This window comes from Pseudopodoces humilis, chromosome 3, assembly GCF_049639895.1.
Source record: "Pseudopodoces humilis isolate 2021_Gansu_Grassland_sample_001 chromosome 3, ASM4963989v1, whole genome shotgun sequence".
NCBI lineage: Eukaryota > Metazoa > Chordata > Aves > Passeriformes > Paridae > Pseudopodoces > Pseudopodoces humilis.
Window position 1 is genome coordinate 44,253,458 of NC_142202.1, and position 288,358 is coordinate 44,541,815.

The 288,358-nt window shown below is 41.4% G+C and overlaps 4 protein-coding genes across 6 annotated transcripts in view; 2 read left to right on the forward strand and 2 right to left on the reverse strand.

Annotated features, from left to right (window-relative positions):
• The first annotated feature begins 13,229 nt into the window (after positions 1-13,229).
• SLC35F3 (solute carrier family 35 member F3) lies at positions 13,230-175,652 on the forward strand. 2 transcript variants are annotated; one of them, XM_005518535.2, is made up of 8 exons: positions 13,230-13,495; positions 13,775-14,004; positions 130,924-131,248; positions 162,705-162,924; positions 168,614-168,739; positions 171,073-171,265; positions 172,842-172,931; positions 173,976-175,652. In XM_005518535.2, exons 1-8 carry the CDS (start codon positions 13,443-13,445, stop codon positions 174,218-174,220), a joined length of 1,482 nt encoding a protein of 493 aa, XP_005518592.1. In that variant the 5' UTR covers positions 13,230-13,442; the 3' UTR covers positions 174,221-175,652. The 2 variants fall into 2 exon arrangements, with proteins under 2 accessions (XP_005518592.1, XP_014118880.1); XM_014263405.2 differs by lacking the exons at positions 13,230-13,495; positions 13,775-14,004 and adding an exon at positions 115,203-115,363.
• Positions 175,653-184,915: 9,263 nt separating this feature from the next.
• COA6 (cytochrome c oxidase assembly factor 6) lies at positions 184,916-186,735 on the forward strand. The gene is made up of 3 exons (XM_005518534.2): positions 184,916-184,966; positions 185,094-185,239; positions 186,280-186,735. The coding sequence occupies exons 2-3, from the start codon at positions 185,096-185,098 to the stop codon at positions 186,373-186,375; spliced, it is 240 nt and encodes a 79-aa protein (XP_005518591.1). The 5' UTR covers positions 184,916-184,966; positions 185,094-185,095; the 3' UTR covers positions 186,376-186,735.
• Positions 186,736-187,326: 591 nt separating this feature from the next.
• Positions 187,327-219,634, reverse strand: TARBP1 (tRNA guanosine 2 -O-methyltransferase TARBP1). Its single transcript, XM_005518533.3, has 30 exons — positions 218,815-219,634; positions 218,632-218,729; positions 217,754-217,823; positions 216,780-216,928; positions 216,007-216,059; positions 214,978-215,075; positions 213,790-213,925; positions 212,667-212,763; positions 211,722-211,811; positions 210,887-211,025; positions 209,089-209,185; positions 208,621-208,796; positions 205,502-205,599; positions 204,689-204,850; positions 202,881-203,074; positions 201,947-202,193; positions 201,622-201,810; positions 198,226-198,425; positions 198,011-198,082; positions 196,763-196,883; positions 195,835-195,945; positions 195,128-195,277; positions 193,891-193,977; positions 193,134-193,330; positions 192,567-192,648; positions 191,028-191,199; positions 190,586-190,777; positions 189,525-189,649; positions 188,919-189,055; positions 187,327-187,705 (listed from the first exon to the last, which is right to left on the reverse strand). Exons 1-30 carry the CDS (start codon positions 219,632-219,634, stop codon positions 187,540-187,542), a joined length of 4,725 nt encoding a protein of 1,574 aa, XP_005518590.2. The 3' UTR covers positions 187,327-187,539.
• Positions 219,635-283,916: 64,282 nt separating this feature from the next.
• The window catches only part of IRF2BP2 (interferon regulatory factor 2 binding protein 2), a 5,269-nt gene continuing 827 nt past the window's right edge, over positions 283,917-288,358 (reverse strand). The window contains exons 1-3 of one of the 2 annotated variants that reach the window (XR_015772263.1): positions 287,979-288,358; positions 286,801-287,712; positions 283,917-284,669 (exon numbers count right to left, since the gene is read on the reverse strand). The exon at positions 287,979-288,358 is cut by the window's right edge and continues 827 nt beyond it. Coding sequence is in view for 1 of the 2 variants with exons in the window: in XM_088053498.1 (XP_087909624.1) it covers positions 286,991-287,712; positions 287,979-288,358 (1,102 nt within the window). In the remaining variant the exon portion in view is untranslated. Of the gene's footprint in view, positions 284,670-284,824; positions 287,713-287,978 lie in introns of those variants that run through there. The other variant, XM_088053498.1, reaches the window with a different exon arrangement.

Consider the following 288,358-nt stretch of genomic DNA (forward strand, 5'->3'; position numbering starts at 1 on the left):
CCTGGTGAAAGCTGCAGACAGAGTCATCAGAAAAGTGGCTGTGTATAACGGACTGAAATAACAAATAAATGTGAAGTGTTGATGAAAGGTGTATTCATTCATGTTTTAGAAGCGTTGTCTTCATGTCAGAATGAAGGCATGAGGTATTCTGTTGTTTTATGGAGTTTTCATTGTTCCTGGTGTGGAGTGCTAACATAAAACTTCAGCGCTTCCACAAGCACTGAAGAACTCAAGATGCCAATATAATATTTTATACCATCATGTCAATAAAAAAGCTCTGGCGGGCTTTTATCTAGCAGTGCTGGAGGTACTGGATGAACACCACCACCACCATGGCAAAAGACATGTGACATTCCCAGCCAGCCTAGGAATCCCAGGATTTTATTCATCTTCTGCAATCTTTGTCTTCCTTTCTTAGGGCTTTTATCCATAATTTTTGTTTTGGTTCTTTGGTTTTCTGTTTAAAATTTACCTTTGCCTGTCTTTTTTGAACTGTTTTGCTCTCTGCTGTTTTGCTGCCTATAATGAACTCTGCAATTAATAATCAATATGCACTGCATTCAACTTTTGTCTTCACTAAGTCAAAGGCCAGCATGCACCATTATTTCCTCTCAAAATTTCCAAAATGTGTGGTAGAATGCAATTTAAAAAACCACCTATGAAAGCAGATTATGTCCATGTGATTAAAGTTACAAACAGCTGTCATATTTAGGGGCAGTGGTGCTTATGCTACTGTACTTTGTAGGTCATTGGGCCAAAGCATTTTCTTGTTTTAGGTGATTATTCTAACCAACTGTTGGGTACTGAGATGCACAAGTCCACTGTTTTTTTGTTCTGCTCCAAAGTTCTTGTTCTTTGATTCCTGCAAGTTATCATAGTACTAGAGGTAAAAATTGCTCATTTAGTAAGCTCAGAGTTTGCTTTGGCATAAGCATGGAATGCTGGATTTTAGAATTGCTGGAGTTATTTGATCTGTATCTTTGTAGACTCTGACATGTTTCTAATTTACTCTAGAAAGAGGCTCAGTTTCTTTGAGCTTGAAGTAGAGATCAGTGCCCACAAGCAGCCCCCTTGACACAGCAGCTAAGATATTATTAGTATGCAGGGCTTTTTCACGGCAGAGCTATATTGTAGTTTTGTATGTATAGACATGAGAAAATCAATACACTCATTGTAAACTTCAAAGCAGTGGAAAACTACAAATGCATGAACAATGGAAAACAAAGCTACTATTATTCTAACAAGCATGTACCTGGTGGAATGAAGAGGTTTGTGTCAGTGTGGTACTGTTGATATTCATTCTAATGCTGAATCTTGTAGATATGTTTTATTAAGCTAAAATATCACATCTTAAACAAATGAATATATTTCATTGCATGGACAAGAAATGCTAGTGACTGAGTGTGGCAAAATGTGCCAGTAGCAGAACATTCTGCATGGAGCTTTGCACCAAATTCACTCATTCGAAGCCTTGCTTTTGCACCACCTGGAGGCTGTAGGCTTCTCTGAAATTAACCTCTCCAAACTCTTAACAAATGCCATTTTTCACTTATGTCTGTTGAGACAGCCCAGTGTTTTGATGCTATATTAGCACCAAAACTCATTCCACTGGGATTTCCTTCTGGTCCTTGTGCCCGTTGTCATCACAAATACTGCTTTACATTAAGTCAGCATAAATTTGCCAATACTATGATGGTAAGCAAGACCTAAATTAAGGTCCTCATCTATTTCCCCCCACTCCATTCTTTCTGACAGCAAACTCTTGTGCTGTTATTTGAATGTCAAACTATTCTTATTTCCAAGGTAAGCTCACCTGACTCGACTGTTACTTACGGATTTTTGGATGGGTTTTTTTTGGTTTGGACAAGTCATGCAAGGTGACCCTGTAGTGATGTGTATTACAGGATTACTGTCAGCTCCTGTAGAAAGTGCATGCTCAAAAATTCCCTGCCATTTACTGGGTGTCATGGGTTAGATGTCAGAACTAGGAACTGGGCTTTCATTTCCATATCAACCATAAGGTTTTGGTGCTACTAACTAAATCTCTATCTTAGTCTCTACTGTCATAATCTGGAAGATAAAGTTGAAGCTACCTGCAGCACTGAGAAATGCTGTTTTGATAGAAGTGATTATTGGCTAGACACTGTCATAGAAGAGGCAGTGACATGCAGGTGGAGGCCAATTCCACCACCCCCTGCCATGAAGCATCCAGTGTTGCGCCTCAGGGATCTCTTACTCTTTGTCTCCAACTGGGATAGAAATTTAGGAATCACTTTAGTTCAACTTAAAATACACATTGCTAACAATTGTTTTGCAGTTTTAACCAGGTCCTTGATTACCCATTTATATTGTCTGACAGTCTAGAACTAAGCAATCAATATGAAGAATTATTGCACTTCACAGTCATGGAGCTGCCACTGGAAAGGATTTATGATTTTGAGTGCCACAAGTTGCTATCTTGTTGCAGATAACCTGAGACTGTTAATTCATGCTGATAATGTTTATAATTGCCTAAAAATTAATTAAACACAGTTTAAACATCTAGTTTCTGGAGAAATAGGAAACTTCTTATATGACTCCTCAACCACCACCTTCCCTCAATAATATGTTTAGAAAAGGAAGATCTAACACAAGTACTTATGCACAAATGACTCTCAAATTTTGAACTGAGCTCCTTACAGTTGCGTCTAATCATGGTCCATAGAGTTGAGGTGGCAGAGGGAAGAGGAAAGACAATAATTTATAGAAGCTTGTCTAGCTTGACAGCTAGAGCAGAAGCTGCAGACTAGCCAGAATTAGAAGCTGCACAATTAATTACCAAGGTCTTCAAAACTTCATCTCTTCCCAGGAGACAAGCAGAGCGGAAAGTTTCCCATTTTGTCAAGCACAGCGTGCCCTCACCTCTTGTTTGGTCCTTTTCCATGTTCCTGGCTCACTGCTGGAGAGAACAGCCTCCAAACAAAAGCTGTGTCACCTGCCCACCACTCTGCAGCACTTGTCAGTCTCATTTTAAGTGATGGTATAGCTCAGCATCCCTACTTAATGTTGTTATGGTGACCGTGGGAACATAACACCGAGCACTGCATCTGTCTGCTTCTCTACTGTTAATGATCCTGCTGTGTACAACTTCAAAAGGAGCGGAACCAATGCGTTGTTTTTTTAAAGCCTGGATGATCAAAGAGGCCAGCAACTACAGAACTGTCCTTCTATTAAAACATTTATGCTTGAGTTGTATCCCAGGTAGAGGAAGGGAGGGTAGATAAATCTCCTGGTACACCTCTACAGCTAGATCCTTTCTTTATTTAGGGCCTGGCCGTGTTCCTTCTTTTGCAGAAGATGCTAAAAATGCCCCATGTGAGCAGCCTCCAGTGGGGCCCACAACTGGTACAGGAGCTTGGAGAACATGCATATGCTGGCACATACTTGGGCAGTTCCATGCTACAGAATTGCACAGTTCTCAGGGGATGTTTTCCTATCATCCCTTCAGCTCTTTGTGCCTTTTGCTTTACACTGGCAATTGTATCTATGTAGGTAAGTAACTTAAAACCAAATAAAATCAACAGGTGGTTAGGAAAAGTGTAGAAATGAAGTGCAGGTTTAAAAAAGAAGTTTTTTAAACTCAAGTAAAAAATATAATTGATCAGTGAACAGCATAATGGTTACCTTTTTATACTCGGCCACAGCCATATGAGAGGTCTTACTCTTTTATATCCCAGAAAGTTTCTGTAAATCAGATCCCTGACCTTTCCACTGTATATTTGCTTGTCTTCTTGGTCTGTGTCAAGCAATACCACAACACAGATGGCACAAAGGGCAAACCCCTGCAGTAAGATGCAGTAAGACCTCAGGTGATAAACGGGTGCTCTGCAGCCATCTTACCTATTCTAGAACAAGGTAAGAGAGGGAAGGCTGAACTTCAGAAGAAAATGGCATGCTGATAATTGTTATCACCGGTGGACAGCTATGGGCCCTCTTGTATGATGCTCAGCTATTTAGATTCCATATTAATGAGTTGTCAAGAATGTTCACAATTTTTTAATCACAAGATTTCCTTTTTCTGCTTCTGCGTAGTAGGAGTAGGTTCTGTTTTGTTTTTTTTTCTTGGAGCTGTTTACTTTTCCCTTGTGATTTGGCTGCTTCTGTTTTGTCATTTTGATGACTGCCTCACTCATGTGCCTGCCTGAGCTCAAGAAGCATTACTGGGACAACACAGGCACATGGTGTGATTCCTGAGGATGGTGCTGTGCAGGGCCAGGAGTGGGATTTTGATAATTCAATATATTCTATGATTCCATGTGGTGGAATTGGAGCCACGGAAGCAGGCAAGCAGTGCTCCTCCTAACACCCCCCTGCATTGCAGGCTGCATGGAAATCTCCTTTGTGCTTCATTTTTATCTTTACAAAATGTCACCAAAGAACCTTTCTGACAGTTGGTGCTACAAACTGCACTTCTAAAAGGTATGACACAGATAACACTGCACCTCTGAGCTGGCTCATAGGCCATAGAGCTGATGAGCATCCATGAGTAAAGCATGAGAATCAAGAGTAATTAAATTTTAACAGATGAAACGATAACTCTGGAGGGGGGTGAAAAAAGCCTTCCTACTTAACCAGAGAATGGGCATTTAGAAAAGGGAAAACAAGTCATTACAAGTCCCAGGATTTATTTCCTTTCAATCTTGTTTGACAACTTGAATTTAATAAAATGGAAAAAGAAAGGAGGCTGGAAATAAAGAAGTATCTGACTAATGCAGTACAAAACATGAAATGGTATAATAGCAGCAACAGCAGCAACACTTCCCTCAAAATCTAATACTGAGTCTGTGTTTTTACTGGCGTGATTTTGGCCTGGCACATGAAATAGCTGCTGCGAGTGAGCAATGGAGATTGATGTCTGCTGTGGAGAAGAGATGGACAAGACTGAATTCATGCTTTGACGTGTGTGTCCCGCTGCTTCCATAACGCTGATGGAGGCTGCAGCAAACACGTCTAAGCAAAAGCCCTTAATTGTTTTAGGATGGAAAACTGCTCTTGGTAAATTGCATGTTTGTTGTATAGCTCTTCAAAGTCATGAGCAGAATGATTATTTCTGCTGAGGTTTTTTTTGTGTTTTTTTTTTTCTTTTTAATTTGGCTGTTAAAATTAGGCTTTAAAAAATGGCTTCTGTATACTGCAGTATCTCTGCTAGTGTATAATATTGAGGGATATTGTACCAGGTAAAGCAGAGAACATCCACAGCTACTGGAGGAGGGAGGAAAAGGAGCCTGATTTGGCTCTGCAAGGACAAGGTCGTTTTTTATGGACTAATGCAGCCAAAGTGAACTTGAGGCACAGAACAACACAGCCACCTCAATAACTGCATTGTGTGGGTGGGCTTTTGTCATGAATGGTATCATAGTAACTCACAATTCAGCAGGTGGGAGGAGAAGCCACAAATAAAGGCCTTTTTATATATGACAACAAAAAGGAATAAATACAAATTTTCTCCCTAAGTGATGTCAAAAACCAGGCTAAAATATGTTGTGATGAGAATTTGTTTTGGTTTAGTTGAGAAATATATTTAACATTACAAGACAATAATTTTAGTAGTAGCTGAAAAATATACATTTTAGTTAATATTAATATTATTAATACTTGGTTAATATTAATTATTTGTTAAAAAGTGTGTATGAGTACTGGAGGATTGCAAAACACCATCTGTAGCTCAGTGTTCAGGAAGTAACAATGGCTGTGTTCTATTGGGGCTACTTTATTTCTTTTTTAATGTTTATAAAAGTGCATTCAAGGCAATATAAAAATCCCATGTGAGATACAAAATGTGCAAATTACATCTTCATTGCACTGTAAAGCATAAAAAGTTGCTGGTTTTCAACTTTTTAATATGTGAAATCTCAACTGCAGGAGAACAATGAAAGAAAAAATATTTATTCTGTTTATTTCTCTTTTTCAGCTATTTGATCCAACTAAAATTTTTATTTCTGGCAGGCATTAAAAAAATCCAGTTAGGAAGGTTTGCAATATCCTTGTTTTCTCTATTTATCACAGATTGTAAATGTCAAGGCTAACATTTTTACTTATTTCGAAGGCCAAATACTCTATTAAAAAACTCACAGTGACCTGAAGAAGACTGTGGGAGAAAAACATTCTTACAGATCCTCTGCTTCACACAGCACTGTCACTTCCTGAAGTGCCATGGCGTTCTCTGTCTTAGAAAAACTTGTAATTTTTGTCTTTGGATTATTCTTTCAAGGACAATATTTGTATTGCAAGACAGATAAGGTGAGTGCCCTTTTTCTAAGGAAGATATATAAGCATAATGTAATCTCTTCCTTACCTACATGTATGGTTTTAGTTTGTCTTCCTTATATTTATCATGTTAATAGGGCTCAATTTTTCTTTGAATTTTCTCACATTGTCCACTTTTACTTTAACAGGAATTTTGCACGGGCCAGCAAAGGAAAACCTTTATACGAGGAAAACCTTTAGCTCAAAACCAATAAAGGTAACCTAGAAAAAGGAATGTAAAAATGCACTTTAGAAGAAATATTACCAAGAGAGGAACACAAGGTTCTATGAACTTTTAAGACATTTTTATGTGCTTAGCTTAAGCAAAAATAGAAGTTAAGATATTTGCAATAAAATTTTCTTTCAGTCACATTTCTTTTGAAAATACAATAAAGGGATTGATCACAAAAATCATGTCACCCTTCACAATGACAGTCTACCTGTGAGTTCAGAGACTAGACACTGAAAGCAGCTCTATGCTGGTGAAGTTTCATCAGTATAAAGTAGGTTAATTGAGCTTAGAGGATAACTTTGCCATAAATTTTAATGACTTGAAGCTAGTGTGCTTCTGTTGAGAAATGCAGTTGCTTGTGTCTACACAGAAAAAAATCTATTTCCATCTAGGTGACCAGAGGTAAGGAACGTTTCAACATTGAATTTAACATTGAATGTCACAGGTCATTCACTTTACATATTTAAGCAAATAATCTAAGCAGTGTTTCCAAAACAGAAGGTTGAAATCTGTTTTATAGGCTGTTGTGTATTAGAATTATAAAGTAATTTACTTGACAATAAAACTTTCTATAGACATTATGCCAGAGATGAAAGATTTTAAACAACATTAATGTCATTATTCTTGATCTTTGTGATGTTTTGATAGGCACGATTATGTACACATACTTTTCATCCACTTTGTCTGTGTCTTTCTGAGCTGGATTTGCTTATACAGACTGTGAGGCAATAGTTAAAGTGGTATAGTGTGCCTGTATCAATTCTTGTAAATGAAAATTTACCTTTAGACCATCAAGTGATGCTAGCATACTTCCAGCTACCAAAAAAGAGAAAAAGAACAACTAAAACACAAAAAACCTGCTAGAGGACATTGGCATATGTGGCTTTTTCAAAACTAAGGTTTTGTATCTAGCTTTCCAATCAGCATGCACAGCAAAACAAAGCCTGATGCATTGAATTGCATATGGAGAAACCATACTATTTAACATATTGTTCTGTGCAGTAAGCACCTCTAGTATGAATGGGCAGGAGGGAAGTCTGGACAGTTCTGTTCTACATCTTCTGCAAGGTCATTTTCTCCTGACTTAACCTTTAAGAATATGATTTAAAAGCTTTCTGACTTTCTTCAGCAAATGGCCTTTGGCAGGATTAAGCTGCGCTGCTGCCAATCCAGCTCAATACCAAGCATGTTAATGAGGTGTCTTGGCCTTTTTATTAATTCTACAAGCAGGGTAGTCCATTCAGCAGTGACTGAGAAAGTTTAATCAAATAATCTCATTGTTCCAAATTTATCACCACAATAAAAGAATCTACTAAGGAAATACAAAATGAAAGAACTCATTTTTAATGCTATATCATTTTCCACTAAGAAGCAGTGCAGCCTTAAGGCTCACAGCAGTGCTAATGTCTGCCTCTCTGTGGGTATGTAGTGTACAGGGGTGTTGCAATCTGCAGGAGGGACCTGCATAGCAAATTGTCTGCCCCTGGCTCTTACTTTTGCTCTCACTAACAATTTATACTCTTAACAGATTTACTTTTTCTAATTAAGTCTTTTGATTTCAAAAAATATCTGGAAGAAAAATGTAGTGAGATACAGTCTTTATCCATTACATGATGAAATCTATCCATTGTAGGTGATAAAGGTGAAGAAAGGACACCTTTTTGCATATCATGGGGAGAAATGAGGTAACAGAATAGTTACAGTAGCTTCCAAAGTTAATTCCAGGTCTGGAAAAATAAGTATGTTTAACTTACAAATAGGACTTAAAATGCATAGATGGAAGTAAGTGGCTTTGCTCCACAGTTTGGAACCATATGGCAAGAGTGTAATGCTTTTTTGATCTTCTGTGCTTCCAGATCAAAAATTCAGCTGTGTGTTTTTTTAATGTTTCACACATATGTGCAGCATCAAACAGCTGCTATTAATTTTATACAGTAAAAATTGCCTGTCAAATCAGTTTCCAAGTGTTCCTTTCTCTTCAGAAATCTTTCCTGCTGAGAAATCTCTGCCATCCAAGGTTAGTGACACATTTTTAATAAAAAAAATTCAACTTTTAAAACACCTTCAAAACTAGAAAGTTTATCAACAACGCATAAATTTATCTGAAGGGTGAGAATTATCAGGTTTTGCTTGGGACTAGCACAACTCCCAGATAAGCAACTTTAAACATAACGTGAATATTGTGCTCTAGGTCACTAAAGCAACTTCCTTCCCTGGGCACAAATCCAATAAAAGTTTTCTTTCATGCTCCTTCTGGAGTCCTTAATTCTCTTTCCTATATCTTTCCCCCTCTTCCTTATTCCCTGGTTGTTTGGCTCTCCTCTCAGCAAACTTGTGGAACAAGGGTGAACTAGGAGTCATGCACAGCTAAATACAGAAAACTTGCAGTACCAGTATCTTTTGTATTTCCTTAACCTTGGTTTTGTAGCCCGTTATTTCTAGCACAAATAACATGAAATGGCAGGACACAAAGGGATATCAAGGCTATATAACACACCGATGGAGTTTGATATTGAAGCTTCTGGCATTTCTCAAGATATGGGGTATTGAACGGGTCTGTTCTATATTCTCCCATTAACAACTCCCACAGTCCTTTTGGGGCTCTTGCTCGAGAAAGAAAATGTTACTTTTTTTCTGCTCTTTGCATGTTTGATTTGAACTGGGAAGAGAGGCACTGGCAGGGCACGTACGCCACTAAGACCTGATGAGTTGTCCTAATTTTTTTTCTGCACTTCTCATCTAACAATGGATATCAAAACAAAAAATAGGTCTATTTTACATTCCAAATATAAAGGACTTCTATTTTCCACTGTGTCTGTCAAAGAAACAAAGTGAACACTTTATATTCAACCACTTCAAAGTAGCAGATTAAAATCAGCTGTCTAAAAAGCGACATACCTCCAAGGAACTGGGACACTAACCCTGTATGGCTCTTCCTAACTATAACAGGCAGCTAGATTGTGATTTCCAGAGCTTTCCAGTTGCTTTCAGCAAGGTGTCATGACAAAAATTCTGATGCTGATTTGGTTTTGCCATGCATTGCAGGGGGATCCAGAGTAATGTGAGAGCTCATGTGAAAAATTTGCTCCCACTTGTCTTAAATTCATCTGACTGCTCTCTCAAGCACAGTGTTGGTTTCTCTACTTGAGAGAGCAAGGGTGATTCTGTCAGAGGTGGTCAGGCTAACTTTTGCTTCTCATTCAGTCTTCATTTGGCCATTCTCTGCTGCTGTATCAGTTTTTCTTGGTTCTCTGGGTTTATTTCAACCATTTCAAGATGGTGCTAAATATTTTAAAACATGAATGCAAGCAAATATCTAGGATGGACTAGACTGTTTCTGCTTTTTTGTTGTTGCTGATTCAAAATATTTTGTATGTGAAATGAATTATGCTCAAAGTTGCATTCCTATTCAATCTGAACATGCTACAATTAGTCCCATGGATAGAGCTGGAGTAATTTGGGTTATGCAGCAGCATTATATTCATGTGGATGTCAAATTTGACCCCAGCTGGAGAAAATTAATAGCTTTGCCATATAGCATTTCCATATATTATATAGGACTTTTATAATGGATATTGTAGTTCTGTCCAACACCCAATGGCCCTTGGGGCAGGAACATCTGATTAAAGTCTTGGGCTTATACTTTCAGTGCTAAACATAAAAATACTAAGAAGCAGGACTATGCATTAAATGCAGAATATTTGGTGAGAAGGGCACTTGCTTAAATCTCTCCTTGCTTAAGGAGGGAGTTAAGTTGTCTGAAAACTCAGGTCCTAAGGCTAATTTTTATGAACTGGGAAAGAAGAAACACATCAGCCTCATGCTGTTGTTTATGCAGTAGTGATTTGTTGCCCAATGAAACAGTGTTGCTATCTTAGTCTAGTATGTCACAGAATCTTTTAAATGTAAAACTTCTATCTTGGGGTGGGGGTTGGGAGAAATAATAAAAAATGCACTTACCTTTCTCATTAAATGAGTAGTATTTTGATAAATACAAAGTTCTATCCCAGAGAATCTTCTGGCAAGCTAGTATTGATAGGAGGTGAAAATAAATACAGTTTAAATTATCTTTTCTTTTGATATGGCATCACACAGTAGACAACATAATGCTAATATATCTTAATGGCTGTGCCTTTTGAGAGCTGAATATCAGTCAAGCATATAATTTCATGTTGTCTGGAAAAACATAAAGAGGAGTATCTAAGAGGACTGAATAAGGCACCACACTCTAGAATAACTACTTACTGTTCCCCTGCTAGAGAGCTCTGCCTTTTAAAAAAATAGTTTCCTAACTCGCCTGTGTTTGAATGATTTCAGGTGTTTTACTAAAGTAATAAACTCTCACTATTAAGAGGTTCAGAAAAGCTGTTTCTAGTGACTCCAGCTTGGTGTTGCATACCATTTTGCCTGCTATTCTTAAAGTAGATACATTCTGCTTAGCAATTTTTTTTCTTATACCTTGTAGAATTGCTAGAATACTATAATATTTTCTTCTCCTTTTATTCAAAATCTTAAACAGATCCATAAACCTACAGATTCCAAGTCATGTGGAATCCCATACTTTATGCTTTAATGTCCAATGCCATATTGTAATGTTTCAGTTTTAGCTACAATGCTTGAACATAATTAAAATAATACACAAGAGAATTTTTGCTTGCATGTCTCCAAAAAACTGCTGTTTTTAAAGAAGAAACATCACTTACAGCAAGGCTTGGTAAGATCCTAAGAGGTAGCTGTTGGTAGATGTTGCTGTTGCATCTTACTGCAATTTTGAAATGTCATCTTTATTAAGTGTTTCAGTGAACTTTCAGATGTTCACTCCCAGGCATTATTTTCCTCTCTCACAAGGTGCATGCTCACTTCAAGTTTGTCAGTGCTGCCACCCAAGCTGTCCAAAGTCACTTACGTGCGTGAGAGGAGAAACACCCACTCATCATTTCATTTACACCTTGGAATGACAGCAGCTGGGGAGGAATAAAAACAGCTGAAAAAATTTATTGGATAGAAGAATAAGATGGTTGTGGCATATTATAGTGTGTAATAGGGTCTCTGACTTCCATATCTATACTTCTGTACTTTCTAGTGCTATAGAAGATGGGCAGCTAAACACAGCAGTGATGGAGGTGAAATTTCTAGCAGGGCTGAACCAGCCTCTGCTGTTTGCAGCAGCTCATGCCAAGGGGCAGGTGAGTACTCAGCAGGTGTCAGTCACTATTGGCTGGTCAACAACATTAGGATTGCTTCCTTATTGGAACCTTTGCTGGCTCTGAGATTGTTTTATTTCTGGACCTATAATTATGGAGGAATTTTACACTAGATATATGCAGTATTATGGGAAATTCTCAGAATAAATCCTATCCTTCTCCACCACTTGAAGTCAGAGAGAGCATGAATTGTGCATACTGAACAATGCTGGTCCAGTGATGGCCTTTGGAGGCCTGACTGAAATGATTAATCCCATTCACGCCTGTTATCACCATTCCTGCCCTAAAGAGACTTAAATCAAGACAGTGATCAGTATCCTTAGATTTAGTGAGCATTGCATTTTTATCCCCTCATTTTGAAGCAAATCATCCTTCTGCCTTGATTTGTGTAGCCTGCAAGGAGTTCTGTCATTGCTGGTGGGTGGCATCAAACACCTGCACAATTTACTCTCTATTTGCACTGTTAGACCACTGCTGTTCACCTGTAGTGGATTTTGGAAATGGCGTCCTCTGCAGCAAACATCTTCCCCCTTCACAGACTCAAAATAGGGGTTGGAGAGGAAATAAAATAAAGTTAGTGCTTTATTCAGTACATGTGTGTTTAAGATGATGATCAGTTCGATTTTTGTCTGCTGGATTTTTTTTTGATTTTTTTTTTTTTTTTAACCTTCCCTTTCTGATGATGGTGCAGTGATGCTGTAATGTTCCCTTCAGTGACAGTGAAAGGTTGCATTTAACTGATCCAGGTCACTTCCACATTTGATACCTCAGTGGTTTAATGTTCCAAGTAAACTGAGCCAGTGCAGTGGTGAAAGGTAACAACCTTTTCTCCTTGGACTTGACTTTTCCCCCCTCCAAATATATATGGATACATATATACAAAACACTCTTTGATTTCAACTGTCTCTACATCTAGGTGACCAAATTTTGCCCAAGAATCTACTATCAGATTTTAATCTTATTTCTTTGTGAATGAATTATTTGTATAAGGTAACATCTATGCTCACATGTTCATTTAAGCTTAACTGCACGTTTGCCACTCAAGTTAGAAAAAAACTGTGTTAAAAAAAATGATAAAAGGTGAGTTGACAGAAGGCTGTGTGGCTCCGGTTCCGGTTCGGTGGCCTTACGGGGGTAACCCGGTGGGTGCCCTCGTCAGAGGGGGTCCACGGTCACTTCAGAGCTGGCCCTGCTCGGGTTGCCCGAGCCGTTCCGAGCTTGTCGCTAGCGAACAGAGGTGGGAAAGGCTTGGCTGCTCGGCCCGGAGGGCGCACCCGGCGTCTGAAGCCGCCCGGGGAAGGTGAGGCCGCCCCGTGAGGGTGAGGCCGCCCCGCCCCGCCCCGCCCGAGGGCCGCTTGTGGCGGCGGCGGACCCGGGGGCGCCCCCTGCCGGCGGCCGGCGGGAGCGCGCGGGGTGGGGGGCGCGGAGCGCGCCCTGCCCTGCCCGGCCCCCGCCGCCGGCGCTCCGCGCTCCGCAGGCGGCAGCGGCTCGCAGGCGGCAGCGCTGGCCCGCCCGTCTCCGTCTCTCCATCCCTGCCCGCCTCTCTCCCTGCCTGCCTTTCCCGCCGGGGCTAGCGCCAGCCCAGGGACCCTCTGCCACGGGGGCGCCGCCTCCCCCGCTCGCTCCTTTCCTTCCTTTCCGCCTCTTACCCGGCCGGTGAGAGCCGCCGGCTGGCCCCGCCGGGAAGCCTGGGCGCCCCCCAGCCATCGCTGCTGCTCCCCATGGGGATCCGGGAGTTCCCCAACGGCTCCGCGCGGGGCAAAGCCGGCACGCTGTGAGTACCTGCGGGGCCGGGCGGGCGGGCCGGGGGGACGGGGACGCCCCACACCGCCCCACCTCGCCTCACCTCACCTCACGCTGGCCGGCGGCGCCACCCGCTCCCGGGGGTCGCTCCGGTGGAGGGCGGTGAGGAAAGTTGTGGGCGCCGCGGGCCCGGACCGGCTCCCCTGCCGGTGGGCGTCCCGCCGCCCGCAGCCAACTTCGCCCGGGGCCGGCGGAGGGCGGCGGCGCTGGCAGCGCGGCCCCGGGCTGACGCCCCTCTCCCGACCCGCAGCGGCATGCGGCGCTCCCCCGATGTCAGCCCCCGGCGGCTGTCCGACATCAGTCCTCAGCTGCGGCAGCTCAAGTACCTGGTGGTGGATGAGGCCATTAAAGAGGACTTGAAGTGGTCCCGCTCCGTGGAGGACCTCACCAGCGCGTCCGTGGGGCTCACCTCCATCGAAGAGCGCATCCTTCGCATCACCGGCTACTACGGCTACCAACCCTGGGCCGCCAGCTACAAACGTGAGTCCGCGGCACGGACGGGCGCGGGGGGGGTTGCCAGGACGGGGGCGAGCGGGCGCAGCCCGGAACCGGCTGAGGGATGTGGGCTTGAGGGTGCCGATCGCTTTACCGCTGGAACAAACCTCGCTCCGTGCAAGGAAGCTCTTCACTCCCGGCGAGGAATTCTGCGCCCGTGTTGGCTTAGTGCTTTGGCAGTGGCTGATTCCCGAGAGCGTGGTGCTAAGAATGATGACAGCTAAATTCTGCTAAGAAAATAGGTCAAATATTTGTCTTGGTGTTGCAGGCACACTTAGCAACGCTGATTACCGTGGCTTGACAGCTGTGTAAATGCCTCCGCACGCTCATGCACATACCATTTCCACAAGTAACGCGTTATCAGTGTGTGTTTCCGTTGTTTTAGGAGTCTGTCAGATTTTCACAGCACTTGAGCTGAATGATCTGTCTATTCCTATGTCGAGTGGAACTGCTTCTTCCGTATGCATACACTTGAGAAAGAAACTTCAAATGATAACAATATGAAGAGAGGTGTAGCTGTGTTCCTTCACATACATGATTTACAAAGGAAGCATTACCTTGAGTCTTTGTAACATATCAGCTAGTATTTTTTTGTGCGTAATGCCCTATTTCTAGTCCATCTTTCATCATGTTTATGTCAATTGTATGCATTAAAAAGTTTTAGAATTAATTGAAGTCATAATAATAATTTGGTTGTCTTAAGGTCGTTTGTAACATCGCAGGAATTTTTGTTGATAAAAGGATTCTGCTGTAACAGAAATCATTGCTTTGCTGTAAACACTGACTCTGATAAAGTGGTTGTTTTTATATTGTACTTCCCTAAGTATTAAGTGCAAATTTTATGAAATATTTACTACTGGATTATCTATTTGGCTGCGTGCTTAATAATGGAATAGAATGATACAAGAATGCATAGCACACAGTACTAGTTCAGTTTTTCTCTGAGAGCGAGCTGCTCCTGATTGCCTGTAAATAGGACTTTACTAATAAATATTCTAATAATCTTCTGTGAGAGCCTTTTTTTTCCTTTTTTCTTTGATTGTAATTACGACAGAAATATCAGTTATTTGCTACTTTACTCACTAGGAATATGGTATTTCTATAAGAGCAATTCCAGTGTCTGGATTGGAGCTGTTGAGAGTAAAGCTTATTCAGGCCAGTTTTAAGGATCAGATCATATGTGGATGCCAGACTGAGTTGGATGTTAATGGTTCTATCTGACAGAGTGACTAATAGTCTAGCTGAAGTCACACTGAGCTGCTATGGCTGAACCTTCTGAAATAATAAAGGTCATGCTGGCTCCTCAATTATAACCTATTTGCTGAAATTTATAACTCTGTCTGAAAAAGTTAATAGCAAGCCTAAGCCTGCTATTCTAGTTGCATTTTCTCTCCTAATTCGATCTGAATAACAAAATTACATACTTGAGTTAAAATGGTGGGGAATAAATATACAAAGTGTCTGAGTTCCATAAATGTATGTCTAAAAATAATAGGTTATGTGAATTTGTTGCCAATTTAAAATCTGAGTTACTAGGAACATGGACACATAGAAGAAAAGATACATCTCTACAGCATGGTTTAAGGAGAGCCATGTTGATGTGCATCAGCAAAAGAGCTGACTGAATACAGTATATAATCTGAAGTGGGAAGATAACTTTATCACAGCCACTTTGAAACATCTTTGAATACTCCTTCAAGTTGGGCTGAAGTCTAATTTTGGGATATGGACTTTCCTTGTGACTTTGCAGTTAGAAAATTTACTTGGCTCAAGTACTGTGAGCAAATGATTTTTGTTAAGCTCAAATTGCAACCTGGCTACTTTTTGTCATCTTCTTTTGCATCTTTGTAGACATTTGGATGCAGTGTGATTGTAATTATGGACTGCATTAATAATGGACCTGCTTTGCAGAAAATAAGTCCATAATATGGTCTGATCTAGATTTATTTGGTCTATCTCTCTTGGTGACATTCTTTTTATTGTAACTAAATTGCCCATAGGGCCAGATCTATCTCTTTTGCTCTCTTCCATGAAGGTTATGTGAATTCCTTTTGTACTTTATTTAGACTCTTTATATATATATAGTTGTATATATGTATATATAAAATCATTTGAGAGATTGAGAAAACTTTTGCTTATTTGGTTGTTTTTTGTTTTAGCAAAATTCCATTAGGGAAACTACCACTGATAACCTGAGCTAGTTTACCATGACCCCAAAATTAGCTTGGAGAAAGATTTGAAACATACTGGGATGCCTCAAGGTTATGTAGCAATTCCAGTATGTAATATCCTTATAAATTAGTTGGAAAGAGAGAGGAAAGAAGTGAAAATGTGCTAAAGACACAAACTGGTGTGGACTAGACAGAATGAGAAAGGACTCATAACATTACCCTAGGGAGACCTGTCCCAGCCAGGTGACTCGCTGAAATGTCAATAAATGTCATTCACTTATCACAAACAGAAGCCTCACATTTCCTGAAAATGCTAAAATTAGCTGCCAACTTTCACATTAAATTGGCTGGTGATTTTGGGACTGTACACAGCTCAGGGAAGACCTCTGCTGTTTGACTGCACTTGCAAACCAGATTTTAGGAACTGGAATAATGTAATGTAGTTCCTGCATGTTAGGATGCCTTCAGCAATTTAGTGAAATACTTTAATTATGGTTATCTGCTCTCAAAAAATATTACAGGAGGCTCTGAGATGAGCAAGGAGAAAGAGTACAGGCAAACTGCAAAGAACCTTAAGAGTTTCTGCTGTCTACCTTAAAGAGGTGGAAACAAAAGTATTGTAAAGTTCTGGCACATGCTGCTTAGGGAGCTAGAGAGTTTTTCTTCTTCCTATGTCATAAGAGAAAAAAGGTAGACAGGTAAAGAAGCTGAAAAACCATCAATGAAAAACTGATAGAAAAAGAAATAATGTTGAAGAAAACATGTAATCTTTTTCTTAAGATGAAGATTTCAAGGGATTGTAATAGCAGTGACAAGGTCTAGGAATTCTGATAAAATGGGAAACATATTGAAGAGAATATTAAACTTCATTATCCAGAATTTGAATTAGTCCCTCCTTAGGCTGTGAGGAGACTTTTCCTGAGGGTTTCTTGTGTTTCCCTCCATAACATCTGCCAACCTTTAGAAAGAGGAGTGTTCCCTGATCTAATCTGGTAGTTCTTATTTTTTTTAATTCTTTGATTTCCAGGGTAACTAATTGTGTGGTTAACTGCTCTCCATTCTTAATCAAATATTCATATGTGTCCCGTGGGAAATATTTTGCAGAATGTGATTTGATTTTTCAAATATAAAGGCAGAGGGGAAGAAACAGATAAGATGCAGTCAGATTGTAGAATTATACCCTTATGCAGCTACAAATGTGACAGAGCTCAATTATTTGTGAAATTCTCATTGTCAGTAAGAGGTATGTTGACTTTTATTTTTTTTTTCTTTTAGTTAGAACACAGGGATTGAAGACTTTAATAAAAAAAGCTCCCAAAACAATGCCATGAGATTTGCAGATCCCATTGACAGTTTTCTTGTTGTATGGAGATGAAGCTGTTGTTAGAGTTGTATTAGCTCTGCTGCTCTCTTCCATGAAGGTTATGTGAATTCTCGTGATTTCTGCTTCTGGAAGCCTGGGAGCTTCAGTTGAAGAGCAGAGGCAAGTTTGGAGGTGAACAGCCATATTCAAAGTTTCCATTTCACAGCATTGTCAGTTAGAATTAGTTTTCTAAATATTTTTTGAAGAACAGCTCCCTAGGAGCTTTCCTGGACCTGAAATACGGTTGTCACAAAACTCTTGGACTGTCCTCCTGGTCAGTACGGAAGACTTGTCTATTTTAATGATTGGAACAATTGGCAGGGTGCTTGTTTCCACAGGAAACAAGCTATCACCTTTGCCAAACATTCATTTTTCTCTTAACTAGGCCTGTTTCCTGGTGATTCAATATCACAGTGTGTCATTATGTGATTAGTATTTTAAATACATTCACGTGGGCTTGAGCCAGCTATCCCTATTTTACAGTCTTCTTCCTACAGATCACCTGCTTCTAGTCCTTGTTCAAGATTAGGGTCTTTCTTTTAAAGCAGGAACTTTTGTATATCCTTAGCCTGTCTTCATAAATCAGCATTATATATGGGCCTTGGTCTTCCTCTTTTATTCATTTACATTCTTTGTGTGCTGATAGAGATTTCCCTACCTGCAGAAAGAAAATGAAGAGAATGGTATGTAGTTTTAACTCCTCTTAGTTCTTTTTATTAGGAATTGACTGCTGTCTGTGGATCATGGCTTGTGAACATATATTTCTTTGAGACTTTGACCTTGTAAATAATTCCAATTGTCCCAATGATAACTTTTAAGAGACAGGATGTTCAGGTGAAAGGGAACGATCGTGTCCACTAAATGAAGTTCTCTGGCTTTGCTTCTCCCTGCTACTTTAAATATAAATTTTCATATTTTTAATGTTTCTTCATAGTTATTTCAGCAATAACAAAGTAAACCATATCATTTTAATGCACAAAATTTCAATATAGTACTCATCTGGTGTGTTCTTGTGTGTGGTCTTGTTCTGAATGTGGAATTTAAGTCACCAATATCAGTAACGTACTGGAACATATTGGCTGAATAGCCTGAAGATTGTTCAGAAAGCACAATGGTCTGACTATGCCAGTCATAGAATTATACCACAGAGTAATTTGGGTAAGAAGGGACCTTAAAAGTCATTTAGTTTCAACCCCCTGCTGCCATAGGCAGGGACACATTCACTGGACCAGCTGGCTCAAATCCTCATCCAGGCTGGCCTTGAACACTTCCAGAGATGGAGTACTCCTAACTCCTCTGGGCAGACTGTTCCCAGTTATAGACTTTGATTGCCCTTCAAGGTAAAAAGTGTTGGTTTTAGGTAATTAAATGTATGAACACTGTACCCTTATAAATATTAGAGTATCAGTTACACAGCTAAAGACCAGTGTTTCCAACTGATCCCCAGTGTTCTTCCTTGTGATCTTCTTTTCATGTGCCACTGAATGCTGAAATTTCACAGTTGCTAAAAGCAAATCCAGCAGGGATATGAATCAAGAGAAATTTGTGCAAATACCGTTTTAATGTATTTGCATCTGAGGGAGAATTTAACTTACTTTTTGAGGTGATGTACTCCAGAAGTTCAAAGACATAAGTTGAAGACTATAATTTTCTCTGGGGAAAGCTATTTTCAGGCCAACTGTAAGCAATTAATTTAAACTGATTTCTTGCTTTCCAATGCATAAATACTGAATGTCCTAAGTTTATAACTAATGTAAGACTTGGTGGTATCTTTTATGTTGCTGTTTCTGAGCTCAAACTGTTATGTGAGAATCTTGCTTTACAGGTGAAAACATGGAGTAAACTCTAGGTCTCTTGGTGCAGCTATCCAAATCTCTCTTCCCAGGGTCGCTCTATATGTCAACAGCCCTTCTACAACACACAATCTGTAGGTCAGCACTGAAACTTAGAAGATAAATAAAACTATATGCTTTACTATATTTATTTATATATAAATATATTTATTTATATATATATTATACAAATATTTTTATATTTTTTATATGGTGTCTGAGGCCTTTTTTAATCAGTGCTCTTCAACTCTTCATTGTCAGTACTAACATCAGGAATTTTTATGTTGCAAAGAAAACCTAAGAAAGCACGAGAACACCTGCAGGCAAAGGAAAGCAATGGTGCTGAACTGCACTGCAGATTTAAAAGTACTGTAGAGTTGTTTCAAATGTCAGTTGCAGTTTTCTGCTGCAAGCTAAACCTACATGAACCAAGGATATTCCTAACTTATGTCCAAATGACAGCTCATTCAAAACCTTCTTAGGTAATTTCCTCATTATGTAGTAGTCACTGTGACTGAGAAGATCTGTCCCCAGAAATAGTCTCTGTAAGAATTTCAGAGACCTAATCACAAGTCTGTTTGTATCCCAAATACTAAAGGATATGTTCCTCTTTTGAAAGGGAGCCCATTGGCTCTCCTGGGTTTTAGCTCTTTGGGTGGTCTTGGAACTGTGAATTTGCACAATCTGGCCACCTGAGGCAGGCCAGAGCAGTACAGGTGCTAATACTGAGCAGCTGCAAAGATACCAGGTGAATATTTAAAGAAAAAGCCTTTCAGAATCTTCTTTTTTGAGACAATTCCAATAGAGAAGAAACATGGAGGTTCTTAGGCTTTTGAAAATTGGTAAGACATTTTTGCCCTGTGCTAAGTGGAAAACTGGTTCCTGTTACAAAATAGAGCTTAATTAATCACAAATTTTAAGTTTTAAATTTCTTGCTGGCAAGCCAAGCAAATTCTCATTTAAACTGGTTTGCTGAATTTTTTTACTGTTTAATAAATATTTAGTAAATGATAAATGTTTAGTGAATATTTAGTAACTTGTTTACTTAACAGTTATAATTGTGTAGTGTTAAGTAACCACCACTTTTAACTAGACAGGAGAATAAATATTTTGTGCTTTGTATCTAGTTTTCATAGTGAAGAATCTAAAAATTACTGCCTGCAAAATGGGCCATCTTTTTTTGTTTGTTTGCTGTTTAAACAAATTACTTCATTGCTTTCAGTTTTTTTTCAGTGCAGATTTAATTACATGTCATCTTTAGCCACTTATGCAAAACAGTTCATGGGACAGCAATTAAGAGTCTGTTGATTTCCAGCATTCATTTTATACCCTTAATGAATGTTATCTTTGAATGCTGCTGTGTTAGAATGTACTAGTGTAGTCTCTACCATAAAAACCAACTGCTAAACCTAGCTGTACATCTTTGCAGTGTCAGGAGTCATGTTAGCAGTTTTGAGGAGTGTTACCTGGCATTTGAGAATCCTTCCACAGGAAAACTGCATTTCTTCTTTTTTTTTTTTTTTTTTTTAATAGAAATGTGAACACATAACACTTTTGTTAATGTGTAATAATGTATTGTTGCTAAAAAACACATACTACTCTGAATTGATGTGGAATAATGAGGGAGCAAGTTAATTTTGAAAACTTAATTTGTAAACTATCAAGAATTATAAATGAATACTTATTTTTGGAAGTATTTTTATTGCAGACCCTTCCTCAGGGTAAATTTCTGTAATAGTTCTGGAATGTGCTGTGTGATGGATATTTGCAGCTTTAAATAATGATTTCTTTAGTAAAACAAATTAATTGCACAAGATAATAGTATTGAAATCAGACTACAAAGCCTGTGTTGTCCTTGCCAGGATATCAAGTACTGTTGTGTTAATGGAGTGTTACTGAAACACAAAGCAACAGAAGGACGATGAGAAGCAATGCTCATTAGCTTCATACCTAATTTTGCTAGATTCTAGCTCATGTCAGGGATCTCTTCAAGGTAAGTTTTGGTGCCGTAATCTCTCTTCCGTATAATGAGATGTGGGTGTTTCATACTCCTCCTGTAAATTGCTGACAGTTTCTGCCATTTGAGATAAAATAAGCCAAAAGAGAGGGGTGGCAACCAGATATAGTGGCAGCTATCCCCTGCCAATGGCAGGGAGTTGGAATTAGGTGATCCTTAAGGTCTTTTCCAACCCACATTGTCCTGTGATTCTGTAGAAAAGTTATGTAAAGGCTGCTTTGGCCCTTTGGCAAGTGCCATCCTTTGGAATGCGAGGGTGGAGTTCTGCCAGCTGTTTTGGAAGCTGAAGCCATAGATTTTCTGCTGTTGCTTGTGAATGATGACTACTCTGAGAACAGTAATAAAATGAGTGCTTATGTTCATAGAAATTTATCTGCAGATCATGTTCCTACCTAGGCAATAGCTTGTCTTCTCGTGGTACATCTTATTGTAGAAGCTGCTTCCCTGAGTATTTATGATTCCCTGTTTGTCTTCACTAGGCACATGTTCTTTCATCCCTCAGCATATTCTTGGAAGAAAAAAAGATGCTATGATTGTATGGAAGACCATAGAGAAATATTTTCTTTATGAACCACTACATGAAGTATTCCTTAGACAGAAGGGATGCAGTGAAGATATCCCCGATTTAATTTTCTTCAGAAGTTGAGAAGCTTGTTCTCCACTCAGTCATCTCCCTTATAAAAAAGTGCATCTGAATGGTTTCAGGCACCTCTATTTTTCTGTGGAACTTGAGGGCCTAATAACGTTCATTTTTTTACCAAATGGGCCTTATTTTGTTTGATGTAATTTTGCTTCCATGAGTGTATCTGGCCAATACAGGAGTTGGGTTGTTTTCTGAGAAAAGCTCTTCCAGCAGTGTTGGAATTTAGTTGACCTCACATTCAGAAAACTAAGTGATATCATATAGCCAATAGGATATATTGACTCATCAAGCCAATCATCTGAGGCAAGGAAATTTGAATATTTGAGCCTCTCCAGGATAAGGGAATGTAACTGGCTTCTAGTGAAATAATAAGACCTTAATCTTGCAATTAATTAATTTTTTTTTACTGTATCTGGCCTCTGTCAAATAATTCATGAAAAGTGCCTTATATGTCTAAAGCAAGCAACCAGATTTTAATTTTTGAATACTGGTGCAGAGTCCTATCAATCCCATTGCAATATGAATATTGTGGCAGAACTGATCCAATAGCGACAACCCAAAGGGATTTTTTCCCTTGACTGTTACATCAGAAATACCAAAAATTTGGTGCTTTTCCTTGCTATCTCTTCACACCAGCTAAGATACCAAAGTAGTGTGGAAATTGACCCACTTTTCCACTGTCCAAGCTGAGCAAGCCAAGCCATTCCACCCTTAAAATCACTGTTGTGCTGTGTGTAGCCCTGTGGCAGCCTGGGGACTCTGCCTCATGCAGAATATCTTGGTTTGGCTTTGCCAGATCCATGCAGTTGTGTGAACAGAGCACAAGTTTGTGCTCAGGTGGGAAGTGAAGCAAGGACCTGCTCCTTCAGAGTTGATGAGATTGTGTGAAGATGATCACGGTGCATTCATGGCCCTGTCCTGAAAACCTGGAGTTGTCTTTCCTTTTTCAATCAGTAGCTGCTTTCCAAACAATCTGGTTCATTGGGTGTTCAGTAGGGATTATCTGCTTGCAAATTTTTGCCCATTTGAAATATGCAGCTCCAGGATTAATATCAACAGTGCAATATTTGCACCGTGAAACAGGAAATACAACTTCATGGCTTTATGATTCTGTTGTCTCTTCTGCTCATTTCATGCAATGTTTTTTGGAAACTTTACGACTGATTTAATTAACATGAAGCCATTTATTTTGGACAAGAGAAGCTTTTTCAGCTTAGACGCTAGCTACTGCTTATGGTTTTAGTTAGCACTTTCAATGGAATGGAAATTAATGACAGAAACCATTGTTCCTTGTAGTTTTGCTGGAATGATTTTTTGCTACATGGCATTTAGTGTTCTATTGGCCTGGTAATTTCTCATTTGCGGGTCTTTCTTCACTTCAGAAGCAGGACATTTATAAGGTAAAGAAATATGTTTAGGTTTGATTACCAGAGGCTAGTTAAAGGGAAAAAATTACAAAATAATGTAAAGATAGAAAAAGGCAGTCAAGAAAGAAAAACCTTAAAGTCAGTGGAGCCATGGAAAATGTCTTTAATTAAGTTAGGAGATTTGATTACTTTCAAGTTGAGCAAGAGGAATGAGAAAAGAGAAAAAAGGCTAATTTTTTTTACAGATTTGGCTTCCTGACACTTCTACATTGTGTGTTGTGGCTAGAAGCCTCTGTTTTTCAGAACTTATATTTCAGCTATTTCTTATATACCTTACAAGTGTATTCCATGGGACTGAATTTGGGAGCTCAGGTTTCATGCAAACCAGAGATTATGCCCAGACAAGGTGAATCCTGGTGTATTCAGGAGCTCAAAAATTATTTAAGTTTTTTCAATAAACCTGAGAAAGACAGGTGGGTCTTGACTTGGAAATGAACATAAGCCCACATTCAGTTGTTGTTGTAGGTATAGCACGAGACTCCTACATTCAGCTACATGAACTTTCTTCCAATATATGGGAAGTAAAGTCCTCTTTATCAGTCTGGGAAATTACATTAATTGGAATGAAAACTAGGTTAACATGAAGGAATAGAGCTACTGTGTGCATGGCTTCAGGGATTTCAGGGGGATATTTGACTCCTGCCTGGTTTCTCCAGTTTCCCAGGTTATCTTGGGAGAATATATGAAGAATGCACAGAGACCTCTTAAATGACTGCCTACCCATGGTTGTTGGTTTGTAAGACCTATGAAGATCCTCTTAGAGGGTGCAGTGTGGAATTGGATCTCTGGTTCCAGTTAATGAAATTACTTCAGAGTCTTTGGGAAGTATTATTTGATAAGCAACTTATTTAATAAAAAACTTCTGTATTTGCTTTTCTTGTTTCAAAGACAACTTGCTTTCAAACTTTACACCTTAGTAATGTGTGGTTTAATATCTGTAGAAAATGCTTTGTCTTTTGCAAATAGTGATTTCAAGAGGTAGAGGGCTGTATATGTGTTTTGCTTCACCCAGAATGAGAAGTGGTTTTGTTTTTTATAATATTTCTCCAGATGGAAACAAAAATGGGAGTAAATCATAGAAGCACAAATGAGTGATTTCTTTGTAGAGAAATGCATGGAGAGGAAAGTCTTGTACTGGGAACAATACCTCGTGCCTTCTGTGGCTGCTATGTGCATAGCAAAAACTGCATCTCACTGTAAATCATTCTGACAAAGAGTATTAGGCATTCTGTATTTATTTCTACAAAATGAAAAGATTTTTGCATAGCATCTTTATAGGAATCTTTGCTATTAATATTACTTTAAAATGATACTCGTATACCAGAGTGGTTTATCTCTGCATGTCAAATTTTTTTGCAGCCTACAGTAACATTTCTCTAAAGACATGATATCTCATGCCTACATAATGAAAATACAGTGGAAGTGGTACTGAAACTAGAATCTTTAAAGTATAAGCCTAAACTCTCTTATGACTCTCTAGATAGTTCTTGCTTCATGATGAGCTTCCTGTACAAGGGAAACTGGGAAAAGCATGTGCAATACAGCACTTTTTAATGCGTTATTTAGTTCTGCGTTGATAATAATGAGAGAATTAGAAAAGCTTTTGGAATGAATCTTGGACTCCAACCAAGCCCATGGTATTTTTCTCAGTAACTTCAGTCAAGACAGGTTTCATCTACCAGGCTTAAGTCTTTGAGTTTGCCTTTTAAGCAGGCTTCCTGCTTTGTATGCTGAACATTTGTTCCTAAGGCAACTGCATCCAATTACACCTACCCATACATGGTCTTTATTATATGTTCCTGAGCACTACTGAGGAGCTCAATTTAAATTATAGAATAATTATTTCTTTTAATAGATGTGCAATTTTAAATTTCTTTAAACTTGGTATTTAGGTAGTACTTAATAGCTTGTCCCAACATGAGTAGAAAGCATCTACAGGAATTGAGAAGAGGCTGCTCTTTCTTCCCATTGCCTAGAAAACTGACTACCAGAGCCCAGGTGCTGAAAGGAGGATGAACATATATGCAATTGTTTACAGGTTTAGTTTAGGAGTAAAGGATTGAGACTTCTAACAGGGCATGTTATAGAAGCATCAGTATAGGAAAAAAAGTCTTCAAACAGGTCTGTTACAAAAAGAACATTTTGCATTGCCCTAATCTCAAACATTTTTACTAAATAATAAAGCATTGTTCATGTCTTTCTGCTTCAGATGTAGACAAACAATCTGCCTGTACTAGAGTGGCTGTCACTGAATGGGTCTGAGGCAGAAGCCTTTTAAAATAGTAAAAGAAAGGCATTCTAGCTCATCTTTATACAAGCAGCAGTTTGGAAGCCAGTTTTTGACAGCCCTGACTCAGGTAAGGAATAAGAATATATAAACCCAGAACTCCTTGCAAATGTAAACAAAGGATGGTGTGCATTGGGATGGATTAAAGTGTTCTTGGAGAAATTTGAAATGCTAGGGATAACAGAATGTTGTACATCCAGCTTAGGTTTTTGGTTTTGCTGCTGTTTTTGTTACATTATCCCACCACAAGGCCATATGTGTGATGGGTAGTATGTGGCTTGGAGAGACTCCCTGATAAAGTTTCAAATCTATCTAATGAAGCATTTGAGATAGTGCATAAACCTCTTATCTCTTTATTTTCAAAGGCCAGAATTGTTCCATCTTGATGTTGGTAAAACTGATAGAAATGAAGAGGAATTTTGTCTAACTAATATTAATAACTAATATTAATAACTAATGGCACAAAGGAATACTGCAGTCCTGAAGGGAATCGAGAGCTCTGGTCTGACTCTGTAATGGATTTGTGAAAACTGTGCAGTTTGGCAAGTTTGGACACTCCTAAACCTCCAGAGAGTCCCAGAGCATGATCACCAAAGTATTTTTATAAACAAAACATACTGTATCACAAGGCTAGAGTTTCTTTTGCTATTGGAACTTGTTCTACAGTTTTCAAATGGAAGTGCAGAGGAACTGGATCTGGTCCCAACTTCAACTGACAGCATTTGTGTTGCAGCTGTCTATGGATGTAAACATGTTTAGAAAATTCCCTTCCAGCCAAGAGCATTACCCTAGTGAATGTCTAGTGAATTCTTGTTTCCTTCACTTTTTTTTTTTTCCCATGCAGAAGGCAATTAGATAGTTGTTACTTTTGATCTCCCAATTATCTATAAGAAAATGATCCTTCATATTTTATGCTAGGTGAGAACAGCATGGGAGCAATGAAACTGCCTTTCTCTCTGAAGCAGTTCAAAGCAGGAAGAGGTAAAGCAATCTCAAATGTTGAGGCAATTAGGATCTTGAAACAGTTTTTTTGGAGGGAGGTTTGTAGAACCAATGCAAAGTTGCGTGCCCATTTTTAGGAATTGTACCAGAGAAATAAGAGCTCAAGAGACATAAAATACCCTAGATATCAACTGCTCTGGCTGAATTACTAGCATTGTAGAATAATTGGAAGGTACAACAAAATCAGCACCTTGCAGAAAGGCTTCTTCCACTTGAGATGTATAGCTCTCAGTTAGTTCAAGGTTAAAATAGTTGCACTGTAACCTGCTTTGTGTAATGGCAGCTGATTTTACTAAAAGATAAGTGGTTATATAAATCTCAGCTCAGTGTTGAAGCTGATGGATTTCAATAACCAACCTTGAAAATCTGAGCTTTCTTGGGTTTTTTGTTGCTGTTGATTTATTTCCCAATAGGCTGAATTATTGTCATCTTATAAAAATTATTTCATAAGATTTTATTTTTTTTTAGTGTTAAAATTAGACCAATTCTCAACCATTACATAATACAAATATTAGAGTTCAAATAATTTTCCATTTATAAGCTTTTGGGACTAACTAATGAATGAAATTTAAACATTTTAGTAGCTATGATAAGGTGACATTTCAGGCATGTCAGCATTGAAGAAGCATTTGGACAACGCCCATAATAATATGCATTATTTTTTGGTCACCTCTGAAGCTGTCAGTTGGATGAGGTTATCATGGTAGGTCCTGTCCAGCTGAATTTGTTCCATTTTTTCCTACTCTTCATCTCTCATAATTTTTTTATGCTAATGTTACACCATTAAAATATTAAGGACCTTATCCAGTAACCAAAAGAATAGTGGGAAACACCCATGGGTGTAATTACAGCATCATGCCTCTGCTTTGCAGTTGAAAAATAGCTCTTTAGTGGTTTTAGTCAGTTAAATAATGAGGAATCAGTATTTTCTTGGAGTTACTGAGTTGCAAGGAAATGTCACTGCAACTATTTGATATATAAGTTTCAAACCTGCAAAATAACATCTGACTGACTTGAGCTGCGCAGAGGCTGTGTGGCTAAAATTATTTGTTTGTGTATATTAGCTTTGAAAATGTTAATTATTTGTATTGCCCCAGGCAGTTGGTTATAGCCAACAGTGAATGTAATTTTTTTTAAGAATTCTGATTTAATATTCTTCACATCATAAAATATCATTTTTGTCTATGCTAAGTATAGCTATCTAGAAGATTGTATCTTTGCTCTCATATATAAATTCTAAGTCAGTTTGTGTGTGAGTAGACCAAATTTTTTTTTGGTGCAAACATAAATAATTCCATGCACTGTTAAAATACTGGAATTCTCGTAGTCATTTTGTCCTCTTCAACATAATCACTGATCTATGCTTGAATTTTTTCCAACAGTCTGAACTTGTCATTTTTTTCAGAATGTAATAAAATCCAAAGTAATTTGCATGTGCTGAGCAATTTAGCTTGACACAAAGGTCTGTCTATATGGAAAAATTCTTGTGACAGGGTTTCTTTGTGGTTATTTAATACAAATTAAAGCCTGTATAAATTAGTGTTTTGATGGATGTTTGACTTATTTCAGAAAAACGTATTTCCTCAGGTAATAAATCTGAGCGAGCAATTAGACAATGTTGCAACATGTTGAGAACTTAAGGCTTTGATACCTTGTTTGCAAGAAGCACCATTTCCTTAAGCATAAAATCCTCTTCAAGCCAAATAGATAATTCATTTTATTTAAATTGGTTCTCTGTTGATTTTAATGAAGTAAAGTATTAATTAAACAGTACAAGCTTGTAGAATACAGCTTAAAATAAGTAGCTTGGAAAATACAAGTAAAGGCAATTATCAGTTGTAGGGTTTGGGGCAGACAGCATTTAATTTTCAGATTTCTCTCTGAAATGAACCTACAGTTCAAATGCCCTGGATCCTGAATGCAGCATGTGAAAAGAAACTGTAGCTATCTTTTCCTGGTGTTTTTGTCTTGTTTGGTTGCTTGCTTTTTTGTTTTGTTTTGTTTTGAGGTTTTTTATTTGTTTGAGGTTTTCTTATGCCTTCAGATTTAACTCTGGGTCAGGTTTTTGGAAAGAAGTTTTGTTACACACAGGTCTTATAGACTTGTAGACTGTACAAGATTTATAGTTTCTTATGCAGAACACAATTCTTTGTGCTCTAGAAAAATATCACTGAAGGGTTAGCCATCTTTAAGTAGCCACTATTAACCACACTTTATTTGCAAGTGATTAGCTGCAATTTGAACAAAGAGAGTGTGAGGAGAGGGAGAGAAATTAATCTTGCCTGCTGGGAGGTGTCCTGTGGGAAGCTGTACTGTTGCTTTCTGCTCTCCAGCCAGGTCACTCTCTTACTCAGAGCCCACAACCTCTTCCTTTCTTTTCTTACTTCATTTATCACTTCAATTGTCTTTTCTCTGAACTACTGATGATTTTTTTTCCTCTCCTGTTTAGGTTTCCTATCTGTCGCAGTTAGATCTCTTTCATTTTCTATCAGCTGGCTGCACTTGCAGTTGCAGTACTGGTCATGTATAGATAAAGACCAGACCTAAAAGAAAAGGAAATTCAGAAACTCTAACAACATTCTCGTCACTTAGGTACTAAAAAAAATACCTGCTAATATGTTTTAAATTTCCTATGGAAAACCCAAAGAGGTAAGATTGCCAGTGCTAGAAAGGCAGCTCTCAAAGCAGTTGGGGAAAAATGGCAAAGGAGGAGACTGGTAAATAATGAGTTATACCAGTTGATTTCAACTTTTAAAATGAGTCAACATAGGTTTCTAAGTAGAAATGGTGTTTCAAGTTGCTTTATGATAGGATCTGTACAACTCCTGGGCACCAGTACAAATATTATGAATGTGAAGTAGTATCTGTCCTGCAGAGGGATATATTTCCCAAGCTGTTTGTGTATAGCCAGTAGTCTCTAAGAGTGAAATGTTAAAAAATTGGGTTGAAGCTCTCTGCCTCCTTTAAACCAGTGTTTTCTGAAGAGCTGGACAAACTGTCTGACCTTCCCTCACAGCTCCTGCAGGTGAAATTAGAAATGTCAGTTCACACAGGAAATGTCTCATAATTCACCTGAGTTCTGGTTTTGATAGTCATGATGTGCTGGACTATCCATATGCATATATATGGCAGTTAACAAAAATGATTTTGGCAGTAACAGAGCAACAGGGATAAAATATGGAAATCTAGGGAAAACACACTGAATCAATTCACCAAGTAAAAGAGGAAAAGCAAAATAAAACACAAAGTGAAAGAGATTTTTATGGAAGTGTAAGGGTACGTGGGTGAGATGCCATATGGAACATCAGGTTGCGGGCAGCCAAATTTGCATCTGATGTGAGCTCTGTGAAAACTTGTAAGGAAATAAATAGGATAAGAAAACACTGAAGGATAGAAAAGGCATAGGAGAGGTCATGGAAGTTTCAAACAGGTCTGAAGAGCTAGAACTGGGAAGAAAAGTAGGCTTCTCTTCTGTTTAAAATCTCAGAAGTGTCAAGGTTTCTGGTATATTTATACATTTTTTATACTCTTATTTAAATACATGTTGAGCTCAAACATTAGTACATGAACTGATTGCACCCCAAAGAAGCTTTGTTAAAAGGTGAGCACTAGAAGGGCTATGTTGCAATTGAACTAATTTTGTATGTAGGCAGAAAGAAAAAAGCAGCTTTATCTGAAATAACCAAATGAAAAAACCTACGCAGTCTAGTATCAGTCAAAAATTACCTTTGTATATAGCCGTATAAATACTTAGAGAATATTAAGAAGATTCCTTCAGTTTAAATCTTTCCTTCTCTCTGTACTGTATCCTAAGCATCCATAATAAACAAGAATAGTGGTCAGATCTTGGTTATGCTTTTTCTTACCTAGTATTGTTTCCTGACTTAGAAATTTGTTGGCCAGCAAATTGACCTTTTTCTGATAAGGAACAGAGAAGAGAGATATCATCCATGGAAAGTAGATTTTTGGGGGCAATGAGGTACAATTGGGTGATCTTAGAACAAGCAGCAAGGTCTACCTGTTATTTTTTACAGGCATTGTTTAGACTTGTATCAGTCCCGAATAACAAGAATACAGGGAATGGAATAACATATTGATGCGGTCTGTGCTCTAGAAGTTTGTACTGAGAAATTTGACTGAGAAAGGTACCCTTCCTTCCCAGATAAATTGTTCTTGGCAAAGTAACACTGGGATCCACAGTTCTCTCTCCCTCCTTTGTCTGGTGGCTGAGCCTTTGCATATGCAATATTCCAGATATTCCAAATCAAGATTTTAATGCTGATGTTACAGTGCTCTGTGCTTTCTATTGATTTAAATATAAATATGATTCACACCCGTGCAAACCAAATGGATGTGTGTGCAGTGTTAGCAGCCAGTGCTCTTGGGCTTTTAGTGTTACCTTGGTGAAATATGTGTCCCTGAACAGAAACAGCTAAGTTTGACCAGATCAAGTGCCACAAGAGAACATTATGTAGTGATCCCCACTGACATGTTTGGATGGTTTCTTTATGTTGACTGATTGTTCTTGCAATTCATTTCCTCCCCTGCCTTTCTAATAATTTAATTTGTTCACTTGTATAAAGCCCATTAGTTTTGCACTGAATTTATTGTCTCTATCCCAGCTATGGATTTGTTCATCTGAAGTATTTTGCAAAAGTCTTAATTTAGCCTTTTTTACAGTTGCAGCAATGAATATTATAGTTTGACAACCAGTTATTTCAACCTGCATAGAGCACTCCTTGAGTGGTGTTCATAGAGAAATAGAAAAATTAGTAAGGGAGTTGGAAACAAAGTCTATGTACTGTGCCTTTTTTCTTGGCCAGAAGTAACAAGGCAAACCTCTTTAGGGAAAAACAGAGGGAAGGCATTAAGAAAGAAATTTGTGCAATTTTCCTATGACTAAGCTGTTCTGCTAAGAAGTCTTTAAGCACCCACAGGCCACTAAGATCCCTGTTTTGAATGCTCAATGGAATTCAGAAGTAGATTTTTTATTTTTTAATTTAGAAATTGGAATCTGCACTGAAAATTTATTTCAAAATACTGGAAATTTTTGTGTCGTCCATGATGAATAATGTTGAGCAGATAAAAGTATAATTTGAAATAATATGACAGTACAGTTATAATGAGAATGTTTGAATTTTTTAATGGCTTCTTATTCAGTAAAGTTTAGGATCCACAGACAGGGTACTCTAACCTGAAAACAGTACACTTAGCAATTGCAAATTGCCAAGCCCCAAATCAGATATGTTTATTCTGGGCTGGTACAGTCCTTTTACTTTAGACTTTCTAACACCTGGATATAGCCCTTTAGCTCTTAGAGCATTTCTTTCCAGTAACTCCTGTTACTTGAGGATAGAAATACAGGAATTGCCATGGTGTCATGGTTGGTCTAAGTTCCCTCTAATTGTTATTTGGCTTTCAAGAGAAAGCAAGGTTAGGCAGGTCTGAGAAGGTATTATGAGAGAACCTGTCCAGAAAGTTGCTGTTAGTTTTTTGTGTTGGATTTTTTTTTTCCTTCCCTGAGCCCTTAGAGTTAGCTGGTAAAAATAGGAGTTCACATATTTAAATTCAGGTTTTGAGTATTTTGGCAGGTGGTGTCTTACAGGTTCAGATAGCATCTTAAAATAATCCAACAGCTTGCCTATGTATATTTTAACTGAAAAATAGAATTTTTGTGCCAGTTATGATAAATTATATGGAATAATTATCTTTGGCCATGCAAATAGCAGTGGACTTTATTGATTTGATTGTCACTGATTTACTTCAGAATTCTCAAATACCTGGCAAGGCAGAACAGGTTTGAAAGACAACAGCAAGCTGATCATGAAATCATGTTTTGCTAAGCAGCAAAAAAAGCCTAGCTACCAAAGTAACAGTGAAAAAATATCAGAACATTATGTCATCCCCCCCTTATGCTATGTGTCTTAGGAAACAAACTTTTCTGAAATGGGAACACAAGCAGGTGAACCAGATAAAGGAGTATAACCTAAAATATTTCTGTGTCTTACAAGTATAAAAAGGAGCTGCACTGATGCCTAGGCATTCCACAGTTTTGGTGAAGGACAGGAAGATGAAAAAAAGTAATTTTTAATTTTCAAAAGTATCATCAGAAGATAGGCTTATTTTCTTCTTGGTCTGTTTCTAAAATTAAATTATGTGTATTTTTTTTTTTTTAAACCAGGAGACCTTTACAAAAGTGTAAGAACAGTTCAGTTACAGGGGAATTCATCCCCATTAAGTAAAAAGCAAGCTGGTTGCATACCTAAACTATTGAAAAATGCAAAATATCTTTGAATGTAAAGTGTAAGTAAAAATTCATTTATTCTTTTTCACAATATCACTCTTGTGAAAGTTTGACTTTGTCTTTAATGGAGTTCAGATTTTCAGTTATTATTATGTTTTCCAACATATTTAGCATGTTGTACCTAAACCCTGTCTCTAATGCTAGTTTTTTTCACATACTGGAACCACAACTTGAAAATTTCTCCTATGTAGTATCCAAAAAAGACTGTAACCTGATAACAGGTATTGAACAGGTTTTGAATATTGCTCCCAGCTTGTCCAGGCATTAGGTGTATTTTATGATATTTTCCACTGTTTCCTCCTCAAACCAGTTCTGTTTGTCCCCTTGTTATACCTTCTTTTGATCCTGTTTATTTTGTATTTTGATTTTGTACTATTGGGAGGAAAGTTCTCTAAATAATAATTCTGTTACTGAAACTGATGGTTCCAGTTTAGCTGGATTCTGAATGTTACCATAATGTAAATATTAATAGGTTATGCCCACTGATAGTAATGCCAAGGATTGGTGTGTTTCTTGTCTGGGAAGGAGGGATTGTGTGTGGTTTATTATTTAATGGGAGCTAGCTCATGGAGTCAGACAAAGCATTTGGGTTCTCCCGGTTTTGCTGGAAAAAAGACATCCGTATTAGTTGCATAAATGTTTTTCTTTTCTTTAACAGAAAAAGGTAATTGAGAGAACTTTCCTGTTTATAACATCTATAAATATGAGATGGGGTGTTTGGATTTGCTGTAGAAGTTTGTTAGAAAATGACTCAAAGAGGAATGCTATTCTCTTTTTCACATGTGTCCTGTAGGATAGTTTTGGACCTTTACATGTCTTCTGGAGTGACCAGTAATAGTCACACTGGGAGGTGAGTGACCTCAGGCTGGGGGCAGCCTGGATCTTTCAGGCGCACACTGCCCCACAACTTAGAACTTTTACAGATTTTTAAAAATTTCTTTTTCACTGATTGCAAGGTGACTAATGCATTCAGAGAGATTACATCATGTTAATTACCAAGAAGTATTTGACAAGTTGTGTTCTTTCCCAGGGTGGAAGTATGAAGTACAGGAACATAAATCAAGCCTTGTGCAGAACAGGCTGAGATAGGAAGTGTCTAGAGATGGGACAGACAATAGTGTTATTTTGTTATAAGCAAACTGAAGTTGTCTCTGAATGTAAGTTCAGGACGAATGGAGTGACATTCAGCACTATTCTTGGCTGTGATTTTCTTAACACCTGGTGAGTTGACCTGTCAGCAGATATGTGCAGGAAATGGTGACAACTCAGCAAGGGAAGTGAACAGCTTGAGTGATGGCCTCTTCCCTCTCTGGTTTCTGTGGCTAATAGCTCCCTCCTGTATGTTTTTTCCCATGATTTAATTCTTTTGTGCATTGCACAGGAAAGGGAGCATACTGCACCAAAGAATGAACCTCTGAGAAAAATTCTGGTTTTGATGCTTCTGCAATATGGTGGCATCTGCAAGAAAGGTGTTCTCTTGTTCTGTCGGGCTTAACTATCCTCTGTATAATACAGTTGAAACAGATATTTTTCACTGCATAGTGGTCTTTTTCAGGAGGGATATGTCTAGTGAAGCAATTTTTAAAGTGGTGAAATTATAATTGTTAATAATAATAAATTATTAATATTAATTTAAAAGTATTCTGATGTAGCAACAGAGGGTAGGAGATTCCAGTGATCAGGACAAAGTGAGCAGACTTGTTTGATTAGTAGGTAGCATTGCATGGCATTTTTCTCCTTTTATAACAAGAACGAGATTTGCAAAAGCCTGAATGCTGAAAGCTAGCATTTCCCATTGGTTTTTTTGGTGGCTGCATATTATGCATCTCACTTACACCTTTGGAAGTTTACTAAAGTGCCTTACATTCTTAAGTGAAATTAAACCATTTCTCAACTCCAGCAGAGTGGGCTTTTATTTCAATCTCAGATTTTTTAGTGATGGACATGCAGTACATTTTCTTTCCTTTATATAGATAATTAAATATATAATGTTATTTTAAGGGCTACGAAAAAGTCTCATAAGTAAAGCCTATTTTTGAAAATTTAGGGGACTTTATGTCTAAGTAAATACATTATAATCTATTCAGGTGATTCCAAATGAGTTTCTAGAAGTGATCAGTGTAACAGCTCTGTTTGCTGCCGAGTGTTAACAATTGTCAAAAGTGAAAGAGTCCCTGGTTGTTTAACCAGCACTGCATTTTTTGAATGGCTGAGCCCACTTTTGGTATTTGTAATCTCTTCTGGAGGAGTGGAAAGAATTTTCTCTTGATTGAATCAAGCAAATGAGTAAGCTTGGAAGCTGAAGAACATATTACAATAAGAAGCCTCTTTTCTGCTCTGTGAGTGAACATGCAGTATGTGATTTTGATTTTGCTGGAGATTTTTTTTAAAGGATGTACTAGCTCTCTAGATTCCCCTTGAGCCTCCTTTTCTTCAGTCTAAAGAATCCCAGTTCCCTCATCCTCTTCTCATAAGGCTTCTTCTCTAGATCCTCCACCAACTCGGGATCCTCTGAAGATTTTTTTCACAGTATGAGTTATTCCATCCATTCTTGTGAGTTTATATTAAATAGGTTTAAGCAGGAATGAAAAAATAAACAAAGAATTTTAAATAACCTGACTTAACATCCTTTCTCTTTAATGAGAACACCCCAAGTCAGAAAGCCACTATGCATTATTCTGTCAAGATTCCACATGTTCATTATTTTTCGGTTATACATCAAAACCTGGGGAATCTACAGTTATTAAACATGAGGAGAAACACTCTTCATATCTTTTATTTAACACCTCCTTCTAAGCATCCTTCATTCTTTGTACAGAGAAAATAAAACATACCAGGTTTTTTTGTTTGCTTTTTGTCTTTTTAGTAATCTTTTTAGGTTCTTGTCAGTATCTGAAATGTTTTCTTTTAATTCCAACCTGTGCAGGTGATTTCTTTTTTAATGGTATTATTGTTTTTCCTTCCTTTGGTAAGAGTAGTTCTGTAGGTAAGTGTGGATAGAATTCAATGCTGTTTTTCAGGTCAGATACCATATTTCATTCTGGCTTTTTCTGGAATTTTGAAACCCTACTAATTTTGTTTGTTGGCTAAACCAGCAAACTCAGAGATCGCCCTTATTTGGACATGTCATTGCAATGCTTTCTGAACAGTGAGAAAAGTTTGGTTTCTGTTGAAAGAAATGTTACAGTTTGGATGAAGTTACCAATATTTCTGGTGACTGCTTAAGTATATTTAATCGTGTGGCTTGTCTTCAGTTTTTCTATACTGCTTAGGTATAAATTATTACATTATTGTATTTATTGGAAAACAAAAAACACCACAGAACAGTTGTATCTAGTTAACTTCTACAGTTTCTCATTAAATTATTTGTCATTTGTTGCCTTGGTTGGTATGATAAATTAACTGTAAGTAAGTTTATCTGGAATCACTTTTCTTCCTTTTTCCTTTTTTAATATTTCTGCTCTGTTGATGTATTTGGTATTTTTCGTATCACCTCCTGTTTGACTGCCTCTGCATGTTTCCATCTTACGTAAAGTATCTGTAATTTCATTTTCATTAGACCTAGGATACAAGGTCTCTTTTTAATTAACAAGGGAAGGCATAATCATCTCTAATTCTGACAGAATTTTTAGGTGACCTTTTTAATCACTGAAACAGAAAATAAACTTTAATTTAGACTTTCACCTGGAAGTTCCTATATATTGATTTTTCTTACTTTTCTCTTAGTTCTTCCTTATGTTTTTCCTTTAATGCCTTAAAACTTGCAACTTACCTGATAGTTGTGGTGGTGTTGTTTTGGGGGGGTTTTATTCTGCAGTCAACGTTATATGCATAATGCAATTTTCTTGTGGAAACTTAGGTATTTGTAAGTTAGTGCTCTTGATCCCAGTGGATCTTATGCATTATGTCCGCTCTTCTTTTGCAGTCTTCTCGCTTGTCTTTCCTTCAGAACCTGCATCTGGCTTGGGGGTGTTGCAACCTGTAGTGTCAATACATCTCTGCTGCTAATACAACCAGAAAATCTGACTGGCATGTCAAGTGCTGGATTGTAAATGACATATTTGCTGCATAGGAGTGCTGGTACCACCATGCTTTCCCTGCACTGCTATTCTTCACAAGTAATTCTGGGTTTTAATAACATTGCTTAATTATCAGATGCACATGCAAACTATTGTGTAGAACTTCTCTAATTAAGTTTTACAACTGATGAAATCATCTGCTGCAAATAGCATAAAGGAATTGTTTATTTTTCATAACTTAACATGCTTTTAAGATGAATAGGCCAAGGGAAAGTGGAGGATATAGTTCTGTGTCACAGCCAGGTTATATTATTGACAAATTGTGTTTTGCTGGAATTTTATAGTGTTTTGTTTATTCAGCATTTTGTTGTTTGTTTGTGATTTCTTTTCCTTTTTAATCTTATCACACAGTCATTGGTACCTATGAAGGTGATATCCTAATTAGCTAACTGAATACAATAAATGCTGTAACAGCCATGATTTTAAAAAAGCAAAAGTGTTAGTTGTTCCGTGGTTGACATGTTACCAAAAGATAGGAAATTCTGTCTTGAGATGAATGGTATCTTTTCATGAACCTGAAATTTATCTCAGAATCTCTGCTTAAATGGGGAGAAGAATTATTGGAGAAAGTAATATACTGCTAAAACAGCTATACTTTTAACACTAAGTCTACAGAATATATGTAGAGACAATAAGTAATATAAAAATACCAGAACAGGTATTTCATATTTACATATACTTAGAAATATGGATAGATGCAAAAGCTGAATTTGAAAAATTGCTAAGTCACATCCACACTTGTGAGAGTTTTACTTTAAACAGTTTAAAGAAAAAAGAATTCAATATAAATATTTGTTAGAAAGAGAAAATGCCTGAGACATAGCAGTCCTAAGGGCTATCTGACAGTAGGAAAAATACCATAGACATGAATTTATAATGGGATATATATGGAGGAAAAGTGTGGCTTTTCATGCATCATCATCCCATCCTGGCAAAAGGTAATTGAAGCAATGAGGGAATTGAACTGCTTATATAATTAGTTTGGTTCTGAGCACAATCTCCTTGGCATATTGTCAAACTTGGGTGAACCCAAAGGAAATAATGTATTTTGCATTAGGTGGCTGGAGGGGGCCATGTTGCAAGAGAAAAATTGTAGAAATTAATACAGTATTTAGCTTGCTTAAGAAATAAGAGGGACAGAGACACAACACATGCTTAATTTAGCATTCATGTCTCTGGAAGTAGTAGAGGGACAATAATTCTGCTGTTTTCTACATAGATTATCATAATCAGCATTGCCTAAGACAAACACACTTGGGAGTGGATTTGATGTGCTTTTCTGGCTGTGAAGCATCAGACCTTGTAGAAGAAAATGCTTGGGGAGGTCTTACTGGAATTGTACATCTTTGGTTTGTTAGCCGTGACCACATTACTTGTAATGCATCTACTGAACCTTCATTGTGCAGGAACCTAACTTAAGGAGTTCATGTGTGCTACCAATGGCATGTTTAAAAACTAGGTCCTGTTCTGTTTGCAGGCACATAAATAAGCTGTACCTTTCTGCAGGATCTTGTAAGTTATTAAAAGGCAGTGTAAGGAGTAGAAGCTAGAAGACATTTATATCCAGGTGTCATGGGCAGAGACAAAGCAAATGGATCAAGGACAATGAAAGCCTGAGCAACTCAAGGAGTGAGTCTCCCTACACACTTGCTGCAAATAGCTAAGCTTACTTTGTTTTCCAGGTCATTTAGGTTAATTAATAATGAATTTTTACCCATAATCGTGAATGACAGCATACATCTTTGTCCTGAGGCTGACACCAGCTATTATTCTCACTGCAACATTGCAGAGACTCCAAATCACTTTAGCTCACTTCTTAATAGTAGAATATTGCTGTTTTTACTAGGCAGTCCAGTTACCCTTAAGATAGATATTCAAGTATTCTATCAAAGATGTCATAATCTCCAATCATGTGAGTTGCATCGGAAATCATTGCTTAGAAAAATTAAGGATACAGTCAAAAATATTCATGGGGTTTTTTTTGAGAGTATCTCTGGGTCTGGTAGATTTTCACCTTTCTGATGAAGAGTTTTTAAAATAAAATCCTTCTTTTTTAGCTAAAATACATTTCATATCAATTGATTAGAAATAATATTGTAGTTTATAATGCAATATCAAAGCTGAACTTGTAGTTATGTTTTATAATGTCAACTTTTCTTTACAAGAGAATTTGTTGTGCATGATTGTAACTACAATGAAATACAATAGTGGAGGATTCTAAGGTCAAACAAATGAGATCACGTAAAACTCACTTTTTCCTGCAGTCATTTCATATTTCTATTTTTTATCTTGCTATTCTTTGGGGAAATTAGATTTTCTATTTTTAAAATTATTTGGAAATAATTTTAAATATTTTGCTTGAATCTTACTCCATTTGTTGCCATTTCTTCCAAGGTCAACATATCTTCCTTTGGTTAGGTTTTGGTGTACTGATGTTTCATGTTGGTCAATGAGGTCGCATCCTGGAATCTTTTTCTCTTATTCTCCATATGAGAGGTTTTGAAACATTTGCTTTGTCATTATCTATTGCGGATTGTCTGATTATGACTTATTGTGCACTACAGTGGGCATGTAGGTAGAAGACCTTTTATATACTACACAACATGGCAGGGAAAATGTCAAGAAGCTTTGGTGTCTTGTATCATCTTGGAAGTCAGGGAAGATGATGGTTCTTAGAGTTTCTTACTTTGATCTACTTTTGTTCCCATAAATATCAGAAGTAGAATTCTCTTGGTTTGAGAGCAGCCAACACCAAGAACTATGAATGTGCAGAAAGGGGCTTTCAAAAGCACCAAATAAACACAATTTGATTTGCTAAGTACCCAGTAGCCCTGAGGGAAGCAACCAAACAAAACCTGTACCTCTCTACCCTCCCCTCCTTCAAACCAGTGACTGTTGTAGCTTTGCTGAGCACTTTTGAGAGGTATTTCTCAGGCATATTATGCACACAAGTTTTAAGTGCTGTCACCCATGGCTTCATACCCTGTGACAGACTTGGCAAGAGTTGCTAATATGTATGTCCCCACATATTCACAATCCCATTTGTAGTGCACTTTCTTTGCTCAAACCCAGTGTCACCTCAGCCTTCAGCTCAGATACTTAAAACCAAAGCTTTGCATGGGAGTGAGTGAGCCATGGGTGCCTATTCTCTTCTGCTGCTGTGTGGTAGGGCAGGCAGCACAGTGGAAAAAAGCTTGAAAAAGTGAAATTGTGCACTCACACAGCAAGGTTGGCACAAAACATCTGTTAGTACTTTGGTGAGTTTTGGAGGAGCTGGATCATGTATTGTTGGTGAAGTTAGTGATAGTGTGTAACACTGCAAGTGATAATTGGTGCCATGTAGTGGTAGAAGTATCCATCCACATGTTTATTAATTGGACTTGTCGTTTTTTTCAAGAGAGGCTGGAAGATATTAAACACGATGGAAATTATGCTTGCCCTACAGTGACAACAATTTTAATAATAACTGTTACATCAGGAAGATACCCTTTATGTTTATTAATCTCTTGTACATGTTTTCCCAGTAGAAACAGAATCATTTAAAAATGCAGAAAGATTCCATGTATTTATCTAAGAATTCCCATTCTGTGAAGTGCCATTGCTTGGTCCACATGAGGATGAAGAATGAACATCATGTCAGCTCCATTTCAGATGATGCCCAACCTGTGGGTTTTTTCCTACTGTTTTATCTACTGTAATTTCAACCTACTACCATCTCCAGAGACATACACTACAGTGCAAAGCTTAATTATAGCCATCTGAAGAAAAGTGACAATGAATCAGCTCTTCACCAGGCTGAATATTAAAATGATTCAAAATAAGATATTTGCAGCATTTACAGATGCAAAAGATTCTGTGGTTGCTGAGCAACCAGGGAAGAAAAAGCAAACAGAGAACACTTTTCTTCAGTAGTGATGGGGAGGACTGATGCTTCCTTGTCGCTGGCAGTAGTCTGAAATGGAAGACCACCTCCTCCTAATGTAGGTTTCTGCTCAGATGAACACATCCACCTCCTCTGGACTTCTTGACCTTCGCAGAAGGTCATTAGCTAGAAGATCAGTTGGCCGTGGAAGCACTTGCACAAATTGCTGGTTGTGTAGCCAGCCTTGTTAAGGAGAATGTGTGGAAGGGAGTCATCTCTGTAGCGACTTCATTGGCCTTTGAGTCAATGCCTCTTAAGCATTTAATTCAGCTATGCCTGTGCTTGCTATTGTGTCATTAGACACCTGTCAGTGTGATGAATAGTTCATCACAAACATCAAGCTTGGATTCATCTGGCTGTGACTGAAGCTCACTTTTTATTCTTCCCTGCATGGACCATTATTCCCTTCCCCCTTGCAGCACTTTTTCATGTTTTGTTAGGGTGTTAATATCCTTGTCTTCTCTGTGTATTTTGCATCCCTTTGACTTCTGTTTGTAGGTCACTCTTGCCTGACTTCTGATAGTCTGATTCTGTCCAGGTGTCTGATTTGTGGCTGGCAGCTCCTCCAGTGCTGTGGCCTTACCTGAGCTGAATGTTTGGAGCTCCTTTCCCAGGCGCTGCTCAGGCTGCAGGACTGCATGCCTGTGTGGCACTTTAGGCAGCAGTGAAGTGTGTGTTCTGGTTGCTGTGCTCAGGTCACACCTTGTGTGGGGGTCCAGTTGCTGGAGGAGGCTGCAGGTGGGTCCCTCCCTGTGCCTGGGGCACCCTCCTGGCCAAAGCCTCACCATAAGGGAAAACACTTGGAGCATATCTGTATTAGATGTACCCAGTGTGTCTCCAGGCTTCTCCTCTTCAGACATCCCAGACAACAATATGGTCTTAGTTACTTCTGTTCAACTTATCATCAACAACAGCCCACATTCCTACAGAAATGCTACTTATTCCATATTAGTGTTACTGGGTTTTCCCACCTGCACTCAGGTCCTTGCAATTATGCTTGTTGAACAGCATCCAGCCTTCCCATCAAGGGGTTGGTGAGACAGCACAAACTCAGGTGGTGTTTGGACAGCTCTTTCTGCTTTCCCTAGTGTAGCAAATCATGTATTGGATGCCAAGTGAACCAAGAAAGAGAAGTACATAATCACACAGGGAAATTATGGCAATGCATAGGGATGAATTAAGAGTGAACTTCCGCAGATGCCTAGTGATTCACAGGAGTAGTGCCAGATTCCTTTGCTCTGGATTTAATCCCAAGGAGAAGTTTGAGTGATGAGATGGTGAAAAAGTAATGGAAATTCATGAAATTATTCTCTTACAAAGGAAATGGAAATGATAGTTTTATAATGCAGGAAAGTTCAATATTGAGAATATGTTTTGCTGTAGGTCTGTAGTGTGTGCAGAAAAGATTTGATGTTCTTACTATTTGATGCTACCATCAGCCCCCCCACTTCTTCCCTTCTGAAAATGTATTAAGATTGGTTTTACTTTTCTTCATGGCAGAGTAGGACAAAAATCATACCACTGGTTTTTTTTACCTTGTGAGAGTTCTGCTGGTAAGACCTGTACAGGGTGGTGTAACTTGCCTAATATTCTAGCTGGTGTTTAACAACCATCTTCTCAAATAGGTACTCACCCCTGGCCCTGCAATACAGTCATTTCTATAAGTCTATGCTTCATAACTGGCCTTTGTATTTTCCCAGTGAATTCCTTCCACACGCTTTTACAGCCTGGATAAAAATGTGATTAAAAAGTGAGAATCTTGCAGGTTCATTATTTTCTGTGTTTTATAAACTGAAATGTGTAATGTGTATAGGTTAACTTTTCTAATTGTGAAAGCCTCAAATTGTATAGGTTTCTTTAAAGTTTCAGATTGTCAGAGTATTTTTTTCCTGCTAATATTTGATTTTAAATTATTATCTAAGCCAAAAAATGCAGTTCCAGGGCTTTACAAGTATCAGAATCCAGACACATTATAGGCAAAGCTGGGAAGTAGATGCTGTAGGTGATATTTTTAACCACTATTGCTATCTAGTACCCTGCACTTCTGTGTGTCTGGGTGAGAGTTCTGGGGCTTGTGCTTCCATGTCACTTGTGCTTCCATGTCACTTTCATGCTTTTGAAAATTTTCCTCAATGTATTTGAGCATGAATTCAGAAGTCACTCAAAGGTTCGTAAATGTGTCTGTATTTCAGAAGTTCACCATAACTGTGCTGAAAGTCTGAAAATCAAAATCACTTTCCTTTCTTAAGACTGTGCTGTTTTGTTGTAAAGGAACTAAATCTTGTGAACTTAAAAAATAAAAAGCTTAGCTTCTGATTCTGCAATAATTATAAACATGCTTAATTTCAAGTACAAAAACAGTTTGTGAAAGATTTTAGGAATAATAATGCAAGTTATATTTCAGCAGTGTGTATTTTGCCCACAGAGATTGGGTTGGTTTTTTTTTGCAAATTTTCAATTTCCTTTTTTTCGATCGGAGAAGCCTTTTCAATCTCCTTTATTTTAGAAGTTTATCTAGAATTGGGGCAGTACAGTTGTTCATATAATTTAAGGCTATGAAAAAAAATTGATAAATTATTTTTTAAAACCAAAGTTATTTAAAAAGGCAGGTGCAATCACTGCTCTTTGGGGGTTTTTTTCAATAATTTCCCTCCTCTCCTGTCTTTGCTTTCTTTGCTGTTCAGCTACTTCTGGGCCATCTTTTTCCTCCTCCACCCATTCCTCTGTTGCTGTATGCTTTCTTATCTTTGTTTTACTGTTCTGTTGCTGCCTGATGCAGCATTTCCAGCTCTTTTGATTTGCTTAAACAAACTACACTGCAAAAACAGTACCTTTGCGCTGCAGGTTTGATTTGAAGTCTGAGACCCCTCTGAGACCCCATTGTCCTTCAGCATTGAGAACAGCAAATATTTTAAGGACACGCTGTTCAGCAGCTGTAGCGTTTTCTCTCTTATGACTGGTCAGCAGGATTTTCCCTCTAGACTTGAATCTGTAGGCTCATAAACTCTTTTATAAAGTGTCTGGCTTCTGCTTGCAGGAAGGTGATTCAGGGATAAGCAAAACTGGTGTTGGCAAATGAGATTGTTCATAGATGGGTTTAATAAATGATCTTGTGTGTTGAATAGCAGATGTAATTTGTTGCCCTGAAAACTCAGCTTCTGAGCTTGCTGACATAGTTTTCTAAAGACTTTCCCAGGACAGTAACTGTAAACATAGATATGTGTACGTTCTTTCTGTTACACGTCTTGTGATAGGCATCTCTCATGGCCAGTGCAATGGGAAAGTGTTATCCTGACCATCCAATCCCTGGCCGTGGTCAGGAGCCTATAAATCCTGGGAGGAAAAATAAACTCTCTCTTCTTTTCACCACACCTCGACCTGTGTCCGTGTGATCTATTCATCACCAGCAGCAACATAATTAACTGTGCTTTTCCTAACAGTGGAAGTATTTCAGCAGCAGAAATAATCTGTTCACATCCACACAAGTGCAGACATACTTGGGGTGTGGCTGCTAATTTTCAATCAGAGCAATTTCTCTGGTAATTTTAATAACATTTGCAGAAAACTCATGGGGGATTCAAGGTGAAGCAGAGCCGCACATGGCAGAAGCTGCAGCATGTCTCAGCAGAGCCCCTTTGCCTTAGCTCTGAAAGCAAGCAGGTGACATAGGCCAGAGTAATCCATTACCTGTCAGAGACCAGGTGTTGCCCAGGACCTGCTTCTGCCAGCTGGGCCAGAGTGGGTTTGTGCATGTGTGAGGAAGGGGAAGGCTGAGCAAAGCAGTGGAACTGGGGACCTCAGGTCCAAGAGCCCCAGGATCTGTGTGAGGTGCTCTTCTGTGGTGTGAGACAAAGTGTGGCATCTACTGTTTCTGCCAAAAGGTTGAAGGGCCTTTCCCCAGGACATAAGCCACCAGGAGGGTCTGTGAGATGAAGTGAAAACATTTTTCTAGCATCCTGTATCTACTTATTCAGGTTACCTCCCTCTTGCCCTGCCTTTGCTTTCAGATTTAGTATTAACAATGGCAGTAATATTGAAGTTGTCTGGAAATGGGGGGTGCACGCAGTCCCAGTGTCTTAAAATATTTTGATTCAACAAAATTGGTCAGGCAGTGCCATTGGCAATCTGACACAAGTGGGACTGACATCCAGTTTGTCTTCAGCTGGTGTGGCTTGATGGTTACTGCAGACCTGACATTTGCTGTAGGAAATACTGAACAATAGCTGTTTGACCAGAGAGGATCAGGATGCTTTGCAGAGGTAGCCACCTTGCAAAACTTTGTACAAGGAAGTTTTGGAGTTCTTTGGATGACACAGAGAAGCAGTACCGGTTTATATATTTGCATATGAAGATGATTTTGGACTAATCTGTGTATAAAAGAAGCAGTCATATAAAATGCAGAATGCAGCTTGAATTAGAATAAAAAGCCACCAAATCCATCAAGCAAGAAGAAAAAAAATGGTGGCAATTTTATGGTCAAAAAGCTAATTAAAGCTTTACAGAGCATATAGAAGAGATTTAAGCTTAAAACCTCCATGAAAGCTTGCAGAACCTATGCCAAAGCAGAAAATTAGCAACACTTTGCAATAGCTAATTCTTTTATCCAGAGTGAACTCTATTATCTTAAATTATTAGTGTTTATAGTCTGAATTGACTATACTTGTTTGAAAGGAAAAGATGAGGTGGGGTAGATAATGGGGAAATACAAAAATAACTGCATGCGACCAAACAGCAAAAACAAGTAATCCAGACCTTCAGTTAGTGGTGTAATGCCAAGTTCAAGGATGATAATGAATAATTTTTTTTAAAACAACAAATTATTGTACTGTAATTCACCTGCTGTGCTTACAAAGGTCTATAAATCTGTCTTGTTAAAGAATTTGTTTAGAAACACTTTCCAATACCATTGTGTGTGGAGGGGGATTTATGGGCTGAAGATTCATAATCCCACAACTTTGAAGGATCCTTCTTTTTTGTTTCTCCTCTTCAAAGAGAAAACATTGGGAACCACAAAATATTTTGTAGCTTTTGAAAGGACAGAGAAAGAGCTTTTTGTTTGTAGACTGTACTTCTGGAGGATTCATTGTGCTGCTTCTTAATATATAGAAGTGGAAAAGGGATGCAACCAAAATCTTCAGTAGGATTAGTTCTCAATAGGTGATACTAATCATGTTCTGTAGGTAATGGGAACTGTTGCTAATGCAAGCAACCAAAGGTGTTTTCATCAGGAATGGGTATTGGAGGCATCACCTGTGGGCAAAGACATTATTCACTGGGTACAAAGACAGAAAGTGTCTCAGGAACCTTGCACTATATCTGTGATACAGATAGAGTGTAAATTCTTCTAAGGTTTAGATTATAAATATTCTTAGTTATGAAGCTGGAATGACGCAAGGACAATTCTGACGAATACCAGGTTTATATGTATCTGGGACAAATTAATCTCCTGCTGGATTTGATGGGATGGGTCAGTAATACAGACTCTGTATTGAAACTGGCATTGATCTACACGAGTTTGGGGACAGGTTTTCTGAAATGCTTTCCATATGCTCTTAATACTTTTTCTTATCAGCAATCATTACAAAACCTCAGATGATAAGGCCAGAATTACTATCTCATTTCTGTCTTATTCCATTTTATCTGATTCTGCCATTCAGCTTTATCTTTTTACTACTAAAATTCTTAGGACTATTCTCAGGAGCTAAATGTTTAAAATTGAGTGTACTTTTAAATATTTGTTTCTATTTGCCAGCTGAATTTATCTTTTCAATAATCCATCAAGAAAAAAGAAATCCCTTGATTCATACTAATTCTATTGATTTTGGTGGGAGATAGACCTACAAACTTACTTTCTAATTATTTCAGTTATTGCTTTTAGAAGGAAAAGGAAAGACTAGGATTCAGAAAATGAGTTAACAGAACTGTGACTGAGATAGCACAGCCAAGAATGAATCTGGGATCTAGAGACAGTTATGGACAGCTCAGACTATGCAAGATCAGACACCACAGCTCTTCTTGGGGAAAAAAAAGCAAAACAAGAAAATAGTAGAAAAGTCTGGTTCTGCTAAAATAGTCTCCTTTTTAGAGCTGGAAATCTGGTCCAGGACTTATGAATCTCAATATTCCTTAAAATTAACAAATAACTATGAAAACCTGTGGTTTATGCTTGTTAGCCTATGCTAATCACATGTCTGGTATCAATTCTTCCCCTGGTTCAAGTACCAGAAATATAGTGCATCCAGAAATATTTTACCTGGCTTGAGTAAAGTTTCAGTAGGATGCTGCAAGATTATTTTTTTCTCTTTGGTTTCACTTTAGAAGTGGCAAAATACAGAGAAATTCTCGTTTAAAATAAAATTACAAAGACAGAAAAATGGAGTAATTTGGAACCACTAGAATTTAAGTTGCCTATAGAACCTGGATGTTACCCAGTTTGTGTAGGTGGAGGCATCAGAGTTTCTGAACCCAGGCCACTGCAGCCTGTGTAGCCAGCCAGTAGCTGGTTAGGCCAATCTTCTCCATGTGCTTTTACTCACCACTGGCCATAAAAATCCTTTGATCCTGTATTGACCCTCTGAAAAAATTAGACTGATTGAAAAGAATGCTGCTCATGTTTTAGTTTCTACAGTTGCTAAAAAATTGTTAGCTACATTTTCCCTAAACCATACCACAAAGGAGGCACAAAACTGTGTTGTTATTCTGGACACAGAGTGGAGCATGTCAGAAGACACATCACTCAGCCAGCTGAGAGATTCAAGGGTTGCTAGGAATACCTGTGCTCCACCCAGCTATGCAGAAGGTTTGGTCTATAACCATTGTCAGAGAACTCTGTTAGACTTGCCAGGATGGAAGCAATCAGCTAAACTCAGAGCAGGGCTCTGCCAGCACTCTCCACAGCTCTTTATTACATCTTCCTGTTGCTCCAGAGCAGGAATAAACTGCAGCCACCATTGCAAATGCTCCAGTCAGGCAGTTTAACAGTGCCACTATACCTTTCCTTATACCTGACTTTATATCTGACTTTATTTTTATATCTGACTTTAATTATAACTGACTTTATACCTTTCATTATACCTGACTTTCTCACCACCCACTTGGCCACCTGCAGGAAGGAAAGCTGAGCAGCTCTGTGGGGCCTGCAGGCCTGCATTCAGAAGAAGGTGAATGCAGGCATTTATACAGCAATGGATATAAATTCTTATCTCTATCCCAAGGTGCCGCTACAGCTGTGAGTTCTGGGAGGAGCTGACACTGCAGCAGGTTTCCAGCAGCATCCTCACACCTTCTGGTTTATATCCTCTGTTGTTTTTCTGGTACAGGTAGAGCTGTTGCTGCAAGGTCACTGCAACAAAATGGAGTTTCTCTTATGTGGCGCTGCTTGAAGCTTGCTTACATCTCTGTGCTGACTGCTACATTGTTCTATTCTTCTTACCCACAATTACATGTTTTTTTTACAAATAGAAGAGCATGCTTTCTTATTTACTTATATTTGTGTGTAAAGCCACTTTGTAGCCTTACAATTATTCTTCAGCCTAATTTGTTCACAGTAATAATGTTACCTTGCATATGAACCAAATGTTGATCATTCAGATTTTTAATTCCCTTTTCACTGGCAAATTTAGAACTTTCCATGTCACTTTGTTGTCTTTTCTAAAGTCAAGCTAGAGGTTTTCTAAGTCTAACTAGGTTTGATACAAGTTGTAGAAAGTGATTTTGTGGTTAGAGATGATTTTAAATGCAACCTCTTTGTTTAAGACCAACTGGAATTCAAAACTCCTTGTGGTACTCCGTATGACCCTGTTAGGAAATGGAATGTATTGTGTAGAAGTCAAGCAATGTATGAGAAGAGTCATAAACGCAGACTTGAAGGTGCAATTCCTCAGAAGATTTTTTTTAACTGAGGTTTCTTCCTGCTTTATGATTGTCAAAGTGTATATAAGTGTAAGAGTTGAGTAATATTTGGAACAATTTTCCATTTCTGAAGTCTGAGGTTGTAACTGAAGAAGTAACTGAATACACAATGGTGTTTTTGTACTTAAAGAAAAGAATCTATGAACTTCTTACCATATGCTGAATAATTACTTTTTCATGTGTATATATGGATATAAAGGAGAACAAAAAAACCTCTGAAAAACATATCCCTCTCTTGCAACTTATTAATTTCACTTTGCAGAAAAATTTCTTGGGTTTTCTTGTCACAGAAGAAATGTCTAACAAAGATAATACAGAAATGGAAGGCTTTTTAAAGAGGTAAAACTTTATTATCTTGCTGAATAAGAGGAGGGTGAGTACTGTGTCTGTGAAACTTATAGATGATGTAGAGTTATGAGTTATTATGAGGAGAGAGAAGTGGATAGGAGTGAAAAAACAAAATCCTCTTTGAAAAATGCAGGGTAATACAATGAGGAATTTCAAGATGAATGAGGTAAAATCTGCAATTTATCAGATGAGATTAAGGTGTTTACTCATAAGCACATCTGTGAATATGTTGCATTAGTCAGAACATGCCTGAAGCTTTTATGACTCTGAAGACAAGGAAAATATTAAGAATATTTTTCTAGATTACAGGTATTTTGATGTTTTATGAGGAAATTATTACCACCATGTTTTCTTAAGTGTGTGCGAATGATATTATGAGTGCAGACACACTGGTAAATAGCAGAGTTTATGCTCCAGATTCTCTCTGTTTTTCTTGCCTAGGATTCAGTCTGGAATAAATCACAACTGGAGAGAGTTTAGGGCTCTTGTATTAGCATTCAATAAACCACTGCATGTGTTGCAAAAGTGATATAGACTGCAATATATTTATGCTGTGTTTGCAGCCATCATCTGGAAAGCTCCAAGAGCAAAACCAGGCTTTAGATTGACTGTTTGGCCATTCCAGACAGTGTTGTGAAGAAGCTGGGGGTAATGGTTCCTGAATGAAACCTCTGTTTATGCAGCACCCCACCCGCACTGGGTCTGACTCTTCTCTTGTACTAGTGTTCATAAACATCCCTGCTTACAAGATTCTCCAACAAAATATTTTAAAGGGTAGCAGACGTATATTGTGCATCTCATCTCAACCTCCAGTAAAACTTCCATTTAGTGTAAACATCAGGCAAGCATGACAGCCTTCTTCCTGTGAAGGCAATGATGAATCCTGACTTCAGGGGCAAATACAGCTCAGTTATAGTCAATGGCAAAACTCCAGCTGACTTGAGCGGAACTACTATTTGGCCCTTGGTGTTCATCACATCTCTAGCTAGCTAAGGACAGAGTAAAGCCTGGAAATCCATGTGTTTATACTTTGCAGTTGTTCCTCAGATAACTTTCTGTCAGCTCCTTAAAGCTCTCTGTGATTTTTTTCAGCTCAGGAACTTGAATTGCTGCCACATTCATGCTTGGAAAATCTCAAGACTTTTGGTATAGTCTTACCTACATTGAAAAATGAGTACGTAGCTCAGTTTGGTACAGCCATGGCTGTTTATTTTAGGAGTTAAAGCATGTTCTCAATTTTTCTTGCTCCTACTTGCCTTGCAGAGTGTATTTACAATAGAGCAGGTATGCATCCTTCCCACTCTTGCTGTCATCAACACCTTTCCTTTTCCTCTTCATGTAAAACCTCCTGCACAACTTCAGTTGATGGATCACAAATACCTTTAAACTGCATGAGGTAATGACAAGGACATTGTGCTATGTCAGTGTGGCTCAGACTTTGGAAGGGAGACAGAGACACGGGATGCTCCTGGCCACCACTCTCTTCACTTCAGGACTGCAAAAGTAAGTCTGTCTGAGCTAGGACTTGAAGAGGTCATATACGTACTTTGGAGCTCTTGTTTCTCACACTCAGTGTCTGCACGTGGCTCAGAGCAAACCACGCCATGCATGTAATGAGGTGGGCTAGAAACAGACTTTTAAAGGAGAATTGGAGACTTCAGTTTTACCACAGTAGTTCAGAAACTAGGGCACTAAACATACCATATGAAATTAGAGACACAATTCCTTTGGTCCAGGTTGAGTTTTGGATGCTAGCAGCTGGAAATTGTTTTTCATTAGCAAGCCAGGTAGCCTTCATTCCACCTGTGCAGAACACAGCTTATTACCTTTCACTGTTAAAAATTACCTTAAACATTTTTGCTAAAGGATTTTCATAAAAAGATTTGAATAGCAACCTACACAGGAATGTGACTGATGAGATTGTCATCTTTAAATGCCATTAGAGATGCTTACAAAGAACCCATTTTATTCTGACTGCTTGGATATAGGTGGGAAGAAATTAAGAGTTTTTCCTTCAGCGAATGTGAAGACCATAAATAAATTAAGAAATTCCCATTTAATCCTGGTTGGCCTCAGCGATGTAGGTCTTTTGACTTGCAACCTGAGAAAACCATAGACTGTGTTTTGTTTATCAATGTTTTTCTCAAATTACCATCCCAAATTTGGAAGAATGACTTGATATAAAAACAGGCTAACAAAACCCCTCCATGCAACAAGCAAACTCCAAACATAAATGAAACTCACAGAAAACAAGCAAAGAAAATCCCAAATATTTGTCCCATCTTGGTGTGGTCCATTTGCCTCTGACTTACATTTATTATTTGATTTTTCCAACAATTGGAGCATATAAGGAAGGACCATTTAAATACTGGATATCATTGTGACCTCTGCTAGAAAGTCTGAAGAGGCCAAATATCAATTATGGGAGGAAGAATATGGCAGCAAATGATTGCTTAGGATGTTAAAATATTACAAATAAAAGAAAGAATCCTATTTTTCTAAACTGACTCTGGGGAAAATCTTTTAGAGAAGCTTGAGTGAAAGAGGCCTAAAGATACTTTTTACCATAACTTTGCCCTTACTTGAAACACTTTTTTGCCTTGGGTACATTTCCAAATCTCCACATCTTCTCCTCTTTCAAATCAGTCCACTAAACTATCAACCATGCTGAGTCTCACTTGTCAAATTTCTGAAAAGTGTACACAGTGGATTTCCATGTATGTTTGCTGTGTTTTTTACAGGATGAACTTGTGGGATAGTAAAAAGAATTGAATGAAAACATAAGCAGAGCATTTTAGTGAGCATTTCAATGGGTGAAAGTATGTATGAATGGAAATTCGTGGTTGAAAGTGAGCACTAAAGGGAAGTGAGAGGATAAGAACTAGATAGATGCATAGCACTACAACAGGAAAACTGTTGAGGTAAAAATTCAATAAAGGGGTCCTGATTACTTAAATTCTTGTTGGATAGTAATGAGGCTGAGAATGTAAAAAAATTTTCTTCCAACTCATGGAAGAAAATATTCTGGTTTCTACCCCCATAATGTCTCCTCTTGCTCTCAGTCTCTGTGATACCATCAGTGTCTGTATGACATTGTGAAAATGTAGTGGCAGCTGAGCCCAGAAAATATATTGGAAATGCAGCTCCCACCCTGACCATCTAGGTATAATTTCTAGAGAGCTTTGAGATTAAGAAAAGTAAAAGTGTTCAGTTCAGTGGAAGCTGTAGAATCAGTGGAGGAATTAATTGGAAATTAAGAGAGGAAGATCTAGAAGGAAAAGTTATTTATATGCTAGTCATGCATTAGTCTAGCCATGCTTCAGGTTTGGATGATAGTTTGAAATCTATGAGGAAACAGCAGGATCTTCAAACTAAGAGTTTGACTCAGCACCAGAAATGAAGAAGCTTTGTAATTTGTTAGCCCAAAGATGGGGCACTTAGAGCTTAAGGGCTGAATTACAAACCTTGGGGAAGTTCAGAGGGAAGGTAGACACATCAAAGTTTATTCATTATTAGGTCAGTGATTCTAAGCATTATACTTCAATTGTCTGTCATTGGCAGACATTAAGTTCATTTATTACTCTTCCTTTTGGTGGGCACTCCAGTGGTGAGCACCACAGGACATCTCTCTTCATCCATGTGTTCCCATACAGAGGAGCTATCCAGACTGCATAAACATCATTTTTGGTATGATAGTTCATTTTAAAGTTTTGCTAAAATCTGAAGGTGCTGGAATGAAAAATACTCTTTGTTTGAATAACTGAAAATTTCTAACATAGCATTATGGATTACCTCCGTCTTTCTGCACAGTACTGTTTATATTTGTTCAGTTTCTGGATAAGTTTTACTAGATGAGTTTCTTTCAAGACCTGACAGTGATAGATATATTGTAAATGTAAACATAGACAAATGATAAATTTATTAAGAACAAACTATTTTTTAATAGAGATCTGTCTTCTTCCTGAGAGTATTTCTCATGTACCTATTTATCCAAGAATGTCAGTCCTCCTTAATCTTTTAAAAATCATCTTGTGTATATTATGTCCTTTGAGTGCTGTTATTCTTTTTTTCCTTTTCTTTTTTTTTCTTTTTTGAAAACTGATGTCTTTGAATGCTTTGGCAATCTTTGTTCATCTGTTTGCCTGTTTCCCATAACTCTAAAATGATGCTGCTGTAGCAATACAGAGGGAGTTGTAGTTTGCACAAACCTGGAAACTTTTTTCTGTCTCAATGTAAGACCATTATAGAAAATCATAGGTTGGTCTAACTTTAACCTGTGTTATTTCTTGGAGTGGCTGTTATCAGGTATTTTGAGAACAAGAACAGGACACATAAAATAGGGGTTTCCTAGTAGGGAATTACTTCCCTGTTCTTGGAATTAATTTGCTTAGGGTCTTAGGATTTCACAGTGAAAAAGAGAACACAGGTACCTCATTTCACCTGAACAGGGTGAGAGGAAGCAGCCTCTGACGGTCTGAAAAGGGAGAAATAGCTGTGGACAGCAGCTGCTGGATAAAACATCATAAGAACAGAACCCCTTTGTGTGAGTTGGCCCCAAAGACTGTAGAGTGCTTTTCCCTGCTCAGAGACCTCCTGTGCCTGAGGTGGTTCACAGATGAGGCTCAGCAGCTGTGCTAGCACAGGGCAAAGACAACTTGAGCACAAGCTGACATTGCTGCCTATGCAAGACACTTCAAGGGCCCTAATGTATTTTAGCCAGTTTTCATTTTCTCTGTGGACCTATCCACACATAAAACACATACTTCTCTGTAACCCATGTAGGCGCCCCACCTACATGATATAGACTGTATTTTTTTTCTCAACTAACTCATTGTGGGATTTTTGTTCATTTTTTCAGGCTTTTTTTCCTCTCTACTTGAAATGACTCCTCAGAGACTTCCAAGTGGCATTCTTCTCCCTGTCACATTTCTCTTGCCATTGATTTTATTCTCTTGCTTCCAGTAGAAGCAAAATTTCAACCAATTTTGTAGTTCTTTCCTTCCATGATAATAGCTGATGTGGCAAACAATGTCCACACAGCTCTGACAGTATGGTTTAAATTGCATGACTGCAAAGATTTTCAGAAATGGAAGTTCGCATATTGTAGCTGTAACATAAAGGCTTTTTTTTCAGATTTTATTTTACTGTTTCCTGGCAACAGACTCTTTTTTTTGCCCTCATCTCTCTTTAGCAGGTACTAAGTTTTGGGAATACATTTCCAATCATTAAATAAGTGAAAGTTAGTACAAAAAAATGCCTATGCATTCTTTTTAGAACATTATATTATTAAATTAATTTGTTCTCTTTCTTGTGTATCTTCTCATCTAGAGTACTTCTTATGTGCTGTAGCTTCCATATCTTTAGCCAAAGGCAAAAGCCTAACTGATGTCTTGAAAATAAATAATTGCTGCTCTCTGGATTAACTACATTTCATCAGGAAATAGTCTTACAAATACTGATAGGTATTAAATCTAAATGCTCCTGGATAGTAAATTTATATAAAGGAATAAACCAAAGTATGTCAAAATTTAGCTTCAGGGAAAAGCGTAAAAACATTCACTATTTTATTGTATAGGATATGTCTGCATGCACAGTGTTTGATATCTTGCTTCTTTAAATGTTGACTTGTGCTTTCTCTCTCTTTTTTTTTTTTTTTTTAATGTTCTGTAGTTCTGTGTTAGCCCAGATCTGAGGGAGTGAAACATGTGCATGCAATGTTATATATATATATATATATATATGTAAAATGATCCTTGAGGAAGGAAGTGTATTGTGTGCAAGGCCTATACTAGGTCATATCAAAGGCCCAGGAACATCAGTATATTAACTCTGTCAATGACTGTGAACCATTTTCTAAGGAGGAATAAAATCAGGACAAACCCATACTAGCACCTGTTCCTACTACTGCATCCAATATCTGCATCTCACTGACTTCCTGGGCAAGATGTTGTTGTTCCACTCAGTGTAATGAGGGTTTAAAATAAACACAGATGTAATTTGAAGCCCATTTTTTTTACCATTATTGTTTAAAATGCTTTTGATATAAGGGATAATCAGCATCTTTATTTTGAGCATAAATATTTTTACTTTATCTGTGGCTGAAAAGCAAAAAGCATAAACTGTAATTGTGTTATTAAGCACAATCTGAGGCCATTTCAAAATGAGGTTTTCATTACCATAACAGAGGTACTGCTACTCCTTTGTCTAGAGTACACTCTTTTGTTGGATGTGTCATTAGAAGATGGGCAAACCGATCATAAAAATCTTCTTCCCCTTAGAATGTATTTCAGCACAGACTATTTCATATTCCCACTCTGTGCTTTGCTGTATCTACAAGTGTCCATAACTGTGAAGTACCTGATCACATCTACAAGTAGTTTTCAAGCTTTTGAACTCTCCCAGGTCTTTTAATGTATTTGTTGCATTCAGATTTTCTGTACTGATTTTATTTTTGTATTCTGGTGCATGGGTTTTGTTTTTTTTTTAAAATTATGTTCTTGATGTTCTTTGATGAACTGCTGGGTTGTCTTTTATAATAAAAGTTTGCCTTAAAAAGAAAGGATGAAAGACATGTATTAACCTTTCCTGATGAAAAGCAGCAGAGACCATAGAGTATTTCCCCTCTTATGCCCCAGTATCTAGGCACATAAATATGCCCTTGTATTCTCCTTGCTTTCATAGGACTAGACATCAGAGTAAAGTTACTCACCTCTGCTTCCAAGACTGCTTTTTCGTATCCATCACTCCAGGGTTGGTTGGAAAATTTTATATATTTGGGAAGAAGAAGAAAGGAATTAATTTCAATAATCTCTGGAATCCTAGCATCTGCCCTCCTGTATGAGTGCACTGGCTTCTCTAGCCATCTTTTTTCTGTGTTTCAAGGATACACAGCTCTGTTTCTCACGACATGTTACCTTTTTACAAGTAGGAATGGCAAATCCACACCTTGATTCCAGTTCTGTCTGTAAGTCAAGGTCAGGGCACTCCACTGGGCTATGTCCTGGGAAACCATCTCAGCCTGGCAGTGCTAAGTGCAGTAACAGGAGCCACAGGGAGCCAATGCCAGCTCCTGATGTGTCCTCTGCTCCCTTGCAGTTGCTGAACTGCCTAATTTCAGGGCCTGTGCTAACCTGTGCACCCCACTCTGTCACTCCTCTCCCTCTCTAAGGCTGGGGGTTGGGTTCAGCTCTGAAAGCCCCCCTATCTGAAAAGCATCACTCTATCTAGCATCTTTTTGTGAAGCAAACCCTAACTATGTTTTCAACTCTTAAAGCAGAGAAATGCAAGTTAAAGACATTTTAAAGGCTCTTTGCAATGTCAAGCGTGTTGCTGTGATTAAGCAAAGTATTTGTGCCAATGTATGGTATCTCATGAATCATTCAAATAGCTAATAATTGACAATCTGTATTCTGTAGTTTGATCAGAGATTTATTTTTTTGCAATTCTTAGGGATGAAATGTGAACTCTGCTGGTACAGACTGTGTCTCATGCTTGTCGATAATAAAGGAGCTAAAAAAACTTCAGACATCTCATTAATTTAAATTTCCTGGAATCAAAAATAAGGTGAAGGCTTTTCATTATGCATGAAAAAAACTTAGCATCCATTTCTTATTCAGTTGACTTGTCTTTTCTGCTGAACTGATTTTGTGATGGGTTGACCAAAATTCCTGTACACCAGAAATCCACCAAAGCTGCCCTATTACTACCCATCCTGAGCTGGAGATTGTTACTAACAACATTGTTACTAACAAGGGAGATTGTTACTAAGTTGTACACATCCTAGGCAGCAAAATTTAAAAATAAAAGCAAACAGCATCTGGACAGTATTTTTTATTTTTGGTCAGAGAGTTTAGTCAAAACAGGAGGAACTGTGCTGTGTGCAGTTACAGACCCTTTTCTAGTGCCCACCCTAGCCACAGAATTCCCTCCCAAGAAGTGAAGGCCCTGGGAGATGTTGCTTCTGTTTCTATACAAAATCATTTTACTGTCATTTCCACACAAAATGCACCATTACATCAGAATAAAAGAGCAAGAAGCTGTTCCACGTACAACTTTATATATCAGGTAACTGTGCTCCTTCCCAGCTGGTACAGTCAAGTTCTTGTTGGGCCCAGGTTTGTTGTTTCCTCCATTTATGTCCACAGAGTAGTCTGGCTTGCACCTCTCTGGGCAGTCATGCTCTGGGAAAGAGGGCAGAGAATTGTGATTCACTTTGACAATGCCATAAAACTGAAACAACAGTTCTGTACACACAGAGGATACCTAATTTACATCATGCCTTTAGGTTCATAACTCAGGAATCTCTAAAATTTGCTTCAGAATGTTATACATAGATCAATTTATTTTGTTGATCAATTTGTATTTTTTGAAAGTGCAGCCAAGACTGTATTCTCTGCAAATACCTGCACAATCCTCTTAATTCTCAATGCCACTATGAATTCAGAGGTTTCATATCCAATAACATCATTTTAACTACACTCAAAGCTATGTAATCATATATTACTGGAAGTTTCAATGTCATTTTACTATGGAAAGCTATTTCTACAGACAGATGAATTTAAATCACTAAAAAGATATCTTTTGTTAGATTTATTTGAATAATTATGATTTATACCAAAGAGGTATAAATCACAATTAGGAGGTATCTAATTAAGCACAGAAGTTAAATCACGGTGTAGGTTTTATTCCAGTGGGCTCATTCCCATTTTTAAAGCAAGTCATGGCAGTATAATTCAGAAGATCCTATGGTGCTGTTTATAAAATTATTCCTAAGCATGTCCCTAATAGTCAGTTCCTAATTGTTCAGATCATTTTCACAGAGAAACTTCTGCACTGGATTATCATCTGTGTTTTCCCTGCAATGCTGTAGAGAAGCACAAAAATCATCTCATGGGCTGCCTCTTGAGTATGATCTTTCAAATTGCAGTAGTTGCAACAACTATGTAAGCTGGTGTAAACTCTGTATACTCCCTCAGTATTGACCTTCATACAGCTGGAATTCTTAGTAAATTTTAAAAATAATATGGGGATAAAAAATATGACAAACCACAAGCTAAAACTTGCTGGAGTCTACCTCTCTATGAATCTATCTTGAGTTATCATACTTCCTTACTAGAAGTAGGAATGTGTCTTCATGTTTCTGCTGTTGTTCAAGTTGCCAGTGATAGCATAATCCATTGACCTTCCTCTTTTCTCAGCCCTCTGAATCAGAGTAAAACATGACTGGAAATTGTAAAGCTAAAAAAAAAAAAAAGCTTTAATCTTCCTTTTCTCTCCATGTTTCTGTTGTATAAGATATTGTCTAAGAAAATTTCCTTTCCTACTCTGTGAACTTTCTTTGTGTCAATAGTGTCTCTGAGGATACACTAATATTAATATTCACCTGTTTCTTAGCAGAACAAGAAGGCCCAAGTTTGTAATTCTTTGTTGATCCAAGTGCCAGTTCTTAGTTTTATTTTATATCCTTTTATTATTGTAAATGCATTAGGGTAAATTTCTTGGTCTTTGCCCTGTATTGGCATTTCAAATGTTGACGTAAATGTATTGAGAGAGGAAACATCTGGCACTTGGTGATCTGACTCCTTGCAGCAAGATTTTTTAAAAAATCTGCACACTCCTTTCTTATCCTTGGAAGAAATCAGTAGGTTTTATTTGTGCAGAAGTGGCTAAGTGTCCTCAGCACAAGATTTAAGCACCCTTTAATTTTCTACTCAGGAGTGCATTCTTGAGGTCAAGAGAAGTTTGCTTCAGCTATTGCTGACTAAATTTCATCTTTGAGGACACAGTGTGGAATGGTTGGGATCATGAGATTTATCCTGTATCCATTGTGTACCTGAAAAATAACGAGGGAAGTCTCTTACCAAAGTTAATTTGGTCCATGAATTTCATTTGCAGCCAGATGGCCGAAGTTATTCCACCCATTAGTGAAATGATAACCATGAAGTGACACTTTTCTACCCATTCTGAAAGATAGCTCTTTTATCACCAATCTCCTGAAACTTGTATTACTTATTCTTTACATTTGTGATTGTATGTATAAACTTACTTAATATATTGATGAATGGTTTATCTGTAAGTGCCACCCATGTTAGGAGAACCCTTATAAGCTGCACTGGGATAACCCAACAACATTAACAGCTGAAGATCATAGTGCAGAAATGAATCTCAAAGTGGAAGTGTGGAGAAATAATGACCCTGTCCCCCCTTCACTCTTTTCCTCAATTCAGCTGTGACAGTTAAGGGTCTATTTAATTAACTTCTGTGTCAAACAGCCTCCAAAACACTTATTTCATAACACACTGAATTAGCAAAGAACTGTCTCTTGATTTATATTATTATGCAATACATATTCACACACAGATTACATTAAAATTAATTTATTAGTGAAATTAGTGTTCTGAAATGTGAGTCCAGGAGATACAACCTCCAGGTGAGTTGGTTTAATATTAAGCAGAGTGATTTCTTTAAGCTGTATAAATAGTTAAGCTGTCAGTGTCCAAACCAATGTAAGCAGTTATCCACTTTGAGCCCCTGGGAATGGTGTGGGAGCATAAATCATCTCTCTTAGGAAAAGCAGTTGTGTAACTGGATTTTTAATTTTTAATTTTTTCTGGAAAATGAAAACACCAGTACTTGTAGGAAATGCCCTTCATTTTTATCATTTGGATTTTTCTTGGGCCAGCAGACAAGTTGTTCTGTGTCACAGTGTAGTATCAGAGCCTTCAGCTACTCAAAGCTATAAGAAAATGCTCAATACTTCACAGTATTTTAAACCTTTTCTTAAAATATTTTCTTTTCACATACACACTTGATTGCCTCAATACAAAATATTTGAAAAGTAGCTTAAAAATAATGAATTGTTTTGCTGGAGACGACTGAATTGTTGATAATAGTTGCTATTATGCTATTACGTTGATTGATAATTTTACTTGGAGGGTAATGTCATTATCCCAATCTGCTTTACAAGACAACTTTGTAATGGTGAAAGTTAACTTTTGATCGTGGTTTATCGTAGACTCTACTGCCTGATATTTAGAAAATAACCTGTTGAAATGTCTGAAGGTTTTCTACTTAGCTATATAATCTAAGTTTATTTCTTTCAAGTGACTGAATTAAAGAAAAAAGTAATTCAATTTAATTTTTTAGAATATCTTTTACTTTTTAACTTTTTAACTCTTCTATAAATTTGACTTGTTCTAGATGAAATTTAAAAACCTGAAGTAGAAAAAAACTTCTCTTGATAATTTTACTTTCATCTGGCTCTGCTTTGGAGAAATTATATAAGCTTAAAAATTATTTCTTTGCAAAATATTTTCTTACAAGTAGTGATTTTTAATCTTATAAGTAGATGATATGCAACTTTGCAGTCTGTCATGTTTTTCTCAATTTTCTAATGTTACAAGTTCAACTAACAATGAAGGTCACTTGTAATCAAAGGTAATGAAGGAGAAAATTAACTTCTCTTTTATTCAGGATATGCCTCCTTTGTATATATGGTTTATAAGAAGATTACTGTGTGCATTCAATCATTTTACATTCTGATTTATGGTATATTTTTACAAAAGAAATGGGGAAGAGGGAGAAAATGAGAAAATAAATGGTACAACTGCAGATACTACCTGGAGGAATTAGACTAATATTGTAGCTAGAGGGAATTTTTTTGTGTTTCTTTTCCTTTCTAGAAATACCACTAAGATTTCAAATTCCCATTTCCTTTTAAACTATTCTATATTTCAACGTTTTATCTGTTCTTCCAAAAGAGTTTTCTTCTTGTATATTTTTTAATTCAAAAGATTGCCAGGATGTGTTAATGTATTTTGTAGTGGTTGTACATTCTGCAATCTGAGGAAGCTGGGAATCTGATGAACCTAGATACATGTTTCTATGGATGTCCTAGCCTTTATCCAGTTGTTAATAACGAATCTGAGGAAGATTCCTGCATAGCACAACTGCATGCTGCTTAACTATGCAGGTTGGGCTAGTTTTTCAACCTGAGTTTTGTTGAGGAAGAGCTGGCTACATCCTAACCTGAAAGGTACTGAGGGGTTACTTCTAGGCCATACAAAAAGCAGTAGAAATTGTGCTGTACCTTTTGAATGGAAACCTGAAGTCATGTTTTTTTCTCAGGCTGATGATTTAGCAGGCTTCTAATCTCTGTGAGCTCACAAACATGGTTTCTCTAGGTGCCATGTGGCACAGGAGCATCTGGCCTTTGCCAGTGTTCGTGGTGTACAGGTCCATGGCTGCTGTTTAAACTTTGGCTCTATACTTTGCCTTGGAGGTGGGGTTGTGTGTATGTGTGCAGGTGCTGTTTGAAGTTAGGACAGGGACAGGGAGAGCTCAGTTAATCTTTTTGAACTCTCCTGCTATGGATGGCATGTTACTGACACATTGGTGGTTCAGCTTACCTAGTCAGCAGCTCTATAAACTCCCAGGGAACTTTCTGAAAATTTGTGAGTTTATTACTAAACTTCTAAAACCCCGTTTCTGCTTTTTTCTACCTGTTTTTGGTTTTTAACTGGCCATCCACAGATTCAAACTGGTTCATTGGTGAGCAGATGGAAATAAAATTTTAAAATGTGCTAGCTTTTCCAACATTTTCAGTGATAAACCCAAACAGAGATGAAGAGGAATATTTCCCTGACTTAAAATGTATTTTAAAAACTGACTGCTTTGAAGTGTGAAGTGTTAGAACAAGTCCTTGTCACAATGGATTAGTGAACATGGAATATATCAAGCTGTCACCAGGGAGTGTAGGACTTGAGAATGGCTGTGACAGTCCAGACCAGAGATGTGTCCAGCACGGTATCTTATCTCAAACAGTGCCAGCAGCAGGCTTTGAGGGCAGAGTCGCAGACAGGGCAGGAATGCAGCTCTAGCTCCCCAGAATATTCTCCCCAGCTCCCATGTTTGTGGCTCAGGGACTTTTTGAGTATCACTGTCATTAGTCGCCTTTGGTAGGCACTGTAAATATGTCACAAAGTGCTGCCTGGGCATCTGCCCTACGAGGAAGCTTGCATGTACATCAGGACAGAGCTGGTTACTCAGCCTGGTGTGCCCTGCAAGGAAACATGCAAATGTACATGGGTTAGGAGGCAGCAGGTAATTGAGCCTAGTCCGTCACTGTGGAGTCTGCATCCCCTGGCACTGCTGTGTTTGTTGACACTGATGTGAAGATTTGTGCTTATTGTCAAACTTTGAAGATTTTTAAAGAAAAACAGGAAGTTAAAAAAAAAAGAAAATAGTATGCATAGATGCCACAGCTTTGTTTCCAGGATTTAAATCCAGGACCTTACATACTTTATTAGATTCTTAGTGTATTGGTGAATTCACATTAGCTACTGCTTGTGCACTGCTTGCAAAGACAGCCCACGTGGGTAGACAAGTTCACAGCTGGCTTTCTCCTTCCCTAGCAGGGGCACTGTGCCAGGGGGAGGATTTGCTTCAGGCTTTTCAATGTAAACAACAACAACAACAACAACAACAACAATATTTCATTGGTATTTATTACTTTTATCTCTGAAATACTCCTCTGAAATACAAACTATGGGTCTTGCTTTCCTTTTTGGCAACTACATGTCTGAAATCCATTTTGTGCTCCCTGAATTGGTGTGAAATATATTTTGAGTCTAGTAGGCAATGTGGATAGGAAGATTCTGCCCTGGTTTTCTTCTCGTTGTACCTTCTCTCTTAAACATAAAGGATTTTACCATCTTTATATGCTGTGTGCACACAGAAAGAAACTTGACCTTAGATACTTTACAAATCTGTGCAAAAAGAGTGCTCAAAATATGACATAAAGGTTGCATTCACTTTTCAGGATGAGTATAAACTGCTTTCAGTGGTATAAGCACAAAGATATCAAAAATCAGAACTTAAAAATATGAAAACTAAAGCAGAAACAATTAGCCAAGTCTGAATGTAGGTACAGGTGATTCCATGTTGAAAGTCTTCCTCTCAGAAGTAACGATGGCGCCAGAAATATCTTTAAAATCCAGAAAGTCTTCTCTAAATGTAGCCATGCTGCATTCATTTAACTGTATGTGACATTTCTTTCTTTTCAGGGCTTACTTGCATCCTAACCCTTATATTGTGCGTTCATTTCTTGTTAATCAGGGTCTGGCAAGTCACTGTTTTTTACCATTTCACATTCTTTTGATCAAAAGGTCTTGCATACTGTGGCTTATTGCTCAACCAAATCATGCTCACAATGTCTCACCTATACAGCACTACACTATTTTATTGATTTCTACCCCCCTCCCCAGCATTTTTTGGTGCTTATCTCTGCAGTATCTGAAGCATAACAGCTTAATAGATTGACAGGAAACCTTCAAGGCAGTGTTTCATACAGGGTCATTCCAGCAGTAATTTTGAAAGAAAATAAAGCAGCTTTTCTGTCATGATAAAGAGCATTCAGGAGGAGGAACAGAAAAAAGAGAGAAAGAAACAAGAAAGCCGCTGTTGCTTACATGAGGAAACAAAGAGATCAGTTGATAGGAGAACTAGCACAGGTAGTAATTATTCACAGAGCCATGGGATTTTTCATACAGGCTTGAATGATTAAAGTCTAAGATGTGAAATGGGAGTGGTGAGTGAATTTTAAAGAACAGTGTCCAAAGTCATATGTTTGAAAATACTAGGTTTGGGTGGTTGTTTGGTTTGTTTTGGTTTTTAAAGAAAGGGCATAATGATAGCTTCTTTTCTTACTGACATTACCTTGATTTGTGGGTTTATTTTCTCTCTTTTTATAACTATATGTCATTTATTTATTTCTTTTCAACTGTCTGTAGATGACTGTCTAAAATAATGAGGATAAATGTTGCATAATGTGCAAACACACACAGATATATATATAAAATTCTGGATATGAGTAAGGAGTAAACTCTTTGGCATTACAAAGCCCTGGACTTTGAGCAGTTGAAGATCGCATATGAACAGGAGATCAGACAACAGAGATGTGACCCCAAACCTGAGGACACCGTCAGTGACACCTCCACGAAAGTGTTTTGTATGAGCTCAGCTGGGTTATTAAGACATGTAACTTATTAAAACTGTTTGAAAGATAAAAGGATCCTGGCCATTTCTGTCACATAATGCCAAAACCATTTTTCAGCTAACCATACATATTTTCAACTGTATATTGTATATTTTCAACCTTTTGTGAAAGTTTGGCTGCATTTGAAAAGGTGCTGAAACACATTCAAGGCCACAGAGCACCATTGGGATTTGAAAACAGTTAAGGAAAGACAGCAAGAAAGCATCACCTCTGTTTGAAGCCAAGTCCTTTTGTAAATTACCCTGCATTTATCTTTGCTTTTTTCATGTATGAGTTCCTTCTGCAGGTCTCATCTTACGCTTCCCTCAAACGACCATGAATCAGTAAATCACAACCTTTACAAGGTCTCCTGTGCTCTCTGAGAGTTTGAGTCTACTGTGGGAGTAATAAAAACAGCAGGTTGCCTCACTTGTAGGCCCCTATTTGAAACATGACATTGTTATACAGTGGGCAGAACTATCAATCTTCATCTGGAGCTTTCAATGTGAGTAACTTAGAAAAATGGGTTCTGTTATTTGAGATATACCTTTTGCATATTCCATCACAATGTACCAAATTCACCAGAATAAAGAGACTAAAAAGTACAGAATGTGGTCAATTAAAGCTAAAACATTTCACACACTTCTGATTCATGGAACCACTGTAAATGAGACAGAATCATGGGACAGCCCAGACTGGAAAGGACCTCAAAAGATGACCTGGGATTACCTAGAACCCTGTTCCATTGCATCTTTAACACCTCCAGTGATGGGGAGTCCTTTTACCATGTCCCTGGGGCGGTTTTTTGGATACCTGAATGACATCTTAGTACCAGGATATGAATAGCCTGGAGAGGAAGCATTCAAGAAGAAATGCTAAAAATTGCCTTAAGGGGGAAGTAAGAGTGATTTTTCCTTGTTCATTTTATGTGCTAGAAGCACCTCAGCAGAGCAGATATGAGTTGTCTCGTTACCTTTTGAGTACAGAAAGAATATTTATAAATCATATGCTAGACTTCACATCAGGCAGTCAGTTAGGTAACAAAAGCTAATAGAGTGCCATCACAGCAGACCAACAGAACAGGAGTCAAATGGGTGCAGGTAACTTCAAGGAGGTTATGAACTTCAAGGCTGCACTATACACGTTTATTTTTTAATGCAATAACTTAAAGTGAAAAGAGGAAATGTATTGTACATGGTCTTGATTTTAGCAGGATTCCACTGAGAAAACATCCTGCTGTAAACATAAAATTAGTCTGGTTTGACTTGCTAGAATCTGTCTTTTCAGATTACATGGAGATGCTTCTGAGACACAAGAAGTGTTGCTAAGGCAAAATGCATTAAGAATTACATTCGGTGCTTCAGGGCACTGAATAGGCATTTTTTTACCCTTAGAATTTACTTGCTTGTCTGCACTTTTCACATATTGCACTCAACTCCCAGTTGGAGCTGGTAGTGGAGAAAATAGACAGGTTTATGTAAATTCTTGATCTCCAGGTAAAGAGTTGATCTTTCTGAAACATGGGGATTAGTTTTTCATCATTAGAAATGAAAATCCATGCTGAATCTGATATGAAGTGTATTGTGAAAAGAAATTTGTATCTTCTATTCATAGTCTTAGTTCGGTCATAATAGCTACAAGTTCATCAGCCAGATTTCGGAACAGCTCCTCTGGAGATGAAGTCATGGACAATTTTTTCTAGAAACCACATTTCAGATTATGTCAGTGAAGAAAAACCTGCAGCAGGGCTTAGGAACCTCTTTGATGACTCTGTGATGTTGAAGCTCACCCAAGAGGAGAAGGCTTAAAAAGATTTATTATCTCTCAAGCTTAGCATATTTCAAGGATCTCAAGGAGGTGAAGGGCCTCTCTAGATAGAGAACTTCTGTCTGGAATATATCTCTTCTTATGCCTGAAGGGCTCAATTGTAACATTTGAGATCTAATTTTGCACTGAAACTCAGCTGCTTCTAGTGTTGGATTGGGCTTCTTTTAAGAAAATGAATTGCCTTAGGCTGTCTTCCTTAAAATATGACTCTTCCAGATGCCAGTTTTTCTTAAAGGAAAAAAAGCCTGGTACTGGCTATGTTTAACAAATGTCTCTCCCAAGAATTTCTGCAAAACCATTTACTGCAGATCTGACCAGTTTTAGCCCCAGGCTTGTGGGAGATTTGCTTAGCACTTGTCTGGAGATCTGAGCTATTTATTAGCTCAGCATTGCTTTTTATTGTGAAAATATAAACCATACAGTGTTAATGAATGCAAGTAAAAATACAGATATATCTAGTGTAATATCCAGAGTCAAAACATGGGTAGCATGGCTCTCTTGACAATGGGACATCTCTATAAGGTTTTGTATTAGGTAAGAACAGTAATAGTGGTAAAACAGAATCGCAAGTGCTTCTTGGTGTTGAGTTGCTATTTCTACCCCAAGTTAGCTGCAGGTGTCAGCCGTCTACCCACTGCTCACATTGTTCAGACAAGCACACTTTTCTTCCCATGCTCTAGAGATGCAGATTGTGCCAAACAAGTGGAGATTCTGGTCAACTTTTGGATTCTGTGAACTCTTTTTGGGCTGACTTCAGGAGAGATTCCCAGTAATGTTTTTTGTGGTTGTTCTCGTGAGGAGCAGTGGGTACATTCACTTTCCTTGTATGATTCATCAATTTTCTGTATTTCTTTAAACAGTTCTAACAAAAATTGTCTCTCTGCTTATGTTGCAGAGGGATTATGTATGAATAAGCCTTGCAGCCACTATCAGGCTTGATACAAATAGGTTGTGTCCAATACATGGATCATCAAGCTTTGAAGAAAATAAATGCTTAACATGAAACAGAGTCCTGCAATTCTTCTTCCCTTGAGCATTTCAGCTACTTTGGCTTCTCTTAAGATTACCTTGAGTCTCCATCCTTTGAGAAAAGCTACAAATTCCATTGAGAACAGTATTTAGGTGGTTTGAATGTTTCCTGGTCTTCAAGCCCTGTCTGTAGACTAAGCGGTGTAGAACTGTGTTCTGTAGCAGTGACAGCTCACAAGCAGAACCATCAGCTTCTACAAGAAAAGCAGTAACAGCGTTAGAAAGTATGTAAATTTTTGCAAGTGACATCTTCTTCCTGTGATGGTGATACATACTGTGAGTACACTGTAATCGAAAAGATATTCTTCACTGTTTAGAAATCAGACAAGATTTTTCTTATCTGTGCTTTACTGAAAAAACAGTGGGAGTTGTCCAAGCTCCTTTAGGTTATTTTCTATGGATTTTTACATCCATAACATGAACACGTAAAAATACATTTTAGAAATTTCACATTCAGTGGAAAAAAATTCCTCTGCTGGGACCTTTTAACATCTGATCAGAAAGAACTTTGCTTCCTAACAGAGCAAAGCCTTAGGGATTTTCTTTGCTGCCTTGCTTTGGGTGGCAAGCAGCTTTTTGTAGTTGTGTATACCCTGAGTTCTCTGGTTTGGCACAAGCCATTGGGAGCTCTCTCAAATACTTTCTTAAGAATCATCCCGTAACACGCTGAAAAAAATCTATTTTAACTTGTGACTTCAAACAAACATGTGAGCGTTGCCCATCAAGGTCTTCCAAATCCGACTTCTTTGCATTTCTAAAGAATGCCTCCCATGGAGGAAATTCAGTGTTCTCTGCCACATAAACATTTAACCATGGAAAAATTTTTATACAAGGCTCTGCTTATTTCAGAGGATCCCTTGGGAGCCCAACTCGGAGAAGCCCATCAAGGAGGTTCTGGATGGTTTCAAATTGCCTCAGATGTCATCATTGTTAGAGGCTTCTTCTGGCAAGTCTGAGTTATTGCCTCTATCAATTGCAAGTAAAAGGGGATTTTTCATCTTTTCAACCAATTTTGCTAACAAGTGTGGCTTGACAGCTCCATTCAGGATGCTGATAGCTTTTATTCCAGGCTTCAGAATACAGTGCCCAAGGGAACACTCAGTGAGCTACAGCAATTACAACTTTTAGCTGTGCTTTCTTCACTGCTTATTTTCAAGCAGAGAGATTATCTGACATAAGCTTAACCCTTTCATCAACTGACATATTTGTTTCCCAGGGTCTCAGGTCACTGCTGTTGGCACACTGGTGCACACACTAGGTTTCCTGGTATATGTGAGCCAGATTATCATTGTGGCTTAAACCAAATTGTGCATAAGCACCACAGTTTAGCACAGGCTCTTGCAGACCTACAGTGATGTTCACAGAGTGCTCTATCTAGGCTAGTTTACCCTGCCTCTCAGACAAGCTGTTAGGCTTAGGTGCCACAAGAAATACCATTAAATGCCAATGCCATGCCCAGTTTAGCTAATTAAGAATGTTTGTATGTCTCCACTGAACTCCATCATGCAGGGTAGAAATTAAGTTGACACCTATATAGGTTTTGTGAGACAGAATTGCTTATTTGGTATTTCTTATTAAAATTATTCTAGGAATGTTTTTTTCTTGAATGCTCGATGTGGACATGCACCTGCAAGCCAATGGGTACTTGTTAACTGAAAGTTTTCTCTCATCATGAATTGTCACATGTCTCATCATGAGCTGCTAAGTATTATGTTTTGTTCATGTTTTTCCTTTCACTCAAGAGTATTGGATAGGTTTGACTTTTCTGTTCCTTCTTGGCAGTGAATGGATTTAAAAATGGCACTTGAATGAGAAGGAAGTTGTTCAGATTTGTTAGAAACTGCTGCTTTCTGAAGCCAGTGGGTTATGTACTAAGTTTAACTACCACTGTCCCTGTCTGGCTGGAGGTTTGAATTAGATATATAGCAGGGTCAGTGATTATGAAGTATTTGCCCACTCTGGAGTCCTGCATTCACGTTCTAAGCACAAATTCTTGGCCATAACTCATGGGAGGTAATACACACAGGTTGGATCTGAAAGGAAATAATATTCTCTCACAAGGAGGCACTTCTGTCTGGAGATGAATATTCTGTACTTCCAGATTACTGCTGAGAAACCTTGTCACTATCCAAATTAATAGGAGAGACTTTCCTACTAAATGCGAGTGTTTTGCAGGTGAAAAGCATTACTTTCTCTCTTAGCAGTTCTATTAATGACATTGCTCTGGGGTTTTCACACTGTGTTAAATTTCTCAAACCTGCCTTTTGATGTCAGCTAAATAGTAACCATTTTTCAACTATAACCCAATTCTGAATTTCTTTCCCTGCTGTCTTCACAGAAATCTCTGACACTGGGAGTTTTCCTAGAAGTCTGGTTTTAATTTTCTTCCCTTTTTCTTTTGCCACTTGACTCTTACCAAGGTGACTTGGCCAGGTCGTAAATTTTGGAATACTACATTCAATCTGCAAATAAACCAACTTTAATATATCTTGATCTTGATAACATACACTTGATCAATATTAGAAGTTTGTAAAGGTGTGCTCCATACCTTGGAGCACACAGGGAATGTCATACAGGGCCATCCAGTTCTATATGGAAGGAAGCACTGTTGTACTGAATGATCCTGCTCTAGAGTCAGGAGCTCTGAAACCATTTCAGCAGTGCTAGGCTCAGCCTGTGTGACACCATCAGGGAATGGATCTGATAATCAGCCTAATGACACGGCACTCTTTGGTCTCACCAGACACCAATCTGTGCAGAAGTTCCTGTCAGTTGTGTAGTTAGCAGCCCACATGGACATTCCCAAAGCAGTCTTCACCAAGCTGTAAAAATATACCCACAGAGAGCTTTCAAGTTAGTCCTTTGCTACCTACACAGCAAAGCAGTGCACAGCTCTGTGGTCTCTTGCATATGTGATGTCCCACATTAAGTTTACCAAAGTCCCTCCTTTGACTTTCCATGCAGTGTTCACAGGGAAGTAGCACACACAGTCTATTTGCAGATAACTCGTAAAGTGAGTAGGGAACAGGTGTGAAAGGTACAGGGTTGCAATACTTTAAAGACTATGCTGAAATTCGTTGGATTGTCTCATATCTCTTTGATCTTTAATTTCCTTTTTACTGTGTAATTTCACAGTAGTGTGCTCAATATGAGTGGTGATAGGGGCATGAAAAATCAGACCGAAAAACTAAGTATATTGTGTCCTAGAAAAAAGCACATATAACTTATTTTAGGCAGCCTGAGTGTTCTTATTTCCATTGAAACCTCTTTCTGCAATTCTAGTGATGTTAAGAAACATTAGAAGATATATTTACATGTAGTTTATACCCAGAGAAGTATAAACGGGTGAAGGCAGCTGTCATGAATATAATTAAGACTTCCAGTGGAGGAATGTTTTAAGCTCTAATGAGCAGAAGGCTTCATAGACCAATGTAGAGCACTGATATCAACTTACTAAATTCTCCCACCATAAAGATGAGTTGGGAGCTCATGCTGTCTGCTCCAGAGGGGTGATAGCAGCGGTGTTAAGAAAAATCTTTCTTCTGCTTTCAAGCCTTCTACTTGCATATTTCCTGTCAAGATTTTGGAAGCAGATAAGGCAGCTGCCAGGGCTGGAAGAAGGCCACCACTGCAGGCCAGTGTATCAGACTGCTTGGGCAAAGCTGTGACAGGTGGTGGCAGGAAGGATGGAGGGGGTAAGAAGAAGTCAACAAGAGGCTTGAAGACTGTGGTTAAGAGGAATTAACAATAAACTTTTAGCATATTGATGTTGCTCAATATTGAGTTTGTTGCTTTAATATTAAAAGGTGGATAAATAGAAGATTCAGCAGTCCCAGGAAAAGTAGCTTGATATAGCCCATTGAGATTTATACTAAGATGATTTTATAGCATCCTTAGGGTTAAATCCTTAAAATTGATGGAAACCTCTCTCTTGTTAATTATTATACTTCTTCACACTGCCAGAGCACTGGGAAATGAACTCAGTGTGACTCAGGAGCAAGTATGTTTCTCCCTACCAAGAGCTGGCAGCCAAATGGGTCATGTGTAAGCTGGCACTGACTGTGCAGGTTCCTGTTTCTATTCCAGCACCAGCTGGAGAAGAAGCTGACTTTTCTGTCTTCTGAGGACAGCAGCACTGAATATTGGCAAACATTACTGTGCAATTCAGGAGCAAAATATTATGCCCTTTCAAAACTCAAATCCTTTCTTTCATTCTGAAAAAAACTGGCTTTGAGTGCTGTTTCATGACAAGATGCTCACTATGTCCCCAACAATCCTTGCAATGGGATTCTTGCATGGTTTCTGTTAATAATCAGCTTCCCAGTCAAAGAAAGTGAAGAAAGGGGTTACACACCTGCTGATGCATAATGTGCAATTTTTTTCCAACCAGCTCATAGCTGTACAACTGAGTGAGCCAAGAGATGAAAAATTAATGGTGGACTGAGAAGTGGGATTTGCTAGTGTTGCCAAGAAGCCTGACACCCAGTGAGATCCTTGCTATTATCCTGCTGTTGGCATTTCTTGGGACTTACTAGTTTGCATGCTGGCAATGCCACTAATGAGGGAGTCTGTGCACTGCCTGGAGCATCCATGTTTCATTTCATTTTCTGACTAACTGGTTCTCTGAGGAACTTGAAACTCTCACATCATTTGATTTGTGATGAAGCAGGAGATGTAAATTTTTGTTTTCTTTACTCATTTTCTCTGTTGGAAGGCAGAAGCCTTTCTAGTCACCTGTTAGCTCAGGCCCAGATTTTTGTGATCATATACCCAGGCCTCCTTTTCACTTTATACTGCCCTAGTAAATTCAGTAGCTGCATCTGCTGGTTTTTTGGATATGCAGTATTTTAATCACTAAGCTTTCCAGAACTGCCAGTCAGAAATCCACAAGGGAAGGCTTGAAAAACATCAGCTGTAGTAGTAGTAATAATAATAATAATAATAATAATGATGATGATGATGGTGATGTAACATTTATTGCTCTTACCTATTCATTTTGTCATCTTGTGACTGAATCCCAGAGTGCATGTGCATCACATTTTTGACCATATTTTCCTAGCCAACAGCACTAGGAGTGTTTTTAAAGGTATTTCAGATTCTCACAGGGACACATCCACAATTGTGGTAGAAGCAAAATAGTAAGTGTCTTGAGAATCTGCATGAAATTGAGAGAATTGACAATGCTATAGATTTCCCTCAAAGTCTGACCTTAATGAAACTGATACGATTCTTTGCACAAAAATTTCATTGTGTCTATTGTTGCACTGGGACTTTTTGCAGCCAAAAGCATGTGCTTCTTTTTGATTGTGCCACAATACCCGTAGATACATCGATACTTCCCTCTCTTGTGTAAACTAGCTAGTGGGTAATTGTTTCATTTTTGTTTTAAAAATCTGCAATTTCCAAAGGTACACCTCACAGACCCCCACAGACTGTAAGCAAGAGCATTCCCAAAGGATGCTCTTCTTTCTGTGCTACACCCCGCATGTCTCCCTTCTTACCAGACATGACAATTTAAGGCCTTCTCATCGCTGACACAACGTGGTTTTGAGCCTAGGACAACGGAGTGGGAGTCAAGCCTCCCAGATTATAGCAACCCAGAGAAATTCAAAGAGCCATGTAGCTGCTCTGCCTGGGGCCAGGGCACAGTAAATGGGAGATGGCTCAGTCTGTAACCACATTCAGCTGAGCTGAACCCTTCAGCAGAGGCACAGGGGTCTGCACCCAGCTGTGAGCTTAAAGCCCCATGTTTGTCCTGCCAGCCCTGTCACTGGTGCAGTCTGGCCAAGTTCCCTGCTGTGTCTTTGGTGTTTGATTGTCCCCACCTTCCTTCTTTGTAAAGGGATAGAAATGCTCACTCTCATTTCAGATGTTGTAAAGCACACATATGCATGCATGCATACATATAGATGTACATAAAAATACATGCACATAAACTATTTAGTGTCCCAGGATTTGTTTTGATCAAGGATTGAAAGTTATAACTTCAGGTCTGGGGATTTTTATTTTTTTTTTATTTCTGAAGTAACCATAAATCCTGCCTGGTTTTTGAACTCTTATTTCTCAGGCCCTAAATCACCATCCATTTATCTTCAGATTTCATGCATTGTGTGATGAGGAGTGTTCTGAATTTCCAAACAGCTTCCATAAATTATTTAGACCTGAAAATGTCATGTTTAAAAAAAAGTGAAGGTAAATATACTGAGCATCTTTGCTGGTGATGGAGCCCTGAGAATAAAAGCGGAGAGGATTGTGCTCCCTCTTTCGACCATGGCCTGGTCAGAACATCCTGAAGCTCAGGACAGCAAGATCTTTGGCATGACAGAATGTGGAGAGGATACATATGTCAAGAGACTTTTCACACTTCAGCAATGAAGCTGATTTTGCAGCCACAGTCTGAAGTCAGGGAGAGAAAAGAAGGCAGCTATGTTGCAAAGACATTGTGAGCCTTTGGATTGCTTTAAATGCCTAAGTCACTTTATACGAATGTTTAGTTCAACAAATCCAGATAGGTACGTATTAATGGAATTTACCAGTTACAATGGGAGTCTGTAAAACATAAGCTCAAATTAGCAGAAACATTGGAATCTTTTGTCTTACATCTGCTCTCTGTCCCATGTTGCTTTTCAAACTGTTTTTTTGAATCTCACAGTTCTTTAAAACTGTGGCATTTGGTGAAAAGGCTCACACATTCACACCTCAAATATTTAAAGTCCTCTTAAAAAAGTAAGTTGCACTTTAGAGAGGAGGGGAGCTGGGACTGCCAAGTGCTGTATTACCTCATCTGCTTGATCTGGGAATGCTCCCTCCAGTCTGGCGGAGGTGAAGGTCCTGGAACCACACTGGGACTTTATGGTGAACACTGACACAAGTTGCCCAGAGAGCTTGTGGAGCCTCCATCTCTGGAGATATTCAAGATATATGGATATGGTCCTAGGAAACTGGCTATGGCTGACCCTGCTTGGGCATGGGTTGGACTAGATGATTTCTAGAGCTCCCATCCTATCTCAGTCCTTCTGTCAGTCTTTGATGAAAGTGGCTTTTCATGTTTTGGAATTAGTGATTTAATTCAAGTCTTCCTGTCTTGGCATTCGGCAGACTTGTCACTGAAGTGAGGACAGTGTGTGGGCCCAGCAGCAGGTCAGCACTTTGCAGTGTCCACCAACATTGTTCATGCACCTGGTTACAGCCGAGGTGTGTCTGATGGTGGTACTGATCACCATCCTGCATTACGTTGCCATCTCCTGGGATAGCCACTCCCTAACTCCTCCTGCCTCAAGCTACCTGGAACCTTCTGGTCGCTCTCCTGTCCTTCCTCATCCTCACAAAACCACCACATGCCTCAGTGAGGTCAGCAGTGTCACAGAGGGTGCTTCCAGGCCATGGGAGGTGTTTCAGGGTTTGCCGTTTCGGAAGGTCAGGGGCAGGGAAGGTGCTTGTGAGTTGGGTAAAATGCAAGGTTTAGAAATCTCTGCATCATGTTCCATGACTCGTTCCCCAGGACAATGTCTGTATGGCTTTGGCACCCTGGAAGGGATTGCTCTTTTCTCTGGAGCAGCCTCATAAAGCTGTTCAGGAGTGAGCTCTGCCTCCTGGCTCTCTGTAGGAAGAGTGCAGCAGTGCAGTTGACTGAACCAGTAAAGCTTTTCTGATCCTAGGCTAGCATCAAGTGGTACTGCATGCTTGATATTCACACCACAAGGGATGAAACAGAGCCCCATACCCAGCTAAACTCCTGTGTGCACCCTAAATTCCACAAGGCTGCACAGCAGATGTAGAGGTATTTGTTATCCATAAATTCTGGTTTATATGCAACATTGGTGTCTCTGCTGGATCTGGAAATCTTATATAAGGAAATCCTTGAACTGTGGCCATTAAGCTTCTTTAAAAATATGTGTAGATGTAAATAACATACATTTATAAACAAATCTGCTGCTTTGGAGGTTTGAGAATGGCATCTAGTTTCTTGTGATGTTGTTAAAATGACCATAATATGCTGAACTTCAGTGGAATTCCTTCACCTATGCTGCTAGTTTGAGAGAAATTTCAGGGGGTTTTGATAATTATTACCTACACTTTCCTCACTGCGCTAACCTGTAATTCTGCAAGTTTTCTCTCACAGAATAGAGGTGACCTATTTTAGTGTTATACTGCATATAGAATGACTGCTTTTGTTTTCTCACCAGAGTTTATTGTAGTTAGAAGTGAGTTGCTGGTAAATTTAAAAAAAAAAAACAACTCCTCCGTATGGAGAGTGATTAAACCCGGACCTATACTTGTATATAGATCTTTGTGGCCTGTTGTGGTCAGGTTAATGTAATTTGCTTGAATGTTTTTTGCAATAACTTTTCCTTGAAAGTTCCAAAATTCAGCAGGTTCATTCATTCTCCAGGGAATTTTCCTGTTTCCCAGTTTATCAGGGAAAGTCTTAACTGCCAGGTACTGCTGCAGCTTAAGGAACATCCCAGATCTAGAAGAATCTGAGTTCTGAACTGGAACTTCTGGAAGGAGTTTAATGATAAAACGTTTTCTTCTCCAATGTCCAAAAAGATGTTAAACTAGTCTTGGGGTGAATCAGTTTCCAGGGCTGGAAGGCTTAATTGGCACAACTAAATGGTTGAGGAGTTGAAAGGATTAGAAAATGTATCTGAACACAAGGTGGCACTGTAGGAATTAACTTTACAGGGTTTAATTCATTTTCTGAGTTAATGGATTTTTTTGTGGTGCTCTTAACAGGCCCACAGAGAGTATTCTTGCTTCCACATCTGTGTTTTCAGGAATTTGTAAGGGTGTATTTACTGTAAAATTAATAGGAATCAACCACAGCAATGTGGCTTAGCTGATCACAGTCTCTGCAATTTTTGCTCTGACAAAACTGAACAAACACAATACAAATACTAAACCCTTCCTCACCCTGTCTACAAAAATGTGAAAATATAGAGACTGAGGAGCATCTGTGCTATTGATTAACTTACTGACTTGACAAGATGGGCTTGATCTGTATCATCCATCTCCTGTTCCTCTCTTGGTTGCTCTGCCCTAGGTGTAAAATGTATGATCATCGGGCCGGGGGCATTACCTTTATTCTACTTGGTGTGCTGCCTCACAGGACTATCCAGTATGTGATCAGATTTCTAGCACCTATTAAAATATACGTCAGTTTCAAGTTAAAAGCCATGCCTTTAGCTGCTGCCAGTCTCAAGAAGTTTATCTCAAGGACACTTTATTTCAATATCTTCAAGTTGTGATAGCAACTTAAAAATCTGCAAATTGAAGTCAAATTTACTTTACTGCTGACTTGTGACTGGTGATTTCACATCTCATTGGTTAGAAATGTAGTGGAACAAGATGTTCTGTTGAATGTACAGAAGATTTTCTGAAATGTTTCTCATTCTTTCATTGTTCTTTCATTTTCATAAACATGAAAATGTTTATAAAAACACATCTGGTCACTGTTTGCCTTGTTGGATGTCATAAAATATACCGTGCACACAGAGCATTTGGGCTGAGGAGGTATCCAGTATTTTTTTTTCTTCAGTGTGTTCACAAATGCTGCTCCAGTTATTAGAATTTGGAATCCCGTCATCAGCCACAAGTGCTCAAAAGCTGTGAACTGCTCTTCACAGTCAAGGCTTTATCTTACAGAACACTATATGCTTTTTTCTTCTTATGGTCCCAAACATAAATGTTGTCCCTGTGTTTTTCCAGCCTGGTTTCTTAGGACACAAAATTATACTTAGATGGTTGGTCTTTTCACAGTGTTATCATCTACAAGTATTGTTATTGAAAAACCTTAAAATGCTCATATGATCAATCATCCAAGATCTGGAACTTTAGCAGAAGAAAATATGTGATAAAACAATAACTGCTGGAAACACGTTCAAAACTTTTTCACACAACTGCCATGGCACTAAAGTGAGGATCTAGCTGTGAGTTTCTCTGTATCTTTTTAACAAGATTATTTTGCTATGAATGACTGCCTTCATACAATTAGTGGGTACTTTATTTGTCTGTAGTTTTTTAGCCCCAGAACTTCCTGCACTGCCTGCCAATCATGGTATCACACAATGCTCATATCACAAGGGCTAAAAGCAATTCCCCTCGCCATGTGGTACCAATGGCACCTGCCAGGGTATAACACTTTCATGTTACTAGTTGGAAAGATCAGGGGTCAGCTACTAAACTAAAATGAAAATTTTGGTCTTACTTTTAGTTTGTGGTTCCATCCTATGTCAATTAATCCATGTCAAATAATTGTATCAGTCAAATTTTATATGATTTTCAAATAAAAGTTTGCATATAGATGATGTTTGGTATCTCCCAAGAAAGTTTGAAGGCTGACCACTGATCCAGAAGGCCTGGAGTCTTCTGGTTTTCACTGTTCTTCCTTTAAAACATCTCTAGTTTGCACAATACTTCATAATTTGGAAAGAGAGAAATTATATAAGGAGCTGCTGAAACCTCCCGTGCTGGTGCATTGCTTAACCAATTCCCTGTCCGAGCCACTGCATAGGCAACCTCCAGGACACTCAAAACCATTTCTCAGCTATGGTATTCCCAAAGTCAAAACTTGCAGGTGTCTCCATGTCTTTCCATCTCCATCTATAAATCCACCAGCATGCTGAGAACATCTCAAGCTGGAAAGAAGTGGAAAGACTTGTGTCAAGAAATAATCTTGGGTCCTGGGAATCTGCAAAGTTTAGCCCGTGTTGGATCTCTGAGCAGCTAATTTGTTCTCAGGTGGCACTGGTCCTGAGGATGCCTTGTGCTTGACTCAAGGTCCTGTAAGCAGGAAGCAGCAGTTTTGAAGGTGGTAGTGGTACCAAACTGGTATATAAGCACCTTCTGTGTTCCTTTTAGTTTTATGATCTGGGCCTTGGTTCCTAGGAACTCATTTGTCCTGCAGATGTCAGCTCAGTGACACATGCTGGGAAGGTTTGGCTTAGCTCTACTTCATAAGGAGGATATGGGTTTGGCAGTGATTCAGGACTCAATAGCTGCAAGCCTTTATTCTCAAACTGCTTTGAAATGTGACAGCAGCAGAACTAAAATAAATAGAAAATATCTATTTCTGTTTTTCAATTTTTTTAAAAAAAATTATTTTACTCTTTCTAAATGTGTAAAAATGAAGCCTGGGTGAACATATGTGTATTTATTAAAACACTTAACTAGGAAATTCTAATGAAACGAATCATCTTGTCTCTGGGCAGGGGGTATTGTATAACTAGGTAATCTTGAAAGTCCTTTTTAACTGAAACTGTTCTATGATTCTATATTAATAGTTGAAAGTGTCTTTGACAGTACCATGTTGAGTGTAGAACAAAAGTACACATTCACAAGTTGTTTTTCTTATTTACCTAACAAATTAGGGAAGTATCCCAATTATTTACACTTTATGCTGTTAATAACTGTCTAATTTTACTGTTGGTTGTAATAGCCATCCATTTAAATTAATATGTTGTATATGCTAATCACAGCAATGATCAGTGTAGGACAGTTTTGATGATGTTTACTCTTTGATGCTACCTAAAGCAGGTACAAATTTCATGTGGTATTCATTTCAATATGCTGCCTCTGCTCTAGAAGAAGACATCTGGTTATTAAATAGTAATAATTACTCAAAAAGTAATAATGGTAGGCTTAATTTTCAGATTTTTTTTTTTTTATCCTAAATAAAATATTGGCAATCAGAAATTCTCAAAATATGAGAGTGCCAGAGTGGAAAACAACAGAAAATATTGTCAGTACAAAGGGCTGAATTCCCATTTTTCCCTGGTTTGGGCAAACAGGTATGGTAAGGGGTGAGTAACGAGAGAAGCATATTATTGTGGCTTAATGAATCAGTGCCAATCAGCCGAGCTGCACTAAGTACCAAGTGCACAACTGCTTAATAAATCAGCTGGACAGAGCAGTGGGAGCCAATATCCCTCACGCTTAGGCAGTACCCAGGCCTTGTACCTGTGACTCCACTGGAGGGACTCTGGCCTGGAGCATTCCTAGTTATCAGAAAAAAAGGTAATGAAAATTAGAAGTTTGCTGATGATTATTCAGTGGATCTCAGCTTTTTCTAAATACAAGACCAGTACTGTAAATGGCAGGGATTAATTTCACAGGAACAAAGGCTTTTAAAAATAAATATTTACAGTTACTTCTTGAAAGCATGTATTACGTAGCTGAGGGAGAAGGATCAGCCTGATTTTTTTTTTTTTGTAGACAGAATAAAGTCTACTGATGCCTCTGTTGACATACACAAGTAGATACTGTCAGCTCTCATCTGAAATGCTCAGTGATACAAAGATTTCTTTGTGTTAGCCCACAATGTGAAAGGAAAATGATCAAATATAAGCCCAAGCCTCATTCCTCAATTATAGATTTCTTCTGCTTTGTTCATAGCAAATTAAAAAGACATTTGAAAGCAGGAAGGTTTGAGATTTGATTTGGAAGAAGTAGAACTCTAGCCTATAAATAATAATTTCAATTGATCTATAGTAGTTATCTGCTCATGGTACATTGCTTCAAAAGATGAAAACTGAAGTGTAGGTTAGAAAAAGCTCCATGCTGCAATAAATAAGCCAGTCACTTTTTAATGAGACAAAATTTCTCTTTTAGTCAGGAACTTCTGCAGATGTCCTAAATGACCTTGGTGAGACATCCCTCTGGAACCTGTTGCAGGTTACCTCCTTTTTGGAGGACAGGTGCTGGCTCAAATGTCAACCACTGTGGAGTGCTCCTGGCCAAAAGACTTGGAGTTGGACCAATGGGGGTGCTAACTTCCCACAAGTCCTCCTTTAGGCCTGAACCTATGTTTCTGTACTGTGTTTAAGTAAAGCCAGGTGATGCTTTTCAGGATCTTGACATCAATATTTAAATTGAAGTATAGCACACAGTTGAAACCAGCACACAGTTCCATCCCTGTGCTTCAAGGAGATTCTTTCCTGCTCTCTCTCTTTCTTTTAGGCATTTCTGTCCTGGCCTCTCTGCCAGAGGTTTCTCTATCCTAGAAGGATGAAGCAAGGTTTGCTTCTCATTTGGGCACACTGCAGCTTAACAAAAATACCAACCAAAGAAGCCAAAAAAAAAAAAAACAAAAAGAAACCCCAAAAGGGATATCAGGGAAAAAACTGTGAAATTTATAGATTGCTTAAAACAATAAGAAGATTTATCCAGAGAGACCGAGAAGTTCACATTCAAGGTAACATGGTCATGGTTGACTCCAAACTTTTCCTTTAGAAAGTACTTACAGTAGCAAGTATAGAAGTCAAATCACCTATCTTGTATTGCATATTTACATAATTTCAAAAAAGGCTCTATCATCTGACAATGCTGTTATTCATAGCTTTTTAGCTTTAAGTCCTGCAAGGAGCAGGGAGTTGGAATGATCCTTAGGGGTCACTTCCAACTTGAGATACTCTATGATTCTATATGTAACAGGAAACCTAATGAATTTACAGCTGGAAAAGAGCAGCTAAACAAAGAGAGGAAGACAGTTTCTCTTTCACAAAGCTCTCTGGCTGCAAACTTCTGGAAGGCAGAAGGATACAACCAGAGATACCACTGTATATTCCCTCTCTCCTTTACTCCTCCAAGCTCCTGTGTACAATGTGCCCAAACACGCCCACAGGTGGGGACGCTCCTAGATACTATACATCATGAACTGTTTCATTAGGGTTCTTGTTTCTGTTTTCCACATGTGGAACACAGACACCCATTTCACTACAAGCTCCTCTGCCTGACAGCAATGTCAATGTTTTAATTGTACAAACAGTTATAGTATGTGTAAGATTTTGCAAAGCAGCTTCCTAAACTCATGGCACATTCACATTCTAAGTTTGAAGCGGAAAGCCTTGAAATGGTATCTAAAATTAAAATTAATGAGATTCCTACTTTAAATAGTTAAATGACTGCAAAATTTCCTGAAGAGGTTTTATTTTAGTTATGACCAAAAAAACCCCAATTGTTTCTCCGTAATAGTGCAGCATTTGTGATTTCTCATTAGCACTGTGCCTGTGGTGAGTGGTACAGAGTGATGCTGTTTCTCTCTTCTAACGTGAGACAGAAGGTCTTAATACTTCATATTTCCCAATAAAGAAAACATTATGGGTTGGTTTTCCTATTGAAAGAATTTGTATTCACTGGAATAGCACAAAGGATCACAACCTGTTAATGTATTCCCACCATTTATTGAACATCTTATTAGTGAAAGTCTCTGGGCATTTGAAGTCTTACTTTACCGTAAGAAAAGAGATGGAGCAATCAAGATATTTCTAAAAAGTCTCTTAGGAGATCATCTTCCAGGAAGCTAATACAGGGCCATTTTGTGAGCAATTTGCCATTGGCAGAATTTGCAGTCCTGAAACACTGATTCACAGTAGTAGAAACTCTTTTTTATTATCTTCACTGGCACTGTTGGCTTCCATCACCACTTGCAAATCAAAGAGAAAGCAAATAGGAATTTACAAAGGTGTGAGTCTAGACACTCCAAACCTTTTGCCATGTCAGCATCATCTGGGCATCATGTTGCATGCATTGAGAGATAGAGGAGAAAGTCATTCTAAGGACCTGAACTTACCATTTTCAGGTAAATTGCTTCCAGATACTTTGAAAGTTTTGGATTAATAAGGTCTACAAGTATTTTTTAACAGCACCAGTTTCAAACAATGAGGCCAGCTCTGCAGCAATACCATTTGCAGCCACTATACCACCCTTTCCCTGTATTGAAAAAAAAATGTTTCAAACTTTGTTGGCTGTAGCTGGTGTCTTAGAGCTATATTATAGAATCACAGAACAACTAGGACACAGGATACAAATGATAATAGAGGTATAAAGCATGCTTCAGTAGCAACTCATGTTATTCATATCTGATCATCAAAACCAAACCTGTGATTTTAAATGAGTTCTATTTGCAAAGAGAAAATGCTTGCCTTATTAATAAAGTGGCAGCTAAAATATGTGTGCCCTACATGTATCTAGTGTGTCTATCTAGCAGAACCTACGAACAGCAACATCTTATCATTGGACCACAAACAGGTATGGTGAATGAGCAAGGGTGAACCAGAGCAAGGCAAAATTCTATTATAAACATCTATTTTTGTTTAATAACTATGGTAAAGGTCCCTTTTTAAAGGTCTGACAGCTATTTGCTGATGCTGGCAATGTCGTCTTTTTTCTAGTTGAAAGAAAGCCCTGTTGACACAGTGAAAACCTTTACATTTTCTTGATATTGGTGGTCCTAATGTAGAAGTTTAAGTTGCAAAATCTTTCATTCTTAAGGAGTTAGATTTTGCAAATTTAGAACATTCTAATGCATGCCTGTGTAGTAAAATTATGTTGTAATCATCAAATTGTCTTTTGTTCCCAACACATTGACATCCTACTTTATTTTCAATTTAAAGTGTAAATGTTTTTCCACCACTCACACAAGAATAAGCACACAGATTGATGTATTTGTATCCTAGTTGTCTAGGCCCAATGGAATTGTAACAAAAGAAGAGTTTCTACATGGATCTGAATATTCCATCTCAGTTGTCAGGGAAGAGGAATAGTTCTTAAAATCTGATTGTCATGTGAGTCTATTCAGGTTTTACAAAGTACATAGAGAGCAGTATCTTTTATGTTATTGACATGGAGATTAAGATTTTATTTGAGAACTTGGCCCATAACAGGCAACTGAGAAGGAAAAATAGCAAAGAAAAGTGAGAAAGTAAAAAATTATAGAGTGGCCCAAAACTCTACAGCTTCAGGAGCTAGTGTGCAATATTTACTTTTGGTTGATCATTTTAAAGAGCAGGATCCTGTTGGCACTTGTGCCAGTATATTTGCTTTAATCTTCAAAGTACTGAGTGGAGAAGGAGGTGTGGCAGGATAAAAGAATTTGAATTAGAAACTCTTAAGAAGCCTGTTAAAGAGGTTTACAAGATATGTTTGAATTTCCCTACCCTAGAACTCTCTCTTTGAGTGTTTTTCTTTCTTTTCTTTCACAGTCTGCCTTAGAAGCTATTTTGTTAATTAGGTAAAATGTTAACCTTTTTAATGCTGTACTTCTCTTGTTCTTATAGGTCATTACTCTTTCCATATCATTTAATTTATGCTATGCAATTTATTTTTTTTTAATACTGATTCTTGCAAATATGTAATAGTCTTTTCCTCACATAGCAGTAAAATTAGAAGGCTTTTCTTAGGTTGAACTGTTCTCATTGTTCTTTTACATCTGACTCCAGTGCAGCCGTCTCTCACTTTTAAGGAGCTCATTCTCCAGGGATCATGGTCTCTGAGGGACAAGCCACCTGGATGTATTGACAAAAAAAACTCAGTAGGTAAAGAGTATAGTACCTAAACATTTCCCCTGGAGAGCTGGCATCTTGTGCACCTGTGCTGTTCCGCCCACAGCCGGGTGTGTTTGTGTGTGTGCAGGTTTTATGTCCCGTTGCAACTTTTGTGATGAGTTTGTGGTATTGGCAGCCAAAAAGTCAAAAGGAGATTCAGAAGTGGAGGGCCTCTGAAGCATCTCAAAAAACAAAACAACATCTGTGCTCTTTTCTGCACTCTCCAGGCACGTGAAGAGCTAGCAGATGTGCATGAATTGTTAGGCAGCTGTGGAAGCTTCCAGATCAAGTGCTGTCCTTGAAAAGCACAGTAGGGCTGGAGGTTTCACTCAAACTACAGGATGGCTGATTTAAAAATAAGATTACATACAAATGTAGAGTAACTCTTTGAAATATAGATTGTGATTTCTTACTTCCACAAAACTAATTGCTTATAGAAAGCCTTTCCCTTGTAGTTTAAACTTTAAAAGTTTACCAGCAATAGGAGATTCTTTCAGTGACACAATTTATGCCATATTTAAGTGTTTCATCTGTTTTTAGGAGAGATAATAAGCAAATACTTTGTGTTTGAATACTGCACCTTGGAAAAGTCACTGTCAAAATTAAGTCTAATAATAAAAAATAAGTAAGTCTAATAAAATAATAAAAATTAAGTAAGTCTAATAATATGTATTTCACAAAGGACAGCAGGAATTAATTTATTTTCCAGAATGCACATTAATTTCTGGTGAGTAATGCTTCATATGGAGTTATTAGTCCTATTTTTATATCCCTGACAATTTATCGTAATTAAAATCACTGCCACGTGCCAGATGTAGTCGTAACACGGCAGCATTTTTTGACAAAGCTGTCCACAAAGCACTGTACACCTTTGATTGACTCTAATCTATTAATGAGATTTCCAGATAATTCTTTCCATTGCTTTGGAAGAAGTTTCAGCATTGCATTGCTTCACTTTATTCAAAATCTTAAGGACTCTTTAACAATATAAGACACAGATAACAATGCTACCATTTAGTAGTTCTTCTAAAGTTGTATAGACCACCTTTGTGTGACCCCATAAGAATGAATTCAGAGCAAGTGTTTAGCATAACACCTACAAGAAATGGGAATGTGTGGGAAGTGCAGCCTCCTGTGATTTGTGGGGTGTGTTAGAACAAAGCTGTGAGGAGCCTTTGCAGAACAACAGTAGCTGGGGTGTAGAAGGGCTCTGGACAGAGGTCTGGACATCTGTTACCATCTAAATAGCAGCTGGTCAGTAGAGAACATCTGATAAAATCATTTCTTGTCACAAAACCAAAACATTTTATGGAATATATATAGAACTGAATGTATGTACTTCCAGAATATATGTACTTCTATCTTGAATAAAAACATTGTTTTATTAATAGAGAAGTGTTTCTTTCAATTTTGATTTTGCTCTTAAATTTAGTGTCTCTTTTACTACAGTTATTGTCTTGGGTGATGAGACTATTTCAACCAAATTTGTGTCATTTAATTACTTTTCAACTTGAGTTCAAAATTCTTGGTTTGAAATTGTTTCATTCTCTTTCTCTGAGCTTCAGAGTGTATGATCCTTTATTTATTTGGGCATTCATACTTCTTGACCTCCTTTCACTCTCTGTAGTTGCAGGATGAAGTTGCCTCATTACTTGGCTTGTGCTGACCCAAATACAGTCTGAGTTACAGACTCCAAAATTTTCCATATCAGGCTGTTTTTCAGGTTGACAGCAGTACATGGTAATTTTCCTTACCTACTTAAATTTTTAATATTTAATAAATCATATTGAAATGCTAAAAATAGTTCAGAAATGTAATGGCCATTTGAAGGCAGAAAGACCACTGGGAGAGACATTTCGCTTAAGGCCATCTGACTTTCATAAAATGTTAATGATATGGGGTAAGACCCAGCTTGCATCTATGTATTTCAACTCTGCATCTGACTGTCTAGATCTGAATTTTAGATGTCTAGTGGAGAAAGCCTCCTAAAATAAGCACCTGCCTTCCATGTCAAATGAATGGAAATCTCTAAAGTGCTCCAGAGGGAGAACCTGTCTGCTTGAATTCAAGCATCTAAATAGGTATTTATCTCTCAGCTCAGTGGTGAAATTGAAAAGGTAAATTTTGCTTTAGTATCTCAATAGGTAATCTCTCACCAGGTGTAAGAATGATATGAGCAAGTAAAGATCTGCTTATGCAACAGTGGCACTGCCATGTGTAGAAGAGAAGGTATGATTTAATCTGCTCATAATTCCACCCAAAAACACTACCAAGGACATTTTATCAGATGCCTTTTTCGGCATAGTTCAAAAATGGTTATTTGTGAAAACTTGCTTTAGCTGGAAACTAGATAAACCAGAAAACATATTTGCCTCACCTTAAAGGTACCTTTAAAGGTTATATTTTTTCAAGTAGTATTTATAACAGTTGAACTATGGGCTAGTTCAGCAGCAGTACCTATGAAAATGTCCTTCACCTTAAAGATGAGGGAGGTTTTTGTAGTGGTCCAAATGCAACACTGTCAGCAATGAGAGTTTCTGATTGACGGAAAAGATTATTGTTTGTGTTATTAGCTTGTAATTTAAAAGTAAGCTTTCAGCAATATTTTCCAATAAGAGATATGAGAGTCAGTCCTCAACAAGTAAAAGGAAAAAGGTAGATAAACCTTTAAAATAAAAACATGAATCTAAGTAGAATTTCACATTGTGGTGGTATGAGGCAAATCTATTTTTCCAAAGGGAGTGGACTACATGGCTTCCTAAGACAATTATTTTGAATAGGTTTCAGTTTGACATGGGTTAGCATTATTGACTTCAATCTGAAGTGATCTGGAAAAGGTTGATTCCAAAGAACAAACTTGAGTTTTGAAATAAATAATAAAAGAACACACACAATCAGAATTTGACAGATATGCTCTTGTTACTTTGAACAGATTTTGATATACAAGTTTGCTACAGCAGTTCTTAATTTTAAAAAAGGCTGTCTCTATGTAGAAGTTCAAGAGAACAGAACAGAACAGAAGTCTGAACAAAACAGAAGATGAAAGGCAGTGTTGTGACTGGTGCTACACCAGCAAAGCCCCGTGTGAAGGACAGACACCTCCTGGGCCATGGCCAGCTGGCTGCTCAGCACTGTAGTCTGTCTGAACTACTTTGGTAGTTTTCTGGGGAGAGGCAAGGGTTCATTGGCTCAGGAGCTTGTTTCTGTCTCTTCCTTAGTGCCTTCAGTTTAAAAGGAGAAAGTACTTGACTGAGTTGCATATATCAGCAGGGGCTTGATACGGGCCAGAAATGTGCTGCTGTTGAGTGTCTGTCCAGAAGCCTCGCAGTTCAGAGAGGAGGGGGCAGAAACATCCCCTTCAAGCCCAGTGCATCCTTTTCCCCACTTGCCTCTTCCCCACACTGGCAGGCATATCTGTTGGTCAGCTTGTCGAGGCTGGAAATTGCATGGACATATGGACCACAGTATTATAAAAAAATACTCTAAAGAATTTATGTTGTTTTTACAATTCCTGCTTTGCTCAAGAATGTTGTCCATACTGTAATTTCATGTTGTTTTCATGTAAAAAGTAACAAACTTTTATCTATTTACAAGTTGAAATCAGTATTTCTTTTACTTCAGTAATTCTATTCTTTTATTTTTTTTTTTAATTTCTGTGTTTGGAACCTTTTTCATGAGTAAAGTATGATTTTGCAATAAGCATATTAGGACTATGGAAATGTGCATCTGATCTATAGTCAGTTAAGATGACACATGTGAAGCTTAAAAGTAAAACTATTGATTTAAAATGTTTATTGGGAAAGAAGTTATGTGTATGTTTATGAATTATGGATGTTTCCCATAGCTAAATATTGCCAGTAAGCTTAATGTTTCCTCTTTTACATTTATTTCAGTTGCAACACATCCTAGGATTTAAATAACTGGAGTAATTTCCAAACAGGGTGTCATTGGTATATTCAATTCTGAGCTAAATGTCAATTCAAGTGCAGAAAGCAGCAGCTGCTAAAAGGGATTAAAAAAGTCAATATTTAGACTATTACCAGTGTCTAATAAAGCTGATTCTTGAACACTTTTAGAGTTTATCAAGTGCCCATTTGTCTACAAAACACTTGAAAGAATAATATTGCTGGCAAACATTGTTAGAATAAATAGCCCTATAGCAGTACCTTCTGCTTGAGGAGTGTGTGTGTTTATATGAAATTAATCAAATCATGTTGATCTTTCCCATTTTAATACTTTTAAAACCAATTCTAATAATTCTTCAATAAGCACTTGTGTATTCCTTATTGTACCCTTGAAAACCTTGCCCTTCATTTATTCTAACTTTAAAAGAATCTTTGGCTCCTGAATTAGTCAAGGAACATTTCACAATATGTTTCTTTGTAAGTTTTGACTGATTTTTTGTAAGAATATTTTTAAAAGCTTTTGTATGCCTGATCCCTCTTACTCATGGTACTGACAGCTGAAAGATGGATTTTTGGCCTGGCATTTAAAGTTAGTGAAGCACCTGAAGCTGCAGAGAGACACTTACTGTTATAGATGGTGTTTGGGAGACCTAAGCCTCTTTGATTTCCATTTATTTCCGTGGAAATTTGGCATATTATCAGCTTCTGAAGTTCCTCATCTATACCTACCCATACCTTCAGGCTTCTGACTTTCAAATATGTGACCCTCAAGGTACATTGTCTTTAGCAAACTCAGCCTTGTAATTTGCTCCTTGAACTTAGGCACTGGAAATTCTTTTTGGGAAGATCAGCATTACGGCTGCAATCACTTGATCTTACAACATTTCCCAACGGGAAGATAAAACATCGACTAAGACAACAGCACTGAGATTTTCTTCTGCATGTCCTTCTTGGTCCCGTGTGGTACAGTGCTGACTTTTGTCCCACAAGGATGCTGTGCCCTGAACAAAGCGCTCTGGGGTGTGAAAGGTTCGAAGAGCAAAGGTTCACCAAGTGCTGTGAGGAGCTCCTGCCCTGGGGAAGCAGCCTGCACCTCTCGGGGCAGGGTGGGTGATTTGGGATCACAGGTTAATGCCCCGGAAGTCAGAGGAAAAGCAGACAGCCTAAGTGGTGTAGAAATTAATAGAAAAGGGTGAAATACACTTTCTGTCTAAAGGACATTTGCATTCTACACAGAGCACGTAATGGCATGACTCAGCCCAGTGCCTACCACACAGTGACAGTTTCAGTAGCCTTCCGTCTCTCCTTAACTGCAGCTGCAGAGCACCCCTGCTTGTACTGTGGCACACTCATATGCTGAGAAGTAAAATGTATTTTTTATGCTTTCTACTGTAAAACAGATTTTCATTCAGTGACTTGTTTCTGTTGAATTATCCCCAGAATTGTCCCTGCTGTCACATTGGAAGCCAAATCTAGTGATACCTTGGTTTGACCTTCAGTCTGTAGGCTGGGGATTTGGCATTTTCCTGTTTCTGACTTAACAGCAAGCCACTTTCAGCAGTTCACGGAGCAGAACCCAAGTCATATGTGGTCTCCCCCAGCTCAAAAAAAAAAATTAAAAGAGAAGAAAAGAAAAAAGTTCTTTGATTTATTAATTTCACAGAAGTCTGTGGAATCAGAAAAAGTAACTTGGCACAAGAAACAATTTTAAATAATAGATTTCAAGGCTCAAAATAGTCTTCTCATAGCATTTAGGAAGTGCTGCTGCAGCTCAGTTCTTGAGTGTCTGTAAAATTCCAGTGAATTTAAAATCAGTAAGGGGAGGGAGAATTGTTCCTTCAACAAACTGGGTTAAAGGAAGGACCCCATAAAAAAGTCTTCAGCAGTTGCCTTTTAAGATTAAAACCAAAGTTAGTTAAGTGAATAGGATTCTGTCAACTCGGAAATTACAATAAATAGTAATAGCTAAGCTATTTGTGGTAATAAAATGATCCTAGACCAACATATTTTAAGTCTCATTGAGAGCACTGGAATTTACTATATATACTTTAAGATCTCTGCAGATACATTGCTCCTCAGCTGTTAAAAATGGACCAGGTTTTGGTCTAGAAGTGACCTGACGCGACATCAGACACAAAGAACGTGTGTGTCACCACCAGTAGATCGCAGTCGTAATGCTGAGTTTGAAGTATCTGGCTATGGATTGATGTCAGGAACTTCAGAAAGAAATGTAACCAGTAGGTTCAGGTTGTGCAACTTCTCAGCACATTTGCTGAGAGGAAGGAGCACACTGTTGTGGTTTAAGCACAGGTCTGGGAGCCAGGAGGTCTGGATCTATTCGTGGCCATGTGCTGTGACCTTGGATAAGTCAAGTTATCCTTTCTGGGCTCCTGCACATCCGGTATGATATCTATGCTTAGACAAACGCATTGCAAAGTGTTTCTATTGTGGTCACTACACTTCTCTTCTGAGGGCATCTTTGCCTTCAAGGCAATGGCAATGGTAGGGGAGGAGCAGGAGAAAGTTTGGGTTTTTTTCCAGGTGGACTCATAACTTCTCCAAGTCCACATGTGATTAACTTCAGTGTTACGTGTGTCTTTCCTCCAAGAACTAAGTGTCACCCTGCATGCCCCAGTCAGCTTTGGTGGGACTTGGCTGCTCTCCCCATGCAGTGAAACAGATGGGAATAAGCAGTACATGTCTAATACTTGATAATCTGTAAGCGTGTAAGGCTGTAAACTTTCCTGCCGAAAGGAATGCTGAGGTGAAGCCGTGGCAAGACTCTCTTATTTGTGGACACTAGAGGGCATTAGAGGAATAATTTGTTCATATATGTACATTTAAAAAAAAAAAAAAAAAAAAAAAAAGGGCAAAATAGTTCCCTAAATCTCAGTAGTATCACTAGTAACGCTTGCAGCTGGAGGGTTGTACCAGGGATTGACATTTTTAAGAGCTTATCTGAATTGTTAGCTGTCCATCCATTACTATTCATACAACGTTGCTAATCAAACATAAGATATCTCAGGTGTTAGCTACAAAGGACACTCTAGCTTCTAAGATACATGACTAAGTAACATAATTGTGGCTGAACAAGGCAAAAAAAGGGTATTACGGATTTGTTTGTTTATATTGTGGCTGATCACAATTCCAATTGCTTCTCCACTGTGCTTCCAGACCAGGTGGTGGAGGAGAATTTGCACAGAGGTTACTGCATCTTTCCCTTCTGGACACAGAGCAGGTAGAAGTTGATATTTTGCTTTGTCTCTAGCCATAGACTGGATACTAATAGTGATGTAGAAAACAAACAAATAACCAAAAACCCAAAACAAAACAAAATCAAACAAAAAAAATAAGTCATGAAAGCTGGATCACTAAAGCCACTGGAAGATGACAGTGTTCTGTGTGCAGCTCTGGGGGGTGGCTTTTGTGCAGAAGGTAGTGGGTGGTTCTGATTTTCTGCTACCCTGTGACAATGGGAAAATAATAGTTGGAATATGAAAAATACGAGCTGTTTTCTCTACCGTCTGAGACCGGGAGCTATGAAATTCTGTCAGTATTAATATCACAAAAGGGAGAGCAATGTTCATTAGTCTGTTCTGCTACAGTTTTTCTTTCCTGCAGCAGCTCTGACAGATAGAACAGCAGCAGGAGAGAGTAAAATAAAAGGAATTAGTCTGAATTTTTACTGCAGGCTTTTCATCACAGAACACGAGTGGGAGGCAAAAATAATAGGAGCATACTGCCATCAGGTAGAAAATTAATAATGTAGAAAACTGCATAAGAGCACACACGTTTGATGTCAGATGCTGTGTAATGGGGTTTGGCTCTCACTGGTGCTCATGATTTTCAAAGAACAGCTGAGAAGAGGCCCTAATGCCTGAGCTCATTGCAAGCACTGAAGCAAGTTCTGGAATTGCTATATGAGTCACAAATTTTGAGTACATTTTGTCTGTGATTGCATGAAACACCTGTACTAAGACACAGAAAACACTTCACCTCAGAAAGGTTTTGTCTGGTTGTCTTGGCATCACCATCAATATATTTGTCCCCACGTCACTGTAATGACAGACTGATCTTAGCTGGAGTTCTCAGCTGTTGCTATAATCCAAAGACTAAATCCTGCCTCCCAGCAACCATGCCTATTACCGTCTCTGTTCTAGGAGATTTAAAATTTTGGCAGTTCACAAGTCTGTGACCAGTGGGCTGAATAGGCTTATTTTACTTGGAATTTAAAAGCAGGTCTCGATCATGCCTTGGTGTGCGAGTGTTAACAAACTCCTCTTTGCCTCTGCGAAAGAAGATTTGACAGATGTGGCTGCACTAGCAGAGTACAACTCTGCTAAATTTACTTCTTACCAGCAGTGATTTTTTTCTTGTACAGCTTAATCCAGAAATGAAATCAGGTAGGTCAGCAGAACTGTTTCCTGCCAGTATGACAACCATACTGGGCCATTTTCTGGGAAAGTTCCATACTTTATGGATTTAGATATTGTTTCTCAGTCCGGACTGGTACAATCATTCTGGTGAAGTTTCTGATGTGTAGGTGAGGGCTCTCTGATGCCAGAGGCTGTACTGAGTAGTAGCAGATTTCCTCACTTGACTATGGTCTGAAAAGGAGAGGCAGGTGGTTCCTGACATTCCTTTTGGAAGTCAGGGGAAGGAACATGTTCCGAATTTTTCTGATACTAGAGCCCATGCTGAATAAACAAACAGGGGACATGTCCATGCATAAAACAAAAGTCTGATATTAGCTCCTTTTTGCCATCTTGCTCCAACTAGCTCTGAGGACACGGATAGCAAACAACCTACCTACCAGGATCGCCAGAGGCTCCTGCTCCCATCTTCAGCTCGTGCAGAAGCACTCACTGCTGCCATCCCTCCCCTGTCATGGTTCCCCCAGTTAGCATGGCTGACCTGGCCCTGGCACTGACCAAGCCTGCTCTTGCTCCAAGGTGCCAGCAAGCCCTCAGTATCCTGCACAGAGGGAAAACAGCCTTTTGCTCCACCTGTGCAGTGCTGTGATTTTTAACTTCTGGGTCTGTGTGTTTCAGAGATTTGAGAACTCACGCTGTGCCCCTGGATAGCTGATCTTTTCCTTACGTTAGCTTGCATTTCACTGCAGCCAGGCAGTGTTGTTTAAGTTCTCTTTCTTTCTCATACAGAAGGCCAAATGGTGATAAGCTCCTTCTCCCCTGCCTTGCCATCAAAGTCCGCTAGATATTTACCTACCCCTCAAATTGTAGTTTAAGTGGGTTTTTTTCATCCTTAGGTTGTTAATAAGTTCTAAGCTGAAGCCTTTTCTCAGATGGCATTGCAAATGTTATTTCAATTACACTCTATTGCATTCCTGGCACTTCCAGTGGGATGAGCTTGCCTGCCACAGAAATAAAGTGTTATTTACAGTAAAGACACTTAATAGATGCTGGCATATGTGTCTTTGTAATGTCATATCTGCATGACTGACAGGGAATGCCAAAGAGAGCAGCAAAGGTTTCTTTCTTACCTTTGACTCTCCCACTATTTGGCAGAGGAGAGCAGACAGCCTAGCTCTCAGAAATACTATTTTTGTATTGCACAGAAGCAAGGGAATGAGACTTTCAGCTGGCATGTGCACTTGATGCCCATTTTTTAACTACTTGAACATGTGCAGGAAGAAAAACCATGGTAACGGAAACTAGTTATGGATGAAACGTCCTGGTGAGTATTTTTTGAAAACAGTATTCTGAACTGTCTGAATAATTTCAGTTCCTCCTCTCTGTGGTGCTTTCATCAGATCATGTTCTGCAGTGTGGTTTTGCTCCTGTGCATTATGCATTACTGATTTAATTCTTACCACAAAAGAGGTGCCAAGTAATTTCCAAAGATGCACAGATACTGGCATGAATTTAGACAGGAAAACAGGTGACAAACCCAAACTAAGCAGTACAGTCACCAATAGATTTAAAAATCAACAGTGATATGGCAAATATTGTCCAGACATGAATGGTATTTTGAGAGCTTCAATTGCATGAAGTTTATTCTGGTCACTATTTCAAATTAATTTTCCTCTAAACAATTAGGCTGGAAATAGGATGTACCTACAGTAATACTGAGAGAGTTGCACTCAATGGATGGTTGTTAAAGACCAACAGTTGGAATTCATATTGAAAGCAATTGGAATTGAAAGTAATTGGAAGTAAAACAGTAGAGTAGTGGGCCATATGGAAGCAGTTGTGAGTGTTATGAACAACTGATAGGATACAAATGTCTATTTTTGTCTCTTCCTCCAGTAAACACTTACAGAAGGAATCCAGCTTCAAATTGTACACTTGCTTTGTGTTAGCAATAAACAGCCATTTGTTAACAATGATCTGTTTTGATAACTCTGTTCTTTGACATTTCAGGGTTTCTATCTTTGAAAATGTTCATCTGCGCTACCCAAACTGTAGTTAACTCTTCTCGAGTCACTTACAGAAGAGCTAGAAGCTCATCTCCTCATATTCTCTCATGCTGTTTCATAACCAGAATATTTAATATTCTCTGTTTTAACATCTGCTACCCCAGGGTGCTTCCCAGCACAGTCAGCAGTGCATCTATATGGCTCAGGTGTAAGGAAATGGGGCTTTTCAGCCCTTTACAACCTCAGAAGAATTGGGAGAGGGTCAAGCTGCAAAGCATTGACTTGGAATTAAGGGACAGAAATATGGTAGAAGAATGGGGCAGGAATGAAAGGGAATAATGTTTGTTTATTTGGCTGAGGCTGAAAGGGGTCACCCAGCAAATACATGACACAGACCATGACTTTCCAGGGGACAAAAGAAACTTTTCGAGGAAAGGGAGGAAGGAGCCTGTTTGACTTGTTAACTGGGTCAAAAATCAGGGATGAAGGCCAGAAAGGGCAGGCAAAAGACAGGACACAGGGAACTGTAATGCATAAATCCACCAGTGTGACACAGTTACATGCTATGGGCAGTCAGGCTTCCTTGTCTCTCTCATGGCTTATTCTGATTACTGGAAGGTAAAGCCTGCTAGGCTGACTGTAGCTGAAGGCAGCAGCTAATGCTAGAAGATTTTTCAGGATTTATGGCCTCCAGTGTTAAGTACTTGTGTAGCAATATTACAGAGAAAATACAGAGATGCATTAGAGAACTTTTTGGCACCTTCTTCATACTTGCAAGGTGACCAGAGATGGCAGGGCCACCCCAAGCACTCTGTGTTTTCGTACTAAAAGTTACTCCACTGTTGTAACTTTTAACAATGCTTTGCACATTCATGAACACTCACCTGATTCAAAGTTCCACTAAATAGTTAAGGAATAAGGGATTTATATTTATTTTGTGGTTGAAGGGTGAAATCATGAACAGAACAACAGTTACTTCCTCTGTTTAAATTTCAGTTGCTTTGTTTGAAACTGAAGCTCAAGGCAGAAGGCTTTGAAGCTTACCTTTGGTTAGTTATTTTAAGCATCTTGTGGGCTGCAGCTGAGTAGGAGGGTATCACTGGCAAATAAGCTTTGTATTTTTGACAGGGAGACTTGTGGCATTTCGGTAGGTTGGATCCTTTTGCAGCAGAAAGACTGATATGTGTGGCAGCATTTCTGATGTGTGAGGTTTTTCATCTGGAAAAGAAACCCCTTCCTTTTGTAGTAAAGGCATCTTTTGCATCATTCTTGCAGGATGAGAGAGGGAGACTTACTGGTTCAGCTCCTGTTCAGGCTAACGTCAGATATCAAGAGACATACCATAGGTTCTGCCTGATGATTTCTTGACAATGTTTAAAAATCTAGGTTGGTGTAAGTTAGTTGTTCAAGAAAACTTTAAAATAAAAACAGGCTTGACACTGCTGGGCAAAGCTTTAATGCAATATAACTGGGTTATAGGATTCCCATGAACTTTAATGTGTCAGGACAAATTATTCGCAATGGAAGTTTCCTCTTCCCCCTCCTCTCCAAAATACAGAAAGCCTAAAAGGGAGCCAGTTTCCATTAGTCTGTCCATGTGTCCTCCCCACAAAGTCTGCAGAGGTTTCAGCTCAAAACACGTATGGAATGTGTATGAATACTCAGTAAATTTACAGGAAAAACATGTCATTGTTTTCTTCCTGAAATATAAAGTCACTTGGGATCTTAGGCAGGAAAGATTTTAACACAATTACATGTAATACAATTATTCATACTAAAGACTGTAAAGTGAAAATTACCTGGAAAAGATTGTTGGTGATGTACAAGGCAGAAGACAGTCTCAAATGTCTGCCCTTAAAACTGTGCAAGCTCTGTGGGGCTAAGACAAATAAAATTTTAGATTGTGCTTTTCACCTGAAATAGATGAATAAGAGAGCACAAATATGTATTTCAATAATCACCTTGCAATGGCTCAGTAGCACTGGATAAGAGAAGTTAGAGATGCACTTGAATTCTGGACTTGGCAGTGTACCATGGCCTGGAGATGTGGAACAAGATGAAGGGCACTTATTAAACATTGAGGGTTTGACATAGTTGCGCTCAAGTGCCACAGAAACTGAGAGTCAAGGGCACTCATTCCTAAAAGCAGAACTTGGTTTAGGAACACAGGCATTTTGGGGGTGAAGAATTAAGAAAATTATGACAGAAAAGGATACCATAGTGTATTTAAAATATTACAAATGTAACCCATGGCAGTGTGTGATAGCTTTTATCCTACAGACTTCCTAGCCCACTTAAAACACGTTCTTCTGGAAATCTTTCTTATTTGCTTAGGCACTGAATAATATGAAGCCAAATACAATATTAGCTGGTCTATTAGGCAGTTTGGGGATTTACTCCTATCCCACATATTTTTTTCATGTTACATATTCTTCCTACCATATCAAATCTGAAAAACTCATTAATGGGGTTACTAAAATTACTTTTACTTCATACTGCTTCTAAAAATGCCTTATTTTTAAATATACTAAGATGGGTGAGTAGTCCTTATTTTAAGGAACGGAAGGAGAAGCTGCACATTTCAGACTGTTTTTTCACTTATTTAGCATAACCATACTGCAGGTGTGCACGTCCTGTCATTCCTAAGATAACTCCTTATTTACAAGATGTTCAGGGGAAGCTCCTGGTGATGTCTGAGAGAAAACAAAGAGGAATGCATGGGGAACAGAAAGGAGATGTGTCATTCTTGTCTGAAGTGCTCGCTGGGTGTAACCATTTCACAGAATGTGCATTGGATGAAATCCTTTCCCCCACAACTAAAGCATTTCATCTTCACTTCAGTGCAGACACAGATTTTACCCAGGAGTTTTTCCACTGATGCTAATTACCTCTGGATCATTCTCTCTGCATGAAAAGATTGTCTGGGGAGTCGGTAGCAAGGTAATTTCCACTGCTAACAGCTCTTCAGAACAACTAAAACTCAAATCCCAATTTACAGTGTTTGTCTTTTGATCTGTTTTTAATACCGTCAGCAATGGAAGAGCTTCTACACTTTGCTGCCACGTACCCTACTTTCAAACTAATTGATGTGCCCTGTACAGCTCAGAATAATTAAACTCTGCTTCTCTTTCCTCTTGTAAGGAGATTACTCATTTATCTTCCAGCCTTACAAGTTTCTCTCCTTTTCCAGGTTTCTGTAATACACATATCTTTCCATGCAAAGATATTTTTGTTAACCTGAGGGTCACCCAAGTTGATAAAAGAACAATTCCTAACATAACTTTGCCTTTGAGGCAGGGCTGATCTCTCCCTAACACTTGGTCATAATCACCTTCAGAGCCTTTGGGTCTCTTCAGGGACCAAGCTGCAGACATAGTGGGTTTCTGCACACCCCTTTTGGTCTAGATTCTTGCCTACCCAGAAAGAGAGAAAACCTAGGGGTATTAGGTTGTCTCAAATCTGTTTCAAATATTAACCTAAAATACAAGCCCCCCAAGTTTATTCTAATGAAGGGTGGCGCTCTAATAATGTAAAACAAAATCAAAATGAGAAGTGGAAAACAGCAGCCTGCTCTGTCAGAGTACCGCATCTGCATGGCACCTAGGGCTCTGGACTTGGCAGTGGTAGCCAAGTGTCCTTTTGGCAGCAATCCCCTGCCCATAGAGTGAGCCTCCAAAACCACCTAGCACAACAGGCAACTTAGTTTGCCATTTTGATTTGCTTTGGGAGCTCTCCTACTTTTTTGAATCTACCCTGTTCCTCTTTTTAGGATGGATCCCCATCTTCTGTCATTTCAGTCTTGCCACCCACCATCAGGTAAATTTTGTTCTTATAAACAAACGACTGTGATGAAGCAGCCTTTTACCTTCCTATCTGGCACCAAGCTCTGAAATAAAATGATGCTAATATAGCAAGTGCTGTCTGTCTTTCTCCCCACTGTGTTGCTTAATTAGCACATTCTTTCAAGTTTGAATGGTCGCTGCATTTTGTGGAATAATAACTGTGCTAGTTACTCATGGTAACTACATTTCCAGAACTGTATCATATTTATAAACCATGTATCTGAAATATTCACTATGCTTGTACTAACAGACTCTCAGTTTTCTGTTTGCTTTGAGTTATGCAAAGACAGCACACACAACATACAGCAATACAGATGATGCTCTTACCAGTTCTCTCTCCCCACACCCTCCTTCCCCCACCTTCCATCAGGGGTTTGTTCCCATCACAGCTTTGTGGCTCCACACTAACATCAGCCACACACAACTGCAGCAGATGCCAAAAACACCTAGTAATACTGCAAGCAGAATGTCTTGTCTCGGCTCTAAAACGCATAACAGAGCCAAATCAGAACAATCTCAAGGTGATTGTAACAACCAGCCAAAATGGCTGAGTGAGGAGGAAAAGCCCTATCACACTTTGTGTGAAAGCCTAAAGCATTTTGGTGACTTAGAGCCCAATTGTAGTGCTTTGACAAAGATGTTTTATAAAAAGCAGAGCAGCAGTTTTTGCTGCCTTTATAGGAAGGCTCAAACTGAAGAGAAGTATTTGAGATGGGCCATATAAAATATCTTAACTGCAAAATAAGTCACTATATATCATATCATGGGTTCTAATAATAATCTTCTCTTACTTGTTTATTATCATGCACCAGTTATGTATGAATGCAAGAACATTTTGATGAAGCAAATAAAATTAGGTGTTCTATCACTAGAATTACTTAAATAAAATTTTCAGTATTTTTTTCTCTCTTGCCTTCTAGTCCAAAATGAGAGTGAGTTTTCTATAGTGTGTCTACGTGAAGATTATTTTACAATGTGTTTTAAGATGTTGTATGTACAGGTTATAAATATGATGTTCTGAATACCTACACAAATTTTCTATACTTCTCATGATGTCCTTTTATCTGGAAACCCGATGTCTGGTAGCTGTTCACAGATGAGGCATAGCTGGGATAAATGCTTTGCTCTGGTTCCTTTACTCTCCACTGAAAACCTTCTACACTTCCCAGCACTCCCGATGGTCCAGTTCACTGCTGAAAATGTAGTGATTCACTGAATGCTTCCTTCTGTGGAACTTCTTTTCTTCTACAGTTCCATGGACTTCAGCAGAATAGATCAACTGTGCACTAGGTGAGCTACCCAGAGTTGCCCAAGCCAGGAGTAAGTTTTCCAAAGATAGCAGCAGTAGCTTCTCCATTGACTCCTGTGGAATCTGGATCCAGACCAGGATGCAGATACCTTCCTTCTGGAGGGTCAATAGACACAGTTCACACAGTCAGCTTGTAGGCTTGTACAGATAGGTTCAGGAAAGTTAGGACATCTCCTCATTCAAGTAGCAAACTGAGCTTCCAAAAGGAAAAAAAGAGCCTTTCTGCTTGACTGAAATTCTTTGGATAAATCTTTATCCTTATATGATCTGAAAAGAAACCAGAGTATACATCCACAGAAGTAGCAGAGAGGGAAGTTCTCAGTCACAAGTTTTGCCTAAAAGCTCTGTCAAATGCTGCAGGATTCTTGAAGTCTCCACCCAGGATGGCTGAGCAAGACCTTTTACTTGCAGAGCTCCTGGGTGTCTGGGTGCACACATCTCTCTCCAAATGCCTTGCAAGAGGCTTGTACCTTTGCAGAACACTCGTGCTTGGCCAGTGGAGCTGGGGGCACCTGTGCTCTGTCACAAATGGGTTTCCACGTTCAGCACTTCACCCACAGCAGTGCACACTTCCCTCAGCTGCTGCTGCTTGGAAGTCCAAGCTGTGACTTAGTCTGCTGGCATCCACAGCCTGACTGTAGTACTGCTTTACCTCATCCTTTTGCTTCTGAGGAAGTAATTTATCTGTCTCAGGAGACTGAAATAATGGGCAGGCACAAAGTGAACAGAAACAAGTGTTGTCTAGCAAAGCAATAGGCTACTATTCTTGATCATAAATATGAAAAAATAGTTAAAAATAAGAATGTTAAAAAAGGAAGATAAAATCATATATATATAAAAATTATATATATATGAAATATTCAGTCTTCTAAACTTTTTCTGACACAGCTCTTAGCTGTTACAGCTGAGGGCTAATCAAGATCAGCATGCTGCACTGTAGAGTGTAATAAATTGTGGGCTCTCCTCGCATAGTCTCCATCTTGGATTTTCTCTAATACTTAACAGCTGTCAGGATTACAATGTGTATAAATGATATGTCAGAACAATTGTAGGAACTCTGCTTTCCTATTAATCCATTTAGGGAAATGTATTGTATTTGCAGTCTGGGTTGGCTGTAAATGTGCTTGAGACATTATAATGGATATAATGAATGTTCTCATAAGATTGTTCAAGCCTATCTAGGTTGGACTGTGCAAAGCTTCTCTTCATAGGAGAGGTGACCTTTTACAACAGACGTATCCTTCTGCTAATTACATTGCAGTCTCTTCCTGTCCCAGACAGAATGGCTGTAATGTGAACATTCCTCCTTTCTGCAGGTAAATGTGATTTACGTATTATGAAAGGCAATACCTGTACAGCATTTTGGTCTCACGAATTCACTTACAAGAAAGACAGACATGTAGCCAGTTCTCTGTCTTCCTTAACATTTAAAACATGAAAATGTGACTTTGTATTTTCGGTTCCTTCTTTTGTCCCTCTGACTTCTGTCAAAGTTGTTGGCAGGATTAATCACATTAGATCAGACCACTAAATTTAAAGAAGCACTACCCTCCTGGTCCTTCTGGGTTCCACACTGAAGTAGAATAATTCCACATAAGTATAAATTCCTAATTCATTACATTAAATTTATCTTTTTTCCTCAGTTTTGACCAACTGTTTGTGGACCAGCTTCAGTAGGAGCAGGAGAAAACATGACGAGGGAAAAAGACCAGAATCACAGAGAAGGTCCAGAATGAAGAGAGGATGGAAACAGAGCTATTTCATTTAGAGAAGAGTTAAATAGGAGAGAGCAAAGTGAGTGCAGGGAAAATAAAAATGGTTGAGGGATCATGTTTCAGTCTTCTCCTGTATGAATTTTCTCATAAAAGAAGACAAAAAGCGAATTGTTTTGGATCACTTAGCCAGTAAAACAGATAGGCAGCAGCTGTGAAACTGAGAGTAGTGTTTTTCACAAGGGGCAAAAGTAACCTGTAGGACTCCTGCAATGAAAACTATACTGTAAGTTCAGCAGGACTCAGGAGAGGATGGGACTTTTTGGGTGGAGTTCAGTGTAGTCCCAGCAGCATCAAATGAAAGGGAAATGTGTGTGTCGAGGGTTAAATATATGACATGGAGGGAAGGAGGCGAATCAGCATCAGTAAAGCACTGATGAGTATTTTTAGCTTTAAATATCTACTTAAAGCCACTCAGCAAATCACTTTGTAAGCAGCTACAGAGCTCTGAGAATGTGCTCAAGTTGGTTAAGTTGAAGCTTCATTATTTAGTGTTTTGATTATATGCCTGGGCACTTTTCCGTAGTATGGAGCCTGAAATTGAAACTTGCTGAGGGGTAATGTCAGCAGCATGCATACTAAGCATGAAATTATGAACTATGCAATACAGCAGAAAAACACAGAATGCATATGTATCCAAAGGTGTAATATTTGAAAGCAATCCTCCTGTTGCCTTTGCTCTGGCTTCAGCTGATGAGACATAGAGCCTGCTTAATATACATGACTTTTGTCAAGAATCATGGCATGTTACTGACGTGACAGATAAAAGTGTATGACTTATAATATGCTATTTCATATGACTATAATAGAAATTATTTTGTTCTGTGCTCACTTTCCTTTGTTCTTGTAAATCTGAGACCTAGTTCAAGTCATTCTTGGGGTTCTATGGCAAATTCCTAAGGCTCCTTCATATTAAAAGAGGTAGTGAGGAAGGAACATCTGAAAAGAAAAATGAGAACAAATTAAAATAGGCCTTTGGTTGAGATTTATATTAAACCATTCTGTCACACTCTTATGTATTATGCACAGTTGTTTTGCCTTTCTCATCCAGACATATTTGCCTCCTCCTTCTTATTCGCTTCTCCCTTACTTTGGCTTTGGATTCTCATAATCTTCCTCAGTGCTGAACAGCAAAAAAATTTCCTGCAAGCCTGGAGGACCTTCTCTGTTCCCTTTCATCCATCTGTATTATCTGCAACAGAAGTAGCAGTGACTCTAATTATGGAATTTCTGTAATCATTAACATTTTATAAATGATCTGTTTCTTCTTTGCAATGGTCCTATTCCAGCAGCAGATATTCTGCTCATATTTGCCTCTGTTACTGGCAAGTTGTTGAGGATTTGGCATTCTTGAACCTGTAAATAAGCTCCCTTCCCCCACTTGCTACATTCATGGGTACCATTTTCTGTTAATCTCTTTTTAAAATGAGGTTTGTTAGTGCTCATGTGCATCAGATAAGCAGGCAGAATATCAGAATGTTAGTAGATAAGTGAAAAGGGAAGCATTAATGATTTCTGTTTGCTCTTCAATACCTTTCACCTCAAAGTTATGCAACTATTAAAAAAAACAGACAAAAACAAAACAAAAACTAACACTCCCCCATCCTCCAAAAAAACCCCAACCCAACAAACAAACAAAATCCTCCCCCAAAACAATACCAGAATACCAGAAGCCCAACACTCTCAGAACCAATCATGCAATCATTGGTAGTCCCTTTGGGTAACAATTTTGTCACACCGAATATATTGTACTTGTTTTGAGTTGTAAATAAAAAACATAATTTATGCAGGTGAAACACAGAAAAAAACCAGCATATTAAAGAACTTTCACAAAGCTGCCACTGATGGGGTTAAAGGAATGAAAGGTAGGTATGAAAGATATAACATAATGGCTCTGGTATTGCCAGTATATAGTGACATCACACTTCCATTTATAGCAAAGTCTTCAGCGAGTTTTGGTGACTTCCCTTGAAGCAAAGAAAGCAATTTTGAAGCTACAGACTATCTGGAAGTGAAACCAATATCGCTGAACTTTTTATACATCTCTGCAAACTGAAGTTTAGTCATTTTACTGGTAATGCAATAGGATCTGGTGTCTCTTCAGTTGAAAACTTTTTCGGTTAAAAAAAAAAAATCAGCAACACCCCAAAAAAACAATTAATAGCAGGATGAGAAAAAATCACTGTGAAATAAAATGTACAAGGGTTTATTGGTTTTTTTCCCACTACAGTGACCCAGAAAGGGAATGAAAGGAAGAAACAGGATACCCACACCAGAGATAAAAGGCTTTTCCAATGAATGAAAGATGCTCATCACTACTTCTGGTGGTATTCAATGATTACAGCACATGATAAAGAGATGATTCTACCATTAAGGGTGAATTGTTTAGGATTAGCAATTACATACAACAAAGTTGTGTTTGATAAGATAGAGGGGAAATAGGGATGTAGCAAGATTAAAAACAAATAGCTTGGCTCAATGCTAAAGTACTTAAAATGATCAAATAGAGTGCCAATATCTAGGCGTTGGCTTCATTGAAAAATAACATCTGTTGGAGCAGCTGTATGGTTATATGTAAGATAAAGAAGACTTCTTTTTAAGTAAAAGGCCTTAAAGCAGTCCTGCTCATTAGGGATTTAGTCAATTTGGAGTCAGACATCAACTGGCAGTTAAATTGGGTGAAGCTTGATGTCAATGGTATAAATTGACTGAAATGTAAACAGCTTATTTTCTTATCTTCATGTACATTATACACTGACAGAGGAGGAAGAGCAGGGTCAAAATTCATCTAAGTATATAGCATTAACTTAGATGAAGCATTACTATTAGTAGTAGTAGTAATAGTAATAATAATAATAATAATAATAATAATAATAATAAATTGCATGGACTGAAGCATAGAAAATAAGGGCTAGTTTTCATCTAAATGCATTCCCATAAAAGCTAGAGTTGTAGTTTTGAGGATTTCTCTGAAGTGGCTCTGCAGTTAATTGAAGAAGATTGGCCTAAGGGATCTGCATCTGGATCCTGTCCAGATAACTAAAACATTCATATTTTTTAAAGTAATTTTCAAGTAAATCTTTCCATTCCTAAAATAACGAAATGGATCCAAGCTATCTGTGAATATCTGTTTGGATGCTGTTTTGGACTGATCTCTAATGCTTTTTTCTCAGCAAAGTGAACTTGCACTTCCAATATTTGCCTTGTTAGTATTTCATGTCCTTCCTTGCTGTTGTCTTGCCTGTTTTCTGCCTTTAGACTGTCTTCTTCAGCTGATGCTGTTTGCTTTGTCAGACACAAAAGTATAATTAAAAAAAATGTCTCCCACAAATAAGTCTTCTATGACCTTATTTTACGTGATTAAAAGAGTAGCTCTTAAATATAAGAATGAAAAATCTGTTCTGAGATCCTGGTTAACAAGAGTCTTTTCTCCTGATTGATGGGCAAGATCTTATCTCAAGTTCAGTCATGCAGTGGTCTTAACTCCTTGTAGATTTAAAGCTGTGTTTTTATTCTTTCATCTATCTCACACAAGCCTTCCAGGCACAGTTCTTCAACCTCCCTTGTTCATCCAAACAATCAGGAAAAGAGCACAAGATAAGCTTTTCTGATGAGCAGAAAGAAACCAAGAACAAGCTTGTCAATCCCCATATAATAATCTTGTGTCAGGGGAGTACATATGCTTTTTCGATTAAGGTTTCTGAAGTTCCTTTAAATGCACTAGCTATGCCATATTCAGTGATTAGGGGCTTCAGAAAATAGGGCCTGAGAGGCCTTATAACCTTCCAGTCTCCTATAAATGCATTTGCTTACTGATTTTCCCTTCTTTATGTGTCTGTTGTTGCTGTCATTTTAATCCGCTCTAGAAAGTGAGTCCTAGAGAAATGCCATTAGTGGGGGAAAGACTGAGCTAACAGCAAATCTTATGCTTACTTCTGATGAAGTGCTGACTTATTCCTAGTGGTGTCTAAAAGAGCCAGAGAGCCTGGACTGAGTCTAAAGCTTTATTTTTTTAGATCTCAATGAGCAATACTCAGTTTGTAATTACATTTTGCATTAGAAATGCCAATATCCAAGCCAGGTGTCCAACCCTTCATTGACACTGAAGGGCTATTTCTTTTCAGTGATATACTACATGAAATAACTGTAAGTTATTTGCAAGGTGGTTTACACTTAGTTAATCAGGAATAAATTGCTTGGCTTTTGTGCTATTTATTTCCATCAGGTGGAATGGGATCTAGATTTCTGTTTTGAAGCATTGTGGGACTGGACTGTGTATTGCATTGGTGAAGACTGTTATGTGAAAGAAAAGCAGTTGAAGAAATACTGCCTGAATTATTACACATATCTAAATAATTAAGCCCCAGCTGCTTTCACCTCCTGCCTGTAACTGCAACAAAAAGTATTTGTGATTTTAATTACTTAGAGAAAAATTCAAGTGGCTTATTAATACCAACATAACCCTAGGACAGAATTATAGTAATGTTTTATATATACTTGGGGGGATGCTGTTTGAAATAACATGCAAGGTATAAATCTGCTCTCCTGCAGCTTTTCAGTGGAAATCCAGACCTTCATCTGCTGGGAGTGGGAGAGGGAAGAAGAGCATGAACAGTCAGCTCAGGGGGGGTTTCCTTGTTGCAGAACTCAGGAGAAAGTTTCTGCCATGAGTGCAGAGGCTGGAGCCTGTCAGATGGAGGTTCAGAGCAACTGAGAGGGAGATATCCATCTCTGGATATCCAGGCTGTCTCTGGCCCTCAGGCCTCTTGCCCTACAGTCATCCAGGCATCTGTCCAGTTCCTAGCAAAGATCAGAGCATGCCTCATCCTACTGTAAGTGACACCAGAAGCTGATGCTGCCCCAGGGTTATGCTAAGACCATTGGGTACCAGCCAAGGTAGCCTCTGATGGAGGGCAGTTGTCTCCCCATTACTCCCTCTTCATATCTATGTGCCATACAGTGACTGTTCCTGTGGAAATATCTGACAAGACTGCTTTGCAGTCTTTGACAGGAAGGATACAAATCAGCTGGATTATACAAAGGATTTGTGCTGGTGACCATAGTGGATGGATCAAACTGCAGCTGAAGAACAAGTCTGGAGCCTCTTTGCACAAGGAGACTAACCCCTAACAACGCATTATAGGACAAGGAGTGTCCTTTTAATTGAAAACTGTTTTTAGTAGTGTGGTTTTTACTCTACTTGAAAGGAATGGGATCTGATTAATTCCCCTGCTCTTTTAAAAGCACACATGGACTTTCCTCACAATAGGCAGTTGCTTAGGTTTTTCTGAATTAACCTAACATTCTTGTTATTTCTTATTCCAATTATGTTTTGTATTTGTGTTCTGATGCTTGCCTGAACTATCATCCAGCTGCTTTTGACTTATCCCACCTGGAAGTCCTTACTTTCCTTCTTTATCTTTTCTACCTAATGCTTTGCCCCCTTTTAGTTTTCCTGCAGATTCCTATCTTACCGTGATCCTCCCTCCAACTACTCTATAAGCTAGTATTTTTTGTTTGTCTACATTTTATATTTGGTTTCCTTTTAGCTGTTTTATTAATCACAATTTTATCAGCAATGATAATTCCAACGCAGAGTGCATTGAATGCAATAACAAAGTTCCCTTTAGTTCAAAAGGAAATCAACTGAGTCATGGGAATGTAAAACTATGTGTATAATCTTATTACAGATATCCCTGGTACTGTTAATTAATCATCCAGATTAATCCCCCAGAAGCATTAACCAAATCCAGTCTAGAAGTTGGGGGATTAGTGATAAGCAGCAAGAAGGCTTTACAAAGAAGTGTCTGGTTATTGTGTGAAAGTCAAGGCTTATAGCATAGAATGACACATCTTTGGTGCTTACAGCCATTGTCACATAAGCATGGAACTTGGAGTTTCTACTCCAGCATTTTTAGAAATTGCCATGACTATTTTAACAAGATCTATAAAGATTTAGCAGTTCCTACTAGCAAGAGACAGCTTGAATCCGCTATAACTTCTTTCGTCTCTTACTGCAAGAAAAAAAGACAAGATCCACTGATGGATATTCACATCTCAAGGAAGGCTGTAGAAACCATTGTTTTTTGAAACACTATGTAAATTGAAAGCTCCTTAACGTTGGCAGAGATCAAGCTGACAAAGGATAAAAGCTGTGTATCATACAGAACCTCCACAAACAGCACATATATCTTGTGCCAAGGTGGGTGGGGAAAAAATAAGGTTGTAAATTTAGTTAATTACTGTAGTAAATTTATGTGCCATAGTACAGTCCCAGCTTAAAATAGGTAGAAACATGTGAGTAACTAAGAGGAACCATAATTTTCTTCCTGTTTCTTTCCTGACCTCCTTCACAGATCCTAAGGCTGTGGTTTCTCTGCATCTGCTGAAACCTAAGGCAATGTGTAAAACCTTCTCACCAATATCTGACCAGTATGTAAGAAATATTTTAGCGCTAAGCTGAATTTCCTATCTGAATAATTGAACATGCAAAGTTTTTGCTTATTTTAGATTAAATTCATCAAATAGAAAATATAATGTTATGGCCCTTCCTTGTTTATCCAAAGTAAATTGTTGGGAAAAAGCTTCCCATTTTCCTCAGTCTCAGTCCTCTCTTGAATGCTTCTACAAACACAACATTACAGTCTAAATAAAAGACTGAATTTAATGCAAGTTATTTGGGGTAGGTGATACTTTTTACTGCCCATGCATTTGTCTGATATGGCTATACTTAAATCCGTGGAATTATTCTAGTTTTGCATTGTTATGAATCTCCTGACTGTATCTGTGGTCTTTCATATAAAATACCTTCTTTCTCAAGGCACAAAGCAGCCCTCCTAATTTTCCAGCCACAACCTCAAGCTAGTTTCCTGTCTTCAAGCCTGCCCTCGTAATCAAAACTCCCGTGGCCTTGAACCAGCACAAAGGACTTATTCTTTCTCTGTGGTCTTGCCCATGAATAACAGTCACTTTATCTTTGCTGTAGGCATTCATCTGACATTACATTGTTCAGCAATGCACTTGTGAGGTTAAAATAATTCACTTTTTAAAGATGCATAAGATTATGAATCAATTTATGAACATCTAGAGTATTAAGAGAGGTATTTGGTCTACAAAGCACTGTTTCACTGTCATTTCAAAAATTAGTATTTAATATGTGACCCAAAGATTTTAATTATTCTTACACTACTGATAAGCAGTAATAATAATATATTCACCCTCTGCACTAATAATAAAAGGCATCTTCTTCATGAAGAAAGGGTAATAGATTACAAATATTAACCTGTTAGATATATTCTGAGCATTTTATAACAATAATGCTTGATTTCTCAGGGCTTTTCAGCATAGGATCTCAAAAGCACATGAAGAAAGTAGCCAAGTTTTGTCCCAAGGTACTTGTGAGTAACTGGTGGCAGCAGTTTAACTCGAGTCTGGTGCCACACTAATGGCAGAGCCTGAAATGGAGTGGGAGGATTGCAGTGCCACTGCTCATTGCACACACTAGTAGTACTTTTAGATTTTACAATAGGCATTTCCACCCCAGCACTTTTCTCCCTTTTCCTTTTCCCAGTGTCTGAAGGCAGATACTCATCTGGTAAACAGGTTTATGTTGCTGTCTCATAATAAGATAGCTGGGACCCAGCTATATTAATATGTGACCTAATGGCAGCTGAAAGAAGTACAAGCTCCCCCCAAAAAGAAGAAATACCCAGTGGGCTCAAGAAAAGCAATTGACCTCAGTGAGAGTGGGAGATTGGAGTGATTGGGATAGCAGGATAGGGAGGACATAATTACAAAGCACGTGGTGCTAAAAGGCTCATCCTATGTAATTTCTTTTAAATAATATCTATGCTTGAAGGGGGAACTCAGTGTGCCAAACTGATTGGTCTCTCTGAGGGCAATCAGCACAGCTACTTGCTTTATGCATTTCAGTGAGAGTTCCCAGGAAAATTAACCTATTTGCTTCCAGAGATCTGACTTGCTGCTTCCTGAGAATTAACCTAGAAGCCCACTCTGCTGAACCTCACTTGGAGTTCCTGTGAGGAAGCAGGGCAGATTTAGAAAATCTGGGGAGAAGCTGTGTCTAGGACATTATTTTTGATCCTCATATTGAATTCTTCTGGACATAGCACTGTTATTGTGCAGAGTCAGAAACTTAAATCACAGAGAAAGGGTCTGAGAGCTTGAGAGGTGCGCAGCTTCTGGACAGCTACAGCAAATTTACTCTGAAGCTGTAAATCATGAGGTCTAAGACACTTCCAAAAATCCCAGTACTAACTGCTAAAGACATGTGATGGACATGAACAGTTAAAAAAGAAGGCATAATTGAATTTTTTTATATTTATTATTTGTCTGTGTAACTTTTTAAGTGGATGTGGCATTCAGTTTATATTGCAAGTTCTTTAGTATCAGGACTGGGAGGAATTTGACAAAGGAAAGACAAGAAAGAAAAAAGACAATGCAAAGGAAAAAAGAACTAAAGAAATGCTGACAATAAAAAATAAGAAGAAAGACAAAGTGCAGAGTATACACAGGAGAACAGGAAAGAATGTAGTTATTTAAAGTGTTTAAAATCAGTCTTCCTGGTAAAAGGGCAGCACAGGAATCAGTCTGGATCTGCTGCTCTTACACATCCTTGTATTTTAGACAGGCAGCAATTTTCTTCCTGATAAATATCTGGCAAATTACTTATGTAGGTTGAAACCCTCTCCATTTCACAGGCCATTGGGAGTGCTTAAATCCTACCTAATCTTTGGTTCAAACAGCTGGCAGCAAAACTTAAATTGGACAGATTCTGTGATTTTCATCCTAGAGCACTGTCTGTAAAAACAGTGACTTGAAATACAGAATATATCTCTTCAGAAGTATCTTTATTGTTATTTTCTGACAGATCTTTGGATGCCCCTTTTTCATCTCATCTCTTGTTCCTGTCCTGCCTGATACAAACTGGGAGGGCAGTACAGAGTTCTGTAAATATTCAGGTGAGAACATGAAAAAAAATGTGATTCTGTCTTCAGTTCTTATGGTCTGTTTTTGGTTGTTTGAGGCCAGGAGTATGTGCATATTTGCTCAGACAGTTCTGAAAGAACCTTTTTTTTGAGGACAAAAGGTTGCCTCACAGACTGAATTTATGTCTTTTCTTTCTGAGTCAGAGGCTGAATGATAGATTTTATTTTTTTAATTGTGTTTTTAGGTTTTAAATATTTTAATTCTGTTTTCATATATTCCAACTTCAGATGTTTTTCACCTAGTTTTACTTCAACACTCAAAGTGTGAGCTATTGTCAAACATGACAATGGCCTTTGTATCTTTGTTAGAAATCAAGTCCTCCTAAACTGAGGTGCTTCAGGAGTAGAGGTTTAACTCAGCTTACACACTATTTGTGATTGCAGAGAATGTGCACAACTACATTGAAATGCATTTCACATTCAGTGCTTTACAAAAACAACTGGCCAGGAGTGGGCTGGTGTGAAGAATACAGAGGTGACGCCCAGTTATTTTTAATACTGTGCATATCTTAGGTAATTAAAGGGTTAAGAAGTAATTGTTGCTGCATTGTTGATGGTGTAACAAAGTATTTTTTTATGATTTGAGGTGATTTAGGTCTTGTAGTCAGACAGTGTCCCATATACAAATACACAAGGAAAAGCAATTGCCAGATAAACCCAGGAGGGTGTTAAAACTCTGAGATTAAATCTAGCTTTTTTCTTACATTTTGTGAAATTCACCAGTATTATTTGAAATGCAGCTGTTCTTTATGCACAAACCAGGGGAGCTTCTCATAAAATATTGGAAATAGTTAATATTTTATGAAACTTGGAAATAAAATCCAGCAGTGCCGTCTCCTCCAGTAATGCTTACAGCAGTTATAAACAGAAGGTTAAAAAGAAAAATGAAAGGAAGACATTCTCACCAGGACTTTGCATCTATGTCTAGGAACAGTTGGATACATTGTCGTGTATATGTCATGTAGACAATCTGCAGCCCTCATGGACACCTTACATTTCCCTGTTATCTGTAGCACTCTCTTCTGATCAGATTTGAAGAGAAGGGATTCAGGTATAGCAGTGTCTGTGTGGTGCACTCTGCTGAACACCTTTGCCCAGCGAGGTCTGTGTTCCTCCTCTTCCTTTCTCCTTCCTTTCACAGCCTTGTTCTGTGAATTCAAGATATGATACTAAAAGTAACTGAACTGTTTTGGAAGAGGGAAAATTGGAAAGACATTGTCCTTACAGCTAGGTTAATATTGCAGAGAAAAACTGTATGTAAATTTGACAAAAATGTGAATTTGTTCTGACTGGAGGTTGTGAATGTAGGAGGCTGCAAACAGAATAGAGGTGGATGGTCACCAGATAGAACATCTCAATGCAGATTTCAGAATGACTGGAGGACAGCAATCATTACTTCCAAAATAGCTAACGTTTGTGTTAAAAATGTGCTTTTGATATCTGTTTTTTGAGCTGGGAAATAGATTATGAAGTTATTAGTTATTGTAGCAAACCAAAAGTAACACAGCAGGGAGACTGATAATTATTTGTGGAGAATATTCACCAAATTACTTGAAATACTAGAGGAAAGGATACTTTTTTTCCTGGCAGGTTGTGGCCATTGTTGGTATTGTGTATGTGTTTGACTCCTAGCACATGAATTCTTTCTGGTATGAGATGGAGCCTATTAGGAAATTGGCTACAAGAGTAAAAGTCCACACTCCAGTTCCTTTCATGTTGCTAAGCACAACAATTATTGCCCTCAGTGGTAAGGTAAGCACGTAAATTAATAAATGTCCTATTAATGAGTACACTAAATATGAAAATGTCTGAACTGGGGAAATACCAACTGTGCCTGTTAGCAACAGGGCATTGTGTTTCATGTTGGTTAAACAAACTAGCTAACAGGATAAAAAGCAAAGGCTGTAGCACACATAACTGAGAATTTAGTTTTGTCTTGAAACTACCTTTCTGTGTGAATAAAGAATCTTTCAGGAAAGTGGTTATGATCCATAGGTTAAAAGCAGTGTGATGCTGAGAGTTAGCACACTCGTATAAAGGTTTATATGTATAAAACCAACCTAATTACTATTACTTTTTAATCTAAAATGAAGAAGGGTAACAACTTGGAAAAAAACTAGTTCCATCAAACTACAAAGTCTACAAATTCTTCAAATTGGCCAAATTCTGACTGCCTTATTCAAAATTTTTAATCTGACCTTTCTTTTTCACATCCTTGCTCTTGATTGGTAACAAAAATCTGCCTTCTTCAGTTTCCAAGGTCTGAGAGCTTCTCTCCACATTTGTAAGCTGTCCACAGCCCAGACATCCACCAGTTTCTCCTCCATTTCCTCCTGAATACAGGAGGGGTGTTTTAAAGGTAAAAAGATATAAATTTGACTTGAAATTTTACCCCATGTGAATCAATTTGGCATTGCTCATACTGTAGGATGCTAGTGGTAAATGAAATGAAATGTAATCCAGCAGTAAATGTGTTAAAGGCTGGGAAGGTGGGGATGCTGCAGCTACAGAAAGTAACAAGCCTACTGCCAAATGCAGCTTTCACAGAAGAGTCCCTGGAACACAGTCCTCAGGCACCCCAGTCTTCATTAAATAAAAACAACTTTTTTGTTATTGTGATATGTGGCTGGTATTTTTATGCACAGTGTAAGACAGGGGCCTAGTGTGGATATCTGGTGTAAGTGTGTGCCTGTAAGGGCGGCGAGAGAAACCAGAGACTGTTAAAATGCTCTGGAGCTGGAATTGAGCAGAGCTGTATGTGAGTCAACTGTACTTCACGCACACATCGGGCAAAAGGTTTCCAAGAGCCCACAAGCAGTTGGATGTCTCTTCCCAGTTTGAAACCAGTCTTAGTTGGGTACTGAATGTCCTCAATGGCTCTGAAAGCTTCTTTGGGTGGCTGAACTGAACACTGAGGAGCTTGAGTGCTGTGGCCATGCAAGGCATCATCATCACAGGAAGGAGGACAAGATGCCTCTCAGCTCTCCCCCAGCACCAGCTGCAGAGGGGGCCAGCCAGCCACAGGAGACACTTACTGCCTTACACGTCTTCAGCGTTAAATAAAACACTGTGAGCCTGAAATGTGTTAACAACTCTGCAAACCCCAAAATATTACACGTGTGCAGGGTTAAAGTAACATGTCATACAAAATCCCATCTTTTCAATGTGATTTTCTACATCAGCAGCAGCACTTTCCCAGTAAAATAATGTACTTACCTTGTCTTTCCTTTAACTACTAAGAGAGCCTAAGTCTTTTAGAAGGAAAGAATATAAGTGTTCAGCAACAAAATATCCTTCTAATTCTTATGACCATCCTACTGATTACAAGTGTAACCAGAAGGGAAGTCTCATTATCCTTGCACAGCCATTTACCTCTGGGAAAAATTGATGATATTTGGATGTTAAATGCTGATTTTCTATTTTCCTCTTTATATAGCAGAGGCTGAGATGATCCTGGAAGATCTGCTCAGAGCAGAAGCCAGACAGTGCTCTCCATATTCTGGTGTTACTTGTCATCTGAATCTAAGGGAGTCTCTTAAATTCAGTGGCTGTATTTTAACTACCAGTGAGCCTGAAGTTCCTTCCCAAAGACAGTGTAAAATGAGTTAATATTTTATAATGTGCTTTGAAATCCTCAGAAAACAGGCACTTGCAACATCACAAAATTTTTAATGGACAGGACCATCTGAGGTAAAAATCGCCTCTCTTTATGTAACTTCTTTAATTAACCAGAAACCAATTGAACTCTGAGACTAAAGAGTGCAATGAAACAAGATGGACCCATGGTTCTCAAAGGCCTATTATCTGTAACATCCCAGGAAGCTGAATTTGTTAGACAGTTCTACTAAAAAGAATTGGAAATAACCATAAAAACCAGGATTGTCTTTATTTCATTTGACCTGAAATTTAAGCTGACATTTTATGGTCTTAGCACCAAGTACATGATTATTTTTTTCAGAAGAATCACTTTGAAAGTAGCCTAATGATTTTTGTATAAGGTTCATCCCAAAAGTTGCACAGAAGAGGCATAGGAAGTGCAAAACACCCTGGAGCTTCATCAGGCTGGAGATCAACCAACAAGAGCCATGCAAATAGTGTGGGTCTGACCCCCTGAGAAAGCTTGCCTCTTAAATATAAAGAACTTTCTAGCCAGCAGAAGTAGGGTGGTGTTTTCCCACTGTTTCCTGAAAAGTCTGTCAGAACTGATTTTCAATAGCTACTATTTATATAATTAAAGAATACTTTGGAATGTTTGTGGAGCATTGATGGCCGCTCAGTCTTGTTTGCAAAGTACACTCATTTTAATGTGACCAGACCTTAAGAAATATTGAGTATTTGCGCTTTGTCTGCTGATGCCTCTCAGTTTGGAACCTGGTAAATCTGCAGAGTATTTTCATAGCCACAGAAATAATCACAAGGAGTAAAGGGTGCTGAGGTCACTGTGCTCAGCATCTTGTGAATTCTGGTGATATAAATATTTTTTACATCTTTCATACTCGTTCATTATGATGTGTACTCTCCTGAATCTCCTTGCATTAAGTCCTGTTAATTAATGCCAGTTAGACTTTTGTGCTCTGACAGAGGGGTAGCTCTATCACACGTTGTTGGTATGTCATGATTGGGGAATCTTAAAATTATTGCAGAAAATACCAAAAACACTCTAAAAGGTTGCTACATACAAGCAGCATCCAGTTGTGACATAGGACATTTTATTTAACGTGTTGGTATGGACACACTTCGTTTCGTGCTTCACAAAGGAGTTGTTAAACTGTGTTAAGGAAGCTGTAGAGTATGTGACTGCAGGTATTGGAGTATCATTGGTAAATCCATGGAGTATCTCATCTTGGCTGCTGGGTTGAGTTTCGGTCTCCCTCAAAAGGATACAGCAGGAACAGAAAAGCTGTGGGGAGGAAATTACTAAAAGCACGCATGAAAATTGATCCAGAACAGTGGCTGGACTTGAAGGAAAACAAAGGAGGGATAATAGCGAGTAAATCATGAATTGGTTAGGGGAGTGTAAATTCTCCCTTCCCCTCAGAGAGCGCGAAGAGAACTAGGCAGAGCGCGATGAGCCGGGAGCCCTTTCCGTGCGGTGCAGCAGCCCAGCGGCAGCAGTAGCCCAGGGCTCGCTCCGGGGAACCCTGGCGCACCGGCGGCAGCGGGAGCGGTGTCCGCAGCCGCATTACGGTCCCGGCTCCCTGCGACCTCCGCCGGAGCCGGAGCGCGGGGCCGGCGCCGTCCGGGGGCCCCGCAGCGCCTCTCGCCGCGGCGTCCGGGCGCCTCCCCCGCCTCGACCCGGGGGGCGGCCCCGGGAGCCCTGGGGGCGGGCGGGGGGGGCCGTGCCGGTGACGTCGGGTTTGGAGCAGCCCCGGGCGGCAGCGGGCGGGCGGGCGAGCCCCAGCCCCCGCCGCCGGGTGCGGGGGCAGAGGGCGGGGGGCCGGGAGCCGAAGCGGGGAGCGCCGCCGAGGAGGGCTCCGGCGGCGCCAGGATGTAGGCGCGGGGCGGCGGGGAGCTGCCGCCGGCGACGGGCTCGCCATGAAGAAGCATTCGGCCAGGGTGGCCCCGCTCAGCGCCTGCAACAGCCCCGTCCTCACCCTCACCAAAGTGGAAGGTAAACGACGTCGCTGGGAGCGGGACGAGGGTATCCCGGGAAGACCGGGTTCCGCGACAGGGGATGCTCCGGGGCGAGCGAGTGCGGTGCTGGGGCGATGCCCGGCGGCGGGGGACTGCGTGACTCGTGGGAGGGCGGTGAGAACCCACGGGGCGCGCAGCTCCCCCGCCGCCGGGCATCTCCGGTGCTTACCCCTGTCCGCCGCCTTTCCCAACCCAGGGTCTTTCCTCGCCCGTGCTCCAGAGGCAGAGCACCTCTTCGGACCTCCCCTCGGGGCTCGGGAGCAGCCCCCAAACCCGTGGGCAAGTACCTGGCGTGTAGGACCCTTGGCAGGAGGGAAGGAAGATCCTCGGCAGATTTGTTCTCCCGATGTGAGGAACGCAGCCCCGCGTTCCAACCATCTGTCCTCACTTCTATTTACCAATCCAGCTGCATGGTAGCCCTGGAGTTGAGAGTCTTATGGCCAGGAGGGACTTAAGAGCCAAAGAGCAATGGGGGCTGGCAGACCTTTAGGGAGCACAGGAACCTTTGAAGACTTTCAGGGATCATGGATGGGGACCTTGAAAAGGACAGTGATGTGCTCAGGAGGGTTCCCTGGAGAGATCTGAGCGTGAGGAGCTGTTATCTTGAGTAGAAACCTGTGAGCCATGTCCTAGGGATGGAGGGGTGATGCAAAGGCAGGGTGCAGGTCAGGAAGAGGAGCCTGTCTGAAGGATGGACACAGAGCTCAGGTCCTGAAGAAAGAGCAAAGGGAAAGCTGCTGGTTTGGGGGATACTGCTGGGGTATGTCGATGGTTGAGAGAATGGAGTTGGTGAAAGAAAAAGGTTGGCCAGGGGGAATGGAAGGAGGAGAGACAGAAAAGGGATGAGCAGAGTGAGGCAAAGAGAAAGAACAGCTTAAAAAAGGGAAGGATTGAATGGTAAGACATAAAATGTGAATGTGAGACTCCAAAGAGAGCTCATGAAAAAGAAAAAACTAATACTGAAAAACTGAGAAATTAATAAAGGAAAAGAAAAAATGGTAGCAAAAGATCTGTGGAGCAGAAAGTGAGAAAATGTAGAAATGTGCAAGAGGAGAAAAGGAACTTAAAGCATCAAGTAAGAGTGGAAAGTAAGGGGTACCTGAAGGTTCTTATTTCAGTTCACAGAATATTCAGCTGTTGCATTCCCGTAACATTAAAACCACCTACTGCAGAGACAGGAAAAGGAATCCCAGTTTTCTGATGGAAAGAGCAGGCCTGATCTTCATTACACTATAATTAGAATTTTAAAAAGCCCTTGGAGCTGACCCCATGCACAGTAGAGTGTTTCTCTCAAGGTCTGCATTGGAGGCTCCTCTGGGCAAGGAACTCGCCTTCCTTTCTTTTGGTGCACTGCACAAGCTTTATGAATCATAAATAATAATAACCTACCAGGTTCCAGCTTTGAAATGTGGGTCATCTCATTCCTCTTTTACCAGTTCAAATACAGTTTATTACCTACCTTATATAGAAACAGAAGCAGAGCAATCTTTCACTGTGCCATAAAATTGAATCCTTTCAAGCATTTCCATGTCTGTTCTGCATACTAGCTCTCAGATACCCTGTTGCTGCCCACCAGGGACTTTGTTGACCTAGTTGGACTTTTCCTTCTTTACTTCAGATTCATTTTTCCTTTATCATCAGTGGCAAAAATCTAAATTGCCTTGATGGTGTATGATAGAGCCTGGAGTTTCTTTCCTTCTCTTTAATGAAACAGACTGGCTCTGTTTGAGAGCTTCCTTTTCCAAACCAATTGACAACATTTCCTTTCAGATTAACATTGACTAATTTTGCCAGCTGGTATTAAAGCCATATTAAAAAAAATAATAATTTAGTTATGGGCAAAAAATAAAGTGAGACAGCTAGCACACTGTGGACTGCTGACTTCCCTTGGCCTGGCTGCCGTATCTCTGGCAAAGATTTGTCTTCCTCTGGTAGTCCAAGTCCATTGCAAAGGCGTAGATAATGCTACAAGAGCAAGACAGCAAAAACTTTCATCTGCTTCATAGTTATGATTATTTTCTCCCCTGTCAACCGTCATCACCATCAAAGCGTTTCAAGGATCTTTGGCAGAACCACTAGGAATATGTTTCATTCTAGTATGGTTAGCCAAGAGGAGCCTTTCATTGATATGCATTGCTCTAAAGCCCTCCAGCATTCCTTCTATTTTCCTGCCGGTGCAGTGACTTCTTTGCTTTAAAAGGAAGATAAGGACTTTGTGCGTTCAGAAGCATGACTGCCATTTCGAATTCTTTCGGAGATTGAATCATCAGTATGCTCAGAGCCTGCTGTACCAGCACTTTTCAAGACAACTGTGTCTACATGCATTTCTCAGGCAGGCAGTAACCATACCATGTGTTTTCTGTGCCTGGTACTATTGTACACCCTTCATATTTTGAGAAATGTACGCTTGGTGCCGGCTTTGTGCTTGTTCTTCCTACTGTTGTTTTTCTCACCAATTTCAGTCCACACTGCAGTGGCCATTCCTCTCAGACCAGCCAATTGACTGGTTTCACCCTATTTGTACATGAAAGCACAGTGTGCTTGGAGGGCTGACTTCTCTTCCTCAGGAAGGTAAATATTTCCATTCTTGCTCTGCATCTTGGGATCTTCCAGGGACAGGTAACATCAGCTTTGACAAAGAACTGCAGAACAATCATCACACCAGAGAAAACACATCCTCCACTTAATTAGCCCCTACTAGGAGCTGCTTATTCCCAGGCTTTCATCACCAAGGAAATGCTATTGCAGGCTCCCCTATAGCATATTTCCTCTGCACTGTTCTGTCAGGAATCAGTGCCTGATGATATTCCAAGTTTCTTATAAGGCAAATGACACCTCTCTGCTATCAATTATTGCACATAAACATCTAAACTGAGTTGCCGTGGAACCAGATGCTGACACATGTTCAGTTGTGGCAATGCAAACCTTGCCTGCATTGCTGGAGTTGCAGGGAATTTGTATAAGTATAAATGAGAAATAAATTTGGCCTTTAGTATATTTGCATGCCTGCAGGGAGTTCATCACAAGCATATCAACACTGTAATCCCTTTAATAATAAACCTTTTTCACTTCTTTAGCAAGCACAAACTAAAGATCCCAAGCACAGCAAAACCTTCCATGAGTAGCAGTCGGCTCCTTTAGAGAGGAGATTCTTATTATCCTCATTTTGCAGATGGAGCAGCTGAGAAGCCACAGAATGAAGCAAGTTGCCTAAAAACAAGCAGCACATCTTTCCACAGAGCAGGCAAGAAAAGACCTACAGCAGACAGGAATGGACCCCTAAACTTCACGCACATTGTGACCATGGGAGGGGCCATGAATGGATGCAACAAGGGTCAGAAAAGCCTTAATTTATTGAAATCAGTGACTAAAGCTTCCTTTTCAGAAAATATGCTCAAATGCTTCATAAATATATTTCTGAATAAATACTGTGTAACTGTTAGCAGTGTTCTGCTGATGACATCCAAAGGTTTTGGTAGTCAGGCAATGCTTGTACGACTGAGCAGCAGGGCAGACCTTGTGAACATCCCACCCAGAACATCACAAGTGTAGAAGCAAGATTTGGTGTCCACTGGTCTTTTTCCCATGAAAGCTACACATGACAGACCTGTGCAGTGCTCATGCATCCTAGAAAACAGAAGCAGCTGGTGAGCAGGAGAGGCCAGTATTTGGTGGTTCATCCAGGGCTGTGGGTTTGCGTGTGCTTCCCCACTGAAGTGACCTTGGCAAGGAATTTGTGTCGGCTTCTGCATGGAGAATGTAACTTTCAAAGTGTTCACTTTTCTTCAGGCTGCCTCTCTGCACAGGGGACAGTGTTCAGTGTGAGCAGTCAGGGCATTTTAACCCACCTGGTCCTCACTCCTTAGCTATGGTAGCAGTTTTCTCCCTCTCCTGTCCAGAACTGGTGAAGGTGATGGTGACAAGTTCACGTGAATGGGGTTTAAGTTTGTTGTGTGTCTGCTTCTCCTTTGGACCTACCAGTATGCACTCCATTACCGCAGGATAAAGATAATGTCACTTACTCAGCTGACAGAAAAGCAGTACCCTCTTCTGTGGGTACTGAGTGTTAAGTACACATGGACAGTAATTACACTCTGGCTTTCGCCCAAGGCAGCTTTTGCCCAATTTTTGTATTCCTTGCAGTATTTTCAGTTAGCACAACAGCATATTTGAGCAGATAGCCAAGATCTTGTTCCAAAGGCGTGAGGAGTTTCTTGTTGCATAACACCTGGCTCACTTCCCAAATGGCACCATGCTTTCTTAGGCTTTAAACAGCCTCAAAATGAGCTGCTCTTAGCTGTGCTAGCTTACTCACTGGGGAGTCCCTCTAGCTTATCTTTGATCACGTCCCCGGTTGTTTTGTTTTGTCTACCATCTCACCGGTGCAAACTCATGATTTATAGGTTTGGAGGTGACTCATTACTTCTGCACTGTGTCCACTCCTCAAATGATACAAAAATAAAATAATGCCATTTTGATGTTACTAAACTAATGCCAGAGCAGGAGTTTCAATGCATCACAAAGCAGGAAAAGAAGTTATTAAAGATTTATCTAAGCTTCCTTACTTTAGTGGCTGAAATGAGACAGTATGTACACACAATGGGTGAACAGTAGTTTCATTTGCAATGATGGAATTTAAGAATGGCAGCATCCATTGGATCGTCTTCTCAGTCCTTCTGTAGATCACAGACCATTACGTTTCACCCACTTATCCCTAAATGAAGTAAGGTGCATTTTGTAGTCATCTTGAATCAATTTAGGCATTTGCTTTCAAAAAATAAGCAGATTACTAATCCACCTATTTAATTATAGGCTTCTCCCATGAGAAGTTGGAACAAGAACCAGTAAAAAATAAATATGAAGTCACCAGAATGCATTATTCACTGTCTCCTGTATTTTAATTTTATGAATCTTGTGAAAGAAATTTTATCCTTCTTTTCTGATGGCTGACAATCGTAAACAGTAGAATTTGTAGCTCAGTATAAGAGCCAGAGTTCTGAAAAGACTCCTAGTTCAACATAAAAGTCTAAGTTAGCTCAACGTATTCCCCAGCAATTTCGCAGCAACAAGACACATATATAGGATTATTTATGTTGTTGCTTTCCTAGCACATTATACTCAGTACAGCACATTCACTTACGTAGTAAGCAGCTCTCTCCGCTTGGCTGGAGCACCACTGCCAACCTTTAGTCCACAGCCCAGTTAATCTTTGTTAATTATAAACCGTGAGATGCCACTGCAGACCTGGATAGCATCCTGCGGAAGCAGGAGTTTGGCCAATGAAAGAGTAGGTTTACTTTGTAGTCTTCACTGAGCTTTGCTGACAGCCACTGCAGCATAAGATCAAAGGCAACAGGAAACAAGGTGTTTTTAGCAGTGCAGAGCTGGCTTGCTTCTAGGCAGAGCTGCCCACCATCTATTGGAGAAATTGGGTACCCAATTTCCCACGTTAGCTGCCTGGTTCCAAACACATGGATACTCTCTATCTGGACATAATGTGGGGGTATCCAGCCTGGAAATTTTGTGAGACCTTTTCAAGGCATAAATTTTGACACGAGATCAAGCACCCTTTGGTTGTATATACAAAAGTTGTATGTTGACTCTTCTGGAAGTATTAGGTATACATTTTGTTCGGTATCACTACTTCTGACCCCAAGCCTCCTCAACTGAAAAAACCCAAACAAGTGTGAACCCCATAAGCCTTGTCATTTAGTCATGGAGAGTACAGAAGTAAAAGCTCGAAATGCCTTTTCCACAATCACCTCAAATTCCCTAGCACAACTCTCTGTAAGGGTAATATTTTATTTGTGACTGAAAAAGGCATGAGTCTGTCTTCTGTAGCTGACTGAAACAAGTGAGGAATAGTGGGTTGCAAAACCCTTTCTCGCTGCAAAGAGCATGAGGCAAGTATCAGAGAGAAAATAGAAACTAGAATTTTTGCATGTAATGTATTTTTGCTTGGAGTTATACTTGGTACTGAGTACCTCAGTGCCCACATGGGCCTAGCCAAACCTGTATTTTTTTAAAGGAGACTCATCTTTTGATGAGTTTGCTGCTGAGAGGTGAGGAGGCATCTCTTCTTCCTTCCAGGAGATCATTGAGTAAACAATGTGGGGACTTCTGTGGATATATGTGCCTTACTCTAACTATCGTGAGCACACTCAAGTCCATGTCAAGTCCACACTAGTACCTAGTTATTGGTTGACAGAGAACAGATACTCCAGCTATCTTGGTCTGAACTTAAGACCTAAGAAAAGCACTGTGTTTGAGGTTCAATATCAGGTTAAGCCTTTAGCTTCTAGGAGAAATTCAGGTGGAGTTGGAATTCACTATGGAAGAAATCAATGGGCTACAGCAGAGTCTTCTGTCTAAAAGTGTGCTTACTTGAAAGTCAGGCAGCTGAGTTTTTGGAAGCTCCTTAAGAATGAAAGAACATTAGCTTTTTTTTTTATAAAGTGCAGTCAGCAGAGCCTCCACAGTTAGCATGAATTCACTTATCTCCCTGTATGTATGCACTGATATAAATGTGCTCTTTATATTAGTATATAAGTAATTGAATTCCCTTGGAGATAAAACTATTACTCAAGAAAGACATGTAGCACTCAAATGCCTGGATAATTATTACAGTAGTTTCCTGCAGAGAATCCAGCCTGTGTTTTTACCATCTCTCAACCCTTAGTTCAGTCTGAAATTCGAACAGTCTGATCAAAATTTACCCAGAATACAATTTTGCTCGTATCTGATTTTTGTTCTAATAGGAATTCTGCTTTCATAAGTCCTCAAAGTAAGTGGTAAAACTCCCAGAGTCCTCACCAGGTAACTCACTATAAGATTCAGTCCAATTTTTATTTAAGAATGGAATGCAGAATAATATCAAGAATATGTAACTTATAATCAGGGTTACTCCTTGCATGTGGTTACTTTCCAGTTCCACTGGAATGCTTCTGCTGTAAAAAGTACCCAGTATCTTCCATTTTCACAGTGGACTCTGGTCATGAATTCCGATTAATAATAAGAAGGACAGCATTTAGGGGAATTCCTCACCTCATAAAATTCAAAGTGGAATATCATAATAAAGCCTATTCGAATGCAGCACTTTTAATGGAATTTCAAGGCAGTTGCCTCTGAAGATGAATTAAATGGATTAAAGTCCAAATTGCTGCAGTATGAAGTTGATTACTTTTCAGTTCTCTTTATATATCACTAACAGGAATTAGAATATGTATTTTGCAGAAAGCCTTGCTGGCACACTTGACAGAGACAGAAAGGCATATGTATGCTAGGGAGGAGAATTTGGCATATCTTCAAAAATATGTGGAGATTATTTAATTCCAGCTCTTAGTAAGTGTAGATATAATATTTAGCACAGGATAAAACAGGAATTAATATATATTAGCCATCAGTGATAAAACCCACTATATCTGTGAATAATACTTTAGGATATGAGAGTGCCTGCTACAAGAAACTTGGGCCTATTTGATACAAATCAAGCTGTATAGATGATCTGGTGATATAAGGCAGATTTTCACAGATGAGAATCACCTTGATTCTCAATGAACCAAAAGTCCTATTTTCTATCCTGCTGAAATTAAGGTGAGAGGATCAGACAAGTTCAAATAGCCTGCATAGATCATCATAACACTTTAATAATTACCTAATTTATACTATGAATTTCAATAGCAGAAGAGGGTCTGAACTCAGAATGCTTTTTTCTTGGTTTTTGTTCATGCAATTTTCCCTATTTTCATATACCTACATCTCTTATTCTGCAGCCTCAAGCAAATTCAGACCTTCTGACCTAATAGGTTAATGCCCTAGGTTTGTTCTTTAAAATAATTCTATTGTGGACTTTAAAACTGTTTTCCATATTAATTTATTCTTAATTTAGTAATGCTGTTTCATGATCAAATTAAGTAAAATTATTATCTCATACTGTAAGAGCAAAGTATTTAAAGAAAGCACTTTAAACTTTTCTCAAATAGCATCTAAAAATCCATTCATGCAATGCTGTTGTTGACCAAATATTCTAATTTAAAAACTGATTTAATGAGGTTTTATGGGGTTTTGTCATTTTTCCATTGTGATACATTAATTGAGATTCAATAAAAAATAGAGAACTGATCTTTTAGACCTTCAGCCCTGACCATGGTTGGAAAACTGGGGAGCTGTAAGCAAACCCAGAATCATTCCAATGCTGTGTTACAGTCCCACCCACCAGCCACCCACAGGGACTCACAGCTTTCCTGTAGGAACCTGGGAGCATCTTCCTCAAAAATCACACACAGCTGCCGTATGGACCTGACCAAAAGTCCATCAGGTCCTGCCTCCAGCTTGGTGGAATTGAACAGGAACATGTATTTTCTAGCCATTCATCTCTCACAGTGTGGGTGTGCTGACAGCTGCAGCTTTGCCAGATGTAGGAAAATATATTTTTTCTGCTTTGTTCCTAGTAATTTTTTGGCAGTTATTTTGCTTTTTTTCACTGCTCTTGAACACTGGGTTAGTTGCCCTTTTCTGTGTAGCATCCTTTGAAGAGTTCATGATCTCTGATGGCCAGAGCCCATCACTGAGTGTGCAGTATGGGGGTTTGTTTACTCCCACCTGCACCTCTTTATCAGCACTCTTCTCCATCTGCCGATGTATGACCCAGTCACACAGTCTGTCATCCCCTGCAGCTGGCCACTGCCCTTGCAGACCTGCCTAACTTCACATCATTAGGAAACTTTGTCACCTTGTGGCTCACTCCCTTGGTGAGGTGACCCTGGTTAATGGTGAAGAGTACAGTTCCTACAGCAAACCTCTGCAGAGCTTTGGCTGCTTCCCCCATTGCTGTGTATACTCCTCATTGGTTTCCTATCCTGTACTGAGCCTTTTGTCCATTCCAGCACTTTCCCTGTCTGCCTGTTTTCTGTAAGGCTCTTTGGAGTGGGATTTTATTGGGAGCCTCTTCAAAACCTGGAAAGGGTAGCTGCATCTTCTTTATCAATGTGCCTGTTGACCGCTGTCAGAGAGCACTGGTGAGGCTGCAGGATGAATCATCCAGTTTGCCCAGAACATAATGCTGTCCTTTATGCCATCTAAGATGTCCATCCTAACTATTGCTCACTCTCTTTAGCACTTACCACTCTGTTTCAAAGCTAAGTTGGCAGGTAAGTTGTTGCCCTGAAAACTCAGCTTCTGAGCTTGCTAACATAGTTTTCTATAGACTTTCCCAGGACAGTAACTGTAAACATAGATATGTGTACATTCTTTCTGTTACACGTCCTGTGATAGGCATCTCTCATGGCCAGTGCAATGGGAAAGTGTTATCCTGACCATCCAATCCCTGGCCGTGGTCAGAAGCCTATAAATCCTGGGAGGAAAAATAAACTCTTCTTTTCACCACACCTCGACCTGTGTCCGTGTGATCTATTCATCACCAGCAGCAACAGTAAGTGGCTGAAACCTTTCCTTCAAAAACTGGAGGTGGAGTGTGTGCCTCTCTTCAGTAGCTCAGTGCATAGAGCAGCCTTCCACCCCTCTGCTAGGAGCAGGAAATCCATCTGCTAAAGAGAGTGGCCCTCCAAGGCCAGGGGAACCCAGATAGCAGCAAAACCGGTTGGCTCAGGATAAAAACATCCTTACTTACTAGGAGAGCATAAATTCAGGAAGTCATTTGCCCAGAGGAGAAAAAGTGAGGCCCTAGCTTTGTTCCAGTGACTACTTCAAATACAGAATGGAAATATTTCTTGGAGATGACTCCTAAAATGAGAGATGGGAACTCTCAAATATGTCTTTGAATCCTGACAGAGTCTGGGTGTAAGAGAGGCACTTGGGTGTTAGGAGTCAGGGTCCTTTGGCATGCCCAGGAACAAATTCTTTGGCATCTGATGAGCTCTGGTGGGATTGTGCTACAAGCAGCTTTGCAAAACTAGAGCTAATTTGGAAAATGAGGGAATGTCCCTTCATGCAGGAGTTGGTCTGTGCGTGCTCTGACTACAACTGTGCAGGAAGTTTGATACATGGAGATTACTGGCTTCCAAAATGAAATATTAACAGTTTCTCAAAACCAGACATCAGGATGACCTGTGAGAGGAGAGGCCATCACTGACAATGGCACAAGAAAGCTGCACTAGGTACTGGGTGGTCCGCCAGGCAACGAGTGAGTCCCTGAGATCTCACTCTTTAACGTGACTGACTGCGAAGAAAATGCCTGGGCAACAGATCTGAATAAATATCAACATTTTTCAGGTTTAGACAGCTACAGTGGTAATTAGAGATGTAAATCACTTCATGAATCTGGTATTTCATCTTCTCTTCACAGGATGATGTCTCAGCTGGTTTTTAACAGCTTAGTTCAAAAGTCTTGAACACCTAAATAATGCATGGTTAGTGTGGTAGGAACGGGGTAAAAATCGTGGTAGGCAGGAACAGGATACAAACAAAATAGGAGGAGTTTGTGAGTCTGCTACTGAGACAAATGATATTGGGTATCCAGAAGTCCACCATCAGAAGCCATCGTGTGTGTCCTCAGGTATGTTGGAACGAACTGTCTCCTACTGATGCCCCCATGTAGTAGATACTGGGTGAAGAAGTCACACAGCATCCGAGGCTGTGAGAATATGCCTTGGGTAGCATCTGGCCCTGATCTTCCTGCATGTCACAGGTTTCTAGAGCTCTAACCATGCTGAGGATCAGGCACTATCTTACAGGACTCCCCTCAGCTCCTTCTCCCCTCTTCATTATAAGCATATATTTTTGCAAGCTTTACAAACTCGTTCTGCGCAATGCTCAAGCAGTTACAAAACATTTGACAGGCTGGCAAAATGGAAATATCTTCAGGATGTCTCATTTATAATTGTCAGAGACCTGTGAGGGTTTTTCTTTTTATCAGAACTTTTTTCCAGAAGCCTGATGTAAAGAACTGTTTAAGAATATGCTTATTTTGAAGCACATTCCTAGCCTGGGGAACCTGTAAGAGTTGTGCATTATCATTAGGTACATGTTTTGGCCCCTAATAGGCAGGACCTTAGTCTGTAAGGGTCACTTTCTCACTCTGAAGGGTTGGAAAGGGCACCCAGCACTTGTGTAATGCTTTCTTGCCTGAGTTGCTGACTAGCTGACAGCAGCTAAAGCAGGTCATTGATGACAGCTAAATATGTTCATGTGGCACTGCACAGCTCTGAGTCCACCAGCGCTGTCTGTGGTGGCTTTACCCTCTGTTCCTGACAGCAGTGGTGGAGAGGTGGGACTCATCTCACCCAGCTTCAGACACCCACACCAGAGACACCTACTTCCAGCTTGTCGCCCCAGACTGTTTAGTGCTGGTGGAGAGAAACAAGCACTCAGAGGGAGTGATTCATCTGGCTCCTTTTAATCATCTACTTTAGGAGGAGATAAATCGTGCTATGGAAATGTCTTTTTTCTGTCTACTAACTATGCAGAAAGTGTAAATCACTGTCTCAGATACACAAGTCGTCACGGCAGATGTCTCAAACTAAGATGATGAATGCCACCCTTGGTTTTTATCAGTATCATATTTTTAATACACACATTTAGGTACAGTGTGGGGCTACAGTAACCCTATAGCTGTCTAGCTGTGCACAGGAGTCTTAAGACTCTTGCAGAGACTTTAGAAGAGGCCAGGACAGCCTATTTAGTGTTACTTTAATGGTTTAAAGGTGTAGTTCTTTCCCATGGGTCTTGCTTCATGGCCTTGAGCTGGGTCTGGGGAGTAAATAGCATGGGTATAGATGGGCCTTGCTACAGGTATCCACAGTCACCTGAGGGGGGTCTTAGCCATAACAGAAAAAACAGAAGGACAGCTGTTTTCTGAGGTTAATGGCATTGGCAGTAGCTTTGGAGATTATTTCCTTGCTTTGTTTCTGAATGCCATGGGAAAGAGGTTGAACCGAAAAGGAGGGAGGAGGAATGGTTCCATTTGGGATTTATGAAAAAGGAAAATGCATGAACAAAAGGGACAACAAAAAACCAAAACTAGTAAATAGGCATTTTTCCTCTACCTCAGTATCTTAATTTGTTCTTTTGGGGGATACAGTAGCATATAGATCATCATGCTGCAGGAAGCAATGGAAGAAACACATTAAGAGTCTGCAGAAATAAATTCTTCAATGTCCTGTCTCTTAGATTCTAAAAAGACATTTTTCCATCTTTAAATTCATGTGAATTCTGTTGCCAGCTGACTCTTGTGCAGTGTTAGAGAGAAAGAAGCTTTTCAACCACGTGTGTGTTTAGTGTCACCCCATCTGTGCGCATGTGGTTTGGGTGAGGAAAATGTTTCCAGCAGAGACACTGGGACTGGCAGGGACTAGACAAGGTAAACTACAGATCTGGATTTTGTGTTTGCCAGCTGGCAGGCCAGTGCCCTCCACAGTACATGAGGGTATGGGACCACATGAGTGTATATCATATGTAGGGTCCACCCTCTTCAAAGAAAATCTGGTTTTTGGGGGCAGATTACGTCACAGGTATCCTCCAGGTCAGTGGTGCATCTGCTGGAAAAAGCTGTGTCCATTTGGCATCTAACTCTCCAGCAGCACAAGCAATCATGAGGTCACAATAAAGTTTCGCTGAAAGATACTACAAATACTGACAGATGTTACAAGTCTCAGCTTGAAACTGTTAATCATCAGATAGTGATTTTTACCCCTACCATAATGAAATCCGTTGTGCCTGGGATAAGTTTTTAGTCCCTCCAGTCTGTAAATACATCAAAAGCATGAACATCCCTAGAAAGTTAACCTTTCAGGTGCAAGTTCATTTTAGAAGTCACAGATGCAGTATTGTCTATTGCTGAAAGCAAATGTTTCTGTGAGTGTGTTTAACACAAAATTCAATATACCCAGACAAGTAATTTTGCCTATGTAGCAAAAGAAAACATCAGAAAATTCAGCTTTAGGGAGCAACTGCCATGGAACAGAGTAGAGGGCAGTGACATTCAAGCTGTCTAGATGAACTGCTGACTCTTGTGTACGTGCACAGTACAATGGTGACCTGTGCAGGTGGCTTCAGTCCTTCACAGGGGGGAAGATCTTCACCACAGTGTCTGTAGTGGGCTGTCTATCAACACTGTATTACCAGATGTTGTCTGGTTCATCAGACAGTTGTGAGTGACTCTCATTTCAGAAAAAATAACACAGCTTCTGTGTTGTGACGCACCACAGCAGCGACACATCTTAAATTCTCATATACCCTACTGGATTTAGGCACATTCCCTAATGTTAAATATCTTCAGCAGGAGTGGTTTAAATCCTGGTTTCCTGTTTCCCCAGGGAGCAACTGCAGAAAGATGCGAATGGCAGATGCCCCACTGTCTCAAGGAGGAGGATCATTTTTGCCCTCCAAGCAGTTTCAAAAAGATAAACTCTGTGTGAAATTGCATTGACACAGAGGCACAAACTCCTCTTCAGTTCTCATTTGGCACACCGGCTTCCTGAATTTGTTTTTTTCTGTGCCCAGAAACACAGTGGTCCAAGGGAAGAAGGATGCTGTACCTTTTTCGGGTGTGTGAAGTGTTCGGTGTTGCAGGGACAATGCCCAGAAGAAAATCTTGAGTGGAAAGGAAATATTTGGTAATCATTCTGGGACTTGTGTGGTGGATAGCAAAGAGGGCACTGGCAACTGCCCATTACATGGTGAAGTTAAAAGAAATGAGTGTACCCTTGTTTGGTACAAACTGAACCCTGACACTAGTTTGTGCAGCAAGTGAGGCAAAGAAGCATTAGTTACAAGCAATGTATTTCTAAGAAAATGCTTCAGAATTATTTTGAATGAGCTGAGCATTCACAGGCAGTCTGTTTTTCAATTCAAACATTTGACAGGTAACCAAAGGTAGTAACCTTTCCATTATGTGTTTAATACAAGGTCATATTAACTTTGGACAATCCATTGGCTTGCTGGTGCATCTCTTGTTATGTGGGAGGCTGTCCACACAATCTTCTATTGAAAACTGAAATAAGTGGAGAGATCAGAAACATTCTTATCTCTCTGAAAGCCACACAAAGAAGCTAGATGTTTATATCTTTGCTGCTGTACATTCTTTTTAGATATCAGGCCATCAAACAGAGGCCACAATCCTTTTTGCTATAAAATACAGCTTTACCAGGCAAATTAATGGTACTTTTAGCTCAGATCATGCATTTCTTACCTGTAGGGAAATAACAAAATTGAAAGAAACATTTTTCCATAGAAAGAAACATTTTCTTTCATAATGTATTAGGTCATATAAATACAAATTTAGGTTAGCTTGAAATAAGAGATTTTGCATTCCACATACTAATTCACACCAGGATAAGGAAGGATTTATTTATTTATTAATTTTTAAATTTTTTATTTTTTAATGTGGACCTCTCTTAGTCTGCCTTGAATATATATAAATCTTTGGCAATATTACAGTCTCTCATTGTCCCAGTTCAACTTACATGTTTTCACCTTTCAATGCATGCAGTAAATTCTGGACAGTTTTGACGTTGTAGATTCCTGGATTTCAGCATGAACTACTGTTACTTCCTGCTTTAGGTAATAGACCAACTAAACTGCAGTCAGCCTCTTAGAGAAATCACTGCTGAGTGCTGTGTTTGGGTGACTGACAACTTCAGCAGATGTTGAATGGGGTGAATTCAAGAAAGGCAGGTAGAAAGCCCTAAAGGCAGTGGCCTGCTGCTGAGGTCTCCCAGCATGTTTTGATCTCTGTGAGAACTCAACCAGCTAACCTCCTTTGCTCATTCATTCAGAAGCTGGAAACACTTTTGACTGACAGCTGTAGGATATCAGGACTGTAAGAATTCATGTTTGAGGGTTGGAGGGGCAAGGTTTTTAGGTGAAAAATTTCCAGCAGCATGCTAGGCTTAGTTATAACGGGACAAAGCTCCAGTCCAGCCTCAGTTGTGCAGGACTTGAATTAAAAAACCTTAGGATTGCCTGGTCAGAGATGGACTTTGTGGTTGGTCTAGTTTTTGCCATCTGGCTACAGCCACAGGAGACCTGTTTTTCCAGGGATCACTGAAATGCCTGGTGATCCAATTCATTATTAATCACACACACTGTTCTCGTTGCATTGATTTGGCTTAACTTCAAGATTAAATATGTTGCCTTCCCTCTCTTTTAAGAAACACCGTATTCCATAAACTGGCCATTTCTGCATTTTCCAAGACAATAACAATTTCAAGTGCTGTTATAATCCCCCTTGCTGCTTTATCAAACTCAATACCACATTTTTCGTTCATTTACACATCCCAACAGCACGAGTTTAAGTGGTGTGTTAAGCCTTTCTATGTACATCAAAGCAACATGTAATTTTCACTTTCATTTTACCCAACGGCTTCTAAATCTAGAGGTGATAATTGTTATTTGCATTCTTATTATGCTTCAGTTCAACCAGAGGCTTTGCAATGATCTAAAAACAAAGGACATTTTGTGGCAAGATCTGGTGGGCTCCTTTGCTCGTAAAGCTCCACGTGACTTCAGAAGGGCCTAAGATTTGAAAACTAAAATGCAGGATGGATTTCCTTAGTAAGCCATGTGTTTTCTCCTCCGCAGGGGATGAGCGCTCCCGGGAGTCTCCAGCCCCAGCCGAAGCACAGATGCAAGCTGGGGCGGAAGGCAGTGGAAGGGTGAACCGCTGCTGCTGGAAATGTTCCGTGACGCAACTCAAGAAGATTTTCTGGGGTGTGGCCGTGGTCCTGGGTGTCTGCTCCTCTTGGTCAGGTTCAACCCAGCTAGCAAAACTGACCTTTAAGAAATTCGATGCACCCTTCACTCTAACGTGGTTTGCAACAAACTGGAACTTTTTATTCTTTCCTTTGTATTACCTTGGACATGTTTTTAAGTCAGCTGAAAAGCAGTCTCCAAAGCAAAGATACAGGTATGGGAGCTTCTGTTTTTAATCCTGTGGCTCTTGCATGCTGCTCTGCATTTCACAGACATTTTGTTCAAATCAGTCAGTTCCATCAAACTTGTGTTTGTATCCTCTCCAGGTTTGTTAAAGGATGGTCTGAGTTCATTGTGTGTCCTATGTTAGACGCTTTTATTATTCCTAATATAATTTCACTCCAGAAGTAAGAAATCCAGATTTATATCCAACACATACAAGTCATGTAATGAAAATCTGCATTTTCTGCAGTTATTTATCCAGAGTTTTCTGCAAACATAATTTTTTTTTTATAAATATCTCTTTCCCCTACCCAGCCCAGAGGCTGACTTCTGTGTCAGTCTCTGAGTAAGCTAAGTTTTTCTTTTCCAAGCTCAGGTCTAGAGCAGAGCCTTGAATAGCTGAACAAAAAGAACTGCAGTATTTTCCTGGCACTACGCCCTTGACATCAAAGGCCAAGCTCTGATCCCAGTTAAACTTGAGCTGTTATGTTTATTTCCGGGAGGAAGCGCAGTCATAACCAAAGGCAGCACTTTGTCTTCAGCACACCTTGTCGTTAGAGCAAGCCAAACCCGCAAAGCCTGAGTCGCTCATGGAAAGCCCTGAGTGCCTGTCCTCTGTGAGAGGCTGAGGATGCTCTGTCTGCTTGAAGGACTGCCTCTCACTGAGCACTCCCTCAGCTCTGCTCTGCTCATTTTGGCCTGAGAGGTGTCTGGGACAGATGGGATGACTCAGCCATCAAGATGTCCCATGTCAGAGAGCTTCCCTGATACGTGGAAGGATGTGAACAACCTTTTCCCCTTCTGTTACACAGTGGGGCTCATAGACTTTTAATGAAGTAGGTCAGAAAAGTAAACAGTAAGAAGTACACATTTCTCAGCTGCCAGCTGCGCAGCAGCAAGGTGGAAACTTACTACAAGAAAAATCTAAGAAACCACATTACTCAGGAAACGCTCTGCCTCAGATGTCTAGGGTTAAGAAATTTCACTGCTTAGCCATCATTATGGTTTCTTCAACTTTTACATAATGTGGGGGCTGCAGATAGTGGATATGACCATTCACTGCAGGTTTTAGAGCAGGATCTAGAAGTTCTAAAGGCATTTTGTTGAGTGCCATGTTTCCTGGATTTCAGTTTTGAGGTTGTATTTGTTCGCAGCAAATGTGGTTGCTTCAGAGATAAGAGGAATATGGAGGTTACAGAAAACTACAGCTTAATCTAAAAACAGCAACAAATGCTAGCCTAAAAGCAAATACCTTTTTATTTCTTTGGTTTTAAGTGTTTTTCTTCCCAGCTGCTCTCAGATAATGTTTTAAATACTGCTGAATTCTGGGGTGAGCGGTTGTGGTTTGCCAGATCCCTGGGGTTAAAAACCCAGAGCACTGTACTCATTGCTGCAGTAAATTGATACAGTTGGTAGTTTTATGTCTTTCATTAATTAAATGAAGGCTGAATTGAAGAGCAGGTGCAAGCCCTGCAGCCTGTTTGGGATGCAGGGGGGCATCATTAGCAGTAGGTTTGCCCAGGCTTCATAAAGAGTGTGTGTTTGTGTGTCTGACAAGCAGACTGAATAGGGTTAACTTAGAGAGGTTTTTCTGGGTGTCAGGGAAGATGTGTGCATTTGGAGATGCAGCTGCACCTCCCAGCTTTGCTGCAGGTTTGGTCTGTGGTTTGGAGCAAGTCACTGCAGACCTCTGATTTCCTTGTACTCTCTGTTCTTTTGGAGGAGCCAGTCCTTCAGTGAGGAGGAAGGACTCCCCCTTACCATGTGTTTACCTAGTGTCTGCCTCAGCATGTCCCCTGTCTACACGGAGGCCTTTTGGTGGTGCTGCACCAAGAGTTACTGTGAAATTATTTACTGTTTGTCTGCTTGCTCCATTACAGCTGTCACGTGTATATGCCAGTAAACCCAAGCACTGCAGTCCAGCCTCACCTCCTAATTATTCCTCCTTTTTCCATGTTATGTATGTGTGCAGATATATAAAGAAAGAGTTGCACAGGGACTCTGCTCCATATGAAGCATCACCATCTTCAGGAAAGCTTGCAGACCAGGCATGGCTGGACACAGTAGGGAGATATTTCACAGACTTCTGGGTAGTTAAAAGAAGACAATTGTGACCTAGAACTGTAAAGAAAATGGCATAACCACTTTCTATTTCTTTTATCCTTCACTTTTATCTATATTTTACATCTTACCTGAGATCTCTGGAAGGAATTTGGAACAAGATAAATTAAAAGGTGATAATGGGAGAAGGCGGAAATACGATGTTTAAGTCACCTTAGCAGTGAAGTAGAAAAGGAAGGGATTCTCAGATTTTGCCTACACAGGCTGCTAAAATCCACCTAATGTTTTTTGGCAGCAAAGCTCCCCCAGGACACCTACCCACCTACCCCAGCAGGACTGGGCTGCTCAGCCTCCCCTCCATGTGGCACAGGCAGTGCTTTCACACCGCCCCTTCCTGAAGGTGCTGGAGCCAGCAGGTGTGCTTTGGCTACCTCCCTATACAGTTATAAGGCATATAAAAATCAGCAACCACCAGGAAAAATACACAAAAAGGGATCATAAAATGTAGCAACAGTGAATAGATGTGTAGTCCCTCCTGCACAGATTATATGGTTTATTACAGTTTTTAAATTCCTATTGTATTGTACCAGTATGTTTACTATGCAGTAAATACATTAATTTTTACGTTTTGTAGTCTCACAAAAGAACATACCTGTCATGGACATAAACCAGTTTTCAGCTGGTTTATGACAGAAAACCTGATGGGTTTGGTTTTTTTAATAGGATGTATAACAGTAGTAAATTTGCCACCAAATTTTTTTAGAGACACATTGGATGTAAGAGCAGGTTTATTAAGTTTCTTTATCAGATTTTGGGCACTAGGCCACAATGTGAAGTATTAAGGACTTATGACTGAACCGTATTGCATGGTAAGGAACTTGCTGTTTTAGCTGAAGTAGACTCTCAGCATGTCCATACCGTGGGGAGAGAGCCACTCTTCATAGCAAACCAGAACTCATGCATTCACTTCTAACTGCTCTGTACTCCCTGTGCAGCTCCATCAAATGCTGCCAGGGTTGTGCCCAAGTGTAGACTGCTCAGCGAGAACCTCTCCCATGGTTGCTACCAAAGGTGTCGTGGCGCAGGACTGCGTGCATGGAAGTGATACAGAGAACTCTGGAAGGTCACAGAAGAGCATGCCAGGGTCAGCATCACTGCTACTTCTTGTGCAAGTGCTCACTACCTTAAAATAAAATTACTGTAACTAAATTCTTATTCATTTCAACCATTGTCCAGTCCAGAAATAACGCATGTAATGATTTGTGCACCTAATGCATCATTTAGGAGTACTTCATACTTTTTGCTTCCAAACTGCTTTATAAAATGACACATTTAATCTGATGAGCTATCCTCCATCATACCTACATTATTAATTTATGAGGTAACATAAATTAAAAGCACTAGGGCTTAAAACTCCCTGGCTACATGAAAGATTAAATTAAAATCTCTGCAAGATATTGCTTAGCTTTGTGTATCTCTGGGCAGAAAACATGCCTTTTATAAAGATTCACCCTCTGTGTTCCAGCTGGGAGGAATAATGGAGGGGATTGTTTACATTTTAGAAAACTACCTCAGAAAGGTTGTTTATTTTGATGGTATAGTCTTATCTAATGACTTTTTTGAGAAGGAATGGAATGGGCTTTCAAGAATAGTTTGCAGGATTATTTACTTATAGTTTAGGTCTTGATTTTTATTTCGTAAAGCTTTAGAAAACACCAGAAGCTAGAACTAAATCTCTTCTGAAACCTTGAATGCACCTGATATGTTGGGTGTTTGAATGAAAGAATCATCACAGTGCAGTCTCTGCACTGATCTGCAACCACATTTGAACATGTTTTAGAATATTCTTTTTCATTGATTCAGTTTTGTCTCTGTATTGCCCCCAAATTATCTGCCATTCATCTTCCAGAATTTGAAGATTTTTCTTTGAAAATAAAGAAAAGGTTACAGGTAGCACTGAAGTATTGTTATGTCTTTGAAACTGAATCAAAATACTGGTGCAACAATGGCAGAGGACTTACTCTGATGTACCAACATATTGACTTCACAAAAGTCGCTTTTGATATATATGCCCATGGGCTCAGAATTGAGATTTGGTTATTCAGGGACCATGAAGTTTCAGTGCCATAGCTTCACTTGCGATTCAGGAGAATGTGGGCCAGTTTCTAAATGTGTTTCACAGGTGTGAAACAGGTATTCACAGGCATTCACAGGTATTCTGCTATGATGGAAAAGACGAGACACTAGCCATCGCCCCCAGTGATAGAAGGAGTTGAGTCCATTAGTTTGATCCTGTCTCATATGAAGTGCAATTCACTGCACCATGGATACTGCCCTGCTTTTCTGCACCAGGCAGAAAACCCCACTGGTAACCAAACCCCTGGCCATGATGAAGCTCTAAGGGGAAAGAAGGTCAGAGCCATTTGGCATGACTGGATGCTGTTTTACTATCGATTTTTCGGTGGTTTGTGTTTGTGAGTCTCTCTTACCCAGCAGCATTAAAATGTTGCAGTGTGGTTAACTTTTGGCATCCTGCTGATTTATATTACTACTTAGATGGGAGCTTCGCCACCAGAGCAGACAGCATTAAGAGAGTCATAAATAAGCTGCAGAGGCATCAAGACATGACAAATGCAAGTGTTTTTAGCAAATGTCACCCAATGAAGCATGTTTTCTTTCAAAAAACTTCAGTTTATAAACTCTATTTGTCTAATTCAGAACATTATCCTTAAAATACTACCTATTTACTTTGTGTTCCTCAAAATAAAATCACTTACATTTCAAGTTCACATTAGCTTCTTAGGGAAAACAATAATAATAATAATAATAATAATAATAATAATAATAAATAAACAACCAACCAAGAAACGAAATAAACCATTGAAATTAAAAGAGAAAGCATCTGATTCATACTGGAGTTCAACCAGTTAGGAGTAAGTCCAGATTAAATCAGTTTGCTGTCTAAAGCAAGAAATCAGTTTGATCTCTATAGTCATCTGTCAGGACTCACCTTTGTGCTTGATATCAAAACAATTAATTAAAAGAAGATGTGGATATTGGACAAGAGGTTTATGATACTTGTAGTCATCTTTATCTGAGCTGCTGGCAGTGTTGTGTTACTGATGGACCACTGTATCACTTCTCTGACTGTTTTCAGTGAATATGCACTTTTCAGTGCTAGTGGGCATGTGTCCAGCCTGCTGTCCCTATGGCATCATGCTTGGTCATGGAGCATCCATTTGGGCTTAGCTCAGCTGAAGCCCAAGCCACCAAGCTCAGGGTGATGCTGTTGTTAACTTCGGTTTCTCAAGTCAAGAAATTACCACTTTTTGATGAAACATGCAGTAGCTGCTGTTTCTTGCCTTTTGAAGAGGAAAGTGTGTCCCCATGCAAGGTGGGATGGGCGTGCCATCACCCCACAGGGGCTGTGGAGGTGGCTTCTCGCTGCTGCCTTGACAGAATACAGTTATGCTGTACTATGGCCAGATGATTCCATGAGTCGTAGTTCCAGCTGATCTTTGGGGACACTTGTTTTCTTAGGTGATTAATGTCATGGTCGCTTGGTCTTTATACCTCCTGAAACAAAATTTTCTCAGCCAGCTCTCAAAAATATGCTCTACAGACTGCCTGTTCCTGAGAAAGTAACAGCTCTAGAGTTTTTCTACAGTAGCCTCCTGTTCACATTGGTCTCCTCTGAAGACAGTACTAGGGGTTGGATTAGGGAGGAAATGTGCCACAGCTGGCTTCTCAATGTCACACTACATATTCCAGCACTGCCAGCTTGGAGCTGAACATATGGTTTCCCCACAGAATTCACAGGGAGAGCAAAACGTATAGCAGAAACACAAATGTGAGGCATGTAAGGTAAACAGGAGGAAAGGGTGAGGAGAAAGAGAAAAGGCCATGGTCAAACTGGCTGCTAGTGGAAGCCCTCCACCATCCCAGATTTAGGCACCTAACTAGAATTGAGATACTGCTCGTCTCAATGTCTTCCATTGAAAAGCTTAAAAAACTGCTTCTGGACCATGGTGAAGGTGATAATTTCTCCCTCCCTCAAATGCATGGTATGGAGTTTGGTACCTGCATCAGACTCTTGATGTGAGTGGCTGGCAGAAAGCCACAAAATTAATGGCCCAGTCTTAGCTTCTCTGGAGGTAGCTCTCACAATGGTAAACCTGCATGGTGGCCTCAGGAACATAAGGTGGCATTCATAATCTTATCTCCTTTTCTAAACCTCCTGGAAATACCTTTGAGAGATTTATTTTAAAATTCTGTTTGACTGATTTGCTAATTCCTTCTATTCAGGTAGCTAACACTGTCTCGGAGAACTCATGTCTTAGCTTTTGTGAGAAAATGGTCATGGGTCCTTCTTTAGGACACCAGTCTTTTCTAATTTAATCTCACAGATTATACTTGGAGTTTGCATTTGTTTTTCAGACCATGATGTTCTGAAAAGAGCCTAACATTCATGTCCTGTGAAAAGCTTTCCCTTAATCTGAAGAGCCTTCATCTGTTGAGAATCACCTCTTCTGGGCTTTTGGACTATTGGGAAGTGCTAATTTGAATAAAAATTGGCTACTGCCTGATCTGGAGAAGCCCACATTCTTTAATCTTGAGCCTGGTTTGCAAAATCATTCCAAGGATGATTGAATTAAGTATGTCCTGTAATTTTGTCTTGTTGTTCCATTACTTTTGTCTCCTCTGCTGTGGCTTGAACAGATGCTTCAAAATAATTACATTATCTGCCTCCTATGAGGTAACAGCGCTTGAGGCAAGGACTAGAAAGAAAGGTAATTGTTCTTGTTACCTGCAGACAGGGCATGTGCTATGAAAACAATATATTTATGTAATGGCTTTTGCTTGGAAAAAAATGTTGTGTCTTGCAGCACTGAATGATCTCTCTCTGGTGAGTAGTTGAACTGCATTTCATTAACACTGCCTCTGGTTACTTAAGCAAGCTGCCAAGCCCCCACACTGCTAAGGCTTTTCTCAGGAGACCTCAAGAGCAAATCTGCCTCTGCTGGTCCCACCCAAGATGATCTGACCTCTCTGCACTCACTGAGACCATGGGACAAAAGCAAGCCAGGCTGAAGAGACCTCGGGTCACCTCCTCCCTTTCCTGCCTCCAGGCATGACCTGCACACACAAACAGAAAAGTAGCTGTATTTTATGGCTGGCAAAGGGAAAAAAAGGATTGGGAAAAGCATGTGTGATTGTGTTTACTGCATAGAGGAAGAAGCAGAAAGCTGAGGTGAGCATGGGTTTGCTGTTTTTCCAATCATCACAACATGGAAGAAGGTTTCACAGGTGGCCTTTTTGAAGAATGTTGTTTACCTTGGTCACCACACCAAGTGCCGTGACCCCCAGTGCACAAACTCATTAAATGGGAACTGTCCTAGATAGATTCTCCGTGATGTTTACAGCAGCAACAAAAATAACAACAAAACCTAGGAAGGAATGATAAGAAATTCTGCTTTTGTTTTTTTCAGCTCAGATCTGTGTCAAAATACCTTGAAGGCATCTACCTTTAAAGCTGCTTTAAAAAAGGAAAGTGCATGTATGGCAACAGACTTTGTAGCTATAATTAACAGCTCTCAATAAAGACGGATGATACAGTGAGAAGTGTTGGAGGCTGGCAGTACTACAGAAGTGGAAAAAACCTATTTGTCCAGCTGCCTAGTGGTTATGGACTGTGTCCAGATTTCCCAGGATTGTTTGTGTTTGTATGAAAAGACAGCCTCATATAAATGCACATGTACCTGACTGACAATCCTGCTCAGCCTAGGTCTCCTGGAGCTGGCCACCCTTGCTTGCCAGACAAAGCTATAAGTGGTAAAAAAGGACAAATAGCCAAAGGTGAAGGTTGGCAGCAACAGAGGTATATGAACAGGGCATCATAAACTGAAAAACCCTGTCAAGCAGCTACATAATGTTGTCTGTATGTCTGTATTACATCCATAATGGCTTTTGGTGGGAAATACTGTTAAGGTATGAGCTGATGGGCAGACAGGTTCATATATGTGTTCACACACTCATGTACAACCATTTTGTTTTCCAGTGCTAAAATACCTTTCCAAATAGTAGTTTTTTGCCAGAGAATCCGATCCAAAAATTGGGAAGGCAAACAACATATAGTTTTGTTACCTTGTTCACCTGCTTTGGGTGACAGTGGTTAATTAATGGCTTAATGGTCATTGCCATATCGCTTGGGTCTCTTGGCTAAGCAAGCCTATGCTAAGTCTCCTGTGGCACCTCATCTGTTCCCTGTTCCTCATATCTCTGGCTGAGCTCTTCCCCACCCAGGGCTGGTGTTGGTTGCTTGTGGTTTGTTAATTTATAAATTGTGTCCCTTCTCTTTGGAGCTGGGAGCTTTTTTACTCATTTACAGAAGCTGTTTATTTCACAAGCAGTTAGAGCTTGCTGCAATGTTCCCTTCAAATATCTTCAAAAACCTTCCACTGCCTGAGTGAAACATTCAGATTTCCACTGGGGGACTGGACCTCTGGAAGCCTTATGTGAAGGATTGCATCCCCCATCTCTTTCAGCATCCTCAGTTGTTAAGCCTCAGGGATCTCAAGTCTCTTCAAGCACCCATGAGTCCCCCTTCAGCAGCAGAGTATTATTAACCTTCATGTAGTACATTACTAAGGTGAGACAGCTTGGATGGTATGAATCCAGGTCCATTTGCTAGAGAAGGAGTCTTATGTCTTTTTCTTCTACATCATGTGGCATTTGCCCTTGCACTGTGTCTGAAAAAATGTTTTGTTTCACCAAAATACTGCACTTTTTAAACTTAACTCTCCTCACTGTATCTATTATAGAGGCCAGCCAGGACAAAAGAAAATTGTATCTTGCGCTGGAGCTGCAACTTTCTTCACTAGTCTGGTTTATTATTCCTTCAGCTGGAGTACATATAGATTTCCAAGTACAGAAAGATAATTCTTCCAATATGAAATACTCCTATTCAATAGGACACTAGAAAATAGCAAAAAATTTCACCTCTACTTTCAGTACCTCTTCAGACTGACTGGAAGAAAAATGAAACTACAGCTCTGTAATGTTGTCTGATATTTTTTCCATCTAACAAGTGGTAGTCTTGTTAGACCATCTCACCGCAATACCCTGAACATCAGGTCACAGAATCATGGCATAATTCTAGCTGCTGAGGCCTGGGGAGGCAGCTCTAGTCCAGCCTGCTCAATGCAGAGCCACATCATATCTATCTTTTAATTTTGTTAATCATTAGTGGTCTGCAGACACTGGAGGAGGCGTAACTGTTATTACATGTAGGTGTGCTTTTATTCGGATATCTTTTATTGTGCTGTCTCTAGGATATCCCAAAATTACACATACCAGAACATATTGCTGTGAATGTACCCTTTCTGATTCTGTTTGCCCCTTTTTGCCACAGCCATCTTAAATGTTTTTCTGTCCTCAGGCAAAGATATGTTGACTCAAACAGGAAACATTTGATTTTTTTATTAACCTTGAAATTTAAAAAGAAATTGTATTAAGCCACAAAAAGGAGAGCTTAACTTATTTTTAATAATCAAATAATTTTTCACCTAGCATTTTCAGTATTCCATGAAATTCTCTATATTAAATGCAATGTGTACAGGCAGCACTTGACCCTATCTAGAATAATTCCACTGAGCCCCATGACAGAATGCTGATTTCATCACAGAATGGCAGGGATCTTAAGGATCATCTAGTTCCAACTCCCCCGCCATGGGCAGGGACACGTCCCACTAGACCAGGTTGCTCAAAGCTCCATCCAACCTGACCTTAAACACTTCCAGGGATGCAGCATCACAGCTTCTCCGGGCAACCTGTTCTAGTGCCTCACCACCCTCACAGCAACTAATTTCTTCCTGATTTCTATCAGAAATTGTCTGTCTGACTGAATATTAGAAATATCAAGTTAATAACTATTTAGATGTATTTTGTCTTGCAGAGGGGAGCTCAGGTTTTTACCAGACTGAAATTCACCTTGATCCTCCCCACTACTTTTTTTGAAGTTCTTTTTGATTCTGGAGAAGTGAAATAGAAAAGCTTAGTGTTGAAAAATTGTGTGCCAGAAGAGGATATAGTGACATACAGACACATGATAGCCGCTTTCTGTTAAAATGCATGCAGACCTGCCCTTGCTCATGAAATTATTAACAATTAAGGCCAACAGTCTGAAAGTCTTACAGCATTTAACAAAGAGCTCTATTGATTTCATAGGCTTTTCAGACAATTTTACAAAACCATGCTTTTCTGTAGTTCCAGATAGATCCTATGCTATACTTTTCCTATGCCTTACCAAGTTCCACATGGATTTTGTAGCAGAGTTGTACTCATGATCATGTAAGACTGATAACCGTACAGGAGTATGATAAAGATCAGCTAAACCATGGATTGAGGAAGGTGAGGAAAAAGCTAAGTGGCATCAAGCAGAGTAAGGGAGGTATTTGAAACAAGGAAAGTGATTTATCTCAGTGTGCTAGTGAGCTGTCAGGAGTTTGAAAACCAAGAAGAACCTCAAAGAGTGGTTAGTGAATGCTTAGGATCCAGAGATGGTGGGCCAAATACTGTGTGTTGTGGAAGCAGAGTGTATGAGCTCTGCTGAAATGTAACATTTGCATGAGTAATAGTACTTAGAGCTGCTCTATGAGCTAAGCTGGCTCAATAAATCCTGTGTGATTTCAGTGGACAGTGTGCTTCTTGTAGCAGTGCTCATGTATAGAGTCCTGAGGCTGGCTGCTGGCTTTTAGCCTGGGATACACCAGGGCTTGGTTTGGCTCAGCAGTCATCCAAGTTATAGAGGTGCAGATAAGTCACTCAGAACCACCTAGGGAAGATATAATCGTACCACCAAGAGTTATTTCATGTGTTAACGGATTTGTTCTGTAACAATAATGAATGTGCGACTAAATTTTGCCAAACTACTAAACGTATCTTCTTGCAGTCTTTTCAAAAGTAAGCAGTGAATTTGCTTTATTATCAAGTGAACAGGAGTCATAATGAGGAAGTTGCTCTTGAAAATTGTGCCAGTTATATGTAGAGTTAATTGTGGACTTTACTTTTGGCTGCCAAGTTGCAAACTAACTTGTCTGCTGCTTTATATTTCTTGAGCTTTGCTTTGTTTTAAGGATTAAAACAAAACAAAACAAAAAACAGCTGGCTTCCTGGATGTGTTTGCTGCAAGAAACCAGACGCAAGTGGTTTCAAGAAAATGGAGACAAGTGTATTTCTTCCATAGCAATTGTGCTAAAAACAAACTGTTCTCTTTGTCAATGTGGCTTCAGACACTTTCCGCTATTATGTGGCTGGTATCTGGAGTCTCAAAAAGCTTTTGTCTAGCACAGAACAGTAAATAACCTCAGGTTCTGGGGACATGCAGTAACATCTCATTAGGGATATCTGAGAAAGAGATGACAAATAAAGTCTCATGTCATGATCTGAGTGTGCAACAACAAATTATCCTTCCTCAAGTAATTCAGCTACCGAAGCCTACAGATGGGTTGGGTTTGTCTTCAGCAAAAAACTCAGCTTTTGCAAGCCTTTGGGCTAACAGCCATGACCATGCAGTTCTTCCACATGAAGCATGCTGATGGCATCTACAAGATGTTGTGCAGCTGACAGGAAAAAGATGCAATAGTTCATTAGTTTTTTCATTCTGTTTAATTCAGACATTTTCAAAAGGAATGGCACTGAAAGCTTTGTAGTACTGAAGGTGCATAATAATTGCATCAAAATTGCCCATCTGCGGCTAAAGCAAGATAATTGCCTAGGCGTGTTCACATTTGCAGAAGAGATTTTGAATAATAAATGTTTATAAAGCCCTTCTGTCATCATGTTATCCAATCCTCACCCGTGAGCCAAACTCTCAGTTCATTTACACTCTTTTCAAACCAAAAATATCTCAAGTTGGCACAGCTCTGGGGTGGGTGAAGATGAGAATCTGGACTAGTGTAAGTTACCTGAGACTGGCTTCCAGCTCCCCAGCAGCATTTAGGAACCAAATGGAAAGAGTAATCAGCAAACCCTGCTGATTCCTTGCTAGTGTTATTTTCTGTATCTTTAATAATTAATTTCACTAATTACTAAGATTCAGGAGTGCCAGTGATGATTTTTGGTGATGCTGAATGGCACTCCTTCCTGAGGAGCAAAGCTTGTCAAAGAGTCAGAGTCACAAAAAGGCTAAGACACCCTCCCCATCCTGCAAACAGCCCTAAACATCTATGTGTGGCTTTCAGCAGACATTTCCTCCTCCTCTTCTCTGCCAGAGGTAAGGCGTAAGCAGATCCATCCCCACAAGCACAGACAGGCTGAAGATACGGTGGTAGCAGCAGGTGAGATGCAAGCCATCTTAATTTGGCTTCTCATAGCTGATCTGACCCACCCCAGCAGATAAGCTCCTTAGCACACACTCAGCTCACCCAAGCCTTTGAACACAGTCCCTCCAAGCTCAACAAAATGAAGAGAGCTGAAACACATGTCCTGGTTTAAGTGCTTGCTTAGTTGGTCAAACCCTCCTCCACAGGGACTCAGTTTATAGCTGCCTCCGTGTTTTGATGTTCTCCCCTTTTCTGGCAATTAAAGATGTAAATAGCACTGACCAGACAAGATTTTTTAATGCAGCTTTGTTTCTTCTTTGAGAATGACTTAATTGATTTTTCCATTAGACTTGGTACAAATCATGCTGATGTCCCCGTAGTCCTCAGTGTGCCTGAGTGTTCCCAATAGCTGTGTTACAGTCTTCACATCTCATGCCTCTCCCCTGTTCACACAGAGCTGCTCATTCCAGCCCACCACTACACGATGAACCAGAGCAGGTGATTTGCAGTGAGATGGAAAATGTCTCCAGCTGAATGCCAGGTTCACCTGCTTTCTGCCACTGCTTGAACAGAAACTGTCATGCCTGCTGTGGGATCCCTTCAACAAAATAGCCACCTGCCTCCCCCATGACCAGGTAGCTGTGCAGCTCTTCAGCTCATCCTTGGTGTTGTAGAGAGATTTCAGCTGGCTGTACCTCCTAGGTTACCCCAACATGACCATGGCAAAGCCATCCAGTTCTCCAGCATTAGGAAGGTAGCCACCAACCTTAGGAGATTACTAAGCTGGTGTTCCCAGCTATTTGGAGCCCTGTGCATCTCAGAGTGCTTTGCCCACCTGCCTTAGTGAGGTGCTTTAAATCCCTCCTCTGCAGTAGCAGGGGCCTGCCAGAGGAGCAGCACCCTTTCTGCTAGGGATCCAGCAGAGAGTAGGGTAGCAAAACAGGCATTGCCTCTGCCAGCTTTCTGAACAGATAGCTGAAACCACATTGCTGCTTTTGTCACTCTTCCTGGGAAACAATCTGTAAAGATTGTCATACTAAAATTAGTAACAATATGAACTACTGTTCAGTACATTTTTCTGTCTCTCAAGGGCTTAAGCTTATTGAGTAACCTCCCTTTCTCTCAGTTTCATCACAGTGCATTAAGTTTTGAGAAAGGGCTGAGTTCAAACACTGAAGCTCTTTATTCTGGTTGTGTAGGTGCAGTATTGATAGAGCCAAATTTAGCAGATTCCCTAGTGCACATTTACAGTAAAATGAGCCAGATTTTGTGTTAGGTACCTTGGGGGGAATGGGGGAAGGGAATGACAGATAAGGATATCACAGGGCACTGTGACTCTGAATTACTCTGTTGCTGAGATTTAGTGAGGCATTGGGATATTTTGGGTAGCATTTTTGAGGTTCTGCTGCTGGATTTTCCATTCTTGCTGAAGGCTGTGGTGGAAGGCTGCAAAGATTCAGTTGGAAGGAGTGGTGAACCAGTAGTAAAAGCAGTTGGAAATACCTCCTTGTGGTGTTGTACATATGTGTGTGTGTCTATATATGTGTGTATATAGGCACCATTTGATGTCAGCTACATGCTGTGCCCCTTTATCCTGCAGGAACAGGGATTTCCCAGGGAGGTAACAGGCTTTTTAATTTTTGACAGTCTTTGTAGAACATCCTGCAGATCAGAAGCTCTCCTGTAAACTGCAAACTTTAGAAAGGAAAGTGAAGCTGTAGATTTTGTGCTTTCTAGCTCTAGGATCAATGTGGGGTCATCCTCTTGAATGGGGTGGGAAAATTCTCTTGTGCAACAAGTATCTTACCCTGGGGGTCTGGATAGAAAAGCACAGTCTCTAGGATCAGGCCTGAGACTGTTTGCTGTGGCAGCTGACATCTGCCTTCTCACAGCAGGAAGAAGGATGCTCATTCTCAAGCATCCTGCAAGGCACTGCCTGGTGCTGCTCCCAAAGTCCCTTCCTCCCTGCCTGCAGACAGAGCTGAAACCCCAGGAAGAGAATGAGGCACCTCCAGTACTCATCTGTCTGCAAACCTTCCAAAAGGGAAAACTCTCCTTCAGGAAAGTTTTCTGACTCTCTCCTGGACTGAAATCCCACCATGGCTGATGCCCTGTGTGAGAGACACCGTACTTAACCTTCCTACATCTATTTTAAGATCCAAATTGATCACCCATAATTCCTTTTGAAGTCTATGGGTAGTGACAATCTCCACCCCACTGGAAAAGTCAGTGCATTAGTACCTGAATATGAATTGATGTTTTTAATTTGGTGTGATCTTCCCACGGTTTCAGTGTGAAGGTGGAGTAATCCAGTAATTTTTTGCAGTTTGCTCATTTGTGCTGTCTGTGGATTATTTGTCAAATTCTTTTTGTATTATCTTGATGAGAAATTTAATCAATCTCACCAACACCAAATCAATTGTGTCTGTTGGTTTACGTTTTAGGATGATTTATGCATACCTTAAATGTGATTGTGAACCATTTCCTAACACATGTAAACCTCATTTGTCAAATATCTCCAGGGATGCTCCTACGTTTCAATATCAGTCTCACATAAAAGGCAATTACCCCATTCTGACAGTGAACACGAGTAAAAATGGACATGAGGAGTTACTAAAATAATAGTTTGTTATTTCACAAATTATAATTAGTGAAAACTCCCTTCTAAGAATGCATTGACCACATATCCTTAACTTGGTATATTCATCCTTGTTACATATGCTATCAATAATGAAAAGGCTAAATATATTTTTACTGAACAAGCATAGCAATAAGCTAAAATTCATAGCAAAGAGCAAGTACTATTAGATATTATAGTCTTTTACTATGTATTTTGAATATATTATTCCATGTTTTCTTTTTGGACAGTTGACATTGTTTGCTTCCATCTCCTATGTGATCTTAAAGCTGCCTGCTCATCCTCTCTCACATGCTGGGATTATTTTAGTTTATGGCTCAGCCACCCTACCAACTATTTCTGCTCCTGAGATGCAGTGAGCTAATTAACACATCCATCATCTTACATGTTCTTCAGACGCCGTGAGCAATAAGGAGACTTAGCCTTAATCTTTGATATCTTATTTTTTCTCCCAGGCTCAGGGTTCTATGGCTTAACTCAAGCCATACACATTTTTGTTGCTGAACGGTTCATTCATGTATTTTTGTTCTCTATTTATTGACTTCTAATTCCCTTCCTCTCCTAGAGATATGCTATATTAAATCTCCATTATCTAAGCCCATGTCTGCTTTTCCTAGCTCACACAGTCATGCGAGTATCACTATTGCTTAATACTTGTATGAAATCAGCATCAATACTTGCATGAAATTAGCATCCAAGAAATCTTGATCTGGACCAGCTTGTGCTTTTTCAGCAGGGAAGCAAACACAGCACTTGTGCCACAGAGTTTGCCATCAAGGTTGAGGCACAGATCAGCTAATACCTGCCATTTTTCATTTAACTGGTGAGGGCTGACTTCTTCAGCTGCTGCTCAGCAACCTGTGGAGGGGCTTTGGTCCCACAGTACTTGCCAAGGGAAGGCCATGTCCAGAGAAGGGCAACAGAGCCAGGGACAAGTCAGGAGCACAAGTCTCATAAGGAGCAGCTGAGGGAGCTGGGGTCATTTAGCCTGGAGAAAAGGAGGTTTGGGGGGGACCTTATCACTCTCTGCAAGTACCTGAAAGGCTGTAGTGAGGTGATGTCAGTCTCTTCTCCCAGGTAACAAGTTACACAAGGAAATTAAATGCCTCAAATTGTGCCAGAGGAGGTTTAGCTCAAGTATTAGGAAAAATTCCTCCATGGAAAGAGTTGTCAGACATTGAAACAGGCTGCCCAGAGAAGTGGTAGAATCACCATTCCTGAAAATATTCCAAAAATATGTGGCTGTGGCACTTGAGGACATGGTTCAGTTGTGAACATGGCAGTGGTGCCAAGTTGATGGTTGAATTGGTAATCTTAGAGGCCTTTTTTGACCTTAGTGGTTCTAGGATTCTTTGACTCTGGACAGAAAGATGGGGACATCAGGGAGATGCTTTTCTCATCTCTTCATGGACCTCACCATGAACCTAAATAACACAACTTGTGATGCAGTAGCAGAACCTGGCAGGTGAACAGGAAGGGAAATAATTACAAACATCCTTGTAGATGCAAATAACCCCAGGATTTTCAAAAGGCCCAGTTCCTCTTCTGCCTGAGATCTGCTTTCTGCCAACATAATGCCTCAATCTCCCCCAGTTCATGTCAGAATATGACATAAGGTGTCCAGATCTTACTAGTGCCAGAGGAAGCCCAATGTGAGAAGCAGGCAAACGACGAATCTCACTGCAAAGCTCCCCTAGAAAGCTTGCAGCACTGAGCTCAGCCTGGCTGGGCTGGCTTAACCAAAAGCAGTTTATTTCATAAAAGGTTGAAAGAAATCTGAGAGTCTTATAAAGATGTAAACATGCTTTTCCAGATAAAGTCAACAAGTTATTTGGTTAAATTAATCTATGTCTGAACTTAAACTGAGGTAAGTGCTTACAGAGTATGTAGGCTGTGATAAATCCCCAGCAGTAATTCTGTTAAATTTTTCAACACCCCCTGCTATGCATGTGTAAGGATTCACAGGCACACTGAAACAGGCCAGCTAACTATGCTTGTCTCCTCTGCTTTTAACCACTCTCAGAACAGCACCATGCCTCCTCCTCCTCTCATGTTTTCTGCTATAAACCCAACCGTTTTCATTTCCCAGGCAATCCACTGTTCATGGCTGCAATTGCACTAACCATAACTGCAACCAAAGGGTATCTGATCCAAATTATGTAGCACGTTCTGACGTTGGCCTCTGGAGCCACAGATCTGGGAGAGGGCCAGAAAAGCCATTTTGCAATTATAGTCTGTCACAGGCCTTAAAAATTTGTTATTAAAATGAAGACAGAGCAGGCACACCCACAGGGCAGGCATTAATCATGGCTAGATAAGGTGCACTTCTCTCCTAGGTGGCAAGCTGCAAGGTTTCAGCAGGAGCTGGCTCCTGCTGCAAGGACACCCTGTGCTTCCTTCCCTCGTAGTGCTTTTACCCTGTAATAGCAGGGAGCAGATTTTTCACTGCTCTCTGTACAGCTGCTCTGGAAATAGTGTGATGCTGGAAGCAAGGATCACAAGGTCATTTTCCAAAATGAAGGAAGGAATAAGCATGTCACAGGAGTAGAAGGTGGAAGACAAATGAGCCCGGTAATTTCGTATCTGGCAAATACTTGGCTCTCCTCACTGCTGCTCGGCTTTCAGAACCAACAAGCAGGAGGGAGGCTCCTTGCACAGCCCTTCCTGTCTCGCTCAGAAAATCACAATCCTTGTTCTCCCTCTACCCATAAAATCCAAAAAGATGCCATAAACTGCAGCTGTGTGTCACAAAGCTATTTAATTTTAGCCGAAAGTCAGTGCTGTAAGAATGGATATGCTGCATGCTTCACTGATGTAGATTAGAAGGAGCTTTACTCCTCTAGTCATAAATAGTCAAAGAGCAGAAATTACTTTTGTGACTTTAAATCTGGCTGTAGTACATGAGGGTCTTCCCTAATCTTACATTTTATTTTAGAAATCTACTATCCTAAAAGGATGTTCATCATCAGTCAATCCCATGGTATCTGAGCATCTAAATCTAAGAAAACTCTTTAACAGGCTTTTTTCCAGACATTTTATTAAATGCAATTGTGCCATTACCAGAGGCACATCAAAATGTAATAACACAGAAGCAGATAACAGCCAGAACACTTCCAGCATGAAATGCACGATCTATTCCGATTAAGGGAAATCCATGTTAAAAGTTGTCATTTCCATTTGACACTTTCAAATGTCACAGTCATATTTCTGAGACAAATCCAGATACCGTGTTTCTGAGTCACCTCAAGTTTATTGTCAGCAGTCAGTCTCTGCCACTTGAAAGCAAGGGATCTCTTTGCAAGTCTTCCAAGAGCTCTCACTAGACAGTGTACCTTCACCCTGAATAATCTGTATTCTTCCTCTGTCTGCTCTGCTAATTCCCAACAGGTAATGATACTGTTTTCTCTCTAGAGATGTAGTCTTAGTGAATCCAAATCACCCTGCACCATCACAACATGCAGTATGGATGATTTCTTGTCACAGGGAGAAGCCCCAGATTTGTCAGACCATGCACATGCAGTGCATTCCTAGAGGGTGGCAAAGTCTCAGCTGAGCTGTGCAGATAATCAGGAGCTTACGACAGGGATTCATAAAGAAAATAGAGCAGTACTTTGGCTCTGTACTTATACCTGAGTGGTTCAGAGTGCTTTAACTAATGAAATTTTAATTAATTTTCATTGCTCCTGAACTTCTGGGAGATACACTTGTGTTACAGGCTGAGTAAAGGTACATGGCTAATTCATCCAAGGTGGGTTAAGCATGAGAGCAGGAAGAGAAAGATAAGAAAGTGGCAGCTTGTGTCAGGGGACAGGCCAGAGATAGGACAGGGCTTGGCTGGACCAGGGTGGTAATTCCTGTGGGGTCCAGGTCCATCTCTTGTGAGGCACCTCTGAGTGAGCGCCTCACTGACACAGATTGGGCAGAGAAGGAAAGGACAGTTTATGCTTTATTAGGCTTTCAGTAATTTTGTTCCCAAAAAGACAAGTATGGCATTTGGACCAGCAGATGGGTTTTCCAGTTCATTACCTCAGGAGTTCTGCATCTTGTGCCAAAAAGTTCCTATGTTATTACCATTACAAATAAGGGCTCCTTTCTGTTTTTCAGCCTTTCACAAAGTAAATGGGCATGTTCAGCAATGACTGGGTTGAAATCCTCATGTATGGATTCACAGCCAAGATCAGGATGCTGCTAGCAATTATATGCTTGCAAGGTACCAGCTCACTCCTCCTCAGGGCAGTTTGCAAAGTGCTTCTCTGAACAGAACTGTTTTCTTTGCACTGAGGTTCTCACAAAGCAGAGCCAAAAGAAACCATTTAGTAGGCAATAAAAATATAAAATAAAAAGAACAAGCACATAAAAAATGTCACTAGGAAGGAGAGCAGTGTGTGCTTAACAGCCTCATCCAAACCACACTGACATTCCCCCCCACACATGCACAGCAATGCTCTGTATTTTCCTACTTCTGTGGCACTAGACTCTGCCAAAGACTTCGGGTGTTTCACCACTTCTTATCATGTCAGAGGAAATCCTTAAAAATATAAAATATTTCTTATAAATAATATAACATTTCAAAACACACAGATGAGCACTCCGAAGCATCGTATCTGTGGAAGGCTTCAGATTCAAAACAAATTTCCGCCTGGCCTCTGAAGAACAGCTGTGTATTCCATCCAAACACATAAATAATAATGGTTAGCATCCTGTTCAGAGTGACTCTCGTAGCTTCCAGCAATTTTTAGTCACAAGCACCATTTAACTCTACCATCTCAAATTCAAGTATATTTTTTAAATATGGCAAACCTGAAACTACCTTAAGTATCCCCCACCATGATTCTCATTTCTGGTATTTCCAGAGATTTCAGATAGATCTTATAATGTCTAAAGAACTATGAAGATGTCAACCTCTCAGAGTGCAAGAAGACTGAAAGACAACCGTGTCTTGTATTTATCCTATAGACCTGCCTCATGCTGAGAAAGAAAATTAAGTTGATGCTCTGTACACTTGTGTCTTGAGAAGAATCTTTGGGGAAGATTTTGGTTTTTTATAGGATCCTCATATAATACTGCATGTAATTTTAAAGATTCCTTTATAATTCTGAAAAGTAGGGAGGACAAAATTCCTTGGAGACAAGGCTTATAAACTGGCATGTGCACAATCAGGTTTATTATTTCTTTTTAATATTTCCTCTGCAGGTCTTATTTATGAAAATAACTATAAATTATATTGTAAGGCTATGGAGGGTAAAATTCCTCTCCCTCTCTCTAAGGAAGTACTTTCTTGACAGTTAAGCTTGGGTCAGCATTGCCTTTTATGCAGACACATAGAAGAGTTGTTAAGGCATCATATAAAGGGTCATGATTATACTTTGCTTTCTAGGATGCATTCTGAAATTTTAAAAGAAATCTTGTTCTAAGTGGATGATAGGCAAAATCCAAGAACATACAGAGGTGAGAAATGAAAATAAAACCACTTTTTAAGTAAAATATAATCTGGCCATTTTTTTGTTATTATTTTCTGCTGATTTTGTTCATTTCCATTATTTTCCACTATGGACTTAGTTGATATTCATTCGGAATTCAAAAGACAAATTTCACTTAAATAGTTCAAATAAAAAAATTTCAAAACTTATTTCAGAATTTTTGTAAGTTTTTTTGTTAACCTGTACCCTTCTTCAGAAGCTTCTGATTCGGTGAATGGGCATTTTGTTTCACTGGAAATTAAATGAAAATAAACATGTGCAACTTTTTAACCAACATTTGTAGAACAATATTGTGGAGGAGATGTTACCCTCAAAACTCCAAGCCACACAAGTTCCTGCAGTTCTTCACTGGAGTTACAGCTGCCTAATCCTTCATGAGTACATTCTCTTGGCATTTCAACTACTATGGCTCCATTTCTGTACTATCCAGTCCCTTAAAAATACAGTAGGTGTCAGTATTTTTTAATCTGCATGTTTACTGTTCAAACAACAGAGTGCTTACATGAGAAATTTCATATTCCCCTTGGACAGCAGGAAATTGATTTCAAGCCATTCTCAGTTATTGTATGCCACTTGAGAGACCTTAATGTTCTAGTAGCAGAGATGAAAGCCATTCAGTTTCTGTTACATATTGCTCTGGTTTTGGCACTTATACTAAGGTGTTACACAAATTTAATGCAACTAGCAACATCAAAGTTTTTTTAAGGATTAGTCTATTCTATTCTGTTGGGAGAAAGGTCAAAACAAGCAAAGCTGCTTAGAAATCTCAGTCTCAGAAGCAATGGACATCATATTTTCTAACATCCCTCCCTTCTGGCACCAAACTCATCAGCTGTACTCGTTCAGCTCATGTGACTGCTGAATTTCTCAATCTTTCAGAGGCTACTTTTCAAAGATTGCTGTGCTCTGAAAGGTGCTGTTCAATCAGACTCTGGGATGAGGGTAGATGCCGTCACAGTGTCTTGAGACCTCTTCACTCCACTTTCATGGTCCCCTCCTTGCTCTGCTGCTGTATGCAGGATTTGGATGACTTGGCTGTAGAACAAAAAGTAAGAGAGTACAGGGCAGAGAGTGCTCTGGTTTTGTGTTAAATGGACATCAGCAACGCAACTAAAAAGGCAAACAGATTTCAAACAGAAAAGATTCACCTGTTCTTGAGAGGAGGTACTCTAAAAATGACCACAAATACAAGAATTTAGAAAATATTATTTCCTTTCTATATCCCATTTACTTAATGCATCTAGGGGCAATTTGTGCATTGTAAATGTCAGCTTCTCTGTTATGTCAGCAAACTCTCAGCTTTGTTTTTTGTATAGCTTTCTTTCTTTTCATAGACTAGCTGCCAAGTTAATGGTGTGTGTTTTGGTATCTCCTGACTCACCAAGTGACACCAAAAGGCACTGAGTGTGCTTTCCTGTTCCCAACTATCTCCAGTATCCCATCATGGCACTGAACAATTAGTACTTAGGCTATGAAGTCGATTATTTTATGCCCTTGGCCCAAGGCTGGCAGTGCCAGGTGTAAGCGCTAACAGGGCTCTTTGCCCAGCTGGAGCCATATCTCCACACAAAGTCTCCCTGACAATCCACAAGCATAAAGGTGCAAATGAAATATGTGTGTGAGGGTATATATATGTGTTTCAGTAACAGCTGTCTCAGGGTGTTCACATAGCCAATTTTATCACTGAGATACTTCTCTCCTCTTTGTTTTGCCTCTTGTCTTGTTCTGTCTCCCAAGACACAGCAGCACTGCTCCCCCTCCTATCAGCACTGTACTACTATATCAGCAGAGCACAGAAGCCAAAACAACAACTACTAGAAAAGCACTTTATTCTTGCATACTTTTTCTGTTCTGCCTATGCCAACCACTACAAAAATCCAATTTACAGGAGGCCAGCTGGCCAATTTCTTCTAAAAGTTTCATTCTGACTGTTCCAAAAAGTACTAAGTGGTTCAGGTCACAGCTGAAGAGGACAAGCTGGATATAAATCACATCAGGCCATGCTTAAGATATCCACAAGCAATTGCTGCAGAGTTTCAGAGTCTGCAGGCCTTTCACACCCAGAACATCCACTGACGTCAGTGGAAATTTTGGATGATGATGGAGAGCAGTGATGATGTTGACTCCGGCAGTCAAAGCCTTGAGAGTCTAATGTTTAGGTTTTCTCTGCCTCAGTTTGTATATGCTGTCCCTCACCACACGCCAAATGCCGCACAAATGCTTGACTGCATTTACCTCAACACAGCCCTGGGAAATAACAGCGAGCCTGTACCCTCATACCCCACTGCCAAGGGGGGACAGGCTGGCTGGGGGACTTGTCCAAGCTCACACTGAAAATTTGTGATAAACTGTCACTATGGACCTCAAATTCTGCCTCCTAGTGCCCTTTCCAAGTGCTTTCCCTGGAAGGCTTTCCACGCTTTTCATCTTCTCAGTAAATGAAGTACTGAAGCATTGCATAAAGAGCCTCTCCAGACTGCTGGGACCTGCAGGGAATTGCCTAATCCACTTGGGTTACATTAAAAGTAATGTGGGTTTGTGGTTCAGTGGTTCTTCCAAAAAACAGTTTGATTAACTAACATTTGAAAGGCCAACAGTAGCAAATCCATTCACACTGGGCCATGCAGGACACAGGTGGCTTTGGTGCCAGTGTATCTCCCAAGCGACCCAAAACACAGCCCCTGCTCCTTAGTGCAACACCCACCTACAGTGGGCAAGGAAAAAGGCCCTGAAGCAGATGTTCTGACAGCTGGGATGCCCTTCCCCAGAGCTGGGCTGTGTCCCCCCAGCTGGGCCCAGGTGGCTGAGGAGGCTGGCGATGCTGAGGAGCTGTGCTGCTGTGTTGCTCTCTGTCTGGGAGAAGCTGCACCTGCAGAGGTGAGAGGCCTTCCCTTCAGGCAGGCAGAGCCCCAAGGGGTTTTCTAATTGCAGCTGCAGAGGATAAAAGTGAGGAACAAGAGCCTTTAGGGGAAAGGTCCCTCTGGAGACCCAGCAGCCCCAGGCCACTTCCACGTGACTGGTGCAGTGGGAGATCCTCAGGAAGGTCTGAATTCATCAGCACTAAGTTGCTACAAGCAGTCAGCATCCTGTTTTTGAGGGTGGCAGCAGTCATTAGGTGCATGGTACAAGCAGGAGCATTCCTGCTGGGCTTAGGCCTTAAGGACACCAGCCAGTCTCCTGGGATGAAAATACTTGCAAGCACCTGCAACACCTGGCTATGTCAGCATGCTCCTTGAACTGAGCATTCCTTGTCCTTGTTGCTCCTTGATGAACCCAGGATGAGGAAGAGGTGCAGTCTTTAACTAGCAGTGCAGTCTTTAACTAGCAATGGTCATCTTCAAATTTTATGGCCAGCCATAGTCACTGCACAAATCAGATTTAAAGAATCAATGTGACATTTGCTTTGGGCAAGAAGGCTGTTTTAAGGGAATTACAGAGCCCTGTAATGGATTCCCTATTTCATTCTTGGGCTTCTGTGAACTCTTGAGTAAATGCTGTCTGATGATGTGGCGCTGCTCATTTTCTCAGCTTGCTCCACAGCTCCCTAAGGACTGTCATTAGCTTCCATACAGATCATGAACTGCTTCTCACAGCCTGCCGTGGCTGCCTGTGCCTGGCTGCACAGGGTGCTGTTGGAGCTGGCAGTACTTTGCCTGTACTCCATTCAGGCATGCTCTTCATCCCACCCCACTGTGCAAATGGGTCTGTTCCCTCCAGCTCATCTTCCAACCCCATCTCAGACACGAGCAGGAACTGTCCCTCTGCTTGCATAGTAACCCCCAGGAGCCTTTGGAGCTTTCATTCCCTTCCTTCCCCTTTCAGCTTCAGGCACTGTGGCTGTGGAGGGGAATGTCCAGTGTGAGCACCTCGGGGCCACTGCTCTGCTGGGCTCTAACAAAGATTTGAGGCCAATCCTGAGTGCTACACCAGATCAAGTCAAGGGTTGCATTTCTCCTGGGCTAAGAAAAAAAGGTGCTCCTCAAAGCAGTCTTTGAGTGTAACTAAAAAGCTCATTTTTGTGTTCAAGTGTGATGCCTGCCTGGTCTGTGGGTGTTTGGAGCTCACACATAGCAACAGTCTTACATTTTATTTGTATAATGCCAGTTGTCTAGAAGAGCATAAAGTACTTCAGGCTCTGGGTACCTCTGGGGTGTAAAGGCAAAAAACGTTGGATAATTCATGATAATTTCAGATGCATGACTGCTGAAGGTATCTTGTCACGTTAAAAGCTTCTTGCCAGGAATACTTGCTGGATTTTCTGAAATGTGGTTCGGTCTTGTTCTTTTAAACTTTTTTTTTATTTATATGTTAGTTTAAACAGTCTCTCATTAAGGTTTCTGAGTCTGTTCTAAGACTTGTCTTGAAAATATGTATTCAGGTGGTTTGTAAGATTTGTATTATTTGCTTCTTTTGGAGCCATTCTGGTGTATTATGTAAATCCATAGCTAAGCATTTCCTGGGACCATTTATTGTGCAAACGTCTAGGATGGCACGTGCACAGAGCTGAGCAAAACCAATTGCTTCTGTCTCTCTAGTTCAGAGAAGGTCAGTCTGTGGATTTCTTATTTCATCTATTTTTGGTTTAATTTAAGAGAAAACAATTTTCTCATTCCATTACCTATTAGAATATATTTTCTGCAAATGAGCTGGAAACTCCCAGAACAGATAAAAGTTTAAAGGCAGAACACCAGCCCCAAACTAAGTGCAGAAACAAGTAATCAAGTCAGTCACAGGCACAGACATTTAAAAGTGGCAGCTGTATGCTTGATTGGCTTCTGTGGTAATTTCTTGCATTTAATAATTGCTTGCAGAAAAATATGCATGTGACAATGGGCATTAAAAAGCCAGTAGAATATTTTAGATAAGCCACCCTTTGCATCTGTCTCTGGAAACCAGTGCTGTCACTCTAGGGCTGCAGTGCCACGATTCCCATTAGGAAGGGTACAACGAGAGACTGAAGGGCTAGGGTTTGCCCTAGTTCACTCCCCAGCATGGACAGACTGGACTGGATAAGTACAGACATCTCTGAGGAGCAACAGGTCTGTGGCCACGGGCTGCAGCGTTCCTCAAAGGCACTGCAGACAGCAGGGCAAGGCACACCAGCACACCCAGGACAAGTCTCAGACCTCTGACCCATGGAAACTGAGGAGAAGCTTGTGCCCTCCCAGCACCTGGAAGCAGTTTTCCTGAGGAAAGCTTCAGGCAGGGGTATACAGGTTTTGTTGTAGGAGCCTCAGAGCAGCGGGGCAATAAAAGCCATGGCAGGAGTCCTGGGCATCTCTCTGCAAAGTGCTGAGGCTAGCGGGTTTATTCACAGCATTTTATGATCTGGGACACACCACAGGAGCCTCTGTGCAACTGTTCTGCTGGCATGTGAACCTGTGGTGACTCAGGAAAAAGGCACTCAGGGACTGTCTTGATAAGTAACAGGAGCTGGCTATAAAATAAACATGCAGGAAAAGCAAATCCCCATATCTCTGAAGGTGCAATCAACAGGCAGCCCTCATCCTGCCACTTTAAAGCACCCAGAGACTTTGCTTCTCTGTGCCCCAGCTGGCACATCTGTAAAATGGGTTTCATTACCTCACCCTTTTCTTGCACTGCTTTGAAATCCACCCACCTGAGCAGCCAATTTTGTCATGGCTACCTTTTGGGTCAGTGCTGGCTCAAAGAGGAAGGAAGCAACGCTGGAGGCATGATCCTTCTTTCTGCAAAACACATCTTTACTTTCCTGGACACCATTCTTGAAGAACATATCGAGTTAACTTGCATTTTTTTATCTGTACAGCAGTCATACTTACCTCCACTTGTGAGCTTAATGCATGAGAGATGCTGTGGTCCTAACAGGATGAATTACAAAAAACTTCCTTGTGGGTTTTTTTCACTGGGAAAAATTAGGCTTGAGTCTAGTTTCCTTCTCTCCTATTACTGTCAACGCATCTTGTCTGTCTGCTTTGCTTTTGCTTAGTACAGCTGGCTTGTGAGTCCTCACAGAAGACATGGCATGACATTTTAGTCCATGTCTTTTTTTTGTACATTGAGCAAAAAATGTAAGACTGTTGCACATCTGCAGATTATTTATCCATGCAGGCCTAATTGGTGCAGGGATTAGCAAAACATGTTTTGCCTGCCAATTTCCAATCAAGAATACAGATTCACTGGCACAGTGGTGGCTTTGCTGTGCTCCAGGGAGGTGATGCTCACTCTGCTGAAAATCAGAAGCAATTTAGCCAAATTCAATTTGCAGGTACAGACCTTGCAAGGTCAAAGTAAGAAGCACAGTCTACAAAGAAATAGTATTACCCTCTAAGAGCAACAGCAGATCCAAATCTGGTTTGGAGGAAGAGGAAGAAGCTCCAGTATGAGCACTGAGAAAATGAAAAAATTCTAGCAAAAATTAACAGTCTGGAAAGGAGAAATAACTGGCTTGTCCAAAGTATTCCCATAGGATGTGTATTACTCCCAGAAATTTTCTACTTTACTGCAAATTTCCCAAAGATGTAATGGCAGTTTCAATGGCTTACAAATCTTTTTGGCATAGGTTTGTTCTGCAGGGAGTATCAAGAGACCAACCCCCTGCCCTGGGACAACACAATGTGTGTACTTTTTCTGGTTCTTGTCTACCTTTCCTCTTCATAGGTGGGATTTTGGTTTTGCAAATAGGGAAAAAAAACCCATTCATTCCAGTGTTGGCAAGCTTTTATAAATTCATTTGCACAAGGTTCAGAGAAGTAGGGAAACATTGTGACAGCGTAGCAATGGTTAAAGACAAAACAGGCAGTGGATGGTGAATAGTGTTAAATATATAATTGTGAAATCAGTGAGGAAAAAGTGGAGCTTTAGTGTCATATTTCATTTGCAAGTTTTATTTAACTGCAACACCTGCTTTCAATATAATTAACTCTTACTTAGCATAGCATTTTGGCACTGATGACTTCTGGTTTCCTTCACTGGGGATGCTTGATTCCAGTGATGGAGTTATTTTGCTAGTATTGTGCTGGAGACTTGCCTAATGGAATAGAGCTAATTTGCCATTTGCTGGGTTAATGAAGACACACACTAAAAAAGTTATGAGGAAGAACAAGATGTAATAGATGAAAGCTAAAGAAACCAGCAAACAATTTAGAGTTAAGACACCAAGAGAAGATTGTTGTGCCTTAGGCTTTTCTGTAGTATCTTTTACCCCAGTTCCTGTAGTACCGTAGCAGCCTTCAGGGTGTCTGAACATGCACATGGCACTTCTAGGTGGAAGCAAACTTCTCTATATTGCTGCTGCAGCAATTAAGCCAGAACGTTTCCCTTCCAGTCTCCTTCCTCTGACATTTCCATTCCAGTCTTACACAGACCTTGGCTGTTGCCTTTGTTAATGCCTTGCATTTATATTTTAAACCAATCGCTGTGATTACAATGGAGCGCCAGCTCATGATGGCAGAATCAAGGAAAATAATGCAGGAAGATTATCTAAAAAAATACAGCATTACACCCTGCAATGCCACAGCTCCTTGCTGTGTGCTGCCATGCTATCTGCACACAGCCTGGCACTTGCAGGAATTTACTCCTCACATAGAGGATTACAGAGATTAAGGGGGAGATCATCTCAGCAGAGGAGCTCTGCAGAGCAGCTTCTCTGCCAAAGAGGAGCTGTGCTCAGCACGACCTGGGGATTCACAGGGCCAGGGTGCACATGAACTTTGCACCAACTTTCCCCTATAGCCTTTCTGGCTGTTGTCCTCACCAAAGTCCCACTGTTCCATGGGCAAAGCATGGTGTTCCCAGCAAGGTAAAAAATGTATAATCAAGAGAGCACCAAAGCAGCTTTCAGGCTGAGGAGGCAGGTGGGAGCAGCAGGTGCAAGGATTTCTGGTAATGTGAGCAGGAATAGGTTTGGTCAGTCTAAGATGACAATTTCTTTTTTAACACAGTGTGGGGGTTAACATAGTGGATGTCCCCATGTCTGTGCTGGGCCCAGAAATAAGTGGACAGCAGGAACATCTGTGTTCAAAAGTTCTGACAAAATATTTTAGATTAAGGTCGTTTTTTCTGGAGCCATCCCTGACTGTTTTGAGTTTACAGCATAGGTTATACCACAGTCCTGTCTTGCTTCCCATAACTTTTTATCCACAGTTACTCACTGAAAACTCTTCATCAAATGCTTCCTGGTATAGCTTCACAAGCTGTGCTATGGCACCAAGGGAAAACCAGTTTTCCCAGTAAGCAGTGGCAAACCGGGGAGGCAGTTAATTGTGAGAGTATTATTTATAATACTCTCTATATACTCTCTATAATACATATTTATTGTATGGCACATAGACGAAATACGCTACATTCTCCCAGATGCTCCTCATACTTCAGTGAGGATACCAGGTCCAAGGCAGCCATCTAACCCATCTACAGGAGTGCCCCTGTTCGGAACAACAGGGCTCACTGTGGATGTGGGTGCATGGCTGGCAGCACCCCCCACAGCCCTAGGAGTCCCCGGGGAGAAGCTTCCTTACAGCTCTGTGCTGGAGAAGGAAATCCCTGCCATAAGGAGGTCTCCTTTGACAGCTGGAGCCAGCCTACGAAGAGTAATTCACTCTTGGTGAAGCCAGACAAAATAGCTAAAAGGAAACATTGTATAGGGCAGAGAGACACTCCCAAAGTGAGCATTGAAGCTCAGGGTCATGATCCATGTCAGGGCAAGGCTGTCCTTTGGGGCAGCATGGCACTACACTGGATGCTTCAGGGATCCAGGCTGTGGTATCATAGGAATCCAGTGGTATTTACTAAAGAAGAATCAGGCCCACAAGACAGTAGAAGCACACATTTTTACTGTATACGAAATAGTGATAGCCAGTTCTATATGTGGGGAACAGATTTTTGGCAGGAGGAATTTTTTTTCCCCAGGATGAATCCCAACATAAATTCCATTTTTGTCCTTTCATTTGAGTACAGCCTTCCTGTTCCTCTCATACTAATCTTGCTTCACATCATTTAATTTAAACTGTGCCTGTGTTTTTTGTTTTCAGAGCATGAGGCTGACTGTCTATGACACTCTGGCCATGGAACCCTCCATGGTGTTTTAGGAAGAAGGTTTAAGCCTCTAATGAAGTTTTGGACTGGCTTTTTCAGTGTGTCTCTGCTTCCTTTTGCACTCCCTGTGTCCCCTGTGGCAAGTGGCTGGTACAGTCACTGCCCTGACATCTGCTGTACATCATAGGATGTGCAGGACTGAAGGGCAGACCTGAAGTGGGTAGAGCGTTTGTGGAAGGGGAGAATGGATCAGAGCCACATGCTGAGCACAGGCAGCATCTGTCAGGGTCGTGAGCATCCCTGAACAGCCCAGCACGGCCCCAGCACGGGGGAAGTTGGGCTGTGGTTTGTAGTGCAGATGGGCAGCTCTTCTACTGATTCAGAGAGGCAGGGAACAGGTTTGGCAGGGAACAGGCTGCTGCCAGCAGGCAATTTTGCAGAGGACAAGGGACACTGAGCAACACAATGCAGAACCTGCAGCTCAAATTGAAGTGTCCATGTACAGCAGCCAAAGTACAGGGTCATCACATCCAGAGATGGGCAAGTTCTGCATATGATTTGATACAAGGGACTGGCAAGCAACAAAATCCAGTAAACACAAAAAATGTGTTTCCTCTACCTTGCAGTCTTGCACCTGCTGTAGCAGAGGGGCTGCAGGTTGATGTAGACTTGTGGATACGGAGATCTGATGAGGCTCAAAGAATGGATGGGGTTTTTTTGGGTATTCATTTGGTACAGCCCTGTCTTCTGGGAAAGTGGATCAAAAAAATGCTTTCATCAGTGTCCAAATAATGATCTTTACATGCCCAGTCTCAGGAAACAAACAGCTTGAAATTCATGACAGCAGTGAAAACCTGTTCCTCCATCATTGTCAGCAGGAAATTTAATTCTGTTCAGGTTTTGTCAAAACACCCCAATAAAGTGCTTCAGGGCTCCGGGGAGTTTGCAGGTTTGAAAGTGAGCAATGGCACTGCAGGCCAGGGCACTGTGCTGGCTGCCCCACACACACCTTGCAGGCTGCTGGCCACAGCCCCAGCCCCGCAGGCTGATTCATTCCTTCTTTGTGTTCCTGATTTTCCACGCAGCTGGCAGCTTCCAGCTCTGCTGCCTGGCAGGCACAGGCTGCAGGCAGGTTTCCCCCCATGCCAGTCCTGCCAGCAGGGCCAGGCTGTACACCATCAGCTCCTGTGTCCTGTTGTCCACTGCTGCCTTCGGGACACAAACAAACTGCTGATGCTTCTGCTCTTTGCACCAGGGCTGAACCTGCTCAGGGATTCACAGCATCCCCAGCCTGGACTGCACACATGAGCTCCTGACTCCCCACTGCTGCTCCAGCCTGTTCCCAGGTGCTACCATGTTCTCACCTCAAGGGGAGAAGGCAGCTGCCTGCTGCCCCCTCCTGCTCCTGCCCTGATGTTGTTGGAGATCTGAGCCAGATCCCACCCCTTGTGTGGAAAAGCCCCAGACCGGGCTCCTGCAAGGCTTCTCCCAAGCCCCACATAGCAGATCAGATGGGCACCAGCTTCCCATGGCTTCAGCAGGAGCGGGGAGCTAGGGGCTTTGCTGCCAACCCTGGGCCCTCAGCATCCTGGTGCCCACAGGGGTGAAGGGAGGAGGATGGCCCCACCCTGCTTTGCCCCACAAAATGTTCACTGTGAAGGGACTGGCGGAAAGAGTGAGATTTCACCTCCTGTCATCACCTCTCCCTTTGCTCTTTCTTTGCAGCCCCCTCCCATGTTTGCAGCCCCTGCCTGTTTGTACCCTGTGCAGGTGCTGGCTGTTGCAGCAGAAGCTGAAACTTGTTTTTTTTCTCCTCTTTAAGGTGTGTGCCTCTCTTTCCCCAAAGGAAAAGAAGAGGAGCAAAAAAAAGCCATATATTTGCTGCAGACTGTGACTGGCTTATGTAATAACACTGCCTTTCTCTCCTTGTTTTAGGGAGTGCTGCCGATTTTTTGGAGACAATGGCTTGACTTTGAAGGTGTTTTTTACCAAGGCAGCACCCTTTGGTGTTCTTTGGACACTCACAAACTACCTTTACTTACATGCAATAAAGAAAATAAACACTACGGATGTCTCCGTGTTGTTCTGCTGCAACAAAGCTTTTGTGTTCTTGCTTTCATGGATCGTTCTGAGGGACAGGTTCATGGGAGTGAGGGTAAGTGACTCCTTATCTCTGTCTCCCCTCTTCCCCCTCACCCTTGTGTCTTTCCTTTACCCCTTGCCTCCTGCCAGCTGGGTCAAGCAGCAGCCATGCAGACGGCTGCAGGGGCACAGAAGTCCTTGTGGAGCAGGGATGCATCTTTCCCTGCAGCCTTCCCAGGTGCCTGTGAGCTCCTGGAGCCCCTGGCTCCAATGCTTCTGTGCATATTCCATCAGGAAAGAGGTAACTTGCTCCAGAGTGTGGCACAAGGATATATGTGCTGTCCCCGTGCTGCTGTGGAGGTGTGTCAGCCCTTGCCAGTGCCTTCCAAGTGATGATTCCTAGGCTAACACCAGGCCTGGTTGTTTTTAACTGCACTTTCTCACAAGGCCTGGCTACACACTTCTGGTCCCATCCTGGGAATTTAACAGTGATTTAATAATCACTTTTCTACGTGTGACAGCAGGCTTGCAGGGTGGGACAGTTATCTTTTGCAGGTGTCAGGTAGCAGCAGCTGTGGACAGGAGAGGAGAGCTGGGCTGCCCTCGCCCACCTGTGGCCGAAACGTGTGTCTGCCTGTGTCACTGATGGAAGATCGTGAAAGATGTGGAAGATGTCCACAGGGACTTGAATTTGGCCAGCAGCTGTAGGCTGCTCTTCTGGTGGCACCCCAAATGTTTGCTTACACCTTTAGTTCTGCATCCCACGCAAATGCCGCTGCAGCAGCAGCAACAGAGCCACGTGCAGGGGGTTCATCACCCCTCAGCTCCCTGCTGACCCTGCTGCCATTCTAGCAGCCCTCAGCATATTTTTGGCAGCAGTGTGTGGGTGGGTAACCCACCAGCCTGGGGCCAAGGAGCTCCTGCCAGGGCCAGGATCAACCACAAGGAAAAGGCACCAGTGGGTCCCTCCTTCCTTGCTTCACCAATTAATATTAATTAATAATCAAGATCAACAGCAATAACTGTAATTATTCCTGTTTCCTGCCCACTAGAGGAGCTCCCCGCTCGGGCTGGTAGTGCTAAGAGGTTGTTGCTTGGAGCAGCTGAGAGTTAACTTTTCAGGAAGTATTTCTCTCTGGCAGGAGAATTTGGCAGGAGAGTTTGGCCAGCCTTTCCGTGGTGGCAGCCAAGAGGCTGCTCAGGGGATGGTTGCAAAATGTACCTGCCAAAAGCTCGGTGTGGCCAGCTGGTGTCTGCCCACCCCTCTGCCCAAGTAGCCCTACCCTAAAAACAAACTAACAGTGGTTTTTGAGAGCAAAAGCAAGGATATCCTGAAATGATCCTGGAAGTCTCATTGTTATCAAAGCTGGATGTGCTGGCCATTTAGATAAATGAAAATAAAAAAAGGTCTTTTTGTGTCTTCATCTCTCTTGTGGCACTGTCAGCTGTAGCACTGGTGGGACACCAGGAGAGATGGTGTATGGAGGGGTGACCACTGCAGTCTGCACCTACAGCTTGCTGCTCAGTCTGAATGTGCCATCTCTCACCCTGGAATATGGCTGTGGCATGGAGGGATAGAATCCAACCTGTGTGTGTAGGGATACCCACATGGGCGCATGCATGCTGGAGTAGAGGTGCTCCTTGGGCTCTCCTGAGTGCATGGCCATGATGGAAGAGCACATCCATGCTGGTCAGGGACTTTCCAGCAGCTTCTTGGGCAGGTTGCCTTATGCCATGGCAGGGGACATGCACTGGGGGATGAATCCTGTTCTGTACGCCTCCCTTCTCCAAGGGGCAGAAGGAGTGGAAGGAGCAGAGAAGCAGACCCAAGTGGTGGTCCCAGCCATGTCCAGCTGTCTTCTATTTCCTATCTGCACTACTTTGGGAAAGCAGCAATGAAGGAGAGAAGCAGAACAGGGACCAGGGCAGTGTTGGCTGTGTGATACTCCTGCCATGTGTTCCAGCCTCTCCTTGTGGAACCTGGCATTGTGATATTTTGGCAGGGGGGCTTCCCGAGAAGGATCAAGCTGTCTCCTGAATCCAAGAAGGAACACAGCTGTCTCCTTCCCAGGCCAGCAACAAACCTGGGTGCAGGGAGAAGGGGTTTGCAGACAGACTGGGCTATTTGCTCTTAAACAGTTGTGGCATCCTGACCTGTGGCAATATGAGAATGAGGAGGCACTTGTCCTTAGGGATTGGAAGGGCACATGGCTGCACAGCAGTTCTACCACCCAGCTTTGTGTTGCATAGTGGGAGTGCCAGGGCACTCCTGTCCACAAAGGACATGGAGTCTTAGGAGAGAATCCTTTTCTTCCCTCTCTCCTCTCCTTTCTGAACAGCCCATGTGAAAAGCAGTAGGCAGAAAGAGTTTTGCTTCTGGGGATAGCCTCAGGATGACACCTATACACTGCCTTCTTCCTGGGACTGGCAACCAGGAGGAAAGACAGCTGCTGGGGCTTTGCTGGGAGTGACAGCATTTTCACCACACAGCCTGGCCCCAAAGCATGTGATCCCTCAGGGCCACCCTCTGTCAGAGCTGCTGACCCTCTTGAAAGCACCCTTTGAGAGGGTACTGGCAGATAAGGCTGCAAGGGAGTGCCTTCCCATGCTCCTGCTCCACTCCCACACCAGTGTAGCAGGATGGATAGTGCCACAGCAAAGCTCTGACTGCACAGTTGGGTGTCCCTGTTCATGCCCACTGACAGAGGCAAGGTGAGAAAGGCTCAGTGGGGTTGAAGCAAGTACAAGTACCCTATTTGACCTTCAGAAGTGCAACTACTAGCTCGATAAGCACATCAATCACAATTTGGTTGGAGTTTAAATGTAAGGGCAAGCTACAAGTTCCCATCTTTGTAATTCAGGTACTTTTAAGTGTTGTCATCTCCCCTAATGAAGTTGAGCTTTTCCCCCTTGCCCTTCATTGTGCCCAGAGAACGACTGACTGGGCTGTGAACTGTCAAAGACACATAATGAAGCTGTGAGTGTCTGTACCAGTGCCTCTGCAAACCCTGCAGTGCTGTGACATCTGTGGGCACTGTGGTGTGTGAGCAGCCTGTCACCACCACTAACAATGTGCTTGATAGAAAGGCTGAAAGGCTTTCAGAGTAGGTGTATGTGACACCCCTGGCAGGTCAACAGGAGACTGCAAAGTGACGCCAAGACTCGTCTGACACTGGTGACGTGCTTGATGGAATAGGCAAGGACCTCTGCCCCAGCAGAACTGTTTGCAGACTGCATTTATTTGCTTCAATCTTTGACTTTGGTGTTTCCCTCCACGGTATGGTGAATAAAACAGCTCAGGATCAAAATGAGCCATCACCTGCAAGTGCTTCCTATGTACACAACATATAGACAAGCACATCTGCCTGTGGGACTTGGAAATACATAACCTATCAGATCTCAAACTGTAGAGGCATGGAAGGTGCTCTGAAGCTGATCAGCTCCTGATGTTAAAAGCAAAGCTGGAGACTTTTCATTCTGCAGTTCATGCATGCACCCCTCAAGTTTCCAGTGCAGAGGCATTACAGCTGCCTGTGGGGGTTGAGGCAGGCTCCCTCCACTGATGCACCTGTAGGTGCCAGCTGGATGGTACAGCCTGAAATGTGTTTGAGGTCCTCAACCCTCCAGTGAAGGCTGGACAAGCCCCTCCATGGTGAAGGAGGACAGCCACAACTGGAGCAGCTGCTAGAGGAAATGCTGCATCTTCCACTCTTTGTCAACTCATCTGTAGCACAGGTGATGTTGAAGGAAGGTATGGAGTTGCCATCTTTCAGCTAAGCCTGAGCCATGGACCTTGCAGCTCTCTAAGAGCCATAGTGAGTCAGAGCAGAGGTGCCTCTGCCCCAGAAGCCTCCCTGCAGCAGCTGCCTGTAGTGGACACCTAGAAAAATCTAAATAGGAAAAGCCTGTAATGATATTTCCTCATGAGACTTTCCAGCCTCCAACAATTTGAGGCTCAAGGACTTCCTGAGATGGAAGCAGTGTTTCTATAGCTAATAGTCATTGACTGAATTTTTTTCTTCCATGAATTTATCTTTGTAAGCTTTTCACATCCACAGGGTGCAACTGCAAAGCTTTCCTTCACTTAATTATGTGTTGGGTGAAAGCAAATTTCTTCTTCCTTTTTCTGCACCTGCCTTATGCTTGTCTCATTCAATGACCTTTTTTCTTGTGCCTCTGAAGCCACACAGAGTGTCAGGATTTTTATTTGACAAGCATCAGCACACTGGTGAGAGAACTGCTCCACACTGCTGTAGAGCCTTGCAGGGAGGGGTTCTCTCCTTGCCTTTAAAAGAAGTCTGTCCTGGACCAATGGGCCCAGTTACACCACCAGAAAACTTCACTTTAGACGTGATGTCCCACAGCTGTGCATGTAGAGACCAAATGCCAACAGGGCTGAAAGCCAAGATGCTGTATCTGAACCTCTCCAAATCTAAAGTGTGTATACCCAGCCTTTGCGGGCTGTACTGGGCTCCACCCTGTTCAAGTCAGAAATCAGCATTCTGCCTTTATGCCACCCTGCTATTATACAGCAACCCCTGTGGAGAAATTGATAAGGTTTTGTTTGCAAAACGAGGCCATTTTTGTGTTATGTGAGATTGAAGGCGTTGATGTCAGCGTGCGGGAAAGATGTGCTGGATGATTGTCTGGTTTCTGGGTGTCCCCTGGCACCAGCCCCGCTCAGCCCAGGGAAGAGGCTACTGGTGCTGCTGGGGTTGGGACCTGCAGAGGTAAAGAGGCTAGCCCACCACATCTTGCTGATCAGGCAGCAGCAGAGCTTGACACACAGACTTTCCCCCCTGCATCTTCACAGCAGCTCCGGTATCTCTGGTGGGAAGCAGGTAAGGTGAGAGGAAGCCCATGGATGTGTAGGCAGCTGCAGCCTGTGGATGGGGCTTAAAACCCCAGTGTGGTCCTGGGAGAGGGGGCAGTTGGCTGACACTTACCCATCTGTGGATCAAAATAAACTAATATCACAGTCATCTGGGAGGTATCACCGTGACTGCGCAGCCAAAAGGCATGTGGTGTAAGCAAGGCATCCCTCACAGCCGTGCAGAACAAGGAAGCATGAGGATACAAAAAAGCCCTATTCACCCCAGAATGAACACCCTGAGAGGCTGAAGGTACCTGGCAGGACAATCCCAGAGAAGCCAGGGGTTTCTTGCTGACCCCGGCAAATCTGGGCAGCACATCCCCTACCTTTGTGAATGCTCCCTGTTTGGGAGACACCCCTCAGGCATTGCAGCGTGTGTAGCTGGCTGAACAAACCCTCCTCCTACTCTTTGCAATGACTCGTCTAGACTGGAAAGTAGTTTCATGAATTTTATTCCCCTGTTTATTTCTATAACCTTTTTCCTCCGAAACTTCAACGGGACTCGAAGCCTTTTCTGCAAGCTCCAGGGAATTATTACTTGTGTATTATTGTCACACACAGGCTGCAGGGACCCAGTGATGGGGAAGCTCGGTGACAGAGATTAAATCCCCACTTCAGCTCAGTCAGAGGCCCTGAGCCCTGCAGTCTGGCCTGTTGCACACACCCAAAGCAGCCACTCCTTTGCAGCTCTGCCTGCAGCTTCCCTGCAGCCAGGGAAACCACGAGGGCAGGCAGCATCTGCTCCCTGGGTATTGGCTCAGGCTTGCTACTATTTTCTACATAAGCAGACGATGCAGAAGTACTGTGCTTGCATGTAAATCTGCCTGCCTCCCTCTCCACCGTGGGGGTTGTCTAGTAACACTTCCTTGCTTTCTTTGTCTCCAACCAGATCGTGGCTGCTATATTTGCTATTGCAGGGATAGTTATGATGACGTACGCCGATGGGTTTCACAGCCACTCCGTTATTGGGATAGCCCTGGTGGTGGGCTCTGCCTCAATGTCTGCTCTCTACAAGGTAAGAACACCCGGCTCTTTTCCCCCCAGAAGGATGCCTGTCACCCTCATCACTCACTTTGGCTGTTCTTGTCTTACTTGCAAACCTCTGTGCAGTTCAGTGCCATGTGCCCTTGTTTGAGAGCTGTGCCACAAACACACTGGTTCTGCAGCACTGCATTCAGGTGTTCACTTGCTTTGATGTCTGCTCTCAGGATAAAAACTCCTGTTTCCTTGGAATAGTCTCCTCCAGTGCTCCTCAGCCAGGGGGATGATTTAGAGATATTCCACCTTCCTGAAAAATGAGGTGGATTTTCCACATATTCTGGATTTAAGCACTCATTCTGGAAGTACCCTGCAGAGATTTAGCTTATTCAAGTCACTTTGTTACCTCACTTTGCCAGTCCTCCTTCAGTGGCATATGTAGCCTGTGTTGGGCTTAAAGCATTGCTCATCATGAATGCAATCACATCCTTAAAATGCAAAGCACATGCCTATGAATCAAGAGCTCATCCTGAGCAGCTGGGTAAGCTGCACTACGTGTAAGATGCAGCCTTCTCTGCTGAGCAGAGCCATTTCACTCAGCCTGAGACACTTCTGGGCACTTGCTGCCCACAGTGCTCAGAGTCACAGTCCACAGTGAGGAATAAGCATTTGTAGAGAGTGGTTTGCCCACCTTGGCTCAGATGTGTAGATTAGGAGATGTAGACAGCTTCATCTGGTCTAATGAATTGCACTGTAGCAGTCATACAAGAGGAATTGGCCAGGAGAGCCCTGCAGCCCTAACACCAGCAGTCCAGGGAAACTTGCCAAACTGAGAAGCATCCGCCTGTGCCCTTCAGCACAACGCTGCGATGCTTTCTGCTCACTTTTTCAGCTGATATCTTACATTAGGAAGGTCATGAAATTCCATGCAGCTCATTCCTCTAACAGCATTTTCTTGCAGGACCAGAGACATGGCCCACCAAACCAGAGAAAAGGAAAGAGCCAGAGCCTAGCTGTGTTCCCTTCCTGTGACACTGCTGCTCTTTCTGGGAACGGGAGTGTCAGGGCTGCTCCAGCAGAGCCCGTGCACAGGAGGGTGGTGGTGGCAGTGCCAGCAGGGTGTTACTCTGCAGTGTGCTCTGCATGCTAGCACAGATGAAGCTCTGCAGCATGTTGTGCAACACATTCCACTGCTGCTGCCACCCTGCTCTTGCTCTCCACGGTCTGGCTCAGTGTCCGTGAGCTGCCAAAGGGGCAGGCAGATCTGCAGGCAGACAGATCTCACCATGTGCAGCAGAGCCACTGCCTATCTGGGGTAGGAGGACAGGTCGAGGTGGCCCTGCTGGGGGCAGCGCAACACGCTGGCCTCAGGTGGCAAATGAGGAGTAAGTGGCTTTTGGGACATTTTGCTCCACATTGCAGAGCAGCAACACTGCTGCACTGGGCACGGCTGTGGGATGGTGGGAGTGGGCAGAGCCCTGCCAGCACGGCAGCCCTGCAGACTTGCCCGCTCTGTGTAGGCAAAGGAGAGAACTGACACTGGTGATGGGGACTGCCAGTGCAGCACAAACCACTAAGTCACACTGGCTGGTCTATTCTGCAGAGGAAAACTGTTCCCAGACTGTGGTATCCAACAGAATCTCCGCAGCTGTGGTGAAAACCGATGCAGACTCCAGATGAGACCTGTCCACAGGCAGACCCCAGCCACAGATGGGCTGCTCACATCTTTCATTTCTACTGTCCTTTTTTCCTTCTCCCACTAACAAAACGAAGATTTTAAATCCCTCCCCGCAGTCTCATTGCCCGTGCTGTATCTGTGCTCTGGGCTGTGGGGCTGCTGCTCTGCTATCTGCCTCCTGGAGATGGGTTCCCAGGGAGAAGGTGGAAAGAGAGCTAGTCAGCATGGACTGTGCTTGCCTGTCACCACAGCACTGCTCAGGTGGCAGCCATAGGCCTGGACCAGTGATGTCTCATGCAGGGAGACTCTTCATCTAGATTGCTTCATCTCCTCTCCTCCCCTCCCCCTGTCCTGCTCCACAGTCTTCTTAAAGTCAAGTTTTCTGGAGGTGCAGAAAAAAGACTGAAGGGTCTCAGCTAGGGTTGAAGGGTTAGTGACCTTTCCTTTCAGGACACGCACAGACAAAGGTGCTGAATCCCCTTTCTGCCTGGACTCAGTTGGCAGCTGTCCCTACCTGTGCTCCAGGGGGTGCCAGGAGGGTGAAGGCTGGGCCACACAAGCTGCTCACCACAGTTTCATGAGCAGCCATCCCCAGTGTCCAGCAAGCATCACCGCACAGGGGCCAGAACAGAACACCAGCCTTCCAGGGATGTGGTGAAAGAGAGTTAAACCCATGTATTTTCCTCTCTTAGGTTTTATTCAAACTTCTTTTGGGCAGTGCTAAATTTGGAGAAGCTGCCTTATTCCTGTCTGTGTTAGCTGTCTTCAACGTCCTCTTCGTTACCTGTATTCCTGTCATCCTTTATTTTACCAAAGTGGAGTACTGGAGCTCTTTTGACATCATTCCTTGGGGGAACCTCTGCGGATTTTCAATTCTCTTATTGAGTGAGTAGATGGGGGGTGCTCTCACACTGCTTGGGGTGGAGGAGGGTGCCAGAAACTGGCCACTGGTGGAAACTGCAAGCATCTCCCATACTGGAGCTGTTTTCTCTTCTTCTCATTTTAATTATTAGCTTGAGGTATTATGAGAGGGCCCATTCCTAGGAGCAATGTAGACCTCACTTCTGCTGTTATTACCACACCAAAATACTGTGGCTCTCTTTAGAAGGTGCTGTGGGACTAAACTGTAAAGCTTGTCCTAACTCCTACTCATGAACTCTGTGGGACAGAGACAGGTAACACTTGCCCAGGCTGTGATGGAAGCAGCCCTGCTGGGAGGGCAGTGTCTGGGGCTCATCAGCATCCCCACAGCAAGGAGGTTAGGCCAGGCCAGTCAAGGCCAGACTCCAAAGCCTCTGCTGCCTGCAGTAATAGCTCATTCCTACTCCTAAGGAGGAGTAATTGCTACTCCTAAGGAGGAGGAAACTTTTGAAAATGTAGTGTTGCACAGTGATGGAAATTTTGATAGGTGGCAATTCTCTCTTCTGCTGCCACTGCTGTGCCACCAAAGGAGCCCAGTGGGGAGGGGTGCCAACCTAAGTTTTAAAGGTTATCAGAAACATGATACTGTTCATTTGTTCATTGTTAGACTAGATGTGTTGACTTGCTGCTGCAGTTGGTCCCTAAACTGGATGATGGAATCCCCTCTCCTAAAACATTAATTTCTACTGGAAATAGCTCTTCTCTACCCCTGTCTTGAGTCCCAGCTTCTTTTACCCAGAACAATCACAACTCCAGAAGTACCTTAAGTTACTTATCAGTGGACTCAGTGGAAGGAGTCTGTAAGAAAGTGGTGCAGAACTTGGCAAGCAATCCCTGGCATGTGCAATAAATGGGTACTACTGGAAGACAGTCGAAGCCCCAGCTCCCAACAAGCTCAGTATTGGCAAGGCTCTCCCAAGTCTGCTAAAGCTGATCACCTTAAAACAAGGGTGAATTTGATCCAAAGAAATTATTAATTTGTCATGAAAAACCCCACAAACTGCGTATGGTATTACAATGGAGTGATATTATAATCATTCCGTAGTAATGATATTATAATTTCATTGTACTAAATTATATGTAGCAAATTCCTGTCTGGAAGAGGGTTAGATTTACACCATCTTCCACCTGCAACTGGAGGCAGTTTTTCTACAAAAAAGCACCCAGACAGAACCTCCTGTTCAGCTGAAATCTCCCAGATGAAGAGTGTTAAGTCTTTCAACAGGGCCAAGGGGATCACTGGATCAGTGTAAAGAGTGGGAATTACTGCACGTGACACTGAGAGACAGGCTGTACCCAAAACCCACCCTGATCCTGCCACTGGGCTCCAGAGGAATACAGAGTTCCCCAGAAACAGCAATGTCTCAGACAGGTGGACATGCAGCAGGCAGAGCTTTGTCCTCTGATGTCTTCAGGAAAAACAACAGAAGCTGATGTACCCTTTATTTGAACAACAGAGTAATAAAATATACGTATTTCATTTTACATTCTTTCTGCCTAATTTCACTGTAGTAAAAGACATTTTTCTTTCCTTCATCAGCATTCAATATTCTACTAAATTTTGGGATTGCTATTACCTACCCCACCTTGATTTCTCTTGGAATTGTACTGAGTGTCCCAGTGAATGCAGGTAAGATTTTTCTGTCTATTGCATCTTAATGAATATATTAAATCCGTGGCCTTTCAAATACACAGCAGGGATAAAAGAAAATAGATTTATTAAACATGTTTTGCACCTTCTCTCAAAGACTTACATAGATGACACTCATTAAAAATTTATTATTTATGTGTTATATATGTATTGTATAATATTACATGAATATTCATAGTCCCTAAAATTGGTTTTTAAATTACTGTCTGAAGAAGCCTGAATACTGAAAAACAAAGTTGATTTGAAGACATTCATCTCTGGGCTGGAATAAAGCCCCATGGATAAAGCAGAAATCAGTTTTTAATGATTTCTTCAAGGCAGACTTAACACTAAATTCAAACAAATAAAATTGCTTACATTTTAGAGCAGATATGTACTAGTAACTCTGCTTGCTGTGGTAAATAACACTGTGGGTGTTTATCAAGAACACTGGACAATTCAATTTTGGACATGGCCTGGTACATTTCTCTGACAGTTTTTCTGAAGTGTAGTGAAAGCCAAGAGACTGCAGAGTCTGAGAGGGCTGGGCAGGGGAGTGCAGACACAGCCCCAACCTAAAGCAGCTCCTAAAACCCAGCAGGCTCAGCTGGTGCCACGGTGCAGGTGGCAGCTCCCAGCTTTATGCTGACCAAGTGCACACAGAGCTGGGCACTGCTCCCACAGATTTGGCTACCAAAAAGGTGTGATCCTTCCAGAGTGTGTGGATGGCTCAGCCTGGGCAGGGTTTCTTACTTCACAGGGCACTCAGGGTGACAAGAAAAGTTTTCAAGCACGAGCTGCTGTGCAGGGAGGGGAAATGCCCCTTTCTCTGTGTCCCTGCACCTCAGCAGGAGCTCCTGTGCTGTGGACATACCCTGCTGTGTGGTCACCCAGCAGGAAATAGTGTCCTTGCCATCATTGCCTCCATGGCCATGTTCTCCTGCCACAGCCAGCCCTTAGAGCTGGGGAGGTGAGGGGGAGGACAAGGGATACCGTTCTAACGCCATTTCCCATGTAATAACACCTGTTCAATGTCCCACACAGTTGTTGACCACTACACGAGTGAAATTGTCTTCAATAGTGTCCGAGTAATCGCCATCATCATTATTGGCCTGGGCTTCCTCCTGTTGCTCTTGCCAGAGGAATGGGATGTCTGGGTAATAAAGCTCCTCACACGTCTCAAAGTCCGGAAGAAGGAAGAAGTTCCCGAAGGGAATGGAGACATTGCTTCAGGACTGCCTAATAAAAGCCGGAGAACTCGCCCTTCCATGTCATCCTTTGCTCATTAAATACTCTTTTACCAAAACTTTGTGGTTAACGTTACATATGATGACGCAAAGGTCTTTTCTTGGGAAGAAGCACACCTGTCCAACACGGTGTACATACCTGTACAGTTTTGATATGATCACCATCTAAAGCATCGAGTCTTGGCATGTCCAGTTTGCTTGTACTTTTTCCACATCTGATCTTTCACTTAAGTAGTACACTGAAAAAAACTGCAAACCAAGAACCTCTTTTCTCTTTTTAAATGAATGTAATATATAGTCAAAATATATTTGCATAGGTTATTTTAAAGAATGACTTTCATGAAAAGCAGGGCAGACATTTTGTACATTAGGTACTGAATGATGCATTGCACACTGTGATTTAAAAGAAACAAATGCTATGCTACATCACATGTTTATTTTTTGACCAGAGCTGTACTTTGAAAGTTTTCAAGGAGCAAAAAAAAAAAAAAGGGAATCTTTTTGGGGACGGGAAGATGGGGGGAAGAGTGGAAGGAAGATTTAGAAATCACTCTATGTAGGTGGGCGCATGTTGCGCTGCAAACAGGGCAAATTCAAGCGCAAAAAATGCTTGCACTAAAGCATAGAGAGAAAGCAGTCTAGAGCCCAAATCTCCTTATTCTGCATATGACTGTAGTCCACATTTAAAACCATGCAAGAGAAATCCAGTGCCTTCTACAGAACTCGTCTTTATCCACACAGAACCAGGTCCTGCTGCGAGGCACTTGCAAAAGCAGGGCCCAGGTCCGTGGCCCCGAAGGACCCCAAATTCCCACCGACATCAGGACGTGCCTCCCATACACGCCGTGGCTTCTGTGGGAGCGTGGGGCCCAGGGGACTGCAAGTTCGAGCGCAGGAGACCTGGTTCTCTTCTCACTTCACAGGTTTTACCCCTGTGTGGAGCTGCGCTTGATTAATGCCAATGTGAGGAAGGGGAAATCTTGGTCACGTGTGGGACAATCTGACCGAAAATGAGCAAAGGGGCTGGCAAGAGCGTGGTTGCTGATGTACAGTCTGAGAGCATGGACTAAGGGGGTGAATCGCCAGTTGCTTTTACTCCATAATTGTGAGTGTTAAGAGTTAAAAATGTAAGATATTTACATCAAATGTAACACTTTTTATGAAACTTGTAAGCACCAGGATGTTTACTTATGCGATTTTGGTTCGCCATTAAATTTCTATCTGTGATAGATCACATGCTATGTAAAAAGGGGGGGGAAAAAGGTTATAGTTTACTATTTTTGAAGTTTACATTGTTGCATACAAAATTAAAAGTGTTCTTTTGAACTGCTGCCATAGCCTAAGGTTCCTGCTGCCACTGAGGTCCTCTTTGTCTCAGGCAGGGGTGGCATCCACTTCAAAACATTTTAGGCAAATCAACTTCAGATTCCATTATCTGTTTGGCAAAGCTAAATAATAAAAGATTTTAAACTCAGCCTCAGTCAATGCTATCCTTTTCCTTCTCTTGATTGAACTTCTATTGCAGTTCTGCTGTGGGTAGTATTTGGCTGAAGTGATCAGAAGGGAGAGACACGACCACCAAAGCAACCAAGGTTGCATCTCAAGGCACTGCTGGTGCATCTGTGCAAGACAGCAAAGTCTGCTTTACACTGCCTGGACAAATCCATCTAGAGCAATGCTGTTGGGCACCAGTCAGGAAACAGACATCCAGCAGAAGTAGACCAAAGGAAAAACTGATTTGAATGCATCAGTGAGCAGCCATACATGCATATGCTAACAAGTGTTTAGGGCCATGTGTGGGGCATGAATTTGTACATTAATAACCTAGTCCAGTCTGTGTGCTTGTCCCCACCCATACTGCTTGATGACCAGACACTAAAGACTTGTTAACAGAGATTACACCCCTGAATTTTCATATCTGTTTCTTTGGAAAGAGGAGGGTAAAGGCACAGGTACACAGGGTAAAGACAGGAGCACAGGTACAACTCCAATAACTGCATTGAGGGGCACACATAGAGACCTGACCTTCAAAACTCCCAGATTCAAGTTTATTTCATCTTCGGACAAATCATTTTGTCATCCTCGAGGATGTCATCCTCCCCAAGCCTCCTCTCTGAGCAAGGCCAGACAAGAATATATAAGCAGTCCATCCATTTTCAATAGCCCCAGAAAGTGGCACCTTCTGTGATCTCCACATTTCATTCTGTTGTGCGTTTGATGCAGTCTGTACGTATTCAAAAGGCTCCAAATGCCATTTTCAAAACTGCAACTAATGTGTGCTTTTAAACAAAAGGGAAGCAGGTTTTTAAGCATTCAGTATGGATTGGGGGGGAATTTATGCACCAGAATGGATAGCAGCATTAGTAAAACTGTGATCTACCAAATGCAATTAAGTCATTGCTTCTGTTGGCTCATCCTTCCTGAGAACAGGCTAAACACATGCAAGGACTGGATTTCAAACACCACTTCATGAACCATCTCTCTTCTGAGTGGGAACTGTGCAAATTAGATTTACCTGTGTGAAGCAATTCTGAGCTAGCCATATTAACCAGATGAAATGAACTACATTTCTTCAGGCAACACCTTGCCCTAAGCATAAGCACCTGACTTGACAGTAAGCCATTGGGTGGAAAAATCTTCCAGACAGTGAAGTCCAGTGAAGTCCATTAGGACAACAAGAATGTAGCATGTCCATGTGGTACATGTGCACATCTCTAAGTGCCAAAGCATCACAGGTCTGAAGCTGAGGAATGAAAAAAAAACCTGGGTTTTTTGTCAAAAACTTGTTGGAAAGCAAACAAGTTGTTTGCTTTCTGCAGAAGGACAAGCCAGAGCAAACCCCTCTGAGAAGGCATTAGATGTAACCAGGCCACCCTTCAGCTGAAAGCAAGATTGAACTCCTGATCTCAGACTGTGAAAGGATGCCCAGGACAAATTCAGTGCCTTGGAGAGGAGGGCTGAGCTGTGGCAGATTGTGCTGCTTGCTCTCAGAGGCACTGTGTGCAATCCCTGCAGCAGCCTGAGTCAGACCCGCTGCTGCCCTGTATGGACCCCACACTGCCCTGCAGGGCCCTACCTGCTCTGCAGCACAGAGCCACACGAGCCTGGAATTAGCACTTTTAGCCCACCACTGGCCACCTTGCACCTCCTCCTTAGGCAGAACTGCAGGTCCCTCCAGTGTGAGGCTTCTTCAGGTGTCTCCTGCATCATCAGTGTGTCTCCTGCCCTCACAGAGCACTGCCAACCACAAGTGTGCATCCTTGGTCAAGGGCTGACCTCGACTGGAAACTTTCTGCCCCAGCTTAGCCCTCAAAGTGTCCAGTAACAACCCAGTGGGGTTGTTATAACAGCAAGTTGAGGGGAAAAAATTCTCAGAAAAGCAAATAGCATTACCAGACCTCACTGCAGCTGCTGGCTTTCACTGCTGCACAATACAGCAGAGAGAAGGCACAGCAGTCCTCCTCCTGCCTTGTGTGCCTTTGTTCCTGTCCTGTTGTCTCCTGCTGCTACCTTTATAATAATTTTTTATTGCAACTCTTCGCAGTGACTGCATGAGCCTTTTATCAGCACATGGGTCAGAGATGGGCTTATTTTAAAAAGCTTTTCCTGATCTTCTGTCTAGAATGGCTGCATTCATATGAGTAGTCTCCAGAAAACAGCCATGAAGGGCAGAAATCCAACCACAATAATCAACAGATGAACAAAAGACACTGAAACCAGTATGTAGCTTAACTGTTTTGGGAGCTGAGGGTAGACTAGCAGGACCTGTAGATCACCAAGTTCTGGGGCTGAATTGATATTTCCTGTGAGCTTGGGAACAAATCTCCCACCCTCAACTCTCCAGAGCATCTAAAACAAAACCAGAGCAACACTGAGCTGGTCAGAATTACTAAAGATACTGTATCTTCAACTTACAGAGAAGGCAATATGACCAGGCTGACACCATTTCTGGTGAAAAACGTGTCTCTATGATAGTGTCTGCAGGCCCAAAAACAAAGAGAGAACTGAAGGTTTCCCTGTGCAGTGAGTCAACATGAAAGCCTAGACGGATTTGCATAGCTCTGGATCATATTCCAAATAAACTCAACTGAAAAGTTGAGTTGTGCTGAAATAAGCACAACTGAAGCACACAGAAACACCCTGCTCTTCACTGAAAGGATGTAGATTCTCCAGCCCTTCAGAAGCCCTAGGAATAGCACCAGCCACCTTGTCTTGGCTGTGTGGGCTCAGACAGCAGCCTGGGACTGGGCATTTCGTCCAGGAAGGGGGAAAGAAAAGCAGCCAGAAGCAATGCAGTTCATGTGAAGCAGAAGCAGGGGAGAGCTGATGATAGAATCAGAAATAAATGTTTTTGTGAAACACCTTCCAGGGCAAGATGCTCACCTGTCCATTACAATTACTCCAGTTTGAAGAAGTGGAGTTCGTGCACGTGCTGTAAAGCCATAAACTACAGCAAGTTCAGCTCCATGTCCCCTGCTTGTGCTGCAGAAAGATTGGAGTCTTCAAGGCCTCCAAACCTAAACTATTCCTTGGTAAAGGCCAAGGCTGAGAAACTTTCAGAGTCCAGTCCTCATGCAAGCTCACTCTGCAGAAACTGCCTGCAGAAATAGATTTTGATGGGTGAGTTTAATTACCTCATAATTTTTAAAGTAGAAGCAACCAGATTCTCTTCTTTACCTGGCATGTTCTAGGGCATTTCCACAATAATCTGCACCTTACGCAAAAGTCCTGAACATTAAAAAGGAAGTAAGGGAAAAAAAGAGCATAAAGATCTTATGAACTGTAGCCTAAACATCTTTAAAGGGAAAATCATGAGGACAGGACCAGTAGCTCAAACTAATGCTTCTGAAAATAATAAACCATATACTTTTCTACCTGAAGTTCTGTTAGAGGGATCTTCATACACACAAGTTAATTTTAAAGAAAGTGGCAATTAGTATTTATCTGAATACTTTACAGATATACTAGCATGCAAACAACCTCTCAGAAGTGAAGAGTGAAACTTCTAAGCAGAGTTACAATTCTGGAAAAGGCTTAAACAAGGGAGGTTGTGGAGCTCACATAAGCATTGTACTTAGGAGCCTGTTATATGCAATTTTTCTACAATGACCTAGAGGCAGTTCTTTAATCCTACTGCTGAAGCAGATGATCCCTTCAGAAGAGAAATAAATTTTTCCAGCTCTTTATCCACAGATTTCCCTTCTCTTCTAGATTCAGTCCCCCTAACATCTCAAGAGAGCCATCAGTGCATTGACTGGGAACAAGAGCAATCAAAGAGCTATTTTGCTGTTTGGCTATGTGACAGTGGCAGATCCCCCTCTCAGTGTTAGTCTCTTGAATCAGTAAAAAACGTATTATCAGTAAAAGGGTTTTTTTGACCATTTGACTATCATTGACCAAGAAGATTGGTCTCAGCACAGCTCCTTTGGTAATCTCTCTCCTTTTGAATAGCAATATTTTTTTCCTGCTATTTCCTGCCTCATTACTCAGTTACTAAGCCACAAGAAAATGTCCTTTTATCCACAGTAGCTTCATTTCTTTGGTAAGAAGCATCATTAAAAATACTTTAAAAATCTAAGAGCAGTGTTTCTGATTATCTAAACAAAAAAAGAGCCAAGGCAAGTCTGCAGAAAGTCATCCATCCTTCAGACTCCTTTTAACATGAAAGGACACGACAACCAAGAGCCTGAGACTTCAGCAACATTTTGCCTTTCCTTAAGGGAGGGTTTTCTTGCCTACAGAGTATTTACACCAAAACTCCAGCTCAGAAGAAGATGACCAGACACTCAGAAGATTCTTGAATTAAGATCTGGATTCCTGTGAGTTCCAAGCAGCAGGATTTGTAAATACTTCAAAAATGTGAACTTGTCTTTCCTGGCTATGAGCATATATTATGGGCCAGTGAATGTAGCTTTCCAGTCTCCCTGCAATAGGTCCCACTGCCCCTTTGGCTTCTGAAGCTGCCAAATTTTTAATGACTGCAGCCTAGAGAGCAGAGTAAACTGCAGAATGGTCTCCTGGTGATTTTTGGCGAATTATGCATTTAAAATGCCTTCCTGACTTGTACACAAAGCATTGCTCTTTCATTGTGTGATTCTGGATTTGGTCAAAGGCATGTCACTTGCTAACTTGGCTACTAAGAAAATTAATATTGTTCTTGGCAACAAATACCATGTTTGAGAACGATGCTGCCTTTGTGCATGTGTAAGCAATCCCATCTGGTACAGTACACCTACATTTCAGACAACATTTATAGTGCACATAAGGTAACCGGTGCATCTGCAGGGTTATTAAATACAATACCTGAATGCAGGAATGCAAATGGGTATTTTATAAAAAATGGAAGGATATGCTTCAGTCTCAGAGAGAGCTAGGAACCACTTCCTTTCTTTAGTACATAACATGTCACAGAAACTTGAAGACATCCAGTTAAACCCAAAAGATGAGTTTTCCTCTTCTAACACACCTTTGAAAACTGAAGTCTGTTTGTGGAACAGGTGGGTTTCCAGTTTGACATCTAGTTTTCTTGCAAAAAGCTGAGCATCAACATTGCAGCAAAGCGAAGCTGTCTCATCCTTGGTTGGCTTGGAAAATTGCTCTGCAGGAGCCAATAGAAGAAGAATTAGTCAGTCTTCCCACCATCGCCTGCTTTTCCCAAAATACTCCTTTTTCTGCTTTCTTCCTTTCTAACAACTGAACAAAAATGGAAGTCTGGCATTAAAAACAAGTGCCTACAAATAATGTAGATTACTTCATCACCCTAAAAGAATCCAAAACCTTCAGTTTTTGAACTTTTTCTTCACCATAATCACCACTCTTTAAGGTACCTAGTGATTTTCAGAGCACACTCCACAAAGTATTCCACTGATGTCCATGACAGGTGACAAAGATAAGACAAGCCTTTGCTCGGCAGGCTCCAAATCACCGAACACAGGCCTGGAGAAGGTGAAGAATCACCATTCTGTCTATTCTTTCCCCTCTGTCTCCATATCAGCCTGCACAGATGGCTCATCTTTCCCAGCCAAATCCCCTCCAGCGCTGCCTGATGAATGCACGCAGCCAGCCCTCCGGTACACACGGAGCTGCACACAAAGCTGGGGCAGTGTCTCTGCCTCTGTCCCTGCCCCAGTGTCCCAAGCCCTGCTGTGCTGTATCCTCTCTCTTCACATCACACTGGCACTCCCTAGTGCAGGGATACAACACCCAGCAAAGAGAGTCTCCTGAAGAAATTAAGAATCCAAACACACAGTTACAAAACAAACAAGCAAACAAACAAACAAACCCATGTGATAATTCACATCTTCTTAGGGATCTGGAGAACTGATCTGCTAAGACCACCCAACAAAAGCTATAGTTTTCTCCTCCTTCTTTATTCATACATAAACCTAAATTTTTGATAACTCATCTGAAGTTTAGGCATGCTATTGTTAGAGAGAAATTCACAAAAGTAAAACACAGACTGAAGTCTTTATGAAATAATGGAGTGCTTTGCATAAGGCCATAGCAAATACAGTATACACTTCTTAAATGTTTCCAATCTATGATTACTGAACGCAGTTTATGAGGCTTCTTTGCTTAATTTACTCCTTTTTAATAATAAAACCAGCTGCAATTAATCATTGTAATGACTTTGCTTTTTTATAATTATTTTCTTTCACCGAGCATAACAAGGAACACTGTATGGCCAAAGGAGTCAGAGTTACATCCTTAATGGATATGTAAGAATAAGGTGGGGAGGAAGGAAAGAATCTCAATATATAGTTCTCTTGAACTACGTATATTTTAATTTTATAAAAAAAAATTTCTTGTTATTCCACAACAGAAGAAAACACCCCAGGCTACTGTAATTGTTATTATTTCCAGCAAAATAAATAGTTAGACGAAAGGCTATACAGCTTGAAAAACTCATTTTTAAATTCAGTTCCCTAAACATCTGTCATGGATAAGGATCATACATCAGAATACTTCAATGAAAGAAAAACAGATTAACTGAACTGATGTATTGTAGCACACAGCTACATCAGGGATTGCTTCTATTATTGGTCATGGGGACACCTATAACATACTAATTGCTTCCAAGGTAAAGGGAGAAATCATTATAGTTACAAATGAAGAATCTGCTGAGAAAATTTCAATGAAATAAGGTTGTAGGTGAGGAGTGAGCTGTTAGGCATTAACTAGATGGCAAAGCACACACAATGCCCTATCCCAATTAGCAAGAACAGGCACAAAAGAGCTTGAGAGCTGAACCACAGTGTAAACACCACATGATTCACTTTAACACAATGCTGGCAAGAGTTTCAGTGGGAAACTGGCATCTATTTCTTTACCATCTATCTCGCTAAATGCTAAATAGAAATGTAATTCAAAGGCTTCAACTGCGGCAACCAGCACACCTAAAAAGTCTGGAATTTTTTCTCCCCCTTTCTAGAGCATTAGCCTCTGCCTATTACTATAAATATCCCATTCATTACTCCCTGGGCACATTTCCCAAAATAAAAAAGATAAATATTTAGAATTGGCTAACTAACAACAAGAAACCTCCACCCCCTTATAGACAGCAGTTTAACCAAATGGAAATATTGCCATTAAAAATTTATTATCTGAATCTGTGTATTTTTTTATTCATGCACTTTCTAAAACCATATCACTAAATTTCCTTAATATCCATTACACAGAGTTATTTACAATTGTCTCCAGCGAGTACTTGTCGGGCTACAGGTCATTAAAGAATAAACTATTTATCACAAATATCCCAGTTGTGCTACTTGGGCTTTGTGATTAATTATATATAATCACATTATCCTCTCTGTTTCATCAATGCAGTAACTAAACAACTTTACACACATCATAAATTTTGAATTCTAAAACACAACTGGCATTTCCTATTACACTCCATTATCACATGGTTCCGGTCTCGAGACTTAACATTAATTTTCTTTCCAATATTCATGCTTGTAAAGCCCTGCTTCAAAAAGCCTGAATGCAAAAGGGTCCTAAGTAAGCTACAGCACAAATTTACCTCTACATTAATTCTTTGCAACATAAAAACAACTGAGATTCTATTTTTGCAGTAACTTAAACTCACACTAAACCCCTTGTTCTATTATTAGAAACTATATTATTGCATTTCTATCTCTTACCTATCAAAGTGTAGCAAAGAGAAAATAGTTAAACAAATAGGCAAGGAGCATGGGCACGTGTTACTCAGCACACAGTGTAGAGCATCAGTCACATTCACATTGCTCCCCAAGAGTGTCCCTTCCAAAGGGATGGCTGGGCCTTCCAACAAACAAAATCCCCTTCACATCGGGCTGGTTTACCAGGGGGCTCTGCTGAAGATGTGCAAATCTCTGGCCCTCTCCTAAAACAGCTTTTATGTACCAAGATGAGTGAGCCACCTGCAAGGAGAGCCAGGAGAGGATGCCCAGCACCGCCAGCCAGAATCATTAGCACGTGCTAAGGAAAAAAGCCAGCTCAAGGTAGGGTGACAGCTACAGCCACCCCCCGAAGCTGAGCGCCTCACACACCAGACAGAGCATCGGCTACCAGCAAATTCCCGTGAGAGCTGCCGGACATTCCGGGAACTGCCAGGAAGAACAGCCTATAAAGGTGTCCGGGCATCTGGGAGCTGCCAAAGGCTCAGCAGCTGGCAGAGTTAGGCTCTTCCCAGCTGCCAAAATGTCACCTTCCCCAAAACCGCAGCATGTTACTATGGGAACGTGTGCCATAGCTTTCAAAACTGCAAAACTGGTCCCCATTTCCAGGTGGAATTGACGCATGAAAGGAGACCGACAATTCTTTGGCGTACAGGAAATGCCACCAAGTCCCAAATGAAATAATGAAGCAGCTTCTGGATGCTCCCTACCAGTACTGCAGACTTCGGTCACCACCTGACTGCCCCCAGGCTTCTTTTGCTCTCTTACCATCTCCACTATGGGTACATTTTTCTTTCACTGGGGTAATCAGCTTGACTCAGTGACAGAGTCCGTTCCAAGAAACCTTTCTAGAGTGGTTTGAGCATGCTGAATTAATTCAATGGATCAGCTCTCAGGGGAAACCTGCTGCAAGGAAAACTGTCAAAAATGCATTAGATGTATATGCTATCTTTATCAGCCTACCACCCAGTCACTACGTTACTGTTACGCTATTTAAAGTGCTGTAAATGCTCTCAGACTTTTTTCCCCCCTAATTCATAGAATTAACAAAGCCTGAAGCAGCTCAGACCTCGTGCCCTTGCCCAGCATTACTGGAACTTGCGTTCCAACTCCTAGGGCTTTATAAATACCACGTGGAAACTGCTCCTGGCCCCAAAGATTTTACACAGTGATTTCATCCAGCTGTCTTTCTTAGGCGTCAAAAAGGAAAGCAGAGACACCTCGTTTCTATGAACAGACAATCCGCTATGGCACTGCACGGAGCTCACGACAGGAATGTTTATAGCGTGCTAGACACCAGAGGGCGATACCGGAAAGAAATTAAGCACAGAAAAAAACACATCAGGCAACTGGTACTTCCAAATATCTTTTTTGCGACCTGGCGGGGACGTGACGGGAGGAAGCCTGAGGAGATGCGGCAGCCGCGGCAGGTCCGGGCCGGCATCGCGGGGTGGGACAAACGCAGGGGAGGGACAACAGGCAGGGAGGGACAGGAGAAGGGGAGAGACAGGAGGAGGGGAGGGACAACAGGCAGGGCGGGACAGGAGAAGGGGAGGGACACGGCGGGCCCCGGCCGCGCCCCGGGAAAGCGCCGCGATCGCTTCCGGAGCGCGACCTTCGCAGTCGGGCGGTGAGTGAGGGGTGCGGGGCCGAGCGGGGCCCTCCCTGCGGCGGCGGCGGCACCGCCTTCCCCGGAGCCTCGGCCCCGCTTCCATGGCAGCGGTTAGCGCTCGGACAGCGCCGTGTGTTGTGTTCAGGGATGGCGGCGCCGACGATGGAGGAGAGGAAGGCGTGCTGGGGGGCCCGGGACGAGTTCTGGCAGTGCCTGGACAGCCACGGGGATGACGCCGCCAAGTGCGAGAAGCTGCGCCGGGCCTTTGAGGCGCGCTGCCCTCAGCAGTGGGTGAGCTCCGAGCGCGCGTCCCCGGCAGCTCCAGCTGCCTGCAGGGCACAGCCTGGGCAGCCTGCAGAGAACCCTGCAGCTTCCCGCAGAGAAACCTGCACCCGTGTCAGGCCTAGCTTGGTTTGCACGCTTGTGGCTGGCTGGGAAAGGACAGCTCCTGTGCGCAGTCCTGACTGGCCCGTGAACCAAGATAACCAGCGTTAAGAGTGTAGTACAATAAGAAAGGAAAATACGGTCTCAAACTTCCAGATAAACACACTGGATTATTGCTTTAATTAAAAAAAAACAAAACAAAAGTATTAGAAGATACTTGAAAGCTTGTAGAAGTACCCAGAAATTCTTGTTCAAAGGCCAGTACGGAAAGGAGCTGCCACAGGTGCAGTGCATTTTAAGACTGGCATCTGATACCTTGTGCATAAAAACCCTTTTTTTCATGCAGTGTAATTTCACAGTAAGGCACCTGCATGTAACCCGTTCATGTTGTGTTTTTTAGTTTCCTGAGCTCAAGCTGTAAGAATTCCTTTCTCATAGGCACTGCCCTTTAGTAACAGTGGTGTTTGAGGGTCTGAACAGATCCTGTTGCAGGTAGCAGACTGAAGCAATTTGAAAAGCTGTGTACCTTCACAGCTGCTGTACTGACTCACACTTTGAACAGTGCAGTCCTACTATTCATTGTCTCTAGAGCTGATGGTTTTATCTAGACACTGGACTTGGAGGTTACGTAGGCTGTGATACCATAGAAAAGCTTCACAAATGCCTTTGCTTCACAAATGATTTTGTTCAGAGCAGTGAAAAGAGAAAAAGCATGTAAGACCTTAATGAAATAACAGGGTGGTGAACTTAAGAAAAAACTTAAGTTCACTTTCAAAATGGTAAAGAACCCCCAAAAACTAAACATGCTGCTCTTTAGTCTTCACCAGGAGAAACTCCTAACTAGTGCATTAAAATCCTCCTTAAGTTCAGTGACCAAAGACTGTTTACACAAAGCCCCTTTCTCTTGCTAGTTTCTTCTGATGAACATAATTTCTCTTTATAAACAGGTTAAACACTTCGACAAAAGAAGAGACTTCTTAAAATACAAAAAGAAGCTTGAAACAGAAGGGTTTCATCCTCCAGAAGCTGCTGGAAAGTCTTAGGAACTCTGCTCTCAAATCAAGTGTGAGTGACTATAGAAGATGCCAGAGAAAGCAACAAAAGCTGCTTGAGTGCAAGAACTGGTAATGTAGCAGTCTCCCTGAAGTGCAGACTTCAGTGCTCTTCTTGTTGCCAGGGCTCATGTGTCTGCTAAAAAAAAAAGATCATGGACAGCTTTTTAAGTCAAAGAAATATAGTGCAGGGCTGTTCACAAATTTAAGGGTTTGAATGTATAATTAGTAAAATTGTTTCACAGGAATAAATGATTATTTAATACTGCAGTGTACATATTCTAAAATGAAATTGTTTTTCAGTAAGTGAACCAGCTTTTTCCTAAAATAAAAAAGTCCATTCCAACTTGCCTTTCTTGTCAAAAGCAGTGGGTTGTATAATAAAATTTGTATTTGTCATTTACCACATATTTCAAAGAATTTTAAAATACAGTTTAAGTCACATATTAATTTATACAACAGTGGTCATTAGAAGACCTAAAGCATCCTGTGCATATGATATGTAATTTTTCTGTTTTGAGTATGCTCATTTTTATTAGCAATAGGAATATTTACACTGGTGATAGGTTTTCAGTCAGTATCTCTGCTAGCAGTTATTTATCACATTCTTACATTATGGTCTTTTGGAGAATTGGATTGCCTTAGTCATGCAGCTTTATTTACAGGTACAGACTGTTTACAGCAGGATTAATAAGTGTGACTATAGAAGGCATTTAAACAAGGAGCAGCATTGAATGTAATTATGTAAGTGAAGTTGCCTTCCAAAAACCATATAATCTAGTATATATCTATGTGCTGGAATGATTTAATACAATGGCTAAAGGCACGACTTCAAGCACAGTCACCACAACCAAAGTAACTGCAGTAAAAATGCTGTGTTTTGAGTTTGGGTTTGTTCACAGTGCTGTGCTGACATTCAGCAGAATAAACACACTTGCCACGTGCAATATAAATAGTATTTATTTCCAATGCAACAATTTTAGGAGGTAAAGTATTAAGGCATTTAAAAGTCACTCTGACCACTACGGAGACTAGAACATGCAAAGTTAAGAATTCTCGTTCACCCTGAGTTTTTCTCTCATCTATTCAGAATTTCATGTCATAGCACCGTAGGAAGCAATCCAGCTGTACAGTAAGGCACAAGACTCTGGGCAGTTACTGTTGTTGTTTTTGCTTGATCACTTGTTGCCTTGTGTACTCCCAGATCAGCAGAGCTCCGCTCACATGGACATTGAGTGACCGAATAATTCCCTGCTGAGGAATTTCCACACAGACATCCAGATGGTGAATCAGGTTGGCTGGGATTCCTTCATGTTCATTTCTAGTAAAGAAGAAACAGTAACTTGTATCTGAGACAGGGCATGTATGTTCCGGAAAGCAAAAAGTACAAATGTCAGAACAGCATCCAAACACCTTTTGACAAATGGTGCATCTGCCTACAGGATAACTGATGACAAGTAATGAATTTTTTAAAACAGTAATACATTCCAAAGAAAAAACAGAGAGATCTGACTTAAATTTTGATGTAAAAAACCTGGTGCAAGTTTCAATTTTCAGTTCAATGGTCCAACAATAGCTGAGCACCCAGCAAAAAGATTCTCTGCTTTTTTTTTTTGTACTCCATATACAACGAAATGACCAGTGTATGAAGCTGCTGGAAAGCTCAAGTGCCCACTTTACATTCAGGTCTCAGCACGAAGGAATGTCAAAACTGAGCACAGAGGATATTGAAGTTTACTGGTAATTAAAACTATTGTTTTTAATTAAAAGAGAACGAAGTTGTCACAAGTGCTCTATTCTGAGGACAACCTATATACAAAAAAGTTGGAAAAAAGCTTTGTCCTAAGAGGATAGCCAGACCCTTCTTCCTGGTCTCACTCAGTAGCCTTGCAGTGAGGGAGGTGCCAGGATTTTTCTCACTTGTATTGCTTTGCTGCAGATTTCTTTAAGTAGCCTCCCCCTCTTTGTATCACACATCTGAGGCTTCTCCACTTATAGAAACTGGAAACTGCTTTTCTCTGAAGTTGTCTCATGGTTTGCTTGAACTGCAAAAACTCCCTACTTCATCTTGTGCCTCATCCTTAACTTTTAAATCATCTCCCGGCCATGCATTCAGTGTGCTCCAGCCCTCCTCTCCAAGTTCAGCAGGGCAAACACAGCCTCCTCCTGGCTGAGTTCAGCACAGCCCAAACAGACAGGGCCCATATAACTACACTGAACAGATGGTATCTTTAGCACTCCCAGAAAACATAACCCATGCTGTTGCCACCTTCATCCATTATTAAAAGGTATTACAGTGTATGGATAGGTTATTAAATAGGGGAAGGGTCTTTCAGTAGGTGCCAGTACCTTGAGGTCCTTAGCACACACAAAGCCAAGGACTGCACTTTCAATAATCATTTCCACTCCAGAATCACCTGTAGCAGTGTCACCTGGTTTTCAGATGACCGAACTCTGACTAGAGAAAGGGATGGACTGGAGATCTACAAAATCCTCCCCAAAAGAGGGAGATTTACAAAACTGTGAGCTCTTACCCCAGCAGTAATAGTGATTTCTCTGGGAAGCAATATTCTGTAAGATCAAAACTTTTAGCTGTCTGCTCCACACCAATAATAGTGTAGCCTTCTGTTTTTTTCTGCTGTAAATAATCAACAAGCTGAGATGGTTTCACCTGTGCATTAAAAGCAGAAATATAAAAATACTTAAATATCACCTTTTGTAAACTTCTGAAGTTATTGTAAAAAAAAATAAACCATTTACTTGGACAATTTTTAAAATAACTTTTATCCCCAAAGACTGTCCATATACATAGCTTAACATTTTAAAAGCTCTTCAGCAGTAGCACAGAAAGTTAGGCAATGCCACAAAATATCCCCACCAATACAGTGAAGAAAGATGTAACAATGACATTCACACAATCAGTTTATCACAGCAATAAGAAGTTGGAAGTATTTTCTAAATGCTTTTTTATAAGGTTGACCCAAAACATGTAAGATAAAGCATCAGAGATAACAGCAGGAGCTTCCATTAAAGAAAAAGATAATTTTTTCAACATAAAAAAATGTAAGACTCTGAACTATGCATTTGACAGACTGAGGATGCTGAGTACACTTTTTAGCTATTAAAATGTTTCCATTCACCTCAACAAGGGGGAGCCACTGCTCTGCAGAAACACTCAGATGTTGAAACTGCTTATCCTGTATATAATGAAGACTGCCAACAACTAGTGCAGATGCCCCAAATATTTCACTTGTACGACATAAACCTACAAAAACAAGAAATAACGTGATTTTTGTGTAGAAAATAAACACTAAGCGAGAACACCAAGGGAAAATGACAAAGAATGCAAGAGAAATGTCTGCTTTAGTTACCTATTTTTAGTTAGTTTCAGCTCTTCCAAGCCACACCTTGTTCCATATAAATTACAGGGAAAAAATGTTTTGTAACTTAGCAGAAAGATAAAAATTAGAAAAGCACTGTGTCTGACAACTTGCTTTTACAATACTAATTACACAAAGGGGCTAAGTGCCCAAGCCTTAGCAAGGATGGATGGTTTGACACATCCACACACAAGCTTAAGCTTTGAACCCAGCACCTGTTAAATGAAAGAGGATGACATGTAATAGCATTACAATGCAGACCACACCAGCTTGTGGGCTTTTCATTACTCACTGCAATTATTGAAACTGCTAACATCAAACACAATGGCAATAAAGTGTTTGCAGGATTTATTATGTCACAGCTGACACATCATGAAGGAAGTCTTATCAGGAAACGGGACTCCGCTATCCAATGGACATGAGAATCTTGTAGGTTTACAAGATTTGGTTTAATTGTTACAGGGAAAAAACAAAAAAGCAAGTGATTTCCTTTCACTGCACACACAGTGTAAAAACTCAGCTGTAGCAAATATAGAATCAGCAAGAAACTGAGCATGATTTACATCAAAATTCCAATTAATTAATGCATGCTATGTGTAAGTACTTCTATTTTTTCCTTAAAACGTATCTGTAGAAGACCCCTTTCTCTGAAGTGGGTAGGATTTTCTGTGGCTACCAGTTTCTTTCAGCATAATGATCTACTCTTCTGAGCAGTACTTAAATAATTTTCTAATTATCGACATAAAATGAAATTAACTTCCATTATCTAAGTGTGCTCCAAGGTCTAAAATGAAAGTTTGAAAATGTGCAATCAACCTTACCTCCTAAATTGGTAGGTTTGTCAATAAGTGAGGCCACCACAATCAATCTGCTGTTTGATTTGCCAAGTTTAGCAGCACGATCCTGAAATGCCATTTCCAAGTCTAAACTAGGAGTACTGTTCTTCCAGGGTATAATCTTTTTCTGAACATCAGTCCACTCTGGCTGGCTGTCTGCTTCAGCTGAATGTGAACCTGTAACAACAAACTGGATGTTCATATGGACATGCAATTGGGAGTGACACTAGTGCTTCAATAGAGAAGATAATCCATATGGTAATACTGGAGATACCATGCATCATCTATACTGTTATTTTATGGGACATGTCCTGCTCACATAGATACAAGTTTACTTCAGCTGAAAACCAGAGCTGGGATTGACTACAGATGTACACAGCTACTCCATCCAAATAACTAAAATCAAGAGAGATTGGCTATATTTTACCCATGTCTTGCTGAGACCAGTCGCTTGGTTTCAGATCACGAAGTTCCGCTCGGGACTGGCACCACTGAAATGCTGCTGGCAAAGGAATGTCAGTGAACCTGTCAAATTTAGAGAGGGAGATCCATTCATCTTCAGCGAGTTCCGAAAGGCGGGGGAGAGTGTAAAATATCGTCTGCAATGCAACACAGTGTTATCAGCAGAGAGTCACCAAAGCAAGCAGAAACAGATCATTAATCCCTGGTAGTTTAATGGAACATGTCTATTATCAAGCCTCCTATGCTTCTAACACTTGTTTTTTCTTGGTGCTTAATACAGCTTACCTATGTGTCTCTAAATATTCATAACTTTACTTAATACTGCTATCCAAAACATCCATAAATCTAGACTTGTTCTCTCTCCAATTACACTTTTCCTGAGGACCTGCACTGATTACCATTGTGAAATTCTAGAATACCAAAGAATTAACACTATGCTACTCAGCACAAGGCTCTAGAGAAAAATCTTGTATGTGTAACACTGAAGAGTTTCCAAATACTCTTACAACTTTCTAGTAGAGGATGCAGATTGATTTAATGTCAAAAGAAAAATAGTTGAAAGCATTAAAATCTAGTGGGGTAAAATCCAGCTCAGCACAACCAATACATCTAGCTAACCATGATTTATCAAGAAGGAAAAAACAGACATCCCAAGGGAAAGACTGAGTAAGTCAAAGAGTTCTAAACCCAGACTTTTTGTTTATCCCAATGCACCCTTCAAGACAAAGGTGAAGATGCACCCTGAATACATTTAAATGCTTCACAAATATTAGTCTTGCTTTGTTGGGTTTTTTCTCTCCTGTTCAGAACTTTTACTTTCCACTATTCAGCATTTTTGTGTTCACAAAAATATTTCACAGAGCATCAGTTACAAGAAAAAAACATTTCTTCTGTCAAAGATGGCACTGTTTCTGCAAAAACATATACCCCATTCATATCCACGCTTATCTTGTATTTTGAGCTTAGTTCTTCTGTCCCTTCTATTCATCTGCACCCTTATTTTTGCCTTCCTTCCATTTTCAATCATGAAAATGTTTATTCAGCTGTCAGTTATTTGAGCTGCATCTAAAAAGGTGGCTGAAAAAGATGTTCTGGAAGTGATATATCTCTATCCCATTCACATCAAACAATCCAGTTAAGCTACTTCAAGTTACTTCTGGGAACAGATGCCTTAAAAATCCAAATAAACTACCTCAACTAAGTAGATGCTCTTCAGTTACTAGAGCAAACCTTTCTAGTCACAAATATAAAACATGATTAATTCCCACAGATAGGCACATTGATCACACATTCCTCCTCCTAACTGACCTGGGTTTTTAACACAGTATCAAATACAAAAACTAAGATGCAATCTTAAGACTAAAGCTCATCACAATCTGGGTGAAGTAATTCTTTTGGGTTTTAAATGAATAATAGTTGGAAATTTCATCCCACATTAGAAGATATCAAAAAAGATAAAAAATACAATTGTAGAACTAGACAAATAGTGTGGTCCTGGACTTGCCTCTAGACTATAATCCTCAACTGGATGAAATATTGCAAAGAAGAAGTGATCTTGGATTCGCTGCCAGTTCCTCTTGGCATTCCTGCAAGTGCAGAAAGTAATGGAAGATACATTAAAAAAGCAATGTGCTGGATATTTTTAAAAATTCAGTCATCAGATTGGCATAAAGCAACTTAATTTATTTACTATATATCGCACAGGAAAGAAAATACTTCAACAATTAAGGGCCCATTTTTTAAAAAACAAACAGCATTCAGAAAATAAGCTTCATTTCTGTTTCAAGGAAGGACATAATACATCTCCAAATTCTATTATCAAAAGGAGTGAGTTTGGCAAGAAGTATCCCATGGAAACTGGATACTAGCCTATGGTTCAGAAAAAAAAGAAAAAAGGAAGTAAAGACTCTTCCCTTTGCTGTTTTTTTTCTGTATCATGTCTCCCCATATCAACTTCTTTTTAAACAGAGATAAAAACCCCCAAAAAACCCCATAAAAATTATCATGAAAATTTAACTTGCTGCAAAATGGCTCAGAAGAACAATGTTAAGCTGTAGAGAATGTTACTAACCCTGTGCCGTGCATGTTTTCCACTTGTTGAAGGCTAGATTCAATAACTGGTGTCAGAGCATCAAATTCTTCCACATGCAGCATTCTGCACATTCCCCAGATTTTTTTAAGGGCAACTAATGCATAAAGTCGAACGCTGAAATTATGGCTGAAACACCACTGCAGAACAACTACGAGGGCTTTCTTCAAAGCTGGCTTCTAAAGAAACAAAGAAGCTTCTTTTCTGTCAAGTTTTAATGAACCATTCAGAGGTTATGAGTGGCCCAAGAAAAAGTTCCACAAAAGACACCCTTTTGGAAATCACAAAGCTTTAAAATTATATTCATTTTCTTCTTTCTATCTCATCAGGACAAAACCTACAGCCCTGCCTGTTCTTTGAAAATGTATTCATTTGCTTTAAAAATCATTATTCTGCCTACAAGGAAACCTCTATTTACTTCTGATTAAAAGAGCAGCAAGAAAAACAAACCCAGGTGCATCCACATGTTTACTTAAAACCAGAGTAGCTATTCTAGAAAATGTCACAGGTAATCAGGCTCTATGTATCCACAACGCCTGCTAAGTTAGCTAATTTTCCTAAGTCAAATTATTTCACAGAGATGACAGGAGGAGTTAGTGTTTTGCATAACAAAGGATACCTTAGTAGGAAGTAGGTATTAAAGAGACATTTAAACTATTTTAGCAGTCCTATTTTCAATTCAGAACTCTGTACATGCACTGGAAGTGAATAAAGAATGAACACTCTTAGAGAAATGTACCTTCTCTGAGGTATTTTGAAGAATGATGTCAAAATGGGCCAATACTGATAAAAATGTGCAGATACTTTTTTTAAGATTTTCTTCATCCTGAAGTAAAAGAGAATGTTAACAAGAGATATACATATATAAAATGTTTTTTACACTTTATGCGTTTTCATGCCATGTTCTGCACATGCAATAATATGAACACTATTAAAAATCTATGTGTCTCCACAGCCAAATTTATGAAAATACAAGGTAGATATTAATTAGGATTTCATTTTTCCTAACATGTTATTTGCTTTTTACTAGCACATCAATCAGAATAAAGCATAAAGTGGTGTAAGTGAGCTAAAATTCAACTCAAGTTCACTGTATTCCCCCAGGAATGCAGAAGGTCAGCTCCATTCCACAACCCCTTGGCCTGGGGCTCCCACTACCAGAGCTCAATCTGCAGCTCACACTGCTGTTGCACATCGAGCCACCTGCACTAAACGTATTCCTCAGCACCAGGAGAGCCTCTGAAAATACAATCTCTATTCCTTTTTCATACACGTACATGTTTTCTGCTTGCTCTGATGGTTTGAATGGGACCACTGTGATTTAGTACACTTGTTATCAGCATGAAATCACTTTGATCCAACAGATTATCATCTACTAAAATGACAGCAATTCCAACAGCCTGAGCTTTTCAAAGGAGCTCTGAAATAGTCAGCTCTCCTCAGTCAACCTCTTCACGACTTTTGGGTATCATCATTCAAACCCTGCTTCAGTTTTAAAATTTCATGACAGAACTCCACCATGAAGGAAGGCCATATTAAAAGCTGCAAACTGAATATGTATTAGCAAGTGTCATCTTCTCACTGACAAAGAGGCTGTGACAAAAAAGAGGAAGGTGGGCTGTGGAAACCACGAGTAACTCAGACCTTGAGAGTCAGGATCTAGGGCATCTATGTGATCCTGATGGCTCCTAAATTGGATTGCTCTGACTTGCTGCGCCACCTCTACTCTGGCCAGAATAAAACATCATAAAAGGAGATCTCTCAACAGGAAGAATTTACTTTTCTTTGGCCATTTTTAGGTGGCAAATTTCTAAGTATCTCAGACTATTGCTCAGACTCGCTTCCAAGCTGAACTACTCAACAGTCCACTGCTTCTAAAGGAAGACTGGAATACACAGAAAATAAGGTACGGGACAACAAACTGTACCCTCTTTGTTCAAATTACCCTTCAAGTGAATGCCAAAGATCTTACTTACATAGCAAAAGCAATCCCAGAATTTATCAAGGAATTGGGGATATTTATGTAGACTCAAGATAACAATCCATTCTATGAAGTATTTCACAGATGCCTGATTATTACTGAATCCAGCCAGAAAAACTCTGTCAAGAGTTCCACACAAAAAATTCTGAGGAAACAAAATCAGGCAATCCTTTAGTATTTTTAGAGTTACTTCCATGAAGAAAAAAATAAACAAATAAAAGAACATTCTCATCTTTATCATAATATTAGATATATATTTTAATATGCAAATTAAAACATTTTAAAACTAATTTATTTATTATACTTTTCAAATATTTTCCTATGAAGCAGCAATTTGATGAAAGTAACACGTGTCAATTTCTTGACTGTTCATAAAGTAGCAGTAGTTTTACTAAATGAAAAGCTTACAATCAGACAGTCAGTACAAACTTTAGCTTTAACAGGACCAATCTGGCCTCCTAAAATTCACCATTCTAAGAATCAGTTTCCAGTGTTCTCTAGAAATGCATGATGAATCCGTGACTTCAGACTGAAAGCTACACGAAACTTCTACAACACAGAACTTCCTCATCAGCTACAGGTTGTATGCCTTTTATATCCTGCTGTAATTTAACATATGCAGCTTGCATGACACCAAATTAGGTCTTGAAAGTAGGTAATTATTTATTTATTTAAAAATTAATAGCAAAGAGCAATCAATACCTGGTTAAGCTTTGGGAGAAGAACTAAGAGTGTCTGCCATACCCGATTTTTAATTCTATGCTGCAAAGAGTTTGCATAATAGCGTGTTCTAGATCTGGACACCTGTTCATCCTAAAAGAAAATTAAAAGGTTTATTGCCTATTCTTCCTTTAAATTTGAATACATGTAAACACTCTTTTCTGTAGTAAGAAAGCATCATCTACTACACAGCTAGGATCAGAATTGCAGATAAACTTAGGAAAATACATTTACTTAATTAAGAATCAAATTCTGTAGTTAATAATTAAATAACAAAGTAAGCAAATATCTTGTAAAACTCACTTTTTCCCTCTTGGGCAATCTCACAACACAAATAATCATTTTTCTGCAGTACTTAACTGAGAGGAACGAAGGACCCACCCCGTCCTAGCTCTTCAGACAAAAGCAGGATTTACAGTACCAGAATGTAAGGGTGATGTTCTAATAACAGCTGTAGTAATTTACCACTGACTTTAGACTCCTGCCAATGCATAAGCAGCTATGATATAACAGAAAATTGGACCCCAACATTATTTCTATCCATAAAGGTATTCTAAGGAGACAGCAGCTCTCCCAGTTTAAGAGGTAGTCTGCAATTGTTGAAGTGAAATGCAGTGCTTCAGAACACAGCCTAAAGGAAGATTCTTAATGGAACAATGGCTACAATTTGGATAATGTTCCAGGAAGCCAAAATATCCTCTAAAAAGAGAGAAAAACCCCAAAGGCAATTTTTACTATTTTGACTGAATTATTCAACTTCTGTCTCATGGCAAAGAAAAGCCGAATTACTTGGCAAATCGAGAGATGCTACACAACCAACCATAAATGCATCCTGTACCAACTGTAAATATTTTGCATTATACTAACTGTATTAAAACTACATTTATCTACCAAGAGAAATTAATTTTACCTTATCGAGTAGTTTGATGAAAATGTCTTCCATGAACATCTTATGCAAGATATTTGATCCATCCAACAAGCACAGAAATTTAACAGCACAAATGCGAACATAGTGATCATCTCGATTTGGACTGTAAAATATTAATAAAAACAAAAATCAAACTCCACCTGTTTAGACATAAAAGTAATTCCTAAATTACAAAAAAGTACCAAACATCATCTTTAACGTACAGCCATCAAGTTGTCTACAGTGAGACAAGATGCAAATACCCAGAACTGGAATTTTAAAATCTGTTCGTCATTGGTGATGAAAAAAATTAATGACTTCACAACCTGATCCTGAGTCTATGCAGAATTCTGCAGTAACATCTAGATGTTTAATTTTTTTTTCTATAGAAAAAGCTGTATCAGAAAGCTTCTGAAATTTTGTGCCTGTAAACTGTAACCTTTTAACAACTAATTTATGCTTAGCTTGGTCAAATACCTAGTCCCAAACAACACTTTATTCCTATTAGTCAACTACAGACATCTAGAATAATTAATGGCAAGAGTAAAATTAATGACATTATAGGTTGTGACAGCTGCAGACCATCACAAGATATGATTACCAAAAAGCTCTTGGGAGAACGTACAGGAGTAGTGAACTTTTGCAGCAGAACTTTTTAAAAGCTCAGGTTTTATAAATTACTAACATTTCTGTAAAAAGGGTGACGGAACTTTTTTCTCTGACTTTCTTCCACTGTGTAAAAATTAGGAGGAGTGAAGCTATAGAAAAATACAACAATCCAGTAGCTAACATCCCCATTTCAAAGGCTGGAGGCAAAGGGCTTGCAACCAATGTTAAAAAGCCAAGCTCAAAATCTGACTGCATTAAAACCTGACTTTCTTACCTGTCTTACTTACAATAACAAGGTAAATACTAGCTCAGCATCCTAAAAAGTCCTACTTTATTGAGGTGAGACAATGAGCAAGTAGTTATTTCAGCCACAGTCAGATTTAATAAGTGGGATATATTTTCCTGAAAATTCATTTTTCTAAAGTTTGTATTTGAATTATGAATATAATGTGATGTACAACCCTCCTACCAGCATTTTAAAAGGTTATGAATGTATTCCTTGTGCGTCCCTTCCAACTCATGATACTCTATGATTGTATGGTAAGCAGCTGACTTCAAAATCAGCATCTTTCCTATCAGAGCATCAACCAAGACAAAGACACAATTCATAAATACTGTAGGATGCATCATCAAAAGCATTACCTTTCTGTAACAACATTTGCTGCACATTTTTCTCCAATATCTTCTATGAAGGCATGCACATCCTGAATGTGTCTTCAGAGATGAAAGAAGACAAAGCAACAAAATTAGCAGAATAACATACAAAACCTGTTTTCAGTTTTTCAGTAGTTATCTCAAGGTTTAAAAGAAAACCACACAAAATTGTAAAATATAAATCAAAGATTTTTCTTTTATACCTTTGATCTCTCCTAAATACAGTTCCAAAGACACAAGCCTCAGTGATAAGTTCACTATAATTTCCAGCATTTAAGAAAGCATTTGTCAAGGCACTTCTCTCATCAACAGTGGGAAATATCCAAGACTGACAACAATGACTAAGGACTACATTGAAGACTCCAGTCTTTGTAGTGGACAGATCTATGAGCTTGAAAATTATCTGAAAATAAGAAATAAAAGATTCAAAATCTAGTTTTCAGAAGTGCCAGAACTATTAGAATAAAACTGCAGCGGTATCTACTTTAATAGGTATCATGGTCTTTTGCATCCTATCTCTGCTCAGGTTAATGCTGTCTTCAATCTATTTATAATTCCCTGATTATAAGAGCAGGTGAACAACTGGCCCAGTATCTGCTTCTCATAACAAAAACCAGAACTAATCTTTGCTTAAACAGATATAATGCCAGATGTTTTAAACAAATCTCCTGGTAAGTGGAACAAATGAGCCAGGGCTTACTTCATGAGCACAAACCTAGTGTTTTTATCAATCCTTACCAATTAAGAAAAAAAAAATTAAACATTAAGCAAAATTTTTTACATAAGCAGCCATGTCACTAGTTCCGTTCTACATTTACATCAAACTTCGTATTTTAAAAAGTGTCTTTGTACCATTTATTTTTTGTTTTTAAGGAGGGCATATTTACAATATTTCAAGCTGCTATCTAAAGCTTCTCCAAAAAGCAGAAAAATGAAACAGAACAAGAAAAATGGCCCCAAAATATTTATTTCCCCTCCTTAGGGTAAGTGCAAGAGTAAATTTCACTTACCAAGTATATTTTTTTTCCTAAGAAATTGCAAGCATTTGGGAGAGGGCAGGGAGATGCAGAATGAACAGGTAAAGCTTTCTAAGAATTCCTTTCTAGACAGCAGTTAGAGCTGTCCATGAAAATGTTTTTTTTCAGAAGGTGTTAACAGCTCCTAATAGACAAAGCTGCTTTGCTTCCCTGCACTGAAATGATAGTTTTGATAATGTGACAATTCTTTGACAATAATGCTGGTTTTATAGAGGAAGTTGTTCTGAACTGCTAAGCATTAAAGCACCGAGAAGTTCACGAAGAATTTAAGACTGAAATACTGCAATGCAGTCTGAAGAAACACTTGCTGGAAAGAAAGCTCTATGCTAGAAGCATGTGGGGTTTTTACCAAGAATTCAAACCTATTTTCTAGTGCAAAGACAGGCTTTCTAACTTTCCTAGTAATTCCAAAATTGAGCCATTGTTTCACCTGTAGGGAAGCAGCAGAGCATTTACAACACATTTCTGAATCCTGAATTTTTCAACTGTTTCACTAAGAGTTCAGCACACACAAAAGAAATTTTAGATATTTAAGTTCTAGCATAATTAACATATGAATAATCACAAAGAAAAGAGTGTAGCAGAAGAAATTAAGCTAAAGAACACAGTGCTCTGGGTACCTTCTGTGGAAGCCCTTCTCAACATTACCATAGCTATTACCATAAGCATTCCCTTTTTTGACTCAAAAATACCCCTTTGCTCCACCCCTTCCAACTATTAAAAAGACAGAGTGCACACTGTGGTAGACAAAATTAAAACTCTGCTTCTGTGACAAATCAACATCAGGCAGTTCCATTTTTTCTTCTCTTTAGCTACAACCGCAAAGCATCTGCACAGCGGGTCAATGGCAACGGGGACTGCCGAGGACTAGAATAAGAATATACATAAGTAGGCACTTGCTTGGGAACTTTATCTTCATTTTCTTATGAAGGGGCAGAAGGTGGCTCGACCAGATGCCCTTTGTTGAGTATAGGAGACCTTCATTAGCTCCTTGATGCCTGCTGTCATGGAATGTCCCACTGCAGACAATGGGATAGCTGTCACACGGACTCAACACTCAACAAGGCAAAATACACCTTATATAATGCTTGAAATACTAATGCTGAAGTTAAGGCAGTAACTCTAAGAATTTAAACAAGTTTTAAGATCAAGAAAAATAAAATACGAACTTTAGCTCATTAGTTATTACGACACTGAGCATACAATTAGCTGTTATAGATATTCCTTAAAAGTAAAAGCCAACCAATTTCCACAACAGAAGAGATAATTTACCATCTTTACATACATATCTTGACTTGGGTCCACAGGGAGACTACAAATTCTAAGTGCTTAAAACAGAGACCAGTAACATTCATTTGAAGCAAGTTTTTTAAAAGAAAATAAATGGGACTACATTTCAAGGTAATTAAGGCTAATAAGGATATATCACAGCACTTTTAAACAGCTAGGAAGTGTCCATTTCTCTGTATTTTATTTAAAATAATTTTGGTGTGTCTGGGCTGAAAATAAATTTGAAACTTTTGCTATTACTTACAGCTGTGAGTGTGACACCAGGATGGGGCTACTTATGGTGACTTCAAAGCGAAACTGCAACCCCTCCTGGTGTGATTTTTGTGCTAAGCACTAAGTAGCACACATGGCAGTGAACCTAAGCAAATACACTGGCAGATAGTTCACAGTGCATTACTGCCCTAGCTAAAGTCTTGCACTCACTGTGGACTGCTCTGCACAAATATGTAATTAATGCTTAAAGGGGAAAAAAAGAAATAGAAAGAATCCCCAAGAAAGATTATGTAGAAAGAAGTAGCTAACAACTTTGCAGTGAATAAAGCCAAAAGGAACCAACATCCCAGTACTAAATACGGTTTTCTGGACCTAATAAAAAAAAGAGCACTACAATATACGTGAGAACTCTTGGAGTTCTGGCAGCTGCATAAATCTTACAAGAAGAATAAAGGTTGCATTTTTCTTTTTAACTCTGGAAGCAGGTCAATCATGCAGGATTAAACTGAACTCTATAAGGTGACTGTGTGTTTTTATTTTCTACACCTGAAGCAGAGGAAAAGAAGCCTTTAAAGAAGCAGTAAAAATGCTTTATCCAATAGCACCTACAAAATTTTGAACTGTTACAACTTTTCATCTAAGACAGCATTTTCATAAAGAGTAAACTATTAGAAGAAGGCATAATTTTCCCAGAATATTAATAGTTTGTGACAGCTCAGGTGTCAAATCCTAAACAAAACAGTCATGAGGAAAAATTTCATTTTTATGTAAAAATAAAATAAATGAAAAAAACTAATCTTACTGCATGCAGAAGATATTGAACAGTTAAAAATCAAAGACACAGTACTTGTCATTTTCTGTGCCACAAGAACAAACAACATATTTGTTTATCTTCAATCTTATTCTCAGGTCTTTTATCTTGACACTCACAAACCTGAGCTTTTTCAGAAATTAAAAGTTCACAACAGTAGCTGAAGGGAAAATAAAGTGTAAAATACAATCTTACATTCAGACAAAATTTATGTTCCCATCTCAAAAAAAAGAATTCTTGAAACTGACCTCTTTTATTTTGGTATATGCTTGACCTTTTGCACTTGCAGCAACAGCTAGAACCTCAGTATCAAAGATGAACTGAACAAAAGCTTTTAGATTGGCCCAAAATATTAGCTGTGTGTTGCTCAAAGAGGATATAATTTTCCAAGCCAAATCAAATGCTTCTATGCAGAGACCCTCTGATGAGTCCAGAAGCTGTAAATAAAGAGATGAAAAAAGTGTTACATTTAACAAAAAAAAACCCAAAAAAACAACCAAACAAAAAAAACCAAAACAAAACAAAAAAAAACAACCCAAAAAATTATTCATACTGTGCAGGTTTATCTTTTACCTTGGGAACAAGGACTTTCATGCAGTCAAACACAGGTAAAACTTGGTCTGAAGGAAGAATAGATAGGGCTTCTAATGCAGACTGTAGAATTTCTTTTGACCTCTCAACGGTAGACAGTGACATTACTTCATACCCTTGAGCCGATGTTGCAAATGAATTTAAAACAAAGCGGAGGCAAATCCACTGGTCACGAACATAGCGTGCAACAATTTTCCCCCATCCTTGAGAGGTCGTTTCTTCACCTAAGCTGTGAAAAAAATACTTTCCTTAAATAAATATTGTGTTAGGTTTATCCTGCACATTCCTACTCCATCAGGACGTGCTTATTTGTACAAACCCTGTCCTACTTCAAGGTGCTAAGATTTATACAGTTCAAGGCAAGAGTGGACAAACATATGGAAAAGAAATCTAAAAATTAAGTGTTTTTTTTAAAAAAAATTCAAATCAATTATGGGCCTAGTCAGTCTCATTAGTCAAACACCTGTGACATTATTCAGTAGAAACATCACTATGTGCTGGCTGTGTTTTTTTGTTACCCAAGTATTTGGGTTTTGGCACTCTGGCTTCCTCTGGGTATCCCTTCCCAACAGTAAATAATTTACATTTAAACTTGCTTCTGCACATGCCATGGCTTTCTGCAGTGTATATATATTTAATCTGGCCTAAGGGTAAGCACTGTTCATAGCTAGCTCTGGCTTCACAGAACTAGAGGACTTAACAAAAGAACCTTTGCTCTGATCAATTACGGCTGCTTTAATGTTCTAAAACCTGGATGTTAAGATGAAAGAGAAACAGAGTGCACAGTTTGTTTACAGAATTCTTCCTTTTTATCTTGGCAAGAAGTTGTTAAAGAACAGGAAAAACCAACATCTTAACCACTGCTTCACATTAATCAACTTTATTCTAAGAATTACCGAAGCTTTAGCAGACATACCTATTTTTTTCTTCAGTGTAAGACGGCTTCTTTAATACTTCATTGAATTGAGAAAAGGAAATGAATTTCTTCAGAGCATCCACAGAAGGCAGAGGCTCCAGGTGCACTTCCAGTTTCCCAGCCATTATCCCACATACAGCTGCAAGTGAAGCCATGCTAGCTACTTTTCTAATTTGCTCCTTAACCTTCGGCTCCTAAGTAAAACCAAATCATACATGAACAAACACACACCAACGTCTTCTCTTATGATACAAATGACATACTAACACTTTTAATAATCCTCCTCTTTGCATCACCACAGACACCATAAGGTAGAAACTCTGCATCCTTCTATTCCTGTATTTTCCTCCCCTGTGCCTAACGCAGCTTGGCTTGGGCTGGGTCAGCGCAATCACTCGCAAGTTACAAGCACTGACAGAAGCATACATCTTCCCAATTACAGTCACTTAGGCATTAAGTGCAGGCAGCTTGGTGTGATGGAACACTCCTATCTTGCCAGGCAATAGTTCATACAAATTGCTGGGGAGAAATTAGAACAAAAGATGTGATCCAGTTAATCAGAAATTCAGAATATGACACAGTAGCTCCTCCAAGCACCCAAAAGATCATAACCATGCCATGGTTATTTTGTGTGATAGACATACACATTCGGAGAGGCATGGAATTAAAAGTCTCATGAAAAAAAAAAAGCCAGTAAGCATATGATGCCTATACAGTAAGAAAATCTTGATGTTATTTAAATATCTCCAAATTACATTTGGCTGTCTAGAGCACAGAAAAGACTTTTCTCATCTGTAATTACTCAGCATTTTCTCCTTTCTTCTGAAATTGAAGAGGTACTATATGTGTAGCTGAAGAAACCATCATGAAAATATTATTCCCCTGAACTCAAAATAAGTTGGTAAAGGCCCCAGTGAGCACTAAGTCTGAACCAGAAAATGTTTACTTTGAAACTACTGGAAAAAGTATATAATTCACATAAATGAAGGGAAAAAATAAAATGAAGTATTTTAATTTTATTAAAATAAATTAAGATAAATTAAGTTCTTTGTTCTGATAAAATGCAAACCTAGCTAATCAAATACTTAAAATCTTTTAAGGTGTTATTAACTATTCTTGAACAAAACAATAGTACCAAATAATAAGACCAAAGTTCGTACTGCCCAACAAATCTTAATTTAAATCTCCTTTTTTTCATGGAAGTTATTAATGTTTCTTTACCTTTTGAAAATTTATCTCTTTCAGATATAGTGCCCTAACATACAACTGTGGGACAATCAACATAGCTATGTGAAAAAGCCATAGTAATGCTGGGTTCTGGAGTTTCTTTTTCTCTGTATGTTCCAGGTTTGAAGTCAACAAACACCAAAGACATTTTCATTTATTAATCTTGATCAGTAAGATTAGTTCATATTTGAGAAAAATGTCTTTGAGTACATAGTTCATGATTACAGTAAGAATTTTACTTTAGCTATACAGACTTCTAAATAATGCAATATAAAAAAAACAAAGTACTAAAAATCTTAGCTATAAATATTATGCATTCATACTGCCAAATAAAGACATTTGTGTTAGGGAATATATATGCATATGCACATTCACACAAACTATTATTTAATTTCATGTTATATATAATCATATTATGCATTATAAATATCATAATACAAATAAATGATTGTATATTAACTTATAGTATGTCTATATAATTATTATTGCAGAATCTAAATACTATATTAGCATATATTTTAATTACTACTTATTGGCTTGTTTTATTTTAATATTTATTGTTGTAAATAACGTTAAATTACCTTTTCAGAATTTCTCTCCTGAAGATTACGAATAGATGCATTTACTAAGGATGAAAGGAAATTCTTGATAGGTGGCATTTTCTTCCAGTTGACTTTCAAGCACAAATTGACCATCTCTGGAATTAAAGCCAAGTACAGATCACAACGGTCCAGGTCGCCAACCTGAAAGTGAGGAAACAACAGCAGTCCGAATCAGTAAGAGGAGGAAAATTAAACTGAAAATCAGAAAGAAAACCACTTGCAACAATGATAGCAGAAGGAAAAATACAACTGTCATTGCAATTGAACAACTTTTAATTTTGGGGTTTGTTTGGTAGAGGTTATTAATGTCTACATCTTAAAAACTGACTTTCAGATGCCATTCTCCTGATTCCACTCTAACTTTTGCTTTACTTAAAAAGTCTCAGGTTTCTTTGGGATAGAAACTGAACCACCAGCCACAGCAATTAGGAAACAGGATAAAAGGCAAAAAGATGATAGCCAGGCTGAGTACTAAAAGTCTCCAAACACCTAACAACTTATGTCCACAGCTATACTAGAAGATATCATGCAGTATATGATACTCAGGATTTCTTACTATATGATTTATTTAGATTTAAGAAGAAAGAAGAAATGCAGACTACAGACAAACACTTCCTGTGAAGACACTTTTTTTTCCTTCTTACTGTGCTCATTGAAAAAAAGTTAACAGAAATGTTTCTATGCAAATTGACTTTCTAGGTGTTTGAAGATTTTAAACGAACTTTAGGAACACTGGTAAATCAAATTAACGCGCAAAACCACACCAAAGTATGCCTCATAATCATTACTTACAGTGCTCAATTCATTGGCAGTCAGCCGTCGGAGAACAAATTCAAGAATACTCTCCACAGGTGTCACAAGAGATTTCCAGATAAAGAACAGTACCTCATCTGTGTGGAGGGGAAAACCAAAGTATATATACAGAAATACAATTCCCTTAAGAATTTTATTAAATCATGCAGATTTGCTTATGTCACAAAGTTATACAGTAATAGTACTCAAATAAATGAAAGTTACTTAAAACATCTCTGTACTCCTTTGTAGTGTAAGCCATAAGGCTGAAAGAATCAAACCAGATTATATTATTTCCTGAGATTCACAATGTGTATTAGTGAACCAAAACTCACACAAGAACAGAAGACCTCCTACTCTTAACCCTCTGCACAAACAACCTATTAATGAACTTAGTCTTTAATAAAAACTAAAAGCTCCCATATCCAGCAATTCACTTTTATGTGGGAAAAATATACTTTTCCACTGCTACTATTTATAGACTTGAAAACTGGTTTGGGGGGCTTTCTGGTTCTTGGTTGTGTTTTTTTTTTTTTTTATGTTTAGGAATAATTTATCTTTGGAAATAGTAATCTTAAAAGATTTTAGCCCAGTAGCTTCCAGGCTGTAAATGAGAATACAAGATTATGACACAAAATGTGGTATTGTCTAGAAGATAAGGCTGGGCTACCATGTATACCTCACATATATAGTGTTTCACAAAGACACAAGTTTATACACAAGGGAGAGTAGGCCACTCGGGTAAAACATACTTAACCACAAAGACACTTCAGTCTGTGTTTCAAGGGTAAGGGCTAGCTGAAAGCCAAGGAAATAACATCTCAGTATGAAAATGGAGTAAAACACTCTGCATTGCCATCAGGTTTTAAAAATACCACTCACTGGTTTCAGTATTTAGGGGACTATTACACAGAGGCTACAGTTGCTGTTTTTTCCCAGATGTGACCCTTCATGAGTAACACTTCATGTAGAAAAACTATTATGAAATGGAAGATCTTCAAAAAGTAAAAATATAAAGGGAAATCTTTCCTGAAGTTCCAAGTCCATATTGTACTTACTTTTAATATTCCCTACTAAAATGGCCCATTGGACTACATTTTTAATGATTAAATTGTTTAGAGCCAACAGTTTAATTATGTCAGATTCATCATGTGACATCATAGGTCTCAAATCACTAAAACATCTTCTGCAATTTATATACATAAAAACTTCAGATAAGCACGTTGGACATAAAACCCAATTCATTACCAGTGGCTCTGTAACACTAGCAAAAGATAATAATTACCAAAATCTTACTCTTTAAAATAATGAAATCGAACAACAGTTATAGACAGCAAGAACTGTACAAGAATGCTGATGATTTCAGCATGCATTTCAGTCATGTCTATCCCCACACTTCCCACTTATTATTTTTGTTTTACAAGGTTAAATTCCTTTATTACTCCCTACCACTTTATTGTTTTCCATTTGACAAACAGGACTTTTCACCTCCCATTGAATCAACACAGAAACATAACTTTGGTATTACACAGCCTTAATCTTCCCACCCCTCACCTCAGTCAGTTCACAGCTACAGAAAAAAAAAAAAAATGCATTATGTGGTTCTCCTGTGCAGAAGGAAGAAGCACAAAAACACTGCAGAAAATAATTTTAATCCAAGTAATCCTTGTTTAACATAAAACTACAATGCAATTCAGAAAGCCTCTCAAAAGACTGATGATGGGCTCTACTGGAGCATCTCTAGGGACCTTCAAAAGGATGGGGACACTGCAGTGCTCAGCCTTGCTATACCTTTGGAACTCTCTTAGCAGAGCTTAACATGCAATGTCAGGTGTCAAAATTCCCAAAGCAGGAGCAATCCATTGCAGGTACATTAGCAAACTCATAAAGAAGTAAGGCACACAAGGAAATTATTCATTACTGATACTAAAAAACTAGTACGAGCCTGCATGTATTTCATAGGGTTCTGTTTCAGGCCTGTTCTATCCTTGTGCTGTAGGCTGAATGCACAGTGGCAGCTCAGTGGACACTTCTTCCAGTTCAGTTCACTTCAAGAAACTCACTTCAACAGTCAGAGACCATGCCCCAGTGCGAACTTCAACAGCCTGCATAAATAGTGCTCAGTATTTCACACAAACAGCAAAAATTTAAGGGGGAAGTGGGGGTTGAATGCATACAGCACTTGCTAAAATGAGGGTAGGCATTTATTTTGGGGCTGCACTTAGACATGTATATGGAACCTGGATATATAAACTATATGAACTATATGAAACTATTTTTGTTACAAATAAGAACCTAGATATGGAGCCTCCCCACTCCAAAACTACTCTTCTATTCCATGTTATTAACACCCTGAAAAAAATCCTAAAATAATCACAGGGAGCAGAAACCAAACACCAAGATCCCTCCTATACCCATTCAGCATCCCAAATTCCATGAAAATAATACTGCAATTTTTAATTTGCTCTCAGGAAAAGCATTTAGGTCTATTCTGGTTACAAACTGACCAAGTTCTCTCAAAAGGAGCAGTAAGGACTCCATAGCTCTTGTTCAAACTCTCCTGAAAGGTCTACAAGTTAAATCTGTGAGGGGGTCAACACTCCCAGACAGACAGATCACCAGGTCTGTATTCCAGTGAGCACCTCCTAGCCTACCAGTCAACTGAGAAAAGAGGACACCCAGCAGGATCACTTTGTGCACTCAGGGAAGACTCTGGCTGAACTTGGGGCAACTAAGCAGGTTAGTCTGGGTTTGTGTAGTAACTTCTTTCTCTGAAGCATCTAAATGATTTATGGAATCCATTCATTTGCAAAGAATAGGCCTATAAATACCTGCAACACAGTCACACTCTTGAAATTTTAACTGATAATCTAACCCTAGTGGGTAACAATTACTTTCTCAGAAGGCTTCCACATTCTCAATTCCCAGTCCTTAGGACACCTGTAAGATTGGACCCACAGCTCGAGATCTATAATAGACACGCCAGATTGCCAACTTTAACATTTACCACTTCTAGGCTAGCATTAGTTTGACACTATACCCATAAAACAGTTAAGTAGCTTAGGTGTAGTTAAGACTATAAGGAACAGAAGACACAGTAGACTGAAGATGTCACTAACCATCTTGCGTATTGGAACATTTTAACGAACGGGTCTGCAATAACTTCAAGAGAAGCTGAAGGCTTTTATCTGTTTTCAGTGTTGGTATGTAAGCATTACTGCCAAGTTTCATCAAGACATCCAGAAGAGGGTTCAAGAAAGCCTCTAGTTCAATCCACTCTATGTTGCTTTTTCCACTACACAAAAACAAAAATTAAAAAGAAAGTCTTCTTCTGAGTATCTGCCTTAAGTGCTGAAGTTACTTAGGGAAATAAACAGGACACGTTTCCAAGACACTTAAGCATCTTTAGAATGTTACCCAGTATGACTGCAGCAACAGCGGGACAAGGCCTAAGGAATGATCAGGCTGATCGAAAATCTACAGAGAAAAGAGGACAGCTTCCCAACTTCATCAGGCTTCTACTGGATCCTTCAGGAGTGAGGAGATTGAAAAAGACAGAAATGTAAAATAAGGTATTTCATACTTACCTGTATTTACTCTTCATCTGCTCCACGTCAGCAGCCAACAGAATCATTGTTGAGACAAGCTTAGCTTCAAACCAGTCAGGCATAAAGCAATTTTCTCCTGATTAAAGATATTTTAAGGTTTCCACAGTAACTAAAAAAATACCTTTGCATTATTTTCTAAAACCTCTGGCTTTGTAACTTGTTTTACTAAATTAATAGGACAAAAACAATTAATGCTAACAAGTATTATTACTAATTTTCAGCATTCTTTATCTATACATAAATTAAACTCTAACACTAGTGACCCTTATGCTCAAATAAATTTTACTCAATATACTATGTAGAATCATATATTATGTAGCAGTTCACAACAGACTTTTCCATTGCTTTAAAAAATGCATTAGCACATTCAAATTAATTTAATGAAGAACATAATTCCACTATGCTTCATCTGAAACACCAGCTGTGATTTTGACCAAAGAACTAACCACATAAAGAGCTAAAACTATTCTGTAAAGAGGAAATTATAAAAAAGACTAAGTTAAGTTTCTCTTTTTATTGATCTTTTATATAAATTACATCATCATACTTATAAAATGTTTATTGAATAGCAGTACATAAGTTGGGGTATTTTAGGGGTATTTTTAACTGATGTTTCTGGCTTTGGGAATTTAGAAACTAAAACACACTTTGGAAGTCCAATTCAAGCAGCTGAACATGTTTCTTTTTTTTTATTTTTCTTGGAAGAGCTGCTTAGTAGTAAAGTTTCATATAAAACCAGAAATACAAACGTCACTTTTTACAAGTGAAATGCAGATGATTGCCATGGAATTGCAGATAATATAGACCAAGGACTGAACAAACAGGTCAGGAAGGAGAGAAGATCTGCCAAAATTTTTAGCAAATTTACCCTGGATCATAAACAGGGAGAATTTGCTTACTGTATCTCTAACAATAAGACAATCAAGTGAAGTTTCCCGGTCTGCAGGAAGTTTCTGAAGCTATTTATGATCAGCAAATTCTGACCTAGCTTTTTGATCTCATATATATACAATACTTAAAAAGTGTTCCGTTTTGACTTTTGACAATATAAAACTATACAATATTCACGACAACTGCAAATGCCACACAAAATTTGAAGTATTTAAAAAAATCCAACTGCCACTCCTTTCAAAACATCTAAATGAAGACACTAACCTGACATTGTAGATAATTCAAAATGTGGCAGTGAACAAGGAAGGCCCTTTGTAATTTATCTGCAGGTTTATACAGCCTACAAAGTACCCTCCTTGGTTAGAAGATGTGGCAGCTCACCTCCTGCAAGCTGTCCAAGATCAGAAGCATGTAACAACTCAGGAAGGCGTGCAATGAGCTGACAAGCTGCCTCACTCTATGGCCTCTCCCTCTATAAAAATACTTGGTCATTTTACAAAGCTGAGCAAGGTGACAGAACGTGTGTGGGTTCATATTCCCTTGCTCTTTCCTCTGCCCCCTGCATTCCAGCATTTTCAGACACCATCAAAAGAGTGACAAAATAAATCTAATGGACAAGCATCAGGACAGCATAAAACCTGATTATTAGGACTTAATGTTCAATTAACACTGCAGGACTTGAATTTATGGAGGAAAGCTAGAACTACAGAATAAGGTTCAAACTTAAGTACTGTGAATACACAGCACTTGAACAGGTGCAATATGAAAAAAAACAAACAAAAACATTCTTCTAAAATCCAAGGGATTGCTGTAATTTTTTTTTTTTTTTTAATTCTCTTTAATTCTCTTTAAAATAGTGGTTTTTATTAATACACATTTAACTTACTTTCAGCTGCAGGTGTCTTAAGGTACTCCCCAACAAGACTGCGCACATATTGACATAACGATGATGCCTCCTGACGTTCCAAATCAGAGGTTACAGACTTCCTGAAGCACCTGTCATTCACTTGCAACCAACTGCAAAGCTGAATTAAGAACAGCACGTCACTCCCTGACCACAGCTGGCAGCTGTGCACTGACATCACTCATTCAACAGCAGCACACCAGAGCACTGTCAAACACAAAATCTCACATCAGCAAACCCACATGATTTGTGGTCATCAGAACTACCTCGAGCCTTAGCAGACTATTCCCTTCTGACCACACAAAGGAAAACGTTCTTCCAAAGGGCAGCTCACAACACTCCCAAAAAATCAGTGGTACCAATGTAAGAAAAAGAACAACTCTTAAAATTAAGCAAGACTGGCAAAAATTCCCTTATCTCAAAAGTGTTTCTTCCATTCCAGTGTAATCTAGCAAGACCAGATTTTTTTTAATTTGTATGCCAAAACTGAATGGAGCAAGATGAAACGTACAGAGCACATGATAAGAAGACACTATGCAAAAAATCACTTTATCATTATATGGCTGTACAAGTAACCAAAAGTTATGGCTACATGATCAGCTGGCTCTCATATATACTATACAAAAACTTATTTAATCTTTGAATTTTTATTCACAGCATTTTACATCTTGCGAAGTCATAAAATGTGAAAATTTACAATTTACAATCTCACTCTATGTGGTATGCACATTTTTCCCTTTGAGATTATCCTGCCAGTGAGATTATTATTTCTGCCAGTGATGGGTTGGATGAACATAAAACCAGCTTCAGCTCTCACCTCTGTCCATAATAAAGTATCTCTTCTTAGGGACTCCTCTGGTCTGAGGGACAGAAGAAAGCTTGAAACTTCTGGGAAGGACACTTTCTCCTGAAGAAATTAATCAAGATACAGTAGCTGCCAACATAATATACAACATATAATAACCTGTATGACAACTCAAGAAGTTTGACTTTATCTGGCAAGTTTTAGTAAAAGAAATTTACTTTTTCTTTTTTGAGATTCAGACTAATTTCTGCCTCTTTAGGACCAACTTATCTGTACCAAGGAACAAAACTTAATTTTTCCAAGTATTAAGGTCTATCTGAAAATAAATTAATGACTGCAAGAACAGTGCTATTCAATGATGACACCTTTTAAATTAATGTAGGTAAATGATTAGGAGTCATTCCTAAGTACTATTTCTGCATTTCTAAAGAGAAATTCAGACAGATTTATAGCCATAACACACAACATGAAAGCCTACTTATTTAGAAAGCCAGCTATAAAACAAAACAGGAATACTTCGATTGCTGAATAACGACAGTCCTGCTATTTCAACACTAATGGTACTTTTTTCATTCTGGTATCACGAATACTCTTATTATTAGGAACTCCAGGAAAGTCTATTTAGTTTCTATCTGCTAAAGCCTGAGTTTATACAGTAGATATATAGTAGATATAGAATAATATCCTTTTACAGTAACTACCACATGAAAACCCCACAATAAAACATCAAGTAATAAAAGCCAATGAAAAAAAAATATTTCTTATGGAAAACCAAAGGTAACATAGCACAATTTAAACAGTCACTAAAAAATCGCAAATCCAGCAAAATCAGTATAAATACTGCATTTAGCCATTTTTTTGAATACTGTTGACCCTGTATAAGTGTCAATGTATTTCTATTACATCAGGGAAAAAGAAAAATTTAAAATAAAACAATACACAAAACCCCAAACTGACCACATCTGTCAAATGCATAGTTGTTTGAAGAAGATAGCACTGAGCAGCTCCACGCAACAAAATCTGATGTGTAATCATAGTACACTGGAGGACATCTCTGCAAAGAGGAAAAATACACTCTGTATAAATCACACACTTAAAAATACAAGCATTTTCATATATTTTATAATGATTAGCCATCTTAAATACATTAGATTGCATGTAACAGACATAACCTGTTAAGTATGGCACAAAAGCTGCCTGACCAGACCACAAACAATCCAGAACCAAGACTACTTTCAAAAACTGGTAATAAAATTCAGATGAGCATAAACCTGACAAAAGAAAAAAGGGGGAGAAGAACAACAGAAACATTAAAGGAACAATCCCCTTGATCACATCAGTTCAGACTGGTAATTTATTATAAGCATTTCTATCTGTAACAAGTATACAAATGTTTGTCATCAAAATCTCACTTAAGCACAGAACTGAAAGAAACATTCAGTGAACATTCAGCAAATACATGCCCAACATTTTTTTTTTCTTTTTGTAAACTGCTTCTATCCAATATTCCTTCAACCACCAGTAAGATTTTATTTAAACGCTCAAATTTGATTAAACTGGAATGACAATTGATTTTTAGTGGCTCTAGGAAGTGGAAGCACTTAGGAAATACCAGTGAGATTAAGGTCCATAGTGAGGCCAAGAACTTCTACCTAGGCTTTTATTTAGAAATCTTTCCGTTTCCAGCACTGGGGGCTGTCTCCTGATATAGCCTCAACTGCTATTAAAGCAGGTTGTAATGCAAGTAGAAGAAAAGGAAGAAGTGTGAGATGCATCAGCCTGAAAATGTGCAAGACCAGGGGAAAATTATTCTAGAAAAGTAGAAACTAAAAAACTAAAATGCAAAAATTCTTTTTTTTAAAAAAAAACTTCATAAAGAGATATAATTGCATTGGTTCTTGAACTGCTTTCCTCTACAAATTAGACCTAAAGGAGACAGAATCTGATATTCCCATGCACGACCATCCCTTCAGAAGTAACAAACATGAATCAAATTCTGGCTCTCCAGACTGTCAGCACATTTCTTTGGAGGAAGGCTGTAAGAATGCAAGGCAGTATATATTGGCAGTATATATTTTACCTTAAAGCATGAAGTCCTTCAGCACCAAGTACTTTACATGAAGGGATAGATGCCAAAGCCATAGAAAGGAACAAAATAGGAACAGCACACCAATGCCTACTTGTCATCTTCTGAATAAATTTTAACAGGAAGCTACCTTAAAATAAAAGTAAACAAAACAACCCTGAGTGATTTTGTGTTCTCCAATGCTTTTAAATAACAAGAGCTGCAGCAGAAGAGTGCTATTTTAATTTCTGACAATTAAATGAAAGATAACAGAATAATTTCCTAATCATTTCAATGAAAAACATTACATTCCAAAGAAGTCTGTCAGTAAGGTGATATGATTCAGGGACAAACAGAAGTAAACCTAATTTTGACTTTGGTCATCTGCACTAATCACCACATTCAGGAATGGATTTTTAACTCGATTGTTTTTTAAAATTGCTATTGAGTTTGTGATATGGCTGACCACAGTGATTCAACCAGTTAAATGGATGCTGGAATGGGCAGAGCAGTTCTCAACAAGCCACCACATCTACAGTTTGAGGAAGCAGCGTACCCATCTCAGGCTAATCACAGAGCCTGTTTAGTGATAAAATATATGCCTGGGGACAAGGCAGAGAAATAGGGCATCTGTGGCATTACAAATATGTGAGGTGTCTCCTACCAGAATATACCTGTACATACAGGGTGTTGAAGAGAGCTGATTCTACCCTTACTTGATCCAATTAGACCAGGTATTAACTTCTGGTTGTCTTCATTTCAGCCTACACTAGCAATGAAATTAGGAAGAGTCTCAGAAATCTTCCTCCACCAAACCTCACAATAAAAGAATCCTTATTCTGTTTCAGCCCTTGGACTGGGCTCTTCTGGATGCATCACTACATAAGTCATGACTGAAAAAGTCTGGCAGAGAAAGAAAAAAATCTCCAAGTACTGTTCAATTCAGATCTCAGGAGCTTGTTTGGGCTTTTAACTTTTCCATTAATAAAAAGAAAATCTGCTTCATTTTGCCCCTAGAGCAATTCTGTAGCTTAGTACTGCAGGATACCTTCAAGTCCCTGAAGACCTTTTCTCTGGAAACCCCAGACAGGACAACTATTTTTTTCTCTCAAGTAAACACTTAAATGACGTACCAAAAACAGCTCCGTGGTTTTTACTGGGTTTCCTTATTTAAAAAAAGATCAAGGTGAAACTGAAACATACCTTTTTCTTCCTCTGGAAGAAGAGCGAGATAAGTAGCCAAAAACTTCTGTAACCTCATTCCCAAAGGAGGACAGTCTCCTATTGATTGACCTGGTATCCTGTTGGGTTTTAAAACATTAGGTACACAACTGGCATGTTAACAGCTTTAGGATTAGACGTAACCGATTTAATCTAAAATTTAACAGATTCAGAATGTTCAGAATTGCCCCAAAACAAAAACAAAGTGTCATTCCGTGACACTCCATCAGACCAACGGAGACAGTCTACGTCTCACCAGAAGTCTCAGGATCCTGGCTATTAAGGATTAGCATCAGTCAAGAGATTCTGTAACTTTCTCTCAGCATGTTATTAACTGTAACAACTTCGTATATTCTTGGTATACTCAAACATGCACCCTCTTCTACACCGGCCAACATGTTCCACCAGAAATACAGACACTAAGAGAGAAGATCAGAATTATTAAGTGTTGATTTGACACAGCTCTAACACATTGAAACACATGGCATTTGCTTCACCTGCTGAATTCCCACCCATGTATGTCCATGGAAAGATACTGCAGACTGAGATGAGAAATGCGTAACTGCTGCAAGCGCCTGCAGAGGTCACATCTGTCCTGCCACATTTAGATAAAACAACCTATTGTGACTAACCTTCATCCATAATCACCTAACCCAAACTATCACCAGTGACAGTCAGTTTTAGCTCCCCAAAAACAAACACATCAATCCAGTGAACTCTTAGTTTCATGACTTTCCCCAGCAGCTCAAGACTGTGACCATCAATTCAACCAAGGGGCTTTGAAAATTGCAACAATCAAGTCTTGTCTCTGGATCCATACATCATTGTTCATACCCACCCATCTCTCCTAAAAAACTCTCTCCCTGTCAGTAAGTTCAGAAGCATGATTTTTTATTAACGTGTTTTCCTTTAGTTAAGATTTTACCCACATACTTAAACCAGTGTGATTAGAACACTTTTGCACAATCCAGAAATTAAATAAATAAATGATTAATTAAACCACTGGTTTACCTGCTGTAGAGGGAACTTTCTGAGAGGGCATCCATTAGTGGTCCAATAACAAACTGCAAAAGAAAACAAGAACAATGGTGAAACGTACATTTCCAAGGCACTGTTACATAGAAGCTAACTAGATTAATTTCACCAGACTTTATAGGACAGAGCCAGAAATTAGAGAATAGTCCTGTTAGTGGTAAATAGTAGAAGCACAAAGAGGAAGAAACTAAAGAGAAGGGGGACCGGGAGAGCAAAGAAAAGAGATTTTTCCACTAGATACACTTCACAGAGTATTGCAAAAGATGCAGGCAAATAAGAAATCCTGCTGGGAAACAGATAGAGAAACTAGATTTAAACATCAAATAGAAGAATGACAAAGAGTCAAAACAATTAAAAAGATTTGGGGTGCATATTCAGGCTGACTTTATTTCAAGTTACTCTCAAGACGCTGACTTTATTTGTGTAAATCAGGGATGTTAACCTCTGAGGAGAATGCTCCTATGAAGTTTAGATAGTATAATGTACATCATTCCTCACTAAAGTGTAGGCTGCTTGGAGAGTCAATACACACGTGACAGTAATAAACAAAACTTTTAAGCTTTAGTATTTCTTCCCACATAGAGAATAATTTAAAGTGTGGGGATTTTATGTTTTATGGATACAATAATACAATGATTATACTACAGAGACAGAATTTATCCAATTCCAACTACTGAAGCAATTAGTGTTAAGATCTGTTATGAATTAGAACATTTGTTTGTTGCGGCAAGTAGCAGTAACAGCCTTACCTCTGAGAAACCAAGCGAATTTGGAAGATGCTTTGTTTCATAAAGCTCCAGAAAATGAAGAATTCCTTCCTTTGTTAATGTTTTATTCTCACTCTCAAACATCCGTCTGTAAATGCACACATGCCACGATGGATGAAATAGCCAACAGCCTGTTTAACAAAAAAGAAATCTTCTAAACTGACACAGAAATGACAGTGACACACTAATACATAACATGCTGACATTCTAGACAATGTTGTAGTCTATTCACAGGACATTTCAAAAATGTGACTATATTATTATTTTCATAAAAACATCCTGCTAAATCTAATTTAAAAATTATCACAGCTTTCCAAAGTTACTCTCTACTTTATTAATTACAAATCAGAATTACTAAAAAGTGCCACATCCTTCTTCCTGCAACTCTATTTATACCAATGTATTTACTTGCAAAAGTTTCACATTAATAGTCTTACCACTTCACAAATCTTTAACAACTTGCACTACCTAATTACATGTGTTCACGTGCCCTAGACCCACTGTCTCAGTACTCACTTTATTTATCCTTTCTCTAATTCTAACAAATTGTGTTGGGGGTTTTTCCCTTTTTACAAAGTTGTGCTGGTGAATTGTCCTCTACAACCCGAAAAATCTCTGGCTTTATTTTCACATTATCTTAAGTCAAGCAAAATACAGTGGGAAATGACAATTTTTTTGGATTTGCTGACAGAAAAATAGTATTACAAGACAACATAGTGAGCAGTAAGTATATATGCTAGGATTTCTTCTCAAAGCAGAGTGGCCACTGCCTATGCATGTTTGCCGAATAACCTATGCATAGAGCAAACTCACAAAAACTGGAACAGCCATCCAGAAAACACCTAACTTGAGAAACAAAACATTTAAAAAAGCTGCTACTAAAACAGAAGAAAACAGAGAAGTGTAACTTAACTGACTAATATTTAAGAGATTATGTAGAAAGAATTCCATCTTACCTTTATCCCCTGATATGGCAAGCTCGTATAAACTGTTTAGTTTTGGTAATACTGGCTTTATGACGTGGATCTGAAATGCAAATCAGGTATAAATAGTTTATATCTCAAACCCAGAAGCTATCAGTTACTCAGACGAGAATTCACTATCAACAGCATTAATACAGCAAATGACAATAGAAGTACATTTAAATAAACCTGCAAAGCCTGTCGTACGCAACACTCAGTTGAAAAAAACCTGATACTTCAATCAGGTACCGTATTTTAAGAACAGTACTTACTGATAAGCATTCTATTCCCCAAAAATTAAAACAGCACAAATATCTAAAATCAGGCACTTAAATTAATAGTATCTCAGTTACAGAACAATCATGTGCAAATAACATAAAATAACTACAGGGAGGTGGGCACACTACACCACAATACCACACAATTATGGAAGCCTCAAGTCAACAGGAATCTTTCTGCCGAGTATGCTGGACCCACAAAACTGTTTTAATCCAAGGCCTCAGGTACTTTACCATATAGACATAGTACCCTATGCCCGAGAGAGGCTATTATGTGCAATAACTGCATTTTTCACTAAGCTCATTACCCTAGCCTTGCAATTACCTGCAAGTAAAAAAAATCCAGGTTTCTGTCACTGCATTAACCAGATGTATCCCCATCATGGAGAAGAGTTCTGAATTTTTTCCCAATGAATGACCCATACCGTGTTTAAAATATTTAAGAGTTGAAACAAAAATACTCCAGTTACTGCCGACTTAAATACCCTCAATCACCAAAACTGGACATACTCTGCCCTACAAAAACGTTCACATAAGCCACAAGCGAAGCAGGACGTCTCTCTAGGATGGGCACGGATTTTACGGCGCTCCTACCTGGTTTCCTTCCAAGGTTTCCATTATCAAAATGTAAGTCTCCCAAAACTGTAGGAGTTGCTCGGTCTTCTCAGCAGACCACCAAAACAGACTCGGTTCTAAGGAAAACAGACAAGGACACGCGTTTCTCGGGGCCCCTCAGGCCGGGCCGCGCCGCCCGTCCCGCCGCCCGCCCGGCCGTACCGTGTCCGCCGTCCTGAGGGCAGCGCAGCTCGGCCCGCTGGCCGACGCTCAGGTCCAGCGCTCGCTTCAGCAGGTAGCGGGCCCGCTTGCGGCACAGCCCGTCCCGATCCGTCAGCCCCTCCTGCACCAGCCGCCAGAACCGCGGGCACAGCCGAGCGTCCAGCCCCGGCCCCGCCGGGCCCCGCGGCAGCAGCGCGTCCGCCAAGGCGCGCAGCGCCAGCAGCGCCCGCCCGGCCCGCGGCGCCCCCCCCGCGCCCAGCCGCCCCTCCCAGACGCGGAGCAGCGCCGCGCCGTTCGCGCCCAGCGCCGGCAGCAGCCGCCCGGCCACCAGCGCCGCCGCCGCCTCGCCCTCGCCCTCCTCCCGCACCAGCGCCAGCGCCGCCGCCGCGCACCGCGACAGCAGCTCCGGCTCCTCCCGCCGCGGCACCGCCGCCGCCCGCGCCCCCCCCGCCGCCCCCTCCGCGCCCCCCCCCCCGCCCGCCGCCAGCTGGGCCAGCGCGTCGGGGGCGAGGCGCGCAGCCAGCGGCGGCCCGCAGAGCTGCACGCAGTGCCGCAGCGCGCCCCGCACCGCCCGCGCCCGCTCCGCGCTCCCCCCGCCCCGCAGCAGCGGCCGGCACCGCTCCAGCGCCACCTCCCAGGCCGCCCGCCGCAGCGCCTCCGCCTCGCCCGCCGCCGCCGCCGGCACGGCCGCCGCCAGGCGCTGCAGCAGCAGGCGCAGCGCCTCCGCCCGCTCGGCGGAGAGCGGCGCGCTGAGCGCCCGCAGCAGCGCGGCGCGGTCCCCGCAGCGGGACAGCAGCGTGTCCGCCAGCACCACCTCCATGGCGCGGGGGGAGGCGGAGGAGGAGGAGCGGCGGCTGCGCAGGCGGGGGCGGGCGGGGCCCACGAGGGGCGGCGGGAGGCGAAAACACGGCGTGATTGACCGGTTTGGCAGCGTGTGTGAGCGTTTAACATGTTCTTTCTTCATCTCTAGGTCATAGCCCGCCTGCCTGCCTGAGTGTTGCCGGCCGTGGTGGCTGCTAAGCGCAACCTGGCCCAGCACGGGTGGCCTAAGGGAGATACCTCAGGTGCGAGCCTCTCGCTTGAGGGAGCGCAGTTCCATCCTTGTGGGCCGTAAAAACTCTCTCTACTCTTCATGCGTACTGCAACGCAAGATCCGGCAACAGTAATGCACGAAATGCCCGGTTTTCTCGTCTGTCCTATTTGTTCTAACCATTTATGCCAAAAGAAGTTGCTGAAACCGGTCACTGTTTTCATCGCAGCGTAGCAGAGATTTGCCTGAATGCCTTGTGTCTGCCTCAGGTCAGAGGCATTCCTGGATGCTGGCTCCGTGCTGTTGGCTTGTTGGGAGGGTCCAGACCACCAGCACTGAAGCCAGAGAACAACTGCTGTGCAGCCAAAGCCTAACACAGAAAATCAAGCTGACTTCCACTCAGTATGAATTCACCATGCGAGATTACAATTCCCATGAAAAAACCCCAGAAATTTAGAGATCTGCTCGTCAAAAGTGGTGGCGAATTACTCTCCTAGAAGATGTGGTCATAGAAAAAGGCAAACCTGGAGCCTTCTGTTCCTGTGAAAGCAATGGATAGCAAATTCCTGGCACAGCTCAGCGTGGTTTCTAATGGGTGTGGGCATTGCTTTGGCCAAGTTGTAGTTGCTTAGAGTCTAATGAACAAGAAAGGCTTACTGCAGGTTTTCCAAGTGAGGTTCCGCTTAATCACTCCTCTCCAAATCACATGAGTTTCTCCTTTTCCTGGCTATCCATTTTCTCCAAACGTTTTCGATTTTTTTTTTAATCTTTGAGAGCTTACTGATTGCAAAGTCACCGAATTTTCTTACTAGAATTGAGCCTGTACTCTGACTATATCTGCAATATATTCTGGAAAAAGAAGATGGAAATTAATTATTAGCATCTAGCTAACATGGTTTCCATGTGCCTTACCACTCTACCTGTGTTCTGTTACACATAAATTACAGAATCTAGTAAAAGCTTTTACTAGTAAAAGCTCAAGAAAACAGTTCAAATTATACATTTTACTCAAATGTAAAGTAAAATTTAGTACTTTGTTTCACACACACAGAAACATGTTTCATAGGAGGAATTATTACAATGTACTTCGGGAAATAGTATACTTACAGTTTAAATCTCTTACATGCCATAATATATTTTGGTTTTCTATTTGCTTTTTAGTAATTTTTTCATTTCCACTCATAGCATGCAGTCTGATGAATTGTGGAAGTTTCTTTTATCAGGCTTGAAACAGTGTCAAGCCCTTCTTATTAAAGGATCCTTCCTATAATAATATGAATAGGATCTTCCTATACAAGATCCCTTCTTCTTATAGTTTTACTCTTCCCTTCCTGGCATCTGTAACTAAATGAAGAGTTAATAATCTGCACAACAACTAGTAATCAAAACAGAATCAAATATACTACGTGTTGTGCTGTTTCTTCATTATTGTCTGAATTCTGCTCTGCCTTGAGTTTTTTCAAAGGGGAGTGCCAAACCTCTAATCTTATTACACCAATTTAAACAACAGCATTTAAATTTGAACTGTTCCACTGTAGATTGCCCTATCAGACAAAAAGGGAGGTCCGGCTTGGGGACCTTCTGAATGGGACACTATGACAACGAAACAAAACAACCCAACAAAAACAAGCCAGAAAGGTGGATATGGTGTTAAGAGAGAGAAAATGAACAAACATTTTGTAATTTTCAGGTGTCAAGAACCACACCATTCACATCCTCTTAACCACTTAACCATAGTTGTTAAGTGTTTCCATGCTAGCACCCTAAATTTGTGCTTTCCATCTCTACAGTCCCAAAACATATCCCTTCTTCACCCAAGACCATGTCCTGTTCTGTTTTCTCTACTTTCCAAGCTTATCCCAACCACTTCCTGCCTTCTTCCTAAGCCAGCCCTGCTCTCAGGCCCCCAGCTTGCCAGCTGCAGTCACCTCGAGGGTCCCAAAGCCTTTTCAGCCTAAGTTTGTTGCACCAGCCTCAGCACTCAGAACATCCCACTGCTGCCAAGCTTTCATGTACTTTACACTCCTATTTATAAGGTATCCTGTATTTCCTTACCTCTCCAGGTCCCCTCCAAACTCAGGATATGGCCTAGATCAAAGGCTGAAATACCCTGATTTTTTTTTTTATTTTTTTTTTTGAGCAAAGCAGTCCACCATAATTGCAGACAGCCCGGAAATAAATGGCCAGTCTGAACATGTCCCCTTCATGGGCCACTTCTATCTAAAAGGGCCACAAAATACTTCTCAGCTCCTTGTAACTCCAGGTGTAGAGCTTACTTCACACTCTGCTCCCTTAACCAGGCTCTCTCTATGTCATTTAATACTATTACTGAGCCAATGAGAGGACAAAGATGAGAAACATACTGTTGTTGATTTTTATCTGAACTTTGTAACAGCATCTTTACTGATGATGTGGGTTTCCTGTGCATGACAACAAGTTGACCAAATTTGGGCTGATTTTACAATTTAAATGCTTTACAGTAGTAGTTTATTTGTTTTCATCAGAACCCATAATTCTACACCAATTTAGTAACACAGGAGGACTGAAGTTCCTTCCTTGGACTCATAGTTTAAAAATCAGTGCCTTTAGTTACCTGCATATTCTTTTGGACAAATGTATATGTGTTCTTATGTAACTGCTTTCCCCTGTGATCACACAAACAAGCAGTTCTGTACTAGGAAAAAATTCTGAATGCTCATTCCAGTGGTTGGTTAGATTAGAAAAGGATTATGGACAAAACTACAGTATAAACTACAGAAAATTATAAGTCTTGGAAATCCCTACTTACAGTTTTGGAAGGATGTGTTATGCTGTTGCCACAAAGCCACTACTAAGGTGCTGAGGCACCACAGATTATTAGAACCCAGGTCAGGTTTATATCTTTAAAAACTTTAGTTTCAATGGTAGTTTTAGATCACACAACATACATTTGTTCTCGTGAAAGTCCCATACTACCACCTGCACATTTACAGGTAATTCTGCACAGTTCATAAAGAAGAAGGCTCAGCAAGCCCTGCTCGATGACTTTTTTTTTCCTTACAGGAGTCTGTAGGAGTGTGCTTGCACAGTGTAAGGTCTCTAGGGGGACCAGGTACATAATACAGCCTTTTCTTCCCTCTCCCACTGCACACAGGAGAAGGAAATGGGAAATTTCTGAAAGTTATGGAGAAAATTTCCCACCAGATCTCTCCCACACATAATGAAATTAAAAGCCCAGATGTGCTCCATGCAGTAAACCTCACCAGTTATTATGGTTACATATATTCATGTTCTCTTCTAGATTTCTTCAGTGCTGTTGTGCAAAAATCCAGCAGCACACATAGTTTTTATATGACTCTCTAGGACAGCACATCCCCTCTCTGCCAGAGGAAAAGGAAAAATAAATTTACAGGATGTAAGACAGGGAAAGAAGAAAATTGCCTAATTTTTGTCTGTTTGCCCTAAAGTCCTTGAACCCTCTTGCTAAGAGAGATAGAGGCAGAAGTTTTCTAACTGAAAGAGGAAATGGTTGATATGCAGCCAGGAAAGCTGGTCACAGCAATTTCCACAAGGTGGTTGTGCTGTTATCTCCTGATCCTCCAGTGCTTGTTTCATTTGCCTCCCCACCCCCACAAATGATCCTTCCAGCTCTTTCACGTCACAATGCCAACATGTATTAATCTTCATAATTTTAAAATGAGATTCAGCTTATCTTTCCAGCTAGTGCCTTCAGCCCTCTCCTTCACCTTCTCTCCCTCCTCCTTTTAATTTCTGAACTTACTACCCACATACAGTGAGCTTGGAGTTTGTCCTCTGTGCCATGATTCATATATCCCAATTTGTCTATCCTATCTACTGATAATTACAGTATATCAGCTATGGCTGCTCACAAGCTACCTGTTGAGTTACTAGCTCCACATTTCTATCCCCAAACTTCTTTATGAAAGATGAATAAACCTTTTATATTGCAAAGTCTATCTGCAGAATTTCCTCAAAACAGGCACATTCCTATCTATTCCTATACTTAAAAATTACTGTTTGGTATCACCCTGAAACTAGAGCCTTCTGATTGTTTGGAACATTGTTTATTTTCCTTTTTGATTGTTTAGAATATTGTTCATTTTCTTTGTTTGTTTTACTTTTTTCTTTTTCTTTTTTAAAGGAGAAAGGGTGAGATGTCGCCCTGAAAACTAAAGCCTTCTGATAATGTTTCCATAGTTTTAGTTACTTTCCCATGAAAGTCCTGCAAACATAAGTTGTTTATCACATTCCTTCTACGAAATGTCTTTTGATGGACATTTTGCATGACCAGTGTGCTTGGGAAGGTGGTAACTTAATTATCCAATCCCTGGTCATTGTTGAGAATTTATAAATACTGGACTCAGAGAATAAAGTTGCTGTTTTCCTGTTCTAACACTGAGAAGAATTCGTGTGAATCATTTTGTGTCCTTTAACGACAGTCTGGTCTGTTAGTGTATCACATCCATATCCCCTTGCCTGGCTTAACAAAAGCAATCTTACCCTAATTAGATCTTGCAGTTGTGAAGATGTGTTTCTTAACCTGCCATTTTGACCTTGCCACCTCTCCCTTTATGTCCCTCTGCTGCTTCCCTCTTCTGTGCTACATCAAACACATGCTATTTCTCTTCCCTTTCCGTTTCCAGACCCATTAGTCTGTCCTTCCTCGTCCTCTTATCTACTACCAAGACACTGACTTCCCGCTGACCTACCCATGCTGCCAGTCTGAGTTGTCCATATATTAGTTTTTCAGGACTTAATGTTTATCTTGTGCTAACTCCCACCTCATTTTCCTGTTATACCCCAAACAACCCTTTGATGTCACAGTGACACAAATTTTAGGCAGCACGTGTTCTGTGACCTTCTGTGATCTATGGCCTTCTATGTGGACTGATAAGCTGATCCCCTCTCTGTGTGCATCTTGTCATCTATTGGCGCTGGATATTTTCCCTGGTGACAATTAGTACAGTACTGTTGGTAGAGAGTAAGGGTAACACTAATTGTGATAAATAAATAAATGAACAAACCCAGAAACCGTCAATGTTCCAAGCTGCAGGGAAGGAGCCTAACGTTTGCAACTGAACTTTTATGAGGAGAGGAATAAAAGACAATGTAAATGTGTCTCACAGAGAGAAGTGCTATGAGAACTCCTTGTTGCCTTTCATACACACATACTACTCCACCTACATTCAGAGTTTTCAGACATTGAAACTCATGAAGAGTTAGTTCAGATCCAGCCATAGCTCCAGATATTTTTCAATGAGACTTACGTCAGAAGTGCTCATAGACACAAGAGTGAAGCCTTCATGATCTCTGCAGAACAGAAGATGGTGCTGTTGTCACTGACATGTGCCTCTCAGGTTTTTTTCTGGTGAAAGAAGAGCAAGGGATAGCAAAGAAAAGGAGAGGAGAGAAACTAAAATGAAAGGTACGGGAAGAAAAGTAACTGCCATTTCTTGGGTTTTTTTTCACCGGAGAAATTTAGAAACTCAAAGGGAAGAACGATAAACCCACAGCAAACCAAAAGGACTATGTAAAAGAGCAATTAGGAGGAGCAGAGAGGGCAGCACAGATTGATCCTATACTGGATACAGTCTTCCTCATTTCTCTGAAGATACTGTAACCACACTTAGGAAGGTGCTGAATACCATCAGTTCCACAGTGACTCCATAAGGAGCTATTATTGACTGTCAGCACCTGGGATCATCAGGGTCAGCGTATCTCAAGCCAGGTGTTTGAAACCAAGACATCAAAAAACAGTGGGAATTTTAAAAATAGCATTAAGTAATGGAGTGGAGAAGAAGAAAGAGCAGGATCAGGCAGGCAGTGAGGAGCTGTGGCTGCAGCACAGACCCTTTTGCACTGAATCACGGACTGCAGGCTTGCAGCATTATCAGGGCTGTGCTACATGGCTTCCTTTCTTTATCTGCATGGGAAAAAAACAGCACAGGAAAGAAACAGCAAGGTATCTTAAGGACACTGCTGTTAGTGTTGTGCTGTGAAATTGTGCACATCTGTGTAAGAGATTCCAGTGTGAAATTCTTCTTTGACTAAGCAGGACAGCTACCAGATTCACCAGAAACACTGCAAATATTCCTGGGCTTTTTAGGATGTTTACTTTAAAAATAAAGCTAGAGTTCTACTGTTGTAATGCTGTAAACATCCTGTGTTCAGAAGCAGCATTTAAAGGCAGCTGATGAAAAGCAGTTGTGTCAAATTAAACATTCCTAATGATGGGAAGTTACAAATCTGCTATGTGGTTTGTCACTGTAAGCTACAGAGAGAAAGTTAAGCTGGTAAATCTCTCCAGTTAGACTGAGTGCAGTGTAATGGTCAGGAAAAGATGAATTAGGAAAAAGAATTAAATATAATCCTTTGCCATCTGTCTTTATTTTGCAAACCTACTTGACAGGATACTACTGAAATCTGCAGACATTTTTTTATCTGCTTCATGTAGCTGAAGAGCATTTGCCATACAGACTGGAATTAAAATGCTTCCCAATAACAGTCAGCCATCCCACTTATTGTCCTTGTTTGCTTTCCTTTTTTAAAAAAACAAACACTTAGTATTTTCACTTCAGCTGAGGCTGCACCATTAATTTTTGACCTCTCCCCTTCTGTAGGACTCAGAGCTGGGTGTTGAAGGCTAAATAGAGTTCACTATTGGTTTTACGGGGAAGCAAAAGGGCTGTTGAAATGTATGTACTACATTCTTCTCCAGCTTTCAGCCTGAAAAGCATATGTAGATCTGGAAGAAATGTGACAATCGGGAGAATGTCCATATGGTATCACAGTTTCTCCATAACAGTTTTTGTCTTTAGGTCTTCATCTAGCAAACCATGTAAACATGAGCTTATCTCCAAGCACACGCCTGAGTATTTTGCTGCCTCTGGATTTTATTGTACAGGGGATTCTACTGATAATGAACCAGATAAGAGGATCTACTACAGTGGGGAAAATACGCTGTAGCTTCTGCATGAAAATTTACCAGTGGCAACCCTGGGAGCCTTTAGTCTTTTTAAAGCCCCAGTGTTATTACTGGGAATAATACTACAGGAAGGGGGATAAAAAAACCAAGCAAATATAACCAAAGCATCCCACAAGGACCAAGCTAGTTCTTACTTACTTCCTTGGGAATACAGCAAAATGCTTTTTTTTTTTTTCTTTTTTTCTTTTTTTTCTTATTTTTGAGGGAAGAAAGGAGGAAGGAAGAAAGGACAGAGGCAAGAAGAAATTTCCCTTTATTTCCAACTCCTACATATTTTTCTTTGCAAATGTGAAGGTTTGCATGTCAGCATCCTTTCAGAATGCACGCTATGAAAAGCTTTGTAGCTCCTTGGCTTCAGAAAATAGAGCAGTGATGATTAGCTTTTCACAGATGAGCTAAAGTTAATTTGTCCCTTCTGGAAGTGTAGAGATAGCCTGCTAGGTACAAAATAGTTATCTTGGGTTTTCACATCACTGGAGGAATTTGTCAGGCACTGGTTGAAACCAAGGTTATTTCCTCAGTGGGAATTTAGATTATGAAAGGCCCATACCACTGCTGCCTTCCACCTCTCACAGTCTTTCACATCAACAGGGAGCAAGGGAAAACAGCTTTAAAATACTCTCCTTCATCTTCCATAGTACTTTAGATTACACTAGTTTAACAAACCTCACAAGGAATAAAGCGCGAATCTGTTGTGCTAAGATGTAATTTTCACATTTTGACTTGTGCATCTCACTTCAAAGGACTTCTTCCAAGTTTATTTTGAGTTTCCCATGCTAAAAATAAAGACACAGAACAAATCAGTTCAGTTTAGCTGAGAACAGCAGTTTTGGAATCATTAGGCAAGAAGAAGCTCTAGTGTTTTCAAAACAGCTCCTAATGCTGTTGTCTTTAATGGGGATGGCTAATCCTCCCTGCTTTCTCATATTCCCAATGATTCTCTCCAGGTGGAAGTCTGCCAGTTATTCTGCAAAACTCCTGACTCATTCCAACATCATTTAGGGCCGTCCTAATTGGTTGCAGGATATCTTCAAAGTCAGAAGAGGGCTCTTGTTTGATGCTATAAAAGGTTTGCCAAAAAGTTACAATCTCTTCTGTTTCTATAATGTACTTTAAAGATACTGGAATCAAAGGAAAAACCTCCAGATCAGCTAATTTTTAGAAATACCTCACTTCTACAATTTCATTATTAAGACGGTGGGTGTTACTTAAAATATTTTTCAATTATTAATTAATTCATATACCTGGGTCTTGCAGGTTTGCTTTGGGTTCTTTTCCTTCTGCCCATACATGAACAGTAAAAAGAAGTACATGTCATATTGCTACAACATTTCTTTTTTCCTTCACCCCTTAAATCTGAATCTTGTAAAAAATGATAATAGTAGTCTTTTACACATTTATGAGGTCTTCCATTAAAGTCTCTTTGAAGCATTTTATAGACAATAATGTATGAAGCCTCAAAGCACACTGCTGAGGTATTTATTACCATGTTTTTACACTCAGGAAAATGTACAATAATCACACAACTTCAAGACCACAGTAACTAGTTGTCGAGTTTTGGGTGAAAATAAATACTTCAATGGAACCCAGTATTCAGAAGCTGAAACATTTTTTAAAAGTGTGGCTCTCCTCTAGTAGCTGCCCAAAAATGAAGGCATCCAAAATAACTCTCCATCTTCAAGAATCTTGACATTAAGATGTTTTCTTCGACCTCCGCCTCCTGTCACTGCATCTAATTAGTTCTTTTTTTAATCGTGTTGCATAATTCTGAAACTTTCCACTGTAGAGGCATAACACTATATTGTAAAAACTTTGCTTTCTTAAAAAAATTTAAAAAAAAAAGGTCTTTTTCCAGAAGCCATTTTCTAGAAGCATTTGGCCTTAGCCTAGACCCCCTTCTAGTTTTCATTGTAATGACTGAATATATATCAATGCTGAGGAAAACCATTTCTTGGGAGGTTTTGCAATCTTTTTCACGGGAAACTGGTTTAATAACACTTGTTCATATTGGAGTTGCATTTGTAAGCCCACTCTAGGGATCTTTGACCATCTGTGCTTTTAAATAAATGGTGTTTTCAGATCATGGTGCAAAATCTTCCTCACACAGGCTCACAGCTTTTGGTTAGCTCTGCAAGGAAGCTCTCAGACAAACTATCGTAATACCTGTTCTAGATTTAGCCAAAATGCTAATCTTTCACATGAGATCCTCTCGCATACCCAAAAAGGCATATAGCTTTTGACAGTAAATGTATAAATGCTGGCTAGTTCCATGTTCTATACTGTAAGGCATTCTAAAATGTGCTGCAACAAGGAAAAACAAGTCTAAAAATAACACAGAGCTGTGTGTACGTTTGACTTTGTGTGTGGAAGAAGAATTTGGCATTTCTCATCTCTTGATAATTCTACGTAAATATGCCCAGTTTATATTATAGAAATACTTTCTCCACCTAGATGTTACTGAGGCAGATTCATCCTGGACTCTTAAAAAGAAACATTTGTGTAGATTCTAATTCGTGAATCACTGTTAATAAATAACTTGTTGCAGGAGATACTTGGTTAGTCATTGCTTGTGGTATGAAGTCCAAGCCAAATTCCTGTTCATCCTGTTAAGATCTGTAATACATAATTAAAACAGAGTCTGTTAGGTACAGGAAACAACCTACTTTTGTCAGCAAAATGTTCTTTCACTTTAGAAATGAAATTAACCCAAAATGTTGGGGTTAATGTTTTTTTAATCTTTAGAAAATCAGAGCAAACCTTTCCTTTATCCTAAAAAGAAAAACCCTCATCTGCCCATAAATCTGGTAGATACGTTTCAGTAAGGATTAGCAATACTGCTTTGTTCGGGGCCTCATAAGTGACAAAATAAACACAAGAGATGAAGGACGGGGGGAAGATAAAAATAAGTAATCTTGTCCTTAGAAAATAACCTGACTTTTTTCTCCTGCAATAGCAAAGGAAGCCCGGCAGATGGTAGAAGGAGACCACAGTGCTAAAGGAGAGCTCTTTGCATTGTGCTCGTTATAGACATTAGTCCTTAAAGGAAGTTACTGACTTATTTTTCATAATGCAATCTAAGTGTTTAAAACAAAAATAGGACCACGATTGTTTTGGCTATGCATTTTGAGTCCAAAAACCTCATGATTTTGACCAACATGGCAAATGTATTCTTTTTCATTGTGGAGCTGAGGCTTTGTTTTAAAGGCAATTGACATCAATGACAGTAAAAAAATCACTTAACCAATAAAAATGCTGCTGGCTGCCTTTATTTGCGAAGGTATTGTATTGTATTGTATTTCTTTTCTTCTAGTTTGTTTTTATTTTGGGGGGGGTGGTGGTTTTTTGAGGTTTTTTGTTGTTGTTACTGGGGGGGGAGTTTTTATTTGGCCAGCATTTTGATTTATTATTCAGGTGCTGCTGAAGATCATATCTGCATTACCCAAAGCCATAAAAAGAAGAAAAAGACATTACACTTTTCAGACCATATTTGCACTCTGAGTGACAAGACCCTGCAGAGCTCCCTATCTGCAGCAGCTTTCTGTCATGAGTGCCAGTGAAGACCTGGAATCCAGCAATATGTCTGCTCTAATCCTAAGAAATGTACAATTGGAGGCTGACATCTTGTTTTATCTGGTTCATTCTTTAAATATTCTCTCTCTCTCTCTAACTCCTATGTCTGGCTTATGTCATATCAAGATAGACATTAAACACCTGAGAGATGATCCAGATCAAAGGCACCCCGAATTTTCTCTGTAAAGGATCAACTGTTATATAAAAACTACCAGTGTTACTGCAATTTTGGTGACACTTTCAGTAATTAGAATGGGCTTCAGAAATGTGAGGACAGAAATGCTAGCAATAGGGAACCCCTTTTTAGGAGTGCTAGTGCAGAAGCACTGGATGACAGGCGGTAGCTCTGTCATCAGTGACAGCATGACACACCTCTTCCTACTCATCGTTTTGGCACCTAAATCCCACAACCACCCCAAGCATTTCTTGGCCGCAGCAGAAGACCCATAAAAACACATTCCCCAAATAGTTTTCAAACAACCAGGTTCATTTTATTACATCAGGTAGAAAATAAAAATGTTTGGATCTTTTTTTAATTAGTGGGCATCCTACTGTTTTTTGGGGGGCATGCGGGAGAGGGCATGTATCTCTTGCTGAGTGACGCCAAGTGGGCTTATTTTTTTGGTTATCTTTTGCAGGCTTGGTGGCCAGGTGCTCGAGTGCTCAAGCTTGAAAAGGTTGCTGTATGTACACTGTCTTCTACGGTCTTCAGGATGAACAGCAGTTGCTTATTCCTGCCCTCAGTACAGTTCCCTAAAATGATGTGTTTATAGGGTGCACTGCCAAGGGCCACCAGAAGTGTCACTCCTCCTGCTCTCTGCAGCAGGCAGGGAAGCCTGACTGCCCAGGGTTGTGCTCCCCTAGGGACTGGGACTCTGCTGCTCCCTGCCTCTGCTCTGCCTCCCACCCAGACTGCAGCTGCCTGCTACCTGCAGCTCAGCCTTTCCACGCTGCAGGTTTCTCCCTCCCTCTGTGCCTCCTGCGCTCCTCATTCACCGCTGGCTAAGGTGACATTATCCTCTGCCGGAATATCCAAGTCCCAAGTGGGAGCTTCAGTTTTGCAGCTTTAGTCACATTTGAGACCACAGCAACAGCATAACCTGTGAGAACCTTTACATATACATTCTTGATATGTCTCATTTTATAGCTGAAGGACTGGGCTGGAGGTTTTTGTTTGTTTAGTTTTTTTTTTCTCTTCACTTCTTGTGGGAGCAAGGCTATTTTCCTCTGTGGCTGAAGAGGCCGTTATTTCATGTCAGGGTACTGTAGTGCCTTGGGTGTACACCTGGAAGCAGCCTTCATTGTTGGAGTTGGTGTATTGTTCGCTTGTGAGCATAGATGACTGCGTTCTGCTTGAGCTCTTCAGCAGTGTATTTCTGGGGTATCACATCTATCCCTACAGTCACTGCTCTTTTGCTTTGATATGTGCCCTCTCAATTAGGTCTGCAGACTGCATATTCCACTGTTATCTCTGCGTCTCCTGCGCACAGCAACTTAATGTATTTGAGATTTCAGGGAAATACATATTTACAAATGTTGTATTACATGAGCAAGAACTTAAGTATTCAATAAAATAGTTTGCATCCCAGAACATGGTATTGTCCAGCAGAAATAATCTGATAAAAATACCTTGTCCTGCTGGTAGTTCTGTGAGGTCTTTATTACATCAGTCACGGGAGGCTTTGGCTTTCATGTGTTTCTTCTGTACATGCTTGCTTTCATTGCTGTTAGTCACATCAGTGATGCCACTGCTCACGGTATCAGGCGATGGAAGCAGATTGAGCTGGGTTTTCTGAGATTGTTTCTCCACTCAAGAACAGAGATGCCATGTACTTTCTTCATGTTCTTTGGCATTAGTAAAATTTAAGCATTTTAAGTGCTAATTTGCCATTTGGTGTCAATGCTGTGGTGGTAACTGAAGGGAGTCAATTTGAGGATGGATTGCAAGAAAGCAGATGTGTTCCACTGCATAGGATATTCTGCCTATTAAAGTACTTCATTGCTTTAAACTCACCCACTTGACTAGATGTCTGAGTAGCAGCCCAAATAGCCAAATTTGGGGCTGGGAGGCAAATCTGTGTTCTCCCTATGGGTGGTGGAAAGAGCAGTGTGCTTCCACTTTTCATTGCTGGTTGCCCTAAACACGGCACAACAGACCACCAGATGTTGGCTAGCCTCTGTCATATTTGGCCAGGACAGAGTATCTCTGGCATCCTCTGCATACACTGCAGATCCAGAGGAGAGCTGGACAATTCCCAAAGAAATTGTCCATTCCCTGCAATCTGGATATTGTGATTACCTTCAATCTGTTTTAGTAGATCTAGTAGTCTTGAAAATTGGGACATTTCCCTCTGCTTTCTGGCTTTTCTAATAGGAAAAAAAAAAATAAACCAACAAACCAAAGTTTCTGTTTGGAGGTATCTCCTGTTCTGCTGGAGATACTAAAATTAATCTGTAGCTTAGCAAGAGGAACATGTCTTTTTCTAAGGTATAGAACTGCTCACTACGAATATGTTATGTATCTGACTCTTTATTAGAAGTGGGATAGTTAGGTGTCTTTTTTTTCTCGTGGGTGATTGGTGTATTCTCTGATGATACCAGTTGTCCATATTGCATCTCTGTTGAGGAGCTGTATCAATGACTTGCACGTATGTGAAAGCTGTGGGAGAATAGCTGTCAGATAGGTTGCAAATCCCAACAGACTGTGGATGGAGTGTGTGCATCTGAGAGCAGGAGCCTTCTGTATGCTCTAAATTGCTGAGGCTGGTCCCGACTCTTGGGAGATCAACAGATGTCTCATACAGGATACTGTGTAAACAGTCCCCACACCAGGATGGTTTTATTCAGCTCTAGGTCTGTTCCCTGCCTCCTTCTAGCTGACAGATGAAGGTGGGATCATGGTGTGTCACAGCTTCTGCCACACGATCTCTGCGTCCATCCCCAGAACACAGCAGCCATTGCACTGATCCCTGAGAGTCCTTTGAACACATCTTACTGTCAGCACTGATACTCTACCACTTCACATCTGATCCCACTAGGGCTCACAACCATTTGTAGATGCTCTTCTCCTGGATGTGGTGAGGTAGTATCTTTCTTCCTTTCTTTCCCCAAAAGTTTTTGTCAATACCCTATGTACCATTAATGTCTTTGTTCTCAGCAAGCTGGATATTCCCCCATTTGTAGGAATTCAGTTGCACAGCTTTTTCCTGCTTGTGGAAGGTACTTCAGGTTTCAGAAAGGGGTAGGTTGTCTGGCATCTCAGCATCCATACTGCATGTGTGACTTGTTACTTAACACTACTTAAACATGTCTTCCTTTTCCATTCCCTCTACTCCTCCGATTATTTTTTCTTTTTATTCTGTACTCACTCCTGAAGGCACAAATTGAAAAGCTAGAAATAGATGAAGGCAATTGTATGCCTGGAAGACATCCTCCCCTTCAAACACTTCTTGATATTCCTCCCAACAGCTTTGTTGCAAGGATGCTAGTGAATATTGCCAGCGAGGCCCATATAATTTTTTTTTTTTTTTTTTAATTTATTCTGCCTCCATTGCCTGAATGAATTGTTTGCTTCAAACTTAAAGTGCCTGTGTGATGACATTTTACTGGATGCAGCCGGAAGTAGAGGATCTGTTGTTGCCAGCATCACTGATTCAACCTGCAATTTACTTTGCCTAATGGCATGGGGTCATTGCATTGCTTTAATTCAGCTTTGCATGGTTACAATTCCTTTCCCTCCTTGGCATAGCTGCAAGGAAGCCTTTGCATCCTAACACGTTCAGTAATGTCCTACTGTCTCCGTAGCATTCATTTTTCTAACTAAGTGCTGCTGCTGTCTCTTGGAACAGCTCAGAGTTTTGTTTTTGCCCTTTTGCACTATATTAATGCCATTGCTGTGCATTCTATCACATGCACATTTTTCTCACAGCACTAAAGGTCTTCCCTGATATCTTCTGCTTCATATTTATGCATTTGCTTTTGGTATTATTTTATGCTTGTCAGTTCTACCTTTTGCCCCACCTACACTCTGCTTTGCAGCAGCTTTAGACACTCCTATAGTATACTATCAGTGAGGACAGCTTTTCTTTCAGCAGTCTCATTGCACTTTTTTCCCACTTACGAATCTAACACTAATTATTTCAGGTTTAAGACTGCATACTCGCATGAGTCAGCCATTTTCTGCACAGTTTGGCAGCATACCAATTTATTGTTTCTCCAGCTTCTTGATTACACAACTGTGGGGAAGATACTTTCCCTATGTGTCATTTTTCTGAGGACTGGAAATGCTTCTGAGACATTTCTAGGATTTTGCATGGAGTTCTTCCAGTCTGCAGCTGGTGTACATCCAGACACTGCAGAAACACATGGGAGTTACAGCCCAGTACAGCTAACAGGAGGAATGGGCTTCTTTTGGCTTCCTGCTTACCCAGCCCCGCAGCAATGGGTTACATACCCCATGTCACTCTAAGGAACACCTACCAGAGCTACTGCCAATACTTCCTCTTTTCTTTTCTGCAGCTTTGGGGCAAGAACCTGCTATGAATCCATGATGTTGTTTTCTCTGTACTTCTGGGTTTTGGGGAAGTGCAGTGCTGTCTCCTTTTTTCCAGTCTTCACAGCTGCCTATGACACATGGGTGCTTAATCTCTTTTGCCACAATATCCAGTGTCCACTCTGGCACTGAATATGAACCTGAGGGAGAGCCAGGGAGCCAGTGCTGGTTGATGATTCTTATCTTCACCCCCTTTACCTCCTGCTCTGGGAGTGCTTCAATAGCAAGGAACTCTTCCCTGCTTTCCAGCAGAGCTACCTTCTCTTCTGGAGCTAACACAGCCTCTCCCAAAAGGAAATTGCCAGGTCTTACTTTGTTGTGCCAGGACAGACACTAAGTAGTCAACTAGGGAAGGACTGCTGTAATGGAGACTGTGGATTTTGTACAGGAGTCCAAGCAAGAGACAGCTGTGCAGTCTGAAAGATGATCAGAAGATAAAATGACAAAGGCTGAATTTCTAAAGACATTATACTGCCAATTAAAAGTCTGAAATCTTCCTGGCTTGCCCTGCCCCAGAAATTCAGATCAAATCATTCACTGAGCTGTTCCCACAAAAGGAGCTGGAAATTCAATAGGTCACATTGTCAGCTAGAATAAGTCCACTGACTCCAGGGGAACTACTCCACTTTCTGTCATCAGAGAACCTGGCCCCATGACCACAAGCTTCAGATTTTCCACATGGCTGTTTCTTTGGGATTTACATCATCACCCTGCACAACAAGAGTTCAAGGTCACAGTGAAGAAGGATTTTTAAAGAAGCAAAACAAGAGATCCAAAAAACCCTCAAGTTCATGCTGTGCTTCCACAATACCACCTGGTTTAGTAGACCTGTGCATCAGTATCTTCCTCAGGTTCCATGTGATTGCTGCCATATCTCAGTGCTGAGTCCTTCAACTCAGGACCAGAAATGGTGGAGGTCAAGGACCCACAGAGCAGCTGTGCTATGACTTTGCTTCTTGCCAGCCCTATCCCATCTATGATACAACACTTGTGGCATCAAGGTACAGATAAGGAATGCCTTAAAAGTGTTAGTTTCCCTTATTGTTGTCTCCTAACCTGCTCTTCATTAATACAGAAAGGAATACCTTATATCTCAGTCTTACAGTAAGAACTCAAATAATAAAATAACACATAGGATTTCTAGGATGAGCAATGCCAATGAGAACAAGCTTTAAAAATTCTGCCTGAAATTTCCAAAGCACGACATTCACCCCCAGGCAGAAAGCCTGCAAACAGTTCTGTGTATCAATTAAGAGGTGCTAAGTCACTTCTTCAGCCTCATGTGGGCTGCTCCATCAGTGAGATTCAGCTAAAAATCAGTTAGGAAGAAGAATGTCAGTGCTGCTATGAAGAAGAATGATCATTACCTAACACACCTATTCTTGCAAAGGCATGAGTTCAGTAATTTACTGTGTCTTTCCTAATACTGACTACTGTGATATTATAAGCTATATATCATATTAACAAAATAAGAGCTTTGGTGTTATCCCTTCCTGTCCTCTGCTGTCATCCCAAACCTTTTATGTCAGGACTGAAAATCTAAACTGTTTCAAAACTGTCAGAACAGCAGGGGTAAAAACTCTTTAAAATGAGGTACTAATTATTAATGTGAATGCTTTTCACATCCATCTCCTACTAACTATCTCAGTGGAATGATTCAGTTGAACATTGCTCAGTGAGAAGATCCATTTCTCATACTTCTTTAATTTTTTATCCATTTGTAATGTTTCCCAAGACCTAGCCAGCAATAAGACAGCAAAGAAATTGCCCAAGGCATCCTCTTAAAGAAGCAGTATGGGCTGGGTTTTGTTCTGCCACAGATTAGTCTAAATTGGTAGTTATTCCATGATGTCAGTGAAACTGAACTGCCGAAATGCAGAGGCGAATCTGGCCCCATGATCTAATTCCATGATGAAATTGCTAGTGTAAATAAATGACTGCTGCTGTTCAGTGCTTTCCCCCCCACTCCCCAAAGTGCTCTAATGAATAATGAGTTTTATGAATAAGCTTTAATGAATGACTGAATACATTTTAACGGCCCAACTAATAAGACTGTAAGTTAGAACACTTTCCTTCACACTTTCCTCCACTGCCTTCCTTTGCTTCCTTGAACCAGAGAATTGCCCTTTTAAACTACCTGTCAATCCCACATACAATTACCACATCCCAAAAGGTGTTATCAAACGGCAAAAGTGGCCACTTTTTAATTCCGGGAAAGACATTACATATTTGTTTTAAACGTCTAACTCAGGTTTCAAAATGCAAGTTGCTGAAACAGAACAAACCTCTAAGCATTTATTCCTTCCTTCCCTCCGCCCCCCAAGATTAAAATCCATTCATTTCAATCAAGTCATTCAGAGGAAGGCTGTAAAATGAATTACATAATTAGACACTTAATACACTGCATATGGAATTTTAATTTCAGATGAAAATCAGAGAGGCTTTTCTAAAGCTCTTCAGTGAGAAAAAAAAATAGTGGTATTTGAAGACAGCTAATGCTTTTCAGTTTAGCGCTCCTTTTTTGTCTGAGTTCCCTATTACTCTCAGCATTACTGAATAAACCTTCTTGACTTCCATCAGAAGAGGCAAATATAGCCTTACAGAGGGAAGAAGCCAGGAAGACAGTCAGACTAAGGACGTAGTTTTGCCAGGTTACAATTCAATCACAAAGAACGAAGTGACTGCTTCCTCTGACTGAATCCTATGGGAACCAGTTTGGGGACAATTTTCTGAAATGTCTTCCAAGAGGCTGAAGCACAAAAGTCAGAAATGAAGGCACCTTCAGTTGGATCTGTACTTCTGAAAACACTCACTCAGATACCTGAAGTCATATGAATAATATGTATCTGATCCAGAAACAGTTTTAACCAAACACCTGATGACCAACAGTGGGATTTTATGGCTGCAGCCTAAATAGTAATTGAAATTAAAAAAAAAAACCAAAACAACAACCCAACCACCCCACAGGAGATCTAGAAGGCAATTGGACAGTTTGCTATCTGATGAACTTCACTGTCTCTGTAACCAGTTCATCCTGTTCAATCCTGTTGGCCACTCATTTCTGTCCTGCTTGTGTTGACATATTCTGCAGGCTTTTAACCACGTTACTGAGTCAGGCAACACCAGAAGATGACCCATTAGCCTATGAGATTAAACAAGAAACGCTAAACAGGAGATAATAGTCAAAGGGGAGGGAATGGGAACAAGTCAACATTACTCAAGGGTTAGAAAGATGTTCCAAAATGTAATCTGTGTTCATTACCTTGAGTAAATATACAGTCAACCTCCATTTGCACAAGCCCTGATCACATGAAGTAATAATTTCAGGGGGAAAAAACCACATTCCACCCGTGTGGAATTTGTGCAATGAAATACTCTTCCCCACATGTGCTTCTCCCAGACTTTGGGAGCAATTTTATTTACCTGCATTACTTTCACTGCTCGCCGATGACTTTCAGATCCATCTGCCATACCACAGGGAATGCAGCAAGAAGTACAATGATTCTGCTGTGGAAAAAAAGTCCCAAGAAAACTTTGGAGACAGAAGGAATGATTAAAGTATTGAAATCCTCTGGCATTGATCTGCATTCCAAATTACCTCAATCGTACTACCCTCTTTCCTGTTTTGCTTTGTTTTGTTCTTTTTCTGAAGGCCAAAACAACTGTATTAAAAATATGCTTATCAGTATAAGTTCATAATATTTCTGTTCTTTTTTTGTTTGGATTTTTTTTTTTTCAAGGGTTGAACTAAACTTTGTAAACCTGATTTGCTCTGTGAGTTGCATGTGAGAGGTTTTTTTCTTATTTTGGTCTAGAGGGGGGCTGAGGAGGAACTTCCTGATTTTAATGGAAACCTTTGAGGGTTCCCTCATCCTACATCATGCCAATCCCATGCACTTTACTAGATGCATAATTCAAGTCACTGCAACATTATTCTCAGCCTAGGCTGGCATACATCACTGATGGTGGAAAAATCAAAAGCAAACCTGCCCAAGAAAGCAGAAGAAAACCTTTATGGAGATTTGCAGCATCTAAACTCTAAAAGGTTGTGGGGCTGTTTTCCTGAAGAGTTGCTCTTGTTGAACAGGAGGAGCGCAAAGTCTTGTACCACAACTGGCACACACGAGATAAAGATGTGCTCCAAAATCTTGGCTCTTTCTTCCATGTCCCATAGGCAGTTAGAAACAACAGGGTTGTTATTTTTTTGGGGAAGAGGTATGGGCCTTGCAAGACTACTGGAAGCCCCTTCCCAGAACACTTGTCAAGGAGCTTAGGCCAGCAGCTTAGAGTCACATGCCATTCTTTCACTTTGATTGCTACAGAGGATTGATTGGGAAAGAGAAGGGATCTGTCTGGTTTTTCCAGTACTCCAGCTCAGCCTCCTGGGGACCTGATGCTGAGGCAAGAGCCATTGCTCTGATCCTTTGTGTAACCAGGCTGCTGGCCTTGGACCCTGGCACCCTGTTATCCTCTGGAGCCCCACCACCTCTCACCTGGCAGCTCTGCAGTACAGTCCCCAGATGTTAAGCATCAGACCTCACACTGAAATGCAAATGTTTCATTTTTAGATGTTTATGAAGGTTCCCTCACAGCAGCTCTGGCTTCATATAATGCTCAACAAAACACAACAGCAAAGGCCTGCAGATAGCTGAGTCATCTCACTGCAGGGTTGAGTTGTACAAGACCTCCAAAATCATCTTTTCCAGCCTGAGCAAACACAGAGCCTAGAAATTTTGGACATGTAGTATTATAAAAACTTATTGAAATCCATCTCAGAGTGTCTTGTTTCCATGCACCACTTTTTTTCTCCCTTAATTATTTGATGTTTTCAGCCGCAGGAAACACCCCCCTGCCCTTGGAACTAGAGCAACTGTGTCACAGGGATCACAGTCCCTTTAAAGTTCATGTGGTTACAACATTGCTGTCCCACTTCTATCACAAACAGTGTCACTGCACATCTGGTCTGGCTGTGCCTGTTTTCCGCATACCCTTTCCTGCCCAGGGATCACCTTGAGCAGATGTCGCCCTCCATCCAGCGGCTGGTGAGCAGCCACGGTGGCACCGATCCAGCGAGGGAAACTGATGAGCCATCATGTTTCCCCATCCAGTGCCAGCAGGGCCCTGGCTTGATTGCCTTCTTTAAAATGTTGCTTCCAGATGGAAATTCCCACTTGGAGAAAACTCTCTAAAAGGCACGTACCCATAGGAAATTACTGGGCAAACACAAGAAGAGGAGTCTGTTTATGTCTCTAAAGCCTGTGTCGGCACTAATCTGACTCCAGGCCTCATTATTCCTGTTGTGCTCACTGCAATAGCTTACCCTGTCAACAGGAGGATGTATCAGGGCAGCCAAGCACTGACTGACTCAGCACAGTCACAGCTTAAGAATTCCCTGAGGATGGGTGGACAGAAGTCAGCATGGAGGACAGAGTCACCAGTGTTCAGCTTAAAATGGCTGCAGGGGGAAGCTCTCCTACAAAATACAATACAGCAGCTGGCCAATTTAAACTCTTTCTCACAGCCACAACCTTTCTCTCCTTCTAGACAAAGATGAGAGGCTGTTTCTGTCTGACTGGTGTTTAACACTCCCTGACTGTGTGAGATGCAAGAGTCATGCACCATGGCAACATGAAGGTACAACATGCTGCTTTCCCACAGCACTGAGTCTTGAGCTACAGACCACGCTTTCCACATTTGCAACACACTTTCTGAGTGGGTCAGACCCACAGACCTTCTCTGCTCCCCTCCACACTACAGACCTGCAACAACGTCCTAATACTCCTGCTTATGAAGGCAACAAATAAAAAACCTTGTGGTATATCTTCTACAATAAACACACTTCTCATAATGGCAGGTGCAGACAAAAGAGGGAGAGAAGGTGGATGAGGTTCTTTGAACACTGCTTAGCTGGGAGGACATTATTTCTGCATGTTTTCCTGAGCCATCAATTCAAAAATGATGCTTTGAGTGGGATTTGTCTCACTCTGCTCTAGATATCTACATCTGAGCAAGTCACCTTGCATATTCAATGCAGAGAAACAGGCATGTCTGGGGTGTGAATCATCTGATTTACTTTATGCATCTCCTTTAGACTAAGATGAATCACACCCCAGAAGTGCTTATTTTTCTCTATTGACTATAAAGGGAATCAAGATGAGTACTCAGATAGAGACACCTACATTTGGTCAGATGACTCTTGCCCTGCACCTGCTGAGACACAACATCAGGTAACATCCTTCACACAGGCAATCATTTCTCTCACTCCATCACTCACCCATGCCAAAGCCTACAACCAAGACAGCAGTTCACTCAAGATCCCACTCCAAAATCTGCTACATATCCAAAGCCAGGGATGCGAACATCAGTCTTTACTACAGAAATTAATAGAGGAAATAGGTGGGAAATGTATTACTGTATTGAAGGAGGCCCCAGAATGGAAGGGTAGAATTGAAGTAACGTGCCTGGAAGGAATTACCATTATTGGCATAGAGGATGGGATCCTATTAAAGACACTTAGTCCAGGGTGGGGTCTGGGGAACATAAAAATTTCCATTGGCAACTGCAACAGCAGGAATCACAAATTTTTAAAAGATAGAAGTTATCAACTATTAGTATTTTGAATTTTTCACAAAACCCAAGAAACAAGGAGAAGGAAGTATCCATTTGGAGAACACCTGCATTCATCCCTACAGGGCTCTGCGAAGGCAGATGTAGTTAAGGCTGATTCCTACTGCATTTACAACACTGAAGACCTGATGTGCACAGAGCTCAGAGTACTGGCAGGTTCTCCTGTTGGCATAGCCTTCCACTTACATGAGAGTGGCCATGCCAACCAGTGATCAGTGGCCTGCATCCTTACAGCAGATATCCATTTCAGTCCATAGCCAACCTCAGCCTGTGAATTTCCCTGAAGTTTAGCCCTGGTTCACTTATACCCATTCCACATTTGTATGATATTCTTATTTACCTTCTTTTATTTCTTACCTTCTTTTATCATCAGCCATGTGCTGCTTGTATTTATTGCAGGCAAGCTGGTTGGAGGATTTCATTGAGAACCAGCTCGTCCCATGAGCACAATACCCGGCACATACTGTGCTTTTTCAGTGAAATCAGTTAGAAACAGTACCTTGCTTGACAGAGCACTCATTACCCACAGAACTGTTTCCTTGACCCATCAGGGCAAGTTCATAGACATCCTATCTGGATGTCCTCAAGGTTCAGAAATTTCCCCGTCTCTTGTCCTGTGCTGTCAGAGGTGTCCAAAAATACAGCATACACTCCTCACGTGAGGCACGTACTGGCCAGAAATAGCCAGTGTTTCCATTCAGCATGCCTATCTGCCCTTTGGTCTCCCAAGCATTCACTATACCCACATTCTGCAGCTACGCAAGGAAACATTCATTTGCTCTTTGTCCTGGCCCAAGTCTCCAGCAAGAGATTTCCTAAGCTGGGGCATGGGAGGACAAGCTGGGTTTCTTCAACTGACATATGGGAGTCATAGCACTGTTGATATCCATTAGCACAGACCTATGAAAAGTTCAGGACAAACGTGAATTTTGGATAAACACAAACAAGGCAGATTTTTATAACATGTATGAAGTATTAAAAGATTCTTTTATTTTTATAAAGACAATTCAAAACATCTGGAATCTCAAATAAATCTCTGTACCCACTGTTTTAACCCAAACTCCCTGATATTTATGGAATTTTCCCTGCACTGCATTCTGAGCAGAGCTGACAGGCTGAGGTGGACCAGGCTTCTCTCCTGTGTTAGAAGAAACAGCTGAATACAGAGCACCTGCTTTGGGCAGACAAACACAGTTAGCTGACAAGCCAATTTTTAATGGGAATATTTGGCCGAGTATCCATCCCAAAACCAGGCGTGAATTTCTAAATACTCTGGCATCACAAAAGGGACATGTGATACCTTTGTTTATGGGCCCAGCACAGCTCCTCCTCTGCTACCATAACATCTGTCACCCTCCCTGTGCAGCTTATGAGTTGGCTCACCTGTAGGTGACTCATTTCAAACTCTACTCTGAAAACAAAAGCCTCAGTGCCGGGTCTTCAGATACACTAGCTGTTGCCAGAGCTATCTTTCCACAACAATTGAAGCCAAAGCAACAATGTCCTTCAGATTGCAACCTGAGGACCTGTGCGTACCATCAGAAAGCCACACTTCCCTAACTCAGTATTTCCTCGGGCTGCCACTGACTTTCTCTGCTTACCACAGCAGGAAGTTGCACCATATGACACCTGCCCAGAATACTGAGCATTTGGCTTAAAAAGCACAAAGTCATGGGGAAACAATGATGAACTGTAAATCACTGTGGAATCCAGTCCCCAGGGGAATACCTGCAGACAGCCTAGCAAATTGGTATGGATGTACATTAGCTTGCCAGACTGCATCCAGGGCTAATTTAATGGAGTATTGCTGCAGCACAAACAGAGGAAAGATACTGCCTAGTCCTCCAGCATACAGTTTCAGTGATCTGTTTCAGAATATCGCAGAGCAAAACTAGTCCTATTAAGTTGGCATGCTTAAATGAGGCAAAAGAACACGATGTGTCAAATCTGTGCCAGCCTCTGAGGATCGCTTGCTTCAGACAGATTTAAAAGCTGGTCAGCACAGCCTCTGAAGCTTTTCATCCTGGCATCATGCATGGGAAAAGGACATAAAATATTGAATTTATTTGGGGCTTTGTAGATCATTTATCAGTGCCGTGAGGGTATTTCTGCATTAACTGAGGTCAATGGCAAGGCTCCTACTGCCTTCTTTGGGTGCATAGGAGCTCAGGGAGTGTTGAACTGCACTCAGAAACAGGGAGGAAGCGCTATTGGAAAGCTGATAGGAAGTGCAGAGCTCAAGGGCAAGCTGGCACCCACCTCCTTCAGCTGCAGCTACTTGGTGACCGTAAGCAGTACTCTTGAACAGCAGATGTCCTAGGGATTCAGGTATCACTGGGATTATCAAAGCCTAGCTCTTGGTGGTACAAAAGACCTCAACTTGCAGCTTTCTGGGACAAGGAGAAAGTTAATTCACAGAACCATAAAAATTCAAACCTGTTCAAGAGCTGACCTTCATTCAACAATCTTTTTGAATAATGACACAAGCAGTCAGGATAGACAATTGTGTTTTCAAGGCTCTGTTTCTAAAGGTTTTGCTATGCATTTAACTTTACCTCAGAAAACACTCTTTGCAGCAGACAGGAGCCTTGTGTTATATATAGAAATACGTGATAGTAATAGACAGAGAGGAGCCACAGGGCTGCCTGTAGGAGGGGTCAGGGCTTTGAAGTCAGATGCAGGACTCATCGCACTTGGTAAGAAATCTGGGGTCCATAGCAGGTGAATGGAGGCAAGGAGGCGATCCTTGGAGGGGTGAATTACAAGTGCTGTCTCAGAGAAGGAAATTTTTCACTTCCCTTTGCCTTCCCCACAGTACTGATCCTGCTGTGGGGGCTTCTTCTACCTCAGCCCCTTGTCCCTGCAGCACAAAGGCAACCTCCCTCAAGAAGGGAACCGCAGTTCTGTGCTGGTCTCTGCAGCAGCCAAGAGGCAAAAGCAGCTACAGCTGGGATCAGTTCTGCTTCTGGCATCTGTGTTCAAGCCCAGCTGCTCAGCTGGGGCCTTGCTCCTGCCTCTTGCCAGGCTGGTAACCTATAGCCAAGCGCCCCTGGGTTTGCACATCAGTAGTCTCCAACATATGACCCTGTCCCAGTTTTGGGTCACCCTCATGAGTCACTTTTCCTATCTCCCTCTTCCAGCTCTCCCAGCAGAGTGGCAGCACGGGGCCAAGAGTAGAACCCATCATTATCTGGCTCCAACCCAATGAGCAGCAGGCTCTGCGAGGGAAGCTGGGGTGCAGACCAAGCAGCTGAGCTTGGTTATCTCCATGTGGGATTCAGGTGCCGTGAGGTTAAGGGGAAAGCCAGTTCTGCCGGCACTCTGAGACAGCGGAAGGTATGGCTGCTCCTCCCTAGGGATGCTGCTGGAGTGGGTACTCCACGTTCTCCCGCTGGTCTGAGTCACTCGTCACCTGTCTGTCACGGGTAAAGCTGGTCATGAGAACTGGAGCCCGGGGAGGCGGCAAAGTGTAAGGACAAAGTGTAAGGACAAAGCAAAGTGTAAGGACAAGCAGGCACGGGGATCGGGCAGGAGCGCCAGTTCCCTCACGAGTGGCTGCGTGCATCAGGCAAACAGTGCCTCACCTGAAGGGCTCAGCAGCTTCCTGGCTGCTAACACGGGCTGTCAGCTCGGGAATTGCCCGGGAATCTCCCTGGTGCCCTGCAGCGCTGGCCCGGCCGCGGGCAGGGAGGGCCGGCACTGCCCGGCCCCAGCGAGCGCCTCTGCCCCGGCTGCTGCAGGAAAGCGCTCGCCCCGGGGGCTGCGCGGGAGACGGATTCCAGCGCCGGGGTCAAATTCCTCGAGCGAGGGATCTGGAAGTCCTTCAGTGCTGGCTAAAGGCTGCAGACTAACAGAGCTCTCTGTCCCCTCGGCAGAAGCGAGATCCAACCAGCAGAGTGGTTTTCTGCTCGGTCAGTAGGTTGCGTGATAGGCATACAACAGCGATAAATTATCATGAGCACTTTGTAGTGCTCCTTGACCAAAATTATGTTACTCGCGAAGTGATTTCTTACAATTACTTATTTGCTCTCTCTTCCCGAGCTATTAAATTGCAAGTCTGTGATTAATTACTACAGCAAACTTTAAATTGTCACCTAAGAACAAAAGGTCTTTTTGATAGCAGATGTTTACTTTCAGCTGAAAGGGCACACGCTCAAATTTTGTTCAGCGTATCTTACTTGCATTTTAATTCTTCGAGTTGAAAATATCATTTGGCTGCACGGAGAAGCAGAAAGGTGAAAATGTCATTGGATAGAACCTCAGACTTTTTCTCACAACTGGCACTTACAAATGTCTTCCGAAAGCTAGAGGTCACTGCGCACACAGTCCCACAGCTTTCGGGCATTAACATGAAGTTATTGTGTGGAACTGGAATTCCTACAGCAAGGTCAGATAGTTTATCCCAAATGTTAGCAAATTCCAACAACTGATCTAACACAGATGCCTTCACTCCCTCCAGTGGGATGCTCCGGAGGCAGAGGAGTGGTTTTGAACAGGGCTGCTGCTTCCTCTGTGCATCCAAACGGCAATCCCGCTGCGGATGGGCTTTGTGCTTCACCCAGATCTGACTGTAACTGCTGTGACCCTCCCCACAAAGGTATTAAGCCTCATCTACATAGGTATATAATTTTTTAATACATAGGGCAGCAGGAGACACTAGCTGCGCTGTCACCTAAGTGTTTCTGGAAGAGGAAAAAGAGCTATTCAGCATTAAAGATTCAGGAATGTCTGTTGACATATTAAGGAAACAACCTCGGGGGACAGCTGACACGGCTCCAAGAAGCATTACCAAGGGAACAGTGACGCAAATGTCTTCCATTTTTACAGGCTGGCAGCTCGCCAGGTTCCCTCGCCTGATGGCTGATGTAATGCTAATCCCTATCTGGGTTAGCGCTCGGATATCAACCACAGCAGCTCACTGTGCTGCAATCAATATAGCACACTTTTTATAGAAGAGCGTATAAAAAAAAATCTGCTCTAATCTACTAGGAATATGTACAGTAGAGTAACAGCAGGGGAAATTTAATGGCTAGCCTGGAGCTCACCCAGCGTGTGCTTTTGCAAGCGTGCACGTGTGCGCGCAGGCTTGTACACAAACCCATCTACACCTCAAATAATGGCAAGTCCAGGCGAGGGCCACACATTGAGAAAGGGCTGGCTGTTCATCACGTACAAGAAGAGCCTTCCAATTCCTTTACTAAGTGATGTAATGGCAGAGAAAAACAAGCAAAATGGGACTGGAAAATAAAATGGGTTATCAGTCATAGCATGGAATAAAATGGATGTTTCTGTTTTAATGACAACATTGCTCTCTCTGTGAGTACCAGAGGGCTCTGTGGGGATTAAGGAAGCCTTACAGCACACCTCTGCAGGGTAGAGAGCACTGAGTCAGCGTGAAGGACGCGCAGTGGGTCAGTAGCTGTCAAAACCCACCAGCTCCGCAGTCAGTGTGCAAATTCCTTCACAGTGCCACCAACACCAGCACCTTAAGACAAAAAAATGAGCAGGAAAGGAGTCCAGAGATCCCGAATTACCGTGCAATTATCTGAGGAGCAATTTGGCTTCCTCATAAAAGAAGAATTTTGAAATCCTGAGCAATTTCCAGTTAATATAGTCCTGGCTTTATACCATCTACCATGCAAAACCTTTCCGCTGCTTGACTGCACCTAAACTACTCAAGAGCACTGGTTTGCCGTGAGCTGATAGTGCAGCTTCCTGCTTCAGCACTCCATTTCCTGCAAGGGGTAACCCCCTGTCAGTTTATTTCACACGATACTGGTGTCATAACTATGAAAGTACCTAAGGGTGTTCTTGTCCCAGATAAAATTTTAGGATAAAATCCATGTGTAACAAAGTAAATGAATTCCAGCCTTATCCCGTGCTTAACTAGTGTGATGAGGAATTATGCAGGACAATACATTGTTTCTTTCTAGTCCCCTCTTTATCAGGTAATATTTAAGGGAAAATTAAATAAAATACTACTTAAAAATATAAGCTGATATTCCAATAATATTCTAGTCCTTGGGTAAACTCCTGGCAGATGTGAGAAGAACATTAACCACATCATTCAGGGTTTCCAAAGAGGGTCAGCTTCACAGAACTCCCAGCCTGGAAGCTGGGTTGGTATTTTGGGAAAATCCAGTTACATGGCCTATGGAGATTAAAAAGGCAATACTCTCAACCCCATCTTTCCCCAGGCCACACTCAAGACAATATTTCTACAGCAGCTGGTGTTGACTGGACTGAGTAACTGACCCTACATTTCACTTCAGCAAAAATGAAGGAAACCCATGTCCATTCATGTTAAGCCATTCCTACTCAAGCAGCACATGGCATAAAGCTGCCCTGAGATGCTCACCAGCACTCAGCTGCAACCTCGCACATCCGTCAGGAGTTCCCTTGTATTTCTGCCTCCCTTTAGCCAGGAGCTGCCAGGGCACAGCGCTGTTTGTGGCTATCCCTCCCTCCTCTGCTCCTCCTTCCCCACCTGCAGAGTCCTGGACACAGCAGCAGGAGCTTCAGGAAGGGCTGACTGTGGGAGTGATGTGGGGGCAGTGGTCTGTAAGAGGGTTTTCTGGATACCTCCAGCAGGCAAAAAGGCTCAAGGAGGAAAACAGGGAAGAAGAATGAGGCAGGAAAAAAAAAAAAAAAGCATGGCAGGTGTGGCAAGACAAAAGCAAGAAGAGGACAGCATTTAGCTTCATATCTTCTTCCTTCATTTCAACACCTTTGGTTATCAGAAGCCATGGCCCTCTTTCATCCACCCATCCTGCTCAGTTCTTCCTGGCCCAACATTGGCTTCTCTGCCTTTAGTTCCCAAAATACATTCTAAGCAAATGGACAGTCTTGTTACAACAACCTCATAAAACAGACCAGTTGAGAGTGTTAATATAATCATATTAACACTCTGATTTGTGAAGAGGTAAAATGTTTGATCACCAAAGAGCTCTGTTCTCCAGCAAAGGATTTAGCTGAGATTGTTCACGTGTCAGCACGGAAGGAGAAATTGTATTTCCTTTTTTTTAAAAAAAAAAAAAAAAAGTAAGGAAGAGGCAAATAGCTCACACAAAGATACATTTCAACACACTTTATACATGTCAATGCTCCAGACATGCCCTCCCTTTGCAGCACATACACATGTAACAGGGAGGGAACTATAAGCCCAGTCCTCCTTGCAGACAACGATGATCTCATGGAACTATGATGCAATACCAATGTGAAAGGAAACTCCAAGTCCTTCCTATGCAATCTATAGGACATTGGCACATTTTTTTAACATATGTGTTTATATTTCCTTAATATTTAATGAAATGCTTAAGAAAAACATGTTCTAAAAATTTTGATGCAAATACAGTTTGTTGTGCGTGAATTCTGAAGAACAATCTCCATTATTTTTTCCACATGCTCATACTACATTATATTGAAAGCATACTCTGCTCTGACAGACATGATGTGTGCTTTATAGATACTTTGCACAGCTGGAAACATTGATGTTTAGCAAATGCAATGTGGAGAACCTCCTTTGTAGCAAATGGTCTGCATACTGAGCATGGGAGGTGATCTCCAGACCATGCATGAAGGACCTACTCTGTATCTCCATGCAGCTCAGCAGGGCTCCTCAGGGTCCAGCACTGCTGAGTGAAGCACTCACCTCTCTAGAGGACACAAACCCGAGGGAGAAGACTCCAGACAAGTTAATAGTCTGGTCTAGGTGGCGTTTGTATTATTGTATTTTAAAATGCAAGATACATATCAGCACTAGTGCCCTGCAAGGTTCAATGCCTTCCCAGCTTCTCTCACACTTATGGCTGGGTCCAGTAGTCTCTGACAGTACAATTAATTAATCCAATTAATCCACAGTCTTTCTGACTCTAAACCCTACTCCATTGCAGTACTCCTAGAAATAGTCAGAGAGCTCCAAAAAGATCGTTCTAGTATTTTGTTTTAAAATGTGAATGCAAGGCTGATACTCATAATCTCTAGTGACCAATTAGTAAAACTAGGTGGTTTTCAGGGCAAAAATCATTAGACTAAATTCACGGGAATGAGTAAATATCATCTTTTCATTCTTAGAGCAAATATGGTTCTGTCTTTTCAGTGCAAGACTCATTCTTATCCAGGCCAGCACAATCTGGGGATTTCCACATTTTTTCTATGTATAAACAAAATAAACTTGGGGCGTGGATCAGTCTCAAGTTCTAAAACCTCTGATTCCCTTCCAAAACGAAGGCCGTGTCAGGTGCAAGACTGACTTCAGTTCCCAACTGGAATAATATGTTCTCTGTGTGCAGAGCTGGAGTCAGTGTGTTTGTGGATGGATTTGTGTCCATTCCATATTAATGGCAGGGTCAGAAGGAAAATATTTGTGAACAAGTGCATTTTACACACCTTCCCTTTATGATGTGTCACCCCACACTACACCAACATACATTGGCAGCAAGTGAGAGACACAAGCCAGTTCTTAGGCCTTAATGCCCAATGGCATCTTGATGTGATGAAAACGTGGTTGAACAACATGCAGGAAAAACTGCTAATGGAAATAGGCTTTTAGAAAAGAAAAATCAATTATTTCTTTGCCTGAGAAACACTGAAATGGGTCATTCTTTCTTGAATTCATGAGAGCACATTTCCTTTATTCATGTTAGCAACTGTGTGGCAATTGGTAATTTACCTCATGGTCTTCATATTATACTCTTTTTTTTGATATGTCTAAGGCACACGCTGGTCAGGGGCAAGGATAAGATCTGTGAACCCTCCTAGCACCCTGTGAAAAGCAGGACCTGTGCTCCCATTCAGGTGATGTGAGGACCATAGAACACAAAAACTCTATTCCTAAAGATAGAGGAGAATCTGCTTTAGCCCAGAGCACAGGAGCCTGGGTTTCTTTTCACACTCCTGCACAAGCATGAATTAGCTAGAAAGGGACTTGCCTGCTCTGTTGTAACAAGTGTCACACAAAAGTAGAGATGAACGATAACCTTGGCCTTAACAGCAGCATCTGCCTTTGAAGATGCATTTCTTAGTGGCAAGACACCCATCAAAGGTGAACATTTGGCCTTGTGCCTGAAGGTGAAGGCACAGCTGGCTGAAGAGCTGAGCTGAGACCTGGCCTGGTGAACATTGCCCAGTGGTAAGTTTGAGGAGGCCAAAGAGAATGACACTTCTTTTTCCTACCCAGTAGGCACTCGTGCTCTGTCCAGCTGCGTGCAACTACACCACCAAGTCTCTGACCATCAGAGGAGCCGTGCTCGGTTCTGAGTAGCTGGAATCACTTCACCCCTGGGTCATTACGATATTCAATTATGGCTCTGTACTTAAGTGACACAATAGGTACGGGAATTGAAAGCACAAGAACTCCTAACCTCTGATCCCAACTCTACAACAGAATCCCTCGCTGGCTTTAGGCAAGGTACTTAACATCTCCGCCTCGGTTTTCCCATTTGCAGAAGGGGGCTAATAATACTCAGCTACCTACTCCACAGGGAAGTCCTGAGGATTCATTACTTAATGTAAAGTGGCTAAAAGATGAAAACCTGCATGTAAGTGCCAAGCGTTATTACAGTTACCAGGTTTAGCTTCAATTTTTGAGACTTGCTTTCCTCTTTGAAATGAGAAAAAGTGTTCCTTTTAGTCGACCAAGATTTAGTCTGCACTGCATTTCCTATAGAAGTGGGAAGGCACCCTGGGGAATATGAAAGGAGAGGAGAAAAATGTGTCCCTTTGGATCCCAATCTACCTTTCACATCCTCTCAGGAAATTGTTTTGATAGTGTCCAACACTTGGTGCAATATGCCGCAGTCATAAGCAAAAATTTTACTCTTTCAAGAATGTTTTAAGAGCCCCAGGAATAAATCATCTCTAGCAGGCATGGTGAAACATAATGTTAAGAGTCTGTGATTTTCCTCAGAGGTAAAGAAATTATTCTAAGCTTTTCTACAATTTGTTCATGAAACTTTAACAAGAAAATACTGAGGGACATTCTGGCACATTGCTGGGATATGTTCATCAAGAAAAAACAAGGGGAGTGTTTCAATTGACCAAATTATTTTCTTCAGTCTCAAATGATTTAAATGTTTGACTTTAAGCAACAGTTCTGGTATGGCAAACTGCTTTCATGTCAAGGCAGTCAACATAATGCTTGGTCAGCATCTTTAAACAGACTGGCATAATTGTGTGATGGAAATCATCACACAGTTATGACTGGTCATCCTAACATCAGCTGCACTGAGACCACGATCTGCAATAAATGGACACAGCAAACAAAAGGACCAATTCAGTATTTTCAAATGCTGAGATTATTGGAAACAAAGGAAACAATTTTGTGACCCTAGGGGTAAAAAAAAAAAAAAAAAGTCCTTTTATGATTGTTCTGAAAAATCCCCCCTGCCATGAACGGCTGCCACTCCTAAAAATTCAAAACATGCAGCTAATGCACATGGCTCTGCTTCCAGCTTCATTAATATGAGATTTTGGCACTGCAGGAGCACCTCCTGTGTGTACTGGATCTGTATCTGGCATAAGCACACCAGTATGTTTCTGTTGAATTAGAGCACACAATGTGGTGTTTATGCCAGTTTTATGCTGACCGGGGGACAGATGTTACCTGATTCGGTTCAGTGTCTGCCAGAATGTGTCAAACATATCTGAACCAGCATAGTAATTTTGTGTTTCTTCAGTGCTTGGCTGCACATGGCTATGATGGCCTGGTCCAGCACAGAATGCTTTTGAGGCCAGATTTTAATTTTTAGGTGAAACTGTGATTTAAGACATACAGTGCCGTTACATGCCTTGCTTGTATTAACTGAGATGTTCTGCCCCTTCACTGTAAGGTGTTGTTCAATTACCATATTCATAACAGAAATTACATCATTTCAGAGAAGAAGCTCTCCTTTGATGTTTACTCCCAGGTTTCAGGTTCCTTAGTGAATGCAGGAATTGCCAGGTGCCTCCTGAATGTAAAACACGTATGACTCTCTTCAATAAGCAAATGGAAGGTGCCAAGTTAATGTGAGCAAAGCATGTGAAGAAAAGGAGTATTAGATCAGAAGAGAAATCTACAATCTGCTTCTGCTTTTCTCACTTCCCATTGACTGGGGACTAGGACCAAGCCACCCGGCACTGAGTTGCTCCACTTTCAACAAATACTGGTCAAATCCTGCAGGATCAGAGCCAGCTTTGAGACATGCTGGCAAGAAGATTCTGCTAGGATCCTCCCTTCCTCATCATCCCTCCCAAGAAGAACAGAGTAATTTGCAGCAAAGTGGGTGGGGAGGGTTCAGAAATCTTTGAGGCCCTACAGCTTACCCAGGCGACACAGAGGCCAGCCACATGTACACTGGGGATGTCAGCATCCCAGCTATTTTCTAGAAACAATTCCCTCTGAAGGGAGAAGTCCTTCAGACAAAGCCTTATGACACATCCGGGTGACTTTTAGGTTCTTTTCCTTTTCTTCTAATTACTTAGTCATGGAACCCAAAATAATTAGTCATAAGTGGTCAAAAGGGCCACAGAAACAAAATGCCTCTTGGGACATTGCAACACAATGCTGAACTAGTAAAAAGAAACTTCAATAATCTAAGAACAGTGTCAGGCTCTTTGTTTCACCTGCTTTTTCCTGTGTCTCTGTCTTATTCCTCCTTCCACCTCTGAATTTTTCTGTTTTCTCCACCTAATTCTCTCCTGTCTTGGTTTGCATTCCCTCTTCTAAAAACGATTTTCTTTTCTTGTTCATGATGTCACGCCTTTTCTTTACACTATGGTTTTACCTACTTCTCTCATTTTTTCTCTGGTCATTCCCATTCATTCCTGGCCATTGTCATCCTCAGTTTCTTTGGTCTGTCTCTTTAGGTCTCCACTGCTCTTCACTTCTCTCTGACTGATGTTTTCTTCCATATTTGCATCCGTGAGGAAATTAAGTTCCTTCACCTTGAATCTCACACATTCTTATTTCTCATTCTTGCAGTCCTTCCCTTTCTTACACTGTGTGTTATTCTTATCCCCTCACACCCCACTGCCCTGCAAACTTTCTGTATCCTTACTCATCAGCTACCCGGCAAAATGTCATTGACAAGCTATGTATGTCACTACAGCCACAGGAGCCACAGCCATGGGAGTGATGTTTACAGAAGCAAGACTGGGCTGAAAAGAAGCTCTGCTTGTGCACAAGCTAACCCATGGAGAGTTATTAGTTTGGCTTATCAGAGGGTGGGTCAGCAGACAGGAAAATCCCAAGCTTATCTGTTTGTCCTTTGCATAGCTATGCCTGATTTGTCATTGTTACTAATCCTTCCCCACTTCCCCAAGGAATGCTGTGGGTGCTGCACAGATCAAGGGCCGCTGGTTGCCCCTTCTCTTGTCCCTCTTGCAAGTGGGGAGGGTTGGTTTTTTTCTGTGGCCAAAAGCATGCAGTAGCAGAGCCAGATCCCCTCTTCCACTTATGTTGGTATGTAGCTTGGAGTCACGTCAGCTCTTTGGATGAGATATTCTTTCTGTGGCTGGCAATTGCATCAGAATTTCATCGCAGAGGACAGCTGAGCCACCAGGCAGCAGCCAGCAGTGCCTGTTAGGGTGCTTTTGCACTCCCTTCCTGACCCTGCTGCACTGGCAGCCGATCCACAGGAAGGACAGCCATGAGCAGCCTGGCTGCTAGAGCTGGTCACTGGCCATCTAGAAATAGGGCACAGTGTTCTTGTAAGTTGCTGTGATGAATCCCCTCTGCTCATGGCCAGCCTCCACACTAAATTCTCTCTTCACAGTGAAAAAGTCTACAAACTACCCGAACTAACTCCTTCCCAAGGGTACCATCACTGAGTCAACAAAGCTGCAGTATAAATGCATGTGTCCCATTGTTAGGGGTGGGAGAGGCAAAACTGACAGGGGTTTGTCAGGAACACCCACAAAGATCCCTAGACACAAAGCAACGAAGTTTAAAGAGCCAAAGGCCAGTGTCTTGCAACAGCAGCAGCCAAGCGCAGTCAAGCAACAAACGAACATTTGCTTTTCTGCTTCATATCCTTCCCAGTTCTTTCCTTAAGAAATGCAGAGGATTAATAATTTTGGCAGCAGAGCCTGAGTTCACACAAACACATATGAAACCGGCAAACAATACCCCCATTAAACGCATCGAGAAGCTCAGAGACTGGAACAACTCACCTCCAAGAGCTTCACCCAAGTCCCACAGGAAGGCTACAGTGGAGCCAGAAATAGAGCCCAGACCTCCTGACTCCAAGCCCTGGGCCCTAACAAAAACACCAGCTTCCCTCCACCAACCCTCTCTTCATACACTACATTGACCAGACTGGAAAAGGCATTCAAAATAAATAAAACCTGCTTCTCACGCCAAGTTTTAAAAAACATTTTCTTGTCATGGCTGGTTGTTTTTCTCCAGCTAGACATTAGGCAGTCTCCACGAGTGAGACAGCTCTCCTTTCTTCTCCAGGAAACACAGTTGTCTCCCACATGTTGCACTCAATGTAGCTCAAAGAAATGTTTTAGGAAATTCCCCCTAATTCGGTGAAATTGTTAGCTTGGCAGTGGCATGCTGGAAACAGGACTGAAAGATTGCCTTGGAGCTTTTTTTTTCATTTTTCCTTTTTAAAGTGTACAGGAGAGCTCGGGCTTCAGACGGGCTGCTGAGGAAGACAGAAACTCATGTTACATAGGAAGGATTTGGCAGGCCTGAACACAGAAATTTCCAGAAGTGTTTGCGTGGCAAGAGCCCTGTGCCAATCCACATTTTTTAGCTATTCTGGCTGCATGCCCAGCTGAAAAGAAAGTCTTGTATCTCCACGCAGTTCACTGGCTTCCCTGAGGAGTTTCCATACTGCATGGCAACATTGGATAATCTCATTTGTGCGCCAGAAAAACTCCTGCTACTTACACTGTTACTAAATACCAGATGTGCTTAATAAAGAGTAAGTGGAGCCAAACCTAGGGTAATCACATAACCTATCATTAACATTTTCTAAAAACAAAAAAATGCCATTGGAACAGCAGATTACTGTTTTGCTTTGTTTGCTTTACGCCCTGTTACGGGAACCCCTGGGGTGCTGGGAAGGGAGCACGGCAGGAGCAGACAGCTCTGGCACGGCCGATGACATTGTTTACAATCACACCCCTGCACATCTGAAACATGTGTGAGAAAGTAAAGGCTAAGCAGATTTCACTGCGCTGGCGAGGGAGAGGAGGATTGCAACAGGAAGTCTACGCCACCAAGAAAGTGCTGGAGTCTCGTGTTTCTTCATTCCAGGGAGGTGGCTGGGGAGGGGGGGGGGACGCAGCAAGGGCGGCGTGAGTTTGGTCTTTCACTATATGTACATCCCCAGGTCCCTGGTGCACAGGAATACAGGAGTGGACCTTGTTCCTTGAAATTTAATGACGGCCCAAATCCTCCAAGCCCATTTAAAATACATTTTTGTGTGAGTCAGGGGGCCAGTCACCACACAAAATGTGTGTGCACATTTATTATGGATTTAAATGGATGTTGCACATGTGCCTATCTGATGCTGACCAGACCCTTGAGGGAAATAGCTAAATCTCAGCGATTCAGTGGATTCTGCTGTGACAGGCTGTTAAGAGGAGGGAGACAGATGCCCTGTAGTATCTGGAGCCCCATGTGCCCTGGGCAGTGGAGGTACAGAGAGCAGGGAGTCACCCAGGTGTGAGACAGGCAAGCCCTCCCCGAAATGAGACATGGGTGAAAATTCTTGCTTCTGCCACAGCTGTCTCTGCAACTGACAGGAGAGAATGGACTTAAATGACTAGAAAAAGAGCTTTTTACTCTATTTGAGTGTCCACTAAATGAAAGAGAAGCCAGGCAAATGTGTGCAGACCAGGTCCTTGCAAGGCCACCCTTCACAGATCTGCTTGCTCGGGCTGTGTGGAAAGCAAGATAAGGGGATGGGAACAGGGACAAGTCTGGGCCTTGCTTGTTTTGCACGCCAAGGCGAAGGCAGGGAGCGGGAGCAGAGCGGTGAGTCACTCTCCAGTCACTCTCATCACACAACAGCCCCGAGCAGTGCCACTGCTCTAGGCCCTCCAGGTAAACTCTGACCCAAGTCAGTAGGAGTTGCAACTATGCAAAGCTGGGATATCTGATGCCAGGAGCTGTGCCAAGGGCACGGGGTGAGGAGGTCACAGTAGGTGTCAGCCTGCCACAGCCCAGGAGCAGGAGGGCGGCCACAGCCCAGTGCTCACATGGTTCCCAGTGTGACTGAACTCCACCGTTTCCCAAAGCCTGGATACAAGGAGAGAAAAGCCAGCAGGCCAGGGAAACACAATGCTCTTGCTGCTGCAAGCCCACCGCTTGTGCTGTCCCTGTTTGGCCCCATTCTTTGCACCCACTGTGCAAGGGCATGCCCACACTCCACGTTTCCCCAGCAGCGCTGGTCCCAAAGGCTGGTCAGTGTGTCAGCGAGTGGCACGGCCGCCTGTGCTGCCCCTGGCCCTAACAGATGGTACAATCCTGCTTCCTGGCACGGGAACCAGCTGCACAGTGGTAATGATGGAGCAGCTGGTCTTGCTCGGGCCAGGCTTTTGCCTGATGTAGGCATTGCTTGGCTGGCCCTTAGCCAGAGGCTCAGGGCAGGAGATGACTCAGGGCACCAAAACAGCCATGTCCCCCCACCAGCTATTCTGTGTGCTCCACAGCCCTGCAGAGCTGAGCTTGCTGCTGCCACCGCTCACAGGTCAGGCTGAGGGAGGATGTGGTTAGCCTGCTGTGGGGGTGAAACTCTAGGACACTCGGGTCCTGCCACACATCTCCCCCTTCCAGCTCCACCCTTCCCCTTGCCCCATGGCCAGAGTGGTCCTGGCTGCTTAGCCTCCAGATGGAAAGGCTTGGTTTCACCTTAAGCAGCCCCAAAACATCCTGCAGTATTCCAATCTTGCTGCTGGCACCGTTCATGTCTTTGTCACCGCAATGTCTTGGGAGCTTCTGGAGCATCAGGGGAGCAGTCTGTTTACTTGGCAGCCACAACAGGAGCAAGAGGCCTCCTTCACCCACGGGTGCAGGCACAGAGAGACCAGATTTCCCAAACCTGGGACAGAAGTGACGTAGCCAGCAGCTCACTCCCTCAGTCTGCCCACTCCCTGTCAGACAGATTTTGTATCAGTGCAGCTGCTGGCTCAGGGAAGCCTCACCCCACCAGCTGTGGGTGGTGTGCAAGAGAGCCAGGAGAAAATTAGGTAGCTGCTGCCCAATCCTGTATCACTGTTTCTACCTCAAGGTTTAAGGATCTTATAAAGTCGGGAAACAGCAGAGAGGAACAGCTAATCAGCTGCATAAAGCCGCTCCCTCCTTCCCCCCACTGCTACCAGGGTCTCCCAGCCCTTGCCTACCCTGCCAGATGCCTCCAGCTAGCTGCTCCTCTCTTGGCCTCCTCCAGGAGCCTGAGGGAACACTGGCTCCTGGACTGTGAGGATCCAGGAACCTCCACACACCCCACCAGATCTGTCCCCTTCCTCACTGCGCTGCATAGGCCGCTCCAATTTGTAGGCAAACTAACAACGTGTTCTCCTACAGCTGCTTCCAGGAGCTCAGCAACTGCACTGCTCTTTGGAGTTTGGTTTGTTTGTTGGGTTGTGAAGGGGTACTGCAAATCAGATGGTCCTGCAAATGAACACCTAACCCCATTCCTAGCTGGCAGCAGGAAGGAAAGGCTCCTTCCTGCCAAGCAGCCACAAGGCACGCCACAAACAGCTTGCTTCACTGCTCCGCCAGGTAACAAAGTCCATCGCCAGTAGGAGGCTTCAGTCTGCAAACTGGAGCTCATGAGCTGTGTGTGGGGATGCACATGAGGTTTCTGTTGTCTGCTGTGGCCAAGCAGAACTGGAGCAACAAGCAAGCAAGGCACTGCACAGGTCTGAACCGTGCGGCAGCCCTTGACCTGAAGAACTATCTCAAGAGAGACAATAAAGGCAATAAAAGGAACAAGGAAGCAGAAGGGACAAAAAAAGAATTTGTAAATATGATAGTAGTGGCATGATCAGTGTGAAAAGAGATGGGGTTTAAGATCTTAATTAAGGAAGAGCTGAGGAAGAGGTATGAGAAGGACAAGAGCAGGAAAGAGCAGAGAAGGCAGCTGAGATGAGACTGAGAAGAAGGCAAAGGAGAAAGGGAAGGAAACCCTGGCAGCTCCTATTACACCTGCTTCTGTTCCCCAGCAGGTAAGATACAGGGAAAGGGACACAAAACATCACATGCAGTAAAGATGCAGAAGGTGACTGCTTCATCCCTCATTTCTCTCACTGGTATGCCTAAGCTGACCCTGTCTTTGCCCATGTCACAGGGCTGCTGTGTCTATTAAAACAACCTCTCCTAGCTCCCATCAATCAGAGCCACAGTTGGACAGGCGGGCAACACAATGTCAGGGAACAACCGCAACGTAATGCACACAGGAAAGATCTGTTAGAGCTCTCCAACACATTGACAGTTTTTATCTTATCTGTTTCCAGGAGGGACAAAGAGCTGGAGGGACAGTGAAGGTCAGTCAGGCACTTAGGAGAGCTCAGAACAAGGGAATAACTGATTACATTGAAGGACATCACATTCGCAATTAAGGCTTAGCTCCAAAAGTGTGGGGGAAGTAAGCTGTTTCTCTTCCCTAATTCAGTGTAAGGAAGACTCCCCAACTACCAGAACCAATAACTGTGTTGAGCTGTTGCTCCCCTTCCTACATGCCCACTGGGTTCTGAATGAGGGCGCACGAGCAATAAGCCTGTGGGTATTTACGAGAAAAAGACTTAGCACAGAATGCTTCTGGGTACAGCTCTATTACCAGTAAAAAGCATGATGAAAAGCATACTTTCTTTGATGAAGCCTCATTCGAGTGGTTTATGGGTAAGGGTGAATCTAATATATATTGTATTTGTCTGATGGCAAACAGAGTGCACTTGTGAAATCCATCTGACTAGATATTCTGAGGAAACCTTCATTGAACATCTGTGAGCTTTGAATCATTCCACTGTTGTCAGGATTTCAGCTGGAAATTGTTCTGGATGCAAAGGAATGGCAGGTCACTAATGGCTTATTTCTTATTAAATCTTTGGGTTTAGGAACTTCAAGGATATGCAGATACTTTTCTCATTTAGAGCTTCACATGAAGCAAAGTACTAGGTGAAGATAAATAACCAAAGCAACTTGCCTTTTGCTTGAGAAGTAAAGACACAGGTTATTGGTATGTTAAAGAAAAAGTGTGAAAATATGTGAGAAGTGCTTTTGACCCTCTGCAAGAGAATTCTCTATCACTGATCCATATTAGCAGGCCTTGAAATGCAAGTGCTGTGGGCCAAAGAGAAAGGTTTGTACCAGAAGGGTTATGTCTCAGAGAGAGGCTCAGTATATCTGGCTTAACCACCCAACTCTGTTGCTGGTGTCATATCGTTTTATCCATCTTTCTTGGGTTAGCGCAGCAATTTGAGAGCATCAAAACAAATTGATTGCTTGTGGGTTTAGACTTAGGTCCTCTGCTGGATGGCCCTTAAATCCTCTCATCAAAAATGGCAAGCATAAGATGTCCTTCCTGACAGCTTCAGCCTGGAAAGAGCAGTTTCACGCTCCAGGGAACTGCTGAAAGGATGCAAAGGCTGTATCCGCTGGACACCCTCTCTGTCACCTCTGCTCACGAGCAAAGCTTTGCGAGTTATCTCCCAGCTTTCACCAGAGGGGGAAAAAAGTAATCACAGTTTTCCTGATTTAGTGCACCCCCTCACTGGGCTTTCATCTGCATAGGGCCACATGACAGTGTCCCTGCTATCCCAGCCTGCTGTCAATTCAGCCTTCTCTCACTTCATTTTCTTGGCTGCTAAATTATGCTGAACATTCAGAACATCACATTCAGAACATCAGTTGCAGTGAAACAGGGGACTAATTCACTGAAATGAGAACCTTTATGGAAACACCTCCCAAAATAATGAAAGGTGTGATGTAAAAATGCCTTAGGTGTTTGAGTGCAATGTCTTCATGTCACATAATTGTGATGTTGGCCTACAGCCGGTGGTAGGAAACTTGACAGTGCAAGCTATACTAGATCAGGTCCAGACCCCCCCAGGACCCCTCCCACACCTCCAGGTGCAGATTAAAGCTCTTAATCCCTGCTGCATCCCAGGCAGTTCTTGCCTTTTCCCTTGTACAAGTGACTTTTAAGATGACCGGGAACAGGCAGGGAGATGCCACAGCCATTGCTTTTGTTCCCCAGCTCTCTGTCTCAGCCACACTTGCCACTCTCCACTCAAAGGAAATGAAGTCTGACCACAATGGAAATTTTGAGGGTGATGTGTTAAAAAAGCTGCTTCATCATTCTCACCTGGGGCTTCCCCTTGCCTTACCTGCAGTTAGGACTGTGCTGACAGTGACTCCCTGGGAGATGGCTGCTAGTGGCAGAGGTGACAGCAGACACAAGTGCTCAGCCACCCATGTCCCTTCAGCATCCTGTTGGGAGGCTCAGGAGCTTTATCGCATCAGTGGGGCTCTTCTTCCCTTCCCCACATTTCTGCCACAGTCTCTCAGCTATAACACTACAAAAAATTTTGTCCAGGTGCCACTGAGATGAGTTCCTTGCAGCTTTCCAGACTATTAATGGTGAGTGGCAATTCTGCAAGATTTGGTCCAGGTATAGGCAGCTGTCCTCAACTAGCCACATGGCTGTGGCTGAAGCCCAAACAGAAGCAAAGTATGTGACACCGAGCAAGCTGGTGGAGGTACAGCAAGTGACCACCCAAGCCCTCAGTTTTTAACATGTGAGGATCATGACCTTAGGGGAAAGGAGGAAGCGGTTTTCTGGTATTACTGAGAGGATTGGAGGCAGAATGCTATTGGCATCTCCCAATATCAGACAAAAAATGCATTACATGATCAGGAATAAATGCAGATTTACTAATTCCCAGACCTGAGGCAGCCATTGTACTGGTTCCTGCCCAAAATGGGCCATCAGACTTCATTCAGCCTTTTGAAATGACAGCTAGCTATTTATAGATGCTGCCTACATTACTCCAAGGAGCAGTATCTTTCTATATTTTACAAACTCACTCCAAGTTTCCCTCAGTATCCTGCCAACACAGGGTGAATTTCTGAGAGTAATCTTCCCTCCTTTTTCCCAGAACACAGAACATCTGGGACTACTGAGATATCATCTTGTGGCATTGGCTGCCTTTTTTTTTTTTTTTTTAACGAGTTTCTGTGTAACAGCTTCATGATGTTTTTCCCGGGAGGACAACTGTCTCATCTAAAACCTTGTTTCACATATTCCTTTACGGAGGATGTTTTATGCTAAAGTTCTTGAAAGAATTTCCTTTTGTGCTCTGTCCCCACCTTTCTCTGTTAAATTCCTCCCAAATGTCTCCCTGATGCTTAACCTGCAAGTCACCCTATTCAACAAACCAGAGCAAAATGCTGGTTTGAATAAGCTTGATAAGATACATTGATGTCATTTCTGAATATTAGCAGGCCACATGATACTACCAACTTTATTTGATCCCATTTGCTGAAGCAGACTGAATTTCTCAGGGGCAGGTTTTTTTAATCCTGGTTCATTATTGTTCAAACCCATCAAGTAAATGGCTGTGGAGCGGAAGCTTGAATGGGCTTGTTTAATAGGAAAAGTCATTCATCTGCAGCATAGCAGCTCTGCAGCAAGGCTATCTTCCCTCTTCTGCTTCTTACTGGGTCTGCATTGGCAGCAGTGGCGTTAAACCCTGGTAGGGAAATGCTGGGGAGAGTAGATCTTTGCCTTCACACTAACTGCTTTTGTTCACTGCAAGAAATCCTTTCCAAAGTAAACAGTCTGATTGTTTCTATGGGTCAGCCACCTATTTTAAATTTATTCTCATGTATCACTTGGTACTGCTGAGGACACTGGCAAGCTGTGCTCTTTATCTGAGGCAGCCTCCCACTCAGGCCCCAAATTGTAACCTTGGGATCTGTTGATGCTGCATTTGCAGCTCCCTACAGGTCTTATCACTGCTGCTATGGAAAGCCAAGATAGTCTGTGGCACCATGGCACCTGCCAGCTTTGGAAAATTAGCCCTAAGATGCTGGGATGGGCATGACCCTGTGAGCTAGGAGCTGCACTGATCTTCTTTACCCTCCTAACTAGCACCATGTTTGAGTTAAGAATCAGACCCTGAAATGGCCTGAACTGGTGCATGGAAATTCAGTGGAGCCCTGCCAGGTAATGGCAGATGAAGTTCTGGCACTCACACCTATATTTTTACACATAAAACTTGCTATTTTTTCCCAGCCTTTGGCTTCGCAGCAATGCCAAGAAAGTGCCCCGGCTGCGTTTCCCCTATGAAAGCACAAAAGTGGGATCTTGTTGCTGGACACTTGCACCAAACATGTGTCCAAGGCAGAAAACTGCTGGCATTGGTCCCAGTGCCATTTCTGCACCGAGCAATACACGTGGGACCCCGGCCTGTCCCCTGCTCCCTGCCTGCTCAAACCCGACTGAAACTCATTACATACCAGGAATACCAGCATCCCCACAAAGCCTGTGCTGGGTGGAGGGGGAGGCTCTCCCTCTCTCCCTTTTTTCCTTTCCGCCCAGCTTGGCTAGCTCTTTGGCAGAGCCCCAGGACTTGGAAGGGGGGAGCAGAGGGGGGCTTGGGAGGGCAGCAACTTCCCGAGCTTACCCACGGCCTCATTTTGATCTGCAGTACTGCCTGCTCATTTCCACTTCACAGATGCTGCTGAGCTCTGCCACGGAGAGACAAATCCCAGAAGGGGAAGGGAGCGTGGTGGGGAGGGAAGAGATGAAAGCAGAAAAGAGCCGCATTTATTAAGCTGTTTTTCTTTCAGTGAAAAGAAGCATTTATCAGTGATTTCATATGTCATGTGAGATGTGGCTCCCTGCCAATTTCTAAGGATGCAAACAAGGCGCTGACATCATACACTAAATATAGAGCACTTCTTGCTTTAGGTGAATAAATAATGCAGATGCAAAAGCCCAGGTTTTCAGTTACACATTCATTCCCATCCGTCTGTCAGGTTCTCATCATCAGGAGAAAAACGTCCGACTCCAGCAAGGAGTGACAGGTGAAGAATGCAAAACAACCGCAGACAATAGGTGATTAAGCAGAATTTCCTTGTTCTCCGCTTTTTTTTCCTTACAGCTACATTTCATTTCAGCAGTAATCCATGGTGCAGCTTTTCTAGCACAGCTCTGCTGCTGCCTCCCTCCCTTTCCCTTCAAGCCAAGCTGGAGTGACAAGCCTGGGTGGGGAGAGCCTGAGCAATGAACACAGCTAAAATGTGGAAACTTCCCTAGGCACTTAGCAAGGGGAAAAAAAGCAGAAGAAAGAAAATGGCCAAAAGAAAAAAACCAAAACAAAAAAAGCCTCTGCTCAGACCGTGCAAGCAGTAAAGCAGCAGCATCCCCCAGCAAAGCAGTTTTCTGTGCCCTGTCAGAGAGAGGTTTTAATTACGGTCTCACAATGCTAATCATTCTTGACTCCTCTATTGGGTTGTTTTTTTGAAAGGCACCCATTTTAACAACCACACAAGCAAACCTGTAACTGGTTCCATGGCGTATTATTTTAGCTCTCAGAAAGCCCTGCAGGAGGGATTACAATTGGTAATAAAGCTGAATCGATAACTTTCTCCCTTCTCCTTCTTCAGATCAAAGGCCCTGAGCAGGAGGAAGCATCCCCAGCCCATCCTTTCTGAGGGAGAACAGAGACAGGAGAGTGGGAAACAAGAAGACAATGCGCTATCAAAGTTGCCGCAAGGTGTTGGATCAATGACAACATCTGCATGAGGGTCTGGGCTACAATAGAGGCTGTTACCATGGAAACAGGTGCAAAAGCATCAGGCGGGAAGAAGCAGGCTATGATGAAAGGTGAGAAAGAGGGAGAGAGTATTTTTAGCTCCCTTAGGAGGAACGCTACACAATGACATCACCCTACCTCATTATTTGCACCCGTGCTGTACAACACATTGTGGCACCTGCCCCAGACTGCTAAATGGGAAAATGTTATTATGGATGTGAATTATAAGTACTGCAGTGAAACTTGAGCTTGGGAGTTATTAGACATCACTATTCTGTAATAAAAGCGAGCATTTAATACATTGTGCTGTAGAGATTCACTATACAATGTAAGATGCATCACGTCTAGAATTTTAATATTCTCAGAAAGTAATTATGACTAAACCTTTTATTGTTATTAAGAAGCAGAGTGAAAATAATTTTACACATTTGATACCCCACACATCAACAAGCCTTTTGCACTGGAGAAACATGGCCTAATTTTCTAGAGCTCTGCGTGCCAACATGTTCTGAGTGAATGTAGTAGTAGTCATAGGTGCTCAGCACTGCCAAAAATCCAGCCATCTGTGTCACATGTGAATGAAGCCTCATTAATCTCAAAAATGCAAAGTGTACATTTCACTGACTGTGTTCAGCTCCTTTGGAAGGGCCAGACCCCTTTTGCAGTTAAGGACCAGTAGATACGCATAACATCTGCTGAAGCCCTGATTCCAGGCAGGGAAAAAATTCTGGCTGTCAGACATCACTCCTGGCTGCCAAACAGAGGGGAAAACCTCCAGCCTGGGGAGTTGAAACAAGCTGGAGCTCATCTGCCTTGCTCCAAGAGGTGGGAGCCTGGAGCTCAACACACCAGAGAGGCTGGAATCACTATTCCTGTCATGCTCACAGTGAAGTCGGGAGGATAAACCCAGAGGAATGTGTGCTCCTTGTGACTGCGGAGCACTGAGCCCGCTCCCAGCCCTGGAATAACTATCGATAAATGCCACACTCAGCCAGAGCGTGTCGGGGGCACCGGGGCCGGCCGCTGGAGATAGGCAGGGACCGAAATCCCCAACCTGCGCTGATAGCCACCAGTGCTGCCAAAACAGCGGCGGGCGTGTGACAGGGCTTGCCCTGGCTTTTGCCCTGTGCACAGCAGAGCACATGGGCACTCAGCCATTTGTTTTCGCAGTTTGGCCGCATCCTGCGTCAGCAGCCAGAGCAGGAGCGAGTGACCGGGGCGGCACCAGCCACTGATGCCAAGGGTGTAGGGCAGGCAGTGGAGCGTGGCCTGGCTGCGAGGAGCCAGCCGGGCTGATGTCATGCCGTAGCCCTCTTCCCTGGTGAGCTAAATATACCCTCCCTGCGCCCCACCGCCTGTCCCAGGAGCACGGGCGGGCTGGGGGCAGCAGCGAGAGGCTGGGGGCACAGCTGAAGCCCTGGCCTCGCCTGCCCTGCCATAAAAGGCACCGGTGCACAACCCAGCCAACTGGGGAAACAAAGCAAGAAATAGCACGGGGGCCATGGTGGATGACAAGAAACATGAGCAAGCCAGGGAGTTACCACCTAGCGGCAGGCAGAGGGGGCTTACAAGCAAGGACAGCAGGCAGCAAAACCTGATTCTCTTTTCGGTTTGGTTTTTTTTTTCACCATGTGATTACAATGTGCGCTCTTCTCTCTGTTTGAGCTATCTTTCCTAGCAGAAGAGCTGACTTTTAAAATATATAATAAATAGTGAAATGTACTGACATATGTATGCTACTTCTGATCCATCTTTGCGGGGAGAAGACAAAGGTTATCCAACACAGCACAGCTCAGGCTGCGGAAGGTCCCATAGGGCACATCTACAAAGAAGGGTAGAAAAGGTGAGTGAATTTAGCTGAACCTGAAATTACACCACCTGGAAACATTTTCTTTCCTAATCTAAATGCAGCCTTCTTTCGCCAGCATCCCTGAGTCTATTGTACCTAATCCTCATGATGATTAACCAGACCATGCCTGAAACAGCAGCCTTTTTATTGTATCACTGGCTAACTTGAACTATTCTGCACATCAGCTTCAGTCAGCTTAACCTCACCCCCATTTCCTAGTTAATAATTTCAATGCTGAAATTGCTTCTGCTTTCTTCCTGGCACCTCTTTTTCTGGCACTTCTCATTTTATTTTTGAAGAAGGAGGTTACCATTCTGCATCTTACAGTATTAGAGTTGGATATAGATGAAACAGTATTTCATCTGATCATATAATTTGTCCTATATGTTAGCTTTGGCACTGCCAGCATTGTAGTCATGCCAGTAGAGAAACTTTGCTCTGAGTGTAAAACTCAGCCAGGCTTGATGTAGGGTGTCAGAAAATAATTTCAAATATGAAAAATCTGACCTGTGCTTTTGGGGATACGAATGCTGTTGATACCCTAAATATCACATTTTAAAGGAGGTATGACCTCTCTGCTAAGATCAAGTACCATTTTAGGACAACATTAGGAGTCACTCTGGGCACGTGTGGAATTCACCAGACACATTTTGGGCACTGCCCCAATCTGAATCACTGCAGTCGTGGACATGTATGGCTCAAGAGACCATCCAGCTCCTCTTCCCCTCCCCTTCCCTCTCATTCTAGCTGATATCCTCGACTGATATGTGTTTAACCTTTTGAAGTTATCTTTGGTGACAGGAACAGCCCTCAGCCAGGGCTCACCTCGCTTGCTGGTTACAGCATGTTTTCCTCTAGCTGTAACCCAGCTCAGTCTGTCTGAGAAAGAGCTCAACTTCTCTGCCTACCTGAAGAATTGCTGGTCTAATAGCAATCCTTAGATATTTGGCATACTACCACATCTGCCTCATCCTTCAGCTGTCCATCCTTCAGTGTCCATCCTGAACACACCAGTTCTTTCAATCTCTCCCTGTAAGCCAGGTCCTCCAGGCTGTCATAATACCCCTCTCTGTTCCATGCTCACCTGCATCATCCCTGGACCAGCAGGATGCTGTTCTCTTCCTGGCTCAGTCTCGATGAGGGAAAATGGTGACTTCCCCAAACTTACATCTGTCATAACCTCTGGCACCTCCCACTTGGCCCCTTCCCCATTCAAAACCTCTGTCTTCTGCCTTGCTACTCGCCCAGACCCACCCTGCTCTGCTGCTGCCAGCCTGGTGCTTCTCCACAGCATCATTCTATGTTTGAGTCCTGCTTCTAAGTGTGTGCTGAGTGCTTCCCTGCATTGAATTTCAGTTTATTGATCTCAAAATGTTTCTCCCATTTGCCAGGACCACTTTGACTTCCAGCCCTACAAAGTGCTTGCAAATTGTGCTTCTCCACCTGGACGAAGTCACAGATTTTAAAGTGTACTTTCTATTCCATTACTCTCCTCATTAAAAATATAAATAATAGCAGCACTATCCAGCACTGTCTGCTTGCTTGCTGCTCTGCCTTCCCTTCAACCTCTCTAGGTACCAGGGCAGTGAGCACTCTTGCCCAAGAGACAGAAAACACATGGGCTTGCCACCTGAGTGGCACCTGGGAAACAGCAGTGCCCTGAAAACAGAGGCTAATGCACATTGTCCTGTGCTCAGCCTCTTGTTGCTACCAGCATCAGGCATTAGGGCCTCTTGCCTCCATCCACAGCCAAAAAGCTGCTCCCATGTGCAGTGTGCACACATGGGGGTGTTGAACCACAAGCTTGTAGCTAGAAGACAAGAGGGAATTGGTTTGGCTCGGCAGGACTGCTGAAGGTCGGACTGCTAGAAATGTTTACTGAGCGAGTCTGTGCAGCTTCAGCTCGTGCTTGCCAGGGACCCAGCTGAACAATTAAAGGAAATATCAGTTCAGTCGCAGGTTGCAGAACACTCATAGCCCTACCTTCGATGAATAAAATAAATCATTCACACTGATTCTCTAATCAACCCAGTCCTCAGAGGTGTAAATTATGCTGGCAGGTGTATAATCAGTGAAGTTCCCAAATTAACCTAAAAAAACCTCAAAGAACCCTCTGAGTCTCTCAGCACTGGCTGAGCTGAGCAAAGGCTGTATGGAACACGTGCAACAAAAAAATGGGTGGCAGAAACTGCCTTGCAAAACCTGATAGAAAAACAACCATCCTGGAACCTAGAGCTTTGGTTCAAAAGGATGATGCTCCAGCCCAGGCTGTCTTTTCCTCACTGACCCTGTCCAGATGCTCAGGGCATGCCTTGTTTGCATGGAAATCCCATCAGGATTCTACACCTCTGCAGGAGCATCTTAGGAAAGGTCCTAATCCTTCCAGCCAGAAGACCTGTAGGCAGGAAATACACCATAGCACATGACTAGGAATAAAACAGAGAGTGCAGGGGTACGACCATCAGCTGGTGTCACCCTCTGCTAAATGCACCCCTGACAGCAGCCTCAGTCTGGCTGTTGGCTGGAAGGGGACATCAGCTTGACAGTCTCAGCTTGATTTTTTCTTCTCACTGCTTCTGTGGTGGGAAGCACCAGTGTTCCTTGAAGAAGTGAAGGTGGCTGCTGTGTGACATTACCCAGCAGACAGCCAGTGTTATCCACCCACTGACCCAGGTCTGCAAAGGAGTTTGGAACCACTTTATTTATTCTCTATAGAGATGTGGGTTGAATTAATTTACTGGTGTTGACTGAGTAACAAGAAAGAGATGTCAGGATTCTAAATGCAGCACTTGGGGCTGTTAGAGGAAAGCAGTGAAACAAAGCAGCAAAACCTGAGTTAAAAGCATATTTCCTGCTCAACCTGGGGGGACAAAAAGTGTTTGGACGTGCCCCAGCCTACTGCTTTATGTAGTCACTGTTTTATTGTGTAAAATAAAAATAAAATGGATTCCAGCAAATAATGGTAAATATTTGATGATATAATTATGTCTTATTAATGCAATGTTCTTTCTTTTGCAAATTAAATTTTCACAAGAATTCATCACCCATTTAATTTTTATTATTTAGGCAATGAGTATGTCACAGATGTTTGTTATATACTTTCATAACCATTTGATTAGTATTAAATGTTTAAAATAAAACTCCATTTATATTTCAGTTATAATGGCCCTATGAAAATATTACAAATACAAGTTGGTATTTATGGCCCACATTAGGTCTTAGTACTACTTTTGATATTTTTATTGCTGCACAGGACATGCACAGTTCATTACATATGAAAAATAGTTTAATTTTCAGGAGCTTTGTAATGACCCGTAAACTGAAGAATTTTCCTTGCCATGCCACAGAAACCCTCTCAGTACTCCTGACTGCACCTTTTTTATCCTGAAGAAGGCAGACCCAAGGAAGTCACAAATCTACCCTATCTATATGTATGGCTGTAAGAGAGGATCTCTTAAAAGGCACGAATGCAGGAGATATAAGGTTTGAAAATCCTCAAATACACAGCTGCTCTTCATCCAAATGTACAGATATGGACTATGGCTGGGCAGGAACTGAGGGAGAGCATTAACCCTCAGGAGTTATCTCCTGGGCTTGCAAGGCATCTCTCATACCTACTGGATGTGGTAATAAACTGAACCCTGTCTGTTTGGCACTTACCACACACAAAAAAAAGCTCCTTCTGGCCACTTACAGCGGGTGACTGCTGTGGGTTTCAGTCTCCAAAAGTGCCCAGGAGCAGACTTCCTTGCAGCATCAGGAGCAGCATTAGGTTTTCTACTCCAGTAGCTCAGGCAATTTCAAGTGCATTGGGTTTGTTCAGAAGGATAAAAAGCACCACAGTCATTAGTGTGTCTGTGTAGGATGTTAGACCTATACCTAAGAGTGCCTTACTTTCCCTTAGGTACACCTAAGTTGGTGCTTTGTCAGCTTTGACAACATCTTTACAGACTTAAAGTGTCACTGTGTCTCCTGCCAACCACAGGCTCCTCCTACAGAGCATCTTCTTCCCAGCTCCATTCATGCTGGATTTCACATACATGTTAATCCATTACCTGCTGGAAGAAAATCAAATCCCAAATTAGATTTGTTAAGCATCCTAATGGGGCTGCAGAGAACAGCATCCATGCCTACCATCACTTCCACTGGAAAATGACAGGATGACCAGGCACAACCAGGCTTTCCTTGCCCAGCTTTCTCTTAGCACCTTGGAAGAAGAATGCTTACATCCAGCTGCATTGGGCTTTTATGAGGCGTGGTGGACTTTGGCCACTCACCTTGTGCTCATTTATAGTGGTGCACAGTGCATGCAAAACCTCTCCTGTCTGTCCTGATGGTTTCCTACATGCATTTCCTTGCTACACCTGACTAGCCAAGGCAAGTGCAAGAAAGACAAGGAGGACCTGGAGAAGGTCCAGCAGAGGGCCAAAGATGATGAGGGGCCTGGAGCATCTCTCTTTTGAGGTGAGACTGTGGGAGCTAGACCTGTTTAGTCTAGAGAAGAGAAGGCTGAGAGGGGACCTCATTAATGCATCTCACAGGTAGGTATCAAAAGGAGCCAAACCCTTTTCAGTGATGTCCAGTGACAGGGCAAGGAGCAATGGCCATAAACTGAAACACAAAATGTTCCATCTCAACGTGCAGGAGAATTTCTTTACATTGAGGGTGGCAGAGCACTGGAACAGGCTGCCCAGGGAGCTCACGGGGTCTCCCTCTCTGGAGATATTTAAAACCCACCTGGATGCATTCCTATGTCACCTGCTTGAGGTAACCCTGCTGTGGACCAGAGGTCCCTTCCAACTCAAACAATTCTGTGATTCTGTGAAGCAGCTGCAATGGTGGGTCTATACAGCAGCAGTATGTGCCCCACCTGGGTGAAGCCAGCTAATGCTGCCAGGCTTTAGAAAGTTAAACAGTCCTTCTAAATATTCTCTGCTCGTCTGTTTCTGAAAGGCTGCCAGACAGCCGTCCTACCTGTGTGGTGGGTAGTGCCCCCTATGATTTGGAGTTTGCTAGTGAGCAGACACAACTACCAACAAAAGGCGTGAATTCTCCTCAGAGACTGCTGAAGTGACATTTCAAACAAGCACAGAAAATTCTGCTGAAGGTAGAGCGGTTTAAGCACCAGAGGCAAAAGCAGTAGTCTCCCCCTGCACCACCAGCACATGCTCTCCAGAGCTCATCCTGATTCTCATTTTAGTTCCCTGGTTTCTGGGTGTGAATCAGGCATGGCTTTTCACTGAACTGAAACCTCTCGTTTCAGGTGATGTTTAGCAAAACGTTTTCTTCTTCAGGCTGGTTTGGGAACTTTTGGGCTGTGAGAGACAGAGTGTGCACAGGCCTTCACATGTTGTTTCCACCCCTTCCCTCTCTCAGCCACAAGCCCATGCTGTCTGCCTCCACATGCAAAGGTCATTGGAGGAACACAAGCTTTGTGTGGCCATGACCTTGCCATTGCAGCCCACTGTGGGCTGCTAGGTCTCAGGAAGTGAATCCAGACCTTAGTTTGCCAAGGTAGGGGAGCCAGGACCCCATTTCTAAGTGCTGTTGAAACCCCTGATGGGAGCAGGGACCTTCTCTTACTGCCAGAACAGGATGTGCTTTGTTTTCCTCCAAAGCTGCCATCTCAGAAAGCAGGAGGGAAGCAGTGCCCAGCAGTGGCTGCAACCTGGCTAGCAGGGCACCTGGAAGGAGTTTGTGTCCCCTCACCACCAACACTGCTCTCCACTCACTGGGCTACTGCTTCCATTTAGTGCAAAGCACTCCATGTTTCTCAGTGACCATCATAAAACAGGTTAGAGGGTGTCAAAGTGGGAGACTTGATTAATTTGGTTTGTAGGTAACAGCTGCCTTGGAAAATAGAAGGCTGTTCGGCCCCTGGGTCCCATTGTGCATCTCTGCTAAATTGAAGGGAAGTCTTCCTCCCTTCAAAAACCATGCTTCCCTTCAGCTGTTGGGTTTCAGAATCTTTGGATAGAAACACAGTTCTGGTATGGAAACCATCAGCAAAAGCCTGGGACAACAACTGAATTACACTGTTAAAAATCAGTCAATCAGTTAAAACTCAGTCCTTTGAATGAACTGAAAAGATTTTTTTCTTACACACTAGGAGAAAAGATGCAGCAGCACAATTAGCTTCACTGGGGGCTAGACAGTGCACAAAGACAGTGCAAAGACAAGGGCAGGGGGAATGAAGCCCATTGAGGCCCTTTGCCCTAAATCATTCCCAAAGTGCGGAGCCCAGCTGTTTCCGGAGCTGCAGCAGCCAGGGCCATTGGGCTGCCTCCTGTGAGCTTTGCTTGTTTCTGGAAACTGAAATGCCTAAGCTTCCAAATCATGACAGGAGATGATGCTTTACTTAGGGTTGAAATCTGAGCCAAAATCTATTCCTGGCAATGACTTGAAGGTCATGCACCAGTAAAGAGTTCCTACCCCAACGGTATGTGCTATTAGACAGATGCGGCTGTTGCTCCTTCTCTGACAGTGACAGATTTTAGGCCACCCTTTCATGGGTGTGTTTGTTTTCTCCTCCAGTCTGTATTGGTCTCCTAAGCTGTGCCCCCAACTCAAGTTTCACTTACTTGTGCCCTCCCCAAAGGGATGTGATTAAGCACAGCTAGTGCAGAACTTTACAGTAACAGCAAATTCCTTCGTGCCTGCGGAGTTCACCAGCAATGAGATAGCAATGTGACTTTGCAAGCATGCCTTGCATAGCTTCTCGTCTTCATATCCCCTGAGGTGAGCAGTGCAGTTCACACACAGCCCTTGCACCTGTCACAGGAGCTGGGGACAGTCTAGGGGACTCACAAGTGGAAGCCAGTCAGCAGACCTGAGAAGTGTCCATGGAGACATGTCCTATTGCTGTCCTTTCCCAGCTGGTGGGATGCAGCACTGCACACTGACCTCTGAGGCGGCTGGGAGGAGCACAGCTCTGGTTTGCAGAGCTAAGGGTCTGGCTCCCTTTTGTGAGAACATGACACATTTCCTTTACAGGGCAAATGTCTTGGTCTTCACACTGTGGAGGAGTTCAGGCTCCCACAACAGAGAGGTAGTTTATTACCAAATCCCATTCCTCCTCACTCTTCTCTGGAATAACACACCCACCATGCAGAACAGAGGGGCATAAAGCCCCCAAAAGGGCTGCACTGCTGCCAACACCCACCCCACACCACTCTGGTGCCTCTGCATCTCAGAAAGATGTTTTTTTTAAAAGGCAGTTCTCTGTGGGTGTTTGGCATATAAGGAGACATCAGTAAGAAACGAAGAAAGCTGAGTATTATGAATGGTAGCCACAGGATGGGCAAGTCAATCAAGGATAAATTGGGAGTAAGGAAAGAGGAGCCTGGTTCACTGCTTGTCCCTATGGTCAAAGCTGGATTAGAGCAAACAGTTGCTTGTATTTATAAACTTCCCAACACCCTGCTGCGCCTGAAGAAGAGGAGAGAGGAAGGATCACAAGACCCTCACTGGCTGGGGCTTGGGAAAGGAAGTCTCTGAAATATGAATGCTGGACATTCTCTTCCCCTCCCCCCAGGGTGAAGATTTTCCACAGTGTCACTACTGCTGTCACTCACAGCGGGAGCACCCTGGTGATTTGATCCTCACTCCCCAACCCTCAGGAGAGTTTTTCTTGTGCCCAGAGACTCAACCTGAAGGGAGGCAGGGAGAAATCTGCTCCTCCAGTCCCTGCCTCTCACCCCCTGCTGCCTCCAAGGGCTGGTGGAGCTAATTGATTTATTATTAGTGCAGTCCTTTTCAGTGTGGGTCTGTGTTTATGTTTACTTTCAGGAGCTAGAGATGGTACAGATGGCTAATTTGTTTGTTCGGTATTGTTCCTTCTAGCTGCCTAAAGCTGTTTTTGTACTTCTGTATTTGTCATGGTTACTGCATACTCAAAATCTCAAGTGCCTCTTTTCCTCTGTGATGGAAAGCTTACTGAGTATCAGCTGAAAAGTCATGACTGTTTAGAAGGATTCTCTCTTTTGTCCCTTTGTCCAGCCCTACCCCCCATTGCCTTTGTTTAGGTGGGGTGTTCTGGGAGGCAGAGAGCCAGCTACAGTCCGGAGGTTTCCCAGAACATCCAGAAAACATGGACAATGGGCTTTTCCCTGGCTCTGAGAGCTTCCAAAATGGGTCACCTTCCGTGCCGGTTAGCAAGGAACATGGGCAGGGACAACTAGTGCTGCTGGCAAGAGAAATTATGGTGGTGGGGAGGGAAGCAGCTGCATTTGATCACACAGTATTGCTGCCCAGTTGTTGCTGGTAGGAAGAACAAGCCTGCTGATTAGCATTCCCAAGAATACAATTAGGAGACAAGGCTATTTTCAGCAGTGTCCCCTCTCAAGGCTTGTAAAGACAAGCGCAAAGAAGCCCAGAGTAGGCGCTTCCTCCACCGCAGGCACTGGATGGCTTATATTAGCACAATGCTCCAAATCCCCTGTAAGTCCTCCCAGAAAGGGAGAGTAAATATAGTTTGTCAAACAGTTATCTTTAGCACACTGTCTCGTCTGCCAGCATGGATCTTTCTGCATGACCTCTTGCTAAGTCAGGGCGATTTCTTCTCGTTCGCTTACTCCTGCCTGTGGTGCCATTCCTGGAGGGGAACCGGGGCTCCCTAGGGCTGGGGGGAGACTGTTTCCACCCCTCCTCACTGACCAGCCTCTGTATGGACATGGCTGGGTTACTGGCCTCTAAACCCAGTTTTTCCCATCTGCTTTAAAAGGCAAAAAAGAATGGGATGGAAGATCACACAAAAGAAAGGTTAAAGGAAAGCAAGCTGGCTCTGCCGGGGACCCCCTCTGAACTCCAGCAGGCAAGAGATATGCTGAGTGCACACCTCTGCAACAGATTCTCCGTGATGATGGGATGATGATGGAAGAAGAAGAAACTCAGGGAGGTTTTGCAGGGTCTGAAATCAGCCCTACCTCACAGCGCTGCTTAGACAGCAGTCTCTCGCTGCCCAGCCTCACCTTGGCACCACTTCTCTTGTGCCACTGCCCATGCACACACACACACACACAGAGTTCTCCACTGGGCCTCTCCAACAGCACGAGCAGTAGTGTAAACACAACGAGGATGGTGGGCAACTCCCACCTTTGGATGTTTGCTCAGCCTGGGACAATTGTGGCTGGCTCATGGGCCATGAATGGGGTTCTGGCAAGGCTGGCACATCACAAGGCAGCAACCAAACCCTTTTGTGCTGAAAAATGGATATGTGGGAGACGGGGCCCCACACACTAACAGGCACCTTGCTTGCAAGATGAAGAGCATCCTTTTTTGTAGCAAAAGGAAAAAGAGTGAAGGATCAGAGACTGCAGCTCTGACCACCCACCAGCTGCCCCATAAACTGGGTCACTGCAGCAGGGGAAACCCCCTACCCCTGTATCTGCAGTCCCTGTCCCACTACAAGGCAGCTCCCTCACAGCAAGCAGCTATCTGGACAACCTGGTAGCACCCAGCAGCCAAAAAAGCCTGATCCAGGATAGCTCATGGCTATACCAGAAAGTCAGGCAGACTTTGCCTTCCCCAGGGAAGCTGGAGCAGGGAGAAGGCAGGCAGCCCCAGCATGCTGCTGGGTTTCACCCATAGGAACGCTGGGTTTCACAGCAGGGCTCCTGTGCCCATTGCAGTGGGCAGTGATGTGCCTCTGCACAAAATTCCTTATGTCTGAGCCACTAATTTTCAAACAAATCATTTCCATTTTATTAATCTCAGTGGAGTCTCATCTCTTCAGGATACTGCCATGGGCAAGTGGTGTAACACAAAGCTGAGAGACTCGCTGTAATGAAAAGGGGGAGATTAGAGAGTTAATGGCCCCAGCTGCTACTATAAGCTTTACTCTCCAGGCTGCACTCAGTTGGAGAGGCATCATATTGCAGCTCCTTCCCCTGTGCCACTCTCTACATGGCTGGGGAACTCTCCAGAACAAGAACAACATCGTTTTGTTGCCGTCTGCCAGACAGAGAAATCGAACCGTGCTCTTTTGTCAGGAGGCCCCCTGCTTCCTTCTGCAGTGCTGAGCAGAGCTCTTCCTAACTCACCAAGGCCAGGTCCCCTCTCTGCTGGGCTCCTGTAAATGTACAGCAGCTTCAGCCTGGGGCAAAGGAAGCCAGTGTGGGGCCTGGTGAGCTGCTGCTTATCCCACACGTGTTGAAGAGGGACCAGCTGTCCCATCGGGTGCCTCTGGGGATGGAGAGTGAACCCAGCTCTGGCTGAGCACCAGCAAGGGGATGGAAGAGAAGATGTCACCAGCATCCAACTGCCTCCTGCAGAGGATCACATCCAACAAACCTCCCTCTCCTGGCAATAACCAAGGGTAGCTCCATTAAACATGTATCTGTAAGAAACCTGCGTGCTGGGGTGACCTGGCTGACTACAGCCAAAGGAAAGTCAGACAGCTGTGTGCCAGGCGTGTGGCATACAGCTGCATGTGTTGTGTGACCAAGCCAATGCAGGGGCACCATAACCGCCTCCTACAACACAGGTTACATGCCAGGCTTCAATCCACATGCTCCTTCCTCTCAGCTCCATCTTTTCCTCCATTAACTCTGAGTGAGGGAGGAAGGAAGTGCTGGCAGGAGCCTGTGCTGCACGGGCTGCCACTCACCTCTCTGCATGCAGGACATTTCTCAGTTCTCCTCTTTCTGAAAAGACCTTTTCCGTGCACCTCGTGGTGCCTCCTGGTGGTGCTACCCCCTTGCAATTCCCCCTGCCCAGTGCGTGCCAAAATGTGCTGCCTTGGCCGTGCACAGCCCTTTGGTGCTTCCCCACCTCCCCCCAGTAGGGAAATGATGTCAAGACCAGCCACAGGACTCCTTCATCCAGCACAGCTCCACTCCAGCCAGCTACGACATGGTGGTCAGCTTCACTCCCAGGTGATTTCCCCATGGTTTCCTGAGATGCCAGTGCACACATGCAGGACAGACATGCCAGCAGACAGAAAACCACTTGGAGAGCATATGGAGCATTGGAGAGCAATGATTCAAATGAAGCTCACTACTCTAGCTCCATTCTTCAGTTTATTCTTTTCCCTCACTTGGAAGCAATTCCTGACTCTCTCGTAACTTCCATGTGCCTGACCCAGTTATGCTTGCCCCAGCTCCTGCCTTCACCAGCTCTCCAGTGGGCATGAGGACAACAGAGCACACCCCAGTACTGGAGTCCAGCCGCCCCCATGCCTGATCCTGATGTTCTTTGCATCCCAGTACTCACAAAACTCTTTCCCATTAGGACACTGCTAAGGAGACAGCAACAGTAAGAAATGGCTTCAAGAAATTCTCCCAGCCTTTCTTATTTATTATAAAACAGTGAGATGCCAGTACCAACGAGCAAAGTCTTAAAATACTTGTGGGATTCTGCATGGAAACATGATGTTTTTCTCTTGTTATTCATGAGCAAGGATTGTATTTCCCAGGTAAATTAGCTTGAAAAATAATTCTACAGTTAGTTAAGGTGTGAATTTTTCAACAACATTTATTGCTTGGTTTCAAAAGGCAAATTAAACTTGCAAAGACAACAAAAACACTTTTGCTTTTACTTGAAGGGAAACAAATGTTGTGGAGCAAAGGCAGCCCAGTGGATCAAGTCCGTCTCTCCTTCAATTCTGCACTTCCTTCTGATTATTCTAAAAAGTAGCCAGGACATGCCCAGTGTGGAGACAAGAGCCCTGCAATGCTAGGGACGAGACCCAGCATTTTATTTGGTCACTCATTAGCCACCCCCTGCCCCTTTCCTTCCCAGTTTTTCTGAAAACTGAAATATTGTTTTGTGAAAAAGTTGAAGATGGAGCAACTTTGCTCTGCTCTGGTCCAGATTGTTCTGCTGCCTTATCTGAACATACAAAGTACCATGAAAGAACCAAAATTTCTTCTGAATTATTTATAGTTTATGGAAATTATAATAACATAGAAATCTGCAATGATTTAATTAATTATGGATAAGTAACAAGGTAATGCTAGCAATATATTTAACTGAAAAACCTATTTATAATTAAATGATTTCTTATAAATAATTAAAGCAAAACTGTGTGTTGTAACTCATAATTTACATTTAAGTCCTAATTCTTCTTGCATTTCCTGGTGAAACTTTACTCATAGGAATGCTCCCATGGAGCTGATGAAGTCAATGACAGAGCTGTTGGCAGGATGGAATCCAGTTTAGAATTAGAACAGATTCCAAAAGAAAAACGTTGCTTTTTCAGTTTTGTTTTTTAAACTAAGGGTCGGCAATTCAGCCACTAAGAGATTAGCTTTGGTTTTTCCTTGGTGAGGAAATCCATTTTAATTTACCTTTCTTAACCCCATATTAAAAGCAAATGAAGCCCAGATGACACCAACTGTTTCACAAGAATTGCTTACCATTTCCTTAAACCACTCTTGCCCGACAGCTCCCAGCAATTTGGATCTTCACTGATACATGTGTGGGTACCATGGCAAAGCCAAAAATTTGGTTACCGAGCAGTCATGGGAGAAAGGGTACCTGAAGGAGTATGCCATGTATCAGCTAAGCAAGAGGAGTCAAATTCAGACTGCCTTCACCAGCCTCTCCCTGATGAGTATTTCAGTGAACTTGAGGATTGCAAGATGTTCTTCTTCCATCTTGTGCCTTTTCAAGAAGGTGACAGTAAAGAACCAGCCTTTCTGTTTACTGTGAGTTCAGTGAAGCACTTCAAGTATCTTGGCATCTCTCAACAGACAAGGGTTGAGCCTCAAGGAGTGCAGGGTTTCAGTCCAGGCCCTGTTGTCAGCTTTCCTTAATGGTCCTCAGAACTTTGCAAACTTGAGAATTTGTGAGCTCCAAAAGGTGTCCCACTCAGGGAGAAAGTGGTGGCAGCCTGCTGGAGGCCAGAAGAGCTCAAAGGGCCTTACGTTGGAGCACTGTTCATAGGGCTGTGAGATGACTGGCTTTAGTCATCAACAAATTTCCATCCTGGACACAATCTGGGTCAGTAACTACTGGAATTTTCTGAAGTCCAGTAACAATGATAGCGTTCCACACTGGCTACAATTCAGGGAAGAAAGTGCCAAGGCTGTCAGGGAATAACCTATTATTCCTGCTCTTTTCACCACCTTGACCACACAAGAATTCCTGGTACAATCAAGGGATGGTTCATTGGCCAGCTCTTTATACAGAGCCCAAGGCCTGATAGGAATCCCTTCCATCACAAAGTGGTCCACAGGAACAGGGGTGAATGCACCATCAGTCAGGATGAAATGGGCTGTGCCACAGTCCCTCTTTGGAGCTGCTTGGAGGGAGCTTAATCAAACCCTGAGGTTGCACAGTGTGAGCAGGGTCAATACAGCTGAGACCCAACCCTCTATGACAGCCCTTCCCCTCCAGGCACCTCTCAAGGCTCTCCCAGCAGGAAGGTGCCCCTGGCAGCAGGGGAAGGGAAAAGGGGAGGCTGGCAGGGCTGGTACTCCTGTCCCTCTGCAGCTAAGGAGCAGCTAAAAAGGGAACCCAGAAGTTTTCCTACACAAACCACATTTGTTGGTGCTGCTCCAGTGCTTCATGGACTGTTATCCATCAAAAGCAGCACTGAAATTGGCACTCTTCACAGAAAAGGAAGGGATCCACCCCAAAACACTAAATGTCAGGAAACTTTTGTGATACAGGATGAAGAAACACATGCTGCCACTGCAGTTCAGAATGTTCCTGCTTGGAAGATAACCGGGAAGCAGCATGGCTGGTTCACACCTTCCACCAGGACCACACAAAACCCCCAGAGCCCTTGCTGCGAGCCCTCCCAGAGGGGTGGCCAGAGGCAAAATGACTAACCACCCAGAGTACACCACCATTCCCAGAAAGTCTTAATAGCTGTAGAACTTTCCCATTAATAAGCAGAATTCAGGAAATACCCCAATTGTGCAGGAAAGGAGCTGAAATCAGTCATCCGCCTCCACAAGTTAATTTTAACACAGTCGGACAAAGAGGTCTCAGCAAAGGGCCACAGTAACCCAAAGAAGCAGAACTGGTAAGATAAAATAACCATTTGGATTGTAAAAATATTAATTGGGAGCATAAAGGAGCTGGTTCAGTTGAGGGTACAAGTTATTTGTCTCTCCAAAGCAAAGCAGAGGGCTTACACAAATGGAAGAGCTCTCAGTGGGAAAGTAAACATCAAAATACTAATTAAAAAGCACATCTAAAAATGTTTATCATGGCTTGTATCCTCCAAGAAAAGCAGAACGGATGTCTAAGCAGAATTTTTGAACTAATCAGAGCAAGTCAAATCCCCAGCTGGGCCCATCCAGCCCCCTTCTTTCCAGGTGCAGGGAAGCCCATACTCAGTGCCATTAGTGCATGATGTCTTGTGTTGCCCAAAGTTAATAAAGACAGCACGGTACTTTCTGCAACAAAAATAACATCTTCCCTCTGACATTTCTGTAGGGTAGGTTGTCCTAATTGTATTCTCAAGGGGAAGATGGATAGAATCCTATTTAATCACCACCACAAAATCACTGGGAAGTTAGTATTTGGATTTTTTAAAATTATGACAGCATGAATGGTTATGAAAGTGTGATGGAAAAAGTGGTCCTTATGCTGGTTTGACTTCACTGCAATTCCTGAAGTAGGATCTGTAAAGGCATGAGTCAAAGTGCAGAAGCTGATTTATTTCCCAATTTTTGTGAAGTGAAAGAAACATGATGTTCAGCATCACCTTCTTGTGCTTGCATTGAAGTCTTTCATCAGTACCCTGATTTTAGATTTTTCTATCAGCTGAGTGGGTGATACATCTAAAAAGGGAAAATTATTTGTTCTTAGTGTTTAGCAACACCTGAATAAGGTAGATGGAAAATAAAAACAAAACTTGTAAGTAGTCTGGACAAAATTAAATGCCCCATTCTGTTTTGCAATTTTTATCTAATATCTGTAAGTCCCTTTCTACATACAGTTGGAGAATATGACATACCTATAAAAAAGGGTTAGAAAATTATTGGAGAAAACATGGATTTCTGGCTGAAAAAAAATTAAGGGTGTCTACTCAAACCACCCCTGCCAAAAAAAAAAAAAAAAAAAAAATCAGACCTCCTTCAGCTCACAAATGTGCAAAAAGAAGGAGAAAGGCCCAAAACCATGTGAGGAAGAAGGGGAAGGTCCACTGGCTTTCTCATGCCCTTGGCTGAGCAGGTGGCAGGGTGAGGCCCCCATTGCAGCTGGGGGTCCCCCAAAACCCTCCATGTGCATCCTTCCCTCCAGCCCCACTCCTGCCCAGCTGTGTGGGAACAGGTGGACTTGCTGCGGCTGCAGCCTGGTGACCCAACAACCCATTCCGCCTCTGGGTACTTATCTCCTGGTTGTTTTTAAAGGGTTGATAAAAAAAAAAGAACAAAACAGCATGAGACTTCTCTGGGCTGGCAGTGGGTGGGGGAAATAAGTGTTTTATAGTGAAAGAGGGTAAAAGACAATGCAGACTTGGCATTTTTGCAGTGAAGAGTGAATGCCCTCCTTCCCAGAGGCAGCAGCTGAAAATCATAGACTCAGAGAATGGTTTGGGTTGAAAGGGGACCTTGAGGGCCACCTAGTTTCAACACCCCTGCTGTGGGCAGGGACACTTTCCATTAGATCAGGTTGCTCCGAGCCCCATCTAACCTGGCCTTGAACACCTCCTAGGTGCCTCCAAATTGGAGGCTCCCTAAGATTTATTTCTCAGGGAAGCCACAACCCCACCCCAGCCAGAAGGGCACCCCCCCAGCCCTGGACAGAGCACCCCAGGATGGTATGGGGGCTGAGGACCACCATGTGAGGACTCCCACAGCTGAGGGCCACCAGGGCAGGAGGCAGCAGGCTGGGGGCAGACAAAGGGACCCTGAGATAGGGGTATGGCCGGGTGCTATGCCAGGCAGGGCAGGTTCTCACACCTGGCCCTGTGCTGCTGGAGATGAGAGCTAATGGGATGTTTCTTGAGGTGTTTGCAGAGTCAGAGGTGATGAGATGAACAAACACCTATGAGAAGCTTCTACGAGCACTTCTAGTTTCTCTGTAAGTTTGTTTTGTATGGGGCTTCAACTCGATGTAACATTTTGGGGTTTAGCATGTACTCTTCTATTCCAGTCTCCACAAAACTGGCTCTGGAGTGGCAGAAAGAAAAGCAAAGTTAGGTGATGTCTAAAAATACCTGCAGAGCTGTCACCCCATCTTCAGTGCACCTATGCCAGCCAGTAAGACAGCCATATGGGCACTAACATGTACTTGGGAGCTCTCTATGGGAGATGTCAGCATGCCTTCTTTCCCAGGAGGGGAGACCTCAGCCTCTCAGGGAGTTCCATGATCAGAATTTGAACCCCACACTTAGTGCTCAAAGCCCATGGCATGCTCCAGAGGCTGTCCAGAGGCAGTGAAAGAGTTACCTCTGGAGCAGAGCAGCAGCTCTGGGTGATGAAGTGCATAAGCAGGCACTTCATTCATCTGCTTCTAGCACTGCCTGACCTTGGGCCTGGCAGAAGAAAAGCGTCTGCTCTTGGGAACAAAGGGCAGGGGAAGGAGGATGGCTCCAGAATCCTGGTGGCCTACTAGGGGTAAGGGCAGGGCAGCTGGTGTTCCATGGCCATGCCTGGCAGATGGCAAGGGCCACTGGCTGCAATGCACCTACTGCAGGAAGTGCATCCATACACTGCCCAAGCCCACCTCCTGCTTTAACAGGGGGAAAAAAATTCAGCCTTGCTTTTAACTTTCTTTCTCTTCTTTTTCTTTCTCTTCTTTCTTTTCCTTCCTCCCTTCCTCCCTTCCTCCTTTCCTTCCTTCTCTAGCATATACTGGAGGTAGCTTATACTGGGCTGGGCCTACAGTGTCTGTAGAGACCAGACTCCACTTAAGGAAATGTGCTGGTTGAGTTTGGGTTTTTTCAATTATTTTCCAAAAGATGCAGTTGCAGCTACCTAAATGCAAATACTCAAAGAGGACGAACATGAAATGCCTTTTCAAGTCTAATGACTGGACATGGCCCTGTTGGAGCGAAGCAGGGGAGTCAAGGCTCCAAACAGCTCAGCCACCCCTGGTGCCATTAATTCCCACACGGTCCAGTGTTTTCTCCTCTCTCCTGAGGAGACGCTGTGTTGGTGTGGGCGCTGCAGCTGCACATGGGGTCAGGTTGGACTCATGGAGTAGATGCAAGCAGCAGGGCAGGTGCCCCACTGCAGGCGGGCGGGTGGCTGGGTGTCCCCAGAGCAGCGTCTCATCCTGTGCCACCGAGAGCCACCGCCCTGCCAGCTGGACAGGCAGGCAAGCAGCGCTTGGCCCGGGTGCAGAAGGAAGGGATCCAGGGGCTCTGTTGACATAACAAGCCACTAGAGAGCACTCTCAAATGTATTTATACCCTTTGCCTAAGTGCTAGTTCATAAAAACACGCGGTTGCCATGGCCTGGTTTACAGCACGTCTAAAAAGAGAGCTCCCAAACATACCAGGTTTTCTGAGGCCACTGCAAAGGCGGTCAATGCCTCCCTTGTGTGGCACCTTTCCCACCCCCTGGGACCCAGGCACAGGGCAGCACCCACCAGCTGCATGCATCCCTTCTTGTCCCACACTGCTGTCTGTTTACAAATAAATGCCAGGATTTAAAAAAAAAAAAATAAAAATAATATTGTACAACTACAGCTTTTTCAAGCTTTCTTCTTTTTTTTTTCTTTTATATACAAAAAAATGCAGTAAGTATTTAAAGTTCCTAATTTCATTATGCTTAGTGTCAGAAGAAAAAAAAAACAAAAAACAAAACATAAAATGCCAAACTGGCAGAAGGTTAGTTCAGCAGCTATCAACAAAAGCACAGGGTAGTTGGACTGCCAGCAAAAAGCATCTTTGAAAAAAAAAATAATGGAAGTGGGTTGCAAAAAAAATATAATAATCACACATTCTTCATTAAAACACTTTTAATACTACACAAGTTACAGTATCACCTTCTAAAAAGTTTAAAAATTAATATTAACAGTAGCACTGTTGCAGCTAAAGCACTTCAAAATAATAGGAAAAAAAAAAAAGAAAAAAGCTTGTAGCCCAGGTAGTAATAAAGGGAGAATCCACTGGAGCATTATTGTAATTGAGCAAAGCAACCAAAAGGAAAAAGGAACATTCAATGTGAGAAAAATGAGTTATGTATGAACAGCCTCAATTTTTTTTTAATTCTTTTTTTTTTTTCTTTTTTTGTGGGTTTTTTTTTGTTGTTGTTGGGTTTTTTTGTGGGGTTTTTGTTTTTCTTTTGCAGTTCTGAAGTTTTATGGTGACTTTGACTGGGGGCTCAAAGTCAGCTGAGTGAGCATAGCCACCATCTGCCATTTCTTTTCCATCTATGTTGTTTCTGGGCCACTGCCTGGTATCACAGGCCAGGGAGTTTCCATCCTCTCCAAGAGTCACAGAGCTGCAGGAGCGGACGGCTGGCAGGAGGAGGAGGAAGACGTGCTTCCCTACACCAATGTCCCTCGGCCCCAAAACAAGGGAGTACTTTGTCAGGAGCAGGTCTCACCCTCGGCACGCTCACAGCTGGGACACCTGATGACACAAAAGGGGGGGACTCTTTTAGGCAGGCTTTGGAATTCAGTTGTGATTCTTTTTTTAGCATGGGGATACCACCTCAATCAAAAACATGAACTTCATCCCATGTAAGGTATTATGCCAAGCAACTTTGAAGAACTTGTTACCATCTATCAGCTCAAATTCCATTTTTTTTTTTTTAATAAAGTGCCTAAATACACATTTACACAGATCATAGTGGTTCCAAAGAATGCTTTACAGTTGGCATTTTTTTATATATAGGTATATATATAGGTATATATATATAATGTGCGTTTTCTTCAAATTGGCTAAATGTGTTTACATAAGACACCAATCTTGACTATAAGTTTTAAAGCGTAATATTGACTCAATGAATTTGTTTATCATGCAAGTCTTATCTAATATTACATTGACCTGTAATATGGAACACAATGTAGTGGGTGTGCTCATAAAACACTTCATAGAAAATTACTGTGCATGTGCAGTTCTGATCTTCAAATACTAATAATGACCATTTTTTAAAAAAAAAAAAAAAGTAGTCTTCAAAAAAACAAAAAAAAACTACTCTGCATTAAATTGCAGTTTGAACATTATCACAGTAAGAACAGTTGACTAAAAAGCACCCAAAAATCTTCAATTTTATAGTTGGCTGAACAGATTTTTCCTCCTCCTCTTCTGACACTGGAAGTGTTTATTAGCTGGTCCCTGGGAAGGGACGACCTCGCCACCCTTTTGCTCAGAAACAACCGCATATAACCGAGTTATAAACACCTTGACAGAAGGGCTTGGATAGCTGCAGCGTTGCCAATGAACTATAAACAGCACAAAAACATCACTATAAGACTTGAACTATTTCTAGTAACCAATGGTTTATTGATTTTAGAAGTCTGCTTGGTGATGCAGAAGCGTGATCAAAAGAAGTGGCTTTACAAAAGAGTTCTCCAAAGTAGCTTAAAAGGCAGGGCCAGGGCCATTATGTGCAGCCCTCATTGCTTCCATTTCAACCAGTTTATATTTTCATTTTCAAAGAATAGCAGTAGGTTTGTTTCAAGCAAACGTAATAAGGAAATTACAGGTTTCCTCCACCCACATTTGGGCTGTCACTGATATGCCCGCGGGCAATTTGGCAGAGCCTCAGTCACTGCTGTCACTGTACCACACCGTACCTGCCACTACTTGGAAATACCGGGTCAGCGATAGTAACAATAGCAACAGCACTAGAGGTGACTGGTAAGCAAAATCAAGATCCATATGCACTATCTGAAAATTAAAGTAAAATAAAATAAAGTCTCTTCCCCACATCCCCAGCTTTGTCCAAAGACACAAAAGCCCCACAAGTGACACTGAAGACCTTCAGAAATGGCAGTGCTACATTGGCACCTTCGCCAATCACGTAACCAAGTTCGTTATCAGAATTCCACGTTATGGTATGCAATTGGTGAATAAATGCAGTTTTGTAATCTTACAACTGATCACGAGAACTGCGGTCAACTTTGCCTTAAAAAAACAAAACAAAACAAAACACCAAACCAAAAACAAACAAACCCAGAAATCCCTAACTCAACAGCGCCTCTTGGACACCTCTCCACATCCTACTCTGGTGGCAACTTCCCTTGAGAAACTGAGCAATTTGGGACTCGATCTGGAGGATCTTCCATCACAACCCGAGCCACACGCTTCTGGGAGAAAGCCCTCCTGCTCCCTAAGCTCACCTGGCCAGCGGGATGGAAAAGGGCATGCCTGCCTTGGCTAGCCACTCTTATCCCAAACTGCCTCAGACCAAGCCTGCATGCAACCAGCTCTACAGGACAGGGGCCAGGAATAAGGAATCACAGACAGTAAGGCAATCTTTACAATGTCAGAAAGTGTATTTGGCATTTAAAAAAAAAAAAAAAAAAAGAAAGGAAAAGACAGAAGAAACAAGTGCATACAAATACAGCTAGAAGCATTTCTGGTTTGCCAAGTGCTCTCTAAAAAAAGCAGCGCAAGTCACAGCCTACATTGAACAGTAACTGTCACCAGGGAAGCACAACAAATAGTTGCTATAACAAAAGGGAAAAAAAGAAAAAACGAAACAGAAAAAAAAAAGAGAAGAATTAGAAGAAATGCCTTTATAATAAGTACATACCTTTTGTCTTCAAAAAATATAGAAACACAATGTATTCAAAAAAATCAAAATTATACAGCCATGTTTATGAAGTCTACATTTCCCTTGTCTTGGAGATATATATATATATTTATATATATATATTTATAGATATATACAGAATTCGAGCAGTTCGAGTTCAAGGTGACATCGGGCGGCGAGCGCAGGCGAGTCACGAGTCCCTCTCCTTTTTCACTTTCACATCTCCGGCCAGGATGGTGGCGATCTCCCCTTGCATGAAGGCCCAGGGGACGTTGGAGCCGACCAGGGGACACTTCTCCCCGCTGGGGCAATACACCTCCCCGCTGGCTCCCTGCTGCTTGATGCTCTGCCGGGAGCAGGGGAAGCAGAACTTGTGGGAGGGGACGGAGGGGCACTGCACGAAGTGGGTGTCTTCCAGGCGCTCGTGGCAGAGGGTACAACACAACGGGACGCTGGCGGCGAGGGACGAGTCCGGCAGGCTGGCGGGATGGACGGGCTCCAAGCCGCCCGCCGCCGCCGCGTTGGCCCCCTGGCCCGGCACCTCCCTGCCGGGGCCCAGCCTTCTTTGGTTCATGGCGGACGGCGAAGGGGGGCTGCTGCTGTTCCTCCGCGTGGTGGAGTGGACCTGGTTGGCGTCTTTGGAGGCGTGGTTGCCCCCGGCATTGTCCGCCACCAGAATGAGGGCGGCCATGGGGGACTGGCCGTTCTGTGCCGCCTCGGGCGGCGTGGTCCGGTTGGAGTGGGGCGAGGCGGTGGGCGGCGGGGGCGACATGAAGGGGGTGGCCGTCAGCGGCAGCTTCATCCCTTCCGACGAGGTGGGCAGCCAGGGCTGCACCTCCCCGTTGATCTTCGGGGGTCCAGCCTCGCCCTCCGGCTCGGGGGAAGGCTTCCTCTTCCGGGCGGCCCGGGCCCCTGCAGAGGCAGAGGTGGGGGGGGAAGGAGGAGGGTAAGAAGGCAGCGCGGTAACAACGCACGGAACGCACAACCGCGGAAACGGCTGGCCTCGGCCACCCCCCGGGCACCCGGCCACCCAGCCGGCAGGGCCGCCGCCCCGCACGCCCAAACCGCCCGGCATCCTCCGCCCCGCATCCCTGGAGAGCCTCCCCTCCCGCCCCGTCGCCCCCTGCCCTGCGCCCTACCCTGCCCTCCCCGCCGCCCCCCGATTCCCGGCTCCTCACCTGGCTTGGCCACGGAGCCGTTGGTCTCGTAGCCCAGCAGCCTGCCGCCCGCCATGCCCGGCTCTTTCTTGAATTTGCTGTCGAAGGGGGCCACGGCGTGGCCCCCGTGCTGGTGCAGGGCCAGCAGCGTGTCCCGCACTGTCTTGGGCTTGGCCAGCCACTCCTGCTCGGCGCTCGGCCGGCCCTTGCCCTCCGCGGCCAGCCCCGCCGCCGCCGCCGCCGGCAGGCTCTCGGCAGAGCCCCGCTTCTCCTTGGCGCCGCTGTCGTGCTCCCCCGCCGCGCCGCCGCCGCCACCCGAGGAGGAGGAGGAGGAGGAGACGGAGCCGGGGCGCTTGTGCCCCAGCTCGCCGGGCTGCCCCGCCGCCTGCCCCGCTGCCTGC

What these genes read in the sequence shown, in the direction of transcription:
- TARBP1 (XM_005518533.3), bottom strand. Translation starts at nt 219,634, where the DNA reads ATGGAGGTGGTGCTGGCGGACACGCTGCTGTCCCGCTGCGGGGACCGC. An exon ending in CAGATGAAGAGTAAATACAG is followed by an intron (nt 208,797 to 209,088) that starts GTAAGTATGAAA and finishes GTTTTTGTGTAG; the next exon opens with TGGAAAAAGCAACATAGAGT. An exon ending in GAAAACATGCACGGCACAGG is followed by an intron (nt 192,649 to 193,133) that starts GTTAGTAACATT and finishes CTGCACTTGCAG; the next exon opens with GAATGCCAAGAGGAACTGGC.
- COA6 (XM_005518534.2), top strand. Translation starts at nt 185,096, where the DNA reads ATGGCGGCGCCGACGATGGAGGAGAGGAAGGCGTGCTGGGGGGCCCGG. An exon ending in CGCGCTGCCCTCAGCAGTGG is followed by an intron (nt 185,240 to 186,279) that starts GTGAGCTCCGAG and finishes CTTTATAAACAG; the next exon opens with GTTAAACACTTCGACAAAAG.
- SLC35F3 (XM_005518535.2), top strand. Translation starts at nt 13,443, where the DNA reads ATGGGGATCCGGGAGTTCCCCAACGGCTCCGCGCGGGGCAAAGCCGGC. An exon ending in CGGGGCAAAGCCGGCACGCT is followed by an intron (nt 13,496 to 13,774) that starts GTGAGTACCTGC and finishes CCCGACCCGCAG; the next exon opens with CGGCATGCGGCGCTCCCCCG. An exon ending in ATTTTCAATTCTCTTATTGA is followed by an intron (nt 171,266 to 172,841) that starts GTGAGTAGATGG and finishes TTCCTTCATCAG; the next exon opens with CATTCAATATTCTACTAAAT.